The sequence below is a fragment of the Apodemus sylvaticus genome, chromosome 19, assembly GCF_947179515.1.
Source record: "Apodemus sylvaticus chromosome 19, mApoSyl1.1, whole genome shotgun sequence".
Classification (NCBI taxonomy): Eukaryota; Metazoa; Chordata; class Mammalia; order Rodentia; family Muridae; genus Apodemus; species Apodemus sylvaticus.
The window spans coordinates 9,718,806-9,970,589 of NC_067490.1; the positions used below are offsets into that span (position 1 = coordinate 9,718,806).

General features: G+C 51.0%; 26 protein-coding genes across 61 annotated transcripts; 14 read left to right on the top strand and 12 right to left on the bottom strand.

The window, feature by feature from the left end:
• Positions 1–11,286: 11,286 nt before the first annotated feature.
• Tspear (thrombospondin type laminin G domain and EAR repeats) lies at positions 11,287–189,808 on the bottom strand. The gene is made up of 12 exons (XM_052163780.1): positions 189,724–189,808; positions 67,633–67,853; positions 33,461–33,699; positions 32,070–32,160; positions 30,226–30,382; positions 29,098–29,229; positions 28,263–28,489; positions 26,654–26,840; positions 24,783–25,012; positions 16,522–16,709; positions 14,129–14,230; positions 11,287–11,440 (listed from the first exon to the last, which is right to left on the bottom strand). Exons 1-12 carry the CDS (start codon positions 189,806–189,808, stop codon positions 11,287–11,289), a joined length of 2,013 nt encoding a protein of 670 aa, XP_052019740.1.
• LOC127669664 (keratin-associated protein 10-1-like) lies at positions 35,689–36,408 on the bottom strand. 2 transcript variants are annotated; one of them, XM_052163826.1, is made up of 2 exons: positions 36,303–36,408; positions 35,689–36,230 (listed from the first exon to the last, which is right to left on the bottom strand). In XM_052163826.1, exons 1-2 carry the CDS (start codon positions 36,406–36,408, stop codon positions 35,689–35,691), a joined length of 648 nt encoding a protein of 215 aa, XP_052019786.1. The 2 variants fall into 2 exon arrangements, with proteins under 2 accessions (XP_052019786.1, XP_052019785.1); XM_052163825.1 differs by having other exon boundaries at positions 35,689–36,408.
• Positions 43,746–44,528, bottom strand: LOC127669655 (keratin-associated protein 10-8-like). 8 transcript variants are annotated; one of them, XM_052163807.1, is made up of 2 exons: positions 44,430–44,528; positions 43,746–44,309 (listed from the first exon to the last, which is right to left on the bottom strand). In XM_052163807.1, the coding sequence occupies exons 1-2, from the start codon at positions 44,526–44,528 to the stop codon at positions 43,746–43,748; spliced, it is 663 nt and encodes a 220-aa protein (XP_052019767.1). The 8 variants fall into 8 exon arrangements, with proteins under 8 accessions (XP_052019767.1, XP_052019768.1, XP_052019765.1 ...); XM_052163808.1 differs by having other exon boundaries at positions 43,746–44,290; positions 44,423–44,528; XM_052163805.1 differs by having other exon boundaries at positions 43,746–44,304; positions 44,413–44,528.
• LOC127669670 (keratin-associated protein 10-8-like) lies at positions 50,891–51,322 on the bottom strand. Its single transcript, XM_052163835.1, has one exon. The coding sequence runs from the start codon at positions 51,320–51,322 to the stop codon at positions 50,891–50,893; it is 432 nt and encodes a 143-aa protein (XP_052019795.1).
• LOC127669652 (keratin-associated protein 10-8-like) lies at positions 60,201–61,058 on the bottom strand. Of its 9 annotated transcripts, none has more exons than XM_052163790.1 (2): positions 60,960–61,058; positions 60,201–60,764 (listed from the first exon to the last, which is right to left on the bottom strand). In XM_052163790.1, exons 1-2 carry the CDS (start codon positions 61,056–61,058, stop codon positions 60,201–60,203), a joined length of 663 nt encoding a protein of 220 aa, XP_052019750.1. The 9 variants fall into 9 exon arrangements, with proteins under 9 accessions (XP_052019750.1, XP_052019749.1, XP_052019747.1 ...); XM_052163789.1 differs by having other exon boundaries at positions 60,201–60,759; positions 60,943–61,058; XM_052163787.1 differs by having other exon boundaries at positions 60,201–60,789; positions 60,943–61,058.
• On the top strand, positions 70,303–71,055 carry LOC127669661 (keratin-associated protein 10-3-like). Of its 3 annotated transcripts, none has more exons than XM_052163818.1 (2): positions 70,303–70,448; positions 70,497–71,055. In XM_052163818.1, the coding sequence occupies exons 1-2, from the start codon at positions 70,303–70,305 to the stop codon at positions 71,053–71,055; spliced, it is 705 nt and encodes a 234-aa protein (XP_052019778.1). The 3 variants fall into 3 exon arrangements, with proteins under 3 accessions (XP_052019778.1, XP_052019779.1, XP_052019781.1); XM_052163819.1 differs by having other exon boundaries at positions 70,303–70,418; XM_052163821.1 differs by having other exon boundaries at positions 70,303–70,391; positions 70,479–71,055.
• Positions 77,073–77,825, bottom strand: LOC127669659 (keratin-associated protein 10-3-like). Of its 3 annotated transcripts, none has more exons than XM_052163816.1 (2): positions 77,737–77,825; positions 77,073–77,649 (listed from the first exon to the last, which is right to left on the bottom strand). In XM_052163816.1, the coding sequence occupies exons 1-2, from the start codon at positions 77,823–77,825 to the stop codon at positions 77,073–77,075; spliced, it is 666 nt and encodes a 221-aa protein (XP_052019776.1). The 3 variants fall into 3 exon arrangements, with proteins under 3 accessions (XP_052019776.1, XP_052019777.1, XP_052019775.1); XM_052163817.1 differs by having other exon boundaries at positions 77,073–77,617; positions 77,720–77,825; XM_052163815.1 differs by having other exon boundaries at positions 77,073–77,617; positions 77,660–77,825.
• LOC127669667 (keratin-associated protein 10-1-like) lies at positions 80,950–81,633 on the top strand. Of its 2 annotated transcripts, XM_052163831.1 has the most exons (2): positions 80,950–81,055; positions 81,128–81,633. In XM_052163831.1, the coding sequence occupies exons 1-2, from the start codon at positions 80,950–80,952 to the stop codon at positions 81,631–81,633; spliced, it is 612 nt and encodes a 203-aa protein (XP_052019791.1). The 2 variants fall into 2 exon arrangements, with proteins under 2 accessions (XP_052019791.1, XP_052019790.1); XM_052163830.1 differs by having other exon boundaries at positions 80,950–81,633.
• On the top strand, positions 86,685–87,344 carry LOC127669669 (keratin-associated protein 10-8-like). Its single transcript, XM_052163834.1, has one exon. It carries the CDS (start codon positions 86,685–86,687, stop codon positions 87,342–87,344), a length of 660 nt encoding a protein of 219 aa, XP_052019794.1.
• On the top strand, positions 92,637–93,371 carry LOC127669668 (keratin-associated protein 10-3-like). 2 transcript variants are annotated; one of them, XM_052163832.1, is made up of 2 exons: positions 92,637–92,802; positions 92,845–93,371. In XM_052163832.1, the coding sequence occupies exons 1-2, from the start codon at positions 92,637–92,639 to the stop codon at positions 93,369–93,371; spliced, it is 693 nt and encodes a 230-aa protein (XP_052019792.1). The 2 variants fall into 2 exon arrangements, with proteins under 2 accessions (XP_052019792.1, XP_052019793.1); XM_052163833.1 differs by having other exon boundaries at positions 92,637–92,725; positions 92,813–93,371.
• On the top strand, positions 103,261–103,980 carry LOC127669665 (keratin-associated protein 10-8-like). The gene is made up of 2 exons (XM_052163827.1): positions 103,261–103,376; positions 103,425–103,980. Exons 1-2 carry the CDS (start codon positions 103,261–103,263, stop codon positions 103,978–103,980), a joined length of 672 nt encoding a protein of 223 aa, XP_052019787.1.
• LOC127669666 (keratin-associated protein 10-8-like) lies at positions 109,085–109,804 on the top strand. The gene is made up of 2 exons (XM_052163829.1): positions 109,085–109,200; positions 109,249–109,804. The coding sequence occupies exons 1-2, from the start codon at positions 109,085–109,087 to the stop codon at positions 109,802–109,804; spliced, it is 672 nt and encodes a 223-aa protein (XP_052019789.1).
• LOC127669663 (keratin-associated protein 10-8-like) lies at positions 116,682–117,431 on the top strand. Its single transcript, XM_052163824.1, has 2 exons — positions 116,682–116,797; positions 116,876–117,431. Exons 1-2 carry the CDS (start codon positions 116,682–116,684, stop codon positions 117,429–117,431), a joined length of 672 nt encoding a protein of 223 aa, XP_052019784.1.
• LOC127669662 (keratin-associated protein 10-1-like) lies at positions 122,566–123,315 on the top strand. Of its 2 annotated transcripts, none has more exons than XM_052163822.1 (2): positions 122,566–122,681; positions 122,760–123,315. In XM_052163822.1, exons 1-2 carry the CDS (start codon positions 122,566–122,568, stop codon positions 123,313–123,315), a joined length of 672 nt encoding a protein of 223 aa, XP_052019782.1. The 2 variants fall into 2 exon arrangements, with proteins under 2 accessions (XP_052019782.1, XP_052019783.1); XM_052163823.1 differs by having other exon boundaries at positions 122,566–122,654; positions 122,742–123,315.
• LOC127669658 (keratin-associated protein 10-1-like) lies at positions 128,453–129,205 on the top strand. 2 transcript variants are annotated; one of them, XM_052163813.1, is made up of 2 exons: positions 128,453–128,568; positions 128,647–129,205. In XM_052163813.1, exons 1-2 carry the CDS (start codon positions 128,453–128,455, stop codon positions 129,203–129,205), a joined length of 675 nt encoding a protein of 224 aa, XP_052019773.1. The 2 variants fall into 2 exon arrangements, with proteins under 2 accessions (XP_052019773.1, XP_052019774.1); XM_052163814.1 differs by having other exon boundaries at positions 128,453–128,541; positions 128,629–129,205.
• On the top strand, positions 138,096–138,869 carry LOC127669656 (keratin-associated protein 10-12-like). Of its 2 annotated transcripts, none has more exons than XM_052163809.1 (2): positions 138,096–138,256; positions 138,320–138,869. In XM_052163809.1, the coding sequence occupies exons 1-2, from the start codon at positions 138,096–138,098 to the stop codon at positions 138,867–138,869; spliced, it is 711 nt and encodes a 236-aa protein (XP_052019769.1). The 2 variants fall into 2 exon arrangements, with proteins under 2 accessions (XP_052019769.1, XP_052019770.1); XM_052163810.1 differs by having other exon boundaries at positions 138,096–138,246; positions 138,349–138,869.
• LOC127669677 (keratin-associated protein 12-1-like) lies at positions 144,118–144,432 on the top strand. Its single transcript, XM_052163844.1, has one exon. It carries the CDS (start codon positions 144,118–144,120, stop codon positions 144,430–144,432), a length of 315 nt encoding a protein of 104 aa, XP_052019804.1.
• On the bottom strand, positions 151,444–151,776 carry LOC127669672 (keratin-associated protein 12-1-like). The gene is made up of 2 exons (XM_052163840.1): positions 151,700–151,776; positions 151,444–151,669 (listed from the first exon to the last, which is right to left on the bottom strand). Exons 1-2 carry the CDS (start codon positions 151,774–151,776, stop codon positions 151,444–151,446), a joined length of 303 nt encoding a protein of 100 aa, XP_052019800.1.
• Positions 156,080–156,412, bottom strand: LOC127669673 (keratin-associated protein 12-1-like). The gene has a single exon (XM_052163841.1). The coding sequence runs from the start codon at positions 156,410–156,412 to the stop codon at positions 156,080–156,082; it is 333 nt and encodes a 110-aa protein (XP_052019801.1).
• Positions 161,178–161,570, bottom strand: LOC127669671 (keratin-associated protein 12-1-like). 3 transcript variants are annotated; one of them, XM_052163838.1, is made up of 2 exons: positions 161,496–161,570; positions 161,178–161,417 (listed from the first exon to the last, which is right to left on the bottom strand). In XM_052163838.1, the coding sequence occupies exons 1-2, from the start codon at positions 161,568–161,570 to the stop codon at positions 161,178–161,180; spliced, it is 315 nt and encodes a 104-aa protein (XP_052019798.1). The 3 variants fall into 3 exon arrangements, with proteins under 3 accessions (XP_052019798.1, XP_052019799.1, XP_052019796.1); XM_052163839.1 differs by having other exon boundaries at positions 161,178–161,403; positions 161,494–161,570; XM_052163836.1 differs by having other exon boundaries at positions 161,466–161,570.
• Positions 165,523–165,852, bottom strand: LOC127669675 (keratin-associated protein 12-1-like). The gene has a single exon (XM_052163842.1). The coding sequence runs from the start codon at positions 165,850–165,852 to the stop codon at positions 165,523–165,525; it is 330 nt and encodes a 109-aa protein (XP_052019802.1).
• Positions 170,955–171,281, bottom strand: LOC127669676 (keratin-associated protein 12-1-like). Its single transcript, XM_052163843.1, has 2 exons — positions 171,081–171,281; positions 170,955–171,029 (listed from the first exon to the last, which is right to left on the bottom strand). Exons 1-2 carry the CDS (start codon positions 171,279–171,281, stop codon positions 170,955–170,957), a joined length of 276 nt encoding a protein of 91 aa, XP_052019803.1.
• LOC127669654 (keratin-associated protein 10-3-like) lies at positions 177,639–178,463 on the top strand. Of its 8 annotated transcripts, XM_052163799.1 has the most exons (3): positions 177,639–177,737; positions 177,801–178,003; positions 178,163–178,463. In XM_052163799.1, exons 1-3 carry the CDS (start codon positions 177,639–177,641, stop codon positions 178,461–178,463), a joined length of 603 nt encoding a protein of 200 aa, XP_052019759.1. The 8 variants fall into 8 exon arrangements, with proteins under 8 accessions (XP_052019759.1, XP_052019757.1, XP_052019755.1 ...); XM_052163797.1 differs by having other exon boundaries at positions 177,639–178,117; positions 178,235–178,463; XM_052163795.1 differs by having other exon boundaries at positions 177,639–178,027; positions 178,136–178,463.
• Positions 185,804–186,571, top strand: LOC127669657 (keratin-associated protein 10-12-like). Of its 2 annotated transcripts, XM_052163812.1 has the most exons (2): positions 185,804–185,954; positions 186,027–186,571. In XM_052163812.1, the coding sequence occupies exons 1-2, from the start codon at positions 185,804–185,806 to the stop codon at positions 186,569–186,571; spliced, it is 696 nt and encodes a 231-aa protein (XP_052019772.1). The 2 variants fall into 2 exon arrangements, with proteins under 2 accessions (XP_052019772.1, XP_052019771.1); XM_052163811.1 differs by having other exon boundaries at positions 185,804–186,571.
• Positions 189,809–191,642: 1,834 nt separating the features above from the next.
• LOC127670126 (alpha-ketoglutarate dehydrogenase component 4-like) lies at positions 191,643–196,091 on the top strand. Its single transcript, XM_052164440.1, has 3 exons — positions 191,643–191,755; positions 195,520–195,686; positions 195,892–196,091. The coding sequence occupies exons 1-3, from the start codon at positions 191,643–191,645 to the stop codon at positions 196,089–196,091; spliced, it is 480 nt and encodes a 159-aa protein (XP_052020400.1).
• A 31,807-nt stretch (positions 196,092–227,898) lies between these two features.
• Ube2g2 (ubiquitin conjugating enzyme E2 G2) lies at positions 227,899–249,958 on the bottom strand. Its single transcript, XM_052164475.1, has 6 exons — positions 249,833–249,958; positions 242,209–242,244; positions 242,077–242,122; positions 232,257–232,375; positions 230,251–230,391; positions 227,899–229,410 (listed from the first exon to the last, which is right to left on the bottom strand). The coding sequence occupies exons 1-6, from the start codon at positions 249,873–249,875 to the stop codon at positions 229,298–229,300; spliced, it is 498 nt and encodes a 165-aa protein (XP_052020435.1). The 5' UTR covers positions 249,876–249,958; the 3' UTR covers positions 227,899–229,297.
• Positions 249,959–251,784: the final 1,826 nt, after the last annotated feature.

Consider the following 251,784-nt stretch of genomic DNA (forward strand, 5'->3'; position numbering starts at 1 on the left):
AAGCTATGTTGTCGTTGAGTATCTGGGAGAAGCAAATGAGTGTCGTGTGTGTGTGTGTGTGTGTGTGTGTGTGTGTGTGTGTGTGTGTGCTGAGAGTCGGGTCTAGATGCCTCTCTGAGCAGAAGCTGAAAGCAGCTTTTGTTTCTGCTGGAAGTTCTCTTGTGATGTGCAGGGGAAAGGTGAGACTGTCAGGGACCTGGCCTGACTTGGTCTTATCATCACTGTGACCCATAGTTCTGCCACCATGTGACACGGTTGCCTGAGGCCACAGGACTGTCAGCTGCAGAAGTATGTGAAAGAGAAGACCTCTCATGAATTCCAGACTTTCCCCACTGCTGAAGGCCCGCACCTACCATGGGGCTACCATGCCCAGCATCTGAGGTGTGAACACATTACTAATCTGGAGCCCTGGAGGAGCACCCACACTTTCCCACTATTCCTCCATGGCACTGGGCTAAGCTACACTGTCTTTGGGGTCAGACCCTTAGAAGCAGAGCTGGTAGGACCATTCCCCTCCCCGTGAGAACTGGAACCTCCAGGTAGCCTCCTTAGGGACAGCAGTTACTGTTGTGACTGCTGCCTGGCCCCCATGGCACAGACATGCTCAATACACGGTATCCAGTTAAGTGTTCAGAGCAGCTGGGCAGTGATGGCTCACACCTTCAATCCCAGCACTTGGGAGGCAGAGGCAGGTGGATTTCTGAGTTCTGGAGACCAGCCTGGTCTACAGAGAGTTCCAGGATAGCCTGGGCTATACAGAGAAACCCTGTCTCTGAAAAAAAAAAAAAGGTTCAGAGGAGGCAGGTGTTGAGGGCTGAATGATCTGGACCCTGAAGGGTTCTGTGCCAAGGAAAAGAGGCTAGAAGGTCAGAGGTGAGGTTTGGATTAAGGACTGGGTGCCACCCCGATGTGGTGGCAGTGCTGGAGTAGCTATATCTATCCCATGGATGGGCACCTCTAGCTGGGCACCTGCTCTGGGAGGTGCCAGTGCGGAGGGTATAGCTTCCATTCCTCTCACTGTGTGGGGTGATCCGATGCGGGGAGGGTAGCTGCTTCTAGGCAGGGGGCACAGGTTGGGAGGTAGCTGGCCCTTGGTAACCTTTCTACCATCCTACTTAGTACGTAGGAGCTTACCACTGTCCAGCACTCCTGTCCCATTGACACAACCAGGTCAGAGAAGAACATGGATGGAGGCCTGGTGGTGACGTCTTCAGCCACTCTTGTCCCAGAATCACCCTACCGGGCCCTTTAGATACACAGGGGTAAGGCTCCTTCCCGGGGTATTCAACTCACAGCAGGCTTGCTGCTCCTAGCCCAGGGCTTGGCTCTACCTGGTTGCACATCTATAGGGCTCCTGCTCAGCCCTTGCTGGGAAGAGGAGATGGGAGAGTCTCCTTGTATGGACCCTGGGGAGAGCATGCCCCGTCCTCCCGTAAGGAGAACCCAGAGACCTCAGCACTCTCCTGCTCATCCTAGCTTCCCACCCTGCTGCCTCGGCGTCTTGTCTCCCTGCCGTCTCATCCCATGTTTTTTTTATATACCCTTCCCTTCCTTCCCACGACCGGCTCACGGGATAAGTATATGAGTCTGGAAGCTCTGGTGTAGACTTGCAGATGGGGGTGGTTGCGTTGAGACTGTCTTTCTCCCTGGGTCCCACCTGCTTCCACCAGCTTCATCCTCCTTCTCTCCAATGAGCCGTTCTCCTTCCCCATCTCTGCACAGACCCTCTAGATCTCCAGACTCTGGGTCAGTTCTCCGAATTCTGCGCATCCCCACCCCCACCCCATCCCCGACTCTGGACGGTAGATGAGGATCTTGCCACACAGAAGAAAGAGGTGCCTACATGTTCTTCAGGCACAGTGGGTGGGTTCTTGCCTCATGGCCCAGTGTCATGCCCCACCCCCCATCAGTATAAATCTATCAGCCCAGGTCCCGCCCACTGGCTCCTTTGGGCATTTTCCCTCCCACTAGTCACACGTGATAGCCTAAGACACGGTTCTAATTTGAATTCCTTGGGTGGGGGTCAGAGTTTGAGGGGTGGTAAGTCACAGACTGAGATGGCCTGTTCTGGGCCTGAGGCAGCTCTCAGGGCACTAGGCTCCTAGAACTGCTTCTAAGTTGCCTTTCTTAGAAGCTCACTCCTGAACCTGATCCTGTCCCCTTCCCAGCCTTTCTGTGAGCCCTCAATAAAGTTTTTTTGTGCCAGAAGCGGCTGACTGGGATTCTGTCATCTTCCATTCTAGTCGACACCTGTCCCTCACAACCCTGTCGACATCTGTCTGCAGGTCCTCACAGCTGGGAGGGCAGCTCCAACTAGCTAGACAACTGATTGTCATAGATCATAACGGTCATCATTAAGTTTTCAGGGATTCTGGGAGTCAGCTTGCACCACGGTGTCTTGAATCAGACCGCGCAGAGGCTCCAAACCAAGGAAACTGGTAAATTTTACATGTCAGAATCCCACCCTCATATCCTAGGGAGCAGCCATCATTTGACAGCACTCTGTGAGAGAACTATGTTCAGTGTGGCTTCCAGGCTGGGGCCAGCAGCACCTGAACAGCCGCAGCATGGGCATACCCACAAAGCAGTGCTCCTTAGCCTTTTATGCAACTCTGTCATGCCAGAAATAACTTTTCTAAATCTCCAGGACTTGCCTCCTGACAGCTTCATATCCCCGTTCTGAGGTCATGGGTGTCTGCCTGCCTGCCTCACCAACTTTTCCAAATGTTGTTCCTACCTGGGGACTTGTGTCCCTGGGGATAGCCTGGTACCCACCTACCAGTCTGGGTTTTCCCTACCTGCTATCTATCCTGCCTTGTTCTCTGGGCTCTGGGCTGGACAGTGGATGAGAGCTACCTCCCTCTGCAGACTGCAGATGTGGAACCTTCTCACACCAGTCTCTACACTCCAGGTTAGTTTCCTGTTCATGTGGCTGGAAGACCCTAGAGTGGTCACATCACTGGTGGGCCTGTCTCCCTTCCCTGCAGACTGGCTTGTTCTTCCTAGGAAACCCGTAGTGTAGGCAGAGTGGGGTCCAGGAACGTCCAGAATCTGCGTGAGCACACACACACACACACACACACACACACTCAAATGCATCCACATCCATTTCCACTACATACAAGCCAGGCAGACACAGATATAATGTCACATTCATGTGAATGTGCACATGCTCACATGCAGACATTTAGGGGCATGCACCACATTTCTGCACACGGGCACCCGTAACTGTATCCGTCCCTCATACCTGGCAGAGTGTTTGTGGTCTTTGGAGGGAGTATTAACCTGCCCCCCTTCCCAGCCAGGCCTCTAGAGGCAGTTGCTTGCTTAGGGGTCTCTACTGTGTCAGCATCTATCTCCTGACTTTTCCAGAATCCAGAGGTCATGGCTGCTTTCCCAGGATCCCAAGGAATTTTGTAGTTCTCTGAACCTGCAATGGACCCCCACTTGCACACCACAGGCTGAGGGGACTCTGACATGGCTCCCTGAGTACTAGATTCAGAGGAAAGGGTCTGCTTTGGAAAGGGCCTCTGGGTGGTACCAAGGGCAAAGCTATGGGCATGGGTGGGCAGAAGATCTGAGGGTCGGTTGTATCCGGGGAGCTCCGGCAGGGTGGGGCCCAGGCTGTGCTGAAGCAAACTCCCATGACTCTGTGGGAGTCTGGCACTGGGCTAGCAGCAGCCCTCAGGGCTCCCTCTTTACTCAGAATACAGCCACTGGGAAGGGACCGCAAGCTCCACAGCACAGGGCCAGCTTACTTTCAAGGGCGTTTAGTTGGTTCTTACAATGGCTGGCATGGTGGGTCCTGATCCGCTTCAGAGAAGGAGCTGGAACTCAGAAGGAACGATGTGCTTGCTTAGCAGTGGTGGCCAGCTCCTGGCAGCCTGGGCTGGAATCTGCATCTCTGATGGCTGGCCTGGACACTGTCACTTGGGAGCTAGGCCTTGGGGGTGTTGTCAAAACAAAAGACCAGAGCTTGGTTGACTACAGATGGAAGAAAGGCCAGCCGCCAGTGTGTGAGGCAAAACAGACCAGTTCATGTTCCTGCAGCCTGTCTGCACGGACGCCATGGCCAGGGGCAGGATGCTTCCAGCTTAAACTGGCTCTGCACTCGTAACCATGGCAACGACACTGCCCAGAAAGGGAGTGGACACCCAAGCGTCACTGGGTGACATTAGCCATCAGAAGTAGCCATGTGCTGCTGTTGGGACCAGTGGAGGCCATCTTAACCCCTCACTCACATTCTGTACATGTTGAAACAAATCCGCCACCTAAGGGACCACAGTAGCAGCCGCCCTCAGGGAGGGGAGACTCAAGCAGAGGAAAGGTTCACTCCACTTGCCCTGAACACGGAGGATCCTGGGACGGTTTGACACATGCCCCCTGGTCCTCAGGGGCTCTAATGTTCAGAGTCGCTGTGAGCAATGGACAGCTTGGGTGTCGGCTGGCACAACCTGTTGTCAGTGTCTAGTGCTTTGGGCAAGGACGTGGGAAGGGTTACCTCTGTCGCCTGCTGGTGTAACATCCCCTTGATGGACACAGGAGCCATTTTCCAGGATTTCAGTCTCTTCCAGAGGTTGGTGTGTGGCCCCAACTTCTTGGGCAAATGCCCCCACGTGGTCTGTCTGTGTCAGCTCAGAGGAGCGGGTGGAGCAAGATGGAGCGTCTCTGTGACAGCGATTTGGGCTGGTGTCACATCTCCACTAACCCAGTTGAAAACGTGCAAAGTTACAAAGTTTTCAGCAGTCACTTCACACACTGTCTGTCTTTCGTGGTTCCTGGTCATTGCTTATACCTTCAGAAAGTTACCCCTCACCCCAGAGAGGCAAGGACGTTTGAGAAAGATTCATGTTTCATACATGGAGCTTAAACCAGACTGTCTTCACTTTCCTTCCTTCCTTCCTTCCTTCCTTCCTTCCTTCCTTCCTTCCTTCCTTCCTTCCTTCCTTCCTTCCTCTCACCCTTCCTACTTCTCTTGGTACTCAAGATTGAGTCTAGGCCCTGGCACATGCTTAGCAAGCGAGCAGGCACTGCCCCACCCAGCTGCAGCTCCAGCCCTTAACTGTAACTTAGAGCTTTCCAGATAACATTACCAACCGCGGCTGTGTGTCTTCCAAGGACGGGCCAGGAGCTGAGGCCACTTCCCTCCTGTCCCAGGGCCTTTGGTTCAGTTCTTCTTGAGACGCTCTTGTGTCCTCTTAGGAAGGGTGGCTCTTGGAATTGGGATGGCAACTTCCTAAAAATGGCATTCACGGTGGGTCACACTGGCCAGGTTAGGACCAGGCTAGGAAGGTTTGTCTATGTGCTTCGTGTCCTGCAGGCTGACTTGGAGCCTTCCTTGGTTTCCATCTGGAATGTGGGCAGCTTTAGCAGGGTACTCCCAGGGGGACAGGTGAGCTTTACACAGTTCCATCGTGTAGAAGAATAGCAGGAAGGATAAAGACACAGTCTATCCCGTCCTTCTGTCCCATTAGCCTGTTAGGCTCCTGGAGGTGACACGTCTGAGGCCAGATGCTAAGCTATAGGGTAAGAGCTTTCTTGAACCTCTCTCCATGGTCACTTTCTCATCATGTCTCAATGCTGAGGTGGGGAAGGGGAGGAAGAGAGGAGAGGAAAGGGAGGGTAAAAGTGAGCAGAGAGGGAGGAGAGATGAGGAACAAAGATAAGAGGAAGGAGGGAAAGGGAGAAAAGAGCGGAGAGGAGAGGGGGAAGGAAATAGGACCTGGGGGACATGCAGCAGAACAGTGGCCACTACAGGAGCCCTACCTCAATGCCAGAACCCATGCTTGTTTCTTTACACAGCAGAAAAGGACTTCAGGTAGCCACTGCTGACCACGGTCCTTTGCCCTTTTTTGACCGTGGTCCTGTGGCCATTGTTGACTGTGGTCCTGTGATCATTATTGGCCGACCGAGCTACAATAGCCATTGCCGACCGAGGTTCTGTAGCCCTTCCTGACCATGGTCACATAGCCATTGCCGATTGAGGTACTCTGGCCATTGGTGACCATGGTCATATGGTCATTGCCGACTGAGGTCCTCTGGCCGTGGGTGACCATGGTCCTGTGGTCATTGCCGACTGAGGTCCTCTGGCCATGGGTGACTATGTTCTCGTGGTCCTTGCCCACCGTGAGCCTTTGGCAGTTGCAGACTGTGGCCACTTGGTCTTTGCCAGCTGTGATCCTGTGGCCCTTGGTGACCTTGGTCCTGTGGTCATTGTCAAGAAAAGGACTTGAGGTCGCCATGATCTTGTGGCTATCGCTAGGTGGAGCAGGTTGGGAAGAGAGACTCAGCGGCTCTGGAGGAAAAGAGATACAGCCCCAGCAGCTGGGCTTGGAATGAGGGAGATCATAAGCCAGAGGCTGCCAGTGGTTCTAGGAGCTAGAAGCATGCAGAGCCGGGTTCTGTTAGGGAGGGCCCATCTCTGTCAGCACTTCAGTCAGGAGCCCGTGTGGGCCTTCTGCCCTGTGGGACAGAGCTGGGGAAGCTATGCTGGTTTTGGCCACTGACTTTGTGACAACACAGTGCTCTACCTAATCTCCACCCCACCCCTCATGGCATCGCAGACATGACCTGGGTGTCTGCCTCACCAGCTTGCCGTCCGCCCTCCCGTGCCCTCCCACCGGACACACAGACCTTCCACGAGTCTTCCCATTCTCCTTCCTCAGGCTGCCCCTCTCTCCATGAAGTCTGTGAGCTCCCGCATGGCAGGGCGCGGCCTTCGGCAGCACCAGGCACCCGCTGGATTTCTGAGAGCTCTGTGAGCTTTGGTTGGGAGAACCAAAGGCTCTGAAATGGATCTTGTGGGAGGTGGTTGGTTCTGTAGTTTGTCATCAACCTGCCCCGTGGCCTGTGGATGGCAGCCGGTCACATGATGCCTTTCCCACAGCCTCCTGGGAGTGACTACAGGCCAAAGGCTGGTGAGCAGGAACTTAGAGCGCAGACAACAGTCTCCTCAGTGAGGAGCTAAGGACTGCAGCGGATTGAGGAGAGCAAGGATGGACAACAGAGCTGCAGGGGAGCCTGGGCCTGCTGAGGCAGGGGACTAGGCAGGCAGGCCGGCCCAGGTTGAGCAGGTGACAAAGGCATGTGACCCGTTGGGTCCCACTGAACAGCAGACTTGTTAGATAGCATCCAAACTATGTGGTGTCCTTTCTTGCAGAAGGTTCTGGAGTGACACTCAAGTGTAGGAAGAGAACCATCCTGACTCAGCTGTGGCTGTGCTTCATACTTGAACCAGACACGTGGGAGGGGGCTTGGGGCCCACTGCTCATGACCGAGTCCATGGCTAGGATGGGCTGGAGGTGTGTGTACGTGTGTGTACATGCATTTGCTCTGTTGTACCTATGGGAGGGTAGGCATCTGCGTGCCCATGCTAGGCACTTGAGGGAGAGTGTACATGTATGTGTGAGGGGGGATATCTTGGACACAGGTCCATGCTGGTAACAGAGAGGTCAAAGGGCAAACCCTAGTAATCTCAACACGAGGAACAATGACCTCAGAGCAAACAAAACACCCCAGCAGGACCGCAGAAATCACGCCCAGTTTGGGTGGGGCAGGTGACATGGGTGGGTCCGCACATGGCTGGCTGTCTTTGGCCAGTTAGTTTTGTAGGAAGCAAAACTTAGAAGCCAGGTGCAAAGACCTCTGCTGCTATGTTTATGGCTTCCAGAGGGTAGCCATACTAAGATTTGTCCAGTGACGCTTTTATGCCACACCAACCCCTGTAGAATCTGTGTGACAAGTTCCACAAATTGAGGCGTTAAACTTCAAAAGAAGGAGGTCTCCTGGAACCAGTTGTGGAACCCTTGGCCGGAGTGAACATACTGAGTTGTAGCTCTCATGGCGATTTTTCTGTTTTGTTCTCTTTCATTCCTTTTCTTAGTTACAGGTTCCCGGGAGCCTAGACCAAGATCTTAAGCAAGAATAATGGGTACGAAACCATCCCTTGAGATGGGGGGGTCACTAATATGACCTTCTCTCTGGGGAAACCAACGCTTTACTTTATAAATCATTTACAAAATTATATAATAGTATTTTGATAGATAAAAGCTTTCCCAGCAATAAAATTTCATATGGCTACACATGTGTCATCAGAGGTGGGCTTTGGTGTATTGTAAAGAATGCCTTAAATAGAAAGGGTTAAAATAGTTTAAATTTATGTGTTGAAGATTTATAAAAAAAAAATCAGGCACGAGATGTTAAACAATAATTGACCATAAAGATTTATTAACCTGCTCTTGGAAATATGCCACTCGCCTTGGACGACTGCCCCACTGAATACATCTATTCAGAGTTGTTACCTTTGGACGATTTCTATTAATCATGTTACCTGTTCTGTTTGTGATTCACTGAAAATACCTTTTCGGAATTGTAATGCTGGGATGATTTTTGTGCTTTCCTGTGCCAAATGATAATGATGGTATTTGTGATTGCTTCACTGAACACATTTTCTAACAGTTGCAATATTTGGTTTTTTTTTTTTTTTTTTTTTTTTTTTTTTTTAATGTATAAAATCCCCTGCTTGAGAGCTGCAAAATACACTCAGATTCAAACCGCCTCTGTGTTGGTTTCTGTTTGTCACCACCGAATCCCAGGGACCCCCATACGGGACCGGGATGGTCCGTGGCACTTTTAAAACCTACTGTCACACACCATCACCAGGGACTCCTGAGGACACCCTGCCCCACCCACTTGGGACTGTCCTGAGGAAGCGCGAGGTGGGCCAGGAACCGTTAGCTAGCTTGTGGTTCAGCGAGCGACCTGGGCTGCTCTGATATTCAGCACAGCTGCAGCGGCTGGCGAGCAGGCGACCTGGTCTCTGCTCCCCTCCGGAATTACTCAGCATCTGAAAACCTTGATTGACAAACTTCTATGTTTGTTTCCATTCAGCAGATCAGCCGGGGTCAGGGTGGTGCCTTTGCATGGAAGACAAATGACAGTTGGCCATTTTGTGCCTTCTCAGTGTTGGTGAGGTGCGCCGTCTGCCTCCCCTCTGTGGCGCCAGCTCCCTGGGTGACTGGACACTGCATCGTGTGCCTCATGCCTCCGAGGTCAAGTGGACATCACCTGAGTCCAAGAGGGAAGGTGCTCTTGTGGTGGGAGGGTAGGACCGATCAAATAACAGCCCTGGGCCACGCCCTGCCATACAGGCAGGCCTAAAGGTCGCAGGTGGCTGGTTGTTGGGACTAGATTTGAGCTGTCCTGACTGCTGCACAGGGACTTTTGCCTGTTTGTCTGGTGTTCTCCAAAGAAGCAGAACCTGCACAGGCCTGTCGTTCCCACTGCTCTGGAGGCTGAGGCAGAAGGATCACAAGTTACAAGTTAGTCTGGGCTGCGGGAGTGAGTTCAAGGACAGCTGGAGTAATTTAGTGAGTTCTTGTCTCAAGATAAAAAGGGGGAGGGGCTGGGGATTTAGCTCAGCGACTGGGGATTTAGCTCAGCGGTAGTTACATGGTCTGGTATGGGAAAGGTCCTGGGATCATGCCCAAATCATCATCATCATCATCATCATCATCATCATCATCATCGTCAATAAAAACAAGTGGGAGGGGGGTATGCCCATGAGCAAGGGAATGGTAAAAACAGGTGTCTTGGGATTAATCCTGTGACTGTGAGGCTCACAATTATGTCCAGTCCAGTGCAGCAAGGGCCAACTTACCGGGGACCTAGAGATGGATCTGTAGGCTCCTGATCTACTCATGCTTTCAATGGACTGCACGAAGCCCAATGGCGTGCAAGGCCCTAAGGTCAGATTAAAAGCGAATCTCCAGGCAGCATCGGGCATGAGCTCATAGGGGCTCACAGAGACTGTAGCAGCAACCACAGAGCCCGCGTGGGCCTGAGTCAGGTCCTCGGCGTAGAGGTTATGGTTGTGTAGCTGGGTGTTCTTGTGGGACTCCTAACAGCAGAGGAAGGGGTGTCTCTGACTCCTTTGCCTGCTCTTGGGACCCTTTTCCTCCTACTGGGATGCCTCATGCAGCCTTGATACGAGGGCTTGTGTCTTGTTTTACTGCATCTTGTTATGTCAGGGTTTGGTTGATGTCACTGGGAGGCCTGCTCTTTTCTGAAGGGAAATGGAGGAACAGTGGATCTGGCACGGGGGTGCGGCTAAGAGGAGGGGAGGGAGGAGAGGCTGCCTCGAGGATGTATTATATGAGAGAAGAGAAAAAGAAGAAATATTTCATCTTACAAGAGTCCTCCAAACAGACACTCAAATCACCACAGGATGGAAGCTGGGTCCTCTGGTGCCCAGGGTGGGGATTAGTCTCCGCTATTTTGTGGGACTGGTCTCCTGCCTGTGTGCTAGGAAGCCCGCTTGTGAATGACTGCAGGCTGCCGGCTCTGCCATAATATTCTATATATTCTATACAGTTACACTCCTCATAACACATATTCCTCATTTGTCGGAAGTCCAACTTTCATTGGGCATTCTGTGTTTTTACTTGAAGCCCTTGGTCCTATTCTTCTAGAGTCAGGAAATCCAGGGCTGTGCCCTGTCCTGGATACACAAGGCTCCTGGCTACCCAGGGACAGATGACCAAAGACAGCCAGGTTCAGTATCAAGGCTCAGCATCAAGGATGTGTGTTCACACAGTAGAACTCTTACATCTCCTTGTCCTGAGCCTTAGCCTGTCTCATGGTAGAAGTTCTCCGCTTTTCTCTGCATGTGTGTACTACTGACATCCCGGGAAGAATCCCCCACAGAAGGATGCTTTTGTCACATGTGTCCACTACCAACATCAGGGGAAGAATCCCCCCACAGAGAGTTGTTTTTCTCTGCATGTGTGCACTAACTGAGCCCCCAAAAGCAAAAGGATGTCATCCATGGTTTTTTATAAAGAGCAATATAAATATATTTTCATATAGATAAAATACAATAAATAGGTGTTGGTCATGGCATGTGCACTGGGCTGCACAGAGGGGTAGCCGGGAGAGCTGGGCCCTAGAGACTGCTAGGGCCTATGTCTTTGAGGTAAAATGTGATAGCAACTGTCCCTTTAAGGCAGAATTCCTGCAGGAACAGGCTGGGAGCACCGAGATTGTGTGGCGGCCCTGGGCCTCAGCCCGAAGGACCCCAGGGTCACCTGAAATATGGCCACCAGTCACCAGGACTGAGGTTCTGGTCCAGCCCCCAGCAGGGGGAGAGGAGAGCCGGCTTAGAGACTGTAGAGTTGCACGGGCATTTCCACCTGCTCCAGCACCAGAGAGGCCTGGGTGGGTCCTGCCTGCTGCACATGCCTAGCTGGTAGGGGTCTGGGGGTGGCGGCAGCGGGATCCAGGGTGACTTCAGCCCGTCCTCAGCTTCAGGACCCTGGAGAGGGGCTCTTTGGCACTGGAGTAGATGAGGTATGATCCTGTGGTGGTGGTAAACGCCTCCCAGTCCCGACAGCCAAACGTGGGGAGTTTGTGCACCGCCACGAAGCCCTCATAGCCTTGCCACCTGCGGGAGAGACAATCGGCCTGGTCCCCTTCTTGGTACTGGCGCTGCCAGGGTCAAGTGGGAAACTGAGGCACAGGAGAGAAACTGCCCCCACCCCAGCTCCCAAAGCAGCCCCTCACATGGAGCCACAGTGGCTCTGAAGTTTATGTTTTCCAATGTTCTTTTGTCAAAAGGTGCTGATCCTCAAGCCCAGCGGCTGAGGGCAGAGAACCAGCAGTGTCACTTGTGTGGCTGAGCTATCTCAGCAGTGACACCCTCCACTGTGTCCTCCTGAATGTCCACGCTTGTGGCTTTCACCCACTAAAGGCAGACAGATGCCTTTAATGGCAGATTCACGGTGTGCTGTTCATCAGCAGGGCTGCTGCGTGCGCCCGTGTGGGCTGAGAGACTCCTTTCTGATTCTGAGTAGTCCTGTGCCCTCCCCAGACGGCAGCTGATGTGACATGAAGTCATTTTGCATTTCTACTCTTAAAAAAAACTTTTATTTATTATTATATGTAAGTACACTGTAGCTGTCTTCAGACACACCAGAAGAGGGCGTCAGATCCCATCACAGATGGCTGTGAGCCATCGTGTGGTTGCTGGGATTTGAACTCAGGACCTTTGGAAGAGCAGTCAGTACTCTTAACCGCTGAGCCATCTCTCCAGCCCCTGCATTTGTACTTCTTTGTGTTGTTGAAGTGTTTTACATTTGGATTCTTTGTTTCTTTGCATGTTTTTTCGAGACAGGGTTTCTCTGTGTAGCCCTGGCTGTCCTGGAACTCACTCTGTAGACCAGGCTGGCCTCGAACTCAAGAGCTCCAGCTGCCTCTGCGTCTCGATTAAAGGTATGCACCACCACTGCCCGGCTTATGTTTGGATTTTTAATCCATATAAAATTAATTTTTTGTCCATGGGACAGTAACAATAGCTTTGCTCTGTTCTAGATAGGTAATTCTATGAGCTATTTTATACACAACGCATCCTTTTCTATTGACTTGGAATTTATTAATTTATTGGATTAGGTGACCATGGAGTTCTAGTTGCTCCTGGCTGTGTTCTAGTCTCTCTGCCTATTTTTTAAAATTTATTTTGCAGTGTTGGGAATGGCCCCAGGGCTCAGGCATGGCAGGCAAGTGCCTTCCCACTGAGCCGCATTTCAGCCCAGTCACCTGTCAACTCGCTTTAGGCAAAACACACCTGAGTTTATTTACACATTAACAGGATTTTCCTTCATAATTCCTGTGTGTGTGTGTGTGTGTGTGTGTGTGTCTGTATGTCTGTGTATGTGTGCTGGTTTGCAGGCACATGTGTGGAGGTAAGAGATAGATTTGGGGTATCTTTCTCAATCACCCCCATTTTCTCAAGGTCTCTCACTGAACCCACAGCTCTCACACGGCCTCACACTGAATTGGCTGGTCCAGCTGAACAAAGAGCTCCAGACACAGTTTCTCTCCACCTGCCCAGTGCTGGGCTAGACACACGGGCTGGCTTTTGTGGGGGTGCTGGGGATTGAACTTGGGTCCTTTCCAGTAAGCACTTTGCTGAGACATCTCTTGAATCCTTTCAAAGTTTCTTGGCCACCATTATTCTTCAACATAAATTCATTTTTTCTTTTAAATGTATTTCTTTTATTTTATGCATATGAGTGTTTTTCTTGTATGCGTGCGTGTGGTATGTGTCCTGTGATTTTGAATAGTCCTGTGACTTTCTCAGACTGCGTGTGTGGAATTGGGAGTCACCCTGTGGGTGCTGAGAACCAAAATGGGGTCTTCCGAGAGAGCAGCGAGTGCTCTTAGCCACAGAGCCGTCTCTACCTTTAACAAACCCTTTAAATTTTATTTTGTCATGTTCAAAAGACTACAGCAATGCACCTGAAAGTCTAAGCAAAGCCACAACTTTCTAATAAACTCTAGGTGACCGAAGCCATTCAGGACAGAGGAGCCCCGAAGAAGCTGATGAGCGTGAGGGAAAGGGGGTCACAAAGAGGTCCCAGAAACCATCCTGGTGACAGGCACAGAGAGAAGCTGCATCATATCCTTATAAAGTGATAGACTACGGGATGTCACGACAAACTTCACTTCCTCTCAGAAACCAGGGTCTGAGCTACGACTGGAATCTAGAAGGATGCAGAAACTCCAGGAGTCGGCATTTGTAATCTGGGAGGAAGAAAGTCCGAGTTGGCCTCAGTGGCTCAGAGCAAACCTCTCACTGTCCTGTCTTTCATCACACCAGCTGAACAACCTCTCCCACCCCAAGGGCTATGGACGGGGAAGGAAATCAGGAGCCAGCCAGGCAGAGACCACGCAGTATTTCCCCAGCTGTGATGTTTAGATCAAAGCCACACGCAGAGCTGTTGGCTGCCACAGCTGCCATCCAAGACAGTTCTGGAACTTTGAGCTAGTTACACAACTAACTAAGCAATAGAACCTTGCCAGGTCAGGGCACCGCTACCTTCACGGCAGAGACAGCCAGTGCAGCGAGGGCCCCAAGAGGGGCGTTGTGGCCCTCGGGATGTAGCAGATAGATACAGCCTGGCATCAGATTCCCTGCTGTGGTCAGACCTGGGAAAACACACCTTCAGGCTGATGGTCTTGACTCATTCTGAGCCACGAGTCACTTCTGAGGGGACGGAAGTTCCCTGCCCCACTCCCCACCCCTGCCCTCACACTATGATCCCTGAGAGGGGAGGATGACCACAGCCCTTACCTGTAAATAATACTGTTCACTGAGAAGGTGTTTCCATCAAAGGAGTTTGCAACCACTAGGAAGTGATCTTCCCCCACGGAGAAGAATTCCCAGTCCAGTGCGCTGAGGAGAGAGAGGGGGCAGGGTGAAGACATTCATGCCTTTGCAGAGCTGACGCTGGGTCCCATGTTGGACTCTGGACAGGTCTTGTCTCCTGAGTTACATGTCACTCTCCCGCTATGTAACATCTTCCTTTTCTTTTTAAGATTTCTCTTGGGACTGGAGGGATGGCTCAGTGGTTAAAAGCACTGTCTGCTCTTCCAAAGGACCTGGGTTCAATTCCCAGCGCCCATGTGGCAGCTCATAGCTGTCTAGCTCCAGGGGATCTGGCATCTTCGCACAGCATACATGCAGGCAAAACACCAATGCACGTTAAAAACAAAATTGAAAAATGGAACAAAGAAAAAAATAATTTTTTAAAGAGGTTGGGGATTTAGCTCAGTGGTAGAGTGTTTACCTAGCAAGCAGGCACAAAGCACTGGGTTCGGTCTCTGCTCTGGAGGGGAAAAAAAAGACAAGATAACAAAAAGAATTTTCTTCTTCTTCTTCTTCTTCTTCTTCTTCTTCTTCTTCTTCTTCTTCTTCTTCTTCTTCTTCTTTTTGTTTTGTTGTTGTTGTTGTTGTTTGTTTGTTTGTTTTTTGAGACAGGGTTTCTCTGTGTAGCCCTGACTATCCTGGAACTCACTCTGTAGACCAGGCTGGCCTTGAACTCAGGAACCCACCTGCCTCTGCCTCCCAAGTGCTGGGATTAAAGGTGTGCACCACCACCGCCCGGCTTTATCTTCATTTTTAAGTATGTGCATACATGTGGGCATTTGTATGTGTGCCAGTGTTTGTGTAAGTGCAATGCCCACAGCAGCCAGCAGGGGGCGCAGCATCAGATTTCACCTGGAGCTGGAGGTTGAGAGCTGCCTTGTGCAGGACCTGGAATCTGAATCCCACGTCCTCTGGAATTGCAGCAAGCATCCTTCACCACTGAGCTGTCTCTTCAGCTCTTCTACAGCATATTTCCAATCCCACCTTCTTGTTCCACGTGTGTTCTTCCTAAAGGCCTACTAGGTGCTTTATTCTAAACCTAATCCTCAGCTGACTCCCAGTTCCAGATGTGGGAGTCTGGTATGGGGCAATGTGTCTCCCTCCAGGAGCCACTGGGCCCAGAACCCATGGGCAGTTCTGCTGAGAGTGCTTCCGGGTTGAGCTGGGCATTACTAAATCCCCTTTCAGTTCTTTGTCCTAGGTGTTGTGAGATTGTCAAAAGTAAACATTGTGGGTACCTGTTAATCAAAAGATTGGGCAGAGGGCTGGAGAAATGGTTCAGCGGTTAAGAGTTAGGTTAAGCGGTTAGGACTGCTCTTCCAGAAGTCCTGAGTTTAATTCCCAGCAACCACATGGTGGCTCACAACCATCTGCAATGAGATCTGATGCCTTCTTCTGGGGTCTGAAGACAGCGACAGTGTACTCATATACATAAAAAAAATCAATTTATAAAAAATAAATAAATAAATAAATATAATAAAAATAAAATTAGACTGAGGTAGAAGGTCCCCTCTCCCTTTCTCACCCAGGAAGTCTGTTTTGGGGGCCACCCCATCTGTGTACTGCCTTGTCACGATCCCCCTTGCATCTTTATAGCCGTACATCCCAGGAACACACAGTACCCGTGTGTCCTGTGACGCCATAGATATCAACCTTACTCTTTTCCTTGACTGTTGGCCTTAGAGTTTTTTCTTTGAAGAGCCTAAATTTCCTCAGTATTTTCTCTCTCAGGCTGAGAAGAGTGCCTGGCACTCAAAAGAGGCTGTGAATGTCTCTAGTAGCTCTTAAAGAAAAGAGAACTTTGTGGGAGCTCCCGCTGCATTCTGGGTCGGTGACCACACTGGGCCTAGCATGACTCGGCCCTGTGACTCGGCAGTCACACTCGGGAGAGTGTAGCTGCAGCTGAGTTTACTTGGAGGTAGTGAGTCCTCCCAGAGGGCCGCCGTGTGGGTGGGGACAGCTCTGTCTTCTCAGTGCTGACATGGAGGCCCTGCAGAGCAGGTGGGTCAGGACCTAGCAGTGTCATGGTGGGAGGGGACACCTGCCTGAGCTCCCGGGCTTGCCTGATACTCACGCCTGTGTAGTGACAGACAAACCGTTTCTCCTCATGGAGTTGCTGGGCCTTCTCTTGGTGAACTCATATCGCTAGGCTTTTCTTGTGAGAAGAAAGCAGCCACAGATACAGGGCCAGCCATGAGGATGGCCCTCACGGCTACCTGCTCTGGCCCGATGTCCTGGGAGGAAGTTGGGGATGGCCCCGGCATGCCTCTCCTGTGCCTCCCCCCATAGACTCCCTCTGCCCTTGCCTGGTTGGTTACCTGCAGGTGGGGATGTCCTGGAACTTGACAAAGGTCTGAGCCGTGACGTTCAGCTCGTAGATGACGGAGCTGAGGACGTAGGTGTCATTTTGGGCCTGCATCTGCACGTCGTAGCTGTGGCTGTTGGCCACCGCCAGGAAGATCCTCTCGCCAATGTGGAAGACCTCCCAGTCTGCAGCACCGAACGTCTGGAGTAAATGAAGAGCGGTGGAGGAGGCCCAGTGAGGATGGCTCGGGGTACCACGCCACCAACATCATCACTACCGTGCCCAGTCACCTAGAGCCAGCCCTTCCACTGAAGCCACCTGGCTGCTATCCTTTTACCAAGAGTCCAAAACAGAGTTCCTCTGCCTGCTTGCTTGCTCCAGAGGTCAGTCAGCCCCATGAGGTGCGAGGTGGTGGGGGAAACAGAGCCCTTACCACTGACCTGAAGCTGTGCAGATCCATTTGTATGGGGCGGGGGCTACACAGAGGAAGCACACGGATGGTGGCATCTATGGAAGGAGTGGCTGGAGACATTCACAATCCCAGTCCAGGGGAGAAATGCCCTGAGCAGGAGAGAATGTTACCAGAAGAGCCCTAGTAGGCATGTGACTGCCTAGGAAGACAGGGAGGCAGGAGGCCAGGGAATGGGGAGGAAAGCTAAGGCTAAGGCTGGTTCTCTTCAAGTGTTCAGGAACCCCAAGCCACAGCCAGGGGCTCTGCAGTCCTAGCTCCTGCTCAAGCCTACACAAAGAGGGGGAGCTGCCTTGTGGAGGTGAGGGGGGAGCTCTGGAATGAGGAAGGTCAGGAGGCTGAGCCTGTGGCAAGAGGAGGAGCTAGGATGGGGAGCCACAGTCCATCAGCGGACTGGGGTCTCAGGGCCTCAACACAAAGGCTGCCCAGGAGCGAGGGAGGCGGAGGGCGCAGAACTGAGGCCTGGAACTAAAAGCAGAACTCAGGCACAGCAAAGCAAAGGCTAGAACCTAACTTCCGGAGGCCAGTGGGACCAACAGCTAATTGCTAGAAGCTCGACTCTCCATCGAGGGAGAAAACAGCACACGCAACTGCTATGGAATCCCCATGTCCCCATGTCTACTAGCCAGTGACACAAGCCCCATGGGGGCAGGCGTGAACCCTGCTTCCAGGTACAGTTGACCCCTGCTGGAATGTCAGGGGGGTGATTCCCCTGTCTCAGGATAACACCTTGGGCCAGCATCTGTTAGGATTCTCACTGAACAATGGGGACCTGAACCCAGGGCAGGGATGTTCCGGCCACACAGCCAGTAGGAACCCGTAGCTCTCCAGCAGGCTGCTTCTCTGAACAAGGCAGGCTGTCCTGGGGCTGCCCCAGGTTGTCCTAGTTGGGGACAGAGTAAGCCATGCTGTAGATTGTAGACAGGTCAGTCGCATGCCCTTGCTTCAGCTGATGCCAAGGAGCCTCCTGCTTGAGAGGCATCTTGTCCAGCCAGCGTGGGAAATGGCTCTGGGATTTCCATGTGTGTGTTCATATGTGTGGGTGTACATACACATATGTGCGTGCGCACATGCAAGTGGAGGCCAGAGGTCAACCTCAAGTATTATCACCCAGTAACCATTTCCTTTGTTATTTTTTGAGAGAGGGTCTCCTGTAGGACCTGGGGTTCATTGATTAAGCTATCAGTGAGTCCCAGGGATCACTCATCTCCATCTCTCTAGAATTTACTTACCACACACCTAACTTTTGTGGTTGTTGTTATTGTTGCTTTTTTCAAGACAGGGTTTCTCTGTGTAGCCCTGGCTGTCCTGGAACTCACTCTGCAGACCAGGCTGGCCTTGAACTCAGAGATCTACCTGTCTCTGCCTCCCAGTGCTGGGATTAAAGGCGCGTCTGCCACCACTGCCGGGCTCCTAACTTTTTAACAAGGGTTCTAGGGACTAAATGGTAGGTAAGCACTTCACCTACTGAATCATCTTCACAGCCCTCCTCTGGAGGGTTTTGTTTTGTTTTTACCTGCCCTCGGTGCAGGTCAGCTAACTCGTCCTCTGCCCATTACCCAAGACCCCCTGTTCCCTCGCTGTCCACAGTCTGGCTGGCCAGTAGAACAGAACAGCATTCTCTCCATGGACAACAGAGGGGCGCCAATACCCACTGAGCTCAGCCACCCAGGTAGTGGGCAAGAACCAGCCGGGTATCCAAAGTCTGGAAGACTGACCCAGAAAGAGCTCGAGAAAGCCTGAGAGGCAAAAGATGAGGTTCATCTGAGGGGTGAGAGACTCTGAAGGACCCAGAGGTCCAGGGATCCTGGGCCACAAAGTCCAGGGGCAGGGCTGTACTGGTTGGTTTTGTGTGTCAACTTGACCCAGGCTGGAGTTATCACAGAGAAAGAAGCCTCCCTTGAGGAAATGCCTCCAATAGATCCAGCTGTGGGGCATTTTCTCAATTAGGGATCAAGTGGGGAGGGCCCTTGTGGGTGGTGCCATCCCTGGGCTGGTAGTCCTGGGTTCTATAAGAGAGCAGGCTGAGCAAGCCAGGGGAAGCAAGCCAGTAAGAAACATCCCTCCACGGCCTCTGCATCAGCTCCTGCTTCCAGACCTGCTTGAGTTCCAGTCCTGACTTCCTTTGGTGATGGACAGCAATGTCGAAGTGTAAGCTGAATAAACCCTTTCATCCCCGACTTGCTTCTTGGTCATGATGTTTGTGCAGGAACAGAAACCCTGACTAAGACAAGGGTGGAGACTTTGTGGATTAGCCTACGTCCTCCTCGAAGGGTTGTGTCCATCTGCTGGGACCAGTCCCAGGGCCACCCTAGTTAACCCGCAGGACCTTCAGACAGCCAGACCCCCACCCAAGCAGGGCACGGCACAGGCAGTGAGTGCCCTGACACAGTATTGCTTCTTGCAAGTAAGTGCTGAAAAAAAAAATCCCTGTCTGTTACATACCTGCAGGCAGACACACCAGTGCATTCTCAGGCCCACAGCACATGTGTACATGTATGTATATGCACAGGAATCTGTGTGTGCACATACACAGGAACATGTCCACATGCATGTATGACACATATATTCAACATAGGTGCACACATGCGAATGTATGCACACACATGTATAAAACACTCGTGTGCATACCTGTATACATATCATTTGTCGGATGCACACTGGCCCGCAAGTGTGTCTGAACATGTGCACACATGTGCACAGGCAGGTGCCTGAGGGAATGCACATCCACGCCCACACAGTATGCATCTCCCTCGGAACAGGGCTTCCTTTAGGCTCTGAGCAGTGCAGTCTGCTCATCTGCGCTAAGGGAGCCTGAAGGTCTTTGCACAGGAAACCCTGGTAATGGCCGCTCTGTGGGTAGCTGGAGGCCTAAGGGCACACTCTCCTGGAACTGTGTAAGAGGTGTCAACTTCCTGCTGGTGCCAGGTCAGCCTCAGCGAACAGCTAAACTGTCTTTCCCTCACCTCAGAAGCCCAGGGCTGGGGGTGGAGCGTCACCCAGGGGCTTTGGGGGTACAGAAGAGTGGCTGACAGGAACAGGAAGGGGAGGGAGTCCATGGGCGGGAAGGCAGGAAAGGGTCTCAGGACGCTGGGGCGGGATTGGGGGGGACAAACTAGAGGCTCACACGGGGCATGTGGGGAGCAGGGGAGAAGGAAGCCACTCAGGAGGAGCCTGGTGAGACAGAGACAGCAGAAGCTAAAGTATGTCAGGAGTCCTCATGGGGTATGCACTGGGCAAGTGCTGGGTCAGGAGTTTCAGTCACCTCTTGGAGGACCTGCTGTGTCCCATGAGAGATGTGTGCCCAGGCAGGCGGGGCTCAGAGGCAGCTCAAGGTTTCTGAGCCCAGTGGGCCAGGGCCCAGGGTGCTGACTTAGAAAATGTGAGTACCTACCACTCTACCTAAATACCAAGCACTTGAGAAATGATATTCTATTCTCCCTATATCTCCACACAATAGTTGGGATAGAATCCTATAAAAACATTATTCATTTATTTATCTAAGATTCATTTTGTCCATGGTTCCTTGGTAGTGTCTGACAGGGACTGGTGGAGACCAGCAGGGACCTGGCCGACTCAATCTTAGCTGGCCAGGTTTCTGGCTCACAGCTGACTGGTCACTGGCTGCAAGGATTCCCAGGCCCAGCTACCAGACACGCCCCTACTCCCAACTCTCACTACCCCCACTGCAAGCCCCTCCCACTCAGAGGTGAAAGGGCAGCTGCAGGCTATATCAGGCTGTGGCTTAGATTGTTCCTGGTACAGGGACTCAGGATGTTAGATACCCTCTGGGCTAGAAGGCCTTTCCTCCCTCGCTCCCTCCCTCCCCTCCCCTCTCTCAGAGGAATTCCCCTAGAGAGCTGCTTGCTGTCCAGGTATTGGGTGTGTGCCACCAGAGTACCTTGGCACTTCCAGGAGCTGCTGCCAGGAACACCTGGCATCCCACAACTCCCATTAGGGTTGGCAGGTATTCCATCCTTGGTTAGCGGTTTAGTAGCCAGGCAAAAGAGACTGGCCCTGGTTTTGATGGGGGTGGGGGACAGGTGGAGGACGAGGATGTTTCTGTGGTCCAGGAGAGGAGGGAAGGAGGATTCACAGCCAGGGCTTCCTCAGCTGCCTGGGAGGACAGTCAATCAGAGGCCCTGGGGGTACTGACCCCTCACAGTGGGCATTCAGGTCAAGCAGGCACCGAGGTTGCCAGGAGATACACCCCTGAGGTCCCTGAGCACAGCACACTACCTGGTGAACTCCCAGTGACCGCCCCCATGTGCTCTTGCCTGACCACAGAGGTCTCCCCGCCCCCCCAACCCTCCCCCCTGAATCTGGTGCCTCCCCAACCAGCAAAGGTCAGGGCCAGTTTCTGTCTGGGTGAATGCGGAAGTCGCAGGTATGTTGTACGCAGGTATGTTGTAGTCTTTACATAGCCTAGATCAGAAGCATCTGAGGCCCGTCCAGGTGCTGCTGGCCTGAGAAGGCCACAGTCAAAGACCAGGAGACCAAGGCAGGGAGGCATTCTTGTGGCCAGTCCCCAAGGGTGGCCATGCTGGGGACGTGTTCATGCAGCACACAGTACTGCACACGCAAGTCTCCAGGAGCACCGGTCCTGACCTTCAGGATTCACCCAGTGTCATACTGTCGTGTCTGGTGAGGTCATTATCTGCACCTGCTAACCAGGTAGCTGCTGATGGCTTTGCCCTGGTCTCACGAACCTCCCTGACAGCTCCCAAATCGCGCGCGCAGCACTGGCGGCTGCAAGACCAAAGTCTTCAGTAACCTCGGAAGCAGATTCCCACTGGTGTGGTGCCCAAAGCCGGGTCTGAGGCTGTGTGACTGGTCTGTGTGCTTTCTACTTTGTAGTGGAGTGATGATTTTGTTGTTTTGTTTTGTTTCTTTGGAGCTGAGGTTTGAACCCAGGGCCTGTGTGTGCTACACAAGTTCCCTATTGCTGAGTCATAGTCTCCTAGGGGCACACTTGGCCTGCGAGGCCCACTCTAGAACCATCCAGGCAGGGAAATGAGAAGCTGGCCCTGGCCTTGCTGTCACCACCTCTGTCGGGACCGGCGATCTGGGGCAAAAGGCCGGACACTGTCACTGGCTGGAGTTCTGGTGCCCGGTGTGAACACCTGGTGATGGGGAGAGTCTCCCCTTTGAATCCTTGGTGAGAAATGGCAGTATGGAGGCCTGTAAACTCCTAGGAGGGACGGAGGGAGGGGAGGGGGAAGGAGGGGAGGGCAAGGTTCATGAGAAGGAAAATGTGTAGAAACCACAATACAGGCACAGGGGGTCTCAGCAGGGTTCACATGAGCCTGTGTCAGCAATACATGCGCGTGAACATGCCTGTGCAAGCATGTTTGTGTGTCGGGTTGTCTCCTGCTCTTTCTGAGGCCTGGGCAGAAGATGGGGCATGGTTTGTCCTTTCTGTGTCCTATGTCTTTGTGGGCCTTGCTGTCCTTGCTACCCCACCCCGCCCCCTCACCTGGCCCCGCCCCCTCACCTGGCCCTGCCCCCCTCACCAGTCCGGAGTCAAGGTTTCTCTCCTGCTAACCGTCTACCCTCTTCTAGACTCAGGAAACCTCAGGCTCAGCCTGTGGTACCCTCTTCTGGTGTCTGCTCCAGCTCCCGCCAGCAGGATGTGTCACGCGGCGTCCTGAGTGTCTGTCTGTCAGCATCCGTGGCTAGGTCACTCCTGCCTTAGTAGGAAGCCGTTGTCTCTAGACTGTTGCGGCCTGAATTTGGCGTGTCCCCATAAACTCACGTGGGGGCTTGGGACCCGATTTATCTGGGAAGGTGAGCTCTGCCAGGCCTGTCTGGGTGGATCTGTGGGTTGCTCTCCCTCTTTGTCTCCTCATCCTCCACTCTCTGCCCTGTGGAGCCGCAGGCTCTGGACCAGTGAGCCAAATAAACTTCCTTTGGTTACAAATCACCCTGCCTCAGGCATTCTGTGAGAGCTGTAAGAAATGGTCCGAGGGTCTCACCATGGGGGTCTCTGCTCTAAGTGGAAGGCATTTCTAATGTGAGGCTTAAAACCTTGGAGGGCGTGGCTAAGAACTGCACCTTTAAAGGGTCCCTTTCTGCACCACTCCACTGCCCCCTGCCCCACCTGTGGCAGCCGCTTCTGCTCACCTGGCCCTAGACTGCAAGATTCCAAATGCCTGGAGTTTCCCTCTGAACCGCTGTGCACTTACCCACAGTGCCCTGGGAGTGCCTGCCCTAAGGATAGGAGCTGGCCAGGTTCGAGTTCCTGCCCCGCAGACCCTTCCAGAAAGGCAAGTCCTGCAGAGGTGGGTGTGTCCCCACAGCTCGCAGGTACTGCTCAGGGTATGCAATTTCGTTTGCTTCAAAATTCACGTTTGTGACATTGCAAAAATGCAAGCGGTGAATGCATTAAGGCATCTGTAGGGCTGAAAGGATGTAAGCAAAGGAAGAAAGACTTTGGCAAAGCATGAAAGTGAACTTCTGTGGGTTCTGAGGAGTTAGTGGGTGTGTCTGTGGGGAGGGGCTGCCCGTGAGGACAACCTGCAGCTCCAGCAGGCCTGAGCCAGTCCCTCTTCTCTCTGTCTTCTCTGGCGACTCCCGACTCCGCAGCTAGTGGCCTCCAGCTACATCTGCCCCTGCACCCTGCCCTCGGCTGCCCTGTTCCAGCTGTGCCTCTCCCCGTTTCAGCGGGGCTGCCCTCCTCTGCAGCACGGAAACGCCTGCCCTGAGGCTCAGGGTTCTGCTTTGACCCTGCACTAACTGCAGCCTGGCTGCCGCCCTCTGGCTGTGCCTGTGCCCTCCAGTAAGGTCCTAGTCTTGGCAAAGCTATTGCGATTCAGTGCCACCCGCACGGACAGCACGGACAGTTTTATGTGAATCATAAAACTGTGTTGGGCCACAAAACCAGATACTCAGATACTTGCCAGCAGGGGTGGTGGACCAGCCAAGGGGCTTCCAAGTCAAAAGGGGTCACTGTGCCCCCACCCGATCCCCTCTGCCCCGGGTTAGTGTAAGCTGACTTGATTCACCCTGCAGACCTCGAGAGCCACTGACAGTGACTGGTCAGAACAGGACTGGTTGTGGTCCCTGGGGAGGCCTGCTGTGGGCACCCAGGGTGTCCTTCTTAGTGGCCCAGACTCAACATACCCAGGCTTTCCTCACAAGCACAGGTGGCCATAGAAACCTTGAGGGTTCAGACCACCCAGGAAGACACCTGGCCTTGTAGCATTCAGAAGGGACAGGCTCTTGGGTACTGGGGTCAGGGTCACACTATGCTGGCTTTCACAGAGCCCTCCCTGACCCTTGGTTGTCCCATCCAGCAGGCACACACTGTTAGGATTCTGTCTAAGCTCCACACTCGCAGTTACCTGGCAACAGCCAGGGGTGCCCCTCCCCACTGTTACCTGGCAAGAGCCAGGTAGGCCTGGCTCACTATGAAAGGGGCTGCTTGGCCCCTGTCTCTCTCTTATTCTCTCACTCTCTTAGCCTCTCTCTTGCCATCTTGGGCTCTTCTCCCTCCCCCTTCCCTTCCCCCTCTCCACGTGGACATGGCGGCCTCTGATTCTCTACTCTCTCCTTCTCTCTGCCTCTCTCTGCCTCTACTACACCCTTAACCCCCTCCCCATGACCTGAATAAACTATTCTATACTATACCGTTGTGTGTGTGGTCCCTCAGGGGGAAGGGATGCCTCGGCCTGGGCCCACTGAGGCACCCCCTCCCCCACCCACCGTAGAACATGTTCTTACGCCACTTTCTCTCTTTATGATCACAACACACACAGCACGTGGGGTCCGTGGCACCATGCACTTGGGAACCCAAGGCTCCTTACCGGAAACGATTGGAAGAGCTGGAAGGCGCCCACAAGCCAGATGTACAGGTGGGACTGCACCTGGGTGGAGGTGCCATTGAAGGTGTTGGCCACCACCAGGAAGGAGTAGGGCCCCACGGTGAAGAACTCCCAGTCGTAGGCACCGGACGTGGCAATGGACTGATTGGCTTCAAAGAGCTGGCTGACGGGGCTCCACCTGTAGACCACGCTGTCGATGTTGTGGTTGTCCCCTGGAAGCAAGGTCAGCGCTGGGGGAGGGGGCGCCGTTCCCTGGGGTTCACGGCTGCTTGCGGGACACAGCTTGGCCAGGGCACAGACAGCTACTAGGCACATTCCCTGTATCCCCAAGTCCCTCCCTGACTGCACTCCTCAGGCAGCCTCTGTCCCCAGCCTCTGAGCCTGCACGGGCAGAAGAGAGCTTGCCGGCCATCTGGACCTTCCCCCATCTGAGCCCTACACACCTCCGGCCTCACCTCCTCCTGCCTTGGCCCTTTCCTGCCTTAATAGGTTCAGACTTGCTCATACCACTCTCTCTTTGTCTGATACTTCTCCCCTATGGTGCTCCCAGGAAGTCTTCCATGAACAGTGCTCCCTAGGTGTTTCTCTCTTGTGACGCTCTATGGAAGTCCCCCCTAAGATGCCCTTTGGAGAGGTCCTCCCTCATGATGCTCCTTGGATGCATCTCCTGTGGTGTTCCCTGGAGACCCTCTCTTGAGGTGCTCCGTGGAGGTCCTCCCCGTGATTCTCCCTTCATGGTGTTTCCTAAGGAGACCCCTGGGGCTGCTCTCCCATGGCCCTTCCTGGAAGGTTTCCCTTATGGTCCTCCTCTCCAGTGCCTGCTCTGCGGGAGAACTCACCCTTTGGGGGGTACCCTGTTGGTGGGGTCTTGGGCTTCCTTAGGTGCAATGGCTGAGATGTCACCTCCCAGGCTGCCTAGTGCGATGCACACTTGGGTGGATACTGGACTGTGTGTGGGGTCTCCAGAGAGATGGTTCAGAGCAACCATACAGCCGGCCCCCAGAAATATCCATCCTTGGTTTGGGAAGACTTGGCCACTTTAATGGCAGGGGCCTGGTTCACACACCAGATTCCCCGAGCTAGCCCAGGCTGTGCCACCTGCTCTGGCATTATGGAGCCCATGCCAGGATGCTGAGCTGGCTCCGGGGCAGCGGCAACGGCAGCCTCCTAACTGGCTCCCTCTCGGGCCACATACCCACATACCCATTGTCATTGAGGCTTCTACTGCCCTGGTTTATGGTCGGTTTGCCCCCCAGCTAGCTGTGTTGATCTAGCTCTTCTTCACAATGAGGAGGCAGGTTCAGTCCATGCCGGGGGCTCAGGGGCTCCTCTGGTGGGCAGGAAGCGCAGGGCTCCCCTGTTTTCCTAACTTAGGTGCTCCACAGCTGTGATGGGGTTTGTGTGGCTACCTCTGACCGCAGATTTCAGAGGTAAGCTGCAGGAAGCTGGTCAAGCATGACTTAGTGTTTGTGTGTGCGTGCACACGTGTGTATGTGGAGGGTGCCTATGTCCGTGTGGAGGCCAGTCTCCAGTGTTATTCCTCAGGGACACTGTCCACTTTGTTTTTCTGAGATAAGGTCTTTCAGTGGCCTGGGGGGTCACCAATCAGGCTACCCTGGCTGCAGTGACTCCTGGGATCCTCTACCCTAGTGCTGGGATTACAAAGGCGGATGCTATTGTTCGTAGGTGGTAATTGTCAAACACAGGCTCTTATGTTTGTAAGACAAGCACTTTACTAATAGCCGTTTCCCGGCCCCAACTTAATTTTTTTTTTTAAGAAGATGAAAAATTCCACCCTTGCTCACCAAGTGTGCAATGGTTTCCCTCCAGGTCAAAGGTCACATTTGCCTTACCTTCTCGGTGGTTGGCCACCACCAGGAAGTGCTCTCCGTCCACCTCAAAGGCCTCCCAGTCACGGGCGCTGTGGGTGATGATCTTCTGGTAAAGGGTGAACTTCAGTTTTCTGGGACTCCATTTGTAGATGGCTGAGAACTCTTGACCCCTTTCATTTGGCCCAAAGTTGGCCACAGCCAGGAAGATCTGAAAGAGAAGCGTTGTCTTACATTGGCGCCAGACCTGGAGCCCGATCGGCAGGAGTCTCAACTCTGGCATCTTCCTCACATCTGCAGGGAAGGGTACAGGACCGACTGTGTGAATGCTAGAGTCCTGGAGCTAGGACATGCTCAGGGCTCAACACTGCATGGTCATGTGGTTCTCCAAGGGACAGAAAGCACGGTTTCCAATTCCCATGTGACATTGTGTGCATTGACCACGTGTGAACGAAAGAAAGCATGCATTCATTTAGGGACAAAATGTCTCCTTGTTTTTCTGCTTCCCCGTATTCCTTGAATGCGTTTATTCAAGAATTATTATTATTTTAAATCACAAAGAAAATGAAAAACTTTCAGATGTCATTTGGAAGAATTGGTAACACTACCACTGGATACATTGTATCCCTATCAGGTGGCAGCAGGTTTTAGCTGCTTCATCCCTAGTGTCTGGGGTGGGCCCTCTGCTGAGTGAGAGCCACACAATGCTGTCTTCAGGATAACATCCTGCCATGCAGGCTGTGGGAGTTGGGAAGAAAACATTCCCTTTTCCTGCCATGGTGTGAACACCCTCTCCTGGTGTGAACGCCCTCTCCTGGTGTGAACGCCCTCTCCTGGTGTGAACACCCTCTCCTGATGTGAACGCCCTCTCCTGGTATGAACACCCTCTCCTGGTGTGAACGCCCTCTCCTGGTATGAATGCCCTCTCCTGGTGTGAATGTCCTCTCTTGGTATGAATGCCTTCTCCCTGTCTAGGTCCTCTGCTCACTCTAGCCCAGGTGGAAGGAACTACGTACTACCCAAGGCCAACTCTCAGGCCTCGACCTCCAGAGAGCTGATAAGTCCATTTGACATCCTGAGTAGCCAGTGTGGTGGATAAGATACTCATGCTGAGATGCTGCCTGCATTGCTATTGGCCCAGTGAGGAACTGAGGGAGGAATCTGCATGCTGGCCAAACACTCTACCAACCAAGCCACTTTCCCATCTCCAGTCTGAACAGTTTTGATTTGTAGTGAGCTACACAGGACTAGACACACTGCTAGTCTAGACAGACTGGAACCACTTCTGCCCTGTGGGGAGTTGAGCAGACTTTTATTTTATGTATGAGTACACTGCAGCTGTCTTCAGACATACCAGAAGAGGGCATCGGATCTCATTATAGATGGTTGTGAGCCACCATGTGGGTGCTGGGAACTGAACTCAGGACCTTTGGAAGAGCAGTCAGTGCTCTCGACTGCTGAGCCATCTCTGCAGCCCGAGCAGGCTCCTTATAGGAGTCTTAGTCATCCCTCCTAGCAAGGGCTGGGAAGCCCAAGAGATGCTTTGGCCTGCAGAGTGCGCAGAAGTTCCAACCTGAGGACCCCACGGAGACGCTCGTCAACAGGGAAGGGGAAGTCACCTGTACAGACTTGCCTTTTTCCCAATGGTGAAATGTCGCCATGATTGCGCCTGGTGCGTGGCGATGTTCTGATAGGACACAAATTTCCCATCTGTCCATTTATAGATGGCTGATCTAGCCTTCCGGTTGGCTGCGGCTGCGAAGAGCCCCACGCCGGGGATCCTGAACACCTCGATGCCCAGTGTCTCTGAGTTGGTGTGCAGACTCTGGTGTTCTTCAACGTAGTCCAGCTTGGTCTTGGCTTGGAATGGGAGGATGGGGACCTAGTCAGTGTGCATAGGAACGGAGCTGCGCATTCTCTCAGGAGTGACTTCAGGAGCCCTGCCGTGACTTGGCTCCTGGGCCTATGCCCAGGGCCCTGGGATTTATAAAGATTTTTCTTTGGAGCCCCATTTTATCCTTGAGGGAAAGGCTCACTAAAGGGATGCTGCTCCTGTCCACTAGGGTACTCTTGGGTCTGTGTAGACCAAGATTCAAACAAGATAAAGGCGAGGTCTGAGTGTGCTATGCCCTCTTCCAGACATTAGCTAGCTATGGGAGAAGAGTTGCTGAGAGAGCCCAGTCACGTGTCTCTCATGACTACACCCTAGATGTACCTGTTTCCAGATTGAACAGGCTTGGCATTCCTGGAGTTCTGGGGACATCTCTAGGGCTGGACATGCCTATTCTATGGAAGGAAACATCCTGGCTCGCCTGAGTTGTTGTGGCTGGCACCTGCGACTGAGGTGGCTCTCCACTCTCTGAAGTGGTCCTTCAGTCCTTCAGGATATCCTTTTCCCAGAGGGCATGCAGCCAGCTGCTCTATGTGCTTAGGATACCGTGGCATCTGGATTCTGGGTTCAGCCTCACCTGCCAACACGGAGACCCATTCGCTGCCGGCACACAGGTATAGCCCCTTCCGGGCAGCATCGAACCAGAACTGGGTACCCTCTGCCTTGGTGCAAGGTGGCTGGGATCCCAGGGTTACTTTCATGTCAGCTTCTGTGGGGGGAAGATAAGGTGAAAGTGTCTGGCATATCAGGATTCCTTAGACAAGGATCCTATGCGAGGTGTCTAAGCCCAGGGGTCCTTCACCTGAAGGGAGCCCGACAGCACAGGTTACAGAGACAGGGTGGGAGGCCCCAACCATGATGTTCCCTGTGTGACTGGACTTCAGTCCGGAGGGCATGTCTCTCTGTTCTTTTGCTGTCACCCCATGAACCCTCAACAGCCCCACACTGCTCTAGGGGGCCTGTCACTTCTCAGCAGAAGGTGCTAAGCCATAGACAATATTCTCGAGTGTGTTCTGATCTCACTACTTCTAGGACCAACGTTGGTCTCATGTCCTGGCTTTATAGGGACAGCTCCAACAGCATCGGACAGCCGTGTAACACACACAGATGGGGACTTCCTGTACTTATGATGTGAGAACCACAAGTTTTAGGGTCCTGGCTGCCCCTCACCTGATCCTCTTTCCACAGAGCAGGTGTATATGTGTGGTTGGGGAGGGCTCCTCAGAGTCTGTGAGGCAGGGGCTGTGATTTTTATAAATAGCTCAACATTCCAACTCAACACTAAGATAGAGAAGAAATGGACGAGACAAAGCACACCCAGGAGATGCCATGGGCTCCAGGGCTGGCAGGAAACAGATAGGTCTTGGCATGGGCTGGGCTGAGGTCAGAATGACTGGGAGGGAGTAGCTGGGAGATAGGAGCAATAGCTGGCCAGGGGTCCAGCGGAGGGAGCCTTCCTGATGTGAACCATGGCTTCCAGCTGCCCAGGGGGCCAAGAAAGGTGCGTGGTCTGCCTGTAGGCCGTCCAAAGAGGCCTTCAAGGGACAGGTTGGAGGTTCTGGCTTTTCTGATGGCCCTGAGTATCCTCCTGGCCACTGTGCCAATTGCCCTTCTGTCACTGAGAGGTGCGCCCCGGAGAGCCTGAGAAAGGAGCCTGGGAGCTCGGTGTTTCCATGGGGAGGGGGGAAGCAGCCCCGCTACTAACCATAGGGATATTTCAGCACCTCGTTCTCTTCAGGCTTCCCCGTGAGCCTCTTCAGCACCTGGGGGATGGACAGCTCAGCCAGCCGGGCGTTCCTGCTGGGACACAGCTGTGAGGTGGCGTCTGAGCCAGGCAGCAGAACCAGTTGCCTTATCACACCCTGTAGAGGAAGAGAGTGGGGTGCCACTGGTGTCTGTAGTCTGCAGAGTGAGCGGGGTCTGACTGTAGGTTTATTGGGAAGACAGTGGGACAACTGCTTACTGCTCTTAGTGAGGGAGGGATTGTCCACATGAAACTATAGAGTGACCAGGTCACATTTCTTTCCACCTGACCCAGCTACTCTTCTGTCTCTTCCTTCATCATTCATCTACCACTGATCCATCCACTGATCTATCTATCTATCTATCTATCCATCCATCCATCCATCCATCCATCCATCCATGTATACATGCACCCACCCACTTACCCACTTGTCCATCTGCCCAGCCACTGTTGCCCATTCATTTAAAATCTATCAATCCATCTACCTATTCATCCCTCTATCCACCTACCCACCACCCATCCACCTATCCAGCCACCCAGCCATCAACCCATGCATGCATCTGTCCACTTAACCATCCACTCACCCATGCATGCATGCATGCAAGCATCTATACATCCATACATCTACCTGCTTTGTCACTTGCCCATTCAAGCATAACACAAGTACGTTTTCACAGAGTGATTTCCATGGACACCACAGAGAACTGTAGATCCCAGCTATGGTGTTGACTCCAGATACCATCCTAGCAGTGAGTACAACAGAGGTATAGATGTGTGAGTGAATGGATGGATAGACAGGTGGATATATGTGTGAGTAGATGTATGAGTGGATGGATGAATGGGTGGATGGATGAGTAGGTGGCTGGCTGGATGAGTGGATGTATGGGTGGGTGAATGGATGGATGGGTGGATATATGGGTGGGTGAATGAATGGACAAGTGAATGGATGGGTTGGTGAATGGGTGGATGAGTGGATGAATGGGTAGTTGGATGAATGGATGTGTAGGTAAAAGGATGAATGAGTGGATGGATGGAGTGGGTGAATAGATGAGTGGATGGGTGGGTAGGTGAGAGGATGAATGAGTGCATGAATGGGTAGGTGAATGGATAGATGAGTGGATTGATGGGTAGGTGGATGAATGGGTAGGTGAATGGTAGGGATTGGGAGTGGATTGATGGGTAGGTGGATGAATGGTAGGGAATGATGAGGTGATGAGGATTGGGTAGGTGGATGAATGGTAGTGAATGGATTGATGGTAGGTGGATTGATGGGTAGGTGGATGGAGATGAATGGTGATGGTAGTGATGTGATTGATGGGATGAGATGAGGTGGATTGATGGGTAGGTGGATGAATGGGTATGAATGGTAGATGAGTGGATTGATGGGTAGGTGGATGAATGGGTAGGTGGGTGGATAGATGAGTGGATTGATGGGTAGGTGGATGAATGGGTAGGTGGGTGGATGAGTAGATGAGTGGATGGGTGGGTGGAAGGATGAATAGATAGATGGATGGATGGGTGGATTAAAAGGCTAGGTTCAAGCATTTGAACTCTGACAGTTTGTCAGAGTGTTGGGGACAGGCTTCTATGGTAGGAGGACCTGTGAGGAGGGACCCAAGAACCTCAGAGAAGAATGTCCTACAAAATAGGAACAGCCAGTGTGGGAGCCCTGAGGCAGACTCCATGACACCTTTGTGCTCCTGGTTCTTCCTTAGCACAGATGGTAATCTATCATATAAAGCATAGAGCAGGCTGTCCCCATACCCCAGGGGGAGGGGTGCTGCTGGCAGCCCCTCTACACTCACTGTGAATAGGCCTTTGGTTCTCTTCCGGCTGCCAATGAAGAACCGGGCTCCTCTTACTGATAGGGTGGGTGGGAAGGGGGTATCGGCCATTCTGAAACACGAGTGGACAGTACTAGTGCCAAAGAAGAACCTCGTTTGCTTATGGAGGTCGGGGATGGGTCTCACAAGGAAACAAGCAAGCATCCTGGGCAGCTGTGAGGACAGGCTCCGGAGCAGCTAGAGGTCCAGAGGCTGCCAAGCGGTGCCCTCTCTCAGGCAGAGGACGCCGCCTCAGCTCCTCCGGCTCCAGTGCCCACAGGATTTCCTTTCCACCCCTCTTTCTACATCTTTCTACCTCCATCTCCCTTCCTATTGCATCTGAGCGTGCCTGCAGCCTTCTCCCCACACCAGTGGTCTCTGCCTCCCCATCAGGACCCGTCTCACCCAGCTAACATCATCTTGACTTGGCTTAAGACCCAGTTGGGAGGTAACCCAGTGGACACGAGCTGGGACACATTTCCCCAGGACAGGAGCTCCTACAGGCATGTGTAATGAGGGTAAACATATGGGTCCTTTTTGTCTACTTCCTGGCGAACCTCGAGGTCCCCCTCCTGTATCAGGGCACCAGCCCTGTGTGGTTCACACAGTCTGGGAGCAGGGCGGGGTGGTGGCTACGGAGAGGAGGGAGGCACCTTGCTGGAGACCCAGGAGGCTCTGGAAAGTACTGGTTGTGATTGCTCTACAGGTTGAAGGCAAGGCAGAGAGGGAGCCAAGGGAGGGGACATGTGACCAGACCTTCTGCATTAGGAGCAGTGTGTCATGAAGGACTGTTCTCTCCGGTAGCTCCTGCTTCCTCCTGCCCTAATTCTCGGTTGCAGCATACTAAGCTCCTGGCCACGGGTACCAGGGAGCCAGCCCTCCTCCCGTAGCCTACCTCCACTCTGTGCTAGGGATCCTTGCTCCAGAGCTCAGCCCACACCCTTATTGCTGGCCTATATTCTCAACACAAGGGTCTCAAGACTGTCCTTGGCCACAGTAGCTCCGATTGGTGGTTTCTGGCCCCTGATTGGACCCCTCCATTTCACAGAGCTTTGTAGCTGCTCCATGGCCCCAGACCTGACAATAGAAGCCTGTCTCCCGCAACGTCCTATCAGGGACCTGCCTTTGGAGCTAGCTCCTAAGGTGTTCTCCACAGTCTGCCTCAGGTAAAGGATTTGGCAGGGAGGGGGGAGGCGGAAGCGGGGGGGGGGCGACTTAGCCAGGGCCCACCCCCCACTGCACAATGGCAGATCAGTCCCTGGAACGGGTTTCTCAAATGCCACACAACATGGTCAATCACTGGGATGCTCAACATGGTCAATCATGGTTGACCATGGGTTGAGCATCGCTGGGATGCGCAACCTGGTACCTACATGTCCACTGGGAGGCCACAGTCCACGGTGAGGGAAAAGGATCCTTGGGACACAGCCAAGATCAGAGTATGCCATCGGCTGTCCATGAGGCCAGGGCTCCAGAAGGACACGCGGGTCTGCCAGGCACCAGCCAGGTCCTCGCTGAGAAACAGGAAGTGCAGCTGTGTGGGTGAGTACCTCAGGCCGAGCAGTAGCGTGTCCCTCTCCTCCGCCAGCAGGGAGAGCAGGTATTCATTCTTCTGTGGAGAGCAGAGCCAGAGGTAGGGCAGTGCTGAAGGAAAGGAAGGGGGGGAAGGACAGGCAAGGCCAATGGGGTGAGACAGATGGGAAGGAGGGCGGAGCTAAGGGTGGGAGGAGAGCAGGCCTGGGAGTGGCGTAAGGGAGAGGATGGAGCTAGCAGAAGGGGTGGGGCTGAGAGGAGGAGGGTGGTGCTAACCAGGGAGTGGGTGGAGCTAATGGCGCCCCATGCAGTAGTACTTCTGAGTGGGAACTCAGCGAACCTCCTTACACCAGCCCCCTCCCCTCAGTACAAGAAGCCTAGTTAGTCTATGTGCATAACAATATTTTCAAATAAGTTCTGACCTGCTCCATCTTGAAGGAGTCTGGAGGACTTCACACTGAGTAAAACAAACCAGTCCAGAAGGATAGGTGCTGAGCCACCGGATGCAGCTTCCTAGAGGCTCAGATCCACAGCTTCCTAGAGGCTCAGATCCATACAGACACAAACAACAGGGTGCTAGGGGCTGGAATGGAGCGGAGGGGGACGGGGGTGGGGTGGGGCGGGCGGCCAGTAGTTCACAGCATAGCTGGAGTTTGCTAGGAAGAATGTGAACGAACTCCATGCTGGCCGTGCTCACAAAGACCAACACAGTAAATTCTATGCTATGTGTGTTTTATGACAGTCAGCAAAGCAGCATGCCTGCTAGGTTCTGCGGTTTCAAAAGTTAACAGTGGGCCTTTACACTGTGGGCTATTTAGTTAACACATCTCACCAGGCTGGAGATGTTAGCTAAGCTAACAGGTGGTCTGAAGAGCTGAAGGGTATGTCGGCGTCGTTTGTGTGCGTGCAAGCATGTATGTACACACTTACTATTTCTTTAGCGATGCTCTGCCCCTGTGAGCCTGCAAGCCACTTCCACGGACCTGTTCTAAAGGGGGTCTGTGTGGGCTCCAGAGTCGGCTCAATGCACCTTGGTCACAATGTGGGTCCCTCTGGTTCAGTCTCCTTTGGGAAGGGAAGGGATCTTTCTGCCCCTGAAGTTCCCACAATGATAAGAAGGTGAGTCTGTCTCCTGGGGACTTCCAGGAAATGGTGGGGAGCTTGGAAGCTGGCCAGTGACAAGGAACAGAATCTCCCCCCCCTCCCCGATGTCCAGGGTATCAGGAGTCACAGCAGGCTGAGAGGGTGTGAGGGACAAAGAACAGGAACGGGGAGGTATAGGGATTCAGGCCCCCCAGTGCTCCCTAACCACACACAGCAGGTTCATACTGGTTTGAGCTGTCAAGTGCTCTGCCTGTCCAGGGCTCTTAGTCTCATATTGGATTACTTTTTGTTGCTGTGAATGACCACCATGGCTTACGGAAGAGTTTATTTTAACTTAGAGTCCATAGAAGTGGGAAATTAATGGCAGCCGGGAAGTGGAGCAGGAGACCAGAGATCACATCTCTAACCACAGGCAGAAAGCAGAGAGCGAACTCAAAACCAGGCCAAGGCATCAGCTCCAGAAACCTGCCCCCAGTACCGAACACCCCCCAAGCAACCCTCTAAAACTCCCACAACCCCCAAACAGAACCGTCCACCAGAGACCAAGCCTTCTAATACATGAGCCTACTTGAGATATCGTTCATTCAAACAAGTAGTGAACCCCGGGGGGCGGTGGCTACTGTCCCTTGTCAATTGCTGAGCCCATCCTTCCCTCCTAGAAACGTCCCTGGCTGAGGAGATGGACGTTTACTTGAGCCACACGTTCCAGGTCTTTAGAGTTTATTGAAGCCGCGGGCTGCTGACAGGATGGTGTTGGGGGCAAACAGCCAGAGGAAAGGGACAGGAGGGGCAGAGTCCCAGAGGATCAGCAGGCCTCCTGGGAACAGGAGGAGAGGTCAAGTCGCAAGGGACAAGTTGGGGGGCTCCATCTTGGGGGGAGTTTATCCCAGATCAGGGTCAGACTGGAGAAGCTGAGAGGGGCCCCAGGAAGGGACCTGAGCCAGCTGGCACCAGAAACAGGCCCTCAGCAGCTGGACTTCTGGCCACAGCAGGCCTGTCTGGAGCAGGCAGGGCGGCACAGCAGGGACACACAGGAGGCTGGGCGACAGCAGCTGGGCTGGCAGCAGGAGGCACAGCAGGAGGAGGTGGGCACACAGCAGGCAGGTCTGCACACAGGGCGGCACAGCAGGGACACACTGGAGCAGGGCTTACAGCACACAGGCTTGCAGCACACAGGAGCACAGCAGGAGGGCTGGCAGCAGGAGGAGGAGCCAGAGCAGATGGGGGTGCAGCACACAGGCTTGCAGCAGACAGGCGCACAGCAGGAGGGCTGGCAGCATGAGGGCTGGCAGCTAGACTGCTGGCAGCATGATCCAGAGCAGATGGGGGTGCAGCAGACAGGCTGGCAGCAAAGGGTCACAGAGCAGGGCTGCTGGCAGGGGGAGCAGGTGCAGCAAGCTGGCTGGCAGCTAGACTGCTGGCAGCATGAGGGTGTGCAGCAGGAGGATTGGCAGCAGGGGCTGGACACACAGCTCACTGGGGTGCAGACGAGGGTCAGGCAGGGGGCTGGGGCACAGCAGCTTGGGGCACAGCAAGGAACACAGCAGCTGGGGGCACAGCAGCTGGACTGGCAGCAGCTGGGGGCACAGCAGCAGGGCTCACAGCAGCTCTCTGGGCAGTCATCCACCTGCCAGGAGGAGCTGGTGCAAGCGTCAGAGCAGACGGACCTGGTGGAGGCGGCCATGGCGGAGTTGGCTGGGAGGTAAGAGTGTGTGAGTGTGTGTTGACTGTGTGTGAGACTGTGTGTGTGTGTGTGTGTTATGTACCAGGCTGTCGGCTTTTATACCAGACAGGCTATGTTTTGCAGCCGGAAGCCTCTAGAACCTTCCTTCCTGGTGGGTATTTTGAGCAGCATCCTGAAAGCCTTTGCTAATCTGTTTATTTACAGAAGAGTCACTCCCAAGTTCCAAGTGCTGACTTAGCACTGTAGGGTGCTGTGGTGCCGGGTCCTCTGTGTGGAGGCTCGCTCATGCTGGGTCTGGCTTTGTGATTATACCCAGTGCCTCACCAGTCAGGCTGCTCCTCTGGGCAGGCAGGAGCTCCAGCCTGGGTGGGCGGTAAAGTTATGAAGCTTGCTGGGTGTAGATGCACCCGCTAGGGGAAATGTCCAAAAGCACTGCGGAGAGTGGCCCGAGTGTCAAGGTGGCGCAGGTCTGCAGAGAGTGAGACAGTAAGGGAAACTAGGAGATAGATTCTTCCAGAACACAGGCTTCCCAGAACAGTGTCAGAGAAGGGAAGCTGTGGATAAAGTCCCCCTCTGTGTCTGAAACTTAAGTGTGCCATGCTCTCGCCTAGCCTGGGAACCTGTGCCTCGTATGCATGCGGACACCTTGGAGCATTGAGACAGCCTGGCAGCCAACCTGAGCTTAGTAGGTTGGAGGCTGAGGCTGTGGGATGACTGAGGGTGGGTAACACCAGGAGAGGGGAGGGGAGTGGGCTGGGCTTTAGCAAGAGGTCCCAAAAGCTCCTGTCTGGGAAAGAAGAGCTAAAGCCAGGGACAGTAGGAACCAAGTGACCCTCCTGAGCCTGCAGGAGCAAGTTAGCCTGCCCACCTGGAGCCACCACCCACCACACCCTCTCCTCTTCCCCACCTCTGTTTAATCCATTTTTGTCATTTATGATCTCAAGATTCAACCAACTATTGCATACAGATCTCTTTTTTTACGACTCTATAATATTCCACTGTATTGATCTACCACAGTGCACCCATCTAGTGACTGATGGATATTTTGATTGTCCCCTGTTTACTACAGACATGAATAAAGCTGCTGTGACCAATGTTTGTGTTTGATGTTTTATGTGACAACGAGTTTTCTTTTCTCTGGAGTAAAGACTCTGTGTAGCTTTCTTGGGTCAGGTGGTAGATGAATGTTTGTATTCAGGATGCACTCCCCCTGAGGGGCAGGCCACCTGCATTTCACAGTAGTGTGACTAGGTAGCACTCTTTGTTCTTTGTATTTGTATGTGGTGGGGTGCCTTCTCTGACGGCTGGTGCTGGGTTGGGTGTCTTTAGTGGGCTCATCTGCCGGGCTCCCTTGTGTCTGCAGAATATCCAACACACAGCGTGAGAGGACGTGTTCTCCACACTGGGAACCACCCTCAATGGGATCACTAATTGAGAAAATGCCCACAGCTGGATCTCATGGAGGCGTTTTATCAACAGAAATGTCAAGTTGGTGCACAAAACCAGCCAGCATATTGTGTCAAAAGCAAAAAAAGTTTAAAGAGAGACATATATGTGCATATATATATATATATATTTGCATGTGTTTCATAGTTTCCAAAGCTTTCCTTGAGTTCCGGCAAGTCATGGGCTTAGCTTGGGTATGAGAACGTCTGTCCCTCAGTGATGTCTGGGGTTAATCGTCTGAGTGTCCGGATGCCTGTGTCTTGCTGGAGGCACATGGTAACAGCAATTGCAGGCTCCTAACAGATGCCCCACCTGAGGATGGAAGTCTCCGCACCGGGGCTGGAGAGGAACTTTTATTGTGAAAGAGTGTTGGGATGTCCCAGATTCTTTCTGCATGTATGGATAGGAATCATGCAATGTTTGCCTTTATTGTATTAATGCAATATATTACATTAGCTGATTTTTCAGATATTAATCCAGTCTTTTATTCCAGAGATAGAGCCCACTTGGCTGCAGCGTTAAGCAGCTGCGTTAGTTACTGTGACAGAATGCCAGAGGTGGTGTACTTATAAAGAGGAAAGGTCGCCTGACTCCTACTTTGGAAGTTTCACTATGTATTGTTGTCTTCCTGTTGCTATGACAAAACTGCATAGCCAATACCATTTAAAGGAAGAGTTTCTGTGAGCTCATGGTTCCAGAGGGAGGCGTCCATCATGGGGTGGTAGTGATGAAGAGACGCAGGAAGTCTGCCTCTGCCCTTTTCCTGCTGCTCCAGCAGAGCTCCCCTCCTCTCCGCTTTCCCAGCATCAATGCCTCAGGACTTCTGGAGAGGGCAGAGAGCCCAGCCTGGCATTGGAATATTGCAATTCCTCTTTTCATGGTGGTGTTCTTCTTCCCCCTAACAACGCTCCCCTCCCCGGGAGCAGCAGATGCTCGTTTGAAAACAGACAAACAGCAACACACCCCAGCCTCTGTGTGACCGAGGCTGGCACACACCCCAGCCTTTATGTGACCGAGGCTGGCACACACCCCAGCCTCTGTGTGACCGAGGCTGGCACACACCCCAGCCTCTGTGTGACCGAGGCTGGCACACACCCCAGCCTCTGTGTGACCGAGGCTGCACACACCCCAGCCTCTGTGTGACCGAGGCTGGCACACACCCCAGCCTCTGTGTGACCGAGGCTGGCACACACCCCAGCCTCTGTGTGACCGAGGCTGGCACACACCCCAGTCTCTGTGTGACCGAGGCTGGCGCTCCCCTTGATAGATGGCTAACATTTCTTTGGCACAGATGGCTCCTGTCCTTGAGAGAAACGAGGACCAAACAGTCTTGAAAAGCTAAGTGGCCCATTCTTGGGCCCTGAGAGAAGAGCAAGTGTTTCCAGATGAGCTGTGACCAGTTTGTAAAAACACACTTGTTCCTGATAGCACCATAGAGTTACTTCCCGGGTCAGAAGAGACCCCCTCCCCACCCCAACTCCATGATTCCACCCTCTGTCTGAACAAATGAGATCAGGTTTAAAGGAAGGCTTCCCCTTGTCACCTCCTTTGTCACGTAATCCCAAAGCCGAGGATCCCTGCTTCTGCATATGCGTGTGTAAAAACTCCAAGCCCCTGGACTCAGGCATCGCATTCCTGACCTGCGCAGTGGGAAAGGTTTTTGATCAGGCTCTGACTCTAATAAAGGCTCTGTTTGTTATATTACATCGGACTGACAATTCTTAGAGTTCTTCTGGGGGTCCCGAGGACTGGGCATAAGAGCGACAGATGAAGAGACAGCCGCGGCAGCTGGGGTAGCAAGCTGGGAGCTCACATCCTAAACAACCAGCATGAAGCAGAGGGTGTGAATGGAAAAAGCATGAGTCTTTAAACTCTCAAAGCCCACCTCCACTCAAAGCCCGCCTCCACTCAAGGCCCGCCTCCACTCAAGGCCCGCCTCCACTCAAGGCCCGCCTCCACTCAAGGCCCGCCTCCACTCAAAGCCCGCCTCCACTCAAGGCCCGCCTTCACTCAAGGCCTGCCTCCACTCAAGGCCCGCCTCCACTGACACTCTACCTTCCTCAAGGCCACACCTCCAAATCCTTCCCAAACACTGCCACCAACTGGAGACCACATGTTCAAATATTAGAGCCTACAAGAAATACCGGAGCCTATGAGACATCGCATTCAGATCAGTACATGCTACATGGCTGTTTGGCTCTGATGCCTTCCAGCCTGTGTCAGGCACCATGTCATGGTGGGGATGTGACAGGAATCGGCTTACTTGTGGTGGCTAGGAGCAGGAGAAGAATGACCTCTTCAAACACATGCTCCAGTGTCTTTGTGAGCCTTCTGTTGCTGTGATATAGGCCATGACCAAAAGCAACTTGGGCAGGAAAGAGTTTCTTTCAGCTTATAGTTCCATAGCACAATCCGTCATCCAAGTCAGGGACTGAAGCGGAGGCCATGGAGGAATGCTACTTACTGGCTTGTTCCCCATAGCTTGCTCAACCCAGGGTGACACCATGTCCAGTGGGCTGGGCCCTCCTATCAATCATTAATCAAGAAAATGTTCCACAGACTTGCTTATGGGAATCCGATGGAGGTGTTGTCTTAAGTGAGGTTCCTCTTCTCAGATAGCCCTAGCTGTATCAAGGTGACAAAAATCTACTCAGCATATCCGATGACCTCACTTCCTCCCATTAGGCCCCACCTCTTACAGACATCACCATCTCCCAACATCACCACAGGATGGGGACCAAGCCTTCAGCACCCGGGGTCTGCGGTGCACTGAAGAACTATAACCTATGCCCGTGGCTCTGTTTCTGTGATGCTGGATTCTATTGCTGGGGTTTGCTGGGGGCATATAAGACAAAGGTTTTCACTCAAAATATGCCAAGGAGTCCCCTAAAAAGGACAAACGAATTTGACTATAAAATGGGTAAAAGAACTGGGCAGACCCCTCATGTAAAGCATTTACCACAAGCTTGTTTCTGGGGTTGGCCTGAGGGTATTTCATGCCTCAGAGTGGCTGGAGATGTGTCACCTGCTCTTCCGGTTTTCAGGGGTGGTCCTGAGGGTGGTGTGGGTTCCTCTCAGTCTGCTCCCACTGGGGTCTCTATTTTCTTCCTCCCTGTGCTTCAGCTCTGCTCGGGCACCTGATCCAAGGCCTTTCTCAGCACAGGCGCCCATAGCCTTGAGTCTCTCCCACCACAGAGCTTGTGTGCCTCCGTGCTGGGATAGTTGAGAGTCAGTGTCAGCTGACAGGATTTGGCATCTTCCAGGGAACGCGCTTCTGGACATGTCAGCGAGGGTGTTTCCAGGGAGGGCTGACTGGGCAGGAAGAGCCACTGTGGTGGTGACTCTGTCCTATGGGCTGGAGGGAGAGTGGTCTGAGCACCAGCATGCAGTGTGCATCTCTGCTTCCTGAGGGCTCAGTGTGCCTCCTCCTCATACCCCGCCATAATGGACTGTGTCCTCCAGCCAGGAGCTAAAATAAACCCTTCCTTCCTATGTTGTTCTGTTCATTTTTCACAACCTGAAAAGCAACCCACAGAAGGGACACCAAGGGCTCAATTCGACAGGGGTGGGGGTGGGATGGAGGTGTGGAATCTGCTCCCCATATCTCACACACGTCGAAATCTTACAACCTAACTCAAAAAAAGGCCAAGAGAGCTGGATAGACTCCTTACCAAGGAAGACACCCAGAAGGTAAGTGATGCCCACAGTGTAAACTTGGAAGACTGTGAGGTCCCTGGCAGTGTGGAGCATGTCTATGATCTCAGCTGAGGCAGGAGGATGACCATGAGTATGAGGACAGTTTGTGCTATGTAAAAAAAAAACCCTGGGGGTGGGGGTGGAGAGAGACAGAGAGTAAGAAAGAGAGGGGAGAGTGAGAAAGAGAGAGAGAGAGAGAGAACAACAGATTGAACAGATGTTGGGGAGGAAGGATACTCTCAGTGCTTCTGGGAATGCATGATGGCTCAGGGCTACGGAAGGACTTGGTGGGGTTTTTTTGTTTTTGTTTTTAAAGATTTGTTTATTTATTATATGGTAGTACATAGCAGCTGTCTTCAGACACACCAGAAGAGGGCATCAGATTCCACTACAGATAGTTGTAAGCCACCATGTGGTTGTTGGGAATTGAACTCAGGACCTCTGGAAGAACAGTCAGTGCTCTTAACCGCTGAGCCATCTCTCTAGCCCCCATGGTGGGCTCTTTAAAAAACAAAACTCCAACACACCTCCAGCCACCCGGTACTCCGGCTCTGTGGTACTTATTAAAGAAGCTGAAAAGTCTTCACAGAGTTCTATGAAAGCATGTACTTCAGTTACAATGGCAAAAGCGCCACAGAGCTGTGCCGAGCCTCAGCTGGGAGGGAGACACCCTGCCTGTGGGGAGGGAAGAGACCCTGCTAAGAAGGGGGAGACCCTGTCAAGGCAGAGAAGGGAACCAGCACCAGAGGAAAATGACTGTGGAGAATGGGGGACCTGGGGGAACATGGAGGGGTGTGGAGGATGGGGGCGGGCGGAGGGGCATGGAGGGGCTTGGAGAACACGGGGGAATACAGCAGGACCCGGAGGGGCACAAACACCTTCTAAGCGTGGTTCTAAGGGCGCAGGCTGCAAAGGATCACAGGGAGGTGGTGATCGGGGAGACTGCACAGGGTTCCAGAAGCCCGAGGGCACCCAGGACAGCAAAGTATTCTGTAAGACACCACAAAGATGGGGCACGTGTGTCACCCATTTGACAAAGTCCTCAGTACATCTGACTCCCGGAGTGGAGCTGGTGGCAAAGCCAGATCCCTGGCCTCTGGCTGGGCATGGCCTTGGCCAGTTGTTCCAGCTCAGCCATTTCCTCCTGTGCAGTTCGTGTGGACAGTACCTGTGAGCACAGGCCTGTGGCTTACTGACTCGGTCACAGCCTTTAGTGGCTGTGAGTCTCACCCCCAACTCATCAACACCCCTCTTCCAGACAGCGCGCCTCACTCTGGGTTTCTTTCTCTAAGCGTCTTTGAGCAATCGCTCCCTCATCCCTAACTTCTGGGCAGTGTGGGACAGGGGAGGCTGCTGGGTTCCCACCGACTGACTGATCGTCTGCTGGGCTTTCCTGCCTTGGGCACCTGCTAACCTGAATGGCTCGAGGGCTGGATGCTGGCTTTCTGTGATCACTCAAGGGCTGGGTGGCAGCAGGCTGGTCACTCCAGACTCCCCTTAGGTGTTCTCACGGTAAATTAGGTCAGGCAATTTCTCTGACTCTCTTCAGAGGAATTCCCCTCGGGGCACTACTCCAGGCGCTAAAGACAGGCTTGGTGCTGGGGAGATGCCCAGACTGAGTTCCACTGTCTGTTTGCTGGGAACTCCGTACCAGGAAGCAGTTCCTTCTCCTTGCCGGCTATGCATGCGTCAGAGACAATCGCCCATTGGACAATGGGGACCCTCTGTGGATGATGGGGACCCTTTCCAGATATGGGGGAACATCGCTGCAGCGTCTCACTCTTTGTACAGACCATGACGCAGAGTTCCACTGGTCAGCCCCGGGGCAGGTGGCCAGCATCTCTCTCTATTGCAGGGCTAAGTCCCTCCCTCCTGCAAACAATCACAGCTTGTGGAGACCAACATCTATTTAAGCTACTTGTCTCAGGCATGAGAGGAAATGCAGAAGGTTACAAGAATTTATTGATGTTGTGAACTGCCAAATGGCTGATACCAGAGATACATGACCAGAACAGAGGGACAGTGAAGAGGGACAGTGACCCAGGGCGCAGATGGGGCTCCTGGGAGTCAGGGGGATAGCCCAAGGCAGTGTATAACATATTGGGGCTCTTCCTGGGACAATCCCGTATCAGGAGTAGAGTAGAGGAGCTGAGAAGGGTCAGGAAGGAGGACACAAGCCTACAACAGACAGGCCCTCAGCAGCTGGACTTCTGGCCACAGCAGGCCTGTCTGGAGCAGGCAGGGCGGCACAGCAGGGACACACAGGAGGCTGGGCGACAGCAGCTGGGCTGGCAGGAGGAGCCACAGCAGGAGGAGGTGGGCACACAGCAGGCAGGTCTGCACACAGGGCGGCACAGCAGGGACACGCTGGAGCAGGGCTTGCAGCACACAGGCTTGCAGCACACAGGAGCACAGCAGGAGGGCTGGCAGCAGGAGGAGGAGGAGCCAGAGCAGATGGGGGTGCAGCACACAGGCTTGCAGCAGACAGGCACACAGCAGGAGGGCTGGCAGCATGAGGACTGGCAGCTAGACTGCTGGCAGCATGATCCAGAGCAGATGGGTGTGCAGCAGACAGGCTTGCAGCAAAGGGTCACACAGCAGGGCTGCTGGCAGGGGGAGCAGGTGCAGCAAGCTGGCTGGCAGCTAGACTGCTGGCAGCATGAGGGTGTGCAGCAGGAGGATTGGCAGCAGGGGCTGGACACACAGCTCACTGGGGTGCAGACGAGGGTCAGGCAGGGGGCTGGGGCACAGCAGCTGGACTGGCAGCAGCTAGGTTGGCAGCAGCTGGGGACACAGCAAGGAACACAGCAGCTGGGTTGGCAGCAGCTGGACTGGCAGCAGCTGGGTTGGCAGCAGCTGGACTGGCAGCAGCTGGGGGCACAGCAGCAGGGCTCACAGCAGCTCTCTGGGCAGTCGTCCACCTGCCAGGAGGAGCTGGTGCAAGCGTCAGAGCAGACGGACCTGGTGGAGGCGGCCATGGCGGGGCTGGGTTGGGGTCGAGCGTGTGAGTGTGTGAGCGTGTGAATAAGTGAGTGAGTGAGTGTGTGTGTGAAGGGCTGCACCGTCGGCTTTTATCCCCCTGTGCTGTTTTGGCTTGCCCTCCCTTCCTTGTTGGTGAGTCCTGTGGCTGTCATCAGGGTGTTTATTTGTCTGGGATGTTGTTGTCAGGTTCGTTTCCTGCCAGCATGTGGTGCTGGGATTGGTGAGGGAGCATTGGGTGTTAGGTGAGGCTCTGTGAGCAGTGAGGTTGGGATGTCATAGGTGGGCTGCAGGAATGTCACCCAGCCATGGCTGGCTGCCAGGACTCTCGCTCCCTCTGCAAGAATCAGTGCCAGGGAAGCGATTTGCTCAGTACCCATCCCAGCACCTAGCTCTGAACAACAGCTGTCATTTTGTCACAGCGCCCAGAGGCCACAAGTGTGCAGTGACCTGTCCTGGACTACTGGGTATGAGGGTACAGTGGTAGGCTAATGGCCCCCCGCCTGTATCCCTCCACAGCATCTCCTCAGCTCCCGCACCTCTCTGTGGCGCCCTGTGACACTGTCCACCCTGTCCGTAGGCCTGAGGCTGCAGGAAGCTGGGCTCATCTCCTTGCCACATAGGCAGGTTAGGAACTCCTGGTTGGGTTTGCAAGTTCCGAGCCATGAGGGGCTCCACGCGGGTTGGTGCCCATGTGTCCTGCCTGCCTCTTACCCAAGTCCCTCATTCCTCTGCCCGGCCTCTCCTAGTCAGACTTCTCACCCTCCCTATGCTCAGTCTCACACCTCTATAACTACGTGGATTGGCTTTACATGTATAATGTTAAAGAATTATTTATTTTAATGTATGTGAGTACACTGTAGCTGTCTTCAGACACACCAGAAGAGGGCATCAGATCTCATTACAGATGGTTGTGAGCCTCAATGTAGTTGCTGGGATTTGAACTCAGGACCTCTAGAAGAGCACTCAGGGCTCTTAACCACCGAGTCATCTCTCCAGACCCCTGTTTTACATGTATTTACATAAATAAATATTTATGTAAATATTTATTTTACTGTCTGCTTTCTTCTTAGACACACAGCCCCGCTCCTAAGCAGAACGACTGTTCAGACCTTCTGAAGCATGTGCAGCTGAAAGTAAAAGCTCAGCCTCCTAAAAGCGCCTGTGTCTGGGCCCAGGCTTTCCTTACGGGTTTCTGAAGTAACACCGAGACTGGCCTGTGTGGCCAGCTACCCCTCCACACCCAGCACACCTCACACTGAAAGAAGCAACCGTGGTGTCGGAGTGTGTACTCAATCTCATGTAGAGCATCTCATGTGGCCCCATCCCCAGAGAAGTTCCTGCCCCAGAGAGGTGGAGGGGACTCGTGCAGGCTGGAGGCCATGACCTCCACACCCTCCCCAGAGCTAAGTGTGCATGCGGCAGGGGCTGGGGATGGAAGTAGCAAGTGCATTGTGGGTAGAGGGTGGATGGAAGACTGTGTGCTGCTCTGTTTGGGGCTGTGGACGTCACGTTCAAGGGCCAGAGCTTTGTGAGTGCGTTGGTAACCAACTCCACCCCTGCCCAGCTTCCTGTCATGTCTGGTTTACTCCTCCTCTCCTTCCTCAGCACATTGCATGCACTTAACCCTGGAGAGACTTGAGGACCCAGGAAGTGGGGAGGCCTGGCAGGGTGGGGTGAGGTGGGGTGGGGCCATCCTCTTGGAGACAGAGGGGAGGAAGAATGGGATGAGGAAACTGTGGAAGAGTGGGCCGGGCTGGGGATAATGACTGGACTGTAAAACAAAAGATGAAAGATAATTAAGAAAGAACCTTGCTCCTCAGACTGGCTTTCTGGGGTCTGCCATGTTGTCTCCTGGCTCTGCTCTCCTCCCTTTCGCTGCCCACAGCCCTACAGGGAAACCTCCACTTCAGCTGGTCTTACTTTCCAAGTCAAGAATTTCTACTCAGTTCCTTCCACTTTCCTCGCATGGTAGCCTGTTGGGTGAACCAACATTGGCCCGGTTCACCTCGACTGTCTGCGGTCTGGTCAAAGTTTTCTGAGTTTGTCCAGCACAGCTGACCCGGAGGCCTCCTCCAGTGAGCGCAGTGTCTGGGTTAGCCTGGGAGAGTTTTCTAGATGCTTCCTCCTGTGCCCAGCCTCTGCTCACTTCTCTGCCGGGTGCAGAACTTGCTGACACTGGACAGCAAGCTCACACGGATGCCAGTGTCTCTCTCTAACCCCACGGCCTGCTGTTGATATTTCCACCATAAACCTGTTAATTTGGCCTTAGAATTTTTCTGCGGCAGCCTCATCGCATGTGCTGTGTGTCAGAATTACTCATTAAGTTGGTGCCTGGGCACCGATTTGGCAGAGTTCCTTAAATGTCTGGTTTGGATTTTAAATGACTCCCAAGGACTTAAAAGCTAAGACTTGGTCCCCAGATTGAGGCACTACTATGGTGAGCAGGGGCCCTTTGGGGGAAGGGCTTGGTAGAAGGAACTTAGATCACTGAGTTCGCCTGTGCAGGGGCCCAGACACTTTGATGTTTCCTCCCAGTATCAGTAAGGTGGTCATCACCCATGTCATGCATCCCCACCCTGAGATTGTGGGCCAAAACAAACCTTTCTTCCTTATATGCTGTTTACCTCAGGTATTTTGTCATAGTGACAAAAATCATTTTCCCCCTAAGCTTTGTAGCTGTTGTGTATTTACCCGAGGCTTCCCCTCAGCTCCCAGCTGGCAGGTTCCACCCATCTCCCCTTCACTTCCTGTTCCACCTTCACTTCCTGTTTGCTCAGAGCTGAGGAGAGACTCTCCAGGCATGTGCCTCTGAGGGCATGTTTGGAACTTTCTAGCCCTCATTTCTCAGAGCATTTGGTTCCCAGCTTTCCTCAGACTCTTGCCCAAGTGTTCTTCTGCACCCAGGCGACACTTCGGCTAACAGACGTCATCCAGCAAGGCCTGAACCTGAGGAACCAAAGGAGGCTCATCAGGGAGCCTCAGACAGGTGACTCTATCTCCTGGTTTCTGTTGCTGGGATAAAGCACTCCAGCCAAGGCCGGCTTAGGGCAGGTCCCACTCCAACACTGAGGGAAGTCAGGCCAGGAGCGTAAGCAGGAACTTGACGTGGAGAGCATGGAGGGCCATGGCCTACTGGCTTGCTCACAGGCTCGCACTTAGCAAGCGTTATTTATTTATTTTTGAGATTATATTTAGCTACATCATTTCCCCTTCCCTTTCCTTCTCTAGCCCCTCCCATACACCATATGCCTTCTGGCTTTCATTCAAATTCATGATCTCTTTCTGTAATTGTTAGGCGTAAACACACACACACACACACACACACACACACACACACACACACACCTGTTTGTCATCTACCTCCCCACCCACCCATCTATTCATCCATGCATGCATGCATGCATGCATGCATCCATCCCTAAATATATAAACACAGCCTGCTCACTTCATATAATGCTACTTGTATGTGTATGTTTGCAGGGCTGACCACTTGCTATTGGATAACTAATTGCTGTGGTCTTCCCTGTGGAGACTATTCATCCCCCTCAGCCTTTCTTATTTGCCTGTAGTTCTTTGCATAGGGTCCATTGGTTTTGTCCTTGTTCAGATCATGTTTAGGCAGTAGTGCTGGTGAGACCTCATGGGTGCAGCTTCCCTGGCATTTCTAGTAGACACAATCTTACTTCCTGTTCCCCGGGCTCTTACAGTCTTTCCATCCACTCTTCTGAAATCATCTCTGAGCCTTAGGTGGAGGAGAGTGTTCAGGCATCAGTAAGAACTGGGCTCCATGAGTTTGCATTTTATCTGTTTTCTGTTATTGACTTTGTTGCAAAAATGTTTCCTTGATGAGGGGTGAGAACTACACTTATCTGTGGGTAGAAGGTTATATATTTGGAATGTAGTGAGGGACTATGCTGGTTTAGATTTCACTAGCACTAGGAAGTTGGCCAGGTATGACTTGCCTCTTGATGAGTGGGTAGCTAGCTTTCTTATACAGTCAGAACTGCCAGCCTAGGGAATGGCGCCGCCTACAGTGGATCCTCCTCCATCAGTTAACAATCCAGCTTATCTCCCACAGACACATCCACGGGCCAATATGAGCTGAGCTGAGGGTTCTATGTTGTGTCAAGCTTCCTCAGAAACATGTCCTCTTTGTTCCCAGGTCCCAGTCCCATACCTGGACTGCAACTGCTGCTCAGAACTGGCTGGGCCTTGTTAGGGCAGGGTTAGGAGGTAAAGGTGACAGAGCTCTCCCAGCTGTCCCTGGTGATCTGTGATACGGTTGCATCAGCAGCCACTATCATAGCACACCAAAAGACAATAGGGGCCACCATTTAGAGCAGAATTCTCAATCTCCCTAATGCTGTGACTCTTTAATACAGTTCCTCATGTTTTGGTGACTCCCCAACCATAAAACTATTGCATTCCTACTTCATAACTGCTGTTATATAATCATAATATAAACATCTATGTTTTCCAATAGTCTTAGGTGACCCTCCCCATGAAAGGATCGTTTCATCCTCAAAGGGGTCGCGACCCCTAGCTTGAGAACTGCTGTCTTCGAGGCCTGTAATAAGATCGCACTGGCAGTCACCACAACAGTGAAGCCCAAGGCTATCCATAGCCATCTGGTTCCTAGTCGGTGATCCATAGCACGGGCACATCAGTGGTGCTGCTGTGACTTCAAGTGCTACCATCTGGCATCCCATAGACCCAGCGTAAGATGCCACCATGGAGACACCTGGCACCTCGGCAAAGGCCACCATGGGAGACTGTCTTCTTTGTGATATAGCACCCAGGTAATGTGACCTCCCTCCACTGTCCCTGTTACCAAGCGGACTCAGGAATCCCTGTAGAGACACTGTCATCATCTCCCTGACCAGTTAGTTGCTCTACCCATGTAGTTCCAGAGACAGTTCTCAAAGTCCCTCAGGAATGGTGAGGTCACATTTGCCCACAATTGGATGTCATGTCCTCCTGTCTCCCACAGGCACATTCCCTCACCACTCTGGGTTGCTGTGGCCACTCCAGGCTTATGGCCATCTATCCCATTCCTGTTGTATGTCATACCTCATCCTCCATCTGAGACCACTGCCAGGTCCTACATTCTGGCATTGGCTTATCCTCCCCAAGCACATGGATGGTCAGGAAGACCGGATGCAACATTTCCTCAGAGTGGCCCCTGTGGTTGCTGGGTCAGAGGCCAGAGTCCCCTGATCTTTATCGCACACAATGGTGTTTGTGTGCGATATATACCACAGAATATAATGGTGGATCTATACCACACAACAGTGGGTATAGGCAGCAAAAGGGGGGTGCTTTATTCAGAGCCTAGGTGTTGCTCAGGGTGGGAACCAGTATGCAGAGTTTCTGCTGCCCGTCAGACCATCAACAGAACACAGAATGGGGGGACATGAGGCTCAAGGTCATATTTGCACCCCACAGCTGCTCATACAGGTCCAGAGTCAGGTGCAGGCCTCACAGAGCCAGGTGCAGAACCCAAAAGCAGGTTCAGGCCCAAGCCAGGTAGAGAGCCCAGAGGCAGGTGTAGGCCCAGGAGCCAGGTGCAGGCCCAGGAGCCAGGTGCAAGAGCCCAGAGCCAGGTGCAGGCCCAGGAGCCAGGTGCAAGAGCCCAGAGCCAGGTGCAGGCCCAGAGCCAGGTGCAGGCCTAGGAGCCAGGTGCAGGCCCAGAGCCAGGTGCAGGCCCAGGAGCCAGGTGCAAGAGCCCAGATGCAGGTGCAAGAGCCCAGAGCTAGGTGCAGGTCCAGGAGCCAGGTGCAGGCCCAGGAGCCAGGTGCAGGCCCAGGAGCCAGGGGCAAGAGCCCAGAGCTAGGTGCAAGAGCCCAGAGCCAGGTGCAAGAGCCCAGAGCCAGGGGCAGGCCCAGGAGCCAGGTGCAGGCCCGGGAGCCAGGTGCAAGAGCCCAGAGCCAGGTGCAGGCCCAGGAGCCAGGTGCAGGCCCAGGAGCCAGGTGCAGGCCCAGGAGCCAGGTGCAAGAGCCCAGAGCCAGGTGCAGAGCACAAAGCAAGGTACAGGCCCCAGAGCCAGGTGAAGGCCCCAGAACCAGATGCAGTCAGAGAGCCAGTTTGCTGTATGACAGTTACAACAAAGATGGAATGGGACAGAAGATGTTTTATTGGTGCTCAGAGGCCAATAGTCACACAGCTGATAACAGGATCAAGCCAGCCAGACTGGGAGTGGGTGAGGTGGAGCAGCCAGCACTTCCAGGAACTGAGGCAGGAGAGTAGCTGGGGGACACCTTGCTGAGCTGGTGAAGGAAGCATGAGCATGGGTCCCAGAATACCCAGCACGGCCACGGATCAGGGAAGAGAGATGGAAATCAGGCTCACAGCTAGACACTCAACAGCAGCAGGAGGAAGCCCCACAGCAGCCTGCCTCATAGCAGACAGGCTTGCAACAGACGGGCACGCAGCAGGTCGGCTGGCAGCCAGAGCAGATGGTGACACAGCACACTGGCTTGCAGCAGACAGGTGTGCAGCAGACAGGTACACAGCAGGATGGCTGGCAGGGGGAGCAGGTGCAGCAAGCTGGCTGACAGCTAGACTGCTGGCAGCATGAGGGTGTGCAGCAGGAAGATTGGCAGCAGGGGCTGGACACACAGCTCACTGGGGTGCAGACGAGGGTCAGGCAGGGGGCTGGGGCACAGCAGCTAGGCTGGCAGTAGCTGGGGGCACAGCAGCAGGGCTCACAGCAGCTCTCTGGGCAGTCGTCCACCTGCCAGGAGGAGCTGGTGCAAGCGTCAGAGCAGACGGACCTGGTGGAGGCGGCCATGGCGGGGTTGGCTGGGAGTTGGGAGTGTGTGCTGAGTGACTATGTGAGTGTTGAGGGATGTGTGTGAGAGGTGCTCTGGGCTCCGGGCTTTTATCCTCTAGGTGTGTTTTGCTGCAGAAGGCTCTGCGTACTTCCATTTCCTTGTTCAGTCTGGAGGGTGCCCTGTGGGGCTCAGTCATTAACTTGTGTTTTGCTGGTCACTCAGCTTGGGCCTGTGGCTTGGGGACACCTGTGACATGGTCTCCCTGGGCTGCCCACACCCTCTATCTTGTGGTCACCTGTCATGGGCCACAAACCATGGTTTTGGAGATGACCCTTGGCTCTCAGGATGCATTCTGTGTCCCCAGGCTCTGACCTCAGTGGCATGGCTCGGCTGGCCTGTGCCAGGGGAGAGCAGGAGAGAGCTGGCCTGACCCCAGGTGCTCACTGCAGCTGAGCCTCTCCATCCAGCATCCTCGTGCCCGCTCTTGAGATGTGTGGAGTAGAGACACGTGGGACCTCACACCCTTGAGTCTCCCACAGTATGGAGACCCTTAGAGTTCTCAGATGACACGAAGGAGGTGTGAGCAGGGCCACTGTCACCAGAATCTCCCATGCTGTCCTGGGGTCCAGTAAAGTCACAAACGAAGAATTGAAGGATGCACACACAATGCATCCTTAGAGCCAAGGGCCATGCCCAAAACCATGACAGGTAGACACCAGGTGGAGAGGCAGACAGCCCAGGTGTCCCCCAGCTGCAGGCCGAGACAGAGTGACCAGCCCAACACCATAGCAAGCATGTCTGGTGTGTATGGGTGGGAGAACTCTCTAATGATTGAGCTGTCCGTCTAAGGAACCATTTTGCCATTCTCACAGGGAGCCAGATGAGAGGTTTCCAGCCCCCAGTAGCCTCTGGGCGATTGCTGGGTCAGGGTGAGAACAGAGGGGTTAAAACAGTCGTGGGACGGAGATGGTACCAGAGATGTGCTCAGAGCGTTGATCCCTTGCCAGGGAATGTCCAGAAAATTCAGGGCACGATGTTCCTGGGGCTTAGGGCTTCTGCAGCTTTTACTAGGCTCAGATCATTCAGTTGTAATCAAAGCTCCGTCCAAACCCGAGTGGGTTTCTGCACACAGGGTACTCCATGTTCCATAACTGTCTGCCATAACTGTGTGTGTGCCCCCACTGTAGACGCAGCTTACTGTGAGACCTGCCTAGCAGAGCCCTCAGGAGTGTGAGCAAGGGGACAGCAGTCACAGGAAGTCGCCACAAGCATTTATCCCCAGTGGAACACTGGGAACCACCAAGAGCATTTGTCCCCAGTGGAACACAGCAAGCCTGGCGCCACAGCCTGGGAATGGGAAATCACAGTGTACAGACTTGACTGACAGATTCAGCGAGCTCAGAAAACAGGGGGGGGGGGGATGGTGCATGGAATCTGCTGTATGCCCAACGGGAGTCTCGGCACTTCCTGTCAGCTACGGTTCAAGTGTGAAATGTCTCCATGAGGTTCACCATGTGCTTGAATACTTGAGACACAGTTGGATACTCTCAGTGGAAGGTCATGGGGGTAGGGCTTGGCAGGGGATCACTGTTGTGGTGTATCTGACCATATGGTCAAGCCTTGGAACTGGTGTGTGGGAGGAATGTGGAGGAGTCTGGGGCGGGAAAAGGTCTGGAATATTGTAAAAGGAGCTTAATAGGCAAGTCTGTTGGTAGGTCACATGATCAGAGGTCATCGCAGACAGTGAAGACCTGACTCAGATTTCAAAGACTAGGGCTCTTCTGGGACCTGGGCTCAAGGCCATTCAGGGTAACAAGGGGCTGGGACTAAGTTCAAAATTAGGGGATTAATTTGTTTGATGAAGGGAATTTTAAAGGCAGCCTAGCATCGGGCTGTGGCGTGGTTGATGCTTGCTGACTTTGTCCAGGTTTACCGTGAGGATTCTGAACAGAAAGCGTAGCAGAAAGATGTGGAGAATGTGCGGCTGAGTGAGAAAAGGTGTAGCGGAGCATTTAAAGTCTCCCACAAAGCAGCTGCCAGTATAGCAGACACCAAGAGACGCAGTCATAACTGCAGAAGATCAGCACACATAAGGAAAAACTCCATATTATGAACTAGGAAGTAGAGATAAGGCCTTGAGAAGGCAACTTGACCCTGGTCCAACAAGACCATCTATGTTCCCTCTGTAGAGGTCCACAGAGGCTGCAGTGGATGTGGGGAAGGACGTCCTCAAGGGTCTTTTTATCCCATTTTGTCCCCACTCAGAAACTAGGTCATAAACCATTTGCTATCCATCCTATGTGTAAAGTACTTTGCTTCCACAGCTGGTTGGCGTGTCGGGGTTGCTAGTGGGGAGAAGCTGCGGTCTCTGGTTTAGAATCTCACGGTAAAATAGAGGGAGGCCAGGTAAAACCTCTGCAGGGAGTTGTGCTTCTCTAAGTCTCAAGAAGAGAATGGAGGGAGGCCTGACTCTGCCCTTTGTTCTCAGCACTTGTACAACTCTCAGAACATGTGTTCACATGGTAAAAAGATCACTACGAGTTTGCACATAATTTCAAGCCATAAATTGAATAAGAGGTTCATAACAAAGAATGTCTGCATGCACATCCACTAGGAGCAATTATCTGACCAAGAAGTCATCATTTGTTACTAGCTGACAGGTTCATGGAAAGTTAAAGACCATAACTAAGTCATCCTTGAAGTTTCATATGGAAAAACCCAGTCAATGTCTTATCTCCTGTTTTTGTGCCTTCGGTCTGGTGATGTATATCTTCTTCATGACTTTCTGTTAATGTTTTCTGTAACCCCTTTGAAATGTGCCCTAGGTTTTAGAAGTCTGTTGCTATCTCAGAAGCAATTAAGCAGTTCTATTATAAAAGGAATTCTTATAATGTCTTCATCTGCATTGCCATTCTGAGAGGGTCCTGTGCAACACCCTTCTGCAGCTGTGAGCAACTCCAGGTTCACAGTACTGTTTATCCACCATAATGGACTGAGGCCCTTTCCAATGAGAAGCCACAAAAAGCCAACAACAACAACAAACAAAACCCTTAAGTTGTCAAAGATAAAGTAATCAACTCAGTATCTATTCAGTCATGTCACCTTCTAGATTAAGTTACATTTAGACAGATAAAGAGAACCTGGCAGGCTGGAGACAAGGCTCAGAGGTTAAGAGCACCAACTACTCTTCTGAAGGTCCTGAGTTCAAATCCCAGCAACCACATGGTGGCTCAAAACCATTCGTAACAAGATCTGACCTCCTTTTCTGGAGTGTCTGAAGACAGCTACAGTATATATAATAATATAATATATACTGACATATAATAAATAAATAAATCTTTAAAAAAAAGAGAGAGAGAGAACCTGGCACAGAGAGGTTTAGCAGCCTGTCTCTGGCTGTGCAGTAAAACACACCATGATTCCCGCATTCCAACACAGGAGGCAGGAAGTACCGGGAGGAAGTGTAACCCTAAGCAGCTGGGTTTAAAATTCCCCTTGGAGGCAGGGAAAAACAGATTAGCTCCATGGAGCCTCCACAGGATGGCTTCCAGGACAAACACAACAGGTTCCTCCAGACACAGAAGGAACAAGATAATAAACAGAGTAGGCACCTCACTGTGACCAAACACGCCAACTCAGTCACAAGGCAGAGAGAAAGCACAACCAAGACAAAAATAATCCCCAAGAGGCAAGGTGCTTTAAAGAGAATGGTCTCCACAGACTCCCATATCTGAATGTTTGGTCTCCTGGTGGACTGTTTGGGAAGGACTAGGAGGTGTGGTCTTGCTGTTGGTCACAGTGTGCTGGACTGTGCTTACAACAGTGCCAGCAACAAACTGTTACACACTGTTGTTTGTCCGTGTTGCTGGCAAAGCTACTGGAATGTGCTTTGGGATTTCTAAAGCCCATATTATCCCCAGTTAGCTCTCTCTGCACCATGCTTGTGCACTGAGGCATAAGCTCTCAGCTACTGCTCCAACATCACGCTTGCCTGCCTGCCTGCCCGCCTCCTGCCTGCCTGCCTTCTGCCTGCCTGCCTTCTGCCTGCCTGCCCGCCTGCCCGCCTGCCTACCTGCCCACCTGCCCACCTCCCCACCTGTCTGCCTTCTGCCTGCCCGCCTGCCCGCCTGCCTGCCTTCTGCCTGCCAGCATGCCCCCCACCCCATCCACAGTGGTCATGGACTCCAGCCCTCTGGAACTGTGAGCCCCGAATTAAATGCTTCCTTTTATAAGTTGACATGGTCATGGTGTTTGTCATGACACTAGACAAAGACAAGAAATAACAGTTACAGAGCTGGATGGATGGCTCAGTAGTTAAGAGCACTGACTGCTTTTCTAGAGGATCTGGGTTCAGGTTTCAGCACTTCCATCTGGTACTTACGTTGGTCTGAAACTCCATCTTTAGTGGGTTCAGCATTCTATTCTGGATTATATTCATGTGCATCAACACACACACACACACACACACACACACACCACACAAACATACCACACACACACACACAAAATTTAAAAAATCTTATTTTAAAAAGGAAATAAATAATTGGGGACTATATTCATGTGCATAAACACACACACATACACACACACACTTTTAAAATCTTCTTTCACAAAGGGAAAATTATTGGGGACACTGTCTTAGCTGAGTGCTTAGGAGCTAAACACCTGTGAATACGAACACTGGTCTCTGAAGGGCTCCAGGTCACAGGTCACAGAGGTCCCTGTACGTTTGTGTGTTCTACAGCATTCCTGACATCCCACGTGCCCATCAACAGGCATGGATAGAAAGTGTGTGAGCGTGCACAGGAGACCATCTTTCCAAAAGGCAAAGAAAGTCATGTTGTTTTTCAGGAACTGGCTGTCATGGGGACAGTCACATAAGAACCCAGCCAATTCTTACAGAGATAAACATTGTAAAACTTTATCCCATTTGAGGTTTCTAGATTGTATATGGTTTCAAAATTATGTACCTGCAGATTAAAACCAATAGGAATGAAACTATCTGGAGAACAAAGGGGATTAGTTAGAGGGAGAGGAGGGGTGAGGAGGGAGGAGGGGGGTGAGGAAAGGATATAGTATATGTACAATATGCTCCTGTAAGACACAAACATTCAAGGCTGGGTCCGAGTGTCCACGCTGGACAGGTGTCAGGAGATTTTCACTTAGCAGCCAGAAGGGCCCTGTGTTTGGCAGCTATGAGCTCTGGGCTGAGTCCTCACTGTCGGCGCCCCTCCCCCAACCCCAGGTGTGATGGGTGCAAGGTGGAGCCTCAGGATGGGGTCAGTGACTCTGGTCACACTGCAGGGACAGTCCCCTTCCACAGGTCAGAATGTGGTCTGTAACTGTGAGTTCTAAAGCCCCCTGAAAACATCTGACTGCCCCTGAGCTGACTTCCAGCCCTCAGTGCTGGGGGGAATCCATGTTTGTGGTCTAAGGCTCCAGGCGGCAGCAGTTTGTCTTGTGACTGGACTAAACAGGCAGAGGCAAGCCAGCAGGAAAACTAGGATGTGGGGCTAGTGGGGTACAGAGACATGACCCAAGTCTCAATTAGCAGTGAAGTGTGAAGTTCAAGTCGATCACATGGTGTGGTGCGAATTGTCCTGGCTATTGACAATGGTGGGCTCCAACATTACACCCGCTGCTAACATGACAGCAACCTATGACAGCCAACCCAGTGATGTGACTGAGTCTTAGATACAGTGTGTCACATATTTTCTGTTCCTATAATGAACTGCCCAAGGCCAGGTGCTTATGAAGAAGAGAGGTTTATACAGTTTGTGGCTCAGGAGGCTGAAAGCCCTGCAGTCAGGTCCCAGTTCTGTCATGGTCTCCTACCCACTGCATGGTACCATGGTGGATGGTGGCCTGGGAGGAGGTCACAGGAGGGCAGGGGAACCCCTGGGGGGAGAAGGAATTAGTCCTGCCCTTCACCATGCCCCACCTTTAGGTACTACCCCATCAGGGACCAGGCTCCAAAGACAGACTCTGGGGACCCTGTCCAGCCACATTCACACAGCACTAGGTGGAAAACCTAGTGATTAAGTCAACTCCACCTGTTCGTGTTCCCACTTTCAACCTGGCGCTGTGGGGTTTTCCCGTGTGAGGCGGGAGCTTCTGGATAGTTCTGTGAGCACATGTCAGGTCCCCAGGCGAGCCAAGGCAGAGTATCCCATAAGGCACAGCGCCGAGCCAGCCTGTCTCACTCAGGAACTTCCCAAACTCCTCAGCTTCAAAAGCTGAAAAACCAGTGTGAACTCACAGCTCAGAGGAAAGCCCGCAGCAAAGAGACCACGTCCCACAGTCAGTCAGTCAGTCAGTCAGTCAGTCAGTCAGTCAGACTAAGCGATGGCTTCCAGGATGCTGCATGGCATGGGGGCTCCCCCCCCACGGCTGCTTCTCCCCTCCAGAAATGGGGTTCCTGTGCTCCATGCTCCCTAACTGTTCTGACTCATTGCTGAAGGGTGTGCTTGTCTGACTGCAGCTCTCCATGATGGGGAAATGAGCTTCATTTCCAGAACTCTCCAAGGAGGGAATGGCCGCCTTTCAAGGCCAGGCCGGCTGCCATCAGGGGAGACCCTCAGGGATGAGTCATGGTGCCAAGGACTGAAAACTGCCCTGCCCAGCACCTTCCGCAAATGAAGCTCTTACATGGGATCTGAACGCCTGGTCGACCGCTCTCAGGGTTGCAGGGTCAGTCCTCAGAACAGATCAGGCGCTGGGCAAAGAAAGGGCTCAGTAGACCGACCCACTGCCTGGCCCTCCCTCCAAGTTGCCTTGGAGCTTGGAAGAAACTTGACCAGGCCCATGTTTACTCAAAGACTGCAAGGGGCTGTCCCTTCAGGTAAGGACCAGCAAGATAAACCACGGCAGGCAGCGGGACCCTGGGCTGCTGGAGCACTGAGCCATCTGCCCATCAACTCCCAGAATTCCCATTCTGCTGACAAACTCATGCCTTAAAAAAAGTGATTTGATATATTTGTGTGTGTTTGTGTGTCTTTGTGTCTATGTGTGTATCTTTGTGTATGTGTTTGTATGTGAATTTGTGTAGATGTATGTGTGAGTGTATGTGTGTTTATGTATTTGTGTGTTTGTGTATGTGTATGACTGTGTGTGTGTGTATATGAGTGTGGATTTGTGAATATCTTGTGTGTGTTTGTGTGTGAGTGTGTATGTATGATTGTGTGTGTATGTGTTTAGATATGTAAGTGTACGTTTGTATGTATGTTAGTGTGTGTTTATGTGAATTTGTGTATGGGTACTTATGAATGTGTGTTTGTGTATATGAGTATGTGTTTATGCATGTGAACCTGTTTGTATATTTATATATGTGTGAGTGTGTATATTTGTTGTGTGTATAAGTGTTTGCATGAGTGCATGTTTGTGTGTGTGAGAATGCGCATGGGAATATTTGTGTGTGGATCTGAGTATGTGTGACTGCATGTGTGTGGTGTGTATATGTTTGTCTATGTGTGAGTATTTGTGTGTATGATTGTGTGTGTGAATCTGTATGTTGCTGTGAGTTGTATATAAGTACATGTGTTCCTGTGTGTGTGTGTATATGAGTGTATGAGTTTCTGTGTGTGACTGTGAAAATGAGTGTCTGTAAGACTGTGTGCGTGTGTGTGCATATTTGTTGTGTACAAGTGTGAATGTATGTGCGTGACTATGAGTGTGTATGAGTCTGTGTGTAAGTTTGTTGTGTGTATAAGTGCTTGTGTGTGTGAGTGTGTTGTGTGTGGGTTAATGTGTGTGTGTTGTATAGCTGTGGATGTCAGATGACAACTGGCTGAAGTCAGTTCTCTCTTGCTACTTGTAGGATCTGGGAATCAATCTCAGGTCTGCAGCCTCTTCCTGGGTGCCTCAGTCCCATGACGATCTCACTCACCACCCCACTGAGATCTCACTAGTCCACTGAGATCTCACTAGCCCACTGAGATCTCACCAGTCCACTGAGATCTCACTAGTCCACTGAGATCTCACCAGTCCACTGAGATCTCACCAGCCCACTGAGATCTCACCAGCCCCGCCCCCCCTGTTCTGTGTGGTGCTCAGGAGCAAGTGGCAAATCTACCAAAGCTGGTCTCAGCCCCTGGTACTTCCAGCCCTTCATCCAAGGCCTCCTCCGACAGAGCTCTGTCGGCACCGTGATCAAGCCACACAGGAGGCACACAAGGAGACAAGCCACCAGGGGTGTAGAAACTTCTGGAAACAGAGGCGAGTCCCAGAAATGACCAATCAAACTGGAAAGCAATAGATGCAGGAGCTTACAGAACCAGACCAGCACCACAAGCTCTTCTGAGAAGCTCATTTTATTTCACAAGATAGTGAGCAGGGGGGAGGGGGATGCGAGAATGGGGAGGGGCGCTGAGCGGAGGAGGGGAGTCACAGAGAAGGAGACCCAAGGTCAACTCAGCTCTGAGGCCTGCACAGGGGGACAGGAGCCCCGAGCAGGTGTCAGGCCTGGGCAGAGCCTGGCTGGCCGAACCATGGCGGGTGACTGGGAGCCCACAGAGGGTCTCCCTGGAGTCTGCTGGGTAGGGACACTTCAGAGGAGCTGGCCACACACAGAGAGGACAGCCAGGTAGCCAGTGGAAAGGCAACATTGGCTGCAGCTCAAGGCCAGGGTCCCAGAGGAGACTCGGGTCACATGACGCCTGTTCCCATGGGTGGCCAGAAGGTTCGCAGGACTCACAGCTTGTCAGCTGGTCACAGGAAAGTAGCCACCATCAGGCCAGATGAAAAGGAGCGTGGGAAAGTCAAACCAGGAGATACTGGGGGCTAAGCAGGGAGACAAGGGTATGCGGCTGAGCCCAGTTGTGGGAGCAGGCCCGCTTGGCTCAAGACTCTGAGGGTATCAGGCCTGCACCTGGGGACTCTAAAGCATGGGACAGGCCCTCAGCAGCTGGACTTCTGGCCACAGCAGGCCTGTCTGGAGCAGGCAGGACGGCACAGAAGGGACACACAGGAGGCTGGGCGACAGCAGCTGGGCTGGCAGGAGGAGGCACAGCAGGAGGAGGTGGGCACACAGCAGGCAGGTCTGCACACAGGGCGGCACAGCAGGGACATGCTGGAGCAGGGCTTGCAGCACACAGGCTTGCAGCACACAGGAGCACAGCAGGAGGGCTGGCAGCAGGAGGAGGAGGAGCCAGAGCAGATGGGGGTGCAGCACACAGGCTTGCAGCAGACAGGCACACAGCAGGGGGGTTGACAGCATGAGGACTGGCAGCTAGACTGCTGGCAGCATGATCCAGAGCAGATGGGTGTGCAGCAGACAGGCTTACAGCAAAGGGTCACACAGCAAGGCTGCTGGCAGGGGGAGCAGGTGCAGCAAGCTGGCTGGCAGCTAGACTGCTGGCAGCATGAGGGTGTGCAGCAGGAGGATTGGCAGCAGGGGCTGGACACACAGCTCACTGGGGTGCAGACGAGGGTCAGGCAGGGGGCGGGGCCACAACAGCTGGACTGGCAGCAGCTAGGTTGGCAGCAGCTGGGGACACAGCAAGGAACACAGCAGCTGGACTGGCAGCAGCTGGGTTGGCAGCAGCTAGACTGGCAGCAGCTGGGGGCACAGCAGCTGGACTGGCAGCAGCTGGGTTGGCAGCAGCTGGGGGCACAGCAGCTGGGTTGGCAGCAGCTGGACTGGCAGCAGCTGGGGGCACAGCAGCAGGGCTCACAGCAGCTCTCTGGGCAGTCGTCCACCTGCCAGGAGGAGCTGGTGCAAGCGTCAGAGCAGACGGACCTGGTGGAGGCGGCCATGGCGGGGTTGGCTGGAGGAGGGTGAGTGTGTGTTGAGTGACTGTGTGTGAGTGTATGTGAGGAGCTCTGGTGGCCGCCTTTATACCCCTGTGCTGCTTACTGAATAGTGTTGTGCCTCAGTTCCTGACTTCCTTTTCCTCCTTGTGTTTGGAGTCAGACTGTGGCTGTCAACAAATATTGCTGTCTGGTGAGACTCTGGAGCTGTTTTTATCCCTGGGGGAGATGCTCAGATTACACAGAAAGCAGGGATAGGCAGTCAGTCAGGTGACATTCTGCAGGTGGCAGCCACTGTCCTTTTCTCAGAAGTCTTAGTTCTTGAGGGAGCTCCTCTGGTGGAGTAGGGATGGAGCGGGGGCACCAGGCTGTGGGCTTTGAGGGTGGTGGTATGTGCTCCTAAACTGTTCTGTAGGACCTGCTGTCTAGGGATGCCTCCAATTGTCAGGGATACCGTCACACCTGTGGCAGGCCCCGGGAAGCCTGCCTAGAGCCCAGGTTGGCTCATAGATGGTATGAGAAAGAGGCAGGTCTGGGATCATGACAGCGACCCACTGTGAAGTGGATGCCTTCTGGCAAATTCCTTGTTGAGCCTCTTGGGAGCTCCCGGAAGCGCCCATACTGTGCTTGCCACCTTTGCCTCCTCTGAACCCTGGCAGCCTCTCCTGTTCTCAGAGCTCCTGTGGCCCCCTGGGCACTGTGAGGACTCAGCACAACTCCACTAAAGGACGCAGACACGGCGCCAGGACAGTTTATTCACTGAACTCTACCCATGTCCACCTTAGCTCCATGCCCAGTATGGCCCCTATACTCTGCCACATTTCTGAGGGTTGAGACACATCCTTGGGAATACTCTGGGCGGCAGAGTCTCCACATAGCTTCTCACTCTATTGGGCACTGGCTGGGACGGGTGGATGGCAGGGCTTGGAACATCCGTGGTTCTGACAGAGGAGTGAGATGCTGTGCTAGGACCCTCCATGCTTTAGATGGAATATCTTGTGGATTGTGTGGGTGCATCGTCTGTCAATTAAAAAGCCTATGGCCGGTGGCATAGGCAGGAGATAGAGGTGGGACTCCGGGAGAGAGAAAGGATTAGATAGAGCCAGGGCAGATCATCAGCCCTGGAAGATGTAGAGACAGACACGTGGTACCTGCGGGCAGGTAACCAGCCACATGGCAGAATGTAAGTTAAAATAAATGCGTCATCTTTAGTTATGGTCTAGTCAGAGTAGAGCCTAGCTATATGGCCAAGGTATTTGTAAATATATTTTGAGTCTGAGTCTTATTTCTGGGAGCACGGGGCTCGGAGGCAGAGCCAGGCCTAACTTCTACCCCATGCGATCAGATGGAGACGTTCCATTTCAAACAAAGGCTGAAAACTATCAGGTTTATTGAAAAATGTTGATCTTCACACCCAGGGAGTTCAGCTGATGGGATGGGGCCCACCTGGTAGATTGGCGAGCAAAGCCTTACAATGAGAAAGCTGAGTCCCAGCCCAGGGGAAGATCCTGAAAACTGCCAAAGGAACCCTTGGAAAAGCAAGGGCTAGCCTTGGCCTGACACCTGGAGGCCAGAGGCTGTGGGTGAGAATTACAGACACAGCAAAACCAGTCAGAAGCTAAGGTAGAATAGAGGGAGGCATCCTGATAAGCAAAACCAAGAGCCTCCGCTGTCAGGAGATGATGCACCCTTCAGAAAAAAGCAGCAGGGTACAGGATGGGGAAAAGATTTTACCAGCTACACATCCAAAAGAGGGCTAATATCTAAAACATATAACATGCATAGATCTAAACAGAAGTTCTAGATGAAACACAAATAGCCAAAACAAACCATAACCCCCCCCAAAAAAACCATTTAGCAGGGTTGGAGAGATGGCTCAGTGGTTAAGAGCACTGACTGCTCTTCCAGAGGTCCTGAGTTCAAATCCCAGCAACTACATGATGGCTTATAACCATCTCTAATGGGATTTGATGTTCTCTTCTGGTGTGTCTGAAGAGAACTACAGTGTACTCATATAAATAAAATAAATCTTTTAAAAAAAAATTGAGAAAAGTCCAACACTCTGAGTCATCAGGGAAATGCAAATCAAAACAGCTTTGAGAGTCCATCTTACTCCCATCAGAGTGGCCAAGATCAATAACACAGGTGACAGCTCGTGCTGGTGAGGATGTGGGGGAGGGGAACACTTACTCATTGCTAGCATATGCACAGACTTGTATGGCCACTGGAAATCAGTGTGGCAGTCCCTCAGGGAGCTTGGAATAAATCTTTTTTTTAATTCGATATATTCTTTATTTACATTTCAAATGATTTCCCCTTTCTTGGATTCCCCCTCCCAGACAGTCCCATAAGCCCTCTTCCCTTCCCCTGTTCCCCAACACACCCCTTCCCACTTCCCTGTTCTGGTACTCCCCTACACTGCTGCATTAAGCCTTTCCAGGATCGGGGCCACTCCTTCCTTCTTCTTGGGCATCATTTGATATGTGAATTGTGCCTTGGGTATTCCAAGCTTCTAGACTAATAGATGGGAATCAATCTACCTCAAGGTCCAGCTAGAACACCCTTGGGCATCTGCCCAAAGGATGCTTCATCCTACAATAGAGACACTTGCTCAGGTTCATAATAGCCAAAAAATTAAAAACAGCTTAGATGTCCATCAGTGGATGAATGGATTTAAGAAACGTGTTACATCTATACAATAGAATATCACTCAGCTGTTAAAAAATGAAACCACGGACACTCAGAGGTTAAGAGCACATTGACTGCTCTTCCAGAGGTCCTGATTTCAATTCCCAGCAACCACATGGTGGCTCACAACCATCTGTAATGGGATCTGGTGCCCTTTTCTGGTGTGTCTGAAAACAGCAACAGTATGCTCATATACAATAAATAAATTAAAAAAGAAAAAAGAAAAACCCCCACAAAATTAGCAGATAAATTGATGGAGCTGGGAGGAAAGATCATCCTGACTGAGGTAACCCAGATCTAAAATGACAAGTGTGCTATGTATCTACTTCGTGCAGATGTGAACTGTTAAGTCTTCAATAAGCAGGATAAAACCCACAGCACCACAGAGGTTATGTATTGGGAAAGGAATTAGAGCGAAGTGCATCCCACAGAAGGGGAAATAGAATCTATTGTTATAGATGGACAGGATGGGGAAGGACTGGGAGGATTCATAAACAGGGAGTGGGAGAGGCAGTAAGGTAGGGGACACAAGGAGGACAACTAAAATTCAGGACCATTTGGGGGGGTCATCTGGACACCTACTCCAGCTGAAGCTTATATACAGATACAGATACAGATATGCAAGAAATGTAAATAGAATCACCAAATAACGGGGGAGACAAAGCCCCGCCTAGACATCTCTTGTCACCAATGAAACCGGCTGGGAATGGGTTCCATCTAATTGAGTTGCTGACCCAAGGACCCCATGGGAACCCCCAAATAACCCACGCTATTTCCAAGGCTATTGATGGTTCACCAGCTACTGATGGTAGGGCCCTGTTGCTGAAGACAACACTTCGATAACTCGTTGAACATCCCGAGGAGAAGCTGAGCCTACCTAGAGCCTTCACCCTCCTGAGCACTGCCCACACGATACACTGGTGTAATAGTGGCCCAAAAGCTATGGGTGTGACCAACCACTGTCTGGATTTAAGGCCTGCTGCACGAGGTGACCAAGAACCTGAGTCTAGATAGGCCGCGGACCTAGAGGAAAACCACACGCTACTGTTCTGCTAAAGGAGCACAGCGATGGAATGACCCCTAATGACATCCCGCTGTACTCAGAGATCAGTGCCTTGCTCAGCCATCATCAGAGAAGCGTCTCCTGCAGCGGATGGGAACAAATGAGGAGACCCACAACCGGGCAATGTGCAGAGAGTGAGAGACCTTGGAACACTGGGCCCTGAATGGATGTCTACATCAAATCCCTGCCCTCAGGGCTCAGGGAACTGTGCAGAAGAGGAAGGAGAAAGAGTGTAAGAGTCAGAGGGGACGGGGGACGGAGGACACCAAGGAAACAAGGCCTTCTAGATGCCACAGGAGAGATGCACATATGGACTCAGAGACTCAGGCAGCATCCACAGAGCCTGCACGGGTTCAAGGTACATGTGGTTCCAGGGATGGCAGGGGAAGTAGACATGAACCCCCACCCCTAACTCCACCTGATAACCTCAAAAAGGGAAAATTAGTTTTATCCAATAGGGTCTCACTGAGTATACAAACCACATGTAACAGGCAGGCCCTGTGCCTAACAGTAGCTGGTCAATACATGTGTAAACACATGAACACACATGCTAGTACCATGTGCATTACTCAGATAATGCTTTGTCTGGGAATTTGTCTTTCTGATATATATACATATATGTGTATATATATCAGATATACATATGTACACATATCATATATATATATATATGATATATATAAAATTTATTTTTTCCTTACATGTCTTTTGTTTATACATCACAGTTTCCAACTTTGTGTTTTTATTGGATTTTCCTATGTATAAAGTGGGATTTTTTGGGGGGAGGCTCTTTTTGTTTATTTTTGTTTTCTCCTATTCCTGTTTCTATGTATTTATTTTAACTTATTCTATTCACCTGAGGGTGACTGAATCCACAGGAGAAGTCAACGTCCCAGAAGCAACCAGGAGATATCCACAACAGAACAAGAGGCCACATGGTCAACATCTTGCTCCAAGACTCTTTAAAAACCAAACGTTTATGAGCAAGTCATTACAACATCCTGTCCTAGCTCAGATTTATTTCTGTCTATGTGGACTTGCCTGTGAGAATATCTGCGGACATCAGAAGAGGGTATCGGAGCCCTCGGAGCCTGGGTTACAGGTGAGTGTGAGACTTGGGTCTTGGGAAATGAATTTGAAAGAACTTCTGAAAGAGCAGTAAGTGCTCTGAACAAGTCAACCAGCTATGTGAAGAAGAATTCACGCAAGCAATATCTTTTGTGTGTGCATGTGTGTTCATGTGCTGGCACATGTGTGGAGGCCGGAGGCGTCATGAGGTGTCTCCTTCCCTCGCTCCCCACTTTATTTTTTAAGATGGCGTCTCTCCCTGACCCTGGAGCTTGCTGGTTCAACTAGGATGAGTGGCCAGCGAGGTACCCGAGTAGAGCTGAAGCACAAGGGAGGAAAATACAGACCCCGGGGGTTGTTAAGGGACAAGGGACTTATGCAGTAGTCAAATTACCCGAAAACCAACTGCAGAAACTCACAACACACCAAAAACCATTGAGCTGTGCACACCGGTAACCGTACCAGTAGCCACTGAACTGTGACAGCCTCTAGCCATACTGAGAGTCACCAAGCTGTAGATATTCTAGTAACCGCGGAGATAGATGTGTATACTCATGAATTTACTGGTCACCATGGAGCTGCGCCAGCCTGTGGCCATGTATAGCCATCTAGATAGAGAGATGGAGAGATGGAGAGATGGAGAGATGGAGACAGAGATAGAGATAGAGACAGAGATAGAGATAGAGACATATCTCGGTTTGTACCAGTAACCATGGGTCAGGAATGTTCCCGACTGCATCAGCAACCAGCGACCTATGCAGAATCTTGGCTCGAGCAATAACTACTAGGTAACCCAAATCAGGGGCCATGCCAATAATTGATCTGTACAACGGTCACTACAGCAGCAGCCATTGCGTGTGCAAACCAATGGTTAGGCTAGCAACCACTGAGCTGTACACACTCAGGATTCTGCTAACAACCATTAGAACATGCCGTTCCTTGGCTACACCAACAACCATTGTGCAAACTCTTGACTCTACCAACAACAACATAGGCTTTGAGAAACCTATGACTGTATCAACAGCCATGGAGTCATGCAAATTCATGATGAGGTCCACAGTCATCAGGCCACACAAACCTGCTCAAATACCAACAACCACTGGGCAGTGCCAACCTGTGACTGTACCAACAGCCACCAGGCCACGCAAACCTGCTCAAATACCAACAACCACTGGGCAGTGCCAACCTGTGACTGTACCAACAGCCACTAGGCCATGCAAACCTCAAATACCAACAACCACTGGGCAGTGCCAACCTGTGACTGTACCAACAGCCACCAGGCCACGCAAACCTGTTCAATTACCAACAACCACTGGGCAGTGCCAACCTGAGACTGTACCAACAGCCACTGGGTCATAACCCATGCACTACCAACAGCCACCAGGCCGTACAAATCTGTGAATGTTCCAGCGACCACTGAGCCACGTAAACCCACAGCTACACCTTTCACCATTAGGGTTCCACAGACATTGGCTATTTGCCAACCATCAGCTGAGCAAATCCATATATGTCTGGACAACTGTCCCACAACACAGGACAAACCTGTGACCACACCAACAAGCATCAGGCACAAGGCTGCACAGACTGAGCCAACACACCAGTCACTGACGGGGTTCTGATGTGAACAAGGACATCTCCTCCTGACCCAAACAAAGTTCCTGTGACCAAGAGTCTCTCTGTGGCCTAGATCAGTTCAGTGCTTTGTGCCAATGCTGGAAACATGAAGAAAGTCAGGCTACCCTTACCAGAAGAAAAACTAACCTTGGGTGGAAGGTTGGGAACTCTCAAGGTGACGATGATGGAGAATTCTTCAGGGAAGAGATGGCAGCTGGAAAAGATTCTAGAGGCAGGGAAGCTCATGGTACGGGGCTCGGTGGCTGAGAACTGGAGGCCCTGCACCCCCTCCGCCTGCACTATCCGGATCCCACTTGTAGCTCCATCCAGAGGGACCACCTCTGCCAGGATGTCCAGGGGACGAAGGTCTGTAGCAAAGACATAGTGAGGACAGGAGTTAGGTAACGGCTGCACAGTGGGACAGCGCAATGGCGCATTTACAGAGTCTGAGTATTTTCAGATTTTACATCATGAAAGCTGTCAGAGTCATGGTAGAGGCATGGTATCAGGTTGTGAGTCTGAAAGTGAGGAGGTCTGGGATGATGCACAGAAGTAGACCTGCATGGCTGACCAACACACACACACACACACACACACACACACACACACACACACATATGGGGCGGGGTTGGGAGTGGGGAATCATCTCTGAGGACATCTGCAGAGGCAGTGCTCTGCAAACAGTGATGGAGGCTGTGTTTGCTACTGTCCTTGTGGCTGGGGAGTGTTTTAAAATGCCCCACATAAGCCTCACTTTGCCTTTAAAAATGTCCCCTTGCCTGAGCCTTCTTTTGAGCTCACCCACAGTTTGCCACAATGCGTGTTCCAGTTACATTCCTGGGACTTCCAAGACACTGTCTGTTACTCGGTTGTCAACATATGCCACACTTAGCCATGGGAATGGTGAGCACGGCTATCCCAGTTTTACCAGTGAGGAAATGATGGCATCTAACACCAACAGTGAGTCTGTCTCCCCTTTCTGTACATCAGAGAGAGGGGCTATGGCAGGCCGTGCTCCACGTGGTGGCTGAGTTCAGTCAACTATCTGAACCTGTGCCAAGACAAGGATAGGTCTCGCCACAGGCCCAAAGTGCTGGGGCTAGCCCATCAGGAACTGACTTCACCAAAACCATGAGCTAAGTTAAACCTTTCTATTCTCTCAGTTAAAGACCTTGGGGATTTCATCATCCCACCACTGGTGGGAAGCCAGTGCACAAAGGAAAGGCTAGGTGTCCCTGTCTGCTGTGGTCACACAGAAGCTGGTCTGCTTCCTGGGAGGCTCAGGAAAACATGGCTCCTGCAGTGGAGCACACCGAGGATGGGATTCCTAACCACCACCTGCCAGAGAGCAGCTGAGCTGGAACTGAAGCAGAGTATGAGGTGGACCAGACAGAGGCTGGTCAGCCACGGACAAGGTAGGAGGAGCTCAGAGCAAACCCCGGGCCACGTGAGGTGAAATAAACAAGGGACCAATGAAGAGACGGGAGAGGAGCGGATTGACTCTTAGACATGATTCATAGTTCAGTGCATAGTATACAGTGATCAGGTGGATGGGCTGGAGGTACACTCCACAGAACCATGGTACCCAGACAGAGGATGGGGCTGGGGGAAGTAGGGGGGAGTCAGAAATGATGGGCAGGTGGCTCCATAGAAGCTGTCTGTTGGAAGTTTCCCAGAAACTCCTGGCGCTAGTTAGCAGCAGAATGGAAATGGCAGCTTGGCCAGCAGAGGCTTTTGGGTACGGCTCCTACAGGCCACTGGACTGGAACCCCACATGAGCCCCCATTTGATTGGGAGAAAGACAGGTGGCCTGTGAGTAGCACTGACAAGTCAAGTAAGGCTTCTTCTCCAGAATCAATGTCATGGGAAGGAAGGGCCTTTCCCAAGCCTTGTAACACGGGTGCCAACTGTTGTACGTGGTGAAGCCAGCCCTGAGGGAAAGCATCAGCTTACAGGAATAACTGGATTTGGTGATAGGCTTCCGGGTGTGCTGGCCTGCTCCCAAGCAGGAGTTCCAGATGGCCTCAAGTGCGAACATTCCGGAGATGCTGGGTATGAATTCTTGGACCTGCACACATAACTGTATTTGAGAGTAGAGTCTTCGTAGATGACCAAGGTATGGCAGGCCACTAGGTGGGCTACATTCCCCCAGTGTCCTTATAAAATGAAATAATCTGGACTCAACCCACAGGGAGGAAGCAGAGATGAGGGACAATTCACAGAGCCAACAATGCTGGTCGCCCTGGGAGCTAGGTGGCCCCAGCAGACCCCTAGACTCAGACCTAGCAACACTGACACCTGAGATGAATGTCAGTTTTCATGGTGTGAGATGGTGACACCCCAGTTAGCCATACACTTGGGGCCCCTGGCTGCACACTGAGGAAACTGATACACCCTTGCAAGGAAATTCTAGTTTTGCTACCATGAAATCCCACCGGCCCTCACTAACCACCACTACAGAAGTACAGAGTCTGGACCCGGGCCAGAGGCCCAGAGCCAGGAGTGATCCGTGGCTATATGTCCCTCCATCACCATCAGTACCTCAGACCAGTCCTGCCTTCCCCCCAAACAAGCCAGGAAGAAAGTGCATGTGATCAATACATACACAACTTGTCGGTATGAGAGTGAACACAAGGCGGGGCCCCAGCAACACGGGCAGCCACGCGGGAAATAAAAACAGGAACGGGGCCAACAGCAACCAGGAAGGACTGCTCAACAGGCTGGGCCAGGGAGTATAAAGGCAGTGTGTCCTTCCCCTGACACATGAACACACACAGTCACTCACCACACACACACCCTTCTCCAGCCAACCCCGCCATGGCCGCCTCCACCAGGTCTGTCTGCTCTGATGCTTGCACCAGCTCCTCCTGGCAGGTGGACGACTGCCCAGAGAGCTGCTGTGAGCCCTGCTGCTGTGCCCCCAGCTGCTGCCAGTCTAGCTGCTGCCAACCCAGCTGCTGCCAGTCCAGCTGCTGCCAACCCAGCTGCTGTGTTCCTTGCTGTGCCCCCAGCTGCTGTGCCCCTGCCCCCTGCCTGACCCTCGTCTGCACCCCAGTGAGCTGTGTGTCCAGCCCCTGCTGCCAATCCTCCTGCTGCACACCCTCATGCTGCCAGCAGTCTAGCTGCCAGCCAGCTTGCTGCACCTGCTCCCCCTGCCAGCAGCCCTGCTGTGTGACCCTTTGCTGCAAGCCTGTCTGCTGCACACCCATCTGCTCTGGGTCATGCTGCCAGCAGTCTAGCTGCCAGTCCCCATGCTGCCAGCCCTCTTGCTGTGTGCCTGTCTGCTGCAAGCCTGTGTGCTGCACCCCCATCTGCTCTGGCTCCTCCTCCTCCTGCTGCCAGCCCTCCTGCTGTGCTCCTGTGTGCTGCAAGCCTGTGTGCTGCAAGCCCTGCTCCAGTGTGTCCCTGCTGTGTCGCCCTGTGTGCAGACCTGCCTGCTGTGTGCCCACCTCCTCCTGCTGTGCCTCCTGCTGCCAGCCCAGCTGCTGTCGCCCAGCCTCCTGTGTGTCCCTGCTGTGCCGCCCTGCCTGCTCCAGACAGGCCTGCTGTGGCCAGAAGTCCAGCTGTTGAGGGTCTATTTCTGGTGCCAGCTGGCTCAGGTCCCTTCCTGGGGCCCCTCTCAGCTTCTCCAGTCTGACCCTGATCTGGGATAAACTCCCCCCAAGATGGAGCCCCCAACTTGTCCCTTGTGACTTGACCTCTCCTCCTGTTCCCAGGAGGCCTGCTGATCCTCTGGGACTCTGCCCCTCCTGTCCCTTTCCTCTGGTTGTTTGCCCCCAACACCATCCTGTCAGCAGCCTGCGGCTTCAATAAACTCTAAAGACCTGGAATGCGTGGCTCAAGTAAACGTCCATCTCCTTAGCCAGGGATGTTTCTAGGAGGGAAGGACTGGGCTCAGCAATTGACCAAGGAGAGTAGCCACCTCCTTGGGGGGGGGGCGGGGGGCGTGCCACAGTATGACTTAGGGCTCCTCTCCCAAAAGTTCAGCCTCTGTGAACCCCTACACGAGGCTGGTTACCCCAGGTATGGGTGAGGGGTTCAGCTGTCCCCTGCAAGCCACACCACCAACTGCTCCTTTGGATCTCTCTAGAGTCACACAAATGAAGCCACACCCAAGCCTCCAGGCACTGTGCCCCCTGAGCCTGGGTCACCTCGTGAGTCCTGCCTATCGGATGCACAGAGGAACATGAGAGAATCACCTGGAAATAAAATCATTGTGGGGGGCTGAAGGGACATGGGAGCGGGCACTGCCCAGGACCCTCCATAAGGACACAGGGAAACGTCTGTAAAGGCTGCATTAGGTCTCCTTTCACAAAGGGCCATGGATATCAGCTCTCTGTGATGTGGAGAAGACATGGGCACCGCCTTGGTGCACTAGATACCATGGTCAACTGACCATTATCCCCAATGAAGCAAGGATGCCAATGTCCTTGTCCCCATCCCATCCTAGACGTCACTGACTGGGGCACGCCTTCCCTCACTGAGCCCTTCTTGTCGCCCCCAAGCCGCCACCCCACTCCACCCCTGCCTGCATCCATCTGTCCCCAGAATCCTCCCTCCCCCCAGGGCCAGGCTGTTCATCAATGTATTAGCATTCTCCCTGCCCTTTTCCTTCCTAGAAGCTTTGACTGAGTTTTCCTCTCCTCCCTCCTCAGAACAACCGTTTCCACCAATTCCTACGACACTCCTCCATCTCCCATGCCGGGTACCGACCGCCCCACATCCCTGCTCTGGGGACCCCCTGAGGACACATGTCGAGCCAGCGAGTCAGACTGTAGGGACAGATGCGCTCCGTTTCTGTTGAGTAAATGCCTGCTTCTCTCTGTGAGGACTGAGTCCTGAGGGGCAGCTGCCCAGGACTCCCTCCAGCAGCACAGTTGTCTGTCTCTGCCCACTACCTTAGCTGCTGTGCTCCGTGCTGAGACCATTATCTGACAGGAAGGGAGGCAGGGTGTATCTCGGTTCAGGGTCTGAGGGCAGAGCTGTGTTCAGCTACAGCAGCAGGGATAAGATGCAACCGCTCACATCTTAGTGGACGCAGAGAGAAGACAGACAGTGGAGTCAGGTTATGATCCTCAAGTCCCACCCCCTAGGAAGCTACTTCCTCCAGTCAGTCTCCCAAAGGTTCTACATCCTCAAGTCCCCGCCCCCTAAGAAGCTACTTCCTCCAGTCAGTCTCCCAAAGGTTCTACATCCTCAAGTCCCCGCCCCCTAAGAAGCTACTTCCTCCAGTCAGTCTCCCAAAGGTTCTATATCCTCAAGTCCCCGCCCCCTAAGAAGCTACTTCCTCCAGTCAGTCTCCCAAAGGTTCTATATCCTCAAGTCCCCGCCCCCTAAGATGCTACTTCCTCCAGTCAATCTCCCAAATGTTCTACATCCTCAAGTCCCCGCCCCCTAAGAAGCTACTTCCTCCAGTCAGTCTCCCAAAGGTTCTACATCCTCAAGTCCCCGCCCCCTAAGAAGCTACTTCCTCCAGTCAGTCTCCCAAAGGAGGTTCTACATCCTCAAGTCCCGCTCCCTAGGAAGCTACTTCCTCCAGTCAGTCTCCCAAAGGTTCTACATCCTCAAGTCCCGCCCCCTACGAAGCTACTTCCTCCAGTCAATCTCCCAAAGGTTCTGCATCCTCAAGTCCCGCCCCCTAGGAAGCTACTTCCTTCAGTCAGTCTCCCAAAGGTTCTACATCCTCAAGTCCCGCCTCCTAGGAAGCTACTTCCTTCAATCAGTCTCCCAAAGGTTCTACATCCTCAAGTCCCGCTCTCTAGGAAGCTACTTCCTTCAGTCAGTCTCCCAAAGGTTCTACATCCTCAAGTCCCGCCCCCTACGAAGCTACTTCCTCCAGTCAATCTCCCAAAGGTTCTGCATCCTCAAGTCCCGCCCCCTAGGAAGCTACTTCCTTCAGTCAGTCTCCCAAAGGTTCTACATCCTCAAGTCCCGCCCCCTAGGAAGCTACTTCCTTCAATCAGTCTCCCAAAGGTTCTACATCCTCAAGTCCCGCTCTCTAGGAAGCTACTTCCTCCAGTCAATCTCCCAAAGGTTCTACATCCTCAAGTCCCGCCCCCTACGAAGTTACTTCCTCCAGTCAATCTCCCAAAGGTTCTACATCCTCAAGTCCCGCCCCCTAGGAAGCTACTTCCTCCAGTCAATCTCCCAAAGGTTCTACATCCTCAAGTCCCCGCTCCCTAGGAAGCTACTTCCTCCAGTCAATCTCCCAAAGACTCTACATCCTCAAGTTCAGCTCCCTAGGAAGCTACTTCTTCCAGTCACTTTCTATCACCTAAAGGTTCTACAACCTTAGACTCTGGAGCCCGTGGGGACATCACTCATCTAAGTCATGACCCTCGCGATGTCTTAGAGTCTCCTCTCCACAATGTCAGCTCATGCCTGTGTTGGTTTTCCGTAGTCAACCCTTGTAGAAGCGAAGTCACCTACATTGACAAGACAGTGTGGGCGTCTGTGTGGCTTTGGTGACGTGTCAGCTCCCAAATCATGTGCTTATTTTTCTTGAATCGGGTTGTTTGTATTTATATTATTAAAGTGCATGCTCCTCGTGATCCCTGGATACCATACCTATTATTAACATAAATGCTGCAAACCTTCCCGCGGGTGGCTCAGTTCCTCATTTTTCTCAGTATTGAGTCCAATCCTTACTTTCAGCAAAGCCTACATTATTCTTTATCTTCAGTGACTTTTCTTCTAAATAGTCACTTAACTTTTCCACACAGACTATTCCTAGGCTCCTGCTGAGTTCGGAGTGTGAAATGCCAACCTCCTCCTTGTGTTTGCACATTGGGTGCTGACTGGTCGTCCTGTGGTGGGAGGTTGTGGAATGTCTGTGTTTTCCAGTGGGGAGCAACAGAGGACTGGAAGACTCCGTCTTCATCTGGCAGCATCTTGAGTCACCTTTTGATGGCCTGAGTCATCCCAGCTCCCTGAAGACGTGTCCCTTTGCTTTGCACCTCCTCAACCTGCCACCTACTGACTGCGTGAGGGTGGGACAATTCTGGAGTCCAGTCCAGGCTAGTTTTTTTTGTGGCTTACTGTTAACTCCTCATACACACAGGTCTTTGGAATGTCTAATGGAAGTTCTCTGATCTCGTTTGCCTTTCCCGGGTTTGGTTGGCCACTCTCGGTCTTTAATGCATCCCAGAGATTTTAGAGCCATTCCATCAAATGTGACAGCAAAATTCTGCTAGGATTTTAACTGAGATTTCATTAAACCTATAGAGCCATTAGAAAGGATCAGATGTTTGAAGCTGTGCTTTTGGGTCCATGAACATGGTATACCTCTCTAGTCAATCATCTGGAATTTCTCTAATCTCTTCTAGAAATACTTTATCGTTGTATCTTACACATATTTTCATTATATCTGTTATTTCCTTTTTTATTACAGATTTATTTATTTATTTATTTATTTGTTTATTTATTTATTTATTTATTATATGTGAGTACACTGTAGCTGTCTTCAGACACTCTAAAAAAGGGCATCAGATCTCATTACAGATGGTTATGAGCTACCATGTGGTTGCAGGCATTTGAACTCTCAGGACCTCTGGAAGAGCAGTCGGTGCTCTAACCACTGAGCTATCTCTCCTGCCCTATTATTCCATTTTAAATGCTTTAGTTGATTGCTTGCTTATTCATCTCCCTGACGCTCAAATTTTTTATTTATTTTTATGTTTGTTTGTTTATTCATTGAGACAGGATCTTACTATATATCCCTGGCTGTCCTGGACCTGGCTATGTAGACCAGGCTGGCCTTGAATTCATAGAGCCTATCTGCCTATGTGTCCTGATGATGAGATTAAAGGTGTGCACCGTGGCACCTCTCCATCTCCTACGTGTGATTGCAACTGTATAGAAATACAGTTCATTTCCTGACATGAGGTGGGGGTGAGGCATGTCTCATCCTTGTGTTCTCGGGCACTGTGAGATTGGCAGCATTTCTCCCATAAAGGCCAAGAATCTGATTGTGGGGCCATGAGGAATCAGTGGTTTCTTTATGTATTCATTAGGGTTTTACTGCTGTGAACAGACACCATGACCAAGGCAACTCTTATAAAGGACAACATTTAATTGGAGCTGGCTTACAGGTTCAGAGGTTCAGTCCATTATCATCAAGGCGGGAGCATGGCAGCATCCAGGCAGGCATGGTGCAGGAGGAGCTGAGAGTTCTACATCTTCATCTGAAGGCTGCTAGCAGAATACTGGCTTCCAGGCAGCTAGGATGAGGGTCTTAAAGCCCACACCCACAGTGACACACCTACTCCAGCAAGGCCACGCCTACTCTATCAAGGCCACACCTCCCAATAGTGCCAGTCCTGGACCAAGCATATCCAAACCATGACACTATGTCAAAGACCTTGGATGGTTACACATCTCTGCCCAAGCCATCTCTACAGACTCTGCCATCTTCTAGAGGGTAGGCAGAGAACAAGCCTCTGGGGACCCCTGCCCACATCAGGCACCACCCCTGTACTGCTCCCAACTGGCTGGGAATCTAGACAGTAGCCTCCATTGCGTAAAGAACTGAAGAGGAAGTTTCACTCAGTGTGGACCAGTCTCCGTGCTCTCAGGCCTCAGGCCGCCCACCAATGGCTACCCGAAGATGTGACATGTCAGGGTGGGGCAGGGTCGCTCATGCCTGCATCGACTTCTTCCTTCCTGCGTATGTGGACTTCAACAAGTGTATTAGCACCTGGACCAGGGTGGTGCTATCCCCACCATCAGAGCAGGCTAAGGCATTTCCCATAGAGGGGGTTCAGGAGCTATTTTAGTTCTGGACCCAGGCACTGCGGGCCACACACTGAGCTTGTGATGGGTGCCAGGTACATGGACACCTACTGCCAAGACACCTGCCTATCCTAGAACTTGAAAATGGGAGCATCCCTTCCCGCCTTCACCCTCTGCAAGCTGAGTCCACCTGATGGTCGCTGGAGTAGAGTCAGGACCATCCCAGCATGCCAACACAGTCTCATCCAAAACAAGATTCCGGGTTGCTAAAGACATCACAGACTTCCCAGTGTGCCCCACCACAGTGTGTTTGTCCTCCAGTTACAGCCTAAACCCTCCCACACACTGAAGGTCTCTGCATTTAGACCCACAGGTAGGGAGAGGTCTGCTCACAGCCGCATGGCCCAGATCTGATTCCAGTCGCTAGCACACACTCGCACCGCTAAACAAGGGACAGTGGCAGACCACAGGGGAGCTGAGGCAGCACTTGGCAGGCACCTGAAGAGGTGTCACCTGAGCTGCTGGGGGAGGAAGGCAGCATGGAAGGGCCTGCTCAGGTTTGATTGATATGATATAAAGAAGCCGCAGTTACCAAGCAAGGTGATGGGGGAGCTGTTCCCTGAACTAACACAAATAGAATGCAAAGGATTTATGAGCAAAAGGAGAGTTATAAGATACCAATGAGGACAATGGGAATCTACACAGGTTTAGTCTGCATCTTTATTGCTCAGAAGGTTCAAGTGTATTCAAATGAGAGACATGGAGAGGGCAGGGGCAGAAAGAGGAGGGCACTGACATGGCCTGTGTGTACATTTTTCTGTGATCTCTGCCTCCTCAGCACTCACTTGGGGACAGGATCAGCAGCTGGACTTCTGGCCACAGGAGGCCTGTCTGGAGCAGGCAGGGTGGCACAGCAGAGACACACAGGAGGCTGGGCGACAGCAGCTGGGCTGGCAGGAGGAGGCACAGCAGGAGGAGGTGGGCACACAGCAGGCAGGTCTGCACACAGGGCGACACAGCAGGGACACACTGGAGCAGGGCTTGCAGCACACAGGCTTGCAGCACACAGGAGCACAGCAGGAGGGCTGGCAGCAGGAGGAGGAGGAGCCAGAGCAGATGGGGGTGCAGCACACAGGCTTGCAGCAGACAGGCACACAGCAGGAGGGCTGGCAGCATGAGGACTGGCAGTTAGACTGCTGGCAGCATGATCCAGAGCAGATGGGTGTGCAGCAGACAGGCTTGCAGCAAAGGGTCACACAGCAGGGCTGCTGGCAGGGGGAACAGGTGCAGCAAGCTGGCTGGCAGCTAGACTGCTGGCAGCATGAGGGTGTGCAGCAGGAGGATTGGCAGCAGGGGCTGGACACACAGCTCACTGGGGTGCAGACGAGGGTCAGGCAGGGGGCTGGGGCACAGCAGCTTGGGGCACAGCAAGGAACACAGCAGCTGGGGGCACAGCAGCTGGACTGGCAGCAGCTGGGTTGACAGCAGCTAGACTGGCAGCAGCTGGGGGCACAGCAGCAGGGCTCACAGCAGCTCTCTGGGCAGTCGTCCACCTGCCAGGAGGAGCTGGTGCAAGCGTCAGAGCAGACGGACCTGGTGGAGGCGGCCATGGCAGGGTTGGGTGGAGGAGAGTGGGTGTGTACTGAGTGAGTGTGTGTGAGTATGTGTGTATGTGAGGCACTGAGCCCTTGGCTTTTATTCTCCTCCGTGGCTGGCTCCTTCCTTGTTTGCTGATGCAGCCGTCTCATTAACACCGTTCCCTGTTTAGCCGACAACTGTCTCTCACCTTGTAAACATCCTGAGAATATGTGTATCTGTTGGTCTTCCTGACCTCTGCGTGACCCCACACCGAGCTGGACAGGATGCGTCTTTGCAAACAGGTACCTCAGAGGCTGTGTGCCAAACGTCCCTCATCTCCACTCCCTCATCTCCACTCCCTCGGACGACACCAGAGACAGCCATGGGTTGCCCTGCCAGGGGCCCTGTGGGACCTGTTTCTAGAATCGGTTCTCAGTGCAGATTGTCTCTGAGGCTCACCATCAATATGCCTAAGTGATGTCCAGGGACTGTGACAGATTGTCGCAGACCCTAAACTTGGACTCATGTGCAGCCTTATAGTGTGGTGGGCCATGCCCCATAGCAAGGGTCACCCCCGTAGCAAGGGTCACCCTCACAGCAGCTGCACTGGGCATGCTAGTATTTTGGGAGAGCTTCCCCTCCAGTAGAAGAAGCCACACCTCACAAGCTGTCCCTAGATAGGGCTTCCTGAGCAAGATGAGGCTCCACGGCCAAGGAAAAACTCAGGCACTCGGTCTTAAATGTGGTCTCAATGGCCACATAAGCGAGGAGAGGATCTGCCCAAAGGAACCATTACGGTTTGGCACAACTTTGATAATGCTCTGCCGAGCCAGGTTTGCTATAACAGATCTCCCAACGCACAGGCTATGAAGCAAATCTGTGTTATTTTGAGTCACACAGCAACAGGGGATACACACATGGACACATCTAGAATTCTATTAGTTGTTAAAAGACACAAATCTTTACGGGGTTACATAAAAGGAAATTCTTGAATTAAGCTCGAAATATGTGGTGGGTCAGATATGATAGTTTGTGTTGTTAAACTCTCTAAGTGTAGAGACACATTTATGCATACATATACATATTATATGCATATATAGAGGATAAATAGATAATAAGTAAAGGATGGGTGGAGGGGTAAGCAATGGTTCCATAGATAGTTGAATGGATAGATAAATGCATGGATGGGTGAATAGATATATAAATGAGCAAGTAGATGAATGGATGTGGTAATATATAGGTGGATGGATGGGTGGATGGATGGATGGATGGATGGATGGGGTAATATATAGATGAGTAGATAGATGGGTGGATGGATAGATGGATGGATGGATGGATGGGTGAAGGGGTAGGTGGAGGGATGAATGGGTAGGTAGCTGGATGGGTACATGGGTAGATGGATGAGTGGTTTGGTGAGTGGGAGGCTGGGGATGGATGGATGGATGGATGGATACAAGGTGGATAGAAGGAAGGATAGATGGAATGAAGGAAGAAAAAGATGGATGGGGAGATGGATGGATGAGCAGATAGGTGTGTGGATGAGTGGATGGTTAGATGAATGATAGGCAAAAAGTCAGTCCTTACCATATGTGGATTCTGATTTTTATTTTCTTACATTTATCTCCATCCCAAAATCTACTTGTGATCTTACTGTGGCCATCCATGGATATGCACAGAGCAGGGAACCTTGAGTAGAAGGTAATAATAAGTCTCTGACATCTAGTTTTGACTCATCTTGAAAACAAACCTCATCAGGGTCTCCTGGGCACCGCGTTTTCAGGGGCTGTGCTGTCACCTCGCCAGGGAACACCCCTGACTGGGGCTGAAGCCCCGCGTGCTGTGATGGTGGCTCTGCAGGGCTCCTCACAGACAGTCAACAAGCTCAGGCCTAGCTCTGCTGCTGCTGTGGGGCCAGTGGTAATGAGTCCGCCACCTGGATGGCTCAAGGACCACTGGGCAGAAGCACATCAGACAAGCTTCTGTGTGGCACTTGTGATGACCAGAGAGGCTCATGGGAACCCCAGCAGCAACTGGTCAGATAAATCACTCAGGTCGCAACCACTTGGATGAGGAGAATGGGCTCTGAAGATGTGCAGTGCGCATGTGTGTGCATACATGTAGCGAGACACTGGTTAGCACTGCCTTCAGATGAAACCTAACCTCTTCTGCACTGGGCTCTGTGTACCTATGAGACTCAGCTTTAAAGCAGTGGCTATAGACACTCATCCCAGTGCTTGAGTGGCAGGGCTGAATGACTGGTGAGCAGGCTGGAGAGCACTGAACAGGGAGCCCTGTGGTTCCTGGCCCATGCTGTGCTCCCGAGGTTTTGATGGAGCAACGCACTTTATGCTCCTTGGGGTTAGAACCTGAGAGGCAGATTTTCAGGATGAGTCAAAATGGCTGGAAACCGATAGCCATCTTTTTGTTTGTTTGTTTGTTTTTTCCAAGACAGGGTTTCCCTGGCTGTCCTGGAACTCACTCTGTAGACCAGGCTGGCCTCGAACTCTGAAATCTGCCTGCCTCTGCCTCCAAGTGCTGGGATTAAAGGCGTGCACCACCACTGCCCGGCCCGATAGCCTTCTTGAGCAGCCGTAAGGACAGAGAGGACGGCAGGCATAGAGCAGAGCAGATGGAGTCATAGCACAGTACAGAGAGGGGCAGGAGCTGAGGAGACACTATAGGGATGGTAGTTAGCCCTCAACTCAGTGGCCTTGGATGAGTCCCTGAAAACTACTGGCCTCTGGATGCTGCCACAAAGTGACAACTGTCTTCATGCAGAGCTGGGCTCTGGGAGGGGTACGAGGCTGAGGACATCGACCCCCTGGCACTGATTCTTGCAGAGGGAGCAAGTGTCACCATGGCTGGGTGACATTCTGCAGCCCACCTCTGATACCCCAACCTCACTGCTCACAGAGCCTCACCTCACCCCCCAATGCTCTGTCACCAATCCCAGCACCACCAGCTGGCAGAAAGCGGATCTGACAACAACATCCCAGACAAACAAACACCCCGATGACAGCCACAGGGCTCACCAACAAGGAAGGGAGGGCAAGCCAAAACAGCACAGGGGGATAAAAGCCGACAGTGCAGTCCTTCACACACACACTCACTCACTCATTCACACGCTCACAAGCTCGACCCCAACCCAGCCCTGCCATGGCCGCCTCCACCAGGTCCGTCTGCTCTGATGCTTGCACCAGCTCCTCCTGGCAGGTGGACGACTGCCCAGAGAGCTGCTGTGAGCCCTGCTGCTGTGCCCCCAGCTGCTGCCAGTCCAGCTGCTGTGCCCCCAGCTGCTGTGTTCCTTGCTGTGCCCCCAGCTGCTGTGCCCCAGCCTCCTGCCTGACCCTCGTCTGCACCCCAGTGAGCTGTGTGTCCAGCCCCTGCTGCCAATCCTCCTGCTGCACACCCTCATGCTGCCAACAGTCTAGCTGCCAGCCAGCTTGCTGCACCTGCTCCCCCTGCCAGCAGCCCTGCTGTGTGACCCTTTGCTGCAAGCCTGTCTGCTGCACACCCATCTGCTCTGGATCATGCTGCCAGCAGTCTAGCTGTCAGTCCTCCTGCTGCCAGCCCTCCTGCTGTGTGCCTGTCTGCTGCAAGCCTGTGTGCTGCACCCCCATCTGCTCTGGCTCCTCCTCCTGCTGTGCTCCTGTGTGCTGCAAGCCTGTGTGCTGCAAGCCCTGCTCCAGCGTGTCCCTGCTTTGTCGCCCTGTGTGCAGACCTGCCTGCTGTGTGCCCACCTCCTCCTGCTGTGCCTCCTGCTGCCAGCCCAGCTGCTGTCGCCCAGCCTCCTGTGTGTCCCTGCTGTGCCGCCCTGCCTGCTCCAGACAGGCCTGCTGAGGCCTCTCCTTGGGCTGGAAATCCAGTCACTGAATGGATGCTGTTGTCAGCCTGGAGCATGGGAGCTCCCTCTCAGATGACCCCCTGGCTTCTCTGCTATTAGCCAGGACTGTCTACCTTGCTTCTCCAGGGTCTTGGCTGTCACTGGGTCACCCTCCCTCCCTTTGGAAGAAGCCCCATCTCTATCAGCCAGCCCTGTGTGTCTCAAAGCAGAAGCTTTCTGAAGCCTGACTCTTAGTCACCTTCCTAGGTCTGTGACAGGGCTTAGCTGTTCTCCGGAGCGGTCAGCCTCTCACCCCTTCCCCGCTCAGGTGCACCCATCAAACTACAATAAACTCTTGACAGACTTGACCAAGCTTGTCTCAACGCTCATATAACAATGCTTGAGTTCCCTCTGGCTCCTCCTCACAAGGGCTCTGAGCCTGTCCCCTTCCATGGTGTCAGGATCTGGCCTTCCTTGTCCGTAGTTATGTCCAAGGGATTCAGTTGTGTTCAGTTCTGAAAGTCACATTTATCCAGGGGATGGCTTTGGCTACTGTCACTCCCCCTAAACTTCCCCATCCTGGTTGGTGATAACCTGGGAGACGTTCTGTGTAGAGAACTTGGGTCTTGGAGGTTCCCACCATACTGTCTCCCTGGGCTATGGTCTTTATAAAAAACAGCATGGTTGGATACCTGCTTTCCTGAGGGATTGTGGGATTTTGGTGCATGTTAAGGGTGTTTGGTGATCAGACTACAGAAATTCTGGTCACAAGTCTAAAAGCACACCCTGTTAGGTGTGCTTGGGGCATCTATCCTTTTTAGGGGGTGGGGCACATCCCCTGGAGAGCCCCAGTTCTCTTCTTCCCAGGGGTTGGCCCAAAGCTCCTTTTCTTGGCTGGGGACAGCATCCCTGGCCTGCAGCCATGGCCTGATCCAACCTGTTGCAGTTCGAGTCACGCAGCGGTATCTTGACACTAAATTGATGGCAATTATCTGCCACCTCCAGACCACAGCTCCTTCTGTTCTTTGCTATAGCACCACAGAGGCCTGGGTGTGGAGGAGGAAGACATGCCCTAGAAAGAGACTCTGGGCCCAGAAGGGAATCTCACAGTCTTAAGCCCCTGAGACATCTCAAGTCCTGGGCCCTGCCGGTGACAGCTACCTTCACAAAGAGTGTGTAACTGATAAAGGCCCCAAATTCTGAATTTAAGTAAGACAAAAATGAACCAGCAAGATGGTCCTGAGTATTTATAGAGATGCCCTGTGGACAAAAGTCACACAAGATGGCTGATCCCACCTGTGACAAGAAGACATAAATGAAGAAGAGACAGCTGGCACCCTCAGGCTGGCAAGCGGCCAGCTGTCATTGCAGCCACCAAGGACGGTCACTGTGGGGCCAAAGCACACAGACTGATAGAGAAACTCCTCCCCACTGACACCTGCAGGGAGGGAGAGGGCCATTGCAGCTCTAAAATCTACAATGCCTCTCTGAGAACACTCAGGGATGAGCAAAAGGATGCTGTCCACTACAGAGGCTCCCTCGGGATCCTGGGAACTGTGGTTCCTAGGAAGCCGGGCAGATCAGCAAACGCTGAGATACGTCATCCCGGCTGCGGAGCTCCTGTGTGCTTGGTGCATTAGGTTCTGTACCGTCTGCTGCTGATAATTTGTAATAAAATACTAAGAAAGACATTGAGACACCACTCTTCTGAACCACAGTTAATAAAACAAACCCATCATCATAAAAAAAGAAAGTCACCTTTGGGAAATATAAAAAATGCATTCTCTCCAGCAAACTCAAAAAAACATGCTGGTTTCTAAGAACACAGTGAATGTGGAAGAGTTAGAACTCTGAACAAAATGAAATCCTTAGGTAATATAAAATGAACAAGATTGGAAGTAACTACAAGTTCGACCCTTGAAATCACAAGAGCTTCCAAATGAATTTTCATAGAGGGAAATTTTCAATTTTACAAGATAACTGGGGAGACCCAAGTACTGGCTATGTATCGACTTGACACAGACTGGAGTTATCACAAAGAAGCCTCCCTTGAGGAAATGCTTCCATGAGATCCAGCTGTAAGCACTAATTTTCTCAATTAGTGATCAAGGGGGGAGGGCCCCTTGTGGGTGATGCCATCCCTGGGCTGGTAGTCCTGGGTTCTATAAGGGAGCAGGCTGAGCAAGCCAGGGGAAGCAAGCCAGTAAGGAACATCCCTCCATGGCCTCTGCATCAGCGCCTGCTTCCTGACCTGCTTGAGTTCCAGTCCTGACTTCCTTCGGTGATGAACAGCAATGCGGAAGTGTAAGCAGAATAAACCCTTTCCTCCCCAACTTGCTTCTTGCCCATGATGTTTTGTCCAGGAATAGAAACCCTGACTAAGACAGTCCAGAAATTAATGAAGTATTGAGTTTGTTCCCCTGGAGCTCATATTTTTCTCAAATTGCAGCTTTCTGGACAATCCTCTCTCTGTCCCTGGCTTCCAGAACCAACCCCATCTTTTTGTGGCATCGCCCTATTGCCCACCAGCCAGAGCCTCCCGGACTCATCAGATTTATTCCACGGGAGCAGAAGTGGCCTGCCACCAACTACCTGATCAATTTGCACAGTAGGCCCTCCCCACCCGCTTTTCTCTCCATGTGACTATTTTGACTGAAATGACTTGACTCCGCAGGGTACAGGTCTATTCTCCCACAAACTGGACAAGGCAAAGGCAAACACGCCACGTATCTCAGCATGGTGGCCACGTCTTCCAGGATACACTGAAACCCGCTCTGATGGGTAGCATAGATCCTGGGATGCTGTGTAGGCCACCGTGGCCTGGGGAAGAACCTGTTTGGGTGGTTTTTTGTTTGTTTGTTTTTTGTTTGTTTTTTTCCGAGACAGGGTTTCTCTGTGTAGCCCTGGCTGTCCTGGAACTCACTTTGTAGACCAGGCTGGCCTCGAACTCAGAAATCCACCTGCCTCTGCCTCCCAAGTGCTGGGATTAAAGGCGTGCCCCACCACCACCTGAGGAAGAACCTGAACCAGACTCTTTTTGACTCTTCCTGCTGTGGGTTCTGCCCACATAGGCGTCTCTGACCTCGTGGTTGAGAAGATGTCACCCCACTGGCCATGTCTGCAGGCTGGTGGCCTCTCCAGGCCATGCTGACTGGTCATCTCAAGTGGCTCACTTTAAGCATGGTTAGGAGACTGAGCCACTCTGTGGCCTCTCAGGGGGCTCCTGTATCCCTCAGCATCGGGCTATCTGTCTAAGACGCCCCTCTACACCCACCAGGATAACGTAAGACCACCAGGGAGCTCTCCCAAGCCTTGAGTCAAATGAAAGCAAACCTTTAAAACACACACACACACAAACACCCCCACACACACACACATAAACAATAATGCAAATAAATAAGGATGCACTTCCAATTCAGAAAAGATGAACTAGTGGGACCCCCAAAGCAGTCCAAGGAAACAAATGATGAAGCTTGGGGACACTTAGGGGACAGTCTGGGAAGGTGTAATGACAGAACAGGCAAACAAGTACAAACAGAAGGAGCAATTAGCTCCAGGATGGAAAAACCAAACTAAAATGATCGCAGAGATTAAACCTGTCCACCCTAGTTTGAAACACTCAACAAAGATAATACTGAAAGAGAAAGGATATAAAGTATCACTAAATAATAAATGGCCGGGGCCCTGATGTACTGGGTTGTCCTGACGCTGTCTGTATTCTGGTTCCTCAAGAAGGGGGGTGCCCCTGACAAGCAGCTCATCACATGCTCAGGTGACGTCATGGGAAACTTCCCATCTAACTGGTCAGTAGAAGGCTAGAGCTGGTGACTGGGCAGTGGAGGGGAGAGGTGGGGCTGGAGGCTTGAGAATGGGGGGGGGTGGAAGGAGAAGAAAAACAAGCAGGAGAGAGAGGGGGAACTGAAGAGGAGGAAAAGCTGAGATGGACTAGAACCTTGTGACCGGGAGAGGCCACGTCTTACAGCTGGGGAACAAGTTAGCGTATTGTTAGATCTGCCCAACCTAGGCACATGGCTTATACTTATAATATCTGGGTTGTGTGGTTTTTATAGGGGATTCCAGCAATACCCTGCTTTAAGAGAAACTGAGGCAGTACTGCCCCCAGAATGGGAAGGGGGCCCAGAGGGTGAGAGGGGGCAGAATGTCATCCTCTGCAGTAGGGAACTGGTCATATCTAAAGACAAAAGCTAAAACCAACAAAAGACAACCACCATGAAACAGCAAGTTATTGTAATAAGTTGTGGTGCAGCAAAAGTCTATGGGGTGGAGGGGAAGGACCTGCTGGGTCTGTGGGGTGGTGGGGAGGGACCTGCTGGGTCTGTGGGATGAAGAGGAGGGACCTACTGGGTCTGTGGGGTGGTGGGGAGGGACCTGCTGGGTCTGTGGGGTGGTGGGGAGGGACCTGCTGGGTCTGTGGGATGGAGAGGAGGGACCTGCTGGGTCTGTGGGGTGGAGGGGAGGGACCTGCTGGGTCTGTGGGGTGGTGGGGAGGGACCTGCTGGGTCTGTGGGGTGGTGGGGAGGGACCTGCTGGGTCTGTGGGGTGGTGGGGAGGGACCTGCTGGGTCTGTGCGGTGGAGGGGAGGGACCTGCTGGGTCTGTGGGGTGGTGGGGAGGGACCTGCTGGGTCTGTGGGATGGAGAGGAGGGTGGTTATTGTCTGCAGGAACAGAGGGGCCCGCAGCATGGAAGAGCATCACACTGAGCTGGTGGGAACCATGTGTCTGACTGGAACTTGTCTTCCTGAGGAGGACACTCTGAGAGCCGGCAGGGGGCGTTCACAGGCCTCAGCTCCACCCAATCAAGGTGTCACATGGTCACTCTCAGGATAAGGATGTGCCTTGACCCGGCCATGACCCACGCTCCCAGTCATAAACTAGCTGTGTTGTCTGGGAACAAGGCCATCAATAAGGAAAGGAAAGATGGCCTCCCTCATGAGGAAGCACACACAGGAGGCACATAAAAACCCCAGGGCCAGGCACCTCTCACACACACACACACAACGCACTCACGCTCACACGCACACGGGCGCCCCTCTGGTCCAGCCCCACCATGGCCAACACCTGCTGCACAAGGACCTGCGTGATCGCTGCCTCCACCACGTCTGTCTGCTCCAGTAACTTGAGCTGTGGCAGCCGGATCTGCTCGCCCAGCACCTGCCTAGGTGCCTCCTGGCAGGCAGACAATTGCCAGGAGAGTTACTGTGAGCCCCCATGCTGTGCCCCTAGCTGCTGCCAACCCAGCTGCTGTGTCCCCAGCTGCTGCGCCCCCGCCCCCTGCCTGACCCTCCTCTGCACCCCAGTGAGCTGTGTGTCCAGCCCCTGCTGCCAATCCTCCTGCTGCACACCCGCATGCTGCCAGCAGTCTAGCTGCCAGCCAGCTTGCTGCACCTGCTCCCCCTGCCAGCAGCCCTGCTGTGTGACCCTTTGCTGCAAGCCTGTCTGCTGCACACCCATCTGCTCTGGATCATGCTGCCAGCAGTCTAGCTGCCAGTCCTCCTGCTGCCAGCCCTCCTGCTGTGTGCCTGTCTGCTGCAAGCCTGTGTGCTGCACCCCCATCTGCTCTGGCTCCTCCTCCTCCTGCTGCCAGTCCTCCTGCTGTGCTCCTGTGTGCTGCAAGCCTGTGTGCTGCAAGCCCTGCTCCAGTGTGTCCCTGCTGTGCCGCCCTGCCTGCTCCAGACAGGCCTGCTGTGGCCAGAAGTCCAGCTGCTGAGGGCCTGTTTCTGGTGCCAACTGGCTCAGGTCCCTTCCTGTGGCCCCTCTCAGCCTCTCCAGTTTGACCCTGACCTGACACAGATGGTCCCCCAGAAGAGAAACACCATAGGTCCCCTGTGCTGACTGGCCTCCCCTCATACAGTCCTGACACTGAGTCCCTGGCTCATTGTTGTCCCCTGTCCCGGGGCTGTTTTGGGACACTTGCCTTGTTATCAGCAGCTCGCAACACCAATAAATCCACTGCCACCAAACACCCTTCAGTATTGTTATTGTTCGCATCTGTGATGAAATACCTAACACAACGCAACGGGGACAAAAAAAAAAGAAGAAGAAGAAGAAGAAAGAAAGAACGAAAGAAAGAAAGAAAGAAAGAAAGAAAGAAAGAAAGAAAGAAAGAAAGAAAGAAAGAGAGAAAGAGAGAAAGAGAGAAAGAGAGAAAGAAAAAAGAAAGTCTCACAAGGGAGTGGGAATGGGACAGCTCTCTTCCTGGTTCCAGGAAACACAGGGACATACTTGTCCATTCCCTCCATCTTCCCTCTGTCCTTCCTGCTCTATCCCATGGGATGGAGTCATTAGCATACAGGAAATCCCCCTGGCCTGCTCTCCAGGAACTAGCAGTGGCTGACATCATCACCTGCAGTGCGTTGTGGGATAAAAGAGCCCCCAGCCACAGTGGCTCTCCCTCTCTGCCCTCCTCCCCACCCTTTCCCTCCCCCTCCTCCCTCCCCCCTCTGCTTTCTTCCATGTTTCTCTCTCTGTCTCCCTGTCTGTTTTTGTCTACCTCTTTCTCACTCCCGACCCTGAGTTTGCTCTTCCCTCCCCTAATAAACCTCTTACACCAGATCCATTAAGTGATGCGATTTCTCAAGGGCCACACCTTGGCTTGGGCCACTGAAGGTTTTCCTTTGCTGTGATTTTATCCCATCATGCCTTGCCCACAGTCAGGCAGGTTTCCCTCTGTCTTAGTTAGGGTTTTACTGCTGTGAACAGACACCATGACCAAGGCAACTCTCATAAGGACATTTAACTGAGGCTGGCTTGCAGTTTCAGAGGTTCAGTCCATTATCATCAAGGCAGGAGCATGGCAGCATCCAGGCAGGCATGGTGCAGGAGGAGCTGAGAGTTCTCCATCTTCATCTGAAGGTTGCTAGCAGAATATTGGCTTCCAGGCAGCTGGGATGAAGGTCTTAAAGCCTATGCCCACAGTGACACACCCACTCCAACAAAGCCACGCCCATTCCAACGAGGCCCCACCCACTCCAACAAGGCTACGCCCAGTCTAACAAGCCCACATCAAGAGGGCCACTCCCTGGGCCAAGTATATACAAACCACCACACCCTCAGACAACCTGTTCTCAAAATGTCCTCTCAGACACATGAAGGGCTTACCTCAGCCTTCTAGTCAGGTAGGCTGCAGCTATGCCTCCCTCACGCTGTGAGGACATGTGACTTCCACAGACTACAGTCTCCTTTAACCACAGACATAACTGGAACTGAGTGACCCTGTCCAGAGGTCACGAAGACTGCAGCCTCTCTCTTGAAACTCAGGGTCTCTTTCCAGACAGGTTCAACCAAAATCCCGCATGTCCAGGACTCCCTGGGGCTGGTGACCTGCAGATGTGGCCCGATCTGGACCCATTCTGTTATCTGTCTGAGGAAGCAGATCCTCTCTCTGGTGGCTGCTAGCTCATTCCTGTCTGTCATCAAGATTTCCGCTGGGACAAGTCTGCTTTCCTGGTCCTTGGAGCAGGTCTATCCTCTGGCAAGGATGTGCCAGGGTCTATACCTGTCATAAGTAGTCCTGGAGTCACCTCAACTGTGCCAAGAGGTGGCCAGGAAATGCTGAGAGTCAGCTCTAAGCATGCGTGTAAGGGTGTTTCCGGAGAGATTTCACTGAGGGGAAAGATGCAGGTGAGGCTGGAGACAAGATGAAAGGAGAGGAGAGGAAGAAGCGAGCGAGGGTAGGCACACGCATGCGCTCTGCCCTCTCTGCTTCCTGGCCCTCACGGTGTGAGCGGCATTGCCTCCTACCCCCCACCCCCCTCACCCCACCCCCACCATGGCGGATGGAACCCTCAGAATCCATGGGCAAAGTCAATCCTTCCCCCTTAAGTGGTTTTTGTTAGATATTGCTATGGTGGCGCAGTCTGGTTAATACGTCCCTGGTGCCTCGTCTGATGTCCCCTGCACAGCCTAGCCACCTGTCCTGTCTGCCTGCTCTCTTCTGTGCAGGGATCCCCTCCCTGACACCATATTGTGCTTCTGCACCAGAGTGCAGACGTAGGAGAGCCATGCTGGGCTAAGCTGAGCAGGCTAAGGGCTTGGGTGCTGTGAGCAACTGTTAGTCACAGCTCCAGACTCACTTCCCCCGTGGCCACGCCCAGCCCTGGCCTTAGCTCCAATCAGGTCCATGCTGTAGGGTCTGGGGATGTCCTCAGCCCCTCTGCCCACGGACAATATCCGGTAGACACAGAAAAGGCTGTGGGCTCTTATTCCAGTGTGCATGGTCAACTGAACTCAAACTTGGAGCAGTAACATGGCTGTGACCAGAAACACTACTAGGATGTGCTCCCTTTGTGACAGGTAACGCTCATGAGAAGATGGAAGAGCATGTAGCTACTTGGCAGGAGACACTTGCAGCCCTCAAAGTTTTAGGACAGTAGACGCCAAGGAATTGGAATTTTCCAGGAGGTTTCCTGCTTGGGAGAAGGAAAACGCTGAGTCTGGTCCCAGACAGAGGGGGAGTTTGTCTCCCAGAATGCCTTGCAGGACACTCTAGAGACCTGATGATGATGGGCAGGGCCACACCTACACCAGGACTGGTAACTGTGCATACTTCTGGCCATCTATTTAAACTTTACCCTGGTGACAGAACCTCTGAAGGTGGACTTGGGGTGAAGGTGGATTTGGGTGATGTTTTTGCTGGACCTCTCTTCCTTTCCGCCATATGACTGGACAGAAAAAAAAAATTGTTTCTCTCCTGTTCACCAATCCAGTGGCACAGCCTGGGCTGTCAGGGCTGTGGGGCTTGGGACCAGCTGAGAGAGTCTTGCCTGTGATCCCAGAGATATAGAAAGCTATCCAATCTGGCAGGAGAGGTCTGGTCAACTCTTTCCCTGTGATCATGTGGGTATCTGGAGACACGTGAACATGGACCTAAGCACACTGTTCATTGGATATTAGGGACAAGCTGATAAGTCACAAAATTGCTGTCTTAGTTAGGGTTTTACTGCTGTGAACAGACACCATGACCAAGGCAACTCTTATAAAGGACAACATTTAATTGGGGCTGGCTTACAGGTTCACAGGTTCAGTCCATTGTCATCAAGGTGGGAACATGGCAGCGTCCAGGCAGGCATGGTGCAGGAGGAGCTGAGAGTTCTACATCTTCATCTGAAGGCTGCTAGGGGAACACTGGCTTCCAGGCAGCTAGGATGAGAATCTAAAGCCCAAGCCCACAGTGACACATCTATCCCGACAAGGCCACACCTCCAAATAGTGTCAATCCTGAGCTAAGGATAATCAGACCATGACAACTGGCAGCCAGAGTAAGATGCCCGATAAAGCTAACCACCTGAGTGTGAACTCATCGTGAAGGTGTAGGAATCGGCAGCATGGCCTTGGGAAGAGGGCCTGGATGACACAGTCTTAGGGTCATGACTCTGGGACACATGGCCACTTGTCACCTCAGAGTCCCTTTTCCCCACAATCCAGTGACTTCAGAAAAGCAGTCTTATGGAAAGAGACAAGAAGGCAGGATACCTGGCTGGGACACACACTCATAGCCTATGGTCACCTATGGGAGCCACCGCAGCATGTGTGTGACAGACAGAACCCAGGGCTGAACACCTATATTCTTGAAATGGAGACAGGGGTGCGAAACTCTATGTCTTGTAATTTGTAAAGGCACATGGATAATGTCACCTCTTAGTGTATTTCCCAGAGAAATCGTTGGGGGACTTTCCCTAAGCTTTCTTGTAGAATTAACAACACCCCGGAACCCCTCTCCCCCCCAGCTTAGTTGGAATTCATAAATGCAAGGAAAACATTTTAGAGCCCCATACTGCCTCTCTGGCATGGTTCTCCACCTCAGCAAAGCTGAGGAGATCTGGCAAGAGGCAGCTACCTGCCCTCAACACAGAGACTTCTGGCCACCACCCTTCTGCCCAACCCCTAGCACCCTCCTCGCTTCTATCATTTGGAGAACCATCTAGAACTTGGTACTGTGATCTTGTAGGATCTGGTCCCTCCATGGGTGCTCAGGCCTTCCTGTCACCCGAGGATGCCAATGTCTTATAACACCAATGTCACTGAACAACAGACTTGCCTTCCAACAGCGCAAGAAACCTCCCTCCTGGGAACAAAATCTGATACACTGCCTGCCTTTCTCTGCTGACATCTGACTGTCTTCTGTGATGACTGAGAAGGCTGGACCACTGGGAACATAGCCTGGGACATGACTCTGAGTGTGTGAGTGTGCAGGCACAGTCCTGTCCCCAACCTCTTCCAAGCCCAGGCCACAAAAGTCTTTATTGTGAATACTCTTCATGACACAGGGTGACTGTCTCAGACAGGACGGTCATGGACAGAACCTCCTCCAGAGCACTGTCAGATAAACAACAGTTATCACCGCTACCAGCAGAGAGATGCAGGCAACGCATCCAGGCAGCCAACCCGGCCCTGTGGCAACAGGCCTAGCTGTGAGCTCTACACAGACACTCGAGAAATCTCTGACTTGAGGTTTCAAAAGCCAGCTGGACATCAGGAAATGAACACTACCTGTGAACAGACTCCCTGGTTGCCAAAGAAGTTTTACTTCAAGGTCTTTGAGACAGGGGTCACTAAGTAGCCCAGACTGGCCTCTACCCTGAGACCTGCCTGCCACAGCCTTGCTGGTTCTCACACCACACTGACTTCTGAGGAGACCATACCATAATACTCCCCTGGCTCCTCCTTTCCTGTCTCCCTCACAGTCATTGGCACAGGATGGCGCCTCCAGCGGGCCCTGAAGGGTGTGCCCACCAGACTGCAACAGTGGCTGGCATCGAGCACATTGGCAGAGGTGGATCTTTGAGGTGTAAGGTTTTCTACCTGTTTTTCTCTCCCAGTTCCAAGTCTGTGTAGTCAGGAAGAGGAACTTCCCACAATGCACCCGATGCACAACAGGAAGAAAGAGGCGTCTCCCTCTAGGAAAACAGGCTGGAGAAGGATAAAAGGCCAGCAGACCAGCACCTCACACACTACCTCCCACACTCACACACTCCCTACTTCCAACACAGACAACCCCGCCATGGCCGCCTCCACCAGGTCTGTCTGCTCTGATGCTTGCACCAGCTCCTCCTGGCAGGTGGATGACTGCCCAGAGAGCTGCTGTGGGCCCTGCTGCTGTGCCCCCAGCTGCTGCCAGTCCAGCTGCTGCCAACCCAACTGCTGCCAGTCCAGCTGCTGTGCCCCCAGCTGCTGTGTTCCTTGCTGTGCCCCCAGCTGCTGTGCCCCAGCCCCCTGCCTGACCCTCGTCTGCACCCCAGTGAGCTGTGTGTCCAGCCCCTGCTGCCAATCCTCCTGCTGCACACCCTCATGCTGCCAGCAGTCTAGCTGCCAGCCAGCTTGCTGCACCTGCTCCCCCTGCCAGCAGCCCTGCTGTGTGACCCTTTGCTGCAAGCCTGTCTGCTGCACACCCATCTGTTCTGGGTCATGCTGCCAGCAGTCTAGCTGCCAGTCCTCCTGCTGCCAGCCCTCCTGCTGTGTGCCTGTCTGCTGCACCCCCATCTGCTCTGGCTCCTCCTCCTGCTGCCAGCCCCCCTGCTGTGCTCCTGTGTGCTGCAAGCCTGTGTGCTGCAAGCCCTGCTCCAGCGTGTCACTGCTGTGCCGCCCTGTGTGCAGACCTGCCTGCTGTGTGCCCACCTCCTCCTGCTGTGCCTCCTCCTGCCAGCCCAGCTGCTGTCGCCCAGCCTCCTGTGTGTCTCTGCTGTGCCGCCCTGCCTGCTCCAGACAGGCCTGCTGTGGCCAGAAGTCCAGCTGCTGAGGGCCTGTCCCATGCTTTAGAGTCCCCAGGTACAGGCCTGATACCCTCAGAGTCTTGAGCCAAGCGGGCCTGCTCCCATAACTGGGCTCAGCTGCATACCCTTGTCTCCCTGCTCAGCCCCCAGTATCTCCTGGTTTGCCTTTCCCACGCTCCTTTTCATCTGGCCTGATGGTGGCTACTTTCCTGTGACCAGCTGACAAGCTGTGAGTCCTGCGAACCTTCTGGCCACCCATGGGAACAGGCTTCATGTGACCCGAGTCTCTCTCTCTGGGACCCTGGCCTTGAGCCGCAGCCAATGTTGCCTTTCCACTGGCTACCTGGCTGTCCTCTCTGTGTGTGGCCAGCTCCTCTGAAGTGTCCCTACCCAGCAGACTCCAGGGAGACCCTCTGTGGGCTCCCAGTCACCTGCCATGGTTCGGCCAGCCAGGCTCTGCTTAGGCCTGACACCTGCTCTGGGCTCCAGTCCCCCTGTGCAGGCCTCAGAGCTGAGTTGACCTTGGGTCTCCTTCTCTGTGACTCCCCTCCTCCGCTCAGTGCCCCTCCCCATTCTCACATCCCCCTCCCCCCTGCTCACTATCTTGTGAAATAAAATGAGCTTCTCAGAAGAGCTTGTGGCGCTGGTCTGGTTCTGTTAAGCTCCTGCATCTATTGCTTTCCAGTTTGATTGGTCATTTCTGGGACTCGCCTCTGTTTCCAGAAGTTTCTACATCTCTGGTGGCTTGTCTCCTTGTGTGCCTCCGGTGTGGCTTGATCACAGTGCCGACAGAGCTCTGTCGGAGGAGGCCTTGGATGAAGGGCTGGAAGCACCAGGGGCCGAGACCAGCTTTGGTAGATTTGCCACTTGCTCCTGAGCACCACGCAGAACAGAGGAGGGTGGGGCTGGTGAGATCCCCAGTGGGCTGGTGACATCATCAGTGGGCTGGTGAGATCTCAGTGGGCTGGTGACATCATCAGTGGGCTAGTGACATCATCAGTGGGCTGGTGAGATCTCAGTGGGCTAGTGAGATCATCAGTGGGCTGGTGAGATCATCAGTGGGCTGGTGACATCATCAGTGGGCTGGTGAGATCATCAGTGGGCTGGTGAGATCTCAGTGGGCTAGTGACATCTCAGTGGGCTGGTGAGATCGTCATGGGACTGAGGCACTCAGGAAGAGGCTGCAGACCTGAGATTGATTCCCAGATCCTACAAGTAGCAAGAGAGAACTGACTTCTGCCAGTTGTCATCTGACATCCACAGATATACAATACATACACACTTACACACACATAAACACACACATTCACACTCACATACACAAACACTTATACACACAAAAAACTCACACAGAGTCATGCACACTCATACAATCACACACACACAAACACATTCACACTCACATACACAAACACTTATACACACAGCAAATACACACACACTCACACACAGACTTACAGACACTCATGCACACAGTCATGCATACAGAAACACATACACTCATACACACACTCATATACACAGAAACACATATATTCATATCTACTCACACTCACAAACACACAGATTCACACACACACACAATCATACACACAAATACTCACACATAGACAAACATACACACACCGCACATATACACCCATACATACTCAAAACCACACACAAATATTCCCATGCTCACACTCACACATACACACACAAGCATGCATTCACACACACAAACACTTATACACACAACAAATAGTCACATTCACACACATATAAACACACACAGACACACACAAACTCACATTCATACACATACATTCACATGCAGAATTATACACACACACTCACACACATATAGGCACACACTCACATATCCAAACACATACACACACAATCACACACACACACTCACACATAAACACAAATATTCACAAACCCACACTCATATACAGACAAACACACACTCTATACCAGAAACACACAAATACATAAACACATATACTCACACATACTCACTTCTACACAAACTCACATACAAACACCTACACAAAGACACTCACACACAGAAACACATACACAAAGACAGACAGACAGACACACACACACACACATATACACACACACAAATAAACCTAATAATTTTTTTTAAGATATGAGTTTTTCAGCAGAATGGGAATTATGGGAGTTGATGGGCAGATGGCTCAGTGCTCCAGCAGCCCCCGGACCCCACTGGCTGATCTGTTCTGAAGACTGAACCTGCAACCCTGAGAGTAGTTGACCACGTGTTCAGATTCCATATAAGCCTAGTTTTCCTGCTGGCTTGCCTCTGCCTGTTTAGTCCAGTCACAAGACAAACTGCTGCCGCCTGGGGCCTTAGACCACAGACATGGATTTCCCCTAATACTGAGGGCTGGAAGTCAGATGTTTTCAGGGGGCTTTAGAACATACGGTTACAGACCACATGCCGACTCGTGGAAGGGGACTGTCCCTGAAGTGTGACCAGAGTCACTGACCCATCCTGAGGCTCCACCTTGCACCCATCACACCTGGGGTTGGGGGAGGGGCACCGACAGTGAGGACTCAGCCCAGAGCTCATAGGTGCCAAACACAGGACCCTTCTGGCTGCTAAGTGAAAATCTCCTGACACCTGTCCAGTGTGGACACTCGGACCCAGCCTTGAACGTCTCTGTTTTACACGAACATATTGTACATATTCTATATCCTTTCCTTCCCCCCTCCCCCCTCTTTCCCCCTCTCCCTCCAACTAATCCCCTTTGTTCTCCAGATAGTTTCATTCCTATTGGTTTTAATCTGCAGGTTCATAATTTTGAAACCATATACGATCTAGAAACCTCAAATGGGATAAAGTTTTACAATGTATATCTCTCTAAGAATTGGCTGGGTTCTTATGTGACTGTCCCCATGACAGCCAGTTCCTGAAAAACAACACGACTTTCTTTGCCTTTTGGAAAGACGGTCACCTGTGCACGCTCACACAGTTTCTATCCATGCCTGTTGATGGGCACATGGGCTGTCAGGAATGCTGTAGAACATGCCAATGTACAGGGACCTCTGTGACCTGTGACCTGGAGCCCTTCAGAGACCAATGTTCTTATTCACAGGTGTTTAGCTCCTAAACACTCAGCTAAGACAGTGTCCCAAATAATTCTTTTTCCTTTGTAAAAGAAGATTTAAAAAGTGTGTGTGTGTGTTTATGCACATGAATATAGTCCCCAATTATTTATTTCCTTTTTAAAAATAAGATTTTTAAATTTTATGTGTATGTGTGTGTGGTATGTTTGTGGTGTGTGTGTGTGTGTGTGTGTGTGTTGATGTACATGAATATAATCCAGAATAGAATGCTGAATCCACTAAAGATGGAGTTTCAGACCAACGTAAGTACCAGATGGAAGTGCTGAAACCTGAACCCAGATCCTCTAGAAGAGCAGTCAGTGCTCTTAACTACTGAGCCATCCATCCAGCTCTGTATCTGTTATTTCTTGTCTTTGTCTAGTGTCATGACAAAACACCATGACCATGTCAACTTATAAAAGGGAGCATTTAATTCGGGGCTCACAGTTCCAGAGGTCTGGAGTCCATGACCATTGTGGATTTGGGGGGGGGGGCATGCTGGCAGGCAGCAGGCAGGCAGGCAAGCAGACAGAAGGCAGGCAGGAGGGCAGGCGGGCAGGCGGGCAGGCAGAAGGCAGGCAGGTGGGGAGGCGGGCAGGCGGGCAGGCGGGCAGGCGGGCAGGCGGGCAGAAGGCAGGCAGGCAGAAGGCAGGCAGGCGGGCGGGCAGGCGGGCAGGCAGGCAGGCGGGCAGGCGGGCAGGCGGGCAGGCAGGCAGGCAGGCAGGCGGGCAGGCGGGCAGGCAGGCGTGATGTTGGAGCAGTAGCTGAGAGCTTATGCCTCAGTGCACAAGCATGGGGCAGAGAGAGCTAACTGGGGATAATATGGGCTTTGGAAATCCCAAAGCAGATTCCAGTAGCTTTGCCAACAACACGGACAAACAACAGTGTGTAACAGTTTGTTGCTGGCACTGTTGTAAGCACAGTCCAGCACACTGTGACCAACAGCAAGACCACACCTCCTAGTCCTTCCCAAACAGTCCACCAGGAGACCAAACATTCAGATATGGGAGTCTGTGGAGACCATTCTCTTTAAAGCACCTTGCCTCTTGGGGATTATTTTTGTCTTGGTTGTGCTTTCTCTCTGCCTTGTGACTGAGTTGGCGTGTTTGGTCACAGTGAGGTGCCTACTCTGTTTATTATCTTGTTCCTTCTGTGTCTGGAGGAACCTGTTGTGTTTGTCCTGGAAGCCATCTTATTTTAAACCCAGCTGCTTAGGGTTACACTTCCTCCCGGTACTTCCTACCTCCTGTGTTGGAATGCAGGAATCATGGTGTGTTTTACTGCACAGCCAGGGACAGGCTGCTAAACCTCTCTGTGCCAGGTTCTCTTTATCTGTCTAAAGGTAACTTAATCTAGAAGGTGATATGACTGAATAGATATTGAGTTGATTATCTTTGACAACTTAAGAGTTTTGTTTGTTTGTTTTTGTTGTTGGTGGTGGTTTTTTGTGGCTTCTCATTGGAAAGGGCCTCAGTTCATTATGGTGGATAACCAGTGCTGTGAACCTGGAGCTGCAACAGCAGTAGAAGGGTGTTGGAGCAGATTTCTCTGGCTTCCTCACCAGGAAGCACAGAGCTCAGGGCCAAAGCAGAGCCCATGGAGAACCCTCAAGCCCCACCCTGCTCCCTTTGTCTGCCTGCTAGATCCAGTATCCAGTAGGTTTTACAACCTTCCCAAAAATCAGTGCTGCCGGCTGGGGATCAAATGTTCAAACACAGGAGCCCAAGGAGGCCATTGCAGGCAGGGCCATTCCACCCCTGGCCCCCAAGGCTCATGGCCAACCCTCAAAGCAAAATACATCGAGTACAAATTCAAAACTCCCCAGAGTGCCTCGACACTCTGGCTGTGAAAAGTCCGAAGTCTCTTTTGAAATGGGAGACAATCATTCACTGATTCGTCCCCCTTGAAATCAAACCCTGTTCACACACTCCTACACAGAAATATTCCTAACCCAAACAGGGGGAATGGGGACAAACAGATAAAGAAAGGCCAGCACAGGAAGGACAGGAAGGATACAGTCTACTCAGAAGTGGACAGCAAACTGTCCTTTGAACACAAAGGGGAGGTGTCCGTGATGGCTGTTACCTACGATCTCAAACTACTTAGAAAGCTGAAGCAAAAGATTGCAAGTTTGAAGCCAACCTAGTAAAGACCTTGTCTGAAAATAAGAGAAAAATATATAAAAGTGCCAAGTCCCTATAACTACTCCAACATGGAATGCTTTGGGGGCATTTGCAGGAAGCCAGGCTCAATCCTCAGTCACACAAAAGAAAAAAAGAAGAAGAAATTAAGGTATTTCTGCATAGTTAAGAGAGTTCACAGAAGTGCTCTGTAATAGTTGTTTTTTTTGTTTTTTTGTTTTTTTTTTTTTTATTCGTTGCAGAAAGGACTCTGAATAGCATTTGAAACCACACGAAGAAATAAGGTCTGCCTACAACTGGTCTCCAGGCTACATGGAGTCTAACCTTTTTTGTCCCCAGCCGTGGTGACACCGTAAGTGGTTCAGTGTGATCTTCTATCTACTTTATCTTGCTTACGTAAGCACACATCCACGACCCTGTTTCCACCTGAGATTTTAGTTGTTTACCTCTCCTTTTCCTTTACTTGGGTTAAGCATCGGCCAGTGTTGCTCTTTGTTGCCCTGGTCCCCAAGGCTGTTTTTCTCCGACCTCAGTGCCTGCTCTAATCTGTATTTCCTGTGTATTGCTGGCTCTGGATTGTTTGTGCTTCCTGCTCCTGGTTCCTTGAGATGTGAGTTTAGATGGCTGGGTTGGGCTCTTCCTTCATGGCTATGAGTTTCCCTCTTGCGCTCTTTTGGCTGCATCCCAGAGTGGGTTTGTTGTCTTTTCATTTTCAACCACCTCTTGTATCTTCAAGCCTCTTCCCTGACCCCCTGACTCCCTAAGGATGTCTTATATTTCTACAGCCTGGTAAACTCTCCATTCTCTTTCTGTTTTGTTTCTATTTCTTTCTATTGTTAGATGATGCCTCCTAATATGGTCTCTATAATTTCAAATTCATTGAGATTTCTTTGGCCAAAGCTGTGAGCCAACCTACAGGAGGAGAAGTCAGTGCTCCTTTGTGTGTTCTGCATGACTGTGCACGGTGTTCTCTGAGCTCCGAGCCCTCCTCCTTTTCTTTCTTTTCCTTCTTTTTCTTCTTTTCCTTCTTTTTCTTCTATTTCTTCTTCTTCTTCTTCTTCTTCTTCTTCTTCTTCTTCTTCTTCTTCTTCTTCTTCTTCTTCTTCTTCTTCTTCCTCTTCTTTTCTTCCTCCTCCTTCTCCTCCGTTTCCTTTTCCTCCTTCTTCAAAAGATTTATCTTTGTATTCATTTATTTAATGTACACTGTTGCTGTCTTCAGACATACCAGAAGAGACATCAGATCCCATTACAGTTGGTTGAGAGTCACCATGTGGTTGCTGGGAATAGAACTCAGGACCTCTGGAAGAACAGTCAGTGCTCTTAACCACTGAGCCATCTCCGCAGCTCTTCTATTTCTTCTTCTTCTTCTTCTTCTTCTTTTTACGGTACTGCACTAACAAGAGCATGCTGATGTGGCCAGCTGTCATCAGTGTACCAGAGTTGTTGAGTTCTTTTCGGTTCAGCTTCATATAGATTGGGGTCTATGAAATGATTACCACGTGGTCATGATAGATAGATTGATCTCTGTGTTGATATTTAGTGTTACATTGTTTCCTGACCGTCTGACTCTGCAGCACACCCAGTCTCCTCTTATTTTGCTACAAAGATCAAGTGGTTACTGTTGCAGGTGTCTCTTGCCTTTTCATCTATCCTTGTCTTGGGTCTAAAGTGTATGAACTAGTCCAGGCAATGGTTACTGTTGCAGGTGTCTCTTGCATTTTCATCCATCTGTGTCTCAAGTCTAAAGTGTATGAACTGGTCCGGGCCAAGGATTAGACCTGAGATGGTCAACAAGTTAATCACAGTGGAAGACCATTCAGGAAGGAAGAGCCCAGGGCCAATAGCTTTAGAGAGGAACAACAGCAAACATTTAGAAAAGAATTATGAGCTTTCCCACCCACAAACACAGTCAGACAGACCCCAGTCACAGTAAAGGACTGCACAGCACAGGGTGGGAGCTGAGGAACTCAAAGCTGACTCAGCAGCTTTGTCGCCCTGTGTGGTATAATGCAGGAGACTGAGGAACCTCATATCCATCTCAAACATGGACAAAAAGATGCCTAGAAAGATCCGACGCCCTTTCCTAATAAAGACACTCAACAAGCCCAACGGAACATCCTCAGTGCCATGCAGGGCACCCATGAAACCTACCCCTAACCTTTTCTAAGATCAGGAACAAGGTGAGGGCATCCACTTCCATTCAATACTGCACTGGAGGCTAGAGCCAAAGCCATTAGCCAATAAAGAATACAATTTCCAATGGTAAAGCCCTTGGGATCAAAACCATGGTGCTGCTGCTGCTACTGCTGTCACAGCAATGATGAACTAAGCCAAATCACCTGATCTCTATTGACATTGCCAGGACACGTGGTGACCGAAGGACAGTCTCTTTCATAAATGGTGCTGGGACAGTCACACGTTGAATATAATGCTATATGCTAATGCCACATCAAACGGTGGTGTCTCAGGCAAGTTATAAAAACACAAGGGACACAAGAAAAGAGAAATTAAAGCACCAACATTAAGAAAGCACTGGGCAGCAGAGGGTATTGTTAGAGAATTCAATGATGACCATCAGAACACTGACGGTCAAGGGAGCCTTTCTGCCTAGAATCCATCAAAAACCCCATGACAGGAGAGACAACTCAATCTAACACAAAGGACTGTCCAAACTAATTTCTTAAGAAGACACTGCAATCCTAAGACTGGGCACAGGGGTTCAGTGGCTACTCCTTAAAGAACAAATACACATTCACACACACTTACACATGTTTATATACTTACATATACACTTACAAATGCACATACACATACACATACACTTATACATATACTTACCCATATACTTAAACATATACTTACATATACATATGACTATACACTTACATATATACATATACTTACATATACACATACACATATATACACTTACATTTACACATATACTTACACATAAACATACATATACACATGTATATACACATGTACATACACTTACACATACACTTATATATACACTTACACATACAGACACATAAATATACACTTACACATACACTTATACTTATATACATACTTACACATACACATACACTTGTACATATACTTACACATACACACACAGTTACACTCACATTAATTTACACACAAACACATGTGCTTACACACACATATATTAACACATACCCACACAGACTAATACACATATTCACACACATGCACATACCTTCACACATGTGCACAGTGCAGGCACAAACACACACACACACACACACACACAAGTGACAGAGCACTTGGAGCCCCGTCCCAGGTCCAAGGGATGGTAATAGCCATATATTCTCACCAAGGCTAAACACAGACGACTCACATGGCTGAGCTGCTCTGTCTGCCCACAGGTCTCTGCCAAGGAGTTGGTGACATGTTCAAACAAGACTGTAAGAATATTCCCAGCAGAGCTGCTCACTGTAGCACAAAGGTGAAAACAGAGTCCCTGACCACTGACAGAGACGAAATGTGCCACAGACACATAAGAGAGTATTGTTCAGCCATAAAGAACAAACTCCTGGCACTGCCGTGAATGGATAAATATGGACATGTAATGCTCAATGGTTTAAGTGACACACCAGCCAGAAAACCTCTCCACAGGCTCCCAGAGGCAGACTTGGAGGACCGATGGTTCTGCTTTTTAAAAATGTGTTTCTAGTCCTGTCCTCCACTACGGTTTTCTTCACCTGCTTGTTGAAGGGCTGGTATCTAACCTCTGACCTCTGACCTCTGACCTCCAGAGAGAGGCTGACGGTGAGGCTGAGGGAAAGGGGAGTAGAGAGTGAGTTCTGAAAGGCCCATGCAAAGTCTTTCAAAATTAGGTCAAAGGGGAGGCTGGGAATCCTCAGCTGAGATCAGGAGAAACTGCAGGTCACTGGAGAGGTCCAAAGGGGTTCTGAGCGGTGGTTATGAAAACACTATAGAACATGGATGCTGAAAAGACCTGTCACGCATAAAGGGGTGTAGAAGTCTGTGGGACAGAGTCGTGTGAGAAGCTGTAGCATGTATGAGAGAAAGCCCACACTGTGTGGTACAGAAGCCCTACTCAGTGCGGCTGATCTCTGCTCCCTTGTTACTGTAAGCACACCTCCCTCTACTGCTTTCTGGAGCACCAAGGAACCCAGGCATCTGACAATATCAAGGATAACGGAGAGCAAAGGCTATGAGTGAGATGCTCTGGCCACAGTGCTGGTCCCAGATGCAGGAGAGGTAAGTCTGTGAGGGGCCCATCACCTCTCTCCAGCCACAGGCAGGCTGGACCATCCTTCTGAGGACAGCGCTGGAGGACACAGTAGTCTCAGTGCTCTGTGTCATCACCAGGTACCCTGGCAGGCGCCACAAGGAAGAGGGCACAGGGTCAGCCCAGGAAGTCTGTGCTTTCCCTCTAGATGAGTTCATTGCTAGAGCAACCAGCCCAACAGGAGTTAGTGACTGAGCACCTCAGAGCACCCTCCAGACTGAATAACAAGGAAATGGAAGTACCCAGAGCCTCCTGCAGCAAAACAGACCTGAAGGATAAAAGCCCAGAGCCCAGAGCACCTCTCACACACATCCCTCAACACTCACACAGTCACTCAACACACAGTCCCAGCTCCCACACAACCCTGCCATGGCCGCCTCCACCATGTCTGTCTGCTCTGACACTTGCACCAGCTCCTCCTGGCAGGTGGACGACTGCCCAGAGAGCTGCTGTGAGCCCTGCTGCTGTGCCCCCAGCTGTTGCCAGTCCAGCTGCTGTGCCCCAAGCTGCTGTGTTCCTTGCTGTGCCCCAAGCTGTTGTGCCCCTGCCCCCTGCCTGACCCTAGTCTGCACCCCAGTGAGCTGTGTGTCCAGCCCCTGCTGCCAATCCTCCTGCTGCACACCCTCATGCTGCCAGCAGTCTAGCTGCCAGCCAGCTTGCTGCACCTGCTCCCCCTGCCAGCAGCCCTGCTGTGTGACCCTTTGCTGCAAGCCTGTCTGCTGCACACCCATCTGCTCTGGGTCATGCTGCCAGCAGTCTAGCTGCCAGTCCTCCTGCTGCCAGCCCTCTTGCTGTGTGCCTGTCTGCTGCAAGCCTGTGTGCTGCACCCCTATCTGCTCTGGCTCCTCCTCCTGCTGCCAGCCCCCCTGCTGTGCTCCTGTGTGCTGCAAGCCTGTGTGCTGCAAACCCTGCTCCAGCGTGTCCCTGCTGTGCCGCCCTGTGTGCAGACCTGCCTGCTGTGTGCCCACCTCCTCCTGCTGTGCCTCCTCCTGCCAGCCCAGCTGCTGTCGCCCAGCCTCCTGTGTGTCCCTGCTGTGCCGCCCTGCCTGCTCCAGACAGGCCTGCTGTGGCCAGAAGTCCAGCTGCTGAGGGCCAGGACCTACTAAAGCAGCAGGGCACAGGACCACACCTCCACCAGCCTGTACTTGCTATTCATGGAGGTGTAGCTCAGAAGAAAGATGTATAGGGTCTGAAGAGAAACGTGAGGGTAGCTCCACCCTTAGCAGGCCAGCATAGTCCTCCTCCATCAGGTCCCAGGGGAGCTGGCTTCTCCTTTCCTTCCCTCCCTGCCTGTATGACCTGCTTCTGTGGTCAGCTGAACCACTCTAGACCTACACATCAATAAAACTTCCTCTGATCTATTCTGTCTCCATAGTGACTGTCATCGTCTTTCACCAGCTCTGTATCTTCATCTGGGAGGCTTGGAGTCCTTACACAGACCCACAGCTCCTGCCCCCTTGTTCTGGTCTCCCGGGTTCACTTCCTCTGGGTCTGGGTCTGTGCTTTCCTGGGTTAGGGTTCATGGAATGTCTCTGATAAATCCAGGGAAAGGGACTCATTGTGAGGAGGGGAGGGGAGGGGAGGGAAGGGGAGGAAAGGGAAGGGGAGGGGACAGGAGTGTGTGTCCTTGTCCTGAGACCCTGGGAGAAACTTGGTACCCTGGCTTTACAAGAATTCCAGGACTGGGCTGGAGAAATTGCTCAGTGGTTAAGAGCACTGATTGCTCTTTCAAAGGTCCTGAGTTCAAATCCCAGCAGCCACATGGTGACACACAACCATCTGTAATGGGATCCAGTGCCCTCTTCTGGTGTTTCTGAAGACAGCTACAAAACAACACAAAACAAACAAACAAACAAACAAACAGGAAAATGTATAAAGAATCCCAGGACCAAGGACAGCTGCATTGCAGCTCCTATCACCTCATCTAGGTGTCGCTCCAGTCCCTGTCACCAACAAGGTAGGGGTAGAGCCTTGAGATTTCCTGATTGTGGCCACAGGCTGACCAGAGCCCGATGTGAGGTGCACAGCCTAGGAACATTCTAGAAACTGCAGGCCGCTCATCTGAAGGGAAATAACCTGTTCCAGCCACAACCCACAGCTCAGGGTCACAGGATTCTATTTCTAGAGAGCACAAGGTCCCTTCTCAGGTGACAACCTCCCAGCACTGGTAAAGAATGGTGACAGCTTTCACATCTACCCGTCCTGTTAAATGGATTTCTTAAAAATTACCTTAAGACAAAAATAATGGGGAAAGATTGGAAAGAGTATGGGAGATCTTTGGGACATCATCAGTCATTGGTGTCAGAACCACTGGTACCCCTGAGGTGGTGGAGAGGAAAGTTTGGAACACAGAAAGTCTATACAGTAAATTCCAGAAATTTCCTTTGGGACAGATATGGACACACAAGGAAGTGTCCAAGGTCTAAAGAATCTTAAATGGACACCACAAAACCTTCACCGTGGCACACTGTCTGCAAAAGAGAGAAGCATCAAGTCCCATTTGACAACAAGCCCCCAGATCAACTGCAGGCTCCTGAGCAGACTCTGCAGGCCAGTGTGTGTGTGAGGCTGTGCTGAAGTCCTCGAAGAAAATAACCGCCAAACACGAGTACTAAACCAGCAGGGCTTCAGAATCAAAGAAGAAACAAAGACCTTCCCCAATAAACAAAAAAGAATTCACGGTCATGATACCAACCTTACAAGAAGGGATGAAGAGGGTCTTACTACCCAGAAATGGCAGAAAGGCAATGACCATTGGGGTTTGCACAGGAAAGTGTAAGAATACCAGAATACCAGAGAGAAATAGGAATGAATATGTGATGGTTAGCATATTCTTGGCCCAGGGTGCTGCATTATTTGGAGTGGTGGCCTTGTTGGACTGGGTGTGGCAATGTTGGAGTGGGTGTGGCCTTGTTGGAGTGGGTATGGTTATGTTGGAGAAGCTATGGCCTTATTAGAGTAGGTGTGTCACTGTGGACTTGGGCTTTAAAACCCTTATTCTAGCTTTCTGGAAGCCAGTCTTCTACTATTAGATTTCACATGAAGATGTAGAAATCTCAGCACCCCCTATACCATGCCTGCCTGGATGCTGCCATGCTCCCGCCTTGATGATACTGAACCTGTAAGCCAACCCAAACTCAGTGTTGTCCTTATAAGAGTTGCATTGGTCATGGTGTCTGCTCACAGCAGTAAAAGCCTAACCAAGACAAAATATTAACAATTCTATAAGCCATTAACTGCACAGAGGAAAGGGAGAGGAAGGAGAGACACAAAGAGCACAGAGCAACTGGAAGAAAAGCAGGAAGAGGACAGGTGTGCGTGCGCACCGTCGTCAGTGACCCTGAATGTGAGCAGTCCTAACTCATCAATCAATAGACAGACCAGCTGAATGGGATTTAATCCATCAAGATCCAACAGCATGCCACCCTCAAGAAATTCAGAGCATCTGAACGACACACAGGCTGAGGGCCTGAAAGAAAGCGATACAAGTGGCTGTGTAGGCAGATGGACCCTGAAGACCTGCAGCAGTGGCTATGCTTACATCTGACAAAACAGAATTAAGATGAGCAGTGAGAAGAGACAAACTGTAACTACACAATGACCAAAGGGGTCAGTGTATCACAAAGACACCTGATGATTACCACATATGCACGTGGTGGTGGTTGTCCAACCTCACAAAGCAAGCAGCCTTCGACCACAAGTGCCATAGAGCCTGGTAATAAGCTACTGTGCTGTCAGCAGCCGCCCTGGGAGTAGGCGGGGCAAGCAAGACAACACAAAAGCCTGAGCTAATGGAACAGCAGGGCAAAGGACTCCACAGACATCTCCAGCACATTCTGAGATCTGACAGACATCTCCAGAACATTCTGAGATCTGACAGACATCTCCAGAACATTCCGACAGGCACAGCATACACATTCTTTCCTTTGGCACATGACACTTTCCCTACCTGGCATAGACCAGATCAGAGGATACAAAACAAGCCTTAGCAAACTACAAACTGCTGAAATCATAGTCAAGAGGGTTCACAGAAGTTCTCTGAAATAGCTGGTTTTTTTCATCCATGGCAGAAAGGACTCTTAATAGCATTTGAAGCCACAGGAAGAATTGAGGTCTGTCCACCACTGGTCTTCAGGCTATGTGGAGTCTGCCCCTGACACCTGAGTTCACTGTTATTTATCTGTTTGTTTGTTTATTTATTTATTTATTATATGTAAGTACACTGTAGCTATATGCAAACACCAGAAGAGGCTATCAAATCTCATTACAGATGGTTGTGAGCCACCATGTGGTTGCTGAGATTTGAACTCAGGACCTTCAGAAGAGCAGTCGGTGCTCTCATTCACTGAGCCATCTCTCCTGCCCACTGAGTTCCCTCTTTTGTCACCAGCCATGGTGAGAGGATACATGGTTCAGCGTGCTCTTCTTCTATCTAGTCCATTTTGCTTGTGTAAGCACACATCCCGACCCTGTTTCTACCTGTGATTTTAGTTATTTGCATCTCCTTTTCCCTTACTTGGCATAAGCAGTGTTGCTTTTTGTTGGTTCCCAAGACTATTTTTTTTCTGACCTCTGTTTCCAGCTCTAATATGAGTTTCCCGTGTATTTTCTGTGTATTTCCTATATTTGCCTTGGGGTTCTTTGTGCTTCCTGCTCCTGGTTCCTTGAGGTGTGAGTTTAGATCTTGAGGTGTTTAGCTTAGGTTTGGATTCTTCCTTCACAGCTATGAATTTCCCTCTTGCGCTATTTTGGCTGCATCCCAGCGTGGGTTTGTTGTCTTTTCATTTTCAACCACCTCTTTTATCTTCCAGCCTTCCTGACTCCCTGGCTATCTAAGTATGTCTTCTATTTCTACAGATTGGTCAACTCTCCAGTTCTCTTTCTGTTTTTGTTTCTATTTCGTTCCATCTTGAGATGACATCTCATAAGATCTTAACAATTTCAAATTCATTGAGATTTCTTTGGCCTAAGCTGTGAGACACCAAAGGACAAGGAAAGTTGCTGCTGTTTTGTGTGGTCTGTGTGGCTGTGCACAGTGTTCTCTGGGGCTGTCCTTCTTCTATTTCTTCTTCTTCTTCTTCTTCTTCTTCTTCTTCTTCTTCTTCTTCTTCTTCTTCTTCTTCTTCCTCTTCCTCTTCCTCTTCCTCTTCCTCTTCCTCTCCTCCTCCTTCTTCTTTAAAATATTTATTTCATTTATGTGAGTACACTGTCACTCTCTTCAGACACACCAGAAGAGGGCATCAGATTCCATTACAGATGGTTGGGAGCAGCCATATTGTTGCTGGGAATTGAACTCAGGACCTCTGGAAGAGCAGTCAGTGCTCTTAACCACTGAGCCATCTCTCCAACCCTTCTATTTCTTCTTTTTCTACTGTACTGCACTAGCAATACTTTGTAGACATGGCCAGGTGTTGTCAGTTTGCCAGAGCTGTTGGGTTCTTCCCAGATCAGCTTCATATAGATTGGTGTCTATATGATGGTAGCCATGTGGTCTTGATGCATACATAGATTGATCTCTGTGTTGATATTTACTGTTACATTGTTTCCTGACCATCAGACTCCACACTCAGTCTCCTCTTATTTTGCTAATAGTAACCAAGATCAAGTGGTTACTGCTGCAGGTGTGGCTAGCACTGTCATCCTCCTGTGTCTCAAGTCTAAAGTGTATGAACTGGTCCAGGCCAATGGATTTGATCTGAGATGGTCAAGTAGTTGAGAACAGTGAAAGATCATCCACAAAGGAAGAGTCCAGGACCCATAGCTTTAGAGAGGTACAACAACAAACATTTAGAAAAGAATTAATGAGCTTTCCCACCACAAAACACAATCAGACAGACCCCAGCAGCACAGGAATGGACAGCGCTGGATGACACAGTAGTCTCAGTGCTCAGTGTCATCACCAGGTACCCTGGCAGGCGCCACAAGTCAGAGGGCACAGGGTCAGCCCAGGAAGTCTGTGCTTTCCCTCCAGATGAGTTCATTGCTAGAGCAACCAGCCCAACAGGAGTTAGTGACTGAGCCCTGCAGAGCCCCCTCCAGACTGAATAACAAGGAAATGGAAGTACTCAGAGCCTCCTGCAGCAAAACAGGCCTGGAGGATAAAAGCCCAGAGCCCAGAGCACCTCATACACACACTCCCTCAACACGCACACAGTCAGTGAACACATACTCCCAACTCCCATCCGACTCCGCCATGGCCGCCTCCACCAGGTCCGTCTGCTCTGACGCTTGCACCAGCTCCTCCTGGCAGGTGGACGACTGCCCAGAGAGCTGCTGTGAGCCCTGCTGCTGTGCCCCCAGCTGCTGCCAGTCCAGCTGCTGTCAACCCAGCTGCTGTGTTCTTGGCTGTGCCCCCAGCTGTTGCGCCCCCGCCCCCTGCCTGACCCTTGTCTGCACCCCAGTGAGCTGTGTATCCAGCCCCTGCTGCCAAGCCTCCTGCTGCACACCCTCATGCTGCCAGCAGTCTAGCTGCCAGCCAGCTTGCTGCACCTGCTCCCCCTGCCAGCAGCCCTGTTCTGTGACCCTTTGCTGCCAGCCTGTCTGCTGCACACCCATCTGCTCTGGGTCATGCTGCCAGCAGTCTAGCTGCCAGTCCTCCTGCTGCCAGCCCTCCTGCTGTGTGCCTGTCTGCTGCAAGCCTGTGTGCTGCACCCCTATCTGCTCTGGCTCCTCCTCCTGCTGCCAGCCCCCCTGCTGTGCTCCTGTGTGCTGCAAGCCTGTGTGCTGCAAGCCCTGCTCCAGCGTGTCCCTGCTGTGCCGCCCTGTGTGCAGACCTGCCTGCTGTGTGCCCACCTCCTCCTGCTGTGCCTCCTGCTGCCAGCCCAGCTGCTGTCGCCCAGCCTCCTGTGTGTCCCTGCTGTGCCGCCCTGCCTGCTCCAGACAGTCCTGCTGTGGCCAGAAGTCCAGCTGCTGAGGGCCAGGACCTACTAAAGCAGGAGGGCACAGGACCACACCTCCACCAGCCTGTACTTGCTATTCATGGAGGTGTAGCTCAGAAGAAAGATGTATCGGGTCTGAAGAGAAACCTGAGGGTAGCTCCACCCCTTAGCAGGCCAGCATGGTCCTCCTCCATCAGGTCCCAGGGGAGCTGGCTTCTCCTTCCCTTCCCTCCCTGCCTGGATGACCTGCTTCTGTGGTCAGCTGAGCCACTCTAGACCTACACATCAATAAAACTTCCTCTGATCTATTCTGTCTCCATAGTGACTGTCATCGTCTTTCACCAGCTCTGTATCTTCATCTGGGAGGCTTGGAGTTTTACACAGACCCACAGCTCCTGCCCCCTTGTTCTGGGCTCCCGGGTTCACTTCCTCTGGGTCTGGGTCTGTGCTTTCCTGTGTTAGGGTTCATGGAATGTCTCTGATAAATCCAGGGAAAGGGACTCATTGTGAGGAGGGGAGGGGAGGGGAGGAAAGAAAAGGGGAGGGGACGGGAGTGTGTGTCCTTGTCCTGAGACCCTGGGAGAAACTTGGTACCCTGGCTTTACAAGAATTCCAGGACTGGGCTGGAGAAATCGCTCAGTGGTTAAGAGCACTGATTGCTCTTTCAAAGGTCCTGAGTTCAAATCCCAGCAGCCACATGGTGACACACAACTATCTGTAATGGGATCCAGTGCCCTCTTCTGGTGTTTCTGAAGACAGCTACAAAACAACACAAAACAAACAAACAAACAAACAGGAAAATGTATAAAGAATCCCAGGACTAAGGGCAGCTGCATTGCAGCTCCTATCACCTCATCTAGGTGTCGCCCCAGTCCCTGTCACCAACAAGGTAGGGGTAGAGCCTTGAGATTTCCTGATTGTGGCCACAGGCTGACCAGAGCCCGATGTGAGGTGCACAGCCTAGAAACATTCTAGCAACTGCAGGCCGCTCATCTGAAGGGAAATCACCTGTTCCAGCCACAACCCACAGCTCAGGGTCACAGGATTCTATTTCTAGAGAGCACAAGGTCCCTTCTCAGGTGACAACCTCCCAGCACTGGTAAAGAATGGTGACAGCTTTCACATCTACCCATCCTGTTAAATGGATTTCTTAAAAATTACCTTAAGACAAAAATAATGGGGAAAGATTGGAAAGAGTATGGGAGATCTTTGGGACATCATCAGTCATTGGTGTCAGAACCACTGGTACCCCTGAGGTGGTGGAGAGGAAAGTTTGGAACACAGAAAGTCTATACAGTAAATTCCAGAAATTTACTTTGGGACAGATATGGACACACAAGGAAGTGTCCAAGGTCTAAAGAATCTTAAATGGACACCACAAAACCCTCACCATGGCACACCGGCTGCAAAAGAGAGAAGCATCAAGTCCCATTTGACAGCAAGCCCCCAGATCAACTGCAGGCTCCTGAGCAGACTCTGCAGGCCAGTGTGTGTGTGATGCTGTGCTGAAGTCCTGGAAGAAAATAACCACCAAACACGAGTACTAAACCAGCAGGGCTTCAGAATCAAAGAAGAAACAAAGACCTTCCCCAATAAACAAAAAAGAATTCACGGTCATGATACCAACCTTACAAGAAGGGATGAAGAGGGTCTTAATACCCAGAAATGGCAGAAAGGCAATGACCATTGGGGTTTGCACAGGAAAGCGTAAGAATACCAGAATACCAGAGAGAAATAGGAATGAATATGTGATGGATAGCATATTCTTGGCCCAGGGTGCTGCATTATTTGGAGTGGTGGCCTTGTTGGACTGGGTGTGGCCATGTTGGAGTGGGTGTGGCCTTGTTGGAGTGGGTATGGTTATGTTGGAGAAGCTATGGCCTTATTAGAGTAGGTGTGTCACTGTGGACTTGGGCTTTAAAACCCTTATTCTAGCTGTCTGGAAGCCAGTCTTCTACTATTAGCTTTCACATGAAGATGTAGAACTCTCAGCGCCCCCTACACCATGCCTCCCTGGATGCTGCCATGCTCCTGCCTTGATGATACTGAACCTGTAAGCCAACCCCAACTCAGTGTTGTCCTTATAAGAGTTGCATTGGTCATGGTGTCTGCTCACAGCAGTAAAACCCTAACCAAGACAAAATATATTAACAATTCTATACGCCATTAACTGCACAGAGGAAAGGGAGAGGAAGGAGAGACACAAAGAGCACAGAGCAACTGGAAGAAAAGCAGGAAGAGGACAGGTGTGCGTGCGCACCATTGTCAGTGACCCTCCATCAGGTCCCAGGGAAGCTGGCTTCTCCTTCCCTTCCCTCCCTGCCTGGATGTCCTGCTTCTGTGGTCAGCTCAACCACTCTAGACCTACACATCAATAAAACTTCCTCTGATCGCTCAGTGGTTAAGAGCACTGATTGCTCTTTCAAAGGTCCTGAGTTCAAATCCCAGCAGCCACATGGTAACACACAACCATCTGTAATGGGATCCAGTGCCCTCTTCTGGTGTTTCTGAAGACAGCTACAAAACAACACAAAACAAACAAACAAACAAACAAACAAACAAACAGGAAAATGTATAAAGAATCCCAGGACTAAGGACAGCTGCATTGCAGCTCCTATCACCTCATCTAGGTGTCGCTCCAGTCCCTGTCACCAACAAGGTAGGGGTAGAGCCTTGAGATTTCCTGATTGTGGCCATAGGCTGACCAGAGCCCGATGTGAGGTGCACAGCCTAGGAATATTCTAGCAACTGCAGGCCGCTCATCTGAAGGGAAATCACCTGTTCCAGCCACAACCCACAGCTCAGGGTCACAGGATTCTATTTCTAGAGAGCACAAGGTCCCTTCTCAGGTGACAATCTCCCAGCACTGGTAAAGAATGGTGACAGCTTTCTACCCGTCCTGTTAAATGGATTTCTTAAAAATTACCTTAAGGCAAAAATAATGGGGAAAGATTGGAAAGAGTATGGGAGATCTTTGGGACATCATCAGTCATTGGTGTCAGAACCACTGGTACCCCTGAGGTGGTGGAGAGGAAAGTTTGGAACACAGAAAGTCTATACAGTAAATTCCAGAAATTTACTTTGGGACAGATATGGACACACAAGGAAGTATTCAAGGTCTAAAGAATCTTAAATGGACACCACAAAACCCTCACCATGGCACACCGGCTGCAAAAGAGAGAAGCATCAAGTCCCATTTGACAACAAGCCCCCAGATCAACTGCAGGCTCCTGAGCAGACTCTGCAGGCCAGTGTGTGTGTGATGCTGTGCTGAAGTCCTGGAAGAAAATAACTGCCAAACACGAGTACTAAACCAGGAGGGCTTCAGAATCAAAGAAGAAACAAAGACCTTCCCCAATAAACAAAAAAGAATTCACAGTCATGATACCAACCTTACAAGAAGGGATGAAGAGGGTCTTACTACCCAGAAATGGCAGAAAGGCAATGACCATTGGGGTTTGCACAGGAAAGTGTAAGAATACCAGAATACCAGAGAGAAATAGGAATGAATATGAGATGGTTAGCATATTCTTGGCCCAGGGTGCTGCATTATTTGGAGTGGTGGCCTTGTTGGACTGGGTGTGGCCATGTTGGAGTGGGTGTGGCCTTGTTGGAGTGGGTATGGTTATGTTGGAGAAGCTATGGCCTTATTAGAGTAGGTGTGTCACTGTGGACTTGGGCTTTAAAACCCTTATTCTAGCTGCCTGGAAGCCAGTCTTCTACTATTAGCTTTCACTTGAAGATGTAGAAATCTCAGCGCCCCCTACACCATGCCTGCCTGGATGCTGCCATGCTCCCGCCTTGATGATACTGAACCTGTAAGCCAACCCCAACTCAGTGTTGTCCTTATAAGAGTTGCATTGGTCATGGTGTCTGCTCACAGCAGTAAAACCCTAACAAAGACAAAATATTAACAATTCTATAAGCCATTAACTGCATAGAGGAAAGGGAGAGGAAGGAGAGACACAAAGAGCACAGAGCAACTGGAAGAAAAGCAGGAAGAGGACAGGTGTGAGTGCGCACCGTCGTCAGTGACCCTGAATGTGAGCAGTCCTAACTCGCCAGTCAATAGACAGATCAGCTGAATGGGATTTAATCAATCAAGATCCAACAGCACACCACCCTCAAGAAATTCACAGCATCTGAACAACACACAGGCTGATGGCCTGAAAGAAAGGGATACAAGTGGCTGTGTAGGCAGATGGACCCTGAAGACCTGCAGCAGTGGCTATGCTTACATCTGACAAAACAGAATTAAGACAAGCAGTGGGAAGAGACAAACGTGTAACTACATAATGACCAAAGGGGTCAGTGTATCACAAAGACACCCGACGATTACCACATATGCACGTGGTGGTGGTTGTCCAACCTCACAAAGCAAGCAGCCTTCGACCACAAGTGCCATAGAGCCTGGTAATAAGCTACTGTGCTGTGCAGCAGCTGCCCTGGCAGTGGGCGGGGCAAGCAAGACAACACAAAAGCCTGAGCTAATGGAACAGCAGGGCAAAGGACTCCACAGACATCTCCAGCACATTCTGAGATCTGACAGACATCTCCAGAACATTCCAAGATCTGACAGACAACTCCAGAACATTCCAACAGGCACAGCATACACATTCTTTCCTTTGGCACATGACACTTTCCCTACCTGGCATAGACCAGATCAGAGGATACAAAACAAGCCTTAGCAAACTACAAACTGCTGAAATCATAGTCAAGAGGGTTCACAGAAGTTCTCTGAAATAGTTGGTTTTTTTCATCCATGGCAGAAAGGACTCTGAATAGCATTTGAAGCCACAGGAAGAATTGAGGTCTGTCCACCACTGGTCTCCAGGCTATGTGGAGTCTGCCCCTGACACCTGAGTTCACTGTTATTTATTTATTTGTTTGTTTGTTTGTTTATTATATGTAAGTACTCTGTAGCTATATTCAAACACCAGAAGAGGCTATGAGATCTCATTACAGATGGTTGTAAGCCACCATGTGGTTGCTGAGATTTGAACTCAGGACCTTCAGAAGAGCAGTCGGTGCTCTTATTCACTGAGCCATCTATCCTGCCCACTGAGTTCCCTCTTTTGTCACCAGCCATGGTGACAGGATACATGGTTCAGCGTGCTCTTCTTCTATCTAGTCCACTTTGCTTGTGTAAGCACACATCCCGACCCTGTTTCCACCTGTGATTTTAGTTATTTACATCTCCTTTTCCCTCACTTGGGGTAAGCAGTGTTGCTCTTTGTTGCCCCGGTTCCCAAGGCTGTTTTTTTTTTTTCTGACCTCTGTTTACAGCTCTAATCTGAGTTTCCTGTCTATTTTCTGTGTATTTCCTGTATTTGCCTTGGGGTTCTTTGTGCTTCCTGCTCCTGGTTCCTTGAGGTGTGAGTTTAGATCTTGAGGTGTTTAGCTTAGGTCTGGACTCTTCCTTCACAGCTATGAATTTCCCTCTTGCGCTATTTTGGCTGCATCCCAGCGTGGGTTTATTGTCTTTTCATTTTCAACCACCTCTTTTATCTTCCAGCCTTCCTGACTCCCCGGCTATCTAAGTATGTCTTCTGTTTCTACAGATTGGTGAACTCTCCAGTTCTCTTTCTGTTTTTGTTTCTATTTCGTTCCATCTTGAGATGACATCTCATAAGATCTTAACAATTTCAAATTCATTGAGATTTCTTTGGCCTAAGCTGTGAGACACCAAAGGACAAGGAAAGTTGCTGCTGTTTTGTGTGGTCTGTGTGGCTGTGCACAGTGTTCTCTGAGGCTGTCCTTCTTCTATTTCTTCTTCTTCTTCTTCTTCTTCTTCTTCTTCTTCTTCTTCTTCTTCTTCTTCTTCTTCTTCTTCTTCTTCTTCTTCTTCTTCCTCTTCCTCTTCCTCTTCCTCTTCCTCTCCTCCTCCTTCTTCTTTAAAATATTTATTTCATTTATGTGAGTACACTGTCACTCTCTTCAGACACACCAGAAGAGGGCATCAGATTCCATTACAGATGGTTGGGGACCACCATTTGAATGCTGGGAATTGAACTCAGGACCTCTGGAAGAGCAGTCAGTGCTCTTAACCACTGAGCCATTTCTCCAACCCTTCTATTTCTTCTTTTTCTACTGTACTGCACTAGCAATACTTTGTAGACGTGGCCAGGTGTTGTCAGTTTGCCAGAGCTGTTGGGTTCTTCCCAGATCAGCTTCATATAGATTGGTGTCTATATGATGGTAGCCATGTGGTCTTGATGCATACATAGATTGATCTCTGTGTTGATGTTTACTGTTACATTGTTTCCTGACCATCAGACTCCACACTCAGTCTCCTCTTATTTTGCTAACAGTAACCAAGATCAAGTGGTTACTGCTGCAGGTGTGGCTAGCACTGTCATCCACCTGTGTCTCAAGTCTAAAGTGTTTGAACTGGTCCAGGCCAATGGATTTGATCTGAGATGGTCAAGTAGTTGAGAACAGTGAAAGATCATCCACAAAGGAAGAGTCCATGACCCATAGCTTTAGAGAGGTACAACAGCAAACATTTAGAAAAGAATTAATGAGCTTTCCCACCACAAAACGCAGTCAGACATACCCCACCAGCACAGGAACGGACAGCGCTGGAGGACACAGTAGTCTCAGTGCTCAGTGTCATCACCAGCTACCCTGGCAGGCGCCACAAGTCAGAGGGCACAGGGTCAGCCCAGGAAGTCTGTGCTTTCCCTCCAGATGAGTTCATTGCTAGAGCAACCAGCCCAACAGGAGTTAGTGACTGAGCCCTGCAGAGCCCCCTCCAGACTGAATAACAAGGAAATGGAAGTACTCAGAGCCTCCTGCAGCAAAACAGGCCGGGAGGATAAAAGCCCAGAGCCCAGAGCACCTCATACACACACTCCCTCAACACGGACACAGTCACTGAACACACACTCCCAACTCCCATCCGACTCTGCCATGGCCGCCTCCACCAGGTCTGTCTGCTCTGATGCTTGCACCAGCTCCTCCTGGCAGGTGGATGACTGCCCAGAGAGCTGCTGTGAGCCCTGCTGCTGTGCCCCTAGTTGCTGCCAGTCTAGCTGCTGCCAACCCAGCTGCTGCCAGTCCAGCTGCTGTCAACCCAGCTGCTGTGTTCTTGGCTGTGCCCCCAGCTGTTGCGGCCCCGCCCCCTGCCTGACCCTTGTCTGCACCCCAGTGAGCTGTGTATCCAGCCCCTGCTGCCAAGCCTCCTGCTGCACACCCTCATGCTGCCAGCAGTCTAGCTGCCAGCCAGCTTGCTGCACCTGCTCCCCCTGCCAGCAGCCCTGTTCTGTGACCCTTTGCTGCCAGCCTGTCTGCTGCACCCCCATCTGCTCTGGGTCATGCTGCCAGCAGTCTAGCTGCCAGTCCTCCTGCTGCCAGCCCTCCTGCTGTGTGCCTGTGTGCTGCAAGCCTGTGTGCTGCACCCCTATCTGCTCTGGCTCCTCCTCCTGCTGCCAGCCCCCCTGCTGTGCTCCTGTGTGCTGCAAGCCTGTGTGCTGCAAGCCCTGCTCCAGCGTGTCCCTGCTGTGCCGCCCTGTGTGCAGACCTGCCTGCTGTGTGCCCACCTCCTCCTGCTGTGCCTCCTCCTGCCAGCCCAGCTGCTGTCGCCCAGCCTCCTGTGTGTCCCTGCTGTGCCGCCCTGCCTGCTCCAGACAGGCCTGCTGTGGCCAGAAGTCCAGCTGCTGAGGGCCAGGACCTACTAAAGCAGCAGGGCACAGGACCATCACCTCCACCAGCCTGTACTTGCTATTCATGGAGGTGTAGCTCAGAAGAAAGATGTATAGGGTCTGAAGAGAAACCTGAGGGTAGCTCCACCCCTTAGCAGGCCAGCATGGTCCTCCTCCACCAGGTCCCAGGGGAGCTGGCTTCTCCTTCCCTTCCCTCCCTGCCTGGATGACCTGCTTCTGTGGTCAGCTCAACCACTCTAGACCTACACATCAATAAAACTTCCTCTGATCTATTCTGTCTCCATAGTGACTGTCATCGTCTTTCACCAGCTCTGTATCTTCATCTGGGAGGCTTGGAGTCCTTACATAGACCCACAGCTCCCCCCCCCCCCTTCCTCTATGCTCTGATACTGGGCTCCCGGGTTCACTTCCTCTGGGTCTGGATCTGTGCTTTCCTGTGTTAGGGTTCATGGAATGTCTCTGATAAATCCAGGGAAAGGGACTCATTGTGAGGAGGGGAGGGGAGGGAAGGGAAGGCAAGGAGAAGGGATGGGAGGGTTTGTCTTTGTCCTGAGACCCTGGGAGAAATTTGGTACCCTGGCTTTACAAGAATTCCAGGACTGGGCTGGAGAAATGGCTCAGTGGTTAAGAGCACTGACTGCTCTTCCAAAGGTCCTGAGTTCAAATCCCAGCAACCACATGGTGGCTCACAACTATCTATAAAGACATCCAGTGCCCTCTTCTGGTGTGTCTAGAAACAGCTACAAAACAAACAAACAAACAAACAAACAGGAAAATGTATAAAGAATCCCAGGACTAAGGACAGCTGCATTGCAGCTCCTATCACCTCATCTAGTTGTCTCTCCAGTCCCTGTCACCAACAAGGTAGGGGTAGAGCCTTGAGATTTCCTGATTGTGGCCACAGGCTGACCAGAGCCCGATGTGAGGTGCACAGCCTAGAAACATTCTAGCAACTGCAGGCCACTCATCTGAAGGGAAATCACCTGTTCCAGACACAACCCACAGCTCAGGGTCACAGGATTCTATTTCTAGAGAGCACAAGGTCCCTTCTCAGGGACAACCTCCCAGCACTGGTAAAGAATGGTGACAGCTTTCACATCTATCGTCCTGTTAAATGGATTTCTTAAAAATTACCTTAAGACAAAAATAATGGGGAAAGATTGGAAAGAGTATGGGAGATCTTTGGGACATCATCAGTCATTGGTGTCAGAACCACTGGTACCCCTGAGGTGGTGGAGAGGAAAGTTTGGAACACAGAAAGTCTATACAGTAAATTCCAGAAATTTCCTTTGGGACAGATATGGACACACAAGGAAGTATCCAAGGTCTAAAGAATCTTAAATGGACACCACAAAACCCTCACCATGGCACACCGGCTGCAAAAGAGAGAAGCATCAAGTCCCATTTGACAACAAGCCCCCAGATCAACTGCAGGCTCCTGAGCAGACTCTGCAGGCCAGTGTGTGTGTGATGCTGTGCTGAAGTCCTGGAAGAAAATAACCGCCAAACACGAGTACTAAACCAGCAGGGCTTCAGAATCAAAGAAGAAACAAAGACCTTCCCCAATAAACAAAAAAGAATTCACGGTCATGATACCAACCTTACAAGAAGGGATGAAGAGGGTCTTACTACCCAGAAATGGCAGAAAGGCAATGACCATTGGGGTTTGCACAGGAAAGTGTAAGAATACCAGAATACCAGAGAGAAATAGGAATGAATATGTGATGGTTAGCATATTCTTGGCCCAGGGTGCTGCATTATTTGGAGTGGTGGCCTTGTTGGACTGGGTGTGGCCATGTTGGAGTGGGTGTGGCCTTGTTGGAGTGGGTATGGTTATGTTGGAGAAGCTATGGCCTTATTAGAGTAGGTGTGTCACTGTGGACTTGGGCTTTAAAACCCTTATTCTAGCTGCCTGGAAGCCAGTCTTCTACTATTAGCTTTCACATGAAGATGTAGAAATCTCAGCACCCCCTACACCATGCCTGCCTGGATGCTGCCATGCTCCCGCCTTGATGATACTGAACCTGTAAGCCAACCCCAACTCAGTGTTGTCCTTATAAGAGTTGCATTGGTCATGGTGTCTGCTCACAGCTGTAAAACCCTAACCAAGACAAAATATTAACAATTCTATAAGCCATTAACTGCACAGAGGAAAGGAAGAGGACGGAGAGACACAAAGAGCACAGAGCAACTGGAAGAAAAGCAGGAAGAGGACAGGTGTGCGTGCGCACCGTCGTCAGTGACCCTGAATGTGAGCAGTCCTAACTCGTCAGTCAATAGACAGACCAGCTGAATGGGATTTAATCAATCAAGATCCAACAGCATGCCACCCTCAAGAAATTCAGAGCATCTGAACGACACAGAGGCTGAGGGCCTGAAAGAAAAGGATACAAGTGGCTGTGTAGGCAGATGGACCCTGAAGACCTGCAGCAGTGGCTATGTTTACATCTGACAAAACAGAATAAGACAAGCAGTGAGAAGAGACAAACGGGTAACTACACAATGACCAAAGGGGTCAGTGTATCACAAAGACACCCGACAATTACCCATACGCACGCGGTGGTGGTTGTCCAACCTCACAAAGCAAGCAGCCTTCGACCACAAGTGCCATAGAGCCTGGTAATAAGCTACTGTGCTGTGCAGCAGCCGCCCTGGGAGTGGGCGGGGCAAGCAAGACAACACAAAAGCCTGAGCTAATGGAACAGCAGGGCAAAGGACTCCACAGACATCTCCAGAACATTCCAAGATCTGACAGACAACTCCAGAACATTCCAACAGGCACAGCATTCTTTCCTTTGGCACATGACACTTTCCCTACCTGGCATAGACCAGATCAGAGGATACAAAACAAGCCTTAGCAAACTACAAACTGCTGAAATCATAGTCAAGAGGGTTCACAGAAGTTCTCTGAAATAGCTGGTTTTTTCATCCATGGCAGAAAGGACTCTTAATAGCATTTGAAGCCACAGGAAGAATTGAGGTCTGTCCACAACTGGTCTCCAGGCTATGTGGAGTCTGCCCCTGACACCTGACTTCACTGTTATTTATTTGTTTGTTTATTTATTTATTTATTTATTATATGTAAGTACACTGTAGCTATATGCAAACACCAGAAGAGGCTATCAGATCTCATTACAGATGGTTGTGAGCCACCATGTGGTTGCTGAGATTTGAACTCAGGACCTTCAGAAGAGCAGTCGGTGCTCTCATTCACTGCGCCATCTCTCCTGCCCACTGAGTTCCCTCTTTTGTCACCAGCCATGGTGACAGGATACATGGTTCAGTGTGCTCTTCTTCTATCTAGTCCATTTTACTTGTGTAAGCACACATCCCGACCCTGTTTCCACCTGTGATTTTAGTTATTTACATCTCCTTTTCCCTCACTTGGGGTAAGCAGTGTTGCTCTTTGTTGTCCTGGTTCCCAAGGCTGTTTGTTTTTTTTTCTGACCTCTGTTTCCAGCTCTAATCAGTGTTTCCTGTGTATTTTCTGTGTATTTCCTGTATTTGCCTTGGGGTTCTTTGTGCTTCCTGCTCCTGGTTCCTTGAGGTGTGAGTTTAGATCTTGAGGTGTTTAATTTAGGTCTGGACTCTTCCTTCACAGCTATGAATTTCCCTCTTGCATTATTTTGGCTGCATCACAGCGTGGGTTTGTTGTCTTTTCATTTCAACCAACTCTTTTATCTTCCAGCCTTCCTGACTCCCTGGCTATCTAAGTATGTCTTCTATTTCTACAGATTGGTGAACTCTCCAGTTCTCTTTCTCTTTTTGTTTCTATTTCTTTCCTTCTTGAGGCGACATCTCATAAGATCTTAACAATTTCAAATTCATTGAGATTTCTTTGGCCTACGCTGTGAGAAACCAAAGGACAAGGAAAGTTGCTGCTGTTTTGTGTGGTCTGTGTGGCTGTGCACAGTGTTCTCTGAGGCCGTCCTCCTCCTCTTCCTCTTCCTCCTCCTCCTCCTCCTCCTCCTCCTCCTCCTCCTCCTCCTCCTCCTCCTCCTCCTCCTCCTCCTCCTTCTTCTTCTTCTTCTTCTTCTTCTTCTTCTTCTTCTTCTTCTTCTTCTTCTTCTTCTTCTTTTTCTTCCTCTTCCTCTTCCTCTTCTCCTCCTTCTTCTTTAAAATATTTATGTCATTTATGTGAGTACACTGTCACTCTCTTCAGACACACCAGAAGAGGGCATCAGATTCCATTACATATGGTTGGGAGCCACCATATGGTTGCTGGGAATTGAACTCAGGACCTCTGGAAGAGCAGTCAGTGCTCTTAACCACTGAGCCATCTCTCCAACCCTTCTATTTCTTCTTTTTCTACTGTACTGCACTAGCAATAGTTTGTGGACGTGGCCAGGTGTTGTCAGTTTGCCAGAGCTGTTGGGTTCTTCCCAGATCAGCTTCATATAGATTGGTGTCTATATGATGGTAGCTGTGTGGTCTTGCTGCATACATAGATTGATCTCTGTGTTGATATTTACTGTTACATTGTTTCCTGACCATCAGACTCCACACTCAGTCTCCTCTTATTTTGCTAACAGTAACCAAGATCAAGTGGTTACTGCTGCAGGTCTGGCTGGCACTATCATCCACCTGTGTCTCAAGTCTAAAGTGTATGAACTGGTCCAGGCCAATGAATTTGATCTGAGATGGTCAAGTAGTTGAGAACAGTGAAAGATCATCCACAAAGGAAGAGTCCAGGACCCATAGCTTTAGTGAGGTACAACAGCAAACATTTAGAAAAGAATTATGAGCTTTCCCACCACAAAACACAGTCAGACAGACCCCAGCAGCACAGGAACGGACAGCGCTGGAGGACACAGTAGTCTCAGTGCTCAGTGTCATCACCAGCTACCCTGGCAGGCACCACAAGTCAGAGGGCACAGGGTCAGCCCAGGAAGTCTGTGCTTTCCCTCCAGATGAGTTCATTGCTAGAGCAACCAGCCCAACAGGAGTTAGTGACTGAGCCCTGCAGAGCCCCCTCCAGACTGAATAACAAGGAAATGGAAGTACTCAGAGCCTCCTGCAGCAAAACAGGCCTGGAGGATAAAAGCCCAGAACCCAGAGCACCTCATACACACACTCCCTCAACACGCACACAGTCACTGAACACACACTCCCAACTCCCATCCGACTCCGCCATGGCCGCCTCAACCAGGTCTGTCTGCTCTGATGCTTGCACCAGCTCCTCCTGGCAGGTGGACGACTGCCCAGAGAGCTGCTGTGAGCCCTGCTGCTGTGCCCCTAGCTGCTGCCAGTCTAGCTGCTGCCAACCCAGCTGCTGTCAGTCCAGCTGCTGTCAACCCAGCTGCTGTGTTCCTTGCTGTGCCCCCAGCTGTTGCGCCCCCGGCCCCTGCCTAACCCTTGTCTGCAACCCAGTGAGCTGTGTATCCAGCCCCTGCTGCCAATCCTCCTGCTGCACACCCTCATGCTGCCAGCAGTCTAGCTGCCAGCCAGCTTGCTGCACCTGCTTCCCCTGCCAGCAGCCCTGTTCTGTGACCCTTTGCTGCCAGCCTGTCTGCTGCACCCCCATCTGCTCTGGGTCATGCTGCCAGCAGTCTAGCTGCCAGTCCTCCTGCTGCCAGCCCTCCTGCTGTGTGCCTGTCTGCTGCAAGCCTGTGTGCTGCACCCCTATCTGCTCTGGCTCCTCCTCCTGCTGCCAGCCCCCCTGCTGTGCTCCTGTGTGCTGCAAGCCTGTGTGCTGCAAGCCCTGCTCCAGCGTGTCCCTGCTGTGCCGCCCTGTGTGCAGACCTGCCTGCTGTGTGCCCACCTCCTCCTGCTGTGCTTCCTGCTGCCAGCCCAGCTGCTGTCGCCCAGCCTCCTGTGTGTCCCTGCTGTGCCGCCCTGCCTGCTCCAGACAGGCCTGCTGTGGCCAGAAGTCCAGCTGCTGAGGGCCAGGACCTACTAAAGCAGCAGGGCACAGGACCACACCTCCACCAACCTGTACTTGCTATTCATGGAGGTGTAGCTCAGAAGAAAGATGTATAGGGTCTGAAGAGAAACCTGAGGGTAGCTCCACCCCTTAGCAGGCCAGCATGGTCCTCCTCCATCAGGTCTCAGGGGAGCTGGCTTCTCCTTCCCTTCCCTCCCTGCCTGGATGACCTGCTTCTGTGGTCAGCTGAACCACTCTAGACCTACACATCAATAAAACTTCCTCTGATCTATTCTGTCTCCATAGTGACTGTCACCGTCTTTCACCAGCTCTGTATCTTCATCTGGGAGGCTTGGAGTCCTTACACAGACCCACAGCTCCTGCCCCCTTGTTCTGGGCTCCCGGGTTCACTTCCTCTGGGTCTGGGTCTGTGCTTTCCTGTGTTAGGGTTCATGGAATGTCTCTGATAAATCCAGGGAAAGGGACTCATTGTGAGGAGGGGAGGGGAGGGGAAGAAAGGGAAGGGGAGGGGACGGGAGTGTGTGTCCTTGTCCTGAGACCCTGGGAGAAACTTGGTACCCTGGCTTTACAAGAATTCCAGGACTGGGCTGGAGAATCGCTCAGTGGTTAAGAGCACTGATTGCTCTTTCAAAGGTCCTGAGTTCAAATCCCAGCAGCCACATGGACACACAACCATCTGTAATGGGATCCAGTGCCCTCTTCTGGTGTTTCTGAAGACAGCTACAAAACAACACAAAACAAACAAACAAACAAACAAACAAACAGGAAAATGTATAAAGAATCCAAGGATTAAGGACAGCTGCATTGCAGCTCCTATCACCTCATCTAGGTGTCGCTCCAGTCCCTGTCACCAACAAGGTAGGGTAGAGCCTTGAGATCTCCTGATTGTGGCCACAGGCTGACCAGAGCCCGATGTGAGGTGCACAGCCTAGGAACATTCTAGTAACTGCAGGCCGCTCATCTGAAGGGAAATCACCTGTTCTAGCCACAACCCACAGCTCAGGGTCACAGGATTCTATTCCTAGAGAGCACAAGGTCCCTTCTCAGGTGACAACCTCCCAGCACTGGTAAAGAATGGTGACAGCTTTCACATCTACCCATCCTGTTAAATGGATTTCTTAAAAATTACCTTAAGACAAAAATAATGGGGAAAGATTGGAAAGAGTATGGGAGATCTTTGGGACATCATCAGTCATTGGTGTCAGAACCACTGGTATCCCTGAGGTGGTGGAGAGGAAAGTTTGGAACACAGAAAGTCTATACAGTAAATTCCAGAAATTTCCTTTGGGACAGATATGAACACACAAGGAAGTGTCCAAGGTCTAAAGAATCTTAAATGGACACCACAAAACCCTCACCATGGCACACCGGCTGCAAAAGAGAGAAGCATCAAGTCCCATTTGAAAACAAGCCCCCAGATCAACTGCAGGCTCCTGAGCAGACTCTGCAGGCCAGTGTGTGTGTGATGCTGTGCTGAAGTCCTGGAAGAAAATAACCGCCAAACACGAGTACTAAACCAGCAGGGCTTCAGAATCAAAGAAGAAACAAAGACCTTCCCCAATAAACAAAAAAGAATTTACGGTCATGATACCAACCTTACAAGAAGGGATGAAGAGGGTCGTACTACCCAGAAATGGCAGAAAGGCAATGACCATTGGGGTTTGCACAGGAAAGTGTAAGAATACCAGAATACCAGAGAGAAATAGGAATGAATATGTGATGGTTAGCATATTCTTGGCCCAGGGTGCTGCATTATTTGGAGTGATGGCCTTGTTGGACTGGGTGTGGCCATGTTGGAGTGGGTGTGGCCTTGTTGGAGTGGGTATGGTTATGTTGGAGAAGCTATGGCCTTATTAGAGTAGGTGTGTCACTGTGGACTTGGGCTTTAAAACCCTTATTCTAGCTGTCTGGAAGCCAGTCTTCTACTATTAGCTTTCACATGAAGATGTAGAAATCTCAGCGCCTCCTATACCATGCCTGCCTGGATGCTGCCATGCTCCCGCCTTGATGATACTGAACCTGTAAGCCAACCCCAACTCAGTGTTGTCCTTATAAGAGTTGCATTGGTCATGGTGTCTGCTCACAGCAGTAAAACCCTAACCAAGACAAAATATTAACAATTCTATAAGCCATTAACTGCACAGAGGAAAGGGAGAGGAAGGAGAGACACAAAGAGCACAGAGCAACTGGAAGAAAAGCAGGAAGAGGACAGGTGTGCGTGCGCACCATCGTCAGTGACCCTGAATGTGAGCAGTCCTAACTCGTCAGTCAATAGACAGATCAGCTGAATGGCATTTAATCAATCAATATCCAACAGCATGCCACCCTCAAGAAATTCACAGCATCTGAACGACACACAGGCTGAGGGCCTGAAAGAAAGGGATACAAGTGGTTGTGTAGGCAGATGGACCCTGCAGACCTGCCGCAGTGGCTATGCTTGCATCTGACAAAACAGAATTAAGACAAGCAGTGGGAAGAGACAAACGGGTAACTACATAATGACCAAAGGGATCAGTGTATCACAAAGACACCCGACGATTACCACATACACATGCGGTGGTGGTTGTCCAACCTCACAAAGCAAGCAGCCTTCGACCACAAGTTACATAGACCCTGGTAATAAGCTACTGTGCTGTGCAGCAGCCATCCTGGAAGTGGGCGGGGCAAGCAAGACAACACAAAAGCCCGAGCTAATGGAACAGCAGGGCAAAGGACTCGACAGGCATCTCTAGAACATTCCGAGATCTGACAGACATCTCCAGAACATTCTGAGATCTGACAAACGTCTCTAGAACATTCCAACAGGCACAGCATACACATTCTTTCCTTTGGCACACGACACTTTCCCTACCTGGCATAGACCAGATCAGAGGATACAAAACAAGCCTTAGCAAACTACAAACTGCTGAAATCATAGTCAAGAGGGTTCACAGAAGTTCTCTGAAATAGTTGTTTTTTTTCATCCATGGCAGAAAGGACTCTTAATAGCATTTGAAGCCACAGGAAGAATTGAGGTCTGTCCACAACTGGTCTCCAGGCTATGTGGAGTCTGCCCCTGACACCTGAGTTCACTGTTATTTATCTGTTTGTTTGTTTATTTCTTTATTTATTATATGTAAGTACACTGTAGCTATATGCAAACACCAGAAGAGGCTATCAAATCTCATTACAGATGGTTGTGAGCCACCATGTGGTTGCTGAGATTTGAACTCAGGACCTTCAGAAGAGCAGTCGGCGCTCTCATTCACTGAGCCATCTCTCCTGCCCACTGAGTTCCCTCTTTTGTCACCAGCCATGGTGACAGGATACATGGTTCAGTGTGCTCTTCTTCTATCTAGTCCATTTTGCTTGTGTAAGCACACATCCCGACCCTGTTTCTACCTGTGATTTTAGTTATTTACATCTCCTTTTCCCTTACTTGGCGTAAGCAGTGTTGCTCTTTGTTGTCCTGGTTCCCAAGACTGTTTATTTTTTTTCTGCCCTCTGTTTCCAGCTCTAATCTGAGTTTCCCGTGTATTTTCTGTGTATTTCCTATATTTGCCTTGGGGTTCTTTGTGCTTCCTGCTCCTGGTTCCTTGAGGTGTGAGTTTAGATCTTGAGGTGTTTAGCTTAGGTCTGGACTCTTCCTTCACAGCTATGAATTTCCCTCTTGCGCTATTTTGGCTGAATCACAGCGTGGGTTTGTTGTCTTTTCATTTTCAACCACCTCTTTTATCTTCCAGCCTCTCCCTCTGACTCCCTGGCTATCTAAGTATGTCTTCTATTTCTACAGATTGGTGAACTGTCCAGTTCTCTTTCTGTTTTTGTTTCTATTTCGTTCCATCTTGAGATGACATCTCATAAGATCTTAAAAATTTCAAATTCATTGAGATTTCTTTGGCCTAAGCTGTGAGACACCAAAGGACAAGGAAAGTTGCTGCTGTTTTGTGTGGTCTGTGTGGTTGTGCACAGTGTTCTCTGAGGCTGTCCTTTTTCTATTTCTTCTTCTTCTTCTTCTTCTTCTTCTTCTTCTTCTTCTTCTTCTTCTTCTTCTTCTTCTTCTTCTTCTTCTTCTTCTTCTTCCTCTTCCTCTTCCTCTTCCTCTTCCTCTCCCTCTTCCTCTCCTCCTCCTTCTTCTTTAAAATATTTATTTCATTTATGTGAGTACACTGTCACTCTCTTCAGACACACCAGAAGAGGGCATCAGATTCCATTACAGATGGTTGGGAGCCACCATATGAATGCTGGGAATTGAACTCAGGACCTCTGGAAGAGCAGTCAGTGCTCTTAACCACTGATCCATCTCTCCAGCCCTTCTATTTCTTCCTTATCTACTGTACTGCACTAGCAATAGTTTGTGGACCTGGCCAGGTGTTGTCAGTTTGCCAGAGCTGTTGGGTTCTTCCCAGATCAGCTTCATATAGATTGGTGTCTATATGATGGTAGCCATGTGGTCTTGATGCATACATAGATTGATCTCTGTGTTGATATTTACTGTTACATTGTTTCCTGACCATCAGACTCCACACTCAGTCTCCTCTTATTTTGCTAACAGTAACCAAGATCAAGTGGTTACTGCTGCAGGTGTGGCTACCACTGTCATCCACCTGTGTCTCAAGTCTAAAGTGTATGAACTGGTCCAGGCCAATGGATTTGATCTGAGATGGTCAAGTAGTTGAGAACAGTGAAAGATCATCCACAAAGGAAGAGTCCAGGACCCATAGCTTTAGAGAGGTACAACAGCAAACATTTAGAAAAGAATTAATGAGCTTTCCCACCACAAAACACAGTCAGACAGACCCCACCAGCACAGGAATGGACAGCGCTGGAGGACACAGTAGTCTCAGTGCTCAGTGTCATCACCAGCTACCCTGGCAGGCGCCAGAAGTCAGAGGGCACAGGGTCAGCCCAGGAAGTCTGTGCTTTCCCTCCAGATGAGTTCATTGCTAGAACAACCAGCCCAACTGGAGTTAGTGACTGAGCCCCTCAGAGCCCCCTCCAGACTGAATAACAAGGAAATGGAAGTACTCAGAGCCTCCTGCAGCAAAACAGGCCTGGAGGATAAAAGCCCAGAGCTCAGAGCACCTCATAAACACACTCCCTCAACACGCACACAGTCACTCAACACACACTCCCAACTCCCAGCCAACCCCGCCATGGCCGCCTCCACCAGGTCTGTCTGCTCTGACGCTTGCACCAGCTCCTCCTGGCAGGTGGACGACTGCCCAGAGAGCTGCTGTGAGCCCTGCTGCTGTGCCCCTAGCTGCTGCCAGTCTAGCTGCTGCCAACCCAGCTGCTGCCAGTCCAGCTGCTGTGCCCCAAGCTGCTGTGTTCCTTGCTGTGCCCCCAGCTGTTGCGCCCCCGCCCCCTGCCTGACCCTTGTCTGCACCCCAGTGATCTGTGTATCCAGCCCCTGCTGCCAATCCTCCTGCTGCACACCCTCATGCTGCCAGCAGTCTAGCTGCCAGCCAGCTTGCTGCACCTGCTCCCCCTGCCAGCAACCCTGCTGTGTGACCCTTTGCTGCAAGCCTGTCTGCTGCACACCCATCTGCTCTGGGTCATGCTGCCAGCAGTCTAGCTGCCAGTCCTCATGCTGCCAGCCCTCCTGCTGTGTGCCTGTCTGCTGCAAGCCTGTCTGCTGCACCCCCATCTGCTCTGGCTCCTCCTCCTCCTGCTGTCAGCCCTCCTGCTGTGCTCCTGTGTGCTGCAAGCCTGTGTGCTGCAAGCCCTGCTCCAGCGTGTCTCTGCTGTGCCGCCCTGTGTGCAGACCTGCCTGCTGTGTGTCCACCTCCTCTTGCTGTGCCTCCTGCTGCCAGCCCAGCTGCTGTCGCCCAGCCTCCTGTGTGTCCCTGCTGTGCCGCCCTGCCTGCTCCAGACAGGCCTGCTGTGGCCAGAAGTCCAGCTGCTGATCCCGAGTCCTCATCTGGGGTTCTATGTAGTGCAGGCTGCTACCCTCTTGGTCTAACCATTCCCACCCTCTAGCCTTGACCACAGAAGATTAGTCATGGCTACCCATTGGGTAGTTGGCTGCTGAGCCCTTCTCTGGGGCCACCTAAACAGAGTTCCACTGCCTTCTTAGACCCCAAGTCGTAAGTCCCAACTACAGCAGCCCTTGCCTTCCCCAGGCTGTCGCTGTGTATATCCTGATAAACCTGCCTTTAGTGGCTAGAGAGATGGATCAGTGGCTAAGAGCACAGACACTCTTGCAAAGGACCTGAGTCCTGTTCCCAGTGCACAGAGGGTGCCTGCTGTGAATTATAATTCCTTTCCCACCGACTTTGCTGCCCTCCTCTGGCCTCTGCAAACCCCTGCACTCATTTGTTCATGCATGAACAAGTGCATATGCTCACACACAGACACACACACACACAGACACATACACACAGACACACACACAGAGACACACACACAGACACACACACACAGACACACACACACACAGACACATACACACACAGACACACACACACAGACACACACACACAGACACACACACACAGACACACACACACACAGACACACACACATACACAGACACACACGCACAGACACACACACACAGAGACACACACACAGACAAACACACACACAGACACACAGACACACAGACGCACACACACACACAGACACACACAGACACACACAGACACACACACTAACTTAAAATGAAAGAAAAATAAATCTTTAAACCTGTCTCTGTCTCCTAATGACCCATGTCTTGTGTGTGTCACAGGGTTGGTGGGCACGGTGGGCCCATACCTCATGCAACAAATGGCACCTGGCTCAAGGGGTCCAGCCTGGCTCTTCCCAGAGCAGATATTTGGTATCTGAGACTAGGACTATGGGGGAAGTGAGTACTGGGCAGCCATGGACCCCTGAGCCTCGTGTCCTTCCCAGCCCCAAGGCTCCTCCTGATGGCTGGGGTCTACCTGAACACGGCCCTCCTATTTGAACCGACATCTCCAGTCTCCCTTGGGGGACCAGCCCTCTACAACAATGCTTATTCTGTCCCCATCTCTCCTGGAAGCTTTATTGTCCCCAGGGTCCACACCTTAACCAGGGCTCCAGCTCCAGCTAGGGCTCGGAACCAAGAACGCCAGCCTCGAACAGCCTCTTGGATGCCTCATACCAATGCAGCCCTCGTACATTCTAACACTCTTCCTGTAGCCCTGGTGCCCAGGAGCCTTTCCAAGATGCTGCCCTACACGGTGTGGAGCTGACCTCCATCCAGCCTTGATGCCTGGCATTCTAGATCCAGTATCCCACCCTGCAGTAGCACATGGACCACTTGATTGGATGCTGGGTAGAGTGAGGTGGGGGTTTGTTTTGTTTTGTTTTGTTTTTTAGATTTTCGAGACAAGGTTTCTCTGTGTAGCTCTGGCTGTCCTGGAACTCACTCTGTAGACCAGGCTGGCCTCAAACTCAGAAATCCACCTGCCTCTGCCTCCCAAGTGCTGGGATTAAAGGGATGCACCACCACTGCCCGGCCCGAGTGAGGTGGTTAATAATGTCAACTTGACAGGATCTGTTATCACCATGGAAACAAATGGTCAACATGCCTGGTGTCTTCTCCTCAAGACTAAAAGTCTAGCTGCTGACCCAAGTCCTCATCCGGGGTACTATTCCCCACAGGCTGCTTCTCCACTGTGCTAGCCATTTCCACCTCTCTAACCTCAACCACAGAGGACTAGCTATAGGCCCCCATAGGCTCATATATTTGAATGCTTGGTTCCTAGATGGTGGAACTGTTTAGGAAGGATTAGGGGGTGTGGCCATGTTGGAGAAGATATGTTACTGGGGGTGGGCTTTGAGGTTCCAAAAGTCCAAGTCAGGTGCAATCTTGTTCTTTCTATGTGGATTAAGATGCGAGCTCTCAGCTGCTGTTCCTGCGCCAAGCCCGTGTTCCTGTTGCCATGCTCCCCACCATGACGGCCATGGACTCACCCTCTGACACTATAAGCAAGCCCTTAATAAAATGCTTTCTTCTGTATGTTGCCTTGGTTGTGTGTCTCTTCACAGCAGAGATTGGTGACTAAGCCAGCATGTCCTGGAGAGAGTTTCTAGATCTGATTATCTGAGATGGGAATGCCCACCCTAAATGAGCGGCACCCTTCCATGCACTGGGGTCCAGGATTGGATACAAAGAAGAAAGCGAGCTAAATATGGGCATCCCATGCCCCACCCAGTGCCCTCTCTTTCTCTGCTTCTTGACCAGCCATGTTGCCTGTGCCCTAGACCACCATCCTGCCCTTGGGGGAACAGAGTCAACGACCCATCTCCTGCAAGAGCACCTAATTGAGGACTGCCTGAGAGAGACCAAGGATTGCTGCTGCAAACCATTCCAGCCAATCGGAAACTGCTGTTTAGAAGAGATGCTTTCTTGAGACCAGTGGAAGGTATTTAAGGAGCTTGCAGCAGTGTTCAGAAGCACTTGCTGCTGAAGTGTCTCTCACCTACTCCCGGAGTCTGTGTCATTGACTCTGCACTACCTCACCTCCAACCCCCCACCCCCTGAAGGCAGGTAGGGTCAGGCAGCAAGCAGTCCAGGGCACAGGCAACCCTGCCACCTCATGCTCACTGCCACTGCGCTGTCCCCACTGTGATGGACTGTGTCCCTGGGAACCGTGAGTCAGAAAGAACCATTTCTCCTGTTAAGTTGCTTCCTGTCAGGCATTTTGTCACAGCAGCAAGAAGAGTCACTGACGCACGATGTAACACCAGCTGTGCCAGCAGTCTTAGGTCCTCACACAGAGTGTTCCTGTGCTCAGGGGCCACCTCCCCTCCTCTACTCAGAAGACTACTGGAGATAACCACTGAGTCACCCCAGCACCAGAGAGCAAATGACACAGCCTTGTCCACTTTCCTGGGGGCAAATCTATATGCCCATAGATAAGAGGTCCCAAAGGGCCATGATGATGACCACAACATATTGTGTGGTAGTTGAATGGCCAACAGGTAAGGCTCAACCTCACTGGAGATCACCCCTAATACATGTCTGGCTCTCTTTGGTGCTATGATGACCCAAATATGCCATCATCATTGGGGTTGTAACAGAAAGGGGACAGGGAAGAATTCATGGGGACCTCTATCTGCCCCTCTCACCTCTGATGATTTCTAAAACACATGACCTCACCTGCCTAGTGACCACTATGCCAGAGAGATGCCCTCCAGCACCCAAGAAGTGTGTCCCCTGTCTCCTATGAGCCTCTTTCCTTGTGTGGCCACATTGGAAGATCATTTTCAAAGCTTTTAATCACAAGGTGAGCCTGTAAATCTGTAGGGTCAGCCCCAGGCTTCATCCTGAGAGAAAGGAGAACATTTGTCCGTATAGAGCAGTCTCTACTCAGGTCCAGACTACATAGAATTACTCTCATGTCCACAGCAGGAGAGTGGATAGATATGTGTGCTGTACTGGCTGGTTTTGTGTAAACTTGTCACAGGCTGGAGTTATCACAGAGAAAGGAGCCTCCCTTGAGGAAATGCCTCCACGAGATCCAGCTGTAAGGCATTTTCTCAATTAGTGATCAAGGGGGGAGGGCCCCTTGTGGGTGGTGCCATCTCTGGGCTGGTAGTCCTGGGTTCTATAAGAGAGCAGGCTGAGCAAGCCAGGGGAAGCAAGCCAGTAAGGAACATCCAACCTGCTTGAGTTCCAGTCCTGACTTCCTTTAGTGATGAACAGCAATGTGGAAGTGTAAGCTAAATAAACCCTTTCCTCCCTAACTTGCTTCTTGGTCATAATGTTTGTGCAGGAATAGAAACCCTGACTAATACATGTGGGCTGTCCACACAGGGGACATCACATAGTTGTCGAGGAGGTAACCAGGTGGAGTCACCTTGGAAACATCATGTTGGATGAGATGACATACGACTATGTGTGGAAAACACAGAACAGGGACTTCTGGGAGTGGAGAGTAGGCATACAGGCCAGTCAGACTGCTCAATGAATGCTGAGTCAAATATCAGCATAGAGAGCTAAGAATGGTGTGTAGGATCAGGGGTGGGGGTAAATCCTCTTGATTCGTGGTTCCAAAGGGTCTAGCTCTTACTCTGGTTATTCTGAACCTGTAATAAGTCAGAAAGCTACACAACCGGAACATGGAGCTGAGGCTGCTCCCTCATGGCAGAGAGGAAGCAGAAAGGAGGAAGGGCAGGACATGAGGAAGCTCAAAAGACCTGCCCCCTGTGGCCTGCTTCCTCCAGTAAGGCCTATAACCTAATGTTTCATCCACCTCCCCAAACAGTACCACCAACTAGATAACAGGCATTCAGCACATGAGCTTCTGGGGACATTCTGTCCCCAAACCATGTGTCTTAGTTAGGGTCTTACTGCTGCGAACAGACACCATGACCAAGGCAACACTTATAAAGGGCATTTAATTGGGGCTGGTTTACAGGTTCAAAGGTTCAGTCCATTATCATCAAGGCAGGAACATGGCAGCATCCAGGCAGGCATGGTGTAAGTCTTACCTCTTATTCTGAAGGCATCTAGAATACTGACTCCTGTGTGGCTGGGAGGAGGGTCTCAAAAGCCCACCCTCACAGTGACTTACTTCCTCTAACAAGGCCACACCCACTCCAACAAAGCCACACCTACGTCAACAAGCTCACACCTCCTAATAGTGCCACTCCCTGGACCTAGCGTATTCAAAATCACCACACCATGACAGTGGGTGTCTGAAGTGGGCCAGGGCAGAACAGAAGGACCACTCAAGGGCAAGGAGCCTGGGGTGAGCTAAGGCACACACTGGTGACAGCCAAGTGTTGAGGGAATGTTCTGATACCCTTGGTCATACTCTTTAAGTGGTGGCTCCATGGTGAACCAAGTATTTCTCCGAAAAACTACCAAGTAGGAGCCACAGGCCATCACTGGGTCCCTGGCGCTGACAGCCCCATCCCTTCACCTAAGCCAGGATACTGTCTGAGAACATAGGACTCATGGCCATATTCCCGTAATGCTGAAGGTAAACTCTGAAGTTGAACTCGATGGAGACAGGACCCGGGTCGCAGGTCAGGGCTCAGAGGAAGGCTGTGGGTACCCGAGATCTTCAGATGACTGCTGACCCTAAAGAAGAACCACTGACCTGCCTAAGGTGCCCAGGATGGATGTCACCTCTAACCCAGCAAGGGACAGGCAAGTCACCTCCCACAGAGTCTCCTATGCTGGGGTCACTTTGGCAATGTGACCAAGTGACTGGGACTCTTGCCACAAACCTGATGGTCAGCAAAGGACTTGCACAAAGTCAGAGCAGGAAGATGCGTAAGTGGACAGATGACAACACACAGCCCAGGGGAACAGGGACAGCGCCTCAAGACAACCACGAGTGCCTGAGCAGAGCTGAGCCCCAGCCTGAGGGCCTCCAGCTCCAAGATACCGCCATGTATAGCCAGCAGGAATAACAACATACCATAATAAAAAAAATTATTTTTGTTTTTTGGTGGGGTTTTTTTGGTGTTTGTTTTTTTGTTTGTTTTTTGGTTTTTTCGAGATAGGGTTTCTCTGTGTAGCCCTGGCTGCCTTGGAACTCACTCTGTAGACCAGGCTGGCCTCAAACTCAGAAATCCGCCTGCCTCTGCCTCTCAGGTGCTGGGATTACAGGTGTGCGCCACCACCGCCTGGTTAATAAAATTATTTTTAAAAGTCTGCTGTTGTAGTAAATATTTAATTTCAAATTGGTGGTTTCTACACTGCTTTAGATCATTCAGTTCCCAGACAATTCAGTTCCCAGTTTTATATTCATAATAAGATTTTAAAACACTAGAGCTGGGCAGGTATCTACCCTCTAAGGTATTTTTGTCTACTTCCCTATCAATAACCCTGAGATATAATTGATCATGTTCTGCCTGGGCCACTCGTACTTCAATTGGCCAGCCTCATAGCCAGGTTTTCATGGCTCACCTGCCTCTCGGTGTCCTCTCGTCTCTCCGCCTTCTCCCTCCCTTCCCAGGGTCCCGCCTCAGACCCCAAGCCTGGGAACTGAAACCACCTACCTCTCCTCTGCCCAGCTATAGGAAGTCAGCATCATTTTCTGGTTTAAATTAAAGAGCACGGTCTCATAGCATCACTTGGTGTACATGAGATTCTTCTCGTCTCCGAGGCAACCAGATCTTGGGGACTGGTGTTATCATTAAGATACATAGTAACAGACCAAACCTCAACAGCCAGCATCACTTAATTCTGCAATTTTTCACTTTGCGGTTTTCCAGCTTCTGGAAAGTGAAATCGGTAGATGAGTTTGGCATCTACCATGGCAAACTTAGTTCACAGAGATTGTGAACTAAGAGCAGGATGCTATCCAAAAGAATGAGGAGGACAGGGAGGGAGAAAGGGAGAGGGAGGTTAGGAGGGAGAGAGGAAGACAGACAGAGTTCTTAGACAGTAAAGCAGGAGCCCACAGGTGCGGGTGAGGGTGCTTGCCAACAGGCTATGGGATGGCTGTAGCGTGTGGGGCGGCTGAAGTGAGGATATTGTGGGGTGCGGGAGTGCTGAGGAGGTGAGATACAGTTCAGGAAAGCTGGAGGCAGGAGCCAGCGTCAGGAGCCAGGGAGGATGGAGTCCCGGGAATGGATGGAAGACTCAGACTAAGAAGAGAAGCTGAAAGGATTCGTGAGACCAGAGCTGAAGAAACCATCATGATGCTGGAAACTGGAGTGGGGCTGACCACAGAAAGGGTACAGGGTTCTAGAAAGAGATGAGTTCACCAGGAGAACAATCCAGTCATAAACCCAACATGGTGACACACTTCTGGGATGTGGAGGCAAGAGTATCAAGAGTTTAGGGCAAGCATTGGCTACATAGTGGGGCCAGGCTGGACTACAGGAGCTACTGTCTCAAAAAAGGGAGGGGGGCTGGAGAGATAGCTCAGCAGTTAAGAGCACTGACTGCTCTTCCAGAGGTCCTGAGTTCAGTTCCCAGAAACCACATACATGGTGACTCACAACCATCTGTAATAGAATCCAATGCCCTCTTCTGGTGTGTCTGAAGACAGCTACCATATGCTCATATACATAAAATAAATAAATCTTAAAGAATAAAAATAAAAAATAAAGAAATGGGGAAAACCAATAATTTTTAAAAAGGAAATTAAAAAGTTGCAGGTATACCCCTATTGCTGCCAGCAACCTGAGAGAACACCCAGCTACACCACAGAAGGGAAGCCAGCACCCTCTGCACAGCTACAGGACACACAGATCTGTCATGGTGGCTTCAGAGACTGATTCACACAGGAGACGGTGGATATGTCTCATTGAGGCCACACTGGGAGTGGTGAGTCTACCTGGCATGTTCACAGGATCTTAAATTCATAGAGAGTTAAGATGGCTCTCTAGTGGCAGAAAGTGTCTGGAAATAAAACTAGAACAACCTCACAAGGAAGGGTACAAAGGATAAAATTGAGGAAAACGGGGGATCAAGACACTCTGAAGGTTTACACTAGGAGCCACGTCTAGAGTCTTGGAAGGAAAAGCCACGGAAGGAGAATTGGGTTTTAAGATAATACTGAGATGAAAGGTCATGCCGAAAGTATTCATAGTCCACAAAACAACACTTAGTCCAGACACAGGCATTCTAGAACAAACCCAGCATTCAGGAAAGAAACAACAGACAGAGGTTGAAAGGCAGGTGGACTGTGGAGAAGCTCCACTTGCCTCTGCTCAGTAACACAGGCACCAGAATAAGTATTGTCACCTTGAGGGACACTGGTTCAAACCCAGAATTTTTTGCTTACTTGTTTGTTTGTTTAAAAAATTATTTTATTTATACGAGTACACTGTAACTATCTTCAGACACACTAGAGAGGGCATCAGATCCCTTTTATAGATGGTTGTGAGCTACCATGTGGTTGCTAGGAATTGAACTCAGGACCTCTGGAAGAGTAGTCGCGCTCTTAACCACTGAGCCATCTCTCCAGCCCACTTGTTTGTTTTTTAAGACAGGGTCTTTATGTAGCCCTGGTTGTCCTGAAACTTGCCCTGTAGACCAGACTGGCCTCGAACTCAGAGATTCTCCTGCCTCTGCCTCCTCAGTGCTGGGATTAAAGGTTTGTGCCACCACCGCCTGGATCCAAACCCAGAATTCTATACCCAGCCAGACTATCCCATCATGAGGAGCAAGGTAGACCAGGAGTCTCTGAAATGTGACCGCCGCAGGTGTGGAGTCTCTGGCCTTGGAACAACCGAGAAGAGTGTCAACAGAAAAAGCTCAGTCTCACTGCTGAGTATCTCAGGAGGGTCAGGCACCACAGAAGAAGACACCAAACTCTACCCAAGCACTGTCTCCCTCACAAAGCACAGGTGGTTCAGGGAGTACACACAACCTCCCGCCAACAAGCCTCTGTGTAAAGTGTGCTGTGTAAGGTTTGCATCTTGCTAGCATTTGGAGAAAGACAGAGTACCCGCCCATATGCCTCTGGATGAGTTGTACGATGGAAGGCGTGGTTTTTTTCATTCTGCTTGTTTTAAAAATGTTTAAAACAACAATAATATTTAACAGTAACAGGTCCCAGCCACTCAAACACAGGATAACAAATACCCGTTGCCATGGAGCCCTGCTCACCTCTAAGACCTCACAGGGGAAGTGGCCTCAAATGTTTTCCAGACCTTCAGCACAGTCAAAACAAAACCAAACACAGGTTAGGCTTGCACACAGAGCTAATAAGGGAGGCTTCCAGCAAACAGGAAGGAAAGCCTGAGACGTTTCTCACCAGGACAACACAAGCTCAGAGAAGTATAAAAGCTAACAGCCAGACCCTCACACTCACACACCTACACACACCCTCACTGCTCCTACCACACCTGCCCACCATGGCTGCCTCCACCATGTCCATCTGCTCCAGTGACCTGAGTTACGACAGCCGGGTCTGCCTGCCGGGTTCCTGTGATTCTTGTACCGACTCTTCCTGGCAGGTAGACGACTGCCCAGAGAGCTGCTGTGAGCCCTGCTGCTGTGCCCCCAGTTGCTGCCAGTCCAGCTGCTGCCAACCCAGCTGCTGTGTTCCTTGCTGTGTCCCCAGCTGCTGCCAACCTAGCTGCTGCCAGTCCAGCTGCTGTGCCCCAGCCCCCTGCCTGACCCTCGTCTGCACCCCAGTGAGCTGTGTGTCCAGCCCCTGCTGCCAATCCTCCTGCTGCACACCATCATGCTGCCAGCAGTCTAGCTGCCAGCCAGCTTGCTGCACCTGCTCCCCCTGCCAGCAGTCCTGCTGTGTGACCCTTTGCTGCAAGCCTGTCTGCTGCACCCCCATCTGCTCTGGGTCATGCTGCCAGCAGTCTAGCTGCCAGTCCTCCTGCTGCCAGCCCTCTTGCTGTGTGCCTGTCTGCTGCAAGCCTGTGTGCTGCACCCCCATCTGCTCTGGCTCCTCCTCCTGCTGCCAGCACTCCTGCTGTGCTCCTGTGTGCTGCAAGCCTGTGTGCTGCAAGCCCTGCTCCAGTGTGTCCCTGCTGTGCCGCCCTGTGTGCAAACCTGCCTGCTGTGTGCCCACCTCCTCCTGCTGTGCCTCCTGCTGCCAGCCCAGCTGCTGTCGCCCAGCCTCTTGTGTGTCCCTGCTGTGCCGCCCTGCCTGCTCCAGACAGACCTGCTGAGGCCTCTCCTCAGGCCAGAAGGCCAGCTGCTGACAGGCTGGGTCTCTCAGCCTCTGCAGGCTACATCTTTGTTCCTAAGCAATTCTCCACTCTAAGGAGGCCCTGGAAGATGCCCAGGGTCACTAGAGTTGTCTCACTATGGATTGGGGGCTACACAGCTGCTGCCTGATGGGGTTTGAGGGGGCCACCCAGCCCCTCCCCCTACAGATTCCTCTGTGACACAGATAGCAGCCTCCTCATGACCATGCATCCACACCAGATGTGACAGGTCCACTGCTGTGTTCAATAAAGTATTTGTGTTCAGGAGCTGTGAGCTGCGTGCATTTTCTGGAGTCTTCTGGGTCTTCACACCCTGTCTGCCACAGCCCGAGGTGCTTTGCCCGGTGAAGCCAGATACAGAAAGATTCTCCAATGCCAAGTCAGGACACTGGGACAAAGCCTAAGGCAGCTATGTCTGTCTGAGAGTCTCTCAGCATGCTTGCAGACTGAGAATCCTGAGAGCACAAGCTGGGGTGGGGGTGGGGTGGGGATGGGGGTGGGGAAAGTGCTGGGGCTTCCAGAAATCAGGAGGCCATGAGAGAGGTTTCCACCCAGCCTGCCTCAGATCACCAGAGTGTGAGGATTAGTCCCTACTGTGACAACACTGGTCCCAAGTGTTTGAAGCCTGGCTGAGGAAGAACAAGGGAAAAAGACACCTTGTAAGCAGACCCCCCCCACAAAGGACACAAAGGACTGGGTTCCCAGTGGACCACCAATACCAGAGAGTCAAAGGAGTACCATTAGACCAGCCAGGAAAGCTGGTGTTCTTAGCCCTCAGCTGAATCTGACTGAATGAGGGGGAACCAGAAGACAGAGGAGCAGGACACACGGACAGATGGGAGCAGGGACACCTCCACAGGACTGACGAGGTCCATCCTACCCCAACTGAATGCCCCATGGGAAGAGTTGAGCAGGACCCTGAGGAGAGGATCACTGAACACAGTAGGACCATTTGAAGCTGCACACAGTAGGACCATTTGAAGCTGCACACAGTAAGACCATTTGAAGCTGCACACAGTAGGACCATTTGAAGCTGCACACAGTAGGACCATTTGAAGCTGCACCGTCCCTGCTTGCTGGGATTATTCACACATCCTGTATCCTGTCACTGGAAGAGAACAGCCATCCCCCAGGGACAGGGAGGAAGGTCTTCCAGCTACCCTGCTCAGCTTTCTGGTGCATGGCAAAGCACCTGAGAGAAACAGTGTAGCAGAGAGAGGTTTCTTCTATGATCTGTGACTGGGATCTGTCATTGCCTCAGGGTGTGCGCGGCAAGGCAAGTGAGTATGGCCAGTGAGAGAGGAAGGAGACAGGATCCATAGGCTAGTTCCCTTTCTAAAGGTTGTACCAGCTCCCAGTGACACCACAGGCTGGGAACCAGACCTTAAGCGCACAGTCCTTGGGGACATGCCAATCCAAACTGTCACAGGGTCTCTTTAAAGGGGCTGGGCAAGAAAGCATCCTAAGGAGTTGCCCACCCCCCACTGGCTAATGTGGAGTATTCCCTCCTCACAGTGGCAGTACACTTGAGGAGACTGTAAATGGGGCCTAGTTGGGTGTGGGTGTGGGGGTAGGGGTAGGAGGGGATATGGTACTTATGAAGGCAACCCAGTTTGAGGGTTTTTATTTGTTTGTTTTGGGTTTTGTTTTGTTTGTTTGTTTGTTTGTTTGTGTTTCGAGACAAGGTTTCTCTGTGTAGTCTTGGCTGTCCTGGGACTCACTCTGTAGACCAGGTTGGCCTTGAACTCAGAAATCCACCTGCCTCTGCCTCCCAAGTGCTGGGATTACAGGCGTGAGCCATCACTGCCCGGCTCCCAGTCTGAGTTCTATGGAAGACTTTTCTATGAGAACTTGGAGTCCTATGTCCACCTGGAGCTATCCAGGGAAGTGATTTCCAAGGCGCTTCCACCAAGCCATGGAGCTGTGGAACCAGGAGCCAGGCAGCCACACCAGCTGGCAGCAGCCTTGGTTCTGCAGATGTTTGGAATATGAAAGTTCTGGTGGTCACACCTTCATCCCAGCACTCAGGAGGCGGAGTTTGAGGCCAACCAGAGCTACAGGGTCAGACACAGGCAGCTACACTGTTTCAGTGTCACGGAGGCATCCACCCAGATTTCGGGGCGGGATGGGGATAGCCTTGGAGGCCAGGGAATGTGCTAAAATCTGGGTCCCTCCAGGCAGCCCCCCCCCCCGCCCCCGAAAAGTTCATGTGTGAAGCTGTGAGAGGAAAACCAAGGGGAAAAGGAGCCGCCCCAGGTAGCTGGAGATGCCAGGAACTGGAAACCCCAGTCAAGGACCAGTCACAGCCCATGTGGGCTACAAACATCAAGGCTACAGAACCAGTGTCACCCAAGCCCTCGGAGCTTACATCACAGCATGGCCTAGATGCCTGACAGGGCTTCAGGGGTCGGTGTTGCCCTGCTGGGTTTCAATCTCACTTCAGTCCGGCTTTCCTTGCCAACCCCTTGCTCATCCCTTTGGAAGAAGACTACTGACTCCACCGCACATCAGAAGCACATAACTCGTTTTTAATTTTTACAGGAGCTATCGATGCCACCTTAGTCTAACCTCACGGAGGCTTTTGAACAAGGTTGGAACTGTGAAGCTGTGGGGGTTTGAAAACATTTGAGTCATGAGATGCCTGGTACAAGTTTGAAATATCACTCCTAGGTTCCTGCACCCATAGCTCAGACCCCCTTCCCCCTCCCCCCACCCCCTCCCCAACTCCAAACCCCTACCCCCACCCCCACCCCACCCCCACCCCGGGCAGCATGCTAATCAGAGAGGTGATGGAACCTGCAGGGGGAGGGGCTAGCTGGAAGAAATATGTCACTGGGGTGAGGGAGTGTGGCTTTAAAGCTTCCATAGCATTGCATGGAGGTGGTGGAGGCAGAGGCAGATGGATCTCTGTGAGTTCAAGACCAGCCTGGTCTACAGAGTGAGCTCCAGGACAGCCAGAGTTACACAGAGAAACCCTGTCTCACAAAGCAAAACAAAACAAAACAATCTTCTATTCCATCCCTGGCCTTCCTCTCCCTGTCCCTCTCCCTGTCCCTCTCCCTGTCCCTGTCCCTCTCCCTTTCCCTCCTTCCCTCCCTCCCTCTCTCCTCCCCCCTTTCTCCTCTCTCTCTCTCTCTCTCTCTCTCTCTCTCTCTCTCTCTCTCTCTCTCTCTCTCTCTCTCTGTGTCTCTTTCTGATTACAGTCTATCTGGAGGTAAATGGCTTTATCCTCTACCGTGATAATCTCCCAAGCTCTGGTCCCAAATTGGCTGAGCCAAAACCTTTGCAACCATAAACTAAAACAAATCTTTTCTCCAGAAAGTTGATTCTGTCTTCACTCATGGAAGAAGGAGAGGCAAACTGAGAAGAGAGGGGACCTGCGAGCCTGCTGTCATTGTTACTGGACTGGGGTTATTCAGCACTTGCAAAGTCATTCTCTGTGACCAGCAGAGTGTCCCTGGGGTGTCAGGTAGGTGTCTGTAGGGTGAGGGAGTGACATGGAGTTTCACTGCTGGGCTCTACTGGGCAGGAGCCCCAAGGAGATGACAACACACACCAGGGACCTTTCAGCAGGATGTTGGATGAGCAGGAGCCAGGGAGGGCATTGCTCCACCATTCACACGAATATAACGCACACACCCACAGAGTCTATAGTGAAAGTTCCTTGATGAGTGTAATGGTTTGTATATGCTTAGCCCAGGGAGTGGCACTATTAGGAGGTATGGCCTTGTAAGTGTGTCATTGTGGGTGTGGGTTTTAAGACCCTCATCCTAGCTGCCTGGAAGTCAGTCTTCTCCTGTTTGTCTTTGGAACAAGACGTAGAACTCTCAGCTCCTCCTGCACCATGCCTGCCTGGATGCTACCATGTTCCCGCCTTGATGATAATGGACTGAACCTCTGAACCTGTAAGCCAGCCCCAATTAAATGTTGTCCTTATAAGAGTTGCCTTGGTCATGGTGTCTGTTGACAGTGGTAAAATCCTAACTAAGGCAGTGAGCGTCTGCCACAGGTGAGCTACACTGGTTCTGCCCTGTTCATTCATTTTCTTGTTTCCCAGACTTCCCGATTCCCAGTGTAGGGTTACACAGGGCTTAGGAGACAGCAACAGCTTTCATAGTCCTGGGGTTGTGGAGATACAGAACAAGGAACCATGGCAGAAAGTCACTCATTTACACTGTTATAAAGTTTTCTGGGCTTTCTGAAACCACACAGTTGTATTTACTGAAGGAACAAAGGAACCCCTGTGGCAGTCACTACACAATAGACTTGTTATTTTTGTTATACAGTGTTATACATGGTTGCTATAGTGATTAGTATAGTCAGTAGACAAAATCTAGAATCTTGAAAAGCCTCTGGGCATGCCTGTGAAGGATTGTCTCAATTACATTCATTAAGGTGGGAAGAGCAGTCCACAGTAGGAGGTGCCATTCCCTGGGCAATATAAGTGGGAAAAAAATGCTGGGTGGCAACAGCATTCATCCTCTCTGTTTTTTCCCAGACTGGCTGCATCAAGCTCCTGCTCACTTGACTTCCCCACCATGGTACCTTGAACTGAAAGCCAAAATAAATTCTTCCTCCTTTAAATTGTGTTGGTCAAATGTTTTATCACAACAGAAGAGAAACTATAGCAGCTAGCTAATTTTATGTTAAGGGATGACAGCAAATGTTTTGAACGCAACAGCTGTCAACACATATGCACACAGGCATGTTGTTGTCAATAAAACTTTATTTACAAAGATAGAAAGTATGACAAACTTGGGCCATAGGTCCTAGTTTCCCAGTCTCTGTGTTAAAATTTCACATTTTTCAATGGAGAGTCAAAATAAATAATAATGATGAAATGCAGTATCACCTCAAGGCCTTCATTGATAGAGCAAAATGAGAAGAACAGGATCCTACACTCAATCCAGCCAGTGTCCCTATGGGTTAAATGATGGCCTGAGAAACAGCAGCATAAAATACATTTAAGTCAAACCAGTATATCCTGTTTATGTTAAGTTGGCCTCAAGTCAACGTTGTTTCTGAAGACTATAACTCAGGAAGATGCATCCCAGAATAATAAGTCACTGAGGATCAAGTGATAGAAACACCACAGGGAAGACCAGCTACATTCTGGGTAGTTGGAACAATAGGGCTGGGTATAAAAGGCACACCAGAAAGGAATGTCAGGCATTCCCACCCTCTTACAGACCAGCCAGGATCTGCCATCATGTGCCACACTAGTTGTTCCTCAGGCTGCCAGCCAGCCTGCTGTGTGTCCAGCCCCTGCCAGTCAGCCTGTGTGCCCTTGAGCTGCAGGCCTTCCATATGTGTTCCTGTGAGATGCCAGGTGACCTGCTGTGTACCTGTGAGCTGCAGGCCTATTGTGTGCATGGCTCCCTCCTGCCAGTCCTCTGTGTGTGTGCCCGTGAGCTGCCGGCCTGTCTGTGTGACTTCCTCCTGCCAGTCATCTGGATGCTGCCAGCCCTCCTGCCCCACCCTGGTCTGCAGGCCTGTGACCTGTAGTACCCCCTCCTGCTGCTGACCAGTGTCTCCAAACCAGCAGCCTCTGTGAGGCAGGTGGGAAGCATGTCCAACCCACTATGGAATGATGGAGATTCAATATAGAAGAGTAATCCAGTTTCTCCTTGCCCCTGTCCAATGTCCAACTCCCAGTGATGTTTTGACTCTTATTCACATTCATTCTCTCTCTCTCTCTCTCTCTCTCTCTCTCTCTCTCTCTCTCTCTCTCCCCTCCCCCCTTTGAGCCAAATAAATTGCTTCCCATACAGCTTGTGCTCTCTTTTATCCCACATTTTCTTCAAGGTAGAGACTGAGACAAGTTCTCACTCTGCAGCCTTGGCTGGGCTAGAGTTCTCTATGGACATCTTGAACTCACAAACGTTTGCTTGCCTCTGTCTCCCAAGTGCCTATATACTCTTTTAAAATAAAATATTAACTTTTATGTGTATAAGTGTTCTGCTTACATGTATGTCTGTGTACCACATAAACCCAGTAGAGGGTGCCTGATCCCTTGGAATTGGAGTTATGGAGGTTGTAAGCCACCATGTGGGTGCTGGGAATCCAGCCTGGGTCCTCTGAAAGAGCAGCTGGTTCTCTTAACTGTTGAGCCATCTTTCTAGTCCCTCCATATGCTTATGATGTTCTTTCCTTGAAAGGAATACTGCCACTCCTCAGAGAGCCTTTTTCTCTGCTGCACAAGGCACCATGACCTTGGTATGAGGAGTGAGCTGAAGCAGTTGCCCCACTTCCTGAGACTTACATTGGAAAAAAAAAAACAGAAGAAAGTTGAATCATCCTGTGGGTTGGGGTGGAAAACAGTCCTGGACCCCAAACCCCATAAACAACCTTAAAGTATAGTCACAGCAGGCAGCGCAGGGGATTTCTACCTCAAACTCACAACAGCACTGGAGAACCAGGAGACTTTGCTGGCCCAGCATGATCAGAAAGTGTGAAAAGGTCCATTGGTTATGAAACCCAGAGGGCCTCACTGGAATCCCAGTGAGCAAGTCAGCCTCCCCAGCAAGATGAGAATCAGGAACAGAGTGAGTGACCAGGTATCTGGTACAGGACACCTGGAAACTAGTGTGGTGTCCTGTACCACTGAGCTCCCCAGCACCCAAACCCAAGTCACTGGGGCGGGATCACAGAAACCTGAATTTTTGTTACAAAGAAGGTAAACATTGTAACAGCCACCCACATAGGGAGGATTACAAAAGCTGCTGAGGGAGATGAGATTCTCTGTTATTTTTAGCACAGTTCAATCCAATCAGAGTATAAGGCATCCAAAAGAGAGCAAGGAAAACCCAATCATCCCAATCCATTGTCAAAAAAACAGAGCAAACCAAACATCAGATTTAAAACCAACATGGGTGTACAACTCTAAAATATCTCCCATCAGTGTGTTAAAATGTTACTTGTGCGTGAACAGATGAGGACTTGAAACTAAGAGTCAAATGAATTACCAACAAAGCCATGATATGCAAGGAGAGATGAGCTCCTTCATAAATTCAAGGATACACTTGATGTAGTCAAAGGTGGGGTCACTGGAGGGGAAGACGGGTCAGATAGAAGTAGTCAAAATGTAAATACAAAGAGAAGCATAGTCAGGGCAGGAGACAGACAAAATGGCAAGGCACTCTGGGAAGGATCATCATCTGCAGGTGGAAGTGTGAAATTAGCATGCCCGGAAGGAGTGAGAACATTCTAAGAGACATCTGGCCTGTGGAAACAAGATGCCCAAGGAAACTGGAATTCCCTGGGAGTCCCTCGCTAGAAAATAAATGGCTAAGCCTGGGGCCAGACAAATGGGAACTTGTCTCCCAAGAAGGAAGCTCATACAAACAACCTATCATACCATCTCCTAAGACAGGCTGAAGCTGAGATAATGACAGTGTACGGCTATAGGCAGGACCACTTTGATCAGGTAATTATGTACACCACTTGTCTTCTATCTAAATCTTACCCTCATGTCAGGACCTGGGAGATGGACTGAGGAGAAGGAGCAGTCACGGGCTCTCTCTGTCCTTCTTTCCAGTGTGGCTACATTGAGTCAGTCTCCCTTTTCTGATTTTTATTATTACTTGTTTGTTCGTGGGCTCATGAGGATGGACAGCCACATCTGAATTATTGGGGCTACCAGGACTTAGGCTCTGACCTTTAATAACCCTGATATCAAGTAGTGTTACAAAGAGGAGAGGAGGGGAGGGGAGGGGAGGGGAAGGAAGGGGAGAGGAGGGGAGGGGAGGGGAGGGGAGAATGAGAAAGGAGAAGAGGACGGGGAGGGAGGTAGAAGAAGAGAGGAGATGGTGGGGAGGAGGAAGGGGGCACAGGAGGGGAGGAGAATAAAGGGATGGGAGGGGGAGGGGAGAGGAAGAAGAGTAGAGGAGCTAGGCAGAGAGGACCAAAGAGGAGACAAGGAACTGGACAGAAGAAATGGACAAAGAAATAACATCTAAGAAAGGTTCCACAAAAATAATAATACACAAAACACAGAGAACTCCTTTTATGTGACTTCTTGGGAGATGTGTCTACCTGTCCTTAGGCAGAACCCTGATGACAAACGAAATTATCTTGCCCAGGCCAGCTTGGTGAAGCAGTGGGTTTCCTGAGGTTACCTGCAGGAGCAGGAGCAACCAATGGGCAGCTACACTACAGAGGACTCTTCCTCTTAGTAAGAGTTAGCTGCTTACATAGCCTTGGAGAGGAAGGGAGTCTCATGCACCATCCTGTGGGGCTTCCACTGTCCCAATCTTGAAAAGGACTCATGCAGGTAATTACAGCTGCTCTGGTCCCAAGATGGCAACTGCTGTGTCATCCTTAGAGGACAGCACACCACAACACCCCAAAATAGACTGCATCTTCCTCAAACCAAACCAAACCAAAACACAGCTAGATACACCTTGTTTAATATGTGACTGTCAAAACCAAAGTGACGGGGAAGCCGTGGACACAAAAATTAAACTGCATGCTACAAACACAGAAACAGAGACAAGGAACAAAGACAAGGATCACAGGCAAAGACATAAGATGAGAAACCCATGCTCTAACCACTGAAGGAGAAGCTGGCGCGCCATGTGAAACTGAAGGTGTCCTTCAAAAAGGGCATGATAGAGTCTGACACGTCACTGTCAGTCAACACACACCATCAGAAATGCCTTCAGGTGAAGGATTCTGCAAAGAGAGAAATGGAGGCACGTGAGGGAGTTGCAGAAAGGGCTCCGTGAAAGTTAAGAACACTCTGGAGAGGAGGGTGCTCACAGCAGTGAGTGGGCATGCTTGTCCCAAGAGGACATGGACAGAGTGGACAACAGCAGGAGCAGGCAGTGTGAGGAGAACTTCTGGGATCATGTACAGATCCCAGAATACAACCTGTGCTCCCACTTCCTTAAGGAAAGAGAAGGGGCCTCTGCCAGTGACAGAGACATCGACGGAAACACAACAGACATCTGTGGGCATGTTGAGAGGAAGAGCTCAGGAGCCGAAGGAACAGGGCTTCAGAAACTGACACCAGACGGGTCAAGTTAGGGCCCTAGACAAATCCTGAGGTAAGTGGAAGCCACCCGACCTTCTAGACAAGACAGAGAGCGTCAGCCCAGATCACACAAAGGCTCCAGCTGAACTCTTACAGCTCCTCAGAAGGAATGAATACTCCTGAAATTTTGACTCAAGGAAGAAATTGAAATTAGAAAAAAAGAAAATGGCCTCAATGTAAATGCCAATGGAAAGGATTTTTCAGGATGGGTAAGGGGCAGGCAGGATGGTTTATGAAAGAAAAGAGCTTGCCACTAAACCTGACAACCTGAGTTCAAGTTGGTTCTCATCTACCTACTCACATGGTAGATGAGAACCAACTCCTTTAAGTTGTCCTCTGACCTACATACATGTACACACACATATGCACATGTACACACACACACACAGATATACATACCCTCCAGCATGTACACATACATATGCACAGGTACAGACACATGCACACACACACACACACACCCCTAGTTTTTTAAAGGGCATGTAGAAAAACAGAGCAAAGGAAATCTGAAGTTAGTTCAAATACATCAGTAATTACAATAAACATAAATAGATTAAACTCTCCAGGTAAAAGACAGAGTTTTTTTTTTTTTTTAATGTATGTTTGCCTCAAATCTTTTATGCTAACATCAGGCTAATGTGTCTGTTTTGTAATAAACTTTCCTTGGCTCCTTGTCCACAGGTTGGCTTGCACTGCCTAGTGCTCTAACAGCAGAGATGAGTACCTGTGACAGAGCCCAGACAGAACACAGGACCTTAATATAGTTATTTAATGGGCGTTTTTGTGTTGGGAAAAATATCTTGTGCACTGGATAAAGGCTGTATTTCTGGAGTGGCAGAGATTTGAGTACAGACTGAACTTTGATACTGTTATTTTTATGAAGCATTGCCTGTCTCAGAGTTTCATAAACATCTTCTCCATCACCTTCTGATTGGTTTAATAGAGAGCTGAACAGCCTATAGCTAAACAGGAGAGGAAAGGCGAGACATCTGTCCAGGTAGAGACAGGAACTCTGGGAAAGAGTCAGAGCTGGGAGATTTGCCAGCCAGACAGGGAGGAAGGAACAGCCACATGCAGGATGCAGTTTAGAATAAATGGGTTAATTAGATTATATGAGCTAATTGGGAAATAGCCCAAGCGAGGGCATGAGCTACATAAATAAAGATAAGTCTCGATGTCATTACTTGGGCAGCTGGCAGGTCAGAAACAGCCTATTTAAATAAATGAATCTTCCTTTCCCTTTCATTAAACTGCTTTCCCTGACCCGCTCCCCCGTTGGTGACATCTCGCTGGCTCCTCTCACATTCCGGGGTGCCCTGGCTAGGCTGGTCATCCCTCTACTAATATCCCCGTCTTTATAGAGCCTCGGTCATTTAGGAACCCTGACACGATCCAGGAGAAGCCCCGTGTCATGTGCGTGCACGCATGCGCCTCAGTGTTGTGTCTCTCTGAGGGCAGAACGTGAGCTGTCTGGATGACGAGCTGGGTACACTGGGGGAAATAAAGCCCTTGGGATGAGGGCTGGGTGGGAGAAGGGACTCAGCAGAAACACAGCCTCAGAGGCACCATATACACGCCACAGCCTCCATATTTCTGGGACAGGGCTCAGGAAACCCCAGGTCAGGGTTGGCACCGCTGGGAAGATAAGGCACAGGAGCAACATGCTCACAACAGGGTCACTGCACAGACCACCGAGGGCCACCACATTAGTGACATTCGCAGACCCCATCCTAATGGGACAGTAAGGTGTTTAAAAGTGAAGGGGGAGGCAGAGGAGTGCTCATCCACCAAGTCTTCACAGTCTCGATCCAGGCTCCTCTACTTCGTGTTTAATATTTAATAAAATAAAGCTTGTGGAGGGCTGGAGAGATGGCTCAGTGGTTAAGAGCACTGACTGCTCTTTGGAAGGTCCCGAGTTCAAATCCCAGCAACCACATGGTGCTCACAACCATCCATAATGAGATCCAGTGCCCTCTTCTGGTGTGTCTGAAGACAGCCCATATAAATAACAAATAAATACATCCTTTTTTTAAAAAAAAAGAAAGAAAGAAACCAAAACTCTCACTACAGATACCAGTGTGCAGATACCAATGTGTGTGAGTGTATACGGTATGTGGACTCAGAGACACTGTCCTCAAGTATGAGGACAATCTATCTGTGAGTGCTCACATGTGTTATAGAAGTGTATGTGTGTAAAAAAGAGGTTGTGAGTGGGCATAAATATAGCTGCCCCCCCCTGTGTGTGTGTGTGTGTGTGTATGTGTGTGTGTGTATGCATGAGGCTATGGGGTATTCAGTTCACATGTATCACATGTGTGTTGACGGGATGGGTGCGTGTGTTGGAGGGATGGTACGTGTAACTGTGTGTAAACCTTCGGGACAGTGAGACCCTAAAATCCGTCCCAGCTCTGGCTGGGTTTTATAAAGCCCCAATTTAAACCACACACTGGTCACAGACCATCTTGGGTGTTCATTCCTAGACTATTTTTTTCCTATTGCTTCTCATCACCAGCCTGCAACATAATAGAAACAGCTATGCAATCCAGGGCAGGCAGCAGTGAGAGATGTGGGAGGGACAGGGCAGGACAGAGCCACAGGCACAGCAGACAGACCCTGCCAGCCAAAGGCATGCCCGCGTCTGGGGCCTGTCCGTAACTTCCCACCACACTCTATATGAGAACACTATTAAGGGTGCACACGGGAAATTGTCACCAGCGCTACACAGAGGAAATAACCCTCAGTTTAGACTCCATTGACAAAGACTTGGCCTCCAAAGTACGTGTCTGAGGCACACGGAGCACAGCCTCAACTCTCTTCATTGGCAGAAGAGTGATGATCACATGACCACAGCAGCCATTGCCCCAGGAAGTCAGCAGAATATAAGGATGCTCTCTAACTTCTAAATTGCAAATGATTTGTGTTTGCTACATTATGTTTGATCACCTGTCAGTTAACGATGCGCACATGTGAACCTCTGGAGGGAAGGTGTTGCAGGGCCATTCATGTTGCGTAACTAAGATTCAGCTGAGCACCCACTACTGAATGCTGACTGAGACAGGAGGATGGCACCACGAGAGACAGTGAGTTTGTGGCAGGGGCTGCATCCTCTAGGACCACAGCAGGGACCTGCCTACTTCACCAGACCATGTCCTCCCCCCATCTCCATCTCCTCGGGCATGTAAGGCTGGATCACAGAAAGCACTGGTCCCACGTCCCTTCTGATCACCAAGAGAGACGGGAAGCAGGACAGACATGTGTGGCTGACTGGAAAAGCTGCTTTATTTAGCACAAGGGTTATTTAGAGAAGAACCCTTCATCCTGAACATTCTTCAAAGAAGGCCAAGGTACGGGATCTGGGTCATTCTTTTGCATTCTCTCCCCAGTTCTCGGGTGCAGTGGGCATGTCTTGCATCTGCCTCGTGCTGAATCCATGGTCAAGAATGGGATTGAATTGGACAAAGTATCCATCCTCAGTGGAGGCAGCTGGTTTGGAGACACTGGTCAGCAGCAGGAAGGGGTGCTACAGGTCACAGGCCTGCAGACCAGGGTGGGGCAGGACGGCTGGCAGCATCCAGATGACTGGCAGGAGGAGGTCACACAGACAGGCCGGCAGCTCACGGGCACACACACAGAGGACTGGCAGGAGGGGGTGGCGCACACAGTAGGCCTGCAGCTCACAGGCACACAGTAAGCCACCTGGTACCTCACGGGAATGCACATAGCCGGCCTGCAGCAGGATGGCTGGCAGGGGCTGGACACACAGCAGGATGGCTGGCAGGGGCTGGACACACAGCAGGATGGCTGGCAGCCCATGGAGCAGCTGGCATGGCACATGGTGGAGACTGGCTGGTCTGGAGGAGGTTAAGGATGTCTGGGACTCCTTTCTGGGGCAGCCTTTATACCTGGCACAGTGACTCAACCACCCAGAATGCCGCTGGGTTTCTTGTTTGCGTCCTATCCTGTCTCCAGTGCTAGTTTAGCTGTTGTCTATGTTTCTGGTTTTGTTTGCCCACAGCTCCAGGGGTAATTACATCTCCTCCAGGTTCCTGGAGAAGGTACTAGGGCAAAAACAGTAAACACCAAATCCTGAAACTCAAAATCGGGCATCTGGGGCTCGTGATGGACACATCTGGGCTCCTTGTCACAACAAGTGACAGGTTATTTCTCCACCATTGGTGAAATGAACCAACTTAAGCCAGATTAGATTATATTAAAGACAGGGTTATGGGGAAGCTACTGTGGAGTGGGCAAGTTCACCAGCCCCAAGGACCAAAGCCAGGGAAGACACTATGGGAAACGTATGGGGGGGGGCTAAGGGAGGGAGGGAGAAAGAGAGAAGGGAGCTTTCGTGCCGAGAGCTTGCATGCAGACAGAGAAGAAATCAGAAACACCAAAATATTTGAATTATATAGGGAGGAGCCTGTGGGAGAAGGGCAGTCAAGCCCCCAGGCTGCAAAGCTCAGGGTTGGGGGCAGGGTGTGCCAGGTAGAGACTGAGGGATGCTGGGAGGATGTGGAAGCCAGGTCTGCTTTGGTCTGTAAAATATGGACCTCAGTCCCTTGCCCGGGGTCTGAAACCAAACCAAGTACAGTGGATCTTTCTTTCTTCCTCAGTTAAACTCCTCTGGATACCTTCAGAGATACACCCAGAGATGTGTCCCTCAGAAGGTTCTAAGTCTGGTGAAGGTGACAATGAAGATTGTCATCACAATGTGTCCAAAGTGTCAGACTTCAGGCTTCTTCTGTGTGTCTGAGTGTGTTGTGTCTATACATGCCTATATTGCCACGTGTGGCCAAATGCCACTCAGAAATGCCCCCCAGGAATGTGTCCCTTCTTCTGTCTCAGCCCCCCTGAGACCCAACCACCTTGTACCAACAAGCAGATCTGGACCGCGTGTCAGCCCACCTTGCTTCTCTGTGCTACCCCCTATTACCTTCTACCCAAATCAGGGCAGGGAGGCTTTCTACTGCCATTGAAGTCCATGTGTACCTCTGATGGGACAGCCCGTGTGGCTGCCACCTGTAAGCAGGACTCCTACATGTCTCGTTGACACATGCCAGGATTCTCCAGGACAGTGAGCCTCAGGCCCATCACATACATGAACTGCCCTGCACCAGGCCTCTTGTCTCACGCTGATCTTCAGGATCCTCGCCTGAGGCCTCACTACATTCTATTAATCCCTCCTACCCAATACTTCAAATACTGGACCCGTTTCTCTGGTCACCTCCAAAGCCTAAATGAGAGCTGTCCCTCCTGGTCAACACTCCATCATGATCCTGTTGAATTAGGAAGCGTCTCATCTCTTCCCGAACCTCCTGCATGGCTGGGCAGAGGCATCTCCCTAAGTCTTCTTTCTGTTGTATCATCCCTTGCTTGTGGCTTTATGGAAAATTGATTCTCCCCTCTAAAATGTCAGCTCTCACTTCTGTTGAGGTTTGGTCCGTTGCTATGTAATGTAATGCTTAATCCTGGCTCTGGGTGCCTCAGGGATGAGAGAATCTTCACATACGCAAGGTGGTACTGGAGAGATGGCTCAGTGGTTAAGAGCACTGACTGCCCTTCCAGAGGTCCTGAGTTCAAATCCCAGCAACCACATGGTGGCTCACAACCAACTGTAAGGAGATCTGACGCCCTCTTCTGGAGTGTCTGATGATAGCTACAGTGTATTTACATATAATAAATAAATAAATCTTTAAAAAACAAAAAACAACAACAAAACAAAGTGATGCTGTGTCACCTTGGTCCTTAATTTAAATCTATTGGTTGAATGAAGAAGAGGTAGGTAGGGTTGGGGGTCTGAGGAGGAGACCATGAGAGGAGAGGAGAGGATGGAGAGAGCAGATGCCGTGGGCTGGGTGAGTCATGAGGGCAGGGCCATGAGGGCTGGCCAATGGGAGTTAACAGCAGCCCAGATGAAAACATGGCCAATTATAATTCGGGGTTATTGATGGGGAAGCAGGTTATAATAGCTTAGAGGGTAGATACCTGCTCAGCTCCAGCGCATTAAGGGCTTATTAAAATTATAAAAGTTGTGTGTCTTCTATCTGGGAACTGAACGATCAAGGCGGGGTAGAAACCCCCAACCGAAATTAAATTTTTATTACAACACACCCCCATGCCTGTTTTCTCACATTCTGAACTCGCTTCCTAGGATTTACTCCTTGGGGAAGCCATAGAAGGAGCCTGGGACAAGCCTCGGGGCCCATGCCAGGGAGGGAAAGCTTGGAGGCTCATCTCCACTGTCAGCCTGGCTGAGTTTAGAATCACCTCAGCGATGGAGGCATCTCTCAAGGCACATCTGTGAGGTGGGTTCACGGAGGATGGACAGAGAAGGTGGATCCTACCTGAATGAAGCAGCACCCATCTCAGACTGAGAGCCTGGGAAAGTAAGCATTGACCAAGGAGGAAATCAATCAAGGGTCAGCATTACCATTTCTGATTGATTTCCAGCTCGGCTCTACTGGGAAGGACTAAACACCCTGAAACCGCGAGCCAGGATAAGCCCTTCCTCCTTTCATGTTGTCCTGTTGGGCTCCATGCCATGGCGACACAAAACTAATGCATGCAGAAAGTGTTAGGAGAAAGTGGGACGGCACTGTGGCTGATTCTGTCTGGGGGATTTTTAGGGCTTTGTCAACAGGCTTGTGGAAAGGATTTCAGAGTTCAGAGAGGTGAGTTATAGAAGCTCCAGAAAGATGTAAGCAGCGCTTTAAGGGGAGCCCTAGCGGGTTCTCAGAAGACAAGAATGCCAGTGGAAATTCAAACAGGAAGCCTGAGCCCATGAGGTTTCACACGAGAACAGGGATGCCTCCTGGAACTAGACTCGAAGTTATATGTATATATTATGGAAGAGAATAATGTATGTGGGGTTTTTTTTTCTGTGTCTAGAACCTCAGTGATATGGAGGAAAGAGGGGCTGGTTCCATGTCTGGCCTAGTTTTATTCAAAGCTCATATTTGCACCACACACTGGTCATAGATCATTTTGGCTGTTGAGTCATAAACCATTTTTTTTCCTGCTTGCTTCCCTTTACCACCCTGCAGCATAAAGAAAGTAGCTATAATCCAGGGCAGGCAGCACTGAGAGCTCTGGGAGGGACAGGGCAGAAAGGAGACACAGGCACAGCAGGCACCGGGTTCCTTGTCCATCCTTGGGCGCCTCCATGTGTGTTGCTTATAACAGTCTGCAGGAGACCAGACATGAGGATGCATATCAGAAATGGGAGATCTGTCACTAATGCTACACGGAGGAAATAACCTCCAGTTTAGACTCCATTGATGAAGACTTGGCCTCCAAAGTATGTGTCTGAGGCACACGGAGCACAGACTCAACTCTCATTGGTGGATGAGCAATGGTCACGTGACTGCAGCAGCCACTCCCCCGGGAAGTCAGCAGAGCATAAGGATGCTCTCTAGCTTCTAAGGTGCAAGTGTTGTGTGTTTGCTACCTTCTAGTTGCTCACCTGCCAATTAAAGATGGACATGTGTGAACCTCTGAAGGGAAGATGTTACAGGATCAAACAGGTTGTGTAACTAATATTCAAACATTTGAGAAGTGACCTATAGGGAAAAGTGACCAGGACCCAGCATTACAAGATGGCACCAGAGAGAAAAGATAACCATGGATAATCAGAATGTCTACAGTGGATGTGGCCATTGTACTGGAAAAGAAGAGCTGAGGGAGGGAAGAAGGTGCAGCTATGAAAGAGTAAATCCATGACATTGCTACAGGCCCCTGGGCACAAGAATGCCAGGGACGTGGAGACACCCACTTAATCATGCCATGTCCCCCACCCCACCTCATCTCCCAAGGATCCTAGAGAGCACTGCTTAACTTTACATCCTTCCTGTTACACAAGGAGCCAAGAAGGTAGGCATGGAACAGGACAGACATGTGCAGCTGAACTTAGAAAACTGGTTTATTTGGTACACAGGGTTGGAGAACGTCCCTGCAGCCAGGACATCCATAAGAGGTCAGCAGATATAGATCCTGCTTCTGGAGTCTGTTCTCCTCCACAGTTCAGGGTGGGACAGGTAGGATTCCCACCTGCTGCAAACTCTAAACCTGAGGACAAGTTGAACAGGTTGTGAGACTACAGGTGCATCCCATCTGGCAGGAGCTGATTTGGAGAGCCTGGTCAACAGCAAGAGGGGTTGCTACAGGTAACAGGCCTACAGACCAAGGTTGGGCAGGAGGGCTGGCAGCATCCAGATGACTGGCAGGAGGAGGTCACACATACTGGCCGGCAGCTCACGGGCACACACACAGAGGATTGGCAGGAGGGGGCCACACACACAGTGGGCCTACAGCTCACAGGCACACAGCAAGCCACCTGGTATCTCACAGGAATGCATATAGCAGGCCTGCAGCAAGCTGACTGGCAGGAGCTAGACACATAGCAGGATGGCTGGCAGGGACTGGACACACAGCAAGATGGCTGGCAGCCTGAAGAGCAGCTGGTGTGACACATGGTGGTAGAGGCTGGCTGGTCTAGAGGAGGGTGAGGATGTCTGAAGCTCCTTTCCAGGGTGGCTTTTATACCCAGCTCAGTGTTCCAGCTACCCAGAATGCATCTGGCCTTCCTTGTTTGCTTCCTCTGACCTCCCAGGTTAGCTTTGCTGTTGTCCGTGTTCCTGATTTTTGTTTGCCCTCAGCCTCATAGCTAATTATACCTGCTTCAGCTCCTGCTGAGTCTGGGTTTCCATCTCCACAGGGGCCATCTGGAGTCTACCAAGCTCCATCACTTCCTGTTTCCGCACATGAGATCCCAAAGTTCCAGGAATCCAGAAGTTTTCCCTGTTGGTGTCAGGATCTCAAGAACATAGGTGATGGCACAATCTGTACACCTGTTGCCAAGGCAACAGCAACCATATTCCCAGAATCTATTTGGTTCACCTCCTACCTTTACCTGTGACCATGTCACTATCCGTATATAAGAGGAAGATCCCCCTGTCCCCCCTCTTCTCCCTCTTCTCTTTCCGTTGCCACCTTGTTCTTTCTTCTCTCAATAAACTTCATGTGGAACTGTTTGGCCTGGTGTGGGCTTTTTGAAGTCGCCCGTGAGTAACCCTGCTCATTTGGCTCCTCGATGTTTGGAGCTGGTCTGTGGAAGGAATTTGCCGGGGTTTGGAGCTATGGATTATTAAAGCCTTAAAATGCTCTAAGAAAGGCTTAACCTGAACTAAACACTTTCCTTGTCTGCAACTTCCAACTGTCTTAGAACACAGACAAGAATGCCAGTAGAAACACAGAGAGAAGTTTGTGCTCAGGAGGTTTCCTGAAGGAACTCATGGGAGCAGGACTATAAATTCTTTATATGGCATTCTAGAAAAAGATTATGCACATTTTGTATGTGTCCAAAATATGGTACGAGTTTTAAATTTTTTGGGTGAAGAAAATTCACGACAGCAAAGCTTTCGTGCAATTGAGTGGCTATTGTTGGCTGGTTTTAATCAGATTTACAGTGGATATTGGAGAGAAAAAATAGAGCAGAAAGAAGGATTTGGCAAACATTCAGTCTAGTCAGAAAGAGAGCAAAAAAAAAAAAACTTGCCTATCTAAATGGAAAAAACAAAAACAAACACACTAACCACTTACACTGAGGTGATGACCAACTGACATTCTCTCCAGTCCTGGATACCAGGGTGAAATTTTGAAAGCTCACTTGGAAGATGTTCCACTGAGAAGAGGGAGCCTTGAGGCTGCCCTATCCATTCAGATTACAAATGGAAGTGTTTTTCATATGCTAAGTTCTCATATGTCTCTGCAGCCATGATTTACAGGGACTGGCTAATGTCCAACCTGGCATCACACCACAATGTTATACATATGATGCTAGTTTTTCAAGCACGTTGAATGCAAGAGCTCTCTGGTCATGGAGGCCTGTATCTATATTTTTAAGAAAAGCCTGAAGATCCAGGAAATGTATAGTAGGTTTAGAATATCCGTGAGGAGTCCCTGAGAGGGGACTGTGTACTCTAGGCTACAATGGAGACCCGACAGCATTAGAGGCATCAAGTACATGGGACAGTACAAGGAAAGCCACACACTAAAGTGGTACCACCTTTAATCTCAGAACTTGGGAGGCAGAGGCAGGCAGATCTCTGAGTCTGGGGACAGCCTGGTCTACAAAATGAGTTATAGGACAGCCAGGGCTATACAGAGAAATCCTGTCTTAAAAAACCTGAAAGGGGCTGGGCGGTGGTGCCGCATGCCTGTAATCCCAGCACTCTGAGTTCAAAGCCAGCCTGGTCTACAGAGTGAGTTCCAGGACAGCCAGGGCTACAAAGAGAAACTCTGTCTCAAAAAAACCAAATCCAAAAAACCAAAACCAACCAACCAAACAAACAAAAAACCCTGAGAGGGGGAGGGGGAGGGGGAGGGAGGAGTAAAAGGGGAGAGGGGAGAAGGAAAGGGAGTGGGAGAGAGAGCGAGAGGGGGAGAGTGGGAGAGAGAGGGAGAGGGAGAGAGAGGGAGAGGGGGAGAGAGGGAGAGAGAGGGAGAGAATAAACCAGGAGCTGGAGAGATGGTTCCGCAGTTAAGAGCACTGGCCTCTTCTGGAGTTCCTGAATTTAATTCTCAGCACCACATAGTGGTCACAACCATCTGTCATGGGATCTGATGCCTTCTTCTGAGATGCAGGCATATGTGCTGATAGAGCAATCGTATGCATAAAAAGGGAGGGTCATCTCAATAGAGAGTCATTAGGGACTCCAACCAGCCAGACCATGTGGATGAGGCAGCCCAAGGCCACGTGAGGTCCCATCAGGACACTGCCTACCATGGGTGTCCAGCGTTGGGCTGTATGTCAGCCCTGTGGACGTTGGGCTGTATGTCAGCCCTGTGGACGTTGGGCTGTATGTCAGCCCTGTGGAGCTCCGGTGGCTTTTCTCCTTTTTGTACCCTGTTTGTCCTTCTGACATGGAGTTGTGTACTCTAGCATTGAATGTTGTAAGCCATGTAACTTGATTTTGATGTTACAAGGACTCACAGCTAAGTGTTTACACCAAGGAAACCTGCTAGTGTTGCTTTTATAAACAGAAATGCTATGAAAGTGCTTTCCAAATGGCTATGTTTATGTCCACAGATGGATGCTGTTCTCAGCCTTGCACGGAGCAGTTTCTTTATGCAGTGCCAGACAAGTGACCTATGACAAAGTCATAGTCAAAGTGCTAAGAATAAGGGACCATTGATTGCTCCGCCCCAGATGGGACATCTATATTCTCTCTTCTCAAAAGCTCAGGGAACAACATGGGAGAGAAGATGGAGAGGAACGAATGTAAGAGCAGGAAGATGGAGACGAGTCTTCCGGACACTCCATCGCTGCTACACCCACAACCTCCAAGCCGCTGAGTAGTTACTGGACCAGGCCAAAGTCGCTATTCCAGCTCGGTTGGGGAGGAGCGTAGGAGGCCCCGCCCTCGACTCGGGAGCTCTTAGCTGTTACTGGCTGTTGGAGGAGGAGGAGTTATTTTCTTCAGGTAGGCAACCACTTACATAAGTTCCCCAAATCAGTAAGCCCTGCGCATGCTCAAGCAAGTCTGATTAAAATAAAAGCAGGACAGAGAAGACCACAGAAGACCCCTCACTTCTGCCTCACTGATCCCTAACCACCACGATATGACCTTCTCCACCCTGGCCCTCAGTCACAATGGAGTGAGCTCTCTAAACCTGTGAGCCAAAATAGCACCCCCATCTTTTAAGTTGTTTTGTTTTGATTTTATCAGTGCAAAAACGCAACTAACACCAAAGGGGTAAAGAGGCAGTCTGCACTCTGTGCCTTCCAGCGGAAAGGGGTGGTAATATACAAACCCGCCTCACCTCTGGCTCTGAACCCAGTTTCACCTATTTGAGAGATCGGAGCTCTTAAGGATATGTGTGTGTGGTGTGTGTGTGCGCGCGCGCGCGCGCGCATGTGTGTGTGTACGTGTGTGTATGTGTGTATGTGTGTGTATGTATGTGTGTGTGTGTGTGTGTATGTGTGTGTGTGTGTACATGTGTATGTGAGCCTGTGTGTGCTGAGAGTGTGCCTATTCAGGACAGTTCATTCATTGCTGACTGGTTTCTTTCTAGCTCAGATCCATCCGCAGCCTCCATTTTCAGTACACAGCAAGTCACAGGCAACCTTGGCTGTTGGGGTATAAAATCCTTTACAGCTCTCATTTCCTCTCATTTACAGATGTCAAGGGAGAGCCTGGAGCATGAGGTGGCCAGCAGCAAGAACTCTACAGAGACACTGGTCTAGGACAAGGCCTGACACCAAAGCAAAACCTGAGCCTGTCAGGCCTGCCCAGCTCAGGAACGTCTACAGAGAATGATCATGTGTCACTGTAAGATGCCAGAGATGAAGCAACCCATTAGAAATGCGAGGACTGTCACCAACACTGTGCAGAAGCCCCAAAAGGGGCTTGACCTTGAAAGCTCACACCTGAGAGACAGAAATGTGTTCATTGTTCATTCAAGGCACAGAGCTCTGTGCACACAACTGCAGAAGCTGCTGCCCTGAGCGCTGGTCTCACAGACGATGGGCTCAGCTTGTGTTGACTGTGTGTTAATTACACATAAGGGATCATCAGTCATGACAGAACAGGGACCCGGGGACCAGTGATGAGAAGGTGGGAGAGTAGCAATTGAATCTCAGATTCTGGCATTCAGCCCTATGGTGAGAAAAGTCACCATGACCCACAATATAAAACATCACCAGACAGGAAGAGCTGGCTGAGGCCATGAGTATCCTCCAGCCAGGAAGCTCTTGGGGCAGAGGTATTGAGAAGAGAAGGAGGGACCGACCATGAGAGAGGAGGAGCCTATGGAAGGGACCTGCTCCAGGGCCACGTGATGATCTGACCACACTTGATTCATTGGGCCATACCCTCCTTCTGTGCCCCACACCTAGAGGAATACTGTGACACTAGATCACAAGAAGCTTTGACCTTTTCTGGTATGGGAGCAGCCAAGAAAGACAAACATGGAACAGGACAGACATGTGGAGATGAGTTGGAGAAACTGGTTTATTTGACACTAGAAGTGAAAAGATATCCCTAGAGCCAGGGCACCCTTCCAGAGGGCAAGGAAAGGGGAATCCAGATAATTCTTCCATGTTCTCTCCACAGAGTCTCAGAGTGGGCACATGGGCTTCTGACCTGCCTCATGCTGAACCAGAAGCCAGTGGACAGAAGCTACGAAGGGACAGCTGCGTCCCATCTACACTGGCACAGCCACAGCTGAAATGCTGGTCAGCAGCAGGAGGGGGTGCTACAGGTCACAGGCCTGCAGACCAGGGTGGGGCAGGAGGGCTGGCAGCATCCAGATGACTGGCAGGAGGAAGTCACACAGACTGTCCGGCAGCTCACAGGCACACACACAGAGGACTGGCAGGAGGGGGCCACACACACAGTGGGCCTGCAGCTCACAGGCACACAGCAAGCCACCTGGTATCTCACAGGAATGCATATAGCAGGCCTGCAGCAAGCTGACTGGCAGGAGCTAGACACACAGCAGGATGGCTGGAAGGGGCTGGACACACAGCAGGATGGCTGGCAGGGGCTGGACACACAGCAGGATGGCTGGCAGGGGCTGGACACACAGCAGGATGGCTGGCAGCCTGAAGAGCAGCTGGTATGGCACATGGTGGAGGCTGGTTGGTCTGGAGGAGGGTGAGGATGTCTAGAGCTCCTTCCCAGGGTGGCTTTTATACCCAGCTCAGTGTTCCAGCTACCCAGAATGCATCTGGCCTTCCTTGTTTGCTTCCTCTGACCTCCCAGGCTGGTTTTGCTGTGTCTATGTTTCTGTTTTTGTTTTGCCTTGGCTTCAAGGCTAATTATAGCTTCTCCTAGCTCCTTCTACTCCTGGACCTTCCAAAGTCAGACTTGCTCTGTTGCCTTTCTCAAGCTCTTCTTGTGACACCACAAAGATTCAGGAGATCAGATGTCCCTCCCCATTTCATGATGATTGTCACACAACAGAGACTTCTCCTAGGGTTGGTGAGGGTTTGCAGAAAGTGGAAGACTGAACACAGGGAGCTCCTTGTGATAGAGCATGACTCAGAGATGAGGTCAGAAAGAAGACAGGAAGGGCATGGAGAACAGCTGTGAATCAGTGTGGGGTGGTGTGTGTGTGTGTGTGTGTGTGTGTGTGTGTGTGTGTGTTTGTAGGGGAGAGAAAGAGAGCAAGAATGTGAGGAACTGTGAACATGCACAAATGCTTAATTGTAGTGAGGATTTTGGTTTCTTTACAAACACAGAAGTGTTATAGGAATATATTTCTGCGTTAATCTCAGGTGTGGAATACAGAGATGCTTCATATGGTCCACAGGAGCTATGATTTGCCTCATGCTCTAGCATGGGAATGATTTTTTTTTTTTGTCACCTGCAGACAGTTTCTGTAAATGTTTTACGTTTGGAATTCTGGGGACTCTTCAGAAGGTATATTAATGTGAGATGCCCAAGTGGGGCTATGACTGCTGCTACTGTTACTGGTTGGAGATATCCTGATGATGAAGATCAAATCGCACCAACAAATTCAATACCCCTAATCAGCAGGAGGAAGTCTAAAAATATCAACAACCCCTTTCCCTTCTAACCTTCTTTCTATCCTAACTAACGTTGAGGAGTTAGAATAGATAAGAGTGCAGTGGGGAGGTAGACAAAGGGAACCCATAATGTACCCAAAAGTCTGGCTACACTTAAATGCACATGTGGTTCACAGTTTGTGTATGCGCGAGTATCCAAGTGTAAACGTATATAGCCATGCATGTGTATACAGGACTGTATATTCATGTGTAGCCACTCACTACCTAGAAAAGTTCCCTGTAGACCTGTTCCTTCCTCTGCCCAGGATCCACTCCCACCCCACCCCCAAGTGCTACAGGATTGGCTCCCCCAGGCTGTTTCTCTGCTTCTCCCCAACTGGCTTCTCCCCACGCCAAGACTGTGAGAACCACTACTGCCTGGAGGTCTTTGTGCCCTGTTACTACCTCCTGCAAGCTGGCTGGGGCTCTGAATTTTCAGTGCTCTGGGTGCTGCCATCCTTCCTGCCTCACATTGTTCCTTGGGCTCCTCCCCTATGGCATCTCCACCTGCTGCTGAGCTCTCTAGTACTCAGATACTAGGATTGTCACCACCATAAGCCTAGGTGAGAACTGTCTAGCATAAGCAGGTAGAGCCAGGAGGGGAGTCAGTTGTCCCCAAACTTCCGTTCTGGTGGGGCAGGATCACACCAAACTCCTCTTTCCTGTTCCTCTTGTCATTCTTTTCTCCTGATATTGAACAAAACCAGACTAGCCCAAAGGAATAAATATATCCAGTCCTCATCCATTTTCCCCTTTCTCCTGTTAGGAACCTGCCTCTTAGGACCTGGTTATTGCTGGCTGCTTTTAGACAGATATACAATGCAGAAGGTGGAAATTGGTCAGCCTGGCCAGAGCAGGAGCAGGAGGAATGTTGTGGCTGAGAAGAGAGTGATTGTTAAAGGGAAGACACTTGGCACTGCAGCTATAAGAAATCAGTCAGGCCCCACCCTTCAAAGGTTCAGCACGAGAACAAGAGCCAAGACGTCCTTTTTCCATGTTTGTCATAATGGTAAGAAAAAATGCAAAAGGGCTAGACAGGCCTACAGAGCACACTAGTGTCGGCAGTGGCGGCAAAAGTCTCTAGCTATTTTCATAGTTACTTTCTTGTCGCTGTGACAAGAAATCAATTTAAGGCCAATAGGAATCAATTTAAGGGAGGAAGGCTTTATTTCATCTTAGGGTTGTAGGAAATGAAGCACATCATGGGGAGGAAGTCCTGGCAGCTGGTCACATTGCATTGTCAACCAAGCAGAGAGAAGGAAGAACGCCTTACTCAGCATTCTCCTTCAGGACTCCAGCCCATGGGGTGGTGACACCCACACTTAGGGTGGGTCCCCCCACTTCTATCAACCTATATAATCACTCACAGGCATGCCCAGAGATGTCTCTTACAGATTATAGATCTAGTCAAGTTGGCATACACTATTAACTATTGGAGAATCCATTTCTCAGGCTCTGGATCTAGTTTTACCTTCCAGTGAGACACTAGAATTCATGCAGGTGTGAGTGTAGAGGACATAAGAGTATGTGGATATGCATAGATGTTTTATAAAATGTGGATATGTATGAGGGAGTGTGTGTGTGTGTGTGTGTGTGTGTGTGTGTGTGTGTGTGTGTGTGCGTGCTTAGCATTAAGAAGGCAAAGAAATGTGCAAGATTGTGGGTGCCTGAATACATACACACAAGCAGGCTTCTCTGTATGAGGTGCATTTCACTGTGTGATTCTGAGTGCATGAGTCGGTATAAGAGTGTTTATGTGTATGATTGTGTGTGCACTGGCCCACATGTGCACATGAAACAGGGTGTGTATGTTCAAGACTATTAGCCCATGGTGACTGTTTCTATCTCTGATTTAGTTTCATACAGATATCTCATTTAAGCCACACAGCGTGTCTTTGACTACCTGGACATCTGGTTATAAAATGAGTCTTACAACTCATGCATCAACAAGGTGGTAGCTTTGAGCATTCCACAGAGGGACCGATATGGGACAGTGCAGGCTTTCAACAGAGTGTGGGAACTGTACACCTGCTATTGTAGGAGAAATGGGTTCATCAGACTGTAGGAGACTGGAGAGAGACAGAGAACTGTAACCAACACTACCCAAGGAAAAGTGTAAACCCCAGTACTTTGAACAACATAAATGTGCCAGTCTAAAGCATAGGACACAGCTAACTTGATTCACTGAAAAGACCGAAGAGGGTGCGCATGACTCTAGAAGCAGCTACGTCAAATCATGGGTCAAACTTGGGCAATGTGTTCACTGACCATATCAGAACTGACATGAAGTGATTATTAGGTCGCATCATCATTCAAGAATAAATGGGCAGGCATGCCACAGAAATGGTGGGTGTGACTGATTCAGGTCATAGAACCAAGATCCAGCTTGTAAAAGCTTCTGGATGGGAAGAAAGTCACCAGGATACATGGCTTAGGACATCCCAAGAGAAGAAAGAAATATAGCCCTGGACAATCTAGCCAACTAACACCTATCTATGCATCCCCTGTTGCAGGACCATTGCGGAGAGAGCTGGGGAGGCAGGATGGAGGCTCACAAGAGACAGTGGGGCCATTGCTGGGGCAATAGGCTTGAGGGCAGACAGACAAGACAGAGACGTGACCACATATATCTACCTTCTCAGGCCATGTCCTCTGTCCTGCATTCCAGCTAATGAAGAAGCACAGAGAGGCTGGATTGTAGAAAACACTGCTAGTAAATGCGTTTGGATACTAATGCAACTAAGAAGACAAATAGGAACCAGGACAGACGTACAGAGCTTACTAGAGAAGCCACTTTATTTGGTACAGGGAGTAGAGGATGCTGGAGGCAGGACATCCTTACAGAAGGGCAGAGCAGGGAATTCTGGGTCATTCTTCTGTGTTCTCTTCCCAGTTCTACAGTGGGCTGGGCATGCTTGTCCACTTGCCTCTTGCCACAGTCAGAGAAGACAGAGATGGATGAGAATAGATGTGTCCTGTCTATGATGGCAACCCCTGTTTAGAGACACTGGTCAGCAGCAGGAGGGGTTGCAGGTGACAGGTCTGCAGACCACAGTTGGGCAGGACGGTTGGCAACATCCAGATGACTGGCAGGAGGAGGTCACACAGACTGGCCGGCAGCTCACGGGCACACACACAGAGGACTGGCAGGAGGGGGCCACACACACAGTGGGCCTACAGCTCACAGGCACACAGCAAGCCACCTGGTATCTCACAGGAATGCATATAGCAGGCCTGCAGCAAGCTGACTGGCAGGAGCTAGACACACAGCAGGATGGCTGGCAGGGACTGGACACACAGCAGGATGGCTGGCAGCCTGAAGAGCAGCTGGTATGACACATGGTGGAGACTGGCTGGTCTGGAGGAGGGTGAGAATGTCTGGAGCTCCTTCCCAGGGTGGCTTTTATACCCAGCTCAGTGTTCCAGCTACCCAGAATGCATCTGGCCTTCCTTGTTTGCTTCCTCTGACCTCCCAGGTTAGCTTTGCTGTTGTCCGTGTTCCTGATTTTTGTTTGCCCTCAGCCTCATAGCTAATTATACCTGCTTCAGCCCCTGCTGAGTCTGGGCTCCCATCTCCCCTAGGGCCATCTGGATTTTACCAAGTTCCATCGCTTCCCATTTCCGCACATGAGATCCCAATGTTTCAGGAGTCTAGAAGTTCTCCCTGCAGGATAACAGTATTTACACACCCACGAAGATCTCACTTCTCATAGGGTTAGGAAAGCATTTGCAGAATATGGGAGGCTGAACACAGGGAGTGTCTTCTCATGAACCACAGATGGAGTAAGATAACAGACAGAGCAGGTTATGGAGGATACCTCTCTTTGTGCGTGTGTGTATGTGTGTGTGTGTGCATGTAAATGTGCACATGAGGTTCAAAGCTTGTGCATGTGTTTGTGAGTGTAAATGTCTGTATAACCATACATGTGAATCTATGACTATGTCCATGCGTGATCGTGATCATATACTACTAAAGGCCTGTTCTCTTCTCCACCCAAGCCTTCCCAAGTCCCTGCTACCTTGCCATGTGAACTGCTCTCCTTGGGCCACCTGCTTGTCCTATGCCTCTGTGTTGCTCCATCTCTGCCTGTCCCTGTGTCTGCCCCTGCCAGCTGGCCTGTAGTGACCCTGAAAGCCACCAGGCCCCCAGATGCTTTCAGCCCTTCTGCCACACCCTGCTGGCCCCTCAGTCGTGGCCCCTCTGCTTACTGCTGATCCCTCCTCTGCAGACTCTCAAACACTGGCCCTGCCTGGATGAGACCTGTCATTCTGGCCAACACTCCATCATGATTATCCCCATCTAGGAAGGGTCTCCTCGCCCCAGACCCCTCAAGGTGATATTGAAGCACCACCCAAACTCCCATTTTCTATTCTCCTTGTCTGTCCTCTCTGCTTTGAAGAAAATCAGACCTGCCCCTGAGTGATCAAAATGTTGAGACTCTCATCCTTTTCCTGCAATCTCTTGTTCCAAACCCTCTTCCTAGGGTCCATCCTGTCCCCTCAGTGAGATCCTAGCAACCAGATGGAGGCTAGGGAAGACCTGAGGGCTGGTGCTATGGGGGGACCATAAGAAGATTCATCTTCACTCTCAACTTGAATGGATTTAGAATCACCAAGAGATGAAGGCACATCTCAAACAGGTCTGTGAATGTTTCCAGGGAAGATTAACTGTGAGTCTAGACTCTCTTTGAATGGAGTGGCTCCCTCCAGTGGGCCAGGATTAACAGAGAAAAGAGGAAAACTAATCAGTTACAAGTATTATCTCTCCTTTGCGGCCCTTTATGACTGCCCTGCTAACCCATAGTGGACTGAAGTCTCTGAATCCAAAAGCTAAAAACTCCTTCATCCCTTTAAGCTACTTTACTGGGTAATTCAGCATAGCCATGCAAAAATAACTAATACAGAACATTAGTCAGAGGTGTCGGGACATTGTTGTGACTAAGCCTGACTATGTGTTTCCTTAGGCCTTTGGCTGGTTTGGATGCGTTGTATAAGAGTTTTCACATATAGGCTTTATGACTCTCAAAAGTTATACAAAGAGCTAATGAGACACTCAGGTGAGAACTCAGAAGACCAGAATGCCAACAGAAATTCCACAAAACATGTGCTCATCAAGTTTCATGGTGCTGTGGGGGCTGGAGAGATGGCTCAGCAGTTAAGAGCACTGACTGCTCTTCCAGAGGTCCTGAGTTCAATTCCCAGGAACCACATGGTGGCTCACAACCATCGATAATGGAATCTAATGCCCTCTTCTGGTGTGTCTGAAGACAGCTACAGTGTACTCACATACATAAAATAAATAAATAAATCTTTAAAAACAAAAGTTTCATGATGCTATTGGGCACTGGACCAGAGGCCATCCATGTGATATTCTACAAGGGAATTTCCTCTGTGCCCAGAAATGCTATGCCAGGCTAAGTTTATAGTGGTGGCTAAATTAACCAGGTAGAAGAGATTTCCTGGCAGCAAAGAGTTCATGCAGTGGCCTGGTCATTGCTGGGGGCTTTTAGACAGGTTTACGGTGAGAATCAAGAACTAAAATCAGAGCTGAACAGTTGGAAAGCCATGTAGCCTGGCCAGAAAGGGAGGCAATCAGAAAGCCATGGCTGTAGAGGATATAGTTGTCAAAGAGATTAATGCTATTGAAGAGAAGCTAACCACTCTATCCTACGACAATAGTAAATTGGCCAGACCTTATCCATCAGAGGTTTCAGAATGAAAACATGAGCCAAGATAGATCCCGTCCCTTTAAGTGTTTCATCATTGAGTGATGCAGAAGTAAGCGTGGCTGTGTGTCTGAGGAGTATTCATACATGTGAAGGAGTATGAATGTGTATGTATGTGTATGTGTGTGTGCATATGAGCATGCTAAGTCACATGGATGTGGAAATGTGTAAGCATGAGCACCTGAATATATGGGTATGAGTATGTGCACACCACACACGTGTATGTGAGCTTTTTCCACGTGTGTCCTTTTATGTGCTTTTATGTGCACGATGGTATGAGAACAAGAGTGTGTGTGTGTGCGTGTGCGTGTGTGTGTGTGTGTGTGTGTGTGTGTGTGTGTGTAACCGGAGTGTAAACACACCATAGGTGTATGGGATGTGCTACATGTTCGGGGCAGTTCATGAGTTTTATTCGAACAGCACAAGGGAACCCTGACAACCCTGTCTGTGGAGGGATTAAACAACTCTTACAACTCCTGTCTCCTGGCTAGCCTGTGGAGAGTAGCTCAAGGCATCCAAGAGTGAGAACTCTAGAGGAACAGGTCCAGGATGATGTCCTGGAGTACAGCAGAGAATGAGACATCCATATCTGTCTATCTCAGGAACCTCACAGGGAACAGTCACAACAGACTGCAGAGATGGAGGATTGAGCCAGCTAATGGAGACGGACTGTCACCAACACTTCCCAGAGGAAAACCATCCCCAAAGCTAGACACAGCCTTGAAGGTCCATCTCCACTGTTAACGGGATTTCAAATCACCATGGAAATGTGCTTCTGGGAATACTAATGGCTGTATTTCCAGAAAGGTTTAACTGAGGAGAAAAAACCCACCCTAAACATAGTTGGCACAAGCACTGTTCAATGGGCCATGATTCAAGATGGACTAAAAAGGAGAAGGCCGACTGAGTACCAGCACTCAATGCTCATTTTACTTTCTGCCTGTAGATACAATGTGAGCTACCACCTCACCCTCTTTCCACCATGACCATCCCATCCTGAAGGGCTATACCCTCAAACCAGGGGCCCTTTCTTCAGGTTCCACTCACTGGAGAGTTTGTCCTAGCAAGAGGGACAAAGAAACTAAACCAATCATTGAGATGATCTGAAATAGAAACGTGTTTCCTATCCCATGCTGTGAAAAGATTCAGAACAATGTGCACATGGCTATGACAGGGGCCGCCCCAAGAAGCTGGTGAGATGTGTGTGTTCTAGCTGCTTTACAGGCAAATGATTAGATGTGTGAATGTCTTATTGTAATTGGTCAACAATAAGAAGATAGGCATACGTTTCCCTGGTACTGAGAAGGTGATTCAGGACCAGTCAGTTTGTATGACTAGAATTGTTTCAAAGCTGCCCATTAAGAAGAAAGTCACCATGACTTGGGACCACAGGGCAGCCACAGAGGAAAAAGAAAACCTTTTATAAAACATTCTATGAACATAGTGGAGCATGGATCCTTATTACATGCTGGGGAATCCTCTGGGTATATGCCCAGGAGTAGTATAGCAGGATCCTCCGGAAGTGACGTGCCCAGTTTTCTGAGGAACCGCCAGACTGATTTCCAGAGTGGTTGCATCAATTCGCAATCCCACCAGCAGTGGAGGAGTGTTCCTCTTTCTCCACATTCTCGCCAACACCTGCTGTCTCCTGAATTTTTAATCTTAGCCATTCTGACTGGTATAAGGTGAAATCTCAGGGTTGTTTTGATTTGCATTTCCCTAATGACTAATGAAGTCGAGCATTTTTTAAGATGCTTCTCAGCCATCCAAAGTTCTTCAGGTGAAAATTCTTTGTTTAGCTCTGTACTCCATTTTTTAATAGGGTTATTTGGTTTTCTGGGGTCTAACTTCTTGAGTTCTTTGTATATATTGGATATTAGCCCTCTATCTGATGTAGGGTTGGTGAAAATCTTTTCCCAATTTGTTGGTTGCCGACTTGTCCTTTTGATGGTGTCCTTTGCCTTACAGAAACTCTGTCATTTTATGAGGTCCCATTTGTCAATTCTTGATCTTAGAGCATACACTATTGGTGTTCTGTTCAGGAACTTTCCCCCTGTACCGATGTCCTCAAGGGTCGTCTCCAGTTTCTTTTCTATTAGCTTCAGAGTGTCTGGCTTTATGTGGAGGTCCTTGATCCATTTGGAGGGGAATGGGGGGCCAGAAAAGGGGAAAGCATTTCAAATGTAAATAAAAAATATATCGAATATAAAACATTCTAGGATTCGCTATGCATGAGCACCCCCTACAGGGAAAGGCAAGCAGGTGCAAACACTGCAAAAAGATAAGGCAAGTCCACCCCACTGGGATGGCCACTGGGATGCCAGGGGCATAAACACACCCACTCTTCAGGCCACGCCCTCCTCCCTGCATGCCACCTCTTAAGAAAGCATGGTGAGTGTGCATCATAAAAACCACTAATTTTCTCTGCTTCCTGATGCCAAAGCCACCAGGAAAGACAGACAGGAACCAGGACAAACATGCACAGCTGAATAGAGAAGCCACTTTATTTAGGGAGTAAGAGAAGGACCCTGGAGCCAGGACATCCTTAGAGAAGGGCAGAGGAAGAGGTATCTCTATTATTTGACTGTGTTTGCTCCCAAGTTACAGGGTGGAACCAGGTGTGCTTCCAATCTGTTTCAAGTGCAGAACCACCACCACAGAGGGAGGGGATGGATGTGTCCTGTTTGTGCTGGCAGCAGCTGGTTTGGAGACACTGGTCAGCAGCAGGAGGGGTTGCAGGGGACAGGTCTGCAGACCAGGGTGGGGCAGGAGGGCTGGCAGCATCCAGATGACTGGCAGGAGGAGGTCACACAGACTGGTCGGCAGCTCACAGGCACACACACAGACTGGCAGGAAGGGGCCATATATACAGTGGGCCTGCAGCTCACAGGCACACAGCAAGCCACCTGGTACCTCACAGGAATGCATATAGCAGGCCTACAGCATGCTGACTGGCAGGGGCTAGACACACAGCAGGATGGCTGGCAGGGGCTGGACACACAGCAGGATGGCTGGCAGCCTGAAGAACAGTTAGTGTGACACATGGTGGAGGCTGGCTGGTCTGGGGGAAGGTGAAAATGTCTGGAGCTCCTACCTGAAGTGGTTTTTATACCCAGCTCAGTGTTCCAAATACCTAGAATGCAGCTGGTCTTCCTTGTTTGTTTTCTCTGTCCTCCGGGCTAGCATTGCTATTGTTCATGCTCTTGTTTGGTTTGCCCAACTCCATAACTAATGCAACTCTCTAGCTGCTGCTGCATCTAGATTCCCAAGCCATCTTCTCCTGGTGCTACCTGTATTCCATGCCCCATGAATTCCAGATTTCTTTACATGAGTTCGCAGAAATCCAAGAGTCCAGATATCCTCCCTGTAGGGTGACAGTCCTACCACAACCACAGATATTATTCTTTTCCTATGGTCTGGAAGGCTCTGCAACACAAAGGAGGTTGAACATAGTGCATGACCTCATTCATTAGGGTCCTAAGGAAATACAGGTTGGACCAGCCACATTCTGGAAAAGCAAATGAAGCCAGTACAGATTCACAGGGACCACAGCTGGAACTTGGGCTGAGGCCAAGGCTCTAGGCCCTGTCCTCTTTTGGGCATGTTCATCAGTGAGCCACATGTACTGTCATGAAAAGCAGCATGACAACAGCACCTATAGGTGTCCTCAACCCCAGTTAACTTGGCTCTTCCCTGCCTCATCCCACCCATCCACACCCCTCCCCAGTCTCAATCTACTCTTCTACAGCTACAGTAACACACAGAACAGAGGCATTGCCATATTCTCACCTCCCTCTGTCCTCCCAGACTCCACTGTAAAACACAGAGAACACATCCCAAAGTATCTAAAGTCACTCTTAGGAAAGTTCTCATGTCTCTTTATTTCCACTTCAACTCCATCGTGGACAGGAATGAAGCTTTGAGACAAGAAGATGCTATGCTGTAAGACGCAGGCTAGGATTGTCAACATGCTCCTCAGCTATATTCCTAGCATCCTAATAATCTGTTAAGCTGTGGGCAATGTCTGAGCATCATTACTGCCTCTGCTTGCTCCTCTCCTTCTTCCTTCAGAAGTAGGGAAGACATTGAATTGGAAAGAAGCAGAAAGTGGTTTGCAAGGCCAGATCATCCCAGCAGACTACCTGACCCCATGCAGCAAGGATTCTAGGATAGCCTGCTATAGGCAGGAGAGCAGCCTCACTGACTTCTAGACACTGCACACACTGGAGAATTCCTCAAAGCTCTTAGTTCTAATAAGGAGGTAGACCAGATGTCTGTCACAATGTCAGCTTCCTATTAGGAGCTTCCACTAAAGCTGAGAAGAGGGATTCTCAGAAACTCACTCAACCCACAACCACTGCTGCGTGAACCAGGACCCTTGGGAACAGAGAACTGAAGGTGTAGTGTGTAGCAAACCTGAAACCCTGATGGAAAGGACAATGGCTAAGATGTAGTCCCTTAATTACATGGTTGATAGACAGGAGATGTCTACACTCAGACAGGGCTAGACAGAGGCACATGCGTGCCCAGCTCTCTTCCAAGCCAACTTCCCAATGAAGTGTGGCCAGTGGCTGAGAGGAGATCCAGGGTGGGTAGGCAGAGAGAGCATCTAGAATATGGGTGGGCTGTGCCCCAGAGAAAGCTTGGCAGAAGATGGTGGGGAACAGGTACCTATCTCCCTGCAAACCTATATTCCAACCAGAAGGCTGGTCAGAGACATACCATAATAGAGAAAGCACCACAGGACTGAATAGACTTCCTCAGAATCCAATAAGGACCCAAGACCACTATACTTGAGTCTATAGGGGGACTCAGTACAGACACCCTCAGCCACATCTAGTTCAACCCCCATGATGATTCCAGGAGCATGGTGGGATCGTGGGTGGGGGCTATATGGGTTTTCAACATTTGTACACCAACAGAGTGTAAAGCCAAACCTACAGAATCTCAAAATAACTGGTTAACAGTTGACCATCTGCCTGAACAAAACCCCATAGATACAAGAGGATAATAGAACCCAAAATCTCCAAATGTATTTTCATAAGTTCAAGCATGTATGTGATCAAAATAACCAGGCACAAAAGATTTTTGTCCTGTAAATCACCTTCATAAGTAAAAGCAACCAGAAAAAAAGAATCTGAGATAATCTCATTACAGAGATGGGCAGTCAGTGACCACAAGCAGCTATTATTTGTCCAAAGATCAAAGAAAAATACTATCTTTATGAGTGAATAGGTAGAACTTCCCAGGAGAGAAATACAATTAATCCAACAAAAGGGAATTCTAAAACTGAAACATACAATAGCTGAAATTTAAATGCACACTGGACAAACCTGAGAGCAGGTGCAAGAAATGAAGAAACATCAGTGGACCTGAAACACTCACAGAAATCATTCCATCAGAAATGAGGAGAGAGGGAGAGAAAGAGGAAGGACAAAAGTGCTGGTACGATGGTTAAGTAAGTATAGGCACATGTACCCAGCCCTGATGGCCTGAGTTTAGTCAGAATTGACATGGTAGAGAGATTGTGATAAGTTGTCCTCTCCCCTACACACACAGACACACACACACACACACACACACACACACACACACACGCACATACTTACACACACCATACACCACATACACATACCACATGAGCATACACACTACAAGCCACATGCAGACACACCACACACCATACACACACACCACATGCACATACATATCACATGTACACACATACCACACATGCATACACACCACACACTACATACCACACAAACACACCACATGCACACATACCAAACACCACACATACACACACACCACATGCACAAAACCACATACCACATGAGCATACACACCACAAGCCACATGCACACACACCACACACCATACACACATACTACATGCACATACATACCACATGAACACACATGCCACACACACAACACACACACCATATACCACACACACATAGACACCATATACACAACTACACACCACATGTGCATACATACCACAAACCACATGAACACACACCATACACACACACCATACACACACATACCACACACCACACATAGCACATACATATAACTACATGCCACATGTGCATACGCCCCACAAGCCACATGCACACACACCACATATACACCACACACTACACATCACATGAATACATACCACATATCATATACACAACCACACATGCACACATATACCATTCATGCCTCCCACACACACACACAAACACATACACACCACATGCACACACACATACACATGTACACACACCACACACCATACGAACCACACATACCCACATATCACCCACATATATACACACACACACCATGCACCACACCTCGCACACAGACACCACATATCACACACACACATTACATTTGGGGCTGGAGAGATGGTTCTGTGGTTAAGAGTGCTTGTTTCTCTTGCAGCAGACCAGAGTTTGGTTCCCAGCACCCATATTGAGCAGCTTATATCACCTGTAACTCCAGTTCCAGGGGATCCAACACATGCTTTTGTCCTCTATGTGTACTGCATTCATATATACCTACACTCAAACAGACAGAGACACATAAATAAGAGTAAAAATAAATATTTTTTAAATGTAAAATTGTGCTGGCTAGTTTTATATCAACTTGACACAAGCTAAAATTACTTGGGAAGAGGAACACTCAACTAAGAAAATGCTTCCACCAAATTAGCTGGTGGGATAGCCTGTGATATAGTCTCTCAATTGATAATTGGTGTGAGAGGGTCCAGCCCACTGTGGGTGGTGCCATCTCTGGGCTGGTGGTCCTCAGTTATATAAGAAAGCAGACTGAGCAAGCCATGAGAAGCAGGCCAGAAAACAGCATTCCTAGGTGGCGTGTGCTTCAATTCCTGCCTGGAGTTCCTGTCCTGACTTCCCTCAGTGATGGAGTGTGACCCTAGAAGTGTGGGATAAAACACAATCTGCCTTTCCCAAGTTGCTTTTGGTCACAATGTCTTCTTAGCCCTTCCAAAGAACAGCAGATGGCTGTGAGGGAGCCAACAGTCCAGAAGGGCACCATGATTGTGGAGGAATCAACACCTTTCTCCCACTGAGGCAGGGTGTGAGCTAGTCAAGATCAAGACTTTCAGAAAGGATGAGAGCAGTGACCCATCAGCTGGCTCAGGATAGTCTTGAGGGGTGAGACTTCAGGGTGGGTCTCAGACAGCAAGTTCAGCTGGAAGGATAGGATAGCTGCAAGGGAAACCATCACCTGACCAGATCACCAGAGGCTGAGTGTGTGGCATCTCACATTCACTGATAATCATGGAAAGTTATCACTTGAGGTAGGAGGTGCAAAGGCTCCTGGAGAGCAGGAGTGCCCAGGCTCCACTCTATCCTGACTTCCTTCTCCCACTGCTCTTACTCCAGAGAAAAGCTGACTTGTGTGGACAGACCTCTGCCTCAACCCCAGAATTCCAGTCAGCTTCCCGCAGCTCTAATGGACACAGATGTCACATCCTGGAAAAGAGTAATCCCAACAGCCAAGGTCACCCCACTCTTACCCATGCATGGCAAAGGCTTGTGGCATGGGGTAAGAGCAAACAGCAAGGGGCTGGAGAGATGGCTCAGCAGTTTAAAAACTTGCTGCCCTTCCAAAGGACCTGGATTCAACTCCCAGTATCCTCATGGCAGCTCACAACTACATAAAACTCCAATATTAGAGGATCTGACACCCATTCCAGCCTCGGCTGACACCAGACACTGGCACACAGACAGACAGACAGACAGACAAGCAGACAAGCCAAACACCCCTATACCTCGGTAGGGTGAAGGAAGGGGAAAGAGAGAGATTTTATAAAGAAAAAAATCAAATATGTCTCTAGGTACCAAAACTGGACAATGTGAAAAGAAAATTAAGAAAATTTCTTAAGATTGCCATGGTGGGATACACCTTTAATCCTAGTACCCAGGAGGCAAAGGTAGGCAGATCTCTGAGCTCAAACCCAGCCTAGTCTACAGAGTGAATTTCAGGACAGCCAGAGCTACATAGTGAGACCTTTGTCTCAAAACAAAAATAAAAACAAAGAAAAGAATAATGAAAGGAGGGAGAAAGAAAGGGAAGGAGGGAGGAAAGAAAGAAAGAGGAAAGGGGGAATCAGGGAGGGAAAGGAAGAGAAGGGGGGAGGGGAAAAGAAGGGAGGGGAGAAGGGAGAAAAAAGGAAAGAAAGAATGAAAGAGAAAGGAAGGAGGGAGGGAAGGAAGGAAGAAGAAAGAAAGGAAAGAAGAAAGGCAGGAAGGCAGGAAGGAAGAAAGAACGAAAGAAAACAATGTATTTACAAAGTCAAGAAAGAAAGAAAGAAAGAAAGAAAGGAAGGAAGGAAGGAAGGAAGGAAGGAAGGAAGGAAGGAAGGAAGAAAGAAAGAAAGAAAGAAAGAAAGAAAGAAAGAAAGAAAGAAAGAAAGAAAGAAAGAAAGAAAGAAAGAAAGAAAGAAAGAAAGAAAGGAAGGAAGGAAGGAAGGAAGGAAGGAAGGAAGGAAGGAAGAAAGAAAGAAAACAATGTATTTACAAAGGCATCCACTACAAAGTCCAGCCTCCTAGAGCTCAGGAGAGCAGGAGAGCAAGTGACAGCTCCCCTGTCCTGCACTAAGGAGTTCTATCAGACTTTTCCCCTCTAGATGCCCAGAATACTATGGGCAGGACTAAAGGTCTTCTGTCTTTGAGTGATGGGTGTCCTGGCTTCCCTCCACTCCTCTGGAGGGGACTTATTGTTGGAGGCATTTCTACTAGTCTGTTTCACCTTGAGAGCAGAAGGACAGGAACACAAGACATGAGCTGCCCAGCTGTATGCTTTTGTTTGTGCCTCAGTTTCCCCATGTGAGACTAATGACATCATCTCCCTTGCAAGGTTACAGGGGTTAGTTGACGTAGTGCCTATAGATTCACTTAGAACAATTCCTAGAGCAAAGTGAGAACTATTATTAGAGGCATTGTTGATGCAGAAAACAAACACAGCTCTCTGACTGGTCATCCTCAAATAAAGAGGACACAAAATAAGATTAAAATATACTGATGACTCAATTAAGGACTGAAGCGGGGAGCCAGAGCAAGGGGCCTCAAAAGAAGGCTGACCCTTCCTGGAGAGGAAATGACACACCCCTGTTTTGCCCCTTGCAGCCTTGCCAGACCTATGAGCTCTAGCTGCGCAGAGTTCTATGGGTGGGTGGAGCTATAGGCCACGCCCACTTGGTTGACAGGTGTCTTAGAACTACATCAACACCAACAGGGAACTGTAGCTGGGACACCACAAACATACACATCCTTGAGAGATATATAAGTGGCTCCAGGCACCTCGCTCCCTCACTACCCTGCTCCCTCCTTCTCTCCTTCTCAAATCTTACCTTCTGCCCTCCAACCAGCCATGGCCACCTCCACCATGTCTGTCTGCTCTGACGCCTGCACTGAGTCCTCCTGGCAGGTAGAGGACTGCCCAGAGAGCTGCTGTGAGCCCTCCTGCTGTGTCCCCAGCTGTGGCCAGTCTAGCTGCTGTGCCCCCAGCTGTTGCCAGTCCAGCTGCTGCCAGTCTAGCTGCTGTGCCCCAGCCCCCTGCCTGACCCTCGTCTGCACCCCAGTGAGCTGTGTGTCCAGCCCCTGCTGCCAATCCTCCTGCTGCACACCCTCATGCTGCCAGCAGTCTAGCTGCCAGCCAGCGTGCTGCACCTGCTCCCCCTGCCAGCAGCCCTGCTGTGTGACCCTTTGCTGCAAGCCTGTCTGCTGCACACCCATCTGCTCTGGATCATGCTGCCAGCAGTCTAGCTGCCAGTCCTCATGCTGTCAATCCCCCTGCTGTGTGCCTGTCTGCTGCAAGCCTGTCTGCTGCACCCCCATCTGCTCTGGATCATGCTGCCAGCAGTCTAGCTGCCAGCCCTCCTGCTGTCAACCCCCCTGCTGTGTGCCTGTCTGCTGCAAGCCTGTGTGCTGCACACCCATCTGCTCTGGCCCCTCCTCCTGCTGCCAGTCTTCCTGCTGTGCTCCTGTGTGCTGCAAGCCTGTGTGCTGCAAGCCCTGCTCCAGTGTGTCCCTGCTGTGCCGCCCTGTGTGCAGACCTGCCTGCTGTGTGCCCACCTCCTCCTGCTGTGCCTCCTCCTGCCAGCCCAGCTGCTGTCGCCCAGCCTCCTGTGTGTCCCTGCTGTGCCGCCCTGCCTGCTCCAGACAGGCCTGCTGTGGCCAGAAGTCCAGCTGCTGATGGATCTACCCCTGGGGCTCCCTCACCTCTCCCCTAGTTCCCGAGCTGCCTCAGGTGCCAGCCCTGCCTTAGCTTGCGTGTCTTCCATCAAACAACAGAGTATCCTGTCTCGCTCTCCGCCATTACCCAGCCTGGTAGAGGTCCTGGTCATAAGCCCGGGAACCCTCCTCCACAGCCCTGCTGTCCCTCCAGTGGGCTTCTTGGTAGGAAACTGCCAGGTACCCTCTAGCTGGAAGCCTCCTCAGAACTTTAATAATAAACACTTTGACTTCAGCCATGCCTCAGTCTTCCTCTCTAAATTCTAATGGAACCAGCATCAGGTCCTGATGGGAAGCCAGGAAGCAGTATATCCTGAGCTACATACCTTCCACAGCTTGTCCTCGGCCAGCAGTCACACACCTGTGATAGAGGGTCCCAATCACAGGCAACCCCTGCCAATCCTGCCAGGCCAGCCTCTATCCCAGGAGCCACTTGGCAAGGACAAGCAGCAGACCTTCAGGGCAGGTGACCGTGTGTCTGATGCCAAAGGTCTGGTACCTGGTAGGCATTCCCTGGAAGGACCATTCGGCGCAGCTGCTAAGAACCTGGTTTCTCGGAGAGCAGGCTTGGTCCTCAGAGGGGAAAGCAGGCAGCCCATGCCAACCTAGGAGGAGTCAGAGCCCAAGGGGCCAGCACAGGCTCTCAAATCTTGCCATACTCCAGAAGGCTAGAAGGCTCTTGGGATCAGACTACAAATAGCCCACAGGCTTTCAACATAAGCAGAGTTAGATTTGCTTTCTCCCATAAACTCCCTTTAGGTCCAGCATCTGCCTCCCCTCCATTGCTCTTTGGGTTGCTATGGCTACACCCCCACACCCTCCATCCTCCCCCCCCCCCACAACTACCTCCTCACCATCAACCTCACTCCTCTGTTGGTTGGCTTGTCTCTGCTAGGGAAACTCACCACACGAGACCTCTGGGGCACATCATCCACCTTCCCGTCCTGCTCCATCGCTTCATTTCATGCACAGCCCTCATCCTGTCAACTCTGCTCTCTCTCTCTCTCTCTCTCTCTCTCTCTCTCTCTCTCTCTCTCTCTTCAAGCTCCACTGCAGGGCTAAGCCATGCTCCCCTCCAGCTGTGGGTCTGGAGGTCAAGCCAGATGTCTGTCCTACCTTCCATCCCCAAGGTCAGAGTGGGAAATGCAGTTGGGGCTATGATGGTCAGATTGACTCCAGGACGTGCAGTTGCGGTGCACAGTCTGAACATTTCCCAGGGACCCTTTCACTTTGCCAGCAGCATTTAGCCCCATAGTGAGTGCCAACTCCAAGACAGGAGGACTCTGCACCTTGTTGTGCACCAACAACACCTGTCACAGACTGATGACTTACTCCTGTGTCTTAGTTAGGGTTTCATTGCCGTGAAGAGACACCATGACCACGGCAACTCTTATAAAGGCAAACAGCTCATTGGGGCTGGCTTACAGTTTCAGAGGATTAGTCCATTATCATCCTGGTGGGAAGCATGGCAGCAGGCAGATAGGATGCTGGAGGGGCTGAGAACTCTACATCTTGATTCTCAGGCAGCAAAAGGAGAGTATGTACCACTCTGAACATATCTAGAGCATGGGAGACCTCAAAGCCCCCTCCCCCCCTCAGTGATACACTTCTTCCAACAAGGCCACACCCACTCCAACAAGGCCACACCCATTCCAACAAGGCCACACCCACTCCAACAAGGCCACACCCACTCCAACAAAGCCACACCTCTGAAGAGCATCACTCCCCTATGGGCCAAGCATATTCAAGCTGTCAGTCCACGAGGGCCATTCCTAATCAAACCACCACAGACAAAACAGTAAAACAGTTCCCTGTGGAGTGCATTGGGAACACATCAGAAAAACCTGATCTGAGAGCCTGTTAAATACACCAGACCGAGGAAGGGTGCTCCGCCCTCAGCTCGCTCCATGGAGAGGACACCTGGCAATCACCCACCCACCTACCATTTAATCATCCCATGTGTGTCATGTGTGAGAAAGTCCAACTGTCCCTGAGGCTTCAGCCCCTCAGTCCCCCCACTGCTGATGTGACCCATCCCAATTGTTGTCCATCCATCCATCCATTTATCCACCTCTCCCTGCCCCTTTCTTTTTTAATTTTTTAAAGAAAGTTTTTTAACTTGTTTATTAATTTATTTTATGCACATGAGTACACCACATTGCTGTCTTCAGACACACCAAAAGAGAGCACAAGATCCTATTACAGATGGCTGTGAGCCACCATGTGGTTGCTGGGATTTGAACTCAGGACCTCTGGAAGCAGTCAGTGCTCTTAACCGCTGAGCCACCTCTCCAGCCCCTGTTCCTGTACCTTACCTTTGGGGCTTTGTGCCTCCCCTCTGTGCCTCAGAATGCTTCCAGAAGCTCTCTCCAGTTGTAGACATTGTATCTAGCCACCTCAGCTGATCTGCAGCTGCCTTCTGGGACGGTTTGAATTCCTCTAAGTTGGCCAAAGCCTCTTCAACCCTGTGGAGCTATTCTGTAATGTGTGTGTGTGTGTGTGTGTGTGTGTGTGTGTGTGTGTGTACACATGCCTACACATGCATGTGTTTGTGCGTGTACACACATTACTGTGCATTGTATAATGTGGTCTGGTGGCTAACGTTGTTACTAAGACCTTTAGAGTTCACCTTGCCATCACTGTGACTAAAATGCCTGACAGAGACAACTGAAGGGAGAAAGAGCTTGTGTCAGAAGGCTCAGCCCACCGTGGCAGGGAAGGCAAGTGGGCAGCGTAGTTCACAGTAGTAGGAGCATGTGGCACATGGCAGAGGCTGTCCCTATCACAACTGGGCAGGCCAGACCAGCCACACCCAATGGCCCCCTTATGCCATCTAGGTGATTCCTTCCAAAGTCTCCAGAACACTCGCAAAAACAGCACCACCATCCAAAAACCAAGCCTTCAAACCACGAGCCCGAGGCACACTTCTTCCGATTTGATCCATGACTGTTGTGCGGTTAACACAAACAGCGGGGGCCCTGGCAGACCCTGAGAAGCACTTGGCATGTCTCATCTGCACAAAGGGGACATGTAGCATAATCCCTTCCTTTAACAAAGAGGCAGAGGTCTGCGGGGCGGGATTTGGACACACAGTGTAGTCAGGGAGCAGAGATGGCAATCTTGGGACAGAAGGTAGGCAGACTAGCTCTCAGAAGTCCATGTGCCAACTGGTCTCTGAAAGAGAAAGTGGCCTCAGAGGAGAGAGAGATGCTACAGGGTACCGTGAGGGTGCAGTAAGAATCCTGAGGTGGGGACCACCCAGACCGGCTGAGGTCATCACTTGTCCACACGCTGGTCCTTGAAAAGGGAGCTAAAGAGCTCTCTTGTTAAAAGGAAGCTATGTGGGGACCTGAACCACAGAACACCTAACCAGGAGATAGCTGGGCAGGGCCACCTGGAGCGTGCCTCTGTGTGGGGAGCAGCCCTCTCAGCTAAGAGGCTGCTGTCCTCCCAGAGATTCCTGCAGGCTGGGAACACGCTTGCTTTATGTTCCGACGTGTGTCAAGCTCACACACACAACCAGCCCTGGGTAGCTGTGCAGTTCTTTACCTCCAGGCTGTCAGAAGGCATCTCTGAGAGGACACTCAAAAACAAAAAGATGTAAGCCCCGCCCTTCCCAGGAGTCACAGGCCTCCATCTCTGGAAGACCTGTGCTCACATTTCAAGGCCCACAACAGCCCTGACTCCTCATTTAGGCTGTCCTGCTTCCCCATCTGAGTTAACAATGACTGTTCTACCCATGATGCCACTGACAGCACTGTGAGAGCTAGACACCCTACGCTGGAGGAAACTGCACTGGGGAGGAGCCCACTGACCCAGGGAGGAGCCCACTGACCCAGGGAGGAGCCCACTGACCCAGGGAGGAGCTCACTGACCCAGGGAGGAGCTCACTGACCCAAGAAGGAACCCACTGACCCAGGGAGGAGCTCACTGACCCAGGGAGGAGCTCACTGATCCAGGGAGGAGCTCACTGACCCAGGGAGGAGCTCACTGACCCAGGGAGGAGCCCACTGACCCAGGGAGGAGCTCACTGACCCAAGGAGGAACCCACTGACCCAGGGAGGAGCTCACTGACCCAGGGAGGAGCTCACTGACCCAGGGAGGAGCTCACTAATCCAGTGTAGACCTGACCTGTGGGTGTGACCTTCCCCTCTCCTCCTCTCTGGTCAGTCAGTCTGGGTAAACTGAGAGTTGTCACAGTAGGATACAGTCACCCTACCAAATTCTAGCCATAAACAAACACATAAGACTACAGGTGATTGATTTAGTTGGACTCCATTGCCGAGATGGAGCGCTGTGGAAGCAGCTTGGGGGAGGGGCGCCTCAGACAGAAAGACGGGAACATGCCGGTCTCACACAGGATAGAAGTCCAGCTCAGACCAGAGATCTATTTCTCCTTCCTTCAAGAAACTTCAGAATGGCCTGGGAAGAGAGCTCATTGGCCAAGTGCTTCCCTTGTGAGCATAAAGACACAGTTTGAATCCCAGAACCCACATAAAAAATCCAAGAACAGGAGAGTTAGAAACAGAAGAATCCCTGGAGCTAGCTAAGCAGCCAGCCTCACCCACTTAGCAAGCTCCAGGCTGGTAAGAGACCCTGGTAATGACAGAGGGACACACACCACACACACATATATACACATATACATACACATATACACACACATACACAGATACACATGCACACATATATACATATACACACATATACACATGTACACACATATAAAGATGCACAAACACATACATATATATACAAGCACACATACATATACACATGTACACACATATATGCAAACACACACATATATACACGTATACACATACACACATATATACATATGCACATACATGTACACATACATACAAAAACACACACACATACACACACAAACACGTATGCGCACACCATGAGCACAACTTCAAAACAACTAATAAATCCTAATTGCCTAGAGACTGTGTGTTTCTCTACAGATGGGTAAGACACGGATGTTATGAACAAGAAGCTGTGTTTACTATGGGTCAGGATACTTGTGACCTCCAGTTTCACTGTGTTAGCTTGCCTGTTTGTTCCTAAATCTAAGCAGTGCACCTCAAGAACTACTCCAAAATTTCCTTAACAAACAGAAGAGAAGAAACAAAAATAAACTACTACCTTGTGCATTTTACTTAATTTTTAACATTTGCTTAAGTGATTTGCAGGAAAGGTTATAGAAAGTTTCAGGACTGAGGTTTGAGGTTTGAAGAGAGGCATGTATACATGCATGTGTGTGCATGCATGCACGCACGCACGCACGCACACACACACACACACACCCACCACTACACGCAAAGCCACAGGATCATATATACAGTCATTATGTAGACACCTGAGGAAATTCTCTGGGCCACCCCTCCCAATGCCCAAATGTGTAAACCATAGACACTCAACTTCACTCTGGCTGGTCCTGAAGGGCTTTTCTGTGCTGGTGTAGAGAATCTGGCTTTACTCAACTGGGGATCTCTAAAACAGAAGACAAGTACTCAGAGGCTGGAGGCTGAGCTGGCCCCGGGCTCTCAGAGGCGTCACTAAAGTTCCTAAATTCAGTCTCCGGACAGCTCTGTTTCTGGGCCTGCAATGAGAAGCAGGCTTCTCCACTCACAGTGGCCAGGAAGGGGGAGAGCCGAGATGTAAAGAAAGAGACAGGGCTAGAGAGAAGGCTCAGCGGTTAAGAGCACTGACTGATCTTCTAAAGGTCCTGAGTTCAAATCCCAGCAACCACATGGTGGCTCACAACCATCTTGTAATGAGATCTGATTCCCTATTCTGGTGTGTCTGAGGACAGCTACAGTGTACTTACATATAATAAATAAATAAATCTTTTAAAAAAATGTCTGTACCACCACACTAAAAAGAAAGAAAGAAAGAAAGAAAGAAAGAAAGAAAGAAAGAAAGAAAGAAAGAAAGAAAGAAAGAAAGAAAGAAAGAAAGAAAGAAAGAAAGAAAGAGACAGCCGGGAAAATACCCCCCTTCAGTGGCTGCCTTGGTTCCCACAGCAGATACCCTTCACCAACACCGGCATCTGGGAATCATACTTCTTTGGAGGGACACTTCATATTGACAACACAGCAGTCATGAGGATGGATCCTACACACGTGTATCAAATGACAGAGCCCTGGGAGGCCCACAACGAAGACACCCCACACACACACCTCACACAGACCACCACAGTTGGAACTGTCAGCCCAACCTCTGCCCATTCCAATCTGGTTTTGCCCTAATGGGCTGCTTCCCTCAACCTCCTTCATGAACAGTGCATGGCGGGTCACATGGTCCCCAGTGACTTTCATCCCCTTCTGAAAGACCTGTCTAGGATTCCAACACCTCTGTGGTGAAGGTCCTTTAGAGAATCCCTGAACAATGACCATGGTCAGTGAGGTGGGCTCCACACATAGCTCCTCGCGGGCGCCCTTGGATAGAGTTCTAAAGCCAACAGTGAGGAGCCATGCAGTGGTTACGAGGAGTCCTCAGGGATGAGGAGAGGGGCGCGCTCTCCACGTTCAAGGGCAGCCTCAGCCTTCTGTCATGTCAAACTTCAGATAGCCACAGCTACCTCAAATCTAGAGCCAAGTGTGTGCTGACACAGTCCGTGTCAGAAGGGGCGTGCCTCCATGAAACAGCTGCGTCTTAAGCATGGGCCTGCCCCAGCCTTCTTTCTCCCTTCGCCACCCAAAGCAGGGATAGCAGTGAGCAGAGGAACAGCTGGCCATATGCCACTGAGTCTTCTGCGTGAGTGTCTCCAACCAGGCCAAACTGAGAGGAGAGCCCACCGCGGTCACTGGAATCAGCCCCGCCCTCTACAAGGACTCGATGACAAACTTAAAAGAGAAAGGGGCAGACATGGCCAACTCACAGCACTCAAAAATGGTTGGACATCTCAGAGGCACAGATCCAACTACTCTGCCAAGAGAGCCCAGACGCACCCCTGGCCAGCGCTGTCTCCCACCATGATCTCCTCTTCATCTGTCCCTGGCTCAACACAATACAGGTCCAGGACATTTACAAGCAGGGTAGCATCTTCCGGCACTCTCCAGGAACCAGCGCCAAACACTAACAAGGAAGGAGCTTCTGCGCAGGGCTGCCTATACCAACAACACACTGTGTGCAGAGTATAAAAGCAAACAACCAGCCCTCACACTCACACACACTCTCTCTCTCTCTCTCTCTCTCTCTCTCTCTCTCTCTCTCTCTCTCACACACACACACACACACACACACACACACACACACAAACCCTCACAGCTCCTACCACACCTGCCCACCATGGCCGCCTCCACCCTGTCCGTCTGCTCCAGTGACCTGAGCTACAACAGCCGGGTCTGCCTGCCGGGTTCCTGTGATTCTTGTACCGACTCCTCCTGGCAGGTGGACGACTGCCCAGAGAGCTGCTGTGAGCCCTGCTGCTGTGCCCCCAGCTGCTGCCAGTCCAGCTGCTGTCAACCCAGCTGCTGTGTTCCTTGCTGTGCCCCCAGTTGCTGTGCCCCAGCCCCCTGCCTGACCCTCGTCTGCACCCCAGTGAGCTGTGTGTCCAGCCCCTGCTGCCAATCCTCCTGCTGCACACCATCATGCTGCCAGCAGTCTAGCTGCCAGCCAGCTTGCTGCACCTGCTCCCCCTGCCAGCAGCCCTGCTGTGTGACCCTTTGCTGCAAGCCTGTCTGCTGCACACCCATCTGCTCTGGATCATGCTGCCAGCAGTCTAGCTGCCAGTCCTCATGCTGCCAGCCCTCCTGCTGTGTGCCTGTCTGCTGCAAGCCTGTGTGCTGCACCCCCATCTGCTCTGGCTCCTCCTCCTCCTGCTGCCAGCCCTCCTGCTGTGCTCCTGTGTGCTGCAAGCCTGTGTGCTGCAAGCCCTGCTCCAGCGTGTCCCTGCTGTGCCGCCCTGTGTGCAGACCTGCCTGCTGTGTGCCCACCTCCTCCTGCTGTGCCTCCTGCTGCCAGCCCAGCTGTTGTCGCCCAGCCTCTTGTGTGTCCCTGCTGTGCCGCCCTGCCTGCTCCAGACAGGCCTGCTGTGGCCAGAAGTCCAGCTGCTGAGGGCCCTGTCCTGCTGGGTGTCCAGGAGCACAGTGACTTGCAAGGGCTGTATGTTTTGGCACCAGCATAACAAGACACACCCCAACAGCTGATGCCCGCCCAACCCCCACCCCCACCCCCACCCCCACCTGCAGCTTCCTGCAATGCCTGGTAGCTCCCACCAGTAGTTCCCAGAACACCTCTGCTTTCCCCAGTGCATGTCTGGCCCTGCCATTAATAAACCTCTCTTCCTGGCCTTTGAGCGTCTTCCTCTTCCTGCCTCATGCAAGAGTCATGGATACCCTGGGAGCTCCAGGTGAGCCCCAGGACTTGGGAGTGTCTCCCCTCTGGTACCAGTATAACACGACAGCCCCCACAATGCCACACCCCACAGCTGGTGCCCACCCGCAGCTTCCCCAGTGGATTGTGGCTGGTAGCTGTCGGCTGGATGAGTCCCGGGCAAGAGAGCCCCGCCTCCTCAAGCCTCAACATCTCTGGTTGACTGGGACAGGAGGGCCAGCAGGGGGTTGTCACATACTAAGCATGGTGCCTCCTGAGCAGGCTTTGTACTGCTTCCCACAGGTGGGAAGGAAGGTATCAAGGAGAAAGAAACCAGAGGGCGAGGGAAGCTTTATCTACCCTCTGGGGTCTGGGGCCTGAACCTGCTCTGGCTGTCTCTCTCTCCTTGGGTCAATTTGCATGTCCCCCTGCATCTCCAGAGCCCCAATCATGACAGGCCCTCTGGGCTGCAGCCGCATTCTAGCCTGCTGTCCCTCTCCACTGTCACACCAAGCAGGATCCTCTGAGCTCCGAGCCCTACCTACTCCGCCCATGCAGGAGACCCGGGGGTGAGAGTAAGCAGGCAGGCAGGCTGTAAAACCCAGGAAACTGAGACGCCTAACACCCTAGGAGGCTCCAGAGATCTCTCAAGTCCTCAAGAGGCTTGGACCATGCCCAGTGGGGAGAGGGCCCTGTGGAAACTCTGCTCCTGCGCACACACCAAGCCCTCCCGCTTTCTAAGGCTGTTTAGGCAGGCGGCACCCTACTGCCTCCCACTCTCCTGGGGACCCTCCTATTAAAGAGAGGGCAGAGATGTCAGTTCCCACTAGGAGTCAGAACACTCTTGGGAGTTCACTCACCTGGTATCTGCAATGTCCCCTGTCTGTGACAGAATCCCTACCACAGACTATTCTCTATAGTATCTGAGACCAGTAACCTGCGGATTCCCTGCACGCTGCTGGCCGCCTGCTGGAGAGTGAAGCTGTAGGCCCTTTTCTCAGAAAGTCCCCAGAACACAGACTACTAGACCCCCACACACACAGGGACAGGTATGAGGATAGTGACTGGAGATATTTCGTACCAGACCCTCATCTTGTCACCTCAGTAGCAAGGGAAGCACCAGGAAGCGCTGACAAGGGGCTCCTTGGATCACTTCTAAAGCCAACTGTCACAGGTGTGAGGGCTCTCACCACACTCATGGAAGCCTGCTTTCCCCAAGCTTCCTGCCTGCTGTGACCCTGCCCGTTAACCACCAGTCCCAGCTCCGTGGTGCTTCCTCCGTGACCACAGATGTGAGTCCAGGCAGTTGAGGCCTCCCGGTTTCCCATCTGTTGGGCAGGGCAGCCCAGGCCAGGGGAAGGCAGAATGGAGCGGCGCACCTGTGTCTTACATCAAAGTTCAGGGCTGGCCAATGCTCAACACAGAGTAGAACCGGAGGGACTTAAAACTGGGCCAACCTCACCGGCCTCCCAAGCCCCTTCTCCTGCAGCGCCATAATACCAGCCTGACATTTTATGTTTCCTCCTTGGTTCGCCGTATTCATAACTAGGTCATCTTTTAACTATTCGAAACGCACCTTCAGGGGAGAGGAGGCGGGCTTTATAAATAACCTTTATTATCACTCTTCAGGTCGGCTGTGTTCCCCCGGGCTCAGGGAACAGGAAAGTACATGCTTGTGACTCATTCCAGGCCCCGGAAGCATGGCCGTCCTCACAGCTCCCAGCCAGGCCTGCACAGGGGGCTCCTGGGGCTCCTTCACACGCTCACTCCACAACGCAAGGTGGCCCCGCATAGGAGGTGGGGAGGGGGGCACCCAGATGCCATCCCTCAGAGCCAGGGGATTTTGTGTGGTGACAACTGACTTAGAAGCTCCACCTTCAAAGCCATCCCTGCAGGTGTGGCTGGAGAACAGGGAGGAGGGGCAGGGGCTTCTCTTCTGCCTCAGATCCCCACAGGCGGCACTGTATCAGGCCCCAGGGCCTTGTCACCAGCTGCCTGTGATGGAGCGGCCGCTGGAACTTACAGCCAGTCACTTCTAGGTAGTTAGGTCATAAACTGCATGCACCGTTCACACGGGTCAGTGTTCCAAACCCGATCGCAGGGTCACCCCCTGCCTTGTCATTACATGAAGGAGCCCCACACTTCCTGGCAACCCAGTAGAAGGCATGCACACGAGAACACAGCCACTGTCACAGCAGAACCTCTTGTCCCTGGGATCCCTACCACCGACTTGCAATCCCTCAGTAAGTCCAGCTACCAGATCCAATTGTCCTGTATCTTCATCCCAATTAGTTGTGACTTGATAATTAGAATCTCTTGTGCCAGGAACCCTAAGGCAGGATGTCATGGTCACTGGTGTCCCCAGTGGCCTCCCTTAAGAGGAGAAAGAGGCCTGCAGTCGGCCCACCGTGGGGAGCCCCAGGCTGAACCCAGGTGTGGATTGTGGGTGTGTTTCGGGCTGGGCCTGTGTTTTCTTCTTCAACTGGGGACAGAGCCAGGCCCGTGGCGGCCCAGAGCTTTGCTAAGTGCAGGTTGGATAGCTCATCTCTATGCCAGGAGCCCGAGGGCCGGGGACTTCATTCCTGGAGCAGGTGCCTGGCCTTCCCCAGCAGCCAAGCAGGTAAGCACTTGCGAAGCCTGGATGGCTGCAGTGAGCGCTTTGAAACTTGAAACTCCTCCCATCTCTAGCAGCTTAGAGAAACCTTTTTATTGTGACTGCCTGGGCTGCCCCCTCTACTGTATCTCCCCCGTCCCCCATAACTGTCCAGGTCTCTAAGAAGCCAGCCTCTTACCACACACAAGTGACCTGGTGTCAGGAAGTGGCAGGTCGAACCCCATTTCTCTCCAACTCCACCAAAAGATGTCCTACCCATGTCCCCGTGTGGTCACCTTACCTGTGCATGGCTCCCAGGGCCGGGCACCACGACTGGGGGTACCCAGAAGCAAGAGCACCGCACAGAACATCAGCAGGGCAGACATGAGGGGCTCGGGTCCCAAGATCCATCCAGGGGCTCCACACGCCTGCAGAGAGGCAGCCAATCCTAATTCCTTGCAGGGATGGGGGGCAATTCTAGACCCCCAGGTGGTCACAGTGATGAGCCCATGTTCCTCTCTGCAGGAGGGCAGAGGTGGTCCTGGCTGCAATGACAGCCCCCAGCTGTTCTGTAGTAGGAAAAGGCGGGTGGCCCTGGCAGGCTGAAGCGTCAGCTGCAGGCAAGGGCTTATCTCTCCTCTTCCCCGCTGGGCTTGAGTCCCGTGTGCAGGTGACAACGGTATCAATCTTCAGGACTGGGATTAGTCATTGGCAAAGCTCACACTCCTGAAGGAGGGACAGAAATAGATCCTTCGCGGAGCGCTGAGAGCAAACCAGAAAAACTTAGAAAACCAGTTTTTCCTGGGTGCAGATGACAGCGGCAGCGGCGTGCTGCTGAGCGGGACTCTGCGCAGGTGACCTTGGCAGACCTGCAGCTACCGATAGGGACAGGTGTTCTGACGGTCCACCTCCTGCTGTCTTGGGGAATCCCAGACAGGTCCCTTGCTCTCACCTGGGGAGCGTGTTCCCAGAGGTTCCAACGCGCAGCAGGGGTCAGCCTTAGGTCCCGCAGAAGGTCAGATTCTCTGTTCTGTGCTGAGATGAGAATCAGTCTTAGAGGAGATAGTGACAGAAGCAAGTCTCCTGCCCTGCCCGGTCCCACGCCGTCCCCAGGAGGGCCGGCTTTGAGGAGGGCTTTTTATCTGGTGCCCAGCCCTCAGAGGGTGTGTGGGTTTGTCAACTGTTGGCTCCAGGAATTCCCCTGTGGGGGGAGCCATCCTTAAAGAGAGCTGTTCCAGGGGAAAGTGGCTGTGCAGAGGGCGCCTTGCCCATGTGTTCAATTCCCTGAGGGATGCTTCTGACTAGGCAGGACCCCCCCCCCTTTCACAAGCCCCTCAGACACACGGTTTTCCCCCAGAATGTCCCAACTCAGAACTCAGGCAGAGCCTGACACCATGAGTGTTTGTTTGCAAATGGAAGACCATTTCGTGTGTATGGGGAGGGTGGAGGGTTAGCAAGAGGGTGGGTACCACAAAACAGAGAGGGAGAGAGAACAAAGATGGATGGGGAAGAGAGAAAGAGGTAGGGGAAAGGCGGGGCTCAGGGTCCTGGCAGTGTCTGATTCAGTTGGTGTTTGCAAGCTCCAGACCCTGAGATTAGAGAGACAGAAAGACAGGAGACCAAGGACGGAGCTGGGTGAGAGGGAGAAATGGGAGGGGGCGGCACAGGGACGGAAGAGGAAGAAGGGATGGTCTGCAGAGTGCTGGAGAGTCTGTCTCCGTGCAGAGGATGTGTGTTCTGGCCTTCCCTTCTTCCTGGAAACCCTGATCTGCCTGCCGTTTACGGCCTGGTGATGAGGTTTGTGGGCTTGTGGTGACTAAGGATAAAGAAATCCTCGAAGAGGTATTTGTTGTACATGGCTACCCTCTACCTGGCCCAGGGGAGCTTTTGGGGGTAAGTTTCTTTACTCCTGGACTCAGTGCCCCTCCTTCCTGGTGGGACTTATGGAGTTGGGGGGGGGTGTTGAGGGAGGGTCCCGATATTCCTACCTGCTATGAGCTTATATGGAGCCCACTTCACCGTGACCCTAACCATCAAAGGAAAGATGTGTGGTTGTGCAGGGGAGCAGCAGCCTGGTCTGAGGGGAGAGGAGGGGGCAGCCTGGGAGGGGGAGGGGGCAGCCGTCTGAGGGTGGGAGGCAGGGGGGTGAGGGAAGCAGCCTGGTCCGAGGGTGGGAGTGGGGGAGGGGAGCAGCTTGGTCTGAGGGAGAGAGTCGACGTCATGCAGTCTCCTTCCCAGCTGAGGAACACTTTGTTCTGCACCAGGGCCCCTCCCAGCCCAGCTGCAGGTAGCGGTGGTAGCCAGCAGAGGTACACCCTGGGTGGAGTATGGAGGTGAGTGACTTCTGCAGGACAGGCAGCTGGCACCTGTGCAGGGTCACGGGGTTGCAGAACTGGCGTGCTCCATTGCAGCCAGCTGCCCTCCGACTCCTTCCCTTCAATGAGACAGTGTCAGTTTTTTTGTTGTTGTTGTTGTTTTTTAACAGCCTGACTTAAGGAATTAAAATTATGCTCCCTTGGGAAAATCCCACCTTGTTAACATTTGCTGTAGTCCTACACCCCTGTTGTGGGCAGTGGGCAAGAGTTTGTTATTGGAACTATTGTGAGAAACTCCACAATAGCTAGCTACCTCAGAGTGGGGGGCTGACTGTGAGACGCCAACACACCATAGGAATCTCTGAAACTCCACATCTGGGAATTGTGTGACCACAGATGTGACCTGGAGAAAGCAGCAGGTCTCAGGCATGCCAGCGCCTAAGCCCTCCGTGTTGTCTTAGGAGAGCCCAAGCCTCTGTGTGCAGCCGGAGACACTGGTAAGAAAGACAAATGCTCAAGTTTCTTCCCCGATTTTTTTCATCAGGTTCATTTTGCAACAGAAATCACTTCCCCTACATTACATGAAGCAAAGAGTCACTGACACAGACCAAGAGCAACACAGCTGGGGGGGGGGGGTAATATATCAGAGATGTCTGTGATCGGCCTGAACCTCACACAGTTCACCCACACCTGAGCTCCCTGCCTGTTAACAGATCTCACAGGCCAGAACAGCCCAGCCCAGCCCAGTGGAAGAAGAAAACTTCCCAAGAGGTAGAGATGTAGCTCAATTGATTGAGCAATCGCCTAGCCCCCTACCTAGGTCAATCCCTGGCATCCCGTAAACCAGATGTAATGGAGCACTTCTGTAATCCAGATATCGTGGAGCACTCCTGTAATCCAGATGAAGTGGAGCACTCCTGTAATCCAGATGTCGTGGAACACTTCTTTAATGAAAATGTAGTGGAGCACTCCTGTAATCTAGCTGTCATGGAGCACTCCTGTAATCCAGATATAGTGGAGCACTCCTGTAATCCAAATGTCATAGAGCACTCCTCTAATCCAGATGTTGTGGAGCACTCCTCTAATCCAGATGTTGTGGAGCACTCCTCTAATCCAGATGTCTTGGAGTACTGCTGTAAGTAATCCAGGGACTCAGGGAGGTGGAGGATCAGGAGTTCAAGGTCTTCCTCATCTAGCTACACAACATGTTTAAAGCTAGCCTAGGCTATTGGAGACCTTGTTGGTTAGGAAGAAAGAAAAGAAAGGAGGGGGAGAGAAAGGAAGGAGGAAGAAGAGGAGGAGGGAGGGAGGAAAGGGTCATTAGTTAGATCACAGACCCTCTCTCTGCCTTTCTCCCTCCCCCAGAAATCAGGTCATGTCCCTGTGACACAGTCTGTCTGTGTCAGAGAGATCTGGCTTCTTCAGGGGAAGCAAACCCAGCCTCTCCACTAGTCAGCATATTTTTCTTTAAGATGTAACAGGTCTTGAGATGCAGCCTTCACAGTTGCCACGCCTGCCTGCCGGGCTCAGTCTTCCCCTGCAGCGAGGAGCCCAGTGTGCGGCCCATCTGTTACAGCTCCCGATCTCTACCCAAGCATCACCTGTGCTGCGTTATCCTCCCGTGAGCTCTACCGCCATCCATTCCATGATGGCTGCTTCCTCTGCCAGGATCATGCTGGCACGGCTTGATGAAATACATATGCACTAGCTCTCCTTTTCAAAAATGTACCTACCAGAGCTGAGGAGATAGCTTCGTCCGCAAAGCGCCTGCCTTACAAACATAGACTGGTGACAATCCCCAGAGCCCCGATGGAGGGGGCTGGGTATAGTCCATGGGTATAATAATCACAGCCCTGGGGAGGCAGAGGGAAGCATATAGATCTCTGGCCTCACTGGCCGGCAGCCTTGCTTACTTCCAAGTTCCAGACCAATTAGAGACCCAGTTTCAAGGAGGGGGGGAGTAGATAGTGCCCAAGAAATAACACCCAAAGTTGTCCTTCACATGAGCACACACACACATACACACACACATGTGTGTGCACATATACATACACACAAATGTATCAGCAGCCAGGTGTGATGGTGCCTGTCTTTAACCCCAGCATGCGGAAAAAATAAAACAAGAGGATTCTACGTTCAAGACTAGCATGGACTACAGAATTGAGTTGCTAGCCTCAAGTACAGTGAGACCTTGTCTCAAAAACTAAAACAAGTATTAGCAGGATTCCCCTATATTCTTCTTCATACAAACTTTAAAAGCCATTGTCCCCATAGCTGGGTGTAATAGCACACACCTGTACGTAGTACAGCTATTTGGGAAACTGAGGCAGGAGGATCACTTGAGCCCAGGAGTTTAAATGCAGCATGGCCAGACTCTTGTCACAGAAAAGAAAATCCTATTTAAAACTCCCAAACCAATGTTAAATAGTAAGCAAGGTATCGCAGGAATTGGGCTGGGGAGATGGCCCAGCAGATAAAAATATCTTGCTGCGTAAGCAGGAGGCTCTACATTCAGACCCTTACTGTCAACATGTGTCTGCACGCCTGAGGTCCCAGCCCTGGGGCACAGAGACGGGAGGATTCTGGGAGCATGTGGCCAGCTAGTTTGCCAATAAGTGAACTCATTCAGGGATAATGTTATCCTTGTTGTAAACATAATTTCTTTGTGTGTATGGGATGTGGTGTGTGTGCGTATGTGTACACAGCATGTATATATGTATGTGTATGGTCTATGTATGTTGTATGTGTGCTCGTATACACATACATACATATACATATATACATACACATATACATATATGAAATTATATTCTTGCACATATTTACTATTTCATATTTTTGTTTTCTGGCCGTGCTACTTACAGTTTGTCACAGCATCATCTAATTTATAGTGTTTTTTTGATATCCAAGTTTCTCCCCAAATGTATATTAAAATGTCTTATGCAGATGAGGTTTTACAGACCGCTTACATTTTCTCCCTAGCCTTGATACTTGGCTGTTATATAGCTTTTCCTTTCGGGGTTTTGGTTAGTACACGTATGCATATTTTGAGTGTACAGGCTCAGTCTTGCTTTCTTTTCTCCCCCATGGAGTGTATGTTTTTGCCAGCAGTACCTACACAGCAGTCTACACTACTGCTGTGTGTTGGGCGCTGACGTCAGTTTCATTTCTCCTTGGAACTCTGGTTGTATGTGTCTTAATGACATGTTGTTAAGTGCGTATGTGTTTTTGATTGCTATATCCTCTTGGAATCCATTGCTCTCTGAGTCCTCTTTCTCAATGAAGACACACATACATACATACATACATACATACATACACACACATACACACACATACATATACATACACATACATACACACATACACACACATACACACTCATACACACATACATGCACACACATACACACACATACACACACATATACACACATATACACACACATACACACTCATACACACATATATGCACACACACATACACACACATACATACACACATATACACACATACATATACACACATATACTCACACATACACACATACACACATGCACACACACATACACACTCATACACACATACATGCACACACACATACACACATGCACACACATACACACATACACTCATACACACATACATGCGCACACACATACACACACACATGCACACACACATACACACACACACACACACACACAGTCAACCAGCTCTGCCTAGGCCTCTCTCCATCACAAGGCATCTGATGTCCCTGTCACTTGTCTGTGCTTCACAGACCAGACACCAACATGCAGATTCCCACCTCACAACAGTACCACGAAAGCCTATACAGGGGAAAGATGGCTTCTGCGAGCAGGGTGGTGCAGGGAGTGAAGCCCCCTGCTCCATCAATACGGGTCTCTAACAGGAGAGACGGTCCTGGGCTGGAGAGACGGCTCAGCGGTTAAGAGCACTGGCTGCTCTTCCAGAGGTCCTGAGTTCAATTCCCAGCATCCACATGGTGGCTCACAACCACCTATATAATAAGATCTGGTGCCCTCTTCTGATGTGCAGGCATAATGGATGTAGAATACTGTATACTAAATAAATAAATCTTCAGAGAGAGAGAGAGAAAAAGAGAGGGAGAATCCTAAACTCAGGGCCTCAGAGGCTTTGGGATCTACTGCAACACCCTCCTTGTCCTCTGTCAATTCACAGCATTCTAAAGGAAGCCCGTCCCCAGGTTTCCTGATGCATCAGGGGCCACCAGACACTGCAGATCGAATAAAAACATTATCTCGGAAACATAGAAGGAAACCCATGTCTCAAGAGAAAATGGAATTTACCCAGCGTGGAAGTCCAGAGTGATCGTCCTGGCTGCTGTTTGTTACCAGACAGAAGCATTATCTTCACAATAAAGGACTTCCAAAACGTCAAATGAGAAATCATATATTAAACAACCTTAATCAATACCCTGTGAGCAGAGGAAGTGTAGAAAGCCCAGGTGGTCACTTGTAGGCCCTGCTCATGTATCTTCGTCAGCTTCCCCATACGGTGACTGGTACACTTATTAAAGTCGACATTTTTAAATGAAAAAAAAAAAAGAACCAATATAAGGGCTGTGGTTTGGGAAGTTGGGAGACATTTGACATCGCCCTGAAATAGTCCAACATGGTGCATACGCCCACCCATCGTGAGGCCCTAGAGGTTCAACAGTGAACCATGTGTAAAATGAGTCTGTTGTGCTCCCCGAATACGAGACTGCACCCCAATTTCCTACCCTAAGCTCATCTTCGCCCCACGCCTCTTTATCACTGGATTAGAAGGGGAGGTACCATGCAATATTGTCCCAACCCCAGTGGAAGGAAAGGGACAAACTCCAGACTCTTGGGAGTGACATCCAGGCTTCCAGGATCCAGGACGCTGTACTACCAGCCCGTGAGAAGCAACCCTAGGACGAGGCTTGTAGATCGAGAAGGAGGGTGTGTTCTGAAGTTTGCTAATATGATGGTGAATTTTGCATTGGGTGGTGTTGCCATAGGACTCTGATACTTGGTCCAGCCTGCCCAGATACTGCAGTAAAGGGATTTGCTAGCTATGTGGGTGTGCCCCATCCAATCCACTAAAAGGCAAAATTTGAGCTCCCCCCCAAAAAGGTACTTCTTCCAGACTCCAGCTGTACCACCAACTCTTTTCTCCCCGCCCCCCACCCCTGCACCTCAACCACCCACCCCATCTCCAGCAGCAGTCTGGGCTTGCTACCCCGCCCCACCCCCACCTCAGTCACATGAGTCAATTCCTAAAATAAACACCTCTCCTGTCTAGAGGAGCACCCGTCCATATGTGTGCATGTGCCTGCATCTGCACAGGGGCACACACACCTGTCAGCTCTGCTTGTCTAGAGAGCCCTGATGATCATAGCTTGTAGGAAAGGGGATCTTTAGCTCTAGTCTAAGGCACACCTTCAAAGGATTTGGAGAGAGGTGTGGCCCTGGGAGAGGAGGCCAAGCAGACCCTCTGATTTTTTTCTGAACTGGAGCTTCCCGGTGGTACTAGAGGAAGAGGACTCTCCTACTGTGGTTAATTGAAGCTTAGAACTGTGTTCTGAGTAAGTCCTGGAAAGAGATTCAGTGTCTTTTCATGCCACCGTGCCATCCCTCTTAATAGTCACACTTAAATCTATGTAAAACTCTTTTTTAAGATTTATTTATTTTATGTGAGAACACTGTTATTCTCTTCAGACACACCAGAAGAGGGCATTGGGTCCCATTACAGACAGTTGTGAGCCACCAATGATGGGGGTCCTTCTGCTCTCTAGGTAGGAGTGACTAGCATTAGGTACTTGCTTCTGTTGCCACATTTAGTTCTATAGCACCTCAGGGGATGTCTGTGAGGTTCTTCAGCATGGACAGCCCTTCCCAGGGCTCCGGGAGGGTCACGCTAGCAACTTAAGGAGCAGTCGGGAATTTCCTGTGGTCACTGGACTGCTGCTCCCAGTGTGGAGATATGGGAAGCAGGTGTGTTGTGGTCTGAAGGAAGGTCCATCCCTTTCTTGCCAAGAGAAATGTCCCTGTCCCTACTTTGGGGTTAATTTCTAGAAGTTGGCTGCCTGCTAGAGTTACCATGGCTCAAAGGCTGGGACCCTGTTTTCTGGGACAGCATCCAAAGGCAGCACGGAGAGTGCAGCCCCAGGTCCGGATGCACTCAGTCACTGGCTTTAGCAGAGCTCTTAGACTCAAATCTGCGTGTGTCCCTGAAAGGTGACACACCCGAAGGAGCCAAACTGCTTAACTGACTCTGAAGTTGCCACTTTGGGGCCGGGAAGGCAGAGTCACCCGGATCCACACTTGTGCAGTAGGGAGGACAGATGGTGAGGCAGGAGCGGTGCCAGAGGCCACCCTGCCCGGGGTCCCACATTCATTTCCGGCTTGCGAGGCCCCTGGGTCCCCTCCAGCAAAGCCCGCTGCACGAAGCATGTTCTTAAAATTCTTTGCAGATTAACCCGCATTACTGGGAGCCCCATAAAAGCGCCTGGCGGCTCGCGGTGCTTTCCCCGGCAGGCGGCCGCGGAGGGCGGCGCAGCTGGCGGGAAGCGCAATTAGGGCGCGGGCGCAGCACTTCAAAGGCTCGGGCGGGCTGTAATTAGCGGCACCGCGGGCGGCGGCCCCGGCCTGCACCCCAACAAAGGGCTACAGTTGCCTGAGTCACCCGGGCGAAGAGAGGCCTGGGGCCGGGGAGCGCTCCTGCCAGACGCATCCAGCAAGCCCATGCACCCCTACCCATCTCTCCAGGGTCAGCGGGTCTGCAGGGAGGAGGAGGAGCCTGGCTGGAGGAGGGCCCTGCCAGGTCCAAGCAGCCACACCTTGGTTTGAGGTCACTGAGATCTGGCTGAACGGCCAGACATCTGCACGGGAAGAGGACGGAAAAGAGTTGTCTTGACTACCAGGGGGAAGACTAGACAGCTGGAACCACTTGTTTGAAGCTGCCAGAAGGACTTAGCCAAGAACAGAAAGGGGCTGCAGCTGACCTCGGCTGGACCTGAGCATTGGGCCCCTGCAGAATATTACCTGACAAGGTTTTCACATTGGCTTTCTCAGGACTCTGGGTATATGTGTCCCTGGCAGCCAGTGTCCCAGGACAGAGGGTGAGTGTGTAGTGTTCTGGAAGGGATCCCTAGAAGGTCCAGGGAGGATGGACACACTTCTGTATTCCCTGGGGATCCATCCTTCAGCAACTCATTGTTTTCTTTCTAGATAGAAGGCAAGACTTATTTGTGAATATGGGCTACTTTCCTTATGTTTTCTCTACTCTTTAAAACAACAACAAAAACTTTTTTTTACTGTGATGCTTAACATTTATTGCAACCTTGCAATAATTTTATTAACCTTAAATAAATTTATTATCCACCCAGGCAGACAAACCTCTGGGCATGTCCATGAGGGTAAGAGACCTACTCTGAATGTGGGAAGCCCTATTCCCTGGGTTGGGGTGCTGTACTGCAGAGAGAGAGAGAGAGAGAGAGAGAGAGAGAGAGAGAGAGAGAGAGAGAGAGAGAGAGATGCCAGGCAGTTATGGCACAAACCTTTAATCCCAGCATTCTGGAGGCAGAGGCAGGAGGATCTCTGTGAGTTCAAGGCCAGTCTGGTCTATAGAGAGGGCATTTTAGGACAGCCAGGGCTACAAAGAGAAACCCGGTCTTGAAAAACAGAGAGAGAGAGAGAGAGAGAGCCCAGAATTCATTCCTGACTGCTAAGGTGTATGACCAGGTACCTCCTGTTCCTGTTGCCATAGCTTCCTGACATCACAGATTGTATATTCTAAACTGTAGCCAAGATAAACCTTTCCTTTTAGGCTGCATGTGTCGAGTTGTTTGTTACAGTAATTAAAAAGCGAAAACAAAACCAGTAACAACCACAAAAGATCTAATGTACTAGTCAGTGGATCAGAGCCAAGGCAATAAGCCAGTGTTAACCCCATCATCCCTATAAATGAGTCTAGTGTGGTCACATCCACAGGTCTATAGGTTCACAACTTCAGCTTAAGAATGTAGGGATGTATAGTGCCGCAGCCGCCAGTTTAAAACCATGACCACAGCAAAGAGATACAAAGAAGCTATTTAGAGCAGCAATAGGTGGGTGAGAGCCAGTCTTGGTAAAGGTGTAACATCAGGAGTCAACTCAGCAACTTGAAAAAATGGCAGATTTTACCAGTCCTGCTGTAAGTGGGGAGACCTTGGAAGGTGGGTCGGTGAGGATGGGAACCCTGGGCTGACTGAATCTCATCACACCTAGGAATACCAATCACCCACAAACTCATGACGCTGGTCACACTGGTTCCGGTGAACGTTCTTTCCTTAGGCAGAACTGTGAGGCTGTAGCCATGACCCAGGTCCATGTGGCTGGTTGGCAACCAGCGCCTGTGTGATGTGTACAGTCAGTTAAAGTGACAATGACAGCACACACCTCATCCCTGCTGACCGACTGAAGACCAGGAAGCTTTCTCAGGGGTCTAGGACAGTTCCCCAGTTGTCAGGCTCAGAAAATATATTACATCACTTAGACAGACACTGGATTTTTTTAAAAGATTTATTGATTTATTATATGTAAGTACTCTGTAGCTATCTTCAGACACCCCAGAAGAGGGCATCAGATCTCATTAGGGATGGTTGTGAGCCACCATGTGGTTGCTGGGATTTGAACTCAGGATCTTCGGAAGAGCAGTCAGTGCTCTTAACTGCTGAGCCATCTCTCCAGCTCCAGATACTGGCTTTTAAATATAATCTTATTTTTCTTATTATATAATAATGAGCCCATTGTTGACTCTTTGTCTCACACTAAGACAGAAACAGAAATTAACCTAAGTGCCCCCAGAGGTCATCATTTAGTGTCCTGATTCACTGCCGTTAAAATGCGTAGCTACACACTCATTATATAAAACATGGGTGTGGTTCTATGCATAACATGTGGGTATGCCCCCATGACCTCTTGCTAGCCACCAACAGAGCTGACAATGTAGGCATGCAGGCACCAGGCACATCTTCTCTGGCTTCTGCCTAGGGATGGAGAGGGAAGGGCCCAGAGCCCACACAGGAGATCTGAGTGTCTAAGCTTACCACAGTGGCTCTCAATGCTGCGACCCTTTAATACCGTTCTTTATGTTGTGGTGACCCCCAACCATAAGATTATTTTTGTTGCTACTTCATAACTGTAACTTTGCTACTGCTATGAATCATAACATAAATGTCGGTGTTTTCTGATGGTCTTAGGTAACCCCTGTGACAAGGTCGTTTGACTCCTGAAGGGGTCACAACCCACAGGTCAAGAGATGCTAGTTTACCAAGATGGACGACTCCCAGCCCCTGCTGTCTCTTGTTCAAGTCTCTCACTGTCAGAGTGTCCTGCGGACACTCCCTGCCCTGACCCAGTGGAAATGCACAGATTACCAAGACAGCCAGCACAGGCAGGTGCTGTCTCCACCAGACCTAGCCTGAGTCTATAAGAGCAGCTCTGCCTGCTCACCTGCTTCCCCCACGAGCACTACCCAAGCCTACACCTGCATCAGGAGAGCCCACAGGCCGTCTAGAGGCACCTTTCCAATTCACCCCCCCTGGCCAATCCCAGGCGCGTGCAGGCATAGGCTGCATATGGAGAACAGCAAGGGAGCAAGAGATGAGCCTTCTGCACAAGGCAAGGGGCATGGCCAAACAGCAGGGCAGCCACGCGGCGAGAGGCAACAGACAACTAAGGAACCAGGTTGTGTCCACAGAGACTGACTCCTTTGATACCTTTGTAGGCAGTCCATGGGTGCCTGGTTTATTCTATCATAGGACACTTCAAACTTGCCTAGCCAATTTCCAGAGAGTTGTGTTCTCTGGACATCCCCATGAGAGAGAAGGAGAAAGCAGAGAATGCAGGAGCCAATTCCCTGAGGTCTCTAACAGGGCACTAACCCCACTCCCGGGGCCCCACCCTCACCAGATAGTTGCCTCCAAAAGTCTCACCCACATTCAGGATTAGTCCGAAACTATGTTCACACAAACATTCAGTCTGTAGCATTAGTCCCATAGTCCCTGAAAATCCATATCCCCAGATGCAGACCCCCCCCCCAAGGTCCAGCATCAATTCTAAAGTTTAAAGACTCATCTAAAAACCCTGGGGCAGAAAAAAAAAAAAAAAAAAAAAAAGGTCGAGTGAGAGACTTGTGGTAAGCTTCCTCTGACTCTGCACCTTTGAAATCAGGCACATTCTGAGCTCCCAAAACAGAGGTGGGGCAGACACAAGTTGGCCAGTCCAATGCCATCATCAATGACATCATCAACCTGGGGGAAACCAGTGTGGCACTTCAGGCCACAGGCTGTCAGACATCAGAGAGAGAAAGAAAAAGAGGTGACAAGGCCGGGGTCTGGAAGCCGGGGTCTGGAAGCTGGGGCCGTGACCGTGGCTGGTGTTGTGTGCAAGCAGAAACACAGATGTGGTGTTTCCTGCAAGTTCTGCTTTCCCCTGAGCGGACAGTGGAAATGTATCCCCAGACCTACCAACTTCCCAGTCCCATGCAGATGGGAACGGGCTGTCTGGGTAGATGAAGGAGCAGACTTTTGACCTTAGCTCTGACCCCATACCAGAAGTCAACACAACGGCCATAGGTTCAAAGTCCAGTTCCCTGAGACTGTGTCCACAGGGGACAGTGAGGGCAGGCGAGGGAAGATGGAAGGGTGTGCTTCCTTGTCAGGAAAGGGACTCTAAATCTCACTTGGGGACAGTTGGAGCCAGGTATGCTGGATCGGGGTACTGGGATCTGAGCCTAGGGAGCCCACATGAGAACTGGGTGCTAAACAGACACCTTTTCCAGGCAGAGGGAGAACTACAGATGTGCGCGTGGAAGGCAGGCAGCCCCTGCAGCCTCCCACGGCAGGCAGGACCAGGCCAGGGACAGAGTCTAGGGCAGGGCCTCAGGGGTCAAAACTTGCCCATGAGTGTGGATTCGGATTTTGGTGGAGGAGAGGGTTAAAATAGAATCAATCACCACACGGTGCACGTTAAAGAATAAAGGAAGATATTTACGGATAACGAAGGAAAGATATTACCCTCTGGAGTCCCCAGCCCAGCACAGGAAGCATGCATCTGTGAACCAGAGGAGGCTCTGCTGCTGCAAAGCAACCAGGATGAATGAAGGGAGCCCAGAGAAGGGCTTCCCGGAAAGCGGGGGGCTGGGGGAGGGGCAGGATTCCCAAGAGGAACAACACAGCATGGTGGGAACATCCTTCCCAGTGCTCCAAAAGGAGCAGTCATCTCACCAAGGACCACCAAAGATGGGAAAACATCGCTCAATATGGCGGGGGGGGAGGGGGGTGCATACCACTGCCCTACTATGTGCTGGGACCAATGCCTGTATTGCTCTTGCACCTGGTGAGGGAGGGCACTGCTCACATAGCCCGTCTACAGTTGCTTCTTAGCACAGAAAGTGGCAACACCTATGACTGGCAACACCTGCCTGGAACTCTGTCCCAGACTCACCCAGCGCCATTTGAGCATGGAGGTGTGGAGACGGGAAGCTGAGGCGGCGCCATCTGGGAGAACAGAAGACAGAGCAAGAGATAGAACAGTAGCGAGCTGAGGGGAGGCTGGTGACAGTCTTAGGGGCATGAAACCACCCACGACGCAGCAAAGCTGACAGGCCACAAAGATAGTACCTGTTGCCAGCGGTTACCATGCCTGGACGTTCATCCTCCACAGATCCAGGATTGGGCTTCGGGAAGTTGCCTCACTGTTCTTTGTAACTGATGGTGCATTTCTTACTTAAAACAACCAAGCATCCCCTACATTGTCTCTTGGGTCCTCCTGTCCTCAAGTCCAACATGCTAAAAAGAGCCCTGCCTTGTCTTGCCTGCTCCCTCGGCCTGCAGCAAATCACAGAAACACTCTGTTCTGAGCTCCCATCATTTGCACAGCCCAATACTCCTAAATGGCGCGGGGTCCCAAGGCCAGGCAGGCAGCTGTAGACAGGGGAGAGGTGACCGGGTTTCCGGCAGGACAAAGCCACCCATACTGGAGGCACCAAGAAGTGGACATCACACCAGACAAGAGAGGCTAAGGGGACAGGTCAACCATGGCAAAGACTGTGTCAGCCTACCCTACTGTGGGGTCAAGAGCTGTCAGGTGACAAAGGCCCAGGGCTTTAAATCATGCAATTTATCTTCAAGCTGAGGAGAAAAGGAATTTAAAAGATGTGCTCTGCGACAGGGTGCCCACGGTGGCTTTTTCATCACCTGTTTCCCCCCCCCAGCTCTGTCCCTGTCAACGACAGCAGAACACTGAATCCCCTTTGGAGATCACACTACTGTCTGTACCCTGACCCCTGTCCATGCACTGGCCGTCCATCCAGTCGTGTGCCTGTCTCTAAGGAGAGAATCGCAGGGTACAAACAGTGCAATGCTGAGCGCCCCTCTCCTCCTCTGGCCACGAGAAGGATGCTCTCCTCTGGCCCCCTCACCTCTGTCAGCTGTACAGTCTGCAGTCCTGGGATGAGGCAGAACCCTGGGTTTTCCTCTCATAGATATTCAACAGCCCCCAAATCAGTGACTCTCAGCCTGCCTAATGCTGTGGCCTTTTAATACAGTTTCTCGTGTTGCAGTGACCCGCCCAGCCATGAATTATTTTTTGCTGCTGCCTCATAACTGTAAGTTTGCTACTGTTATGAACCTTAACGTGTAAATCATGTAAACATCTGTGTTTTCTGATGGTTTCTTGGGGGCTGTGATCTGTAGTCCAAGGACCATTGCTTTGGAAGGACACAGAGATCCTCTCAGGAACCAGCTACAAAAGGCAGAGAAAGGTACTACCCTAAGGGGCCTCTCATTGTCTAGACTCCACGTGCACAGTCCTTCTCACCTATAACTGCAGCCTCATGGGATTCCTGGAGCCAGAACCACCCTTGCAGATACTCCTGGGTTCCCGTGCAAACAAGACAGCACTTGGTGTCTGACTCATGATACCTGGTTTGGGACAGCTTGTTCAGAAACAATAGATCTAGGTCCACATGCTCCAATATGGAGTAAGCCCTAGTTTCCAGTGGTTGGGTCTACTCAATGCTGACCTCTTGGCCAAACTTCGCATGTGGTGAAACAATGTCACTTCTAGTCTCAAAAAAAAAATTGTATTTCTCTATAAAAAAAAATTGTATTTCTCTATAAAAATTGTATTTCTCTATAAAAAATTGTATTTCTCTATAAAAAATTGTATTTCTCTATAAAAAATGTATTTCTCTATAAAAATTGTATTTCTCTATAAAAAATTGTATTTCTCTATAAAAAAATTGTATTTCTCTATAAAAAATTGTATTTCTCTATAAAAAATTGTATTTCTCTATAAAAAATTGTATTTCTCTATAAAAAATTGTATTTCTCTATAAAAAAATTGTATTTCTCTATAAAAAATTATATTTCTCTATTTAAAAAAATTGTATTTCTCTATTTAAAAAAATTGTATTTCTCTATAAAAAAAATTCTATTTCTCTATAAAAAAAAAAAGATGGACAGAACCTAGAAACATCTGGCCACCATCCGCACATACAAGCACTAATAACTTAGCGAGCCCATATATAGAGACTGATCTTTTTAAAATTAAGACTTTAGAAAAAAATGTAGGTGTATGTGTGTTTTGTCTATATGTATATGCACTATGTGTGTGCAGTACCTGAGGAGGCCAGAAGAGGGCGGAAGATTCCAAACCCATCCCACTACCATACACGCCACACACACACACACACACACACACACACACACACACACTCCCAGTGGAATTACAGACATCTGTAAGCTGCTGCCATGTGGGTGCTGGGAATCGAACCCCAGTCTCCTGGACGAGCAGCAAGTGCTCTTAACCACTGAGCCATCCTTCCAACCATTCAACCCACAGCTCTGCTTATGGAGAGCTTCTGGTGCCGCTTCTAGCAATTTGGCATTTGACACTGGGCTTGGGCAAAGAAGTAGGCTCAGATAAGAATATTAGAAATAGTGACGATGGGGCTTTGTTGACTGCTTTGCTTGATTATTACCAGGTGTGATCTCTCTGTTTATTACCTCGCTTGATTGCTTTGTCTTTGATCTAAGAACTGACCATGTTTTTTGAGTGTACCTAGATTGATATAAATGCAGACTGGGGAAAAAAATAAAGCTAATTCTGCCTCAGCACTGGCTGGAGTCATGTTATAGTGTTATCTAATTGTCTTTGTTTTTTCAACCCTCCCTCCCTCCCACCCTTGAGACCCTGTTGACTGACTGAGCTGGCTTGGTCATCTACCTTAGTTGCGGAGATTATGACAAGTGGCAAAACTTTCCCCGAGCTGGAAAGATGGCTCAGTGGTTAGGGACACTTGCTGTTGGTTCCGTCCCCAGCACCCACACGATGGTGCAGAACCATCTATAACCCCAGTCCCAGGGGATCTAAGGCCACCGTGTGACCTCCCTGGGCATCAGACAAGCATGGGGTACACATACATACATGAAGACAAAAACACTCACATACGCTTTATAATTAATTAATTTTTAAAAAAGACTTTGCAGAGTAAAACTCGGACTCTGCAGAGCCCTAAGGGTTCCAGACCTAAGACTTATCCCAGGCAGCAGAAACACAGACATCTGGTATAATGGGGGCTGGCTAGTCTCCGGCATGCCAGCCACCCCTGAGTCAGACTCCAGCCCCAGACGATTCTTCTCCTAAGCGCCAGCAGGTGCTTCAGCCTAGTGCCAAGTCTGGAAAGTGCTGGGGCAGAGCCTCCCAAGGCTTTGGGACAGCCCCAGGGGCAGCACCTGGGAGCTCATTAGAAATGCAGATACCCAGGCCCCACCCAGCCCTGGGACCAGAGAGGCCTGGCATCCTGTGTTGCCGCAACAAGTCAGCTGATGCCCCCAGCTGGGGAAGCCATGCCTGCCGAGCTGGGCACATTAGGAATGCTGTAAGGAAGACACTGGCTCCCAAGGCTGCTGAGGCCGTCAGAAACTGCCACAGAGAGAAAACTAAAAATAGTCTTGGCTGTTTAGCCTTGACCCTTGGGCACAAGGAAATGATGACCAGTAGTTGCAGAAGGTGTCCAGGACAGGGTAAGGAAAGAGACCCTTCCCCAAACTAAACATCATACCTGGATTCCCGAGGTTGGCCCTAGGGCCCACACAGCATCCTGACCACAGTGAAGAAAAAGTACTGTGGCATCCAGTTTGAAATACAGGGACACCTCAATGACACAATGCCCCGTGTCTCCAGGAACCATAAAAGGAGACACTAAATGTCCACCCATTTAAAGCTAGAACTGCTTGCGACCTGTGTTTGTCTTCTCAGGTATTTTGTGGTAACAGAAGGTGACTAACTGCTATATGTCCCCACAGAGACTAGAAGAAGGTCAGCTGCCACAAAACGTGCAAATGCAAGCCTGAAGTCAGTTTGGGACCATCGCTCTGGAGCGAGCTGGTCCTAGCCCGGCTGTCAGAACCACAGGCAGGCACACGTGTCTTTCTGAGACGTCAGAATGTATTAACGATGATAAATCTACGAGGTACAGAGGTTTCGTTGGCAGCCATCTGCCAAGTAGCCGCAAGTAAGCAAACACAGGTTCTTTGATTTCGATCTTAATTACAAATATTAGCTCCCAGCTTACATGTTAAGCATCCCAGGGTAATAAAATACTCTTGACTAACAAGCTGGAGGGCTGGCTCAGTGGGCAGAGGGGCTTGCTGCACAATCCTAACAAGCCGAGTTTGAATTCCTGGAACCCATGGAGATGTGGAGGGAGAGATTAGATCCCACAAAGTTGTCCTATGATTTCTACATGCGTGCAGCATGGCAAGTTCACACAGCGATATACGCACAACAATAACAACATCAATAGTAATAGTAAATCATCTTCTAAAACCTGACAAAGCCGGGCATTTAATCCCAGAACTTCGGAGGCAAATGGATCTCTGTTCGAGGCCAGCCTGGTCTACAAGGAGAGCTCCAGGACACCCAGGGCTAAGACAGAGGAGTCCTATCTTTAAAAAACAAACAGGGCTGGAGAGATGGCTCAGAGGTTAAGAGCACTGACTGCTCTTCCAAAGGTCCTGAGTTCAAATCCCAGCAACCACATGGTGGCTCACAACCATCTGTAATGAGACCTGACGCCCTCTTCTGGTATATCTGAGACAGCTACAGTGTACTTAGATATAATAATAAGTAATTATTTAAAACAAACAAAAAACTTTAGGGAAGGAAAGGGTTTATTTGGCTTACATTTCCAGATCATAGTCCATTATTGAAGGAAGAAAGGCAGGAACTTAAAGGCAAAAACCTTGGAGGAACGCTGTTTGAGGGCTCAGCCTAGGGCGCATACTCAACTAGCACTTTTTCATACAACCCAGAATCACCTGCCCAGGGAATTGTGCCACCCACGATGGACTGTGCCCTCCTATAACAATTAACTACCAAGATAACATTCCCTCCCGACATGCCTACAAGCTGATCTGGACAGCCCCTCCACTGAGATTCCCTTCTGTAGTGTTTGGAGGCTTTGTCAAGTTGAAAGTGAAAGCTAGCTAGGGCAGTATCTCCACTTTATCTCTGTATCTCCCTATTCTATATCTATGTTATCTGTTGTTATAGGCAGATATGACTATAAAGGAGAAAGAGATCCTAGCAGAATCCAAGGAGTTCCAAAATGGCCTCTCAGAGGGGAAGTGGGAGGCTGCCAGGCTGGAAAAGAGTCTCTTCAAGGGTCAGATACTCTTCAAGGGTCAGATACTCTTCTAGGGTCAGGTACTCTTCAAGGGTCAGACACTCTTCTAGGGTCAGATACTCTGCTAGGGTCAGATACTCTGCTAGGGTCAGATACTCTTCAAGGGTCAGACACTCTTCTAGGGTCAGATACTCTTCTAGGGTCAGATACTCTGCTAGGGTCAGGTACTCTTCAAGGGTCAGACACTCTTCTAGGGTCAGATACTCTTCTAGGGTCAGATACTCTGCTAGGGTCAGATACTCTTCAAGGGTCAGATACTCAGTCCTTCTGGAGGCCTGCTGCAAGCACAGATGAGCTGCAGAAAAAAGGGTACAGGGCAACAGAGGCTGTAGAGGTGATGGGCAAGACTGGGTCTAGATGGACAGACAGACAAAGAGATGGAAGGCCAAGACAGACATTCAAGTGGGCCGGGACAGTGGAGAGAGCTGAGTTGAGCCTCAGCCTGTGGGACAGTTAGGAGTTCTCTGCCCATCTGTCCCTTGACACAAAGCATCAGCAGTCAGGTGACAGGTTGCGGAGTCTGAGGCCATCACATATTAGATGTCCTCCTCTTGGTAGAGGATAGATACCCTTTAGTCTGATGTGTATAACAAACTCTTGGACCTGTTTTTCCTGGTGTGATCTTAGTGAGCCCACTTGTTGCTGTAGCCCTGGTTTCCTTTGATAAATTGATAGGGTGCCGCTCTTCACATTGGAAAAGTTATTTATGAGTTACTTGTCTTGACACAGATACAGAATAAACAGAATACAAAGAGAAAGGTAGAGATACTGTCCTAACACCTTGGGTGGTGTTGGACGGATACTGCCGTGCACACGCACACACCCAGGTACACACCCATCCTCCCCCCAAAATAAGTCAAAAGCTGCCGCAGTTTCAGAGGCTGGAGAGATGGCTCAGTGGTTAAGAGCACCGACTGCTCTTCCAGAGGTCCTGAGTTCAATTCCCAGCAACCACATGGTGGCTCACAACCATCTGTAATGGGATCTGATGCCCTCTTCTGGTGTGTCTGAAGATAGCTACAATGTACTCATATATATATATATATATGAGTATGTATATATATATATATATATATATATATATATAATGCATCTTTCAAAAAATTGCAGTTTTATATAACACCGAGAATCTTGGAGACTGATCTCAGTGGAGCTGGAGTAGCGATTTCTCATGGGGGTTTGCAGACCCCTGTGCCCTGTTTTGGACCCAGTAACCTCCCATGGTCCTGTTGACCTGGTTGTTTGGTGATGCTGACCTCATGAGCGTCTCTCCTCTGGGTGTTGGGGGGCTAGGGAAAGACTTGCTGGCAGTTCATAAGTTTGCACGGAGTTGGATGAACTCAGATCTCTGCGTAGGGCTCCAAAGCTGAGCCCTGCCGCCATTCAGGCAGCCCCAAGCTCCTGAATCTGGATGGGCCCAGACCTCTTCCCCAGCCACCCTCACCCAGCTGCCTCGGATAACAGCCAGATTTGAGGCAAGGTGCCCAGGAAGGATGGTTATCCCTGGCCTTGTCTTCCCCAGTCTCTAAAATCAACAGACGCTGGCCCTGACCCCGCAGTCAACCTGCACTGGTCCTGCGGCCCACACTGGGCTAGCCTCATCTGCTATCTGCATCTAGACCCCCAGCTAGTGTGAGCCGCCTCCACGGCCTGAGGGAATATGCCCTCAACTTCCTGTGGGCTGGCAACTGAGTCCTCCGAGGCTGTGCCCAGAGGAAGACAGACAGTTCTTCTCTGCCTATTGGCAAAGAAATTTTAACAGAGCTTTCCCAAGGCACATGTCTTGGTCAGTCTCCCACAGGGAGGCTGAGCAGAGTGGACATTTAAGGTGAATGAATGAATGAATGAATGGATGGATGGATGTCCCCTTTGCTACTGAGAAGCCATGGGTACCAGAAGAGGGGGACCTCCCTAGACCTTCACAGACCCCCCCCCAAAAGCTTCCAAGCAGCCTTGCGGAGTCCCTGCATTCCCCAGGGTCCCTGATGGGGGTGCAGGGGACAAGTCTGGAGTCCTACTGGTTCTGAGGGGACCTAGCAGTGGAAAGCCAGACTTCTCAACCCCTCAACAGCCCACAAGGAACCAGGGCAGCTCCAAGTGCCAGTCCAGATACCTTTAACCTGGCCTGTTACATGTCTAGTTGTTTACAACTTGGGGACACCACTGAGACAGGTTGGCGTTGGTTTAGGCTCCCACTCGATGCTTCGCCTACAACTACACACACACACACACACATACACCGTTGTTCATAAAGTGGCATGCACAGCTAACTTCTCATCCCAGTACCGGAGGATTCCACTAATGCAAATTCATTCCTCCATCCACTGAAGCCGTGTGTGTTTTGTAAACAGTAGACTCACACTCCAGGTGTGCATACAGACAGCTGAGGGAAACACACACGGAACAGCTGTTGCAAGGGGCATGGACTGAAATGACTGTCGAGACCAGATAGATGACCAAATCGCTGGAGTCAAACCAACTCGTGCCGTTTCTTCTGGCTCATACTGGCCCTGGCACGGTGTACAGCACATGGGGGTAGAGCCCGGCAGGGAGTCTACCTGGAATTCACCGGAAACTTTTGGTGCCAATTACAGTGAGCCTCAAACCCAGGAATGCCCCCCCCCACCGTGTGTGCCAGGCCAAACTCACCCACGCAAACGTTCTGCCTGGAATCTGCCCTGCACCCTGGGTTCCTGACATGTTCTGTGCTCTTGGTGTAGAGACACGAGCTCAGGCCCTTCAGCTGCAGACTAGATCTGGCTTGTGACGGTCTAGTCACAGGGCTGCGGGACACCCCACCGGGTCCACTACAGGACATCACAGGCTGAAGATTCCACCCCACCCACCAAGGCTTCCCATTGGTGACTAACATCTGGGCTCAGGGCCACATCCCAGAACACAGAACCCTAGTGCCTAAGGCATGGGTCAGATGTCCCCGTCCTGCCCAACTGTACACCATGAGGAACTTGAGAGACATTATCAAGATTAGAGGGAAATGGTGTTGGGACCCTAACAAGCAATTATCACCCAGGTGATAGGACCACCCATGCCCGCAGACCTCAGCCAGCAGCCTGCCCATCTCACTGAACCCTTCCTGACCTCACCACATCCCTAGCACCCCAGCTGCCAGCCTCTGCCCCCCACCCGCCAGCCTCTGCCCCCCACCCACCACTCATCCACCCAGCTTCAGCAAGTTCAAATGGGAATGTCTGTGGTCCAAAGAGTGATGCCCAAACTCTCCACGTGACTCTGGAGGATTTGCATTTGGCCCTGGCCTGCAGCTTTCCCTGGGAGGTCTCCTGCTGGAGGCCTCCCTCCCCCATCTGCTGTGAGTAGCCTTCATTCACCTGCCCTGCTCAGCCCTCAGACTCCAATACTGCACCACCCCACCCATCCCTACACCCATACCCTGCATACCCCCTACACACCCTATACCCCATACCCCCTACAAACACCCCTACACCCCCTACCCCACACACACCCTTACACCCCATACACCCTACACACCCTTATACCCCTTACCCCCACACCCCTACACCCCATACACCCTACACACCCCTACACTCCATACACACTACACACCCCTACACCCCATACACCCTACATACCCTTACACTCCATACACCCTACACACCCCATACCCCATACACCCTACAAATACTGCTATACTCCATACCCCACACACACCCCTACACCCCATACACCCTACACACCCCTACACCCCATACACCCTACACACCCTTATACCCTATACCCCCTACACACCCCTATACCCCATACACCCTACACACCCCTATACCCCATTTGCCCTACACATCCTTACACCCCATATCCCCTACACCTCTATACCCCATACGCCCTACACACCCCTACACTCCATACACCCTACATACCCTTACACCCCATACCCCCACACCCCTACACCCCATACACCCTACACACCCCTACACTCCATACACCCTACACACCCCTACACCCCATACACCCTACACACCCTTACACCCCGTACCCCCTACACACCCCTACACTCCATACGCCCTACACACCCCTACACCCCATACACCCTACATACCCCATACCCCATACCCCCTATAAACACTGCTATACTCCATACCCCACACACACCCCTACACCCCATATACCCTACACACCCCTACATCCCATACACCCTACACACCCTTACACTCCATACCCCCTACACACCCCTACACCCCATACACCCTACACACCCCTATACCCCATATACCCTACACACCCTTACACCCCATCTCCCCCACACCCCTACACCCCATATGTCCTACACACCCCTATACTCCATACACCCTACACACCCTTACACCCCATACCCCTACACCCCCATACACCCTATACCCCATACTCCCACACTCCATTTCCCCCCTCACCCCTACACCCCATTCCCCCCACACCCCTACACCCCATATACCCTACACCCCATACCCCCACCTCTACACTCCATTTACCCCTATACCCCATACACCCTACACCCCATACCCCCCTACACTCCATTTCCCCCTACACACCCCTACACCCCATACCTCTGCACACACCCCATCACCACCAGAGCCCTTCTACCCTCCTGCCTGTTGACCCCTCAAGCTCTTCCCTTAGATGGTCCTTCATCTTTCTTCCCTTGTTTATGTCCCCTTCCAACCCCAAGAGTGTTTGTCACTCTGTGGCAGCAAGCCACAGTGCCTGGTACCTGGTGAGTGCCAAAATAAAAGACTAAGAAAATGAGGAGTCTTCAACGGTCCCCATTTAATTGTCGCATGAAGTTGTGAAGAAGACTGGCGTTCCCCAAGGCTTCTTAGTTGTAATGACTCTGCCTGTCCGTGAGGCACTACTATGCAATGGCTGCAAAGCATGTGTGTTCTTGGTATATGCATGTCTGTGTGTGGGGGTGAGTACCTGTATCTCTGTAAATAGGCACGCATGAGATGTAGGCATGTATGAGGGTGTGTGTTCGTGTGTGTGTGTGTGTGTGTGTGTGTGTGTACAAGCCTGTATGTGTAGAGGTGTGTGTGTGCCTGAGTACAGACACAGGAGCGGAACTATATGTGGTATGTGTATGTGCATGTCTATATGTGTTGCATATATGTATGTGCCTGTCTATATGTGTGTAGCACATGCATGTACTTATCTATATGTGTGAGTATACATGCATATGTGTGTATGTGTAAGAGTGTGTGTGTGTGTGTATGTGTATGGCTGCATGTAGGGGCTATGTGTGCACGTCTAAGTGTTTTGGAGTGTGTATACATGTATGTAGGATATGTATACTTATGTACAGATCTATATGTGACTGTGGGCATGTATAAGCATATGTGCCACATGTGTGTTGACTATAAGCCTGTGTATGCATACATGTGTGCTGCATGTGTCCATATACATATGGTCATGCATGTCTGCATGTGTGTGGTATGTGGGCCATTTAAGAAGCAGGGGGCCATGGCCTCATTAGACCCCGGGCCCTGTGAGTCACCTCCCCACAGGTAATTAATTCAGGGAGCCCCCCAGACAAGGAGATGGGATCTCTCATCAGATCAGTCAGTTGGTGATTGCATCTCCAGGTGGCTGAAGGGGGAGGAAGCTGGACACGTTCCGAGTGTGACTCCCGGGTTTGCGAGGTGACGCCAGTGGTGTGGTTGCTAATGAGGCGGCTGGCGACCCGTCTCAACCTGCATCTCTGCCCATAAAAGATGAAAGCAGAAATGCTGGGAGGCATCGTGCCCCGCGCCCTGCGCGCCCTGCGCCCCGTGTGCTGCGGCCTCATCATGCAGACCTCAGGCCTCCTGCAGGACAGGACAGCTGTGGGTTGTAAAGCAGAATCAGCCTGACCCCAGATCCCACGTGCTTTCCATCCCCCCTTCCCCCTCCCCCCTCCCCTGCCAGGCCAGGAGGATGAGGAACAGTGGCCTTGGCATTCCTGGTGTCACCGTGCCACGTGTTCTCAGTGAAGAAATGCACATAAAGGCCAAACGCCTGCAGCCCTGGGAGACCACACAACTACTGCATGCCCACAGCCACGCTGAATCGGAGACCCTCTCCTGAGCACCGAACGGTTGTCCACGGCCCATGGACTGCAGAGCACACTTCTGAAATTCACTAGCGCCATCCAAGCAAGCTGTACTATGACAAAAGACTGAACGTAAGGACCCAAGCAGCATCGAAGCCACTGAGGCTTGCTGAGTGTAAGGAACACTGCAAGCCTGAAGGGGAGCACCGTCTGAGCTACGTCTCCCCAGACCTGGCTAGCAGGAGCTAGGGCCTACCCCATAGGGTAGACTTCCTGGACAGGACCTCTGCTTGGCATCAGACCTGAGCAGGATGAACTCTAAGGGCAGGGCAGGCAGATCCAGCTGTGCACCTGCAGTCCAAAAGCCAGGTAGCCTGGGGGTTAGCAAGACTACGAAATACCTCCAAATGCTAGAGCCACAGACACCTAGCAGAAGCCAGGAATATTTGCTTTTATTTACTTCATTTATTATTGTTGTTGTAGTGGTGGTGATGGTGGTGGTGGTGATGGTAGTGGTGGTTTTATTGAGATTCTGGGTCCAGGCTAGCCTCAACCTGACAGCCATCCTCCTGCCTCTCACAGACTGGAATTATAGGCATGACACACCACATACAGCTAGAAGCAATTCTTAAAAATCCTATCTGGGAGAAATAACATTATCTACGATGTGTCGTTATTTTTATGAGTAATTCTTCGGACAAAATATTTGCCATTCGAAGCTCACCAAGAACACAAGAACACAAAACCACCCCAAATAGAAGTGGTTTTCAGCCTTTCTAAAGCTGCAACCCCTTAACACAGTTCCTCTTGTTGTGGTGACCCCCAACCCCCAGCCATAAAATGATTTCATTGCTATTTCCTAACTGCAATTTTGCAACGGTTATGAATTGCAATGTAAATATCTGATACACAGAATGTCTGATAGGTGACCCCCGTGAAAGGGTCTTTTGAGCCCCCAAAGGGGTCACAGCCCACAGGTTGAGAACCACTGGTCTAGCAGAAGGTCTGGTTGGATCTGTTCCCCTTCCGCACTGCCTCTAATCAGGAAGCAGGCAGAGCTCATGGTGGTGGGCTCTAACCCTAATACTGCCCTGCCTCTTGAGTTCCTCTGTCCAGCAAGTAAAAAGAGGTGGGTGAAGGCAGTAATGTTACAGGTCCAGGACCTGTGTGACCCCTAGCGACTCCCTAGATACCTTCTCATGACAGAACACATCTCTCCGCATTGTCCCCACAGAGGGGAATTGGAGGCAAGGACATCTTCCAGGAACGGCCTCTGTGTTTCGGCAGGGTAAGAACTGAGGCTTTACAGCCACCCAGTGTAGGCAGTGTAGGCCTTTCCGCTGCACTCCGGGTCCTGAGGGAGATCCGATCCTTGAACAGGTCCCGGATGCTGCCTGTGCTCCTCGTTCTCCTGTGTGTCTCTGGCTCTCCTGCCAAAGGCGAGCCTCCCATCCTGGGGGTCTGATCACACCAGCACAGCCGTCACGGAGCCCAGGTCAGGGTGTGGACGTCTTTGGGAGCTACTGTTCCATGTTCTACATAACCACTAGGGTTTTCTATATAACCATTTAATAGATCTAAGTCAAGAACAAGAAAAAGAAGTCGTTCCTGTGGAGAGGAGAGGAGAACTGAACAGTCATGTCCAGGAAGGTTGAGGGGTGACAGGGAAAGGGAAACACACAAGAAAGGGAGGTGACACCAGAGAGCACAGCAAGGGAGTCCTGGAGAGAGAGGGACAGAGAAGCAAAGGAGGGTATTAGAGAGAACCTATCTCCTGGGCCTGTCCTCAAACTGTCCGCAAGTATCGAGATTCAAGTTCAGGACCAAAAAGGACAAGCTGAGGAGATCAACAGAAACACATGGCCGAGCGGCACAGGGCACCACAGGACCTCCATGAAGGGGGACATTACAACAGGGAAGACAGCCATAGCCCTTTGGAGTCCCAGGAGCCCTGTACAGCTACAAGGGCGGCTCTTTTGGTCCAACTCCTGGTGACCACTGGACATACCTTGGGACGCCCTTCAGAGGTTAGCACAAAGAGACCCCAAGTCTTGCACCAGAAGGCTCTGTGTACCCCTAGTAGTCCAAGGTGGTTGTGGTGGTTTGTATATGCTTGGCCCAGGGAGTGGCACTGTTAGGAGGGGTGGCCTTGTTGGAATGGGCGTGACCATGTTGGAGTGGGCGTGGCTTTGGTGATGTGGGCATGGCCTTTCTGTAGCAGGTATGTCACTGTGGATGTGAGCTTTAAGACCATCATCCTAGCTGCCTGGAAGTCAGTATTCTGCTAGCAACCTTCAGATGAAGATGTAGAACTCTCAGCTCCTCCTGCACCATGCCTGCCTGGATGCTACCATACTCCTGCCTTGATGATAATGGACTGAACCTCTGAACCTATAAGCCAGCCCCAGTTAAATGTCCTTATGAGAGTTGCCTTGGTCACAGTGTCTGCTCATAGCAATAAAACCCTAAGACAGTGAGTGGGCCATTCTGTACCAGGTTGAGCCTACTCTTCACAGAGTGAGTAGGGGACAGAAAGACAGAAGGAAAAGGGTGATGTGTGCTCGAGGATCATCTGGTTCAGGAGCAGATGCTGGGCCAGGCAGGAGCAGCACAGTAGTACAGTGCTCACCTAACGCGTTCAAGACATTCCTGAAGAAGACCTGAAGAGGCCTGAAAGAGGCAAGGGAACGAGCCATCAAGTATTTGAAAGGGAGATGAACTGTGCAAAGATCCTGGGGCCATCAAGGCCCCCCGAGGAGGGAGCTGAGAAATTTGGAAGCCCCCCTTAATCAAAATTCAGATGTTGACTTTTTAAAATGCACTGAAGAAGCAGTGGAGGAGGGGGCATGCCTACTAAGACTCAGAAACATGAGAAGGTTCTGGAAGACCAATGACCAGAACAACTGAACAACTGAATCTGGATCTTTTCTTCCTTCTGTTATTTGTGCATGTGTTGTTCGCATGTTATAGGAGCATGGCGTCACATGTGTGTAGGTCTGCACGCTCTTATGCAGAAGCTAGAAGAGGCGACCAGCCAGGTGTCCTGGTCTATCTGCCACAGTTCACTTTGTTCCCTTGAGTCACAGGCTCTCACTCAACCTGGAGCAAGGCTAGTTGGTGGCCAACCAGACCCAGCAGTCCTCTTCCCCACACAGGGCTGGTGTCAGGCATGCACAGCCACAGCCAGCTTTTTACAGGGGTACCGAGGATTTGAACTCTGGTCCTCAGGCTTATTCACATAGGGCTATCTCCCCAGCCCCTAATCTTGATTCTAATTTTTCCAAAATGATCACTGTCTTAGTCAGGGTTTCTATTGCTGCAATGAAAAGCATCAGGAACAAGAAGCAAGCTGGGAGGAAAGGGTTTATCCATCTCACACTTCCACATAGTGGTTCATCACCAAAGGAAGTCACACAGGACAGGAACCTGGAGGCAGGAGCTGATGCAGAGGCCATGGAGGAATGCTGCTTACTGGCTTGCTCCCCATGGCTTGCTCAGCCTGCTTCCTTTATAGAACCCAGGACAGTCAGCCCAGGGATGGTCCCACCCATCACAGGCTGGGCCCACCCCCATCAATCACTAATTAAGAAAATGTCTTGACTTCATGGAGGCATATCCTTAACCGAGGCTCCTTCCTTTCTGTTGACCCTAGCTTGTGTCAAGTTGACCCCAAATCTCGAACTGTTTGCACTGTCTGAATAAGTTACTTGGCTTTTTTTCTTTAGTGGTCACTCCTACCGTCCAGGTGAGAGCAAACCAGGCTCGGGGGTCAGCAAGACTCCGTGGAACACGGGGACACATGCTCAGGGGCTGATCTGTAGAGTATGGGTACCCCAGATCTGAAGGTGTGCCCAACTACCTGCACGAGGAATTAGAGGTCCACAGAAGTGACAGCTGAACAGGGTGCAGGTACAGATGCCCTGAAGGAAGTCACGGGGAAGATGAAGCCCAAGTGAGGGACAACAAGACAGAGTCCCAAATGTCATTCACACCTAAGAGGCAGCTGATGCTGGCAACCAAGGATGAGACAGCACAACCAGAGATGACAACTGATCTGTAGTAAAATCACAGACCTCTGGATGGGAACAGGGGCAGGTAGGGGACTGGACATGACCTGAAAAATCTCTGTCCTACCAAGCAAGAGCAAGAGCCACCCACCTCTCTCAGGTCCTCCAAATACCACGTGCAGGTTGCTGACTGAAACATCATGGCCTCGGGCGGCCCCCCGGGTGATTGCTGTGGTCTGACGGGTAGTACCCACACATGGTGTGTGTAGCCATCCAGGTTGGCAGAGGAGAGCTGGTCACAGAGACGAACCATCGGGGCTGTGCTCTCTGTCTGGCCCGGAGCTTCAGGTGTGCTGACCACACAGCTTCAGACACGACACACCGAGGCCGCAGCTGGCTGACAGCGTAACCTCCCTTATCGTGTGCGGCTGAACCAGACCGTGCGAGCCCGTGAGGATGACACTGTCCCCTGATGTGCAGCTCTGGGGACCCCATGGCTCCCCTGAGGGACATTCGCCTGGTAGCCAGACATGTGTGGGCTGGCAGATCACAGGTGACTCATGTGGCTAATTTATTTATGACAATCAGGCTAAATTTAGGTTAATTACTTTTTAATCATTGTCTCGAGGGTACATGAAAATACTTGAAGCTAGCCCACGAACAGGGAGCTGCTAGGTAAGCGAAACACTATCTGATCGACCAGCTGCCAAGCGTTTCTGGGAGAGGCTTGGGGAAGGGCGGCTCAGGGGCTAGAGGTTGTGAGCTTGCTGCAGGCACCCAACAGGAGGGACCCATCTGTCGTGAGTCCATGGTCTGCAAGTTGAGGGCCACCTTGTCGAATGGCCTTGCCATCCCATATTGGTCGCTCAGGTTGGGTGACCCCATGGTAGCTCCTCCTTAATCTCCCCAGTGCCCTGTTCTTTCCCCCCACAATAGTATAATCAACTTTCCAGAAGTAAAACTGGAAATCTGGGTGGACAGTGCTCCTCAGTCCTACCCTTGAAACTCTCCTCCTTCCAGAAGTATCTCCCCTCTATGCCAGAAGCTCACCTGCTCCTCTGCAAAGATCCAGACTCCTCTGTTATCTAGCCTGGTGTCCCCCGTCCAGGATACCCTATTCGTTTGGCCACCATATTGCTGGCAGGCTACCTGGATGCTCCTGTTACCAGGTCAGCCCTCCTGCCCTGGAGGAGGCAACCTCTCTCTCCCATTATGTACAACAGTAGTCAGTGCTCACTGAAAAATCCCACCATGCTCTAAGGGACCGTGGCTCCCGGTGTCCCCACAGACAGTGCACACCCGACAGACCGCCCTCACCTTCTGGTCAGCATAGAGGCTCCACAGAGGCTCCTATTCTCCAGACCCAGACTGAGTGGTAAATCTATATACACAAAGGTTCCAAACCTCAGTGTGGCAGCCACAGCAGAGATCCAGAGAAGAGAACACAGCTGGTCTGGGTGCCACCGCTGTCTGCAAAGCCCCAAAGTCAGATGGGGCAGGATTTGTTTGCACATCTCCTTCTTGGGGCTCCATCTTGCCATCACAAGGGTTGCAGGCAGGAAGAGTGCTTCCCCCTGACAGGCTGAGGGGAGAACATCAGCTCAGTGTCCCCCCAAGCAAGGTCTGAAAGGTCATATCTGCAAAGGCCAGCGTCTGACTTAGGCTCTGTTTTCACAATATAAAACACAGCATATGTTGGCTTTACAAGGGTATCTGTGAAAAACCCAAACGTCGGTCACTCTTGGGTTATGCCAGAACTCAACATCTGTGTACACACAGGCTTGTGTCTGCTGGCAGGCAAAAAATTGGTGAAGACTGTCACAGCTGCAAGAACACGAGAGGACATCACAGAGACTATGACTTCCTGCTAAGGGAGCTTCCCGCAGAGCTCTACTCATAGTCACAGACCAGAGAGCCAGGCAGCTGAAGCCCCTGTACTGGGACGGCTCAGCTGCTTAGAGATAGGGCCTTTTTCTCTTGAACCTTTCTCTCTTGAACCCAGATGATCTGCCACGTGAAGGAAAACATAACACAAACTTAGTTCAGAAGCCACAGTAACTCAATCACTGGGCACAGCGACTAAAATCCTAATCTTGTGTGTGTGTGTGTGTGTGTGTGGTTTTTTTGAAACAGGGATTCTCTGTGTAGCCATGACTATCCTGGAACTCACTCTGTAGACCAGGCTAGCCTCGAACTCAGAAATCCACCTGTCTCCACCTCTCAAGTGCTGGGATTAAAGGCAAATGCCACCACTACCCAGCGGAAATCCTAATCTTGTACGCCTTATTTAATCTAAATTCTCCAGTGGTGAATCCTGACAGATCCACCATTGAAACCAGGAGAAACTCGTAGTTACATCTTGTCCTCACACTATCTCTGTCCAAAAGGGCCTAACTCTCCCCAGGAGAGCAGAATTAGCACCACAATACAAACAGCACCAGGCCCATCTACAACAGGACACCACCCATGCCATAGTCAAATTGCAGAGAACTGAGAAGAGAAAAATTCTAAAAGCAAACAGAGCTGTCTAGCTCTGTGCAAAGAGATAAAAACCAGAAGTTGGGGTAAGACACCAGCCTCTATTCCTTCAGAACCCTGAGGTCTGGGGAAGCTACTCCAGATATGAAGGCAAAGGTATTTACTTGTAGATGAAATGGTGCTGAGTGCCTTTCTGCCCCAGTGAGACATGCTGAGGGTCCCTCCAAAGGCAAGCTGGACTCAAGGAAAGCAGGAGCAGGGAAGTCAAGTGGGTGGGTTTCCTTAGCATTCACTATCTGCTTAAAGCAAGAGAAACCACACCTGTTGTGGTATGAAGGAGAATGGCCCCACAGGCTCATATATTGAATGCTTAGTTCCCAGTTGGTGGAACTGTGCAGGAAGGATTAGGAGGTGTGGCCTTGTTGAAAGTGTGTCACTGGGGGAGGGGTGGGCTTTGAGGTTTCAAAGGCCCACACCAGGCTTGGTCCCAATCTTTCTGCCCGCGGATTAGGATGTAAGTTCTCAGCTACTGCTCCAGCGCTATGCCTGCCTGCCTGCCTGCCATGGTGGTGGTGGACTAACCCTCTGCGGCTGTGAGCCAGCCCACACTTTTACTGCTCAAGGTTTTCTTTTATTGGTTGTCTTGGTCATGATGTCTCTTCACAACCATAGAACAGTAATGAAGACACCTGTAAGACAGCAGAGACGGTCCACAAAGAATAGGGGACAGGAAGAGGGATCAGAATGTGGGGCTCGTTACATTCCTAAACAGTGGTAAGGGAGGTAAGGGGCGGGGGGGGACCTCACATAGGATACAGACGGGAACAATGCCATGTGGCCTGTTAGACCGGCAGCCTTCACAACAGAACGTGAAGGAATTCCTGGATCATCATCGGTACTCGGCCCACTGCTCAGAAGTGTCCTGTGACATCTAAAACTGTGTCTGCCTGGGCATACCCAAGCCCTGTTAGCCAATGAGTCATCTGAGCAGGTCGTAGGGGTACCAGCCAATCTGATGGAACAGTTGCCAGAATACTTTGCCATCCAGACACCAGCCTGGCAACAGCTGGAAAGCCAGAAATGCAAGCTTCATAGTCGGCGTCTTAGGGTCTTACCGCTGTGCACAGATACCGTGACCACGGCAACTCTTACACAGGACATTTAATTGGGGCTGGCTTACAGGTTCAGAGGTTCAGTCCATTATCATCAGGACAGGAAGCATGGCAGCATCCAGGTAGACATGGTGCTGGAGAAGGAGCTGAGAGGTCTATATCTTGATCCAAAGGTAGCCAGGAGGAGACTGTCTCCTGTAGACAGCTAGGAGAAGGCTCTGATTTCACACTGACCAGAGCTTAGGCATAGGAGAACTCAAAGCTTGCCTACACAGTGACACACTTCCTCCAGCAAGGCCACACCTCCTAATACTGCCACTCCCCGTGGGCCAAGCATTCAAACACATTCTATGGGAGTCAAACCTATTATTAATTTATTTTATTTATTTTTTAACTTATTCATTTTAGATCCCACTCACTGCCCACTCACAGTCACCCCTCCCTCTCCCTCAATCCTTCCCCCATTCCCCTCTCCTTCTCTTCTGAGAGGGTGGGGTCCCCCAGATATTTCCCCCGACCCTGGCACCTCATGTCTCAAGGTTAGGTGCTTCCTCTCCCACTGAGGCCAGACAAGGCAGCCTGGCAGGAAGAGCACATCCCACACACAGACAGCAACTTTTGGGACAGCCCCCCTGTCAGTTGTTCAGGACCCACATGAAGACCAAGCTGCACATCGGCTACATATGTGCGGGGAGGCCTAGGCCCAGCCCATATTTTCTTCAGTTCGTGGTTCAGACTTGCCCAAGCGAGGAAGCTTGAATCTCACTTAGAAACAGGAATAAAATAGTCATAAGAGGCAGATGGGGGAAGGGAACTAGGAGGGAGGGGGATGGGAAGGGGAATGGGGATTCGGGATCAGGTATGGGGAAGGACAGGAGAGATGGCTAGTTGGCCATGAAAATGAATGGAAATCTGCAGCTCAGGAGGCCAGACCTATTTAAACCACCACAGCGACCATGTGCAAATGTGGAAATCCAGCTAGCGTGGAAAGGTGGGGAGAGGAGGAAAGCCACATCACAGGAGTTCCTAGACCCTCTCAAGGCCTCAGTTGTCCCCAAAGCACCTGAGTCTCAAGTAACTCCCACCTCTGGCTCTCATTGAAGCCACAGAACAGAGGCCACCCTGGGCTAGCACGGATGAGAGGCCTGGTGAAGAGGCTCCATGCCCCGGAGGTGACTCGGCTGCACCTGGCTCCTGCCCAGAAACCAGCAAGACCCACCCTTCTCTGTGGCAACAGACGCCACCCAGCATGGGGCAGGCAGCCTTGGGATGAGGTTAGTTGAGCTACATACAGAACTGGGGACTGGGTTGAGGTTGGGAACTCTAAGAAAAGGACAGGCCAAGCTGACTTTAGACTTCTGACTGGAATTCCAGTCTCCTCCTCAGCCAGGCCTCAGCAGCCAGCACTGTTTTAGGTTCCCTTCCCTCGCCAGGCTTAAGATCTTAGCAAAAGCCCGCTTACACAAACTATCACAGAGCGGCCACACAGTGGGCAGGGGTCAGGGAGGAGTACCTACAGCTGAAGAGGCAGAGCCTCCAGGCACAGTCTGCAGAGCACTGGGGGCCTACACACCCCAGTGGGGACAGGCATGGGCACACACGTGTGCGTGCACACACACACACACACACACACACACACACACACACACCAGGCCCCGAGGGTATTGTAGGCAAGCTCAGGACTGAGCTACAAAGGCCATGTCTGTCTTGGCCCAATCCACACTGTTGACCATGGTTGGGGTTGTGCCAGAACCGCATCCCAGCAGCCCCTGTGGGAAGAAGGGATCACACATGTTCCCACAGTGGGCTCTGCACGTGCCATGCGAGAGGGTAAAATGAGGGTACACCTGTTGAAACACCAGTTGGCCCTCATCAACCATATCTCTGCCCCAGAGTCCCAGACTGAGGGTGAGGATGATCCTGCTGCTTCTGGGGTTCCACCTCCACAGTAGTCAGGACATGTAGCTGGGTAACCCCAGGCCTATGAGGAAGACGCAGGAGATAGCGCAAGCTACACGAGACAAGCTCTTTCCTGGGACATTGTATAGCATCCCTCCAGCTCATGTTTACACTCTCTCTCTCTCTCTCTCTCTCTCTCTCTCTCTCTCTCTCTCTCTCTCTCTCTCACTCTGCTTGGATGCTCAATGCTCAAAGGACCCTCGTTGATGCCCAGCGAGGAGAGGGAGCCTGGGCTGGGGTAGGAAGGGCCAGTGGGGCATCCGGGATTGTGCAGCAGCCTTATTTCTGCCAGCTGTTCTACCAGCTGGGAACCAGTCCAAGAGGGAGAAACTGCGAGAACCCCGAGTCGGCTCTGTCAGAGACGCGGCTTTTCATGTGGTTCCAACTCGCTAGGGCGCTCCAGGATTTCAAAGGTGTCCTACCAAAGGATGGTCCCGCGGGTCTCTGCCTCCACCCAAACCAGCTCCTGTCAGGTCCTCTGCCAGAAAGCCCAAGGCACACGCACACGCACACGCACACGCACGACTTGAAAGGAGCTGCCACGACCCAGCTCCTCCACCAGCTCTGAGGGAGACAGGAGTCCCGGAGCCCCAGAGAATGTGCCCACTGTGGGTTGTCCAGGTCATTCCAGGATAGAAGCCCCACCCCTGAGGAGCTTCTCAGGGGGATATGCACACACAGGAACCTCACTGTTGACTGATTCCAGCAAGCTTCAGGCGGCCTGGGGATGGAACGCCATGACATCCCCTTACTACCCAGGGGACATGCAGTCCCACTGCCATTCGGTGTTTGGAGAATAAGACAGTGGAAGGCTCAGGTCCAGAATGGGCCCAGAAGGCCCTGAGCCAGGAGATGGTCCTTGATCAGAGGAGATGGCAGACAGAGCAGGAACAGCTTCTTTGGAGAAAGCCATCTTCCAGTCCCTTCCCAGATGACCAGGCAGTGAGTGGCTCCTGAGTACCAGATGGCAGAGCCTTCGAAGGCCCAGAGAGGTTGCTGAGCTAGCCTCAGCCATCCACTAGCTAGAGCACCAGGCCAAGTGCCAGAGGCTACCCCAACCACCTCACACTGGGCCAGCGGCATGGGGCAGCCACTGAAACGCAGGGGCAACAAGAGGCCACCCCTTGGCCTGTGCCCATCAGAAGTAGATCACAATGTCTTCTCTTCCCTGAAGCCCTCCTCGTGACCACAAGCAGGTCCCATGGGCTCTCCCACCTAAGCAAGTGGCTGTGGGACCGTCCGAAAGTGCCCAAATCTGTGGCATCCCGCAACAGGGACACAAGGCCCCAAACCATTGTCGTGACTTAGCTCCTCAGTGAGGCTTCCAGCTTCAGGCAGGCATGCCAACTCTAAGGCCTGCCTTGCCTGAACCCAGTGCAAAATGAGCAGCGGAGGCTAGGGCCATCCAATACCATGTCTGTACCAGCCTTCGCCTGGAATGTGCCAGCATGTCAGGCATGCCCAGCAGTCAGGCAGGCACAGCCGGGCCATCTCCCCACCTGTCCGGTTGCAGCCTTCATCTCTACCTAACAAGGACGCTCCCTTTCCAGGTACCCCGGTCCTTGGGTGGTGATGATGCTCCTCTGCCTCCCACTGTCATGGAGCCCCGGGGGTGGGGGGAAGGAGGGAGCTACACAAACTGGATCCTGAGCAGAGAGAAGGGTGTCGCCCGTCTGGACACCCCTTCTCCAGCCAGACCTATCAACCACTGCTCGGGCGCTAGCCAGCAAGAGGAATTCACTTTTGTAAGCTAAGGAAGGATAGGAGTAGGTGCCCACAGTAGACCCCTAGGGTCCCCCTGTTTAGTCTTTACCCACACTCTGTTCCAGGACAAAGGATGCCACAGCAGGTCTGAATCTGTGACCCACCTGCCACACCCAGCCACTGGAGGTCACATGACACTGGCAAGTCACACAGCTGGTTCTTTATCCTTGTGGCCCGTATTTCCCTGGGAATGGTCGCTGCCATTCCCTACAATTCACAGGCGGGAATCCTGACAGTCGACAACAGAAGGCATCACGACCACCCAGGTGAAGAAACAGGAGTGGGGGTGGACAGGTAAGCAGGCCCCTTTCTACCCAGCCACAGAGCTAGCTGGGAAGACAGGGCCTGGAAGGGAAGGGAAAGGTCCCAGAATCAAGCATCAGACCCTCCCCAGAGTGCCCTTCCCTGAGCTGCTAGAAAGGAGCTGGAAGCCTTGGATTCCCAGAAACAGAAGGGCAGGAACAGAAGCTAGATAGTGGCCTCCACAGAAGACACATGGGAGAGGTCAGCCTTTGCCAACAGCAGCCGGTGACAGAAGGTGCTGAGGCTGGGGTCCGGGGCCTAGCAGGAGCAGTGGGGGCGGCACTGTGTAGGGGACAAGAGCAGGGTCGTGCAGTGTGGATGAGAGTAACACAGAAGCAGCCATCCTAGGTAGGAGCTGCCCTGGATAGCATATGGGAAATGGGCAAAGGATTGAGACGTGGCTTTCAGAATAGCGCACATTTCCTTGGTGCTCAATATAGAGCCAGGGGCTGTAGCTTCTATCAAATGGGGTGAACTTGCAGGGTTTCCTTCCTTTTAAGGTATGCTGGTGCCTCCTGATACCACTGGATAGCAGGTGTAAGACAACAGTGGTTGCAGAGGTCTGGGTGGGTGGCTGTCTAGGTTCCTGTCTCGGTACGGAGGCCAACACTATGGGAACCCTCCCCCACTGTGGGTCAGTCTGCAGGTACACACCACTCAGCCAGAACCAAACCCAACACCACACCATCAGACAGGGGCTACCATCCGGCTAGTACAAAGGGCTGACCTTCTAAGAAAGAGTCCAGGCCACCAGGCTACTTCACCCCAAGCATGCTCATTCATGTTACCCGACACACACCCCCACACCCCCACCACTGTCCCTTCAGGACAGGGTTCCCAGAACAGTACTATCTCAGCCCTTCTAGGTAGCCTCCAAGGAGGGTGTAAGCACAGGCTGGCCGTGCACTGAGTGTGGGTAGGCTGTATCTGTGACGTGTCCTAACCAAGTCCTAACCAATAAGCACTCATTCCTCCAGACACCAATCTGGAACGAGGTGTGGCTGCTGGTGGTGCCTTTGCCTGAGAACAGAAACTGTAGAAATAAGTGAAGTCACCAGGAGTTGTGGGGGTCTAGGGGTAAGGGACTAGGGACACCCCAACCACCTAGGGAAGGAATGGTAGCGAAGGCAGCACCTGGACCTGAACTCAGGCTCCATCAGCGGTTGGGAGCTACCCCAGTTAGAAAAGGTGCTAGCCTCTACACACAGCAGCTCTGTGCAGGAACCAGGACAGCAGCGTCCCCTGGAGAACCAGGGCTCACCAAACCCCTTGATTTTGAGGCAGGTTCAACAGCACCTGCAGCTCTGAGGCGAGCTTCAGGAACAAGCCTCAATGCTGCATGTGGTGCCCACGCCTTTGACACCAGTGTTAGGGAGGCAGAGGCAGGCGGATCTAGTTCAAATCCAGCCATGGATCCAGAGAGCGCCTGTGGTAATGCTACGGGAGAATCTGCTATGTGACCCTGAAGCGAACTGTCATCAGATGCCCACTAGTAACTACCTTGCTCCCAGATCTCAAAACTGTTCCCCACAGTTAAGAGGCTGTTGGCAAACACAAATGCCTCGCATCCAAGGTCGCAGGCTCAAGCCCCACCCCTGGCCTGAGGGAAGGACCACCAGTCCTGGAGGGAGCAGAGAAAGCGGGAAAGAACACGGGACAGAGAAGGCTCCCGGTTCCTTCTCTGAGAGCACTGGCAACTTCCGGCCAGCCCTGGAGGACTCGGGTCCCAGAGATCACAAGGGAGCACCACACGACACTGTGAGGACAGGTACACAGTTTATTTAACAGCAAGTAAAGTCCACCTCAGAAGAGGAACACCAGAGAATTTTTTTTTCATTTAATAAATACAAATGAATAAAAATACTTTGTTTTGCAAAGAGACTGCCTCTCTTCCTCCCCCAGTTGCCAGGGAGGCCCGAGGATGGCGACACGCCCCGCGGCCACTCTGTGCGTGGACAGTCCCCACCCAGACCACACCCGCACAGAGAGGCCTTCATCTCAGTAGCCTACAATACTATTTCGGTACAATTCCCTCCCTGCACCTCTTGCATTTCAAATGGATGGAAGTCCCCAGGGAAGGAAAGCACAGGTCCCCACACTGCCCTCTGGAGCCCCAGAGCTGGGAACTGCTAACACCATGAAACATGCAGTGCTGGCCACTGACATGTGGGCGTGGGACAGAAGCAGACGAGGCGCGGTGAGATCTGCGCACTCCCCAGAGAAGCTGCATTCTAAAAATAGAAACTCGTGTTCAAATGTAACCTGTTTAGAAAAGGCCAAGCATCCCCTTCCACTCGGATCTGTTATTGCTTGTGGGGTCTGCTCGGGCCTGCTGCCCGGGCCTGCTGCTGACAGGCCCCCCACCCCTGGTGCACACAGCAGCTTGCCAGCCCGTCCAGTTCAGAAGGAGCTCCTCTGCTGAGCACCTAGTGGCAGATCCCCTTCCAGCCCTGACAGCGAAGAACAGTTTGATCCAAGAGCCGAACCTGGTGCGGCCAAGGTGAGTATGCAGAGCCCCGCAGGAGCCCACACCACAGCTCTGGCAGTCCCGCCTGGCGTGTGCACCGCTAACTCAGACATGCATGCAACCAGAAAAAGTAGCAGTCTTGCCGAGCCACGCCCCCTCCTCATGAACCCACTTACAAAGCATCCCCTGGAAGGGGCTATGGTGACAACTGTGGCGCACACAGCAAGCCTCTGTCACCACGCCAAAGGCAACCTAGGCTTCTAAGTGCAAAGTGTCAAAAGAAGCTCAGAATGCTTCCCGGGACACCAGGGAACTGAGAGGCAGGGACAACAGGCTTGCACTGCTTTTTCCAAGGCCCCATGTCCTCAGAAGGAGCAGCACTGGTATCCAGTCCCTGGCAGACGACAGGAAGAACAGGTCATCAGCACTGCAGAAGGAGCAGAGCTGAGGACCCGACCGTGGCTGGGAGAGGTAGTGAGGACAGCCTGGCCCCGGGCGCGGCAGGCAGGAGGAGTCTCGCAGCGCAGTGGCTGTCGTTATCCCAGTCATGATCTCAGGGGAGCCGCCGGGCAGGGGTGGAGGAAGAAACAATGGGGCCTGTGGCTCTGCAGCTGCCTGTGTTGGTGTTGGCGTGGCAGCACTGTCACCGCGTGCTCTCAAGGACAGCACCGGCTGCGCACGGGGTGGCCTCAGAGCCCCAGAGACTTCTGCACAACCTGCTTGGCGATCTTGTAGAACTGTTCGCGGTCGTCCCGCCACATCTTGGAAGCATCGACGTTTGCTCCGCTCTCATCGTTGGGCTCTGAGAAGAAAGGGCTGTGAGTAACGGGCGACCTCAGGACACCACAGATCAATCTCTCAAGGGGCACTGTGGGTAGGAGACTGGACTTCCAACACAAACCAGGGCCTTCTGCCTGAGGAAGGGAGCCTGGGGCAGCCCCTCCCCACAAGCAACCTGGAGTAACCCCTTAGGAGACAGGAACCCCTTTTCCCCACACCCCAAACTTCTCCTGTCTGAACCCTGCTCCTTCTGTGCCTCCCCAGACACTGCAGCCATGCTCCTGTCAGCAATTCAAGTCCTCACCCATCAGCTGAGGGATGAGGCCTGCATCCTTCAGACCCTCTCAACTCACCCATTCTCTTGGCCCGGAGTGTCCAAGTGTGCGGACAGCAGGCTGAGCGTCAGTGCTCTGCTCCTGCCCCACTCCCAGCACTCGCCATCACCACGTGACGGCCCTCTAAGGCCTCTCATGCAGCTCCCAGGCTGCCTGCGAGGCTCAGTACCAGGACTCCTGCCCATGGTCACTTGATCCTCAGCCCCAGTGTCCTCCTCCCTTGTCAATCTTAGTCCCAACTCATTCCTAAGAGGCCAAGAACAGTGCTTCGGCAGGTCAGTTGCTTCACCACACTGGCCAGTTCCTAGGGTATCTACCTGTCACACCGAGCATTATACCCCTGCACTGTGACATACACTGGGGCCCAATAAATCAAAATTTCAAAGATGAGAGACTAGCAAACAGCAGCCAACAGCCTGAGGATGTACTGGCATGTCTCACAGTCTGTAACCAATCCTGGAAGTCTGCGCACACCTGGGAAAGTCTAGACCTGGTACAACAACAGAAGACCGAAGGCACGGGCTCACCTGCCAGCATGCTCACCACGGAGAGCAGGATCTTCTCCACACTCTGCACTGGGCTCCACCGCTCGGCACTGCTCTCGTAGCCCATGGGGTCATCACCGGGAGCGTGCAGGATGGAGATGCAGACTCTGCCATCAGGATAGACTGCAAAAGTCAGAGATGGCGCCACTGTGCGGGAGCTCCAGACAGTGGCCCCAGCTGTTTGCACAGCTGAAACAGAAGTTTCCTGTTGGCATAGATCCCTGTTGGTCAGGTCTGTCATGGACTGATCAGGTCCTGTGGTCACTGACAGGGAGGCTTGGGGCCAGGTCTGTCTAACACAGACCAGTCACAACTGGATTCTACCTTGTTACATATTTCTCTGAGCATTATCACCAAAAAGAGGAAGTACAAGATGTGTGGACAAATATTTCAAACTCAAGTTCCCAGAGAGAAGATCCTTCACGAGGGGCCCTGCAGAGCAGGTGTTTGGACATCCCTAACTCCGGTGGCAGGGCCACCCCGCCACCAAAGTCCACGTCCGTGCAGCTAGAGCAGCGGCTAGGGCAACTGAACTCCCTAAGTACCATCAAAGGGGGGCAGCATTTAGCACCAGACACGGCTCAAAATAATTTTTACAAAATACAAAGCCATCCATTCAGGCTGGACAGGCAACCTGGCTAGAGTTCGATTCCCAGCACCCACATGGTGGCTCAGAATCATCCTTAACTCCAGTTCCAGGGGCTCTGGCTCAGTCTTCTGGCCTGTGTTACAAAGGCATCCTCGAAGGCAAGACACTCATGCACATAAAATAAAATGGGAAAAAACAAGGCCTGGTGTCAAATAAATGTTTTAGTTTTACAAAACAGAATCTCCTACTTGAGCCGGGCAGTGGTGGCGCACGCCTTTAATCCCAGCACTTGGGAGGCAGAGACAGGCGAATTTCTGAGTTCAAGGCCAGCCTGGTCTACAGAATGAGTTCCAGGACAGCCAGGGCTACACAGAGAAACCCTGTTTGGGGGGGGGTGGGGGAAGAATAGAATATCCTACTTGAATTTCAGAGCCATAGGCAAAAAGGTCAGCATTATCAGTGTCGATGAAAAGCATTTACAAGAAGAAACATTTTCCGAAATGCCATCATTCAAAATACAACATGCTGTTCATTTCTCTTATGTAAGTTTGGCATGGGCGCATGTGCATGGAATTCAGCACTTGGGAGACAGAGACAAGAAGATCAGGAGTTCGAGACCATCCTGAGTAATATATGCCTCCGTCAAATTTCTCTAATGCATAATAGCTCCTAGTAGAAGGAAGAAAGAAATCCCTAGTCCCAATCAGGGCATAGTCGTTGACAGTACTATGGCCCCTTCAGACAGAGACGGGACTCAGAGTACTAGGAGTCCTCGTACTCACCAGTTAACACTCATATATATTCCCAGCCCAAGCCTGAGTGACAGAAACTGTTTCTCTAGGGATTCCTAACATGTCTACATGCAGGCTAACTACCACGTGCCCTCTACTTGGCTGTAGGACTGCTGGGCAGGCCCCGCTGTTTAATGTGCACGACTGTTTCATCTCGTACATGTCTGTGTACCATACAGCAGCCTGGTTCCAGAGAGGCCAGCAGAGGGACCAGATTCCCAGGAGCCTCAGTTGTGAGCAACAATGTGGGTGCTGGGAACCAAATCCGGGTCCTCTGCAAGAGCAGCACGTGCTTTAAACCACTAAACCATATATCTCGCCCAATTGCAATTGTCCACCATTAAAAATGGCACTGTGACAAAGGCCAGTATAGGACACAAAGCACTCAAGGCCTGAAAGTTCTAGTAAACCCATTAATACAAGACGGCCAGGCCAGTGACCTGTAAAGACATACATTTCCCCTCTACATTAGCTGGCCCTTAAAGTGGCAGTCCTGGCTCACACCATGACTCATTTGTCGTAGTTTAGAGGAGACGTGCCTGCAGGCCTCCCTGCCCCTTCCTAACCATGGCATCTGCTGCCTGTCCACGGCAGTTAAACACACTTACTGTTAGGGTGGAACATCTCACAGGTGAATCTCATTTTCGGAGGACTCAAGGGGTAGTCAAGTGGGAAGCTCAGGATGGCGGGAAAAACACCAAACTCGAAGCAAGTGTCTTCAGGGCCCCTGCAAACCAAGAAATGGACACATCTGCAGTGCCAGCCACAACTCAAATGTGGGAGATGGACACTATCACAGCCTAAGATGGTGCAAGAAATCTAAAGGACTGCTGCTTTCTCTCTCCACAGAGTCCATCTTGGTCCTTTTCAGCCTGAAGCCCAGCCACAGAGCTCTGCACAGTAACTGCACCACAGAGAAACTCAAACACACTGCAGGTCCTCGGGAGGCGACTGTGGGCATGAGGGCCAGCTCCTATCAGGATTCAAGATTTCGATTTTGGTAGATCGTAATTACGAAGAGTCTGTACACAGAGATGAGGAGCTAAGGAATAGATTTCAAAGGCTACTTTAACTTTTCAATTATGTCTAAGATGTGACTTTTAGAACAGGTAGAGCACACATGTGACCCTCACCTCATGCTCGATGCACAAGCGGCCTAGGCCTAAGGCCACAGCAACCCCACAGTGCCTCAGGCTCAGCATGGAAATAACAGAAATGGACCAGGCCATTACAGAAGTCCTAGAGATGGGGATGTCGACTAAGACCTAAAGGCAGGAAAATAGGAGTGGGCAGGATGCCGCCAGAGACCACCCTCCCTTAAACCTTACTAATGTGCCCATGTCAGCAGTGCAGAAGACAGTGGACACTGTCCACTCCATGAAGTCAGTAAGGCAGAAATGCTAGCTATAAGCTTCCTGCATTGGCCTGGGTGAGATCATCTTGGAACAGGCAACACAGCAGTAAAAACAGGCCCCACACTCCTCACACTGTCTGAGAGAAGCAGGCCCTGCACCAGCAGCAAGGCAGGCAGAGGCACACCTGACATAACATCCACACTCTGCAGGCAGACACAGAGACCAGCATAAACAGCACAGTTAAGCCGGGCAGTGGTGGCAGGCGCCTTTAATCCCAGCACCTGGGAGGCAGAGGCTGGCGGATTTCTCAGTTCGAGGTCAGCCTGGTTCCAGGACAGCCAGGGCTACACAGAGCAACCCTGTCTCCAAAAAAAGAAAAGAAAAAGAAAAAGAAAAGAGAAGGACAGTTAAAATATATGATGTTTAAAAAAAAGTAAAGAGCGCTGCCTCCCTGTCTAAGCAGGTCTAAGACAGAAAGACCTCTCCACAGGATTTCCACAGACAGGAACCATGATAGCCCCACAGCTCCACAGAGAACTGAAGTTACTTCTGGAAGGGAAATAAGAAGATACTGATTCAAAAGCCATTGTTGCTTACTAGAAAAGACTTTTTCAACGCACAAACACATCTGTTAAAGCCACACTGCTCTGTGGAGGCTGCAGTCTGAATCTCAACAGTACACTGGGGAGCCTGTAACTTCCGACACAGGACACACAACCATACAAATGCGCATATACACTTAAGAGATAATACAAAGTAACTCTGTGGGAAGCAGCCTGGGTAGAGGTACGGGCAGGAGGTACAGGCAGGAGAACGAGGACTCAACCCTCGGATCAGATTGCATACGCGCAGGCAGGCGGCCATATTCCATTCTGACGCAGACGCTGGAGAGGTGGGGCCAGGGGAATCCCCTTGGCTCACTGGTCAGCCAGCCTCACCAAATCAGCAAACCCCAGCCAATGAGAGACCCCATCCCAAAAATCAAGCTAGACAGATGTCCTGAGGCTGATGCCTTCACATACATGCATGTGACACAGATATGCATTTGCACACACATGTACATGTACACACACACAACCACCTCATACACAGATGAAACACCTCCATAAAACAACAGCAGTACAAATCTGCTTAAAGTTTTGAGAAGGTATTTAGATCAGTGATATAAAGATCTGTAAGATACTAGCTGAGCTATTTATCACCATGATTAAGAAAGACAAAATTTAAGAAAGCTTTAATTTCGTTTGCAGTCACACCCAGAGCTTGTTAGCCAGGTTTTTCTCAGTGACAAGCCTTGACTCTGGAAAGTGATCCTGTGCTATTCACAAACAACAGTGACTAGTTCTCCTGCTGGGAGGGATGACACGAGCCTGACAGTCAGTCCTCTGGGGCCCTGGCACCAGGCCAGGGCAGAGAAGCCCTGGGAAGCAGCAGCATGGCCGCCTTCACAGGGTGTGGCCCAGCTGGGCTCCCCCCTCACTGCAGGGTGCTGGATGGTCCCAGGGCTTGTCCTCTGTCCCCGTGGCACGAAGGCTGGGTATCTGTCACCTATGAGCACTCCCTGTCCTTCTGCACTAAGAGGGTCAGGGGTGGGAGTGGGGGTGGGCTCACCCTCACTGTTGCGCTGAGCTCACTGCGGAGTCATGACGAGCAAAGCCCACCCCCAAACTGAAGAAGCTTCCAGGGCAGGTCTATCACTGAAGTCGAACCGTGGCATACATGCACACGGACTGCTCCGGGCCTTTGATCCCTTTATGGATCTGTGAGTGTGTGGAGACAGTAACTAGTGTGCAGCAGAGTGCCATCAGAACAGGGTCACACAGGAAACAGCTTCATCGTGCCAGAAGCCTTGGAAAGCGTCTAAGCAACGGCTGCTCAGCAGTGTGTCCACATTCCTCCCCAATTCTCTATCTGTCTGATCAACAGAGAATTGGGCCATGTACATTTTCATACAAAACTTTTTGCTAAATAAACTTTTATGATACTCAAAAAAAGTTGGTCAAGGGGCCTGCTGCTAGTTACCACTGCAGCAAGGGCGTGGGGCACACCATGCAGTCCTTAAAACTGCAACGAGAAGGTTGAATAAACAAAAACACCATCCTGGGAGTAGCCCGCTAGCCAGGCATGGTGGGGCACGCTATCAGGCCCAGTACTTAAGGCAGAGGCAAGCAGACCTCTGCCAGTTCGAGTCCAGCCTGGCCTGTATGGAACATTCTAGGCCAGCCAGGAGTACATAATAGAGAAATCCTATCTCAAAAAGGAGAGAGAGACAGACGCAGACACAAACTGATGTACTAAGACAGAAGACACCCTGTAGGGCCTCGTTATACCTGGCACCCCTGAGTCTAGAGTGAGGGAAAATTGGGTAGTGTCCTTGGAATGAGCCCCACGGCACTGGCTCAATGCTGTGATAACAGGTCTTTGTTTCTCATAATAGGGCTTTCTTTAAAATTAAAAAAAAAAGTCTACCGGGCTGCTCACAGCATTAGAGCATGACCCAACATTTCCTCAAGTGCGCCCACATCTCAAATAGCAAAGCTGTTTGCGAACACTCGGGCTTACTACTGGTTTAAACTGGGGTCTTTCTCTTTTCCAGCACACCTGCCACTTGAACAGGTATGCAGGTGGCAAACTATGCAGGGACATGCCTGCCAGAGGTATGCCACAAAGAGGCTTCCTGCTCCAGAACAGAGAAACAGCCCAGCAGAGCTTTTGAACAAGTTTCACTCCCTGCTTCTGGGAGTAAAGATCCTCACCCCCAAAGAGCAAGAAAGAAAATTAAATACCCAAAGCACACAGCAATCTCTGGTGCCTACAAACAACTTCCATCCCTGACTGCAAACTTTGGCCACCTCACTATCACCCAGCACAGCATCAGAGAACTGTGCTATCGCCTACTGCCGGGGATGCCTCTCTGGCTTCACTGGCTTCTCTGTCTGTGAGAGAAACACATGTGGAGGACAATGAATGACACAACTGTCATGCTACTCCTGCCCCAGCTCCTGCCTGTCCTCCAGGGCTGACTCAGCTCATATTACCCACATACATGTAAAACGGGGGACTCCAGCCAGAGCCTGCCTTTCACTGTTAGATGCTGCAAGGTGAATCCTGTGCCTGGAAGACAGAGGCTCAGAGGAGCCTCCTGGTGCTACAGGCTGTGTAAGCACCTTCTGCCTCTGAACCAGGGCAGTTGTTCCTACCTCACCAGGGCCCAAAACATGTGACAAGGGGATGCATGTGCCACACATCTGGCCACATGCCAGGCGATGGGACTGGCAGGATAGGCAGCAGGGATCATCAGCAACTTGTCTCTTCCCAGGATGTAACACCTTGTTAGAAACAGGACACCACGGTAGGACACTGTGACTAGACAAAGGGCCACACACACCTTTGCTGTCCCAGCAACTTGGACATATAGGGACACTCTGCTTCTTCTGTGGTATTCAAAAGTTTCTTCCATGGCTAGAACCAGGATAGTAACAAACAGGGTTTGCTCCACTGGAATTTCAGGTCTACTCTATCTAAAGGAATCACAGCCACATCCTAATGTTTTTGAAATAGAGACATTTTCTAAAAAAAAAAAAAAAATCTTAAACACACCTGCAGTATTTGAAAGATACTAAGTCTGTCAACTGTAAGAACTTCACAGTGAATTCTAACAGAATAAGAGCATTCACTTGTCTAACATAAACACTAACCTTACTCATGCTGGGATGTATTCAAATACAGGTGTATGTAAGCAAAAGGCAAGTGCCTCCTTCACCCTCTGTCCTTCCCCAGAAGTCGGAGCACTACGGTCCTGCAGGCCTTCCTGTGTGCAACTTTAGACTGTATCGTGGTGTATGAGTGATGGGAATGAAGCTCTCAAGGCTGAGAATCTGAAAACCTGAATAACCAAACACTCACACTTACATGTTATTCAAGCAGCAGCATCCTACAAACTCATCTGAGGAGTCTACAAAACCCCAACAGAAACACCGCAGAAAATATCATACATGTGGAAATTCCTGGCACCTGGAACAGCCTGAAATCTAACAGAAAGAACAAGGCCAGGGCTACAGCAAGCAGGTGGTGAGGTACATGGTAAAGACAGGCGCAGAGCAGCGATCTAGGACGTCCCAACGCAGGCCCCACAGCATGATCTATACTGACCTTTGACAACGATGCCAAGATTACTGACTCAATGGGGGAAACTCAGCAAAAGGTTCTGAGGCATGAGGACAGCCTGCCGCAGCCAGAGTGAAGGCTGACTCCACGCCTACACCTTGCTCCATTCAAACCAACTGAAAAGAATCCAGGCCGGAAGTGTGGAGAGCCACCAGCTACTGGGGTAGTTAGCACTCACTGTCAACCTGATGAAATCTATAACTGCCTAGAACAGAGGCCTGCTCTGCTCAGGAGGGTTAACTGAGATGTGAGACCCGCCCTAACTGTCACACAAATAAAGAAAGGTGGTAAGGGCAGAGATGGATGGAGAGCGCCTGCTGCCCTTCCAGGACCCAGGGTTAATTCCTAGCATCCATTCCGTGGCTCACCACCATTCTAACTCCAGTCAACCCCAAGAAAACCACTTCCCTGACCTCCACTGTATCATGCAGCCCACATACAGGCATGGAGACAAAACACTCCACACGAGCCTTTACCACCTCCCCTCTGCTTCCAGACTGTGATGCTGGGTGACATCATCTCACGCGCCTGCTGCTGTGACCTGCCACCATAACGGACTATGCCCTCAAACTGTGAGCAGAATGAATTTGACTTCAGAGGGCTAGGATTGAATCAAAGGTGTGCACAGGCACAGCCTGTCAAGCCTTTCTGTCCTAACCTGCTTCTGTCAGATATTTTATCAGAACAATAGGAAAGTAACTACTACACTTATTAAGCTTATGAAGAAAGTATGAAAGAAAGCCGCTAACCTTGGTCCACTGAAGGAAACCACTACAGCAGCCGAAAGGCGGCCCTGTGCTTAAGAGCACTTGCTGTTCTTGCAGAGGACTGAGTTCAGTTCCAAGAGCACACACTGGGCAGCTCCCAACCAGCTGTAACAGCAGTTCCAGGGAACCCCCAAATGCTCCTGTACTGAAAATGTGGTCCCGGCTGGCGGGCACCAGGGCCCTGGCTTCACCCCTGGGTGAGGTGAGTCTGAGTACGCAGCTGACCAGGCTGCCGGAGGGCTGGAGGAAAGGGGTCCCTCCCGGGGTGTCGGGCACCTCTGAAGGATGCGGCTTGTCCCTGACTAGTCCTCCCCTCCCTCCCTGCTTCCTGGCCACCAGGAGGAGCTCCATCCTGCAGGGGCTCTCACACAGGTCTCTGGCATTTGTCACCATGATGAAAACAGGACAACACAACCAGTGACACACAGAGACCCAGGCATCAAAGTGCACGGTCTGCACAGATCCACAGTGACAGGCCATGTAGGAGGGCAGTGGCAAAGCCAGCAGTAAGTCTCAGGCTTCCACGGTGTCCAGAAATACCAGGGACACAGGAGGCCCTAAAACCAGTGAGCATCTGAGGGAGGAGAGGCCCCCACTCACCAAAGAACGAAAGCCCAGCCAGCTCTCTGCCAAAACAGCAGGGTGAGACAAAGCCACAGAAGGACAGTTAATTCCCTGATAGATGTTCTAAGAACATTGTAAACGGCCTCTTGTTTGTGAAGGGTCTGGAACAGGACCAAAACCCACAAAGTCACTACATCTTGAAGCAGGGGAATTCCATACTAACGCAAAAGCCCTATTCAAACACAAACGTGCTCTCCCAAAAATCAGTTCTAATTACTTTTTAAGACAGGTTTTCAAAATATTTGTTTAACTTTATGCTGTTTATATAAAATTAGTTATACTCAGCAGACTTTTAACAATGCACTCTAAAAAAATCTATACTAGAGAGCTCAGCTGTTCTTTACACGCTTCTAACCCCATCTACTGTGGACACCTATGAGCCAACCCTTTTCAAACATTACAGACCCATCAGGCGCCCGACCTCTGCGGGCCTCCTACCGACCGCTGCTCCTGCGGCAGGCGCACCCCGCTGACGGCAAGCGAGCAAGCGCAGGTGTGTCTGTGTTGACACAGGATATGTCAGATGAAACAGACAGGCCACACATCAGCTCACACACATGGTCACGTGATCACATGCTTCAGCTCACACACATGACCACCTGCTCCTGTAAAGGCAAACAAGGTGGGGGGGGGGGCACAGCTGGAGGCCCAGGGCTTGATCCCAGCACTGAAAAGTAAGGGAAAGTAAGCGGAGCTCTGCCTGCCAGGCCCACAGCAATGGCCTCTATCATCCCACGGAAAAGCCACAGAATCATCCCTCTTGGCTGGCTGCACCAGTGTGATCTAGTAATCAGCAATTTCCAGAGATGATTCCTAAATTTTCTGGGGTGGGTTTGGGTGGTTGGTTGATTGTCTTTAGACAATGTCTCATACAGCCCTGGCTGTCCTAGAACTCACTAGGAAGAGCAGGCTGGCCTCAGGCTCAGGCACCCATCGCCTCTCAAGGGCTGGCTGTGCACCGTCACACCTGGCCAGTTCTTCTATCTCACTAGCTCCTGTGACTACTGTTACAGCCCAAGGCTTCCAGCATCCACTGGAAACTGGGGACATATCCCTCAAGGACAGATGACACAACTGTACCACACTACACAGACTCCAGAAAACCTAGAAGAAATGTGGCCCAACAGGCAGTAAGGTCTGAGGGCTATAACTAAGGCCTGCTGTGCTTGCTCTCGGGCCTGGATCGACGACTTTAAAAAACAGCCAAGCTCCTTCCTTCCACGCAGCGTTCATGCATGATCTCACGCTCACAGGCAAAAGTTACCATTACTCTCCCCAGGCCAACCTGTAGGTCTTTAGGAACACAGGTGCCAGGCCTGCAATACCAGCCAGTTAGCAAGCTGAGAAAAATGGAACAAAACTGAAGGCATCCCTGAGCCACAGGAATGAGTTCAAGACCAGCCTGGTGAACTTAGCAAAACCTTGTCTCAAAATTAGAAAGCACTCAGGCATGGGTGTGGCAGTGCTCAGAGAGAATGGCCGGGCTCTGGGTCTGCAGGGGTGGGGGCGGGGCAGCAGCGAGGTGCTGTAAGCACAGACATCAACAACCCCTCCTTGCTCAGAGCTCATGGTCCAGAAGCCAAACCTCTGTCCCTACCCTGCCCTCCAGACCAACAAAACCCAACCTGAAACACTACAGCTAACGGAAATTTGCATTCACTACTGATTACAGAGTAGTTTCCTCAAGCTAACCTAACTTCATCTTCTTGCGTATCTAAGGTAGAAAGAAGAAAATTAAACAAGCTGAGTCTGGACCAGGGAACATTCTAGACCCAAGGTCCAGCTGTTTCCATTTCTATGCAAAATGACTCTAAGTTAGATATCACAAAATCTAGATTGGGGCTGGGAGCCACAGGCTCACTCAGGACCAAGAGCAGAGCAAGGCCTGCGAGCCGGGGAAGGCAAACAGGAATGAGAAGCAGAGGAGAGGAGGGGAAGGGAGGGCAGAAGAGAAAGAAACAGAAGCCCTGGCTCTTCAGGTGTGATGCTGCTCCCACAGGTCCATGTGTACAGGTTACCTGCTGCTTCGAGAACCCTTTCCTACTGGAAAAGTCACCATACTGAGGCTCATCCTCCATGACCACTGCATATTATGAGATGCAGATATATATACACTGATGAATGCACACGTATGTTCTTATGTTGTTCGGTTTAGTTTAGCTTCCTGGTTTCTAAGCCCTTCCTCTGGGTCAGGCCTTCAGCATTTAGACAGAGCACCCAAGCTGGGTCATAAAGAAATTCTCTGTCCTAACTTTGTCCATGATAGGTGCTAAGAGCATCCTCCTCCCCGAAGGGTCTGGGCTCAGGACCTTGATAATGTACAAAGGGAGGCCAAGAAAGTGAAGCAGACAGCGAGTCGAGCTCCCATGCAGGCTATCAGTTACGCATGCTGTGAGCAGGCACCAGAGAAAGGGAGTGGCACTAGAGGGTGTGGCAGCTCACAGGAAGATGAACAAGAATCCATCACTACAAAATACCACAGGGATGCAGCTGTGCTCAGGACCCTTCAAGACCTCACCTAGGACCCCTTCACTGCAAATCTGTATGCTTCAAAAAGTTCTTTGTAAGGAGCCAGAGAGATGGCTCAGCAGTTAAGAGCACATACTGCTATTGTAGAGGACTCAGGTTCAATTCCCAGCACCCACATCAGGCAGCTCACAACTAACTCCAGTTCCAGAGACTCTGACACCCCCTTTTAACCTTCACAGGCACCAGGTACACATATGGTACATGGATATACATGTAAGCAAAACACATACTCATACAGATACTTCAAAAACCAAACCAAAAGCACTCTGTAAGAAACTGTAGATATGAGTGAAGTGTTTCGGGGGCTGCTTCAATGATGGGGTCATATGAACCCCAACCTCTAGCTAATCAAAGTTCCAGACACCTGGACATTAGCCTGAAGAGAGGCTGTCATGGGGACAGAAACCGCTGGGATGAGCCACTCTCTAGGGAGACAGTGTCACGACTGCACTGGATCAAAGCACACCGGTAGCTGCTCTGGTGGGGAGAGACCCCACAGCTGGGACACAGAAGCGCTCACTGTGCTGTCCGTGACGTGAACGCACAGGAGTGAGTGAGGCACTGCTTCTTCCAAAGAGCCCACAGACTAAAATCACCATCCGGGCTGGGTGCTAGTGGTGCACACCTTAAATCCCAGCACCCAGGGAGCAGAAGCAGGTTCAAAGCTAACCTGGTCTACAGAGTGAATTCTGGGACAGAGCCACACAGAGAAACCCTTGTCTAGTAAAACAAAACTAAACTAAATAAAAAAAAATTTTTAAATTGAAACTACATAAAGCTAATATTCACAACTAAATTTTCTTTTGGTGCTAAGGCAATGCTATCACCTCCTTTGGATGCATGCTGGCCGGGCTTCTGCTCAGGAACAGCTGAAAGCCGTAAGGCCCACTTGAGCCCAGTCAACAGTTCAGAGTTCAGGATTTAGAGATTCTTATGTCTAGTTCCCAGTAAAGCATAGGGGAATGTAATTCACATAATTAACTTACATGATCAATGCCTCCCATTCAAAAAAGTTCTCTTCATTCATGGGGCCTGCGGGGAAGAAAAAATACATCTTAATTAGAAGACAGCTTTGGTAATTGGAAGAAAACCATGATGAAATTACCCAAGCCCCTTACCTGCCACAATTCCTTCTGGAGGATTCAGGGTTAATTCTATAAAAGTAAAGAACACAGCCATTACCAAACAGAATGTGTGATACGTTGTTACTTAGCAAAGGACTTCTGTGACTCATATAAACTACAGCTTACAGGAAACATGTCTTCCAAGAGGGTGCCTCTTGGTCCCCAGAGGAGTGTTCAGGCGGAAATAAAGGAGCAGACAACGGCCTCCCCAGTGCTCCCGCAAGCCCCCCTGACAAATGCTCACAGATCTAAAATAGGATGTTTTCTAATTAAACGGCAGTTCCAAACACTTTCGGGGTTGGCACAAACCTCTCTGAATGTGACAGAGCAGAAAGATGAGGCCAGGCTCAGGTTGCAGGGAAACTGACATAATCAGATCGACTCCTCTCTAGGCCAGTGACTGATTGTGCCACCACCCTGCAGAAGCTCAGACAATGCCAGAGGAACCCGGTACAGTGGCCCAACTACTGAAGGCCAGTACCTGCTGAAGACCAGTGTCTAGCTCTGCTGCCAGGTGTCAACTCCTGGCATCATGATTTTTACTATGTCATGTTCTGGTCTGGGGTGTGTCCCTAAGAGTCAAGGTTTGAAAGCTGGGTAGCAGAAGTGGGGTGGGGAAGAACACGACCTTTGTAAGAGTTGGGGGCATGAGATAGTATGTGACACTGGATGTGTGACACCAGAGTCGTTACAGAGCGGGTAGCTGCTCTCTGGTTTCCTGCTCCAGCTGTGATCACACCCCACCCTCAGGTACAATCCTGCATTCAAACCACAATGTGGGCCTCCGCTGCCTCCCACAGAGCCTGCTCTTGTACTCTGAAATCCAAAAATATGAGTTAAAAAAACAAACAAACAAACAACTGAGGATCACTATGTAAAACCTGGCCTGGCCTGGAACTCACTGTGCCCCAGGCTTGCCTCTGGCCTCTGCCTAAATGAGAAACGTATGTGCGCACACCCACTGTGCCTAAGTAAACATTTCTGCTTAAATTTACTCACATCGAATACTGTGGTGGTAATGACCTACAGATGAATGCAGCTGCGGACACATTTGGAGAAATGGTGAATGGAAGAAGGAACAGCCACATTAGGACAGGTCAAAACACAGAAAACCAGGGCGGAACACACTCTGCCAAGGACACAAAAGGCCTATGGAGCCAATGACGGTCTCTGAAAAACCGAAACATTAATAAACCTGTGCCAAGTAAGATTGAGGCAAAAGAACCAGACATGGAGATCGGAAACAGATCATCCAAAGGAACTGAAAAGCCAATAAGAAACGGCAAGCTGGTCAAACGCGGCTGAGGTCAGCATTCATCCATCCATCCATCCATCCATCCATCCATCCATCCCTGAACTAGTCTCCACACATGCGCAGTCAGAGCATGGGTCTTGCACAGTGCAAACTCTCAAGAGAGAACAGGTGAACACAGAGAGACAGGGACACGCTAACAGGAACATACTAGATGAGTGAGTGTACTTCCACTGTCCACCCTGCCACCCCATGCAGTAGATTATACCTAATAAGCTGAGGAAAGGCGAAGTGGAAATAAAAAATGGGGGTGGGGAGGGCAGGAACGTCCACTATCAACAGTACATTCTGTTGCGGGCACGGTCAGCACAGGGAACCACAGCAGACCCTGGGACCCTGGGTCCCGAGGGCCCACAGTACGGACCTCAAAAGTCCGTACAGACTCTGGTGTGCGTGTACCCAACTTTGTTCACACAAAGGGAAGCCAGCCATCACCACTGGCTGGGACAGCTATACCGTGGGGAAGCCTGCAGAGGTAACAACGCCAGGCATCTTAGGGGCTTATGCCATTAACCCAAAAAAGAAGGAAAGAGGGGTAAGTTGAAAGACACACAGCAGAGGGTGTGACTACAGAGAGGCCCGGCACGGGAGGCGCTAGCTGCTAAGTCTGCCGGCCTGAGTCTGATGCCCACCGCACACACGATGGAAGAGAGGACTGGTCCCCACGAGGGCCACATGAGACCCACACCCCCAGCACACACGATAATTAACGTAAATAAACATATTGGGGGGATAGTGGATAAGGGGCTGGAGAGACGGCTCAGTCTTAGGAGAACTCACTGCTCTTACAGGGAAGGGCCCAGGCTCCGCTCCCAGCACCCACATGGCAGTTCACAATTCTCTGTAACTCCAGTTGCAGGGGATTCAACATCCTCCTCTCGCCTCTGTGGGTGCTGTATTCGGGCGTGTACTTCAATACATGCAGGCAGACACGTAAGATAACAGTAAGAGTTAAGTGAATGAGTGCATGAGGGAGATGAAGAAAGCCACACAGAGAGAAGGACGAGGGCACCGGTGCGCTCAGATGCACGCCTGGGCAAGGCGCACACTGCCTGGGCTGCCAGCAGCTCGCTCTAGTGTCCCTCTGGGGCTCTGCACAGGGACAGGCTGGGTAAAGGACAGAGTGGCTTGCCCAGCCTTTACACTCTCAGTCTGATTCCAACACAAAGGAGGCAGACAGAGTCTGAGCTGAAATGTGGGCGTGGGGAAGAGGCTGGAGGCTCTGAACAAAGGGCAGCCAGGGCAAAATGCAGCCAAGCCGTGTGCTTTGTGGGAGTCCCCTGTGGACCGCCCTTGGCACACGGTGCCTAAGGCCTGCATCTGGAGACCCAGGCTCCGCACAGCCAGCGCTATCCCAGCCACTTTGCTATCCAGCAGTGACCCCTGCTGGTCAGGGATGAACTGCAGTCAGAAGCAGGCAGGCTTCAGGACAATGTGCACAGGTTACCACAGGTTAAACCAAAGTTTCACATTCAGTGATAAAGACAAGGTCCAGAAGAGAAACAATTACTAACCAGATCAGAAACTTTCAAAGACCATTCCCTGAAAGTGATTTAAAAAAAAAAAAAAAAACGATTTTTCTTAAAAGTAGCTTAAATACCCAGCACACAAACAAAATATAAATTGTTCTCAAATTTGGTGGTTCCATTTCTAGAAGCCTTGACTGGTAAAAAAACAAGAAAGATGGCTGCAGAGGTTACTCCTTCAAGAAGCTGAGAAAATATGAAAGCCCCAAGGTCTACATCTGGTCTGGGGTCACATCAGCATGTTCTGTACACTTCACCAGAAGCTCCTGGGCACATTGAGGAGACCACCAGGTGGAGGAGAAACTGCATGTCAAATAAGGTCACTAGGCCAGGTCCTAATCCAAACTCCCATGTGCTGGCTGAGGCCTTAGGGAAGCAGGGTCCACAGGGTGAGTTCCAGGTCAGCCAGGACTACATGGAAAAAGCCAGATTGAAAAACAAGCACGAGGGACAGAGTGGCGGAGCCCTGCGCCAGCGAGACGGGACAGATATACAGACAAACTGCACGGGTCCGTTTACACTCACCAGACAAAGTGCGATCCCACAGAGATGAGCACACGATGTTCACAGCAGGTCCTGTCACAGCCAAAAGCTGGCAGCATCCCAGTGCTCCCCAGGAAGCAAATGTCTAAACAGTGCAGCCTGACCATGCAATGGGCTATGACTCTACATTAAAAAGGACACTCTGGGCTGGGGAGAGGGCTCAGCAGTTAGGAGCACTGGCTGCTCCTCCAGAGGACCCGGGTTCCCTTCCCAGCACCCACACAGTGGCTCACAACTTCAGTTCCAGGAGATGCAACTCCCTCCTCTGGCTTCTGCAGACACCAGGCACGCACTTAGTGCATAGACATCCGCACAGGCAAAAGACCATATGCATAGAATAAAGCTAAAACCGTTAAAAAGAAAAGAAACACTGCCACCCCTCCCTTGTCTGTGAATATTCAGGGTCAACAGAGGTCTGAAAATATCAAAATATCAGCGGAAATTTCCACAAGTAAACAAAAGATACATTTTCAATTGCAGGCGACTCAGAGAACTATAGTGAAATCTCACTCCACCCTGCCGAGCCCAGGACTTCCACACAACAGTGTAACTGCCCGTTCTAGTTCATCACTTGCTGCTGTAAGGGTGAGGAGACACGGCAGCACAGACGAGCCAGGGCAGCAGTGCTGAGTGCAGACTCCAGTGAGTGAAGGCAGATGGGTACCACCTAGGAGAGGCAGGGAGGACAGGGGCTAGAGGGTCCCAGGGCAGGGCACTGCCAGGATGCTATTACTCACAGCATGGATGTGACAGACATTTGGCAGAAAAGGCAGAGATGGCCTTTTGTGTATGCGAAAGGCCACCACTGCCTCCTTCACTTGTAATCACTGACACAGTTCAGACCACAGGACCCCAACCTAGCACTTACCAGACAAGATGAAGACCCACAAGCTAATGGACAAGTGAAGAGATTAAGAAGCCGGCCGTTTGGCTGTGCTGGCCATGACACACCCCAGAAAAGCCACAGTGAAAAACAGGTGAGCCTGTCTGGTGACACTGGCCGGTCCCTCACTGCCGCATGGCTCTGAACTGTGCTCCCATTGCAGAGCTGCACACACCCACCAAGAGATTCTCAAATCTGCTCACAGCCGCAGCACTTTCCAGAACCAAACTGCAAGAGACTTCAGTGTCTACCAGCAGCAGAACAGAGGGATTCTGGCTTATTAATAAAAAGAAATCCACTGAAAAAGGAGAGGGAGCTGCAGTCACAAGCTTCGAGAGAAAGGAAACTGAGGCATGGGGCGGGGCGAGAGGTTCCAGGCCAAGCAAACAAAGAACATATACTGTGTAATTTCTATCAAGACAACAAAAGAAAACCACACCCTGTCCAGGGACTGACCGGCAAGCAGGAAGAAAGACCCTTAAGGGTGACAAAGTCAGCGTGTGGGTAACTCCTGGTGGTGCTGGGAAGATGAAGGCTCTAGGTCACCGTCGTGCTCTGCTCGGCAGTTAGTCACTTGGCAGGCCACTACTGTAACAAAGTGCCAGGGAGCACAGCCTCGGGAATTCCTGAATGAGTGCCTGCTTATGAAAGGCAGCACACCACAGCAAGGACACACAGAGCCGACCCTCGAAGGGAACACAGGGACTCCGGCCGGCCAGCCTTTCCACTTCTTTTGTGTCTGGCCTTAGGTAAGCAGCTTGGCCCCGGTTCATGCCCCAACTCTGATGTGTGCCCTGGGGGGTGGGAGCAGACACACCCCCTGCCAGGTCTGACAAACTGAGCTTGAGATTCCCAGGGTCCACGCAGAAGAAAGGGAGAGCTGACTCTTGCCAGTTGCCTTGACCTCTGCACACGGTGACAAGGCACTCCCTGCCCCCACACAAATACACAAAACAACTGTAATGTTCAAACAGTCTCGAGTCTACCCCAAATTGGGAACTGTGACACTGTGTGGAAACGGAGTCTCAGCAGATGTACCAGAATTAAATACAGAACATTCTGACTAGCTGGGCCCTAAGCCAGTGACTGTTGACGTTTCAAGTGGAAAATCTGAATACCAACACACCCAGGCTAAGACAACCACAGGACGGTACGGGAGAGGTAGGAGTTACACCTGCACAGCTAAATAACCCAAGGGAGTCAGCACTCTGAAGCTGAGGCGGAAAAGCCCTTCCCCAAGAGCCCGTCCTGCCAAGGGTCACAGCTTAGGCCACAAGTGGGTTCCTAATTCTATCTCCAAACCATGTCTGTTATGATAAGCTGTCTGGGCGGTGACAATGTCACAGCAGCCCTGGACCACTGTTCCCTTGTCTGTCACAGTCAGAAGGAAAGCTGTGGGAACGTGAGGAGAACACAAGAACACACACAGCTCTTACAGAGGAACCAAGTTCAAGCACTGGCGCCGTATGAAAACGGGCAGGCTTTAGTTACCACAGGTGCCTGTAGGCCCAGGGGTGGAGGCAAGGGTGGAAACAGGAAGACGCCTGGAGCTAAGTGGCTGGCCATTCTAGCTGAACTGAAGAACTCCAGGTTCAATGGCAGACCAGGTCTCAAGGGAAGAGGGTGGGGAGCGAGTGACAGAACAAGGGGACATCAGAGCTCCACCTCTGTGTGCAGAGACACTGCACTCACACAAGAGAGTAGGCTTGGAGCAGTCTAAGGTCTTTGCTTGGCTCTTTTTGTGCTATGACCACCGCCTAATCATTGTGCATCTGTCGTTCCACTCCCTGTAAAAACAGGGAGCCTGGAAAACAACAGGGCTCAAGAGATGACTCATACATTTGCTGCTCTTGCAGAAGATCCGGGTTCTGGTCCAGCACCCACACAGAGACAACCAGCTAGCTAGCTGTAACTCCAGTCCCAGGGGATCTGATGTCATCTTCTGACATCCGCTGGCACTAGGCACATACACATGACACACTTATGTACATGTAATCAAAACACTCAAACACATAAAGTAATAAAAGTTAGGCAATGAACCACAACACCTAAGGTCATATCACCTCTAAATCTCCAGTACGATCAGTTGTGCAAGAACACCTTCGCTCTAGCCCGACTTTGGATGCTCTAGTCCAGCCTCAGACGTTCCCGTTGAATCTGCCTAACACTAGAGTACATTGTCTTAAAAGAGGACAAACCTTTACATCAGAAAAGAAGAAAAACACTCAGTGGGACACTTTTAATGAATTCACAAGGACACGGGGGAAAAAAGTCCTCACTTCTCACACTTGGTACTGCTGGAGGAATTTCCCATCACTGCTGCCACTGGCTTAAACAATATCCATTGATGACCTCATGGGTTCCATGTGTCAGTGGGCCTGGGCCCAGCCAGGACAGCTGGGTGTTTCAGGGTTGCAACCCAAGTCCACTCAAGCTGCTGGCACAACTCAGTTCCATATGGCTGTAACACTGGTCCCAGACTAGCTGTCAGCCTGGGGTCACCCTCAGCTCCCTGCCCTTTTTCTCTCTTCCAAGAAGCCACAGCAGGTGGAGCCCTCTCCTCTGTGAACCCCCTGAGCTCCTCGCCAGCCTTCCGATTTTAGGGTTCCCTATTCAACCAAATTCTTTCTCTCACACACACTGAGATGACTCACGACCTCAACTTCAAACTAAGTGACCATCCGTTTTGTCTGACATAAGAGTTGAGGCTTTTGTCGGGGATAAAATTTTCCTCTAATGTAAATACGCTTAGTAGAAGCGGCCAGAACTTAAACCCCTGTCCCGGAGCCTAACTGCTGCTCCCTCTTTTTTTTTAAATAAAGGGGATGATGTTGCTCAATCTAGAAACGGGTTGAAAAAAAAGTAAAACGCAGAGAAACACAGATACGGATCCAAGGAAACTTGTCCGGAGCCCGTGTCCGAGAAACTTTGCTTTGCCCCAGCAACTCGCACCTGCGGCGTGGCCCGAGGTTTGGATCGTGGTTTTGTTTACTTTTAACTTTCTCCCCTAACTCTCCTCGACCTCACGACTACCTTACGGGGATTGCCCGGTAATCGCCCCGCAGCATCAACTGTCGGGAGGGCAGATGTGCAGCGCTCAGGGGCTCAAGGACTAGACCCGGGTCGCAGGGCCATGGCGGCGCTGGCCGGGCCCGCTTCTGCGCCCAGGGCCTGCCCGCCCCGCTGCAGCCGCCCGGGGCGCGCAGGTGACGGCGACGGCCCGGCCTTTTTACCGCACGCGGGCTCCCGTAGCCCGGCCCAGTATGCCCGCATCGCACCGCACCGCGCCGTGCCGGGCCACGCCGCGGGCGGCTACGGGGAAGAGGACGGGAACGCGGGCGCCGCCTGACTCACGCTTATACTCGGCCATCAGCCTCTTCAACGCCGTCCCCGCCATACCGCGGAACCTGCGTTCAGCAGCCTCGCCACATCCGCGCCGGTCCCGCCCGCCCGCTCCGACGCCCACGGCTACTTCCGGGTCGCGGTCTCGGGCCGCCAATGCATCCGGGGCGCGCGCGGGTGACGTGGCGCGCTGCGGTGCGTCAGACAGAGGCTCGCTGGGGTTCGCCTCGCGCTCGCGGGGTCACGGCCTGGGCTGATGGAGCTCGGGTCCCAGAACCTTCTGGGCCGTCCTCAGCCTCGGCGTTGGAGCCGTGAGGCTGCGCGCAGCTCACCCTGTGGCCCTTTAGGCTTGAAAAAAAAAAAAAAAAAAAAACAAATCCAGCGAGAGCTAATGGCCCATCGTGGATTGTTCCCGAATGAGACTCATTTCCTTGCGCGTGGCACGCTCCCCATGAGTGGCTGGCCAGATCGTGAAACTTTTTCCCCACTCTGTAGGCATGAGTATCCTAAAACTCATTATTTAGCCCAGGCCAGCCTCGAACTCACAGACATCCTGCCTGCCTACCTCTGTCTCGCGAGTGCTGGGATTGAAGACAGGTGATTTGAGAAGATGACACTTAGCAAGAGAAAGAGTACCTTGGTTTCACAAAGGAAGGATAAAGTTCCCAGGGCCATATCCCGCCCTCTCTGTGGCAAAAAAAAGAAAAAAAAATCAGACTCTGCCGAGAAGGCTGTACATCAACACACCAAGCTACCCGATAGATAATTGGTGTCTTCTTGGGTGCACAACTGGATTTCCTGAGTGGACATGGATACAGCTCAGGATGTGGCTTTCGGAACAAAAGGGCTCCCAGGACTAGGTACTTCGGGACAAAGAATTTCCTGCAGGGACCCTGAGTACTTATAAGTAGCTGTACCTCAAGCATCAACTGAACTCAAAAGATTCCAGGTATTAGATTCATCTCATTTGTCGTTTTTATTTTTTAAAGATTTATTTTGTTTATACAGTACACTGTAGCTGTAGTTGTCTTCAAACACACCAGAAGAGGGTGTCAGATCCCATTCCAGATGGTTGTGAGCCACCATGTGGTTGCTGGGACTATGTCTTATCTTCGCTGCCACTTCATAACTGTAATTTTACAACTGATTTAACCCCTGTGAACCAATGCCCTTTAGTCTTGAGTCCCAAATACCTAAGTGTGGTCCCAGCTGGCTAGAATAAAGACTTCCCGGTGGCTATATTGACTACAATTGACTGCATCTGAGTGGTCTTCTCTGGTGGACTCCCCATAACAATTCTGGGTTTCCCTGAACCCTAAAAACTGGAGTGAGGCCAAATTTCAAAAGGAATGGGCTAAGGAAGCTGCTTGGCAGACGGAGTGTCAAGGAGGCCTGCCTGACAGACACCCAGGCTGTGGCGTGGTTCGTGCTCACCACATTTATTCAGATTTATGGTGAGAACAGGTAGAAAGCTGCCCAGAGAAATGTGGACAGTGTCCTTTGGTGAGTAGAGATCAGACGGGGTTGAGGGCAGGACAGATTTGGAACTGTCTGAGAACGTGCACTGGGACAGTAGGGGCAGTGCCTACTGACATGAGAACCCTGGGGTGTAAACATGCAAATTCATCTGAAAGGAGAGTGCCTGGAGAGACCCTCCAGGGTTCCCTGCTGGAAAAACAAAACAAAAAACCCCCAGCCCATAGAGAGACGGCAGCAACCTTGGTCTAAGGGTGTCAGGCTTCCTCTGGAACTGACAGCCAAACTTGGTGGTGGCATCCATATTTGCAAGATGTAAGTGGAGAGAAAGAGTGGAAATTTGTGCCAAGATTCCAGAAGGCCAATGAAACAAAGCAATGAATGGGGAAATCAGATTCCTGTATGGAGGCCCTGAAGTCACTCTGGAGTTGAGGTTATCTGGTACGGGATCCCGGATGTGACAGATGCCAGCAGGGTGGGGTGTTCAC

Bases quoted from the DNA above. Each gene is read 5' to 3' on its own strand.
- LOC127669664 (XM_052163825.1), bottom strand. From the start codon at position 36,408: ATGGCCGCCTCCACCAGGTCCGTCTGCTCTGACGCTTGCACCAGCTCC.
- LOC127669655 (XM_052163800.1), bottom strand. From the start codon at position 44,528: ATGGCCGCCTCCACCAGGTCCGTCTGCTCTGACGCTTGCACCAGCTCC. The intron at 44,291-44,347 runs GCTGTGTCCCCA...GCTGTGCCCCAG, and splicing joins ACCCAGCTGCTGTGTTCCTT to CCCCCTGCCTGACCCTCGTC.
- LOC127669670 (XM_052163835.1), bottom strand. From the start codon at position 51,322: ATGGCCGCCTCCACCAGGTCCGTCTGCTCTGACGCTTGCACCAGCTCC.
- LOC127669652 (XM_052163782.1), bottom strand. From the start codon at position 61,058: ATGGCCGCCTCCACCAGGTCCGTCTGCTCTGACGCTTGCACCAGCTCC. The intron at 60,700-60,765 runs GTCCAGCTGTTG...CTGTGTGTCCAG, and splicing joins TGCCAACCTAGCTGCTGCCA to CCCCTGCTGCCAATCCTCCT.
- LOC127669661 (XM_052163818.1), top strand. From the start codon at position 70,303: ATGGCCGCCTCCACCAGGTCTGTCTGCTCTGATGCTTGCACCAGCTCC. The intron at 70,449-70,496 runs GTCCAGCTGCTG...CTGTGCCCCCAG, and splicing joins TGCCAACCCAGCTGCTGCCA to CTGCTGTGCCCCTGCCCCCT.
- LOC127669659 (XM_052163815.1), bottom strand. From the start codon at position 77,825: ATGGCCGCCTCCACCAGGTCCGTCTGCTCTGACGCTTGCACCAGCTCC. The intron at 77,618-77,659 runs GCTGCTGTGTTC...GCTGTGCCCCAG, and splicing joins GTCCAGCTGCTGTGCCCCCA to CCCCCTGCCTGACCCTCGTC.
- LOC127669667 (XM_052163830.1), top strand. From the start codon at position 80,950: ATGGCCGCCTCCACCAGGTCCGTCTGCTCTGATGCTTGCACCAGCTCC.
- LOC127669669 (XM_052163834.1), top strand. From the start codon at position 86,685: ATGGCCAACACCTGCTGCACAAGGACCTGCGTGATCGCTGCCTCCACC.
- LOC127669668 (XM_052163832.1), top strand. From the start codon at position 92,637: ATGGCCGCCTCCACCAGGTCTGTCTGCTCTGATGCTTGCACCAGCTCC. The intron at 92,803-92,844 runs GCTGCTGTGTTC...GCTGTGCCCCAG, and splicing joins GTCCAGCTGCTGTGCCCCCA to CCCCCTGCCTGACCCTCGTC.
- LOC127669665 (XM_052163827.1), top strand. From the start codon at position 103,261: ATGGCCGCCTCCACCATGTCTGTCTGCTCTGACACTTGCACCAGCTCC. The intron at 103,377-103,424 runs GTCCAGCTGCTG...CTGTGCCCCAAG, and splicing joins TGTGCCCCCAGCTGTTGCCA to CTGTTGTGCCCCTGCCCCCT.
- LOC127669666 (XM_052163829.1), top strand. From the start codon at position 109,085: ATGGCCGCCTCCACCAGGTCCGTCTGCTCTGACGCTTGCACCAGCTCC. The intron at 109,201-109,248 runs GTCCAGCTGCTG...CTGTGCCCCCAG, and splicing joins TGTGCCCCCAGCTGCTGCCA to CTGTTGCGCCCCCGCCCCCT.
- LOC127669663 (XM_052163824.1), top strand. From the start codon at position 116,682: ATGGCCGCCTCCACCAGGTCTGTCTGCTCTGATGCTTGCACCAGCTCC. The intron at 116,798-116,875 runs GTCTAGCTGCTG...CTGTGCCCCCAG, and splicing joins TGTGCCCCTAGTTGCTGCCA to CTGTTGCGGCCCCGCCCCCT.
- LOC127669662 (XM_052163822.1), top strand. From the start codon at position 122,566: ATGGCCGCCTCAACCAGGTCTGTCTGCTCTGATGCTTGCACCAGCTCC. The intron at 122,682-122,759 runs GTCTAGCTGCTG...CTGTGCCCCCAG, and splicing joins TGTGCCCCTAGCTGCTGCCA to CTGTTGCGCCCCCGGCCCCT.
- LOC127669658 (XM_052163813.1), top strand. From the start codon at position 128,453: ATGGCCGCCTCCACCAGGTCTGTCTGCTCTGACGCTTGCACCAGCTCC. The intron at 128,569-128,646 runs GTCTAGCTGCTG...CTGTGCCCCCAG, and splicing joins TGTGCCCCTAGCTGCTGCCA to CTGTTGCGCCCCCGCCCCCT.
- LOC127669656 (XM_052163809.1), top strand. From the start codon at position 138,096: ATGGCTGCCTCCACCATGTCCATCTGCTCCAGTGACCTGAGTTACGAC. The intron at 138,257-138,319 runs GTCCAGCTGCTG...CTGCCAACCTAG, and splicing joins TGTGCCCCCAGTTGCTGCCA to CTGCTGCCAGTCCAGCTGCT.
- LOC127669677 (XM_052163844.1), top strand. From the start codon at position 144,118: ATGTGCCACACTAGTTGTTCCTCAGGCTGCCAGCCAGCCTGCTGTGTG.
- LOC127669672 (XM_052163840.1), bottom strand. From the start codon at position 151,776: ATGTGCCATGCCAGCTGCTCCATGGGCTGCCAGCCATCCTGCTGTGTG. The intron at 151,670-151,699 runs GTCCAGCCCCTG...ATCCTGCTGCAG, and splicing joins TGCCAGCCATCCTGCTGTGT to GCCGGCTATGTGCATTCCCG.
- LOC127669673 (XM_052163841.1), bottom strand. From the start codon at position 156,412: ATGTGTCACACCAGCTGCTCTTCAGGCTGCCAGCCATCTTGCTGTGTG.
- LOC127669671 (XM_052163836.1), bottom strand. From the start codon at position 161,570: ATGTGCCATACCAGCTGCTCTTCAGGCTGCCAGCCATCCTGCTGTGTG. The intron at 161,418-161,465 runs GTGTCCAGCCCC...AGCTCCTGCCAG, and splicing joins CCTGCCAGCCATCCTGCTGT to TCAGCTTGCTGCAGGCCTGC.
- LOC127669675 (XM_052163842.1), bottom strand. From the start codon at position 165,852: ATGTGTCATACCAGCTGCTCTTCAGGCTGCCAGCCATCCTGCTGTGTG.
- LOC127669676 (XM_052163843.1), bottom strand. From the start codon at position 171,281: ATGTGTCACACTAACTGTTCTTCAGGCTGCCAGCCATCCTGCTGTGTG. The intron at 171,030-171,080 runs GTGTGTGTGCCT...TCCTCCTGCCAG, and splicing joins TGGCCCCTTCCTGCCAGTCT to TCATCTGGATGCTGCCAGCC.
- LOC127669654 (XM_052163791.1), top strand. From the start codon at position 177,639: ATGGCCACCTCCACCATGTCTGTCTGCTCTGACGCCTGCACTGAGTCC. The intron at 177,755-177,805 runs GTCTAGCTGCTG...CTGCCAGTCTAG, and splicing joins TGTGTCCCCAGCTGTGGCCA to CTGCTGTGCCCCAGCCCCCT.
- LOC127669657 (XM_052163811.1), top strand. From the start codon at position 185,804: ATGGCCGCCTCCACCCTGTCCGTCTGCTCCAGTGACCTGAGCTACAAC.
- Tspear (XM_052163780.1), bottom strand. From the start codon at position 189,808: ATGTCTGCCCTGCTGATGTTCTGTGCGGTGCTCTTGCTTCTGGGTACC. The intron at 29,230-30,225 runs GTTAGTAGCGGG...TTCCCCCCACAG, and splicing joins GGTGCTGAAATATCCCTATG to AAGCTGACATGAAAGTAACC. The intron at 11,441-14,128 runs GTAAGGGCTGTG...TCTCTCCCGCAG, and splicing joins GTGAACAGTATTATTTACAG to GTGGCAAGGCTATGAGGGCT.
- LOC127670126 (XM_052164440.1), top strand. From the start codon at position 191,643: ATGCAGTCTCCTTCCCAGCTGAGGAACACTTTGTTCTGCACCAGGGCC. The intron at 191,756-195,519 runs GTGAGTGACTTC...TGTGCTTCACAG, and splicing joins ACCCTGGGTGGAGTATGGAG to ACCAGACACCAACATGCAGA. The intron at 195,687-195,891 runs GTTAAGAGCACT...TCAGGGCCTCAG, and splicing joins GCTGGAGAGACGGCTCAGCG to AGGCTTTGGGATCTACTGCA.
- Ube2g2 (XM_052164475.1), bottom strand. From the start codon at position 249,875: ATGGCGGGGACGGCGTTGAAGAGGCTGATGGCCGAGTATAAGC. The intron at 242,123-242,208 runs GTAAGGGGCTTG...TCTTCCCCGCAG, and splicing joins TCCAGAAGGAATTGTGGCAG to GCCCCATGAATGAAGAGAAC. The intron at 230,392-232,256 runs GTAAGTGTGTTT...TGACTTTTGCAG, and splicing joins TGAGATGTTCCACCCTAACA to TCTATCCTGATGGCAGAGTC.